The sequence below is a fragment of the Mesoplodon bidens genome (genome assembly GCF_964165515.1).
Source record: "Mesoplodon bidens genome assembly, chromosome: 1".
Taxonomy (NCBI): domain Eukaryota; kingdom Metazoa; phylum Chordata; class Mammalia; order Artiodactyla; family Ziphiidae; genus Mesoplodon; species Mesoplodon bidens.
In genome coordinates, this window is record NC_138176.1 from 173,055,338 (window position 1) to 173,319,249 (window position 263,912).

The 263,912-nt window shown below is 39.8% G+C and overlaps 7 protein-coding genes and 1 pseudogene across 19 annotated transcripts; 6 read left to right on the forward strand and 2 right to left on the reverse strand.

Moving 5' to 3' along the window:
- The first annotated feature begins 18,168 nt into the window (after positions 1-18,168).
- Positions 18,169-53,454, forward strand: SLC25A16 (solute carrier family 25 member 16). 4 transcript variants are annotated; one of them, XM_081224375.1, is made up of 9 exons: positions 18,169-18,418; positions 24,160-24,252; positions 29,754-29,887; positions 30,611-30,674; positions 40,594-40,715; positions 40,965-41,031; positions 45,403-45,565; positions 50,216-50,284; positions 51,857-53,454. In XM_081224375.1, exons 1-9 carry the CDS (start codon positions 18,298-18,300, stop codon positions 51,960-51,962), a joined length of 939 nt encoding a protein of 312 aa, XP_081080501.1. In that variant the 5' UTR covers positions 18,169-18,297; the 3' UTR covers positions 51,963-53,454. The 4 variants fall into 4 exon arrangements, with proteins under 4 accessions (XP_081080501.1, XP_081080498.1, XP_081080500.1 ...); XM_081224372.1 differs by having other exon boundaries at positions 51,885-53,454; XM_081224374.1 differs by lacking the exon at positions 51,857-53,454 and adding an exon at positions 50,971-51,825.
- LOC308619644 (large ribosomal subunit protein eL31-like) lies at positions 37,692-38,493 on the forward strand (annotated as a pseudogene). Its single transcript has one exon. The product of its transcript is annotated as a large ribosomal subunit protein eL31-like (transcript).
- An 11,732-nt stretch (positions 53,455-65,186) lies between the features above and the next one.
- Positions 65,187-113,991, forward strand: DNA2 (DNA replication helicase/nuclease 2). Of its 2 annotated transcripts, XM_081224339.1 has the most exons (21): positions 65,187-65,455; positions 66,898-67,083; positions 68,235-68,418; positions 70,874-71,019; positions 79,328-79,459; positions 86,915-87,134; positions 90,859-90,976; positions 92,679-92,844; positions 94,286-94,480; positions 96,295-96,525; positions 99,569-99,685; positions 99,770-99,879; positions 100,535-100,644; positions 101,284-101,508; positions 107,824-108,017; positions 108,110-108,199; positions 108,282-108,486; positions 110,007-110,096; positions 110,701-110,883; positions 113,029-113,175; positions 113,814-113,991. In XM_081224339.1, exons 1-21 carry the CDS (start codon positions 65,280-65,282, stop codon positions 113,880-113,882), a joined length of 3,294 nt encoding a protein of 1,097 aa, XP_081080465.1. In that variant the 5' UTR covers positions 65,187-65,279; the 3' UTR covers positions 113,883-113,991. The 2 variants fall into 2 exon arrangements, with proteins under 2 accessions (XP_081080465.1, XP_081080466.1); XM_081224340.1 differs by lacking the exon at positions 96,295-96,525.
- Positions 113,992-121,890: 7,899 nt separating this feature from the next.
- RUFY2 (RUN and FYVE domain containing 2) lies at positions 121,891-172,794 on the forward strand. The gene is given in 19 exon segments (XM_081224360.1): positions 121,891-122,075; positions 122,077-122,101; positions 123,654-123,827; positions 127,891-128,008; positions 133,138-133,239; positions 135,174-135,297; positions 135,491-135,552; positions 136,616-136,681; positions 139,944-140,013; positions 141,987-142,088; positions 142,231-142,347; positions 143,192-143,359; positions 145,314-145,411; positions 147,839-147,958; positions 154,831-154,960; positions 155,276-155,370; positions 164,663-164,711; positions 170,549-170,626; positions 170,718-172,794. Coding segments are annotated over 19 exon segments (1,983 nt in total). The 5' UTR covers positions 121,891-121,934; the 3' UTR covers positions 170,862-172,794.
- A 1,228-nt stretch (positions 172,795-174,022) lies between these two features.
- On the reverse strand, positions 174,023-184,641 carry HNRNPH3 (heterogeneous nuclear ribonucleoprotein H3). 4 transcript variants are annotated; one of them, XM_081250702.1, is made up of 10 exons: positions 184,562-184,641; positions 179,150-179,284; positions 178,487-178,625; positions 177,790-177,974; positions 177,247-177,333; positions 176,845-176,960; positions 175,670-175,805; positions 174,888-174,983; positions 174,720-174,812; positions 174,023-174,323 (listed from the first exon to the last, which is right to left on the reverse strand). In XM_081250702.1, exons 2-10 carry the CDS (start codon positions 179,259-179,261, stop codon positions 174,247-174,249), a joined length of 1,041 nt encoding a protein of 346 aa, XP_081106828.1. In that variant the 5' UTR covers positions 179,262-179,284; positions 184,562-184,641; the 3' UTR covers positions 174,023-174,246. The 4 variants fall into 4 exon arrangements, with proteins under 4 accessions (XP_081106828.1, XP_081106830.1, XP_081106831.1 ...); XM_081250704.1 differs by lacking the exon at positions 184,562-184,641 and adding an exon at positions 184,314-184,510; XM_081250705.1 differs by lacking the exon at positions 184,562-184,641 and adding an exon at positions 184,333-184,456.
- PBLD (phenazine biosynthesis like protein domain containing) lies at positions 179,292-221,953 on the forward strand. 5 transcript variants are annotated; one of them, XM_081250740.1, is made up of 10 exons: positions 179,292-183,773; positions 200,564-200,710; positions 211,262-211,361; positions 211,739-211,837; positions 213,624-213,733; positions 213,946-213,975; positions 216,644-216,732; positions 216,970-217,148; positions 219,472-219,534; positions 220,963-221,953. In XM_081250740.1, the coding sequence occupies exons 2-10, from the start codon at positions 200,627-200,629 to the stop codon at positions 221,073-221,075; spliced, it is 867 nt and encodes a 288-aa protein (XP_081106866.1). In that variant the 5' UTR covers positions 179,292-183,773; positions 200,564-200,626; the 3' UTR covers positions 221,076-221,953. The 5 variants fall into 5 exon arrangements, with proteins under 5 accessions (XP_081106866.1, XP_081106867.1, XP_081106868.1 ...); XM_081250741.1 differs by having other exon boundaries at positions 183,308-183,345; XM_081250742.1 differs by lacking the exon at positions 179,292-183,773 and adding an exon at positions 184,591-184,684.
- A 20,484-nt stretch (positions 221,954-242,437) lies between these two features.
- LOC308613004 (beta-hexosaminidase subunit beta-like) lies at positions 242,438-244,252 on the reverse strand. Its single transcript, XM_081225868.1, is given in 2 exon segments — positions 242,438-243,941; positions 243,943-244,252. Coding segments are annotated over 2 exon segments (1,626 nt in total). The 5' UTR covers positions 244,186-244,252; the 3' UTR covers positions 242,438-242,558.
- Positions 244,253-249,312: 5,060 nt separating this feature from the next.
- Positions 249,313-249,793, forward strand: ATOH7 (atonal bHLH transcription factor 7; the record flags this gene model as incomplete). Its single annotated transcript, XM_081238697.1, has 1 exon — positions 249,313-249,793. One exon carries the CDS (start codon positions 249,313-249,315, stop codon positions 249,769-249,771), a length of 459 nt encoding a protein of 152 aa, XP_081094823.1. The 3' UTR covers positions 249,772-249,793.
- Positions 249,794-263,912: the final 14,119 nt, after the last annotated feature.

Consider the following 263,912-nt stretch of genomic DNA (forward strand, 5'->3'; position numbering starts at 1 on the left):
ACGTTTTCTTGTCATTATCTTTTTTCCGAGGGACTCTCGGGCTAAGAGGAAAGTTCTAGGGTCTCTCAATTGAATGTTTATAGGTACATTAATGGGACGCCAGGTCAGAGATGACACCATTGAGGCATATCTGCGTCGCGAGCAATGGAAAACTGCCCTCAACACCTTAGAGAGAAGCCAGAGGAGGGTTGTGTTCCCTTGACTCAGAGCTTGATGTCTGCAAAGGTCGTCATAACATTTTTGCTAGTTATTTGCCCCCGTACTTTGGCGGTATTCACTTTATGGATGAAGAAATGAAGGCATAGGGCCTTCCCTGGTGGCTCAGTGGTTGAGAGTCTGCCTGCCGATGCAGGGGACACGGGTTCGTGCCCCGGTCTGGGAGGATCCCACGTGCCGCGGAGTGGCTGGACCCGTGGGCCATGGCCCATGAGCCTGCGCGTCCGGAGCCTGTGCTCCACGGCGGGAGAGGCCACAACAGTGAGAGGCCCGTGTATCACAACCCCCCCCCCAAAAAAAACAAGAAATGAAGGCACAGAAAGAAGTAACTTTTTATCATTGGGAGGAATAACCAGTAGCATTATGCCAAAATTAAGACTGACTGGGGCATCTGAATTTCTCCCTAAGTGTTTGATGGCTGTTGCTTCTTCCAGCAGTCAGTTATTAAACAGACATGGGAATCCAGATCTTCAATGGAGTCACAGTGGTAAGGAAAATGCTGTTCATGGAACAATCATTCCTCCCAGGTCAAACTTCAACGGAAGGTAAAGACTCCTTCTATCATTGCCTTCCACACCATTCTATCCCCATTCTGCACATAATTTATATTCTTTGTTATACCTGCATTAATAAGCATAACCAGATTCTTCTTTTGAGAAAGACTCCTAAACTTTCAACCTTTCTCACTGATTGATTCATTCAAACTTATTATTGAGTTAGAAGCTAGGCCTACAGAGTTGAATGCAATTTGCTTCCTACCCAGGAGGAACACATTCTGGGTTTGCAAGCAGAACAAACTAATGGCTGCACTACAGTGTTTTCAGTGCTACAGTCAGATAAATACCTTGATTGGAGAAAGAAATGTGGTGTTTAAAATAAATCTTATCTGAAAAATGGGACTCTTCTCAGTCAATGTTTCCAAAAGCCTAATTGTAAATATCTTGTCAGAGTCTGACTCAAAACTTGATTTTCTTAAAGAACAAAAGGAGAAAGACTATCACGTAATAGCAATATCCTGGCTTTTGTTAATTAATTGAAATGATTAACTTAAAATGTATTGAAATGGGAAAATCACACAAAGATGTAGAAAAATGACCATGGTGGGACTTCCCTGGTGGTCCAGTGGTAAAGAATCCGCCTTACAATGCAGGGGACGCGGTGAGATCCCTGGTCAAGGAACTAAGATCCCACACACCCCTGGGGCAAGTAAGCCCTCGTGCCACGACTACTAAGCTGTAGTCGTGGGCGTCAACTAGAGAGCTCGCATACCGCAAACTATAGAGCTCACGTGCCCTGGAGCCTGCACGCCACAACTAGAGAAGAGAAGAAAACCTGCACACCACAACTGGAGAGAAGCCTATGCGCCACCGTGAAAGATCCCACATGCCTCAACGAGGATCCCATGTGCCACAACTAAGACCAGGCACAGCCAAAAATAAATAAAATAAATTAAAAAAAAAATGACCACGGCAGGGGCTTCCCTGGTGGCGCAGTGGTTGGGAGTCCACCTGCCGATGCAGGGGATGCGGGTTCGTGCCCCAGTCTGGGAGGATCCCACATGCCACGGAGCGGCTAGGCCCGTGAGCCATGGCCGCTGAGCCTGCGCGTCCGGATCCTGTGCTCCGCAATGGGAGAGGCCACAGCAGTGAGAGGCCCGCATACCGTAAAAAAAAAAAAAAAAAAAAGACCGTGGCAATGCTTATTCTCTTCATTCCATAAATATTAGTTGAGTCCATACCATGTGCCAGGCACAGTTCCATACTTTGTTTTTTTTTGTTTTTGTTTTTGTTTTCGGTACGCGGGCCTCCCAACGCCGTGGCCTCTCCTGTTGCGGAGCACAGGCTCCGGTCGCGCAGGCTCAGCGGCCATGGCTCACAGGCCCAGCCGCTCCGCGGCATGTGGGATCTTCCCGGACCCGGACACGAACACGAACCCGTGTCCCCTGCATCGGCAGGCGGATTCTCAACCACTGTGCCACCAGGGAAGCCCAGTTCCATACTTTGGGGAAACAGCGGTGAGCAAAATGAAACCTCTGCTCTTGTGGTGCTTGCATTCAATCATGGAATGGGGCCAGGAGAATAAAAAAGGCTAGAAAGCAGAATACATACAGTGTGTCAGATGGTGATGGTCAGAGGGAGGGGGAAAAAAGCAGAGAAGGGGACAGGGAATGCTGGGGAAGGCTGCAATTTTAAATACAGCTATCAGCTCATGGAATAGCTCATGGAATAGATCTGAAAGAGATTAAGGAAGAAAACCGGGGAAGATTTTGTGCTTAGGAAGGAGCAAGTGCAAAGACCCTGAAGGTAGGTTTGTGTCTGCGGCAACACAATTCCACTGTATTTCACAATGGTAAAAAAAATTGGAAACTGTAAGTGCCCATTAAAAAAAAAAAAAAAGGATAACTCCCACTGACCAAGTCTGAGACAATTTTTAGTTTGGAAAAGAAGTTTAGCTTGGAAAAACAAATTTGGAAGTCATCAGCATGTAGATGACATTGAAAGCCACCTTGGCATCTGAGACTTAAACATAGCACCTAGCAACGTCATGTCCATCTGAACCTGTTAGAAAAGGGGTCTGATAATTATAACAGAAACTAAAAGGTTGAACAAGTCATGGGAAGCTAAACAATAACACGAGGTGTCTACCCAAGGAGAAAAAAAGAAAATGCAATTCTTTCCAGTACTTAATATCAAAGAATAAATGTTTAAGCAATTTCCCACTATCCTTATCTATTCTTTCTTAATAACAAAACAAGAATTCCTGTCTTGTTTCCAAACACCTCTCTAGGAAAGAGATGTGAAAATACACATAAGGTGAATATTGGAACTGTGCTTATATAGCTTCCTAAATACATAACTGTACTTTCATCTTATCTGTCCTGCTTACTAATTACCTTAGGCAGTGTCCTAGGGAAAAATATATTCTCCCCTCAAACACACACACACACACACACACACACACACACGGTTTCTTTCCTAAGGAATATAATCTCCATTGACAAAAAAAAAATTTTTTCATTCCATTGGAAAAATTTCTTAAATTGGCAATACTAAGTGTTGATGAGGAACTCTTACACATTTCTAGTAGTATAAATGGTACAAACAAATAAGAAAGGCAAACTTATGATTCTCTATAAAGACAGCAGGGATAGATAGATAATATAGTAGTAGGTAGGAAAAAGTTAATAGTCCCTTGGTGATCTGGGACACTACAATCTACAAGGTCCTGGAACAGCAGGGGAGGCTGGGCAAGACAAACCTGCAATAATAGCTCAGCATTGAAAAAGATATAATGCAGTCAATTCTGCTAGGAGTACAAGAGAGCAAGGAAAACTCAAAGTAGAAAAGACCCAAGGGAATTCTCAGAGAATTTGCATGGAGCAGGTTTGCAGGAATTGGTATTTACTGGTCATTTTACTGGCAGACACAGACTTAAGGTCTTTTTCTCACTCAAGCTTCTAAATTGAATCCAAAGATTGTCAAGAATACACAGGATACATACAATACATGGTAGGTACAAACCAAAAGACACCTCAGTAGAGAAGGTGGAAGAAAGAGGAAATCAAATTGATACTGTGAGGGAGAAAAAAAAATTGGGATTGCCAGAATTGGTTTTGGAAGGAACTGGAAAAATGAGTATACCTTCATAGTAACTGCAGAGCATGAAGATATAGTCTAGTTATGATAATGAAACAGGATCTTTTATAATATAGTCAGCTTCCAAAAGGACCGTATATCAAATCAAGAACTTGAGTGTGATCAAGTATGGTTTTGGTGAAAACTCCTTCACTACTTCTTATGACAAAATTAGGCCATTTTCTCCATTTATGCCTTGCCCAGCAACTTTAATGGTAAGCTTTCCAGCCCACTAATTCATTTGTCCGTTTAACCTCTCCCAAACTCAACCTGGAAGCACACTGACTTGACTTCTATATCCCCATCATTCATTTTCTCTGCTGCTTGCAAGCGGCAGAATTCTGTGGGAGCCTTAGCCAGCTTTGAAATCTTAAGACCTAAATCTGCCTGAGATCTTTATTTCTCCTCAGCAATCCCTATTTTGGAAGATTTTGAGTATCCTTCTGCCATGGGACCTGTTCTAAGCCTTCCTATGCCTCACCTCCAAAGCTGCCCATAGCCCAGGCTGTCAAGAGAGGCCCTCAAGGGACTTTCCTGGTGGTCCACTGGCTAAGACTCTGCCCTTCCACTGCAGGGGTCAGGGAACTAAGAAACTAAGATCTCACATACCAAGTGCTGTGGCCAAAAAAAAAAAAAAAAAAGAGGCCCTCAAGCAATAGGTTTCTTTTTTTCTTCTTCAGTTTTATTGAAATATAAATGACATACAGCACTGTGTAAGTTTAAGGTGTACAGCATAATGATTTGATTTACATACATCATGAAATGATGACCACAGTAAGTTTAGTGAACAACTTTTATTTCATATAGATACAAAATAAAAGAAAAAGCAATATTTTTTCCTTGTGATGAAAACTCTTAGGATATACTCTCCTAACAACTTTCATATTCGGTGTACAGCAGTGTTATATTTATCATGTTGTACATTATATCTCCAGTACTTATTTACCTTATAACTGGAAGTTTGTACCTTTTGACCACCTTCACCCAATTCCCCCTCCCCCCTCCCCCCACCCCCCACTCCCCTCTTCTGGTAACCACAAATCGGATCTCCTTTTCTATGAGTTTCTTTGTTTTTTGTTTGTTTGTTTGGTTGGTTTGTTGGGTTTTTTTGCGGTACACGGGCCTCTCACTGTTGTGGCCTCTCCCGTTGCGGAGCACAGGCTCCAGACGCGCAGGCTCAGCGGCCAAGGCTCACGGGCCCAGCCGCTCCGCAGCATGTGGGATCTTCCCAGACCGGGGCACGAACCCTTGTCCCCTGCATCGGCAGGCGGACTCTCAACCATGGCGCCACCAGGGAAGCCCTGTTTGTTTGGTTTTGAAGTGTAATTGACCTACAACACTATGTTAGTTCCTGGTGCACAGTATTTCTATACATTACAAAATGATCACAATAGATTTCTTATTAATCTTTTCCTCCCTTGCTCAACAGTACAATTTCCTTCCTTACCTGAAGTTTCTTCCCTGTTATGGGGCTGGGAAGTCCCTCCATGCTACTTTATTTAAGCAGTTTTTACTACATTAATGAGCCCTTCCTTCTAACATCTTCAGTCTCTTCTTCATTAGCGCCTTCTTCTCTGCTGTCTAGGGGTTGTCCATGTTTATCATGCCCAGGTCATGCCTTTGCTTGACCTTGCTCTCCCATCTACCTTTAGCCCTATTTCTCTCCATGACAAATTCTGTTTCTTGCTGTTTCTTGTTCCTATAACATCTGTTTATTTCTGAGTCCATTGACCTACTCTCCTGAAGTTACATTCACAACACAGCTTCATTCTCTTTTTCTCCCCCTACATTTTGAAATTCCTCAGTCCTGGAATTCTGCGACACCTATAGGCCATCCTGGTTCTCCTCCTATAAGTCCAACCAAAATGCCTTCACCATCTTCTTTCTCTGGATGCTTCCTTCTTCAGACCCCTCTTGGCACTGCAAGCACTTCGAGACTCCTGGTCCAGCCAAAGACTTCCAAAGCTGACTCTCCAGCCATGAATGAATGGGGGTTTTTTGGTTTGGTTTTGTTTTAACTTTTTGGCCTCACCCCGTGGCATGTGGGATCTTAGTGTCCTGACCAGGGATCAAACTTGCACCCCCTGCATTGGAAGCACGGAGTCTTAACCACTGGACCGCCAGGGAAGTCCCCAGCCCTGAAGGTTTTGCTCTGTAACTGCAGCCCATTATTTCTAACCCCTGAAGAACTGTGCTGTGTCCCTGACCTCTTTTTTTGCATTTTTCACCTGAGACATTCTGGGACCTGCTCCGCTCTGATTCTTCCTTCTTGTTGCCTCACACATCATGACCTCTACATAGTAGGCACATTAAAAACAACTGACTGAATTATTTCTGAATGTTTTCTTCCTCCCCTCTGAGAATTCATTTAAAGTTGTCTTGATTATTTGGTGAGTCTGTTCTAACAAACATACTTTCTCCAGCTCTGTGAATAGAGGGGATGAAAAAGTTGGGACAGATGCAGGTCTGCCTGGAATGTCCTTCTCCCTCTGGTTCCGTCCTCTCCTTCCTCTACATTATTCTCATTCCTGCCAACCTGGCAAACTTATCTTCATCCCTAAAAACCCAGCTCACAAAACTCCTTGTCTGTGAAGCCTCATGTAATAACCCAGGCAGAATTAGGAGCTTCATAGCTCTCTCCACACTGCTTCTGCAGCAGCCCCAGATCTCTGTCATAGCACTTCTCACACACTCCACTCCAGTTACCAAACTGTACGTCTCTCAAAGGACTTACCCTCCTTTTTTTATATTCCCAGTGCTAGCTCAGGACTAAGCACAAAGCAGATACCCAACAGCTCAAGAAACTTTGTTAAATGCCTCTCAGAGGACTTCCCTGGTGACACAGTTGTTGAGAATCCACCTGTCAATGCAGGGGACACGGGTTCGAGCCCTGGCTCTGGAAGATCCCACATGTCGCGGAGCAATGAAGCCTGTGCACCACAACTACTGAGCCTGCATGCCACAATGAAAAGTAGCCTCCACTTGCCAAAACTAGAGAAAGCCCACGCACAGCAACGAAGACCCAACGCAGCCAAAAATTAAAAAAAAAAAAAATGCCTCTCAGAGGTCTTTTTTAAACTCTGTGACTGCGATTATGTAATTCTATATATTTGCACAAATGAGGCTAATTTCTTCTTTTTTTTTGCGGTACGTGGACCTCTCACTGTTGTGGGCTCTCCCGTTGTGGAGCACAGGCTCCAGACGCGCAGGCTCAGCGGCCATGGCTCACGGGCCCAGCCGCTCCGCAGCATGTGGGATCTTCCTGGACCAGGGCACAGTATGTGTCCATGTCCCCTGCATCGGCAGGCAGACTTTCAACCACTGCGCCACCAGGGAAGCCCGAGGCTAATTTCTTGATAAACTTCACAGTGTTGCAATACCTTAAACCTGACAGAAAATGTAAAGCACCTACTACAGGCTCACACAAAGCTGGGACTCTGTGGGTCCCTTTCCCATTCCCTCCTCTTATATATAAGATGCATTTCAAAAATAGTTATCATTGTCTTAAAGGTTTCTAAGGCCTTCATCATCTGTAGAATTCTATTATTTAAAATCTACTGACAGCTCAGTTCCTCTAGGAAATTGTTCTTAAACAACCCCACCAAACACAGATAAACTCTGAATTATCACCTCTCCTCAGCATTCATGAAGAATAGTGTTGAACTTTATTAATTTGTATCACTGATTATGTAATTTTGACTCTGTTCATCAGTATTGCATATGTCAACATTATGTTCCCCCAACTACGTGAAAGCTTAAGGGTGAGACTCATCTTCAATTTCTTTTGTGTCTTATCTTTTTATAGGACCTAATACTATAATACCCTCAATAAATATTGCTGACAGGTCAAACACTGACTGACAGAAGCAATTGGATAATATCTCCAAAGTGTTTTTATCTTCTCAGAGAAAAACACTAAGTAAATCCATCAGTGTTATTATTGCTTAAGTGTGTGAATAACAATTGCTACCATTAATTGAGTAATGTCTTTACACATTATACTATGCTTTCTAAATAAACATGGCTTTAAATTGTAACGTAAATGCCCCAAACTTCCAAATTTATATCTCTAGACTGAATCCCATTGCTCCAGACTTTCCTTTTTTTTTGGACACGCCTGTGGGATTTTAGTTCCCTGACCAGGGATTGAACCCGTGCCCCTTGCAGTGGAAGTGCATAGTCCTAACCACTGGACAGCCAGGGAATTCCCAGAATATTTCAGCTTAGATCCTTCATAGACATCTTAAACTCAACGTTTCCAATACTACATTATTCTTAAAACACTCCTTTCCATTGGCTTCTATCCTACCTCCCACCCCCTCACCCACACACATCTCTAGCTACTCCTCTATCTCCTTTACCGCCTCATCATTCTCCAAATGGCCATTAGGTGTTGCAGTTACTCAAGGCTGAGTTCTAGGTTCTCACTCTCTCTCTTTAGGCTTGACTTACTAATATTATATCTTCAGCCCAGGCTGCTCCTTATATATTCTACTCTTTAATATCTCCTCTTAGATATCTCTGAGGCCTCCGCATACTCAGTGTGTCCCAACCATGCAGCTCATTCTCTCCCCTGTCCTTCTGCTTTGCCCTAAAGCAACAACAAACTGATCCTCTTCCAGTGATTCCTGCCTCAGTGAGTCTATCCAGTTATGTTTTTTGTGGGTTTCTTTTTGGCCACGCCACGTGGCTTGTGGGATCTTAGTTTCCTGACCAGGGATCGAACCCATGCCCCTTGCAGTGGAAGCACAGAGTCCTAACCACTGGACTGCCAGGGAATTCCCCATCCAGTCATGTAAACCAGGAACCTAGGAATTATCTTTATCTCCCCTTCCTCACCCCCTAATTGAATCCATCACTATGTTCTGTCCATTTCATCACTTCAGTGTGTCTCGAATCCATCTACTTCCCTCCACTCCCATGGCCTTTACTCTAGACCAATTGCCACGTCTTGCAATAGTGTACTCACGTCCACTTTTGTCCTTATCCCATTGTCCAAGCCATGAGCAGAATGATCATTTTGAAATACACACCTCACCATGTCAGCCACAGCTTAATACTGGCTTCATATTGCTTTAGGATAATGTCAAGACTGCTACACAGGCTACAAGGCTGCCAGTGGCTGTAAGACTTGACCTATTTCTCTATCTCATCTTATATCACTAACATCCTAGTTCTTCTCACTCCAGCCTCAGTGGCTTTCTTCTGTAATCACAAACCAACAATTCCACTCTTGTAAACCAGTAAATTTCATTTGCAGAAAAGTTTCATTTTAGGCAAAGCAAGCACTTTACAGTTCTTCAGTCTAGCAGCTCCCTCTATTGTCTTACACATTTGTCAGTGTGAGTGACCTGCCTGAAGCCTGGAAGGACATAGAATGGTAATGCATTTGAAGTTGTGATCGGACCCTTGAAGACACCAAACTCTTCCACCATAAGTTCTGTTTCTTTTTTCTGGAACGCTTTTTCTTTTTCCTTTCCTCAGTTAAGCCCTAGTCATTCTTCACCTTTGGGTTCAAGCATCATTTCCTTAAGGAAGGTTTCTCTAAACTGGTTTAGGTCAATCCCTGTTTTATGGTCTTTTTTTTGGCCGTGCTGTGCAGCATGTGGGAACTTAGTTCCCTGAAGTACTTATTCCAGTTTAAATTTTACATAAATTTCTGTGGTTACTTGATTAAGATCTCTTTCCCGCTAGAATATAGGCTCCCTGAAGTGCAGGGACCAAGTTTTTTATTTACTATTGTATCTTTGATGCCTAGCACCTGTACAAGAAATACGTGATGGACAACAACAAAAATAAATTAGATCAGTTCTCTAATTTCCAGTTCATTGCTATATCTAATTGTAACTACACTGAGATGATGTAGTTCCTCTCCTGAAATATTCAGAAAACTCTTACTCATTTTTCAAGGCTCAGCTCAACTCTGTAGGTTTTCTTAATTCCCCCCCCCCAATAGAATTGGTCTCTTCCCTCTTTGTTTCTTATAGTACTCTATGCATACCCCTCATACTGGACAGATACTGACAAATTATACTTACTTTTTTTTATAACTGCTTGCTCTCTTACAAAAGTCTTTGTAGGAATTTTATCTTATTTTCATAGCTTGACCATCTAACGTAACACCTGGCGCACAGTAGGTGGACAGTAAATACGTATGGATTGAATGAATAATGATCTGTTCTGCAGGTTTAAGGGTGCACATACTGAGGAAGTGAAAGGAACATAGCACATATTATGTGCTGTGCACTGTGGTAGGTCCTTTGTCTAAATGATTTTATTTGATATCCATATCCTATCTGGGGGATCACCCATATTTTCCAGGTTAGAAACTGAATATCAGGTATTTATTGTTTTAAGATCACTTACGGGACCTCCCTGGTGGAGCAGTGGTTAAGAATCCGCCTGCCGATGCAGGGGACATGGATTCAAGCCCTGGTCCGGGAAGATCCCACATGCTGCGGAGCAACTAAGCCTGTGCTGCACCACAACTGCTGAGCTCGTGCTCTAGAGCCCATGAGCCACAACTACTGAGCCCGTGTGCTGCAACCACTGAAGCCCGCGCACCTTGAGCCCGTGCTCTGCAACAAGAGAAGCCACCGCAATGAGAAGCCGGTGCACCGCAATGAAGAGTAGCCCCCGCTCACCGCAACTAGAGAAAGCCCATGCGCAGCAACGCAGATCCAAGGCAGCCAAAAAATAAATAAAATTTAGAAAAAAAGGTCACTTACCTACTAAATAGAAAAACAGACATTCAATGTTTCTGTTCTTTTTCACTATACTCTGTTAGAAATTTAATGTATACAGTTTTGGAGGACTGTAGAAAAAGATTTGACTAAAAAATGTCACTTTTCATTTTTTGAATACCAGATTACTAGTGCCATAATAAAAAAGGAACCTGAAGCTGTTTCCTAAAATCCCTGCTTTCCTGATTAAACTTTACCTCATGTTCACAAACTTTTTCAACTGTACACTAGCCATGGAAAGCTGACGTCACAACGTAAGCATATCTAATATTATTTCTAGAGTCAAAAATAATAAGAATCATCTTTATCTTATGCAATTTCTTAAGATCTAATTACGTAAGGTCAAAACATAGGGCTTGGGCTTCCCTGGTGGCGCAGTGGTTGAGAGTCCGCCTGCCGATGCAGGGGACACGGGTTCGTGCCCCGGTCCGGGAAGATCCCACAGGCTGTGGAGCGGCTGGGCCCGTGAGCCATGGCCGCTGAGCCTGCGCGTCCGGAGCCTGTGCTCCGCAACGGGAGAGGCCACAGCAGTGAGAGGCCCGCGTGCCGCAAAAAAAACAAAAACAAAAACAAAACAAAAAAACCAATGTGTGCTTTAAAAAAAAAAATCAGGGTGCTTCCCTGGTGGCACAGTGGTTACGAATCCGCCTGCCAATGCAGGGGACACGGGTTTGAGCCCTGGTCTGGGAAGATCCCATATGACACGGAGCAACTAAGTCCATGCGCCACAACTACTGAGCCCGTGCTCTAGAGCCCGTGAGTCACAACTACTGAAGCCCGCGCACCTAGAGTCAGTGCTCTGCAACAAGAGAAGCCACCGCAATGAGAAGCCTGCACACGCAACGAAGAGTAACCCCCGCTCACCGCATCTAGAGGAGGCCCGCGCACAGCAATGAAGACCCAATGCAGCCAAAAAATAAATAAATAAGTAAATTAAAAAAAAAAAAAGAGTAGTTTTAAAAAAAAAAATCAGGGAATTCCCTGGTGGCCTACTGGTTAGGATTCCAGGCTTTCACTGCCATGGCCCAGGTTCAATCCCTGGTTGGGAAACTGAGATCCCCCAAGCTGCACAGCTCCGTCAAAAAAAAAAAAAAAACCAAACCATATAAAAGACTGTACAAATGCTACTAAAGGATCAAAGATCATGTGTTATATATCAGATAAATTATATATGACTCCAAAATTATTTAAATTATAAGGCATCTGTGATATATGATGCTTATTCCTGGTAAATATAAGTAAATAAATGTTAATGATCTGTGGTCTAAAAGAGACTACCTAGCTTAACTTAAAGATAGCTAAGGAAAAAAAAAGTAAAATGAAACATGAAATAAATGTTGATATCTTTTACTTAAAAAAAAAAAGATAGCTAAGGAAATTCCCTGGTGGTCCAGTGGTTAGGACTCTGGGCTTCCATTACAGGGGACACGGGCTAGATCCCTGCTCAGGAAACTAAGATCCTGCAAGCCTCACAGTGTGGCCAAAAACAAACAAACAAACAAACAAACAAACAAATAAATAAATAAATATAGCTAAGGTCCATGACAATGTTTATTAAAATGAGGCCTCCCCTGGATTTTGGGAGGCCCAGGTCGGAGCGGGGGGGATGGGGGAAGGTGTAATGCCCCCCAGGCAGGGACGACCCCCTGTCCCCGGCTGGCCTAGCCTACTCAAACCTGGTATATGAGTGGGTGAAGGTGGCCATCCTCTTCAGCATCGTCAACACTGTTGCAACCACTTGGACCCTCCCCAGCCTCCCAAGTGCATCACAGCTCTATGTCTTCGTGGAGTCGCACTTTGACAGGGCATCAACAACTGGCTTTGCAAGTACATGTATGACCACATTGGTGGGGAGCACTCTGCGGTGATTCCAGAGTTGGGGGCCAGTGTGGCCACATTTGCCATCACCACTCTGTGGCTTGGGCCTTGTGATAATGTCTACCTGTGGTCATGTCTTAACTGCTTTGGCCTCAACTTTGAGCTCTGGGTACAGAAACTGGTAGAGTGGGGGTCCCTAGCGCAAATTGAGGCTTCTCTGTGGGAGCAGATGTCCCGCAGGGTCTCAGCCATCTTTGGAGCCATGAACTTCGGGGCCATCATCATGTACAACCTTGTAAGCCTGAGCAGCCTTGAGTTCACAGAGTGGGTCGCCCAGTGCCTGCTACTCACAGGGTTCCCCCAGACCACACTGGCCATCCTGTTTGTCACCTACTGTGGTGTCCAGCTCGTGAAAGAGCAAGAACAAACCCTGGTGCTGGAGGAGGAGCAGAAGCAGGACAAAGAGAAGCTTGAGTAGTAGGGAGGGGGATGGGCTCTTCTCAGCTATTCCTGGGCCCAGGTCTAGGCCAGACCAGACGGGGCCTGACTAATGTAATAAAAGACTTTTCTACCTTGAAAAACAATAATAATAATGATAATAATAATAATAATAATAAAAGGCACATTGATTTATCCCTGTTTCATGAAACGTCGGGGTATGTGTGGGGTTGGGTGAAGCTTTCAAAGAAGGCTTTTTAAATTTATTTATTTATTTAAGCTGCATCCTATGGCATATGAGATCTTAGTTCCCCTACCAGGGATAGAATCTGTGCCCTCTGCATCAGGAGTGTGGAGTCTTAACCACTGGATTGCCAGGGAAGTCCACAAAGAAGGCTTTTTAGGTAGTTATTGCTATATCCAGTCTATATGGTATTCAGGTATTGCCCATATTTTAGAAAACTGCCTGCGACATCCCTGGTGGTCCAGTGGTTAAGACCTCACCTTCCACTGCAGGGGGTGCAGGTTCAATTCCTGGTCAGAGAGCTAAAATCCCACATGCCTCATGGCCAAAAAACCAAAACATAAAACAGAAGCAGGGGCTTCCCTGGTGGTGCAGTGGTTAAGAATCCGCCTGCCAATGCAGGAGACACGGGTTTGAGCCCTGGTCCAGCAAGATCCCACATGCCACAGAGCAACTAAGCTCGTGCACCACAACTACTGAGCCTGCGCTCTAGAGCCTGTGAGCCGCAACTACTGAAGCTCGCATGCCTAGATAAGGGACACCTGCGCACCGCCACGAAGAGTAGTCCCGGCTCACCGCAGTAAGAGAAAGCCCGCACGCAGAAACAAAGACCCAACGCAGCCAAAATAAATATATAAATAACTTTATTTTTAAAAAGAACAACAACAACAAAAAAAACAGAAGCAGTATTGTAACAAATTCAATGAAGACTTAAAAAAAATAAATTTATTTATTTATTTATTTTTGCCTGCGTTGGGTCTTCGTTGCTGCACGTGGGCTTTCTCTGGTTGCGGCGAGCGGGGGGCTACTCTTCGTTGAGGTGCGTGGGCTTCTCATTGTGGCTTCTCTTGTTGTGGAGCACGGGCTCTAGGCATGCGGGCTTCAGTGCTTGTGGCTCGTGGGGCTAGTTGCTCTGCAGCATGGGCTCAAACCTGTGTCCCCTGCATTGGCAGGTGGATTCTTAACCACTGTGCCACCAGGGAAGTCCCTTCAATAAGGACTTTAAAAATGGTCCACAAAAAACAAAAACAAAAACCTTTGCCAAACCTTTGTCCTTTGGTATTCTGTATATTTTCATCTTTACAGTTTGTGCTAACATAAACCAGTCCCTCTTTCTAAATCTATCTATCTATCTATCTATCTATCTATCTATCTATTTATTTATTTATGGCTGTGTTGGGTCTTCGTTACTGCGCGCAGGCCTTCTCTAGTTGCGGTGAGCAGGGGCTACTCTTTGTTGTGGTGCGTGGGCTTCTCTTGTTGCAGAGCTCAGGCTCTAGGTGCACAGTCTTCAGTAGTTGTGGCGCATGGGCTAAGTTGCTCCGTGGCATGTGGGATCTTCCTGGACCAGGGCTCGAACCCGTGTCCCCTGCATTTGCAGGCAGATTCTCAACCACTGTACCACCAGGGAAGTCCCAAACCAGTCCCTCTTTTTGTTTTCTCTCTTCTGTTAATGGTCCATCAAGTCTTTTAAACACCCTAGCCTAAAACTGCATCAGTTTTGACTTATCCTATTCCTTGCCTTCCATATTTAATTCCTTAGCAAGCCCAGAAGGTGCTATCTCCTCCATCCATTTTCTTTCTGACTATGTTTTCATGCTCTCACCCACTCTCTTGCCTGGATTATTGCAAAAGCTCCCTAACTGGCTTCTTTACCGTCAGATCTGTCAGTGACTGTCTTCCCAATTATTGTATTCATCTCTCCCAGATTAACTCTTCTAAAACATAGCTGTCACCAGTTTCTTATTAGCCACTAAATTAAGTCTAAACTCTTTAGCCCAAGATTGAAACTGTTCATGATATAACCTTGACCTATTTCTCTAATGCTGTTGGTCAGTGGTCTGTCATACAAGTGTTGGGGAGTCAAGGAGAGGGTGTCAAGAATCTTAAGACAGGCAAACTGGACAATTCTTTGTTCTTTGACCAAGCTGAGTTTCCTTATTTGTGTGTGTGTGTGTGTGTGTATGTGCACGTGTGCATGCATGTGTATACATGTATGTGTGTTTGCCCTGGCCCATGCTTGGCTGTGTCAAAAGCCTGTTCAATTACCTTCTTCCCTGATGATCTCTGACAAACATGGTCTGTTTTCTGCATCCCTACTTTTTATTTGTGTATGTTATTTATTTAACTATTAGATTCACATTCATTCCATGAAATAGTACATTCATTGAGGGAAGGGATTCATTTTTCTCCATTTCTTTAGCCTCTGGCCACTTGTTGCTAGATATTCTAGCAGTGAAAGACAGATATAGAAAGACTTGGTCTTTAAGTAGAGGCACCATTGTATATCATCTATTCAGTGTCAAGTGACATATCAAATGAACAAAACAGATAATTCCTACCTTCATGGAGCTTACATTCTAGTGGAGGGAAACTAATAATAAAAACATTTTATATATATTATAAGCACTGGTAAATACTGTGGAAAAAATTAAAGGAGAGAAAAGAGATAGTGAGTTTTGGTAGGGGTGAGGGTGGAGTGGGTAGTAATTTTAAATATTACAGCCGAAAAGGCCTCCTTCAGAAGCTTACATTTGTGTAAAACCTGAAGAAGGATATAGAAAGAGGAAGTTACATGGAATATCTAGGGGAAAAGTAGTACAGGTGGAAAAAACAGCATGTGCAGAGGCCCTGAGGGAATCATGCCAGGTGTTTATGAGGAACAAAGAAGCTGGTGTGACTGAAGGAAGTTCGAGGAGCTGAGGCCAGAGATATAACAGGAAACCAGTAGACAATTTTAAGAATTCCCCCAAGTGATATGGGAAGCCATTGAAGGGTTTGGGGATAAGGTGTGACAAGATTTGTTTTAGGTTTTAAAGAATTGCTTTGGCTGCCATATTAGGAACAGAAAGTAGGAAGCAAGAGAAAGCAGGGAAATTAATTAGGAAATTACTCAAGGTTTATGGACTGAGGTTGGAGATGTGATTTAATGAAATGAGGAAAGATAGCAGGAGTAGCATGTTTGGGAAAGAAGATGAGGAATTTAGTTTTGGATATGATAAATAGACGCCAGTTAGATATACAGGTGGAGATGTGGGAAATATGGATCAATAGATTTGGAGAGTGGGTGGGAAGGGCTGGAGATTAGCAGTCATCCCAATGACTACATATAAATATATTTCAAACTCTGAGGTTGGGTAAGATCTCTGAGAGTGAGTGTAATAACATCTGTAGGTTGAGTAGCTTAGTTCTAACCAGCTGAGTAGAGATGAAAAAATTGGATGTTTAAGTCACTAGACTTGTCTGTTATCATGTATATAAACTTTCCATCCTAGGTCTGGATTGAGTTTTGGAGTTGAGGGCCATTACGTGATAAATTAAATCTGTAAGGTGCATCTCATTTGAAACGGAAATGGATTAGAAGAGATACTAGTACAGCTTACAGGACAGGGGAAAAATACACATTAGCACTAGGAGCTGGTACAGCTTTGCTAGTTATGTAATATGAAAGCATAGACCTTTCTCTTTTTTTTTGTTACATAAAAAAACCTGGGGACTTCCCTGGTGGCACAGTGGTTAAGAATCTGCCTGCCAATGCAGGGGACACAGGTTTGAGCCCTGGTCTGGTAAGATCCCACATGCTACGGAGCAACTAAGCCCGTGTGCTGCAATTATGAGCCCACGAGCCACAACTACTGAAGCCCATGCGCCTAGAGCCTGAGCTCTGCAACAAGAGAAGCTACCACAACAAGAAGTCCGTGCACCACAGCAAAGAGTAGCCCCTGCTCGCCACAACTAGATAAAGCCCACAGGCAGCAACGAAGACCTAACTCAGCCAAAAATAAATAAACAAACAAACAAACAAAAACCTTAGGGAGGTTTTTCTTGTACTTTTTTATTGTAATAAAACATACTTCAGGGATTCCCTGGCGGTCCAGTGGTTAGGACTCTGCACTTCCACTGCAGGGGGCACGGGTTCAATCCCTGGTCACTCTGCAAGCCGCATAGCCAAAAAAAAAAAAAAATTACTTTTTTAACCATTTTAAAGTGTACAATTCAGTAGTATTAATTACATTCACAATGTTGTGCAACCATCCCCACTTTTGGGAGCTTTCAATTCTTCACGTTAGACATGCAAATTATAAATAATGATATTATTATATGAGTCTGTATTTTCTGGTAGAAATTGAATATTGGGAACATGGGAAAAAATAAATTTGAAATCTAGACTCACCATTAATGATAAATGTCAGCTAGAAACACCTTGCAGAGGCATATCCATAGAAAGAGAAAGTGGGGACCAGTGTCAATAATAGGGAAGATTGGAGTAAGTATTAACAAAAATTATAACAGGGAATTTCTGAAAAAGAGGAAAAAAGTTCAGAACAACTTTGGTCACAAAGAATAGGAATGAAGTTTGCTCAAGTAGGAGGTGATGAGGGACCCGCAGTAAGAGAATAGGGCTGGGTAAGGGGTGGTTTGAAAAAAATAGTCTTGTAATACAGCGGGGTCAGGGAGAAGAAACTGGGAGGTTCCTGAGAGTTTAGGAGTTGGTGGGGAGTAGAGCGGTGGAATTTCACAGCTAAGCACAAAGCACAGATTCAGAAAGTCCTGGCAAGGCAGAAGTATTTGTGTAATTCGTAGCGCCCCAAAGAAAGAAGAACTTGCTTTAGCAATTATTTCTTTGGCAGAGGGGTTGGGGGTGGAATAGAAGCTTAGTTGGCGGCGGGGGGGGGCGGTTAGGGAGGCTGAATGTGAGGTTCAGCGAGAAGATCTGAGAAGGCAGAGCTGATCAGGTGGGAGACAGTGCAATTTCAAAAGTTCCTGGAAAGAGTGAGGAACCAAAGGTTGGTTCTGGAAAGGGTTCATTTTGGGAAGGTCAGAAGGCAGCCCGATGGACGGTTACATGTCGATCAATGATCAATATGGGTTGATGGGCGGGGTAGAGCTTTCTGAGGTGGTGGGTTTTGGAAGGACCTTCTCGCTGGCCATGCTTCCCTTTTTCCGCCTGCACAGCGAGGCCAGAAGTAGAGATGTGGGGCGAAGCTGGGGAGAGGGGGAGGTGTCCAGCCCTGGCGACTCCCGCTTCGGGCCTTGACCCAGGCCCCGCCCCTGGCCTACGCCATCAACCAGCGCCGCGCCGCCCGTGGTGTTCTGTCCCGCCGTGCGGCGGTCGGTGCCCTGTCACCGCCTGCTCTGGCCATGGCTAGGGCGCTTGGGTTATAAATTGGCGACCAAAGCTCCCGACGCGGCCCTGGTCCTGATGGCGGCGGCGGCGGCCCTGGCAGCAGCCGAGCCACCTCCCGCGATGCCGCAGGCGTCAGGAGCCGGAGGGCCAGCCGCCCGCAGAGATTTCTACTGGCTGCGCTCCTTCCTGGCCGGAGGTGGGTTTCCGTCGGGAGGACCTGGCCGCACACGGAGTGGCCGGGGCGGGATCCGGGGCAGGTCGGGTGTATGCGGCCGCGATGACATTCTTGGACTCTGGCTGCTCCAATGCCCTGCCAGGTGTTTGCCCGGACCCGCTGTAACCTCTAAGAATCACTTGACTAATGACAGCAGGATCCTAGGGAGGAAGGGCCTCGAGCTGTCGAGGAGAGGCTGGAGCCGTGGAAGGGCTGAACCAGGCACCAGTTCTTCAGGGTTAGATAGCAGGAAAAAGAGGGGAGTCCCTTAAAGGACGTCAGGGTTTCAGTGCAACATGCTGGGCACTCCTTTCTTTTATAAAGACTGTGCACGACCGAGAGTAGAATTGGATTTTGCTGTTTGCTTAAAAGAAAATAAACATTGGAGGTCAGCTTTTTAAGGATGACTGGGAAATTGTGCAAAACTGTCTACAACCAAAACTGGTTCCGGTGATTCTAGAAAACTGTGCCACAGGTACTTGACAGGTAGCTGGTGCAGCCCTACTATTGGTGTGACTGTCGGGCCAGAAGTTTCATATTGTCTCTCAGAAATTTCTTCTGCTTTCCCGTAAAGAGGTGTTTCAGTTTCTACCCTCTCTTAGTTGACTGTCTGGGTTGTCATCACTTAATTATTTGTAAAGGCTGGGATTTTTTTTTTTTTCTTTCTTTTTGCGGTACGCGGGCCTCTCACTGCTGTGGCCTCTCCCGTTGCAGAGCACAGGCTCCGGACGCGCAGGCTCAGCGGCCATGGCTCACGGGCCCAGCCACTCCACGGCATGTGGGATCCTCCCGGACCGGGGCACGAACCCGCGTCTCCTGCATCGGCAGGCGGACTCCCAACCACTGCGCCACCAGGGAAGCCCAAGGCTGGGGATTTTTAAAATTCCGCATTATGAGGACTTGTAGAAAGATATCTGTATGCTGCAATAGTATTAAGAATTATTTTGTTCTGCTGATAAAAAGGTCATTCATTTATTTATACAAGGAATATTTGAGTGTCTGCTACATGCTCAGTGTACATCAGGGAATAAAACAAAGATCCTAGAGTTTACATTGGTTGGGGACTTGTTGTGAGAAAGGCGATAAGCAAAATGAAGAAATAAGTTATATAGTATATAAGAACATGACGAATGGAATGGGAAGAAGTAAAAAGGAGAATGGGGCAAGGAAATGGAGAGGCTACATGGGTACAGTATTAAATAGGATAATTCGTGGTAAGTCTCATTGGGAGGATGACACTTGAGCAAACTTGAAAACGTGAGGGAGTTTAGAAAGTTGATGTCTAAGAAGGAGCCTTCCAGGTGGGGAGAAAAGCTAAAGCAAAGTCTTCAAAGTCAGGGAGGACCTTATCGGTTCAAAGAACTGCAGTGAGACCTATGTGGCTGGGGCCAGGTGGTGCTGATGGGGGAAGGAGGTTTACTTGGAGTGAAGTAGGGAGCCATTGCAGGTCTTTAGTAGAGAAGTGACATGATATGATATGTTTCCAAAGGATTACTTAGGCTGCTCTGTGGAGAATAACTGCAGGGGTGTAAATATGGAAGCAGGGAGACCAGTTTGGTGGTTATTGCAGTAATTCAGATGATAGATGATGGTGGCTTGGATCAGGTTAGTAGCAGGGGAGGTGGTGAAAAATTGTGATAATCTGGATATAGATAGAATAAATTATGTTCTGACAGATTAGAGATGGGCAAAGAAGAGAAGTCAAGGGGGACTTATTTTGGTTTGAGCAGCTGAAAGGATGAAGTTGTCATTGACTGAAATGGGAAGCCTGTAGTTGGGACAACGTTCATGATGGTTGTTGGGGGAGATCAGGAATTCAGTTTTGGACATGTTACATTTTATGATGTTGACTAGACATTGGAGTAGAGTCTTGGTAATGTGTAGGCAACGTTAGCAACCAGGTAATGCAAATTGGTACAACCTCTTTGGAGAACTGGCTGGGTAGTTATCTATGAAGCTGAACATTTGTATACCCGCAGTTGATCTAGCAGTTGTATGATCCAGCAGTTCCACTCCTAGGTATATACCCAACATATCTATTTCTGCTCTTATCTGTGATATTCATAATATCCCCAAAGCAGAATCAACCCAAATGTCCATCAATGTTAGAATGTATAACAAGGGACTTCCCTGGTGGTCCAGTGGTTAAGAATCCGCCTTCCAGTGAAGGGGACATAGGTTCAATCCCTGGTCGGGGAACTAGGATCCCACCTGTGGGGTAACTAAGCCCGTGCTCCACAACTACTGAGCCTGTGCGCCACAACTAGAGAGCCTACGTGATGCAACTACAGAGCCCACATGCTCTGGCCACAACTAGAGAGAAGCCCATGCACTGCAACGAAGAGCCTGCATGCTGCAACTAAGACCCAATGCAGCCAAAAATAAATAAATTAATACTTTTTTTTAAAAAAAGGAATGTACAACAAAATATGGTATAATCATACAGTGAAATACTATGCAGCACTGAAAATGAGTAAATTCCCGCCACACCAACAATGTGTATGAATCTCACAAACATAATGATGAACAGAAGAAGCCAGATACAGTGTAAACTGTGTGATTTTATTTGTATAAAGTTCAAAAACAGCCAAAACTAAATCCATGTTTTTAGAACTCAGAAGGCTGATTGGTTGTCTCTGAGAAGGAGGAAATAGTGATTTGAGGAGAGGGACTTCTGGGAGGCTGGTAATGTTCCATTTTTTGATTTGGGTGGTCTTTATGTGGGTGTATTCACCTTACTGTAATTCATTAAGTGGCATACTTGTGATTTGTGCACTTTTCTCTATGTATCTTATACTTACTACACAAAATCTATTAAGAGGAAGAAAGAAATGGGAGACAGCAAGTATAGGAAACTCTGCAATGGAATCTTGATTAAGCTGTGTACTTTTTAAAACCTTGCACAATATTTTTATTTGTTTTTATAGTTTTTTTAAATATCAGGTTAATTAAAGTATAATTTATATACAGTAAAGTTCACCCTTTTTCGTGTGTACAGTTTAATGAGTTTTAACAAACATGTTTTGTAATGACCACCACAGTCAAGATACAGAATAGTTCCATGACCCCCAATTATTTCCACTTTCCTTTGTACTCATGCCTTTCCTCTCACCTCCAACCCCTGGCAGCCACTGATCTGTTTTCTGTCTCTATAGTCTTGCCTTTCCCAGAATGTTATATAAATGTAATCATACAATATGTAGTCTTCTGAGTCTGGCTTCCTTCACTTAGCAAAATGCATTTAAGTTTCATCCATGTTGTATGTATCAGTAGTGTGCTCCTTTTTGTTACTGAGTAGTAGTATTCCATTGTATGGATTTACCAGTTTCATCTATTGTGAAAATTTGCTTTGTTTTCTATTTTTTTGTTATTTGAATAAAATGGGTATTAAAAAGTTGCTCACAGATTTTTATAACCATTATAGGTGCTCCTGGTCCAAGTGATATGAGAAAATACCATTGGGCAAGTTACTTAACCTCCCTTTGCCTCAGTTTCCCCATCCTTTAAATGGGAAAATAAGAGTACCTACCTCAGAATGTAATTGTAATGATTAAATGCGAAAGTACCTGTAAAAGCCTTGGCATAGTGCCTGCAGTTGAATCTCTTAGCCTAGTACCTGGTACAAAGGAAACCATACATGTTTTTTATTGGTGATTAGCAGTGGTCTTTGGCAAAATATCTTTTTTTTAAAATAAATTAATTAATTTATTTTTGGCTGCATTGGGTCTTCATTGCTGCATGCGGGGTTTCTCTAGTTGCGGTGAGCAGGGGCTACTCTTCATTGTGGTGCGCAGTCTTCTCATTGCGGTGGCTTCTCTTGTTGAGGAGCACTGGCTCTAGGCGTACGGGCTTCAGTAGTTCTGGTATGCAGGTTCAGTAGTTGTGGCTTGTGGGCTCTAGAGCGCAGGCTCAGTAGTTGTGGCGCACGGGCTTAGCTGCTCCGCAGCATGCAGGATATTCCTGGACCAGGGCTTGAACCCATGTCTCCTGCACGGGCAGGTGGATTCTTAACCACTGTGCCACCAGGGAAGTCCTCTTTGGCAAATATCTTAAGTTCAGCTGTTCAAAATGAAGATAAAGGCTACTTGACCTTACTCAGTGGACTTGTAATGATTAATTGAGCTATAAAGTGAGGTGATAAGCAAGTAAAGATATTATTAAAAGAAACTACTTATTCAACAGTTTCTAAATATTTTTATATGGTTATTTCATAATGAATGGGAAGATAATAATATAAAAACCTATTCTGAAACCAAATATACCTGAATGAAAATTAGTTTTAGCTTATCCTCAATTTTGAGTGGCCATGACTGTTATTTCTATTAGTTCAGATAAGAGAAGCTTGATATAGAAACTTATATTTTAATATTTGAGTACAAATAGGCATTTTATTTTGGGGTGTTTCATAATATGCATTTTAGCATCAGTTACATGCTGAGCTATTAAGTAAATGTGTGTGGATTTTGAGTGATTTTGTCTTATATTTTTAAAAGTTTGTAAAGTAAGACTCTTCATTCATTCAGTAAACAGGTATTGAGTACCTGTTAGGTGCCAGGCCCTGAACTGGTCTCTGGGGATGCAGAGATGCACAATATCCCAGTCCTCTTGTACCTTCCTTAACAAATATGCAATGATGAAGAGCTTAACATAACCATAAAAAAGACACCAAGGACTTTTTTGTCCACCTTTTTATAATAGTAACAACTCATTTGGTTGAGTGCTTACTACATGTAAGGTACTTTACAGAAGTGTCTTAGAAGGTTCAGGCTACTATAACAAAAATACTGTAATCTGGGTGACTTATAAACAACAAACTTCTTTCTCATAGTTCTGGAAACTGGGAAGTCCAAGGTCATGGTGCCAGCGAATATCTGGGGAGGACCTACTTCCTCATAGCTGGTGTTTCTACTTGGTGGAAGGGGCCAGGGATCTCTCTGGGGCCTCTTTTTTTTCTTGGCCGCACCGCACAGCCTGCGGAATCCTAGTTCCCCCTGCAGTGGAAGCACAGAGCCTTAACCACTGGACCTCCAGGGAAGTCCCTCTGGTGCCTCTTTTATAAGGGCATTAATTCCATTCATGAGGGTCCTAATCACCTCCTCTAATACCACCTCCCACCTCTAAATACCATCACTAGGAATTAGTTTTCAACGTATGAATTTTGAGGGGACACAAACAGTCCGTAGCAAAAAATCTTTATATATTGTCACCTTAGAAGCATGCCAAGCTATTAGGGCTCACCTGGATTCTGATTTATGCTAAAGCCCATGTATGCACTTTACCGTCATCCACACGTCTGCACAGTGGCATGTGGTAGGGACCAAATACATAATTGCTGAGTGGATGAATGAATGACTGAATTTTACAGGTGAAATTTGATTATTTCAATGAGAAGTCATCCAGAAGAAGAAGATGTTATTTCAAACAGAGGCTTATAGGTGGGTAAATCCCTCCAAGTGTCTGTCTCCATAACCACATTTAGCAAGATTCCAGTGTTCATCAGGAATTAGGGGACAGATTTACACTCTTCAAACTTATTAAGTCTGACATGCTCAATAATTAAACTGTAGAGAATGGGGGCCCATCATCTACATATCCCTGCTACTGGGCAGTTCTACCCATGGAGATCAAATTAGAGATTAGAGGGTATGTTAGCCTCTAAATAATGATTTCCATCTGGAAAGAAATGGTATGGAATTTCTTCCTGATCTTTTCAAATTTTTTAGGTATTGCTGGATGCTGTGCCAAAACAACAGTTGCTCCTTTGGATCGAGTGAAGGTTTTATTACAAGCTCACAATCACCATTACAAACACTTGGGTGAGTTAATGGATGCTAAAGAGAAAAATGAAAATGTTATCCATCTGCTATCTTTGTTTCTAATTGTGAATTATAGTGGAAAGAGGACACAAAAGGGAGTTCAAGTTTGGGGGCAGATTTTACGAGGGATGTATCTCTTACCTATTTTAATCGTTTCATTTGCAGTAGTGGTTATATATGTTTATCATTTTAGAGTACTAATGTACTCTAAAATCTTTGAATCATTGAAGTAAGTACTACATATTTGTTTATTGAGATTAACAAATCACATCCTTAATGGACACATATAATAGCTCAGCTTGATTAAAAAAAATCCAACTAGTGATAGAGATAAGGTTTATTCCTTTAAACACTTCAGCATGTGCTATAGATATCTTAGGGCAAGCAGAATCCAATGCAATTAGTATATATGGATAAACTTGCATTGTTAAAAAATATCGAGCCCTTAGTTGTTCCTTGTAAACATAAAAATCAGCTATTATAATTAACATGGACACTCTAATATATCATTGGTGGGAGTAAGGATTTTTTATAGCCTTTTTGGAGGGTATTTTGGTAATATGCATCAAAAGTCTTGAAAAGATACATATTCTTTGGCCTTGCAATGCTAGTTCTAGGAGGTTGTTTCAAGGAAGTAATCAGAAATGTGCTCAAATATGTATATACAAGAATCAAAGCATTATTTATGTTGGTTAAAAAAAAAAGAGCCAACCAAAATGTTTAATAATAGGGAATTGGCTAAGTTAAATAATAAGTATTACTTAAATAAATAAGTCCATATTATAGACTATTTTGCAATCATAAAAAATTGTAAAAGAATATTAATTGACTAGGAAGAATGTTCATAATATATTAGTTAAATGAAAAAATGTTGCAAATGGTTTAATCATATTGCATTTTATCTAAGTAAACGTGTTTAGACAAAAGGCTAGAAGGAGAAATATGAACATTAAGTGGTTAATTTTCAGTGGTGAGATTATAATTATATAATTTTTAATATAATTATAAAATATAACTATATATAATTATATATTATTATTATATATTATTATATAATTATATATAATAATATATAATTATATAATTAAAATATAATTATATATTATATAATATAATTATATAATATAATAATTATATTATTATTTTTTTCCTCTAAGCTAATTTGTAATACATGTTGAACATATATTAAATTTTCAATTAGAGGGAAGAAGATTTAAAAGAAAAAATTTAATGTGGATAGAGACCAAGAAAGAAGTTAGGTCAAGGCAACTAACTCATACTACTCCATTGCTTTACAGTTTCATGCTTCAGTAATGGGAATGATGTGTGCTCTGCATGATCTATGCATCATTTTTAAGGAGGATATTTAACAGGGTGAATAAGAATCAATTATTTTAACAATTAGGTTTTTAAAATGTGATTTTATATTTATTGTGTTTCATTTTCCTGTCAATATTTTTAATACAAAGTAAGTCTGTTCTTTAAATTGAAAGAAAAATTTTGCTAATATCTTTGTATCCAGAAATGAATTCTATATCTTCTCAGTGTACTGCTCATATATAGAAAGAATCAGACCTTTGAACTTACTGAGAGATTATATAAAACTGGAAAGGAAGGAAATGATTTTCTTTTGTAGTCTAAATTGAGGGTGAAAAGTAGATGAATTATATTACCCAGTATCTCGTGGTGTTTGACAGTGACCCAGCATATGAATGTCTGAGCAGTATTGTTTTATTCTTTTAAACTTCTCCCCATGCTGATGTATGTTGTTTTGTTTCCTGATTTGTAATCGTTAGTTTACATATTCACATTAGATTTCACGCTCTACAGGGCTGCATGCCACGGGTTACAGTGTACCCTACAAGACATGCAAAATTTGAAACAGAATTCCTGTAGTGCAACAATGAACTCTTGGTGTAGTGTATGGAGTTTCATGTATCTTTAAAATATACAAGGCAAAAGAAAAGTATTAGTGGCTTATTAATTTATTTTTAAAATATTGTTGGGCATTTTATTCTAGGTGCCTCCCTTTTTACATGCATAACAGTTTTTCAGTTTTGCTTAAATTTAAGAACATGATTTTTCACAAATTAAAGATGATAAAGATATGCTATTGAATAAAACTTTTACTTTAGCTTCTTTTAAAAAGTGTATGGCGGGGCTTCCCTGGAGGTGCGGTGGTTGGGAGTCTGCCTGCTGATGCAGGGGATACGGGTTTGTGCCCTGGTCCGGGAGGATCCCACATGCCGCCGAGTGGCTGGGCCCGTGAGCCATGGCCACTGAGCCTGCGCGTCCGGCACGTGTGCTCCGCAACGGGAGAGGCCACGGCAGTGAGAGGCCCGCGTACCGCAAAAAAAAAAAAAAAAAAATTATTGTGGCCAAATGAAAAGGAAGGGGTAAAATTAGAATTTCTTCTTCCCCAATTTGCACCGAGTGTAAAGAAGTTTTTCCTGTAATATATTAAAAATCTTTGACCTCCATTTAACTTTTTACAGTCAATGTGATATAAAAATAGGTAGCTGAATCATAATAGGATTCTTTAAAAATCCTTTAAATTTTGTTATTTTTACATTTTATTTATTTTTATTTTTATTTTTTTTTAAATTTTTATTTATTTATTTATTTTTGCCATATGCAGGCCTCTCATTGTTGTGGCCTCTCCCGTTGCGGAGCACAGGCTCCGGACGTGCAGGCTCAGCAGCCATGGTTCACGGGCCCAGCCGCTCCATGGCATGTGGGATCTTCCCGGACCGGGGCATGAACCCGTGTCCCCTGCATCGGCAGGCAGACTCTCAACCACTGCGCCACCAAGGAAGCCCCCTATTTTTATTTTTTGAATGTATAGTATTTTCACAAGTTCATAATTCAAAAAGTACAAAAGCAAACATCTTCCTCCTTGACCCCTCGTTAGAATCAAGCATTTACAGTTTTCTTCCCTTTTCCTTCAGAGCTTATGTACATATACACAAGCATATGCTTATATTTTACCGTTAGTTCCTTGTAATCCTATCTTGACAAAATAAAGATACAGAAAAGGATCTAAATAACACACAATCTTGATATAACATAGACAAGAGGACTTTGCACCCTGCAGAGAATACATATTCTTTCCAAATATGCTTGTAACACATGCAAAAATTGGTTCAGTGTTATGCCATAAAGAAAATCTCAATTTCCCAAAGTAAAAATAGTACAGACTATAGGTTGAAGGAGAAAAATAACGTAATATCTCAATTGATATTTAAATGCCATTTGAAAACATTCAACATTCAGTCTTCCTCTGTTTGTCTTTCTGTGTTATTGTTTTAGGTGAGATTTTTGTGAAAAGCATTTGGTTAGACATTGCCTTTTAACAGAATTTGAGAGTCTTTGGCTTTTAATAGAAGAATTTATATCTTTTTTTAATATTTTTAAATTTTATTTATTTTTCACTGTGTCAGGTCTTAGTTGCGACATGCGGGATCTTCGTTGTGGGTTCTTTTGTTGTAGCACATGGGCATAGTTGCCTCGCAGCATGTGGGATCTTAGTTCCCCAACCAGGGATCGAACCCGTGTCCCCTCACTGGAAGGCAGATTCTTTACCACTGGACCACCAAGGAAGTCCCGGATTTATATCTTTTAGATTTTTTTTTTTTTTCAATCATAGATTTCTGTTTTCTGTTCATTGTGCTTTTCTTGTATCCTCCCCAGCCACCCTCCCCTGCTCCTTGTTTCCTGGATTTCCTTTTTTTTAAAAAAAATTTATTTATTTATTGGCCCCACGGCATGTGGGATCCTAGTTCCCCCCGCAGGGATTGAACCTGTGCTCCCCTGCACTGGAAGCGCAGGCTTAACCACTGGACCACCACGGAAGTCCCTGGATTTCCTTTTTTTGAAACAACTTTATTTCACTTCTACTAATGATTTCTCTTTAAATATTTGTAACAATCAAAGAGTTTTAGAGAATAATATAATAAACATATGGGGAGCTGCACAGAACTTCAGAAATAAACATCATCAGTACAGTTGAAACCTCCTCTGTACTCTCATCGTCAGCCTTCCTGTTCCTGCTAGGTGGCCACTGTTCTAAGTTTGATTACCCTTAAATTATTACAAACACATTTAAATAAAATTAAACTGGGCTTATCATTAGTCTTCTCTTCCAGCAAGAGGATGTCTTTGATAGAATTATTTTTAGGGAGGGGTGAATATATTTAGTTGTATTATTCATGTATTTTGGAAGAACTTTATATTACACATATAGGTGTGTGTGTGTGTGTGGGGGGGTAGAATTCTATTTTTTTTTTCCCCCTGGCCGCTCCAGGTGGCTTGCAACATCTCAGTTCCCTGACCAGGGATTGACCCCGGACCACGGCAGTGAAAGCCTAGAATCCTAACTACTGGGCCAGCAGGGAACTCCCCAAATAGAATTCTTCTTAATACATTATTAGTCCACTTAGATATCTGCTTATTAAAAATGCTTTTAGAGTATATCTTTTCTTGGATGTTAGTAAGTACCTACAGTTTTGATTTCTGCGAAGGGATCAAAAGGTTACTTGAATTCTAAACTTCGAAATGAGCCCAGTGATTTGCTTTCATATTTGATCTAATTTTTGTTTGAAAAATTTGGAAAGGAACCTGAATTTAAATAGTTTAATATTGGAATTTAAATAGTTTAATAATGGAATGTAGAAGTCTGTACTGCAAATAGGATTAGTGATTGACATTATTAGAATAATAAACATATCAGTATATTGGATCAGAACTCAGGCCTTTGTTTATCTGTATTCCTAATTAAAGTGTACTACTAATGAAAATTTGCCCCCCAATTTAAATAGTTTTTTTTTTTTTGCGGTACGCGGGCCTCTCAGTGTTGTGGCCCCTCCCGTTGCGGAGCACAGGCTCCGGACGCGCAGGCCCAGCGGCCATGGCCCACGGGCCCAGCCGCTCCGCGGCACGTGGGATCCTCCCGGGCTGGGGCACGAACCTGCGTCCCCTGCATCGGCAGGCGGACTCTCAACCACTGCACCACCCGGGAAGCCCCTAAATAGTTTTTTAATTGGTAGGTTTGTTATTTGTTTCTTTTATTTAGCAGCTTCTTTCGTAAACAAACCACACAGGTATCCGGGTCAGTCTGGGAAACCTTCCTTCGTCCTTCCAGATAGTCATCCACAGTGCATTATCTGGATGTTGAATATATTTCTATTAATATTCTTTTAGGTTGCTAGAGATTCATTAATTTACAATAATTATAAATATAATTTACTATAATTTGTAGCTGTTCTTGCTATAGTATGTTTTATATTTTTACATGAAGAATATTTACATAATTTGGACATATGATGTATTTTAAGTAGCTTTAACTGTTATACAGAAATTACTATTCATGTAATTCCTCAAGCAAAATTATATCATGAATGATGGCATAGTAATCTTTATCTGTGATTGTCATGAAAATTTGAATTTAGGTAGTTTTCTCTGTTTTAATAGTATTTTTCTTCTAAAAATCTTTCTAAAAATAGGAGTATTTTCTGCATTGCGTGCTGTTCCCCAAAAGGAGGGATACCTTGGATTGTATAAAGGGAATGGTGCAATGATGATTCGAATTTTTCCTTATGGTGCAATCCAGTTTATGGCATTTGAGCATTATAAAACGGTACTTGAACCTTTATCTTGTTTTCTTCTTTTGTGTCTTTGAATATCATACTTAATTGACAAGGCATTTGCTTTGACCTTTAAAGTTACTTTGGATGAATGGATAAAGTAATGCCTTTTTGAAAGACTAAGGCTTGTGATAGTTTAAGTTTTTAAATATAACTTGGTTTTGGAGTTATCTGTTCCAGGATTGTTAGTCATTTTTGAGTAAATTGTTTATGTTCATACTTACGAAGAAGAGCCAAAGTATCCTTCAAGTAGCTAATAATAAATCCATAAAATATTAATAGCTTTTTGATATGCTTTTTGTTTCTCAGTTGTAGGAGAGGAACATTGCAACTTTGGATTTTCTTATTAAATAAACTAGTGAGACCATATTGTGAAAGTCTGTTTTTGAGTAATGCTGTAAGTTAACAGCTTTTCCCATCATACTAAGTTTCTCTTTTCTGGCTGACTGAAAGTTTATTCTCTCAAACATCTTAACACAGAAAGGAGTTTAATGAATTAAATTTCATAGGGTATCTTAAGAATAATTTTTTAAAAATTATCATAGGGTATCTTAAAATGAAAAGTAAGCAGTATCAAGACTTCACTGTCTATAGTAGCATTTTATTCCTACTACTCCCATTCACACTTTGAGTATTTGTGATCATCAATGTGTAATATAGTACATTTGGCAAATTGCTTCTGTAAAAGTGCATAATTTGATGTTTTTGGTTTCTAGTTAATTACTACAAAACTGGGAGTTTCTGGTCATATACACAGATTAATGGCTGGGTCCATGGCAGGTAAGAGGAATGGGTAATTTTTTGTTTTTAACTGAAGTAGAGTTGATTCACAATGTTGTGCCATCTCTGCTGTACAGCAGAGTGACTCAGTTATATACACAGAGACATTCTTTTTTTAATATTCTTTTCCATTATGGTTTATCACAGGATATTGAATATAGTTCCCTGTGTTATACAGGAGTGGGTATATTTTATTTCTACAAATTAATTTTCTATTAAAATACTTAATTTGCTTTAGGTAGTATGTGTGACATTGATTAAGTAGCACACATTTGTTATCTTCCTATGCTCAATTATGCAAGAAATCATTAATATACCAACTCAGAGTGTTTTACAGTAGGAGATGTAAGGAGTAGTCTAAACTTAGAGCTATGTGAAAATCATATGTTCCCTTTGACAGTTCTCCTTCTGGAAATGTTTATTTTTTTCTTTCAAAAATTTTAAAAAAATTATAATGACTATAGTAATACATATTCCTATACAATGAAAATAGTTCTGCTCCCTAGAAGCAATCACTATTAGCAGTTTCTTATGTGTGCTTTTTTCCAATACTATTTTATAGGATTAGAACTTTTATAGTTATCTTCGGACTCTCTTCTGTATCAGTACATAGATCTTTCTTAATTTTGTGAAGAACTGTGTTATATTCTAAGGTAAAAATAGCCCATTATTTATTTACTCAGTCCCCTATTGATTGATGTTTCGGATATTTAAAATTTTTGTTTTGCAAATAACACATTGTACTTGTGTGAATGTAGAAAAATTTTCAGAAGGGAAATTACTTTATCAGAGGATATGTGTATTTAATTTTTGATAGACCTTTCCAAACAACTGATCTCCTTAACGCTTTCAGTAGCCCTTTCCCCTACATACCATATCAACACTGGGCCTTATTAAATTTTTAGTATTTGGCAATTAATTATGAGTAAGCTTGGTCAGCTTTTCAAATGTTTATTGACCATTTGTATTTCTTACTTTCAGCCTTGAATTGTTTCTATTCTTTAAATATTCATTTTTATGAGTTTGGGAATTAGGACATTATTTTTTTTTCTGTCAAATATTGCTATTATTTTATTTCCCAGTTCTAGATTTGTCTTTTAACCTTATTTGAGATTTTTTTGGAAAAATCATCCAAAAGTTCCCCCCCCATATAGAAATATTACATAGCCAAATGGGTTATTCTTTTCCTCTGTGGCTTCAAAATTTTTTGAATTGTGTTGAGAAATGCCTTCCCCATTCTAAGATAAAAACATTTATTCATGTTTTCCACTAAAACTTTTTTTTATATTGATTTTTTTAATGTTAGATTTTCATTGTTTTTTTTTGTTTCTCACACCAAAAGGTAATTTAAGTTTGTAGCAATAGAAGAGTGGTAAAAAAAAAAAAAAAAAATCCATGTCAGAATTCTATACTTCCAGTACTAGATTTTTTTTGTACATTTGTAGAATTGTATTTATTGACAGAGAAGGATGTTTACGTCATGTGTAGAAAGAAAGGAAGTTACAAAAGAGAATGTTTAATATGCTATATCATATTTTGATTTTTAAAAAATAAATACATATGTAAATATTCATTAAAAAAATCTGCAAGGTTATAAACCAACACGTTAACAGTTTTTATTTCTGCTAATGGAAATAAGACCATTGGAAGGTGGTATATCAAAATCTTAACTATGTGGTTATCACAAGGTTTGTAGGATTTCAGTTGGTTTTTTTGGACCTAGATTTATAATGTCCAACCTGACCTACCTTACCCATGGTTTTGCCTTACGCAATGTTTATTTAACTCTTTTTGACTTCTGGCAGACTGACCCAAGATCAATAAGTATTAAAAATAACCAGGAATAGTATCTAAAATATTTAGCAAACCAACTGTAGAGGTACTAACAAATAGGACAGGCTCTGAAAGCCTCCAACTGACTTTTTCATGGCTGGATCAGGACACAGTATGTGGTGGTGGTGGGAGCTCTGGTTGGGGGAGAGGCTACCAGAGTCATGATGTGGGAGATCTTGGAAGCTGGAGCAACAGCTATTTGTCAACTGCTATAGAAATATTTTAGTATTTTACACTGGCATGGTAGTGCCGGTGAGTAACATTAGCTAGCATGTATTGTTCACTTACTTTGTACCCTTCACAGACCTGAGCACTTGCCATGTAATCTTTGAGTACTTGACATGTAGTTCACAGAAAGATACTGTGAGGAAAGTGCTATGATCATCTCTCGTTTTACAGAAGGAAAATTTTAGTAAAGTTTCCAAATCTTAAAATTTATTATTTCTTACATCACTTAAAATTTTTTTTGTCTCTTAAATTTGATTTTATAAGTGACAGGTCAAATTCTTTCTTTTAGGGTTGTAGGAAAGATGAAGTAGGATTATGAGTATGAGTAAAATCCTAAAGACTTTGTATTATTTCCTTTTCATGGCACTTGATTATTTCTTGACTAGCGTGTTCAAATGGTGCTTTTAGCTTCATATTTCTGAAATGAAAGATGTGTTAACATCAAGCTTTCAATATACACTAGAAAATAATAATAAACCAAAGGAACTTCAAGTATAAATTTTAATTTTTAAAGAAAAGAGTTTTAAAAAATTCTAGCTATTGTAGATAAGACTAGTGCTTCCATTAACCAATATTTCTCTTTTTATTACCATGTTTAAGTAATTATAATTTACATTTTGCTTTTATGATTTTAAACAGTTGAAATAAATGTTCTGGTTAATTTTATTTATATCTGGTATCTTTGCTTCTGTACCTCTGGTGGTCTTTGAACATAAGTTTGGAAATTTTATATTTGCCAAAATTAAAAATGGTATGTTTTTCATGATCATTTCAACAGAGCTTATTTTAAAGTTTTTTTGAACTTCAACCTTTTCCCTCATCCTACAACTACAATCCAGTACATGTTGAATCTCAGTCATTCAAAAAGGAAAAACTAGAGACTGAGAATCAAGGTTTGTATATTTAAGGAAGGCCTTCTCCTTTCTTTCTGTATGTTTCACTTGTTTGAAATAAATCTTGATCTGCCAGTTCCTATGAAACTAAGAGTGACAGGATAGAGAAGAGGACAAAGAAGGAAGTTGTCAGAAACCAGAAGCAATGAGCTGAGTCCTGCTTGTGGCCATTTCTGGTCTACTCTAGTTTAGTGCTTGGCATAAGGCTGGGAGGTCAAATGGACAGAACACTTAACTGCCTGGGATCGTGGCTGGCCTCCATTACATACATGTCCTTTGACTATGGGCAGGTCATCTGAGCCTTCCATAATTCATTTATCCATTTGTTAAAGTAGAACTTATGATTGCGCAACTCGCTTTCTTTCCTAGTTGTTCTGAGGGTCAGAGTAAAGAATTCTGTGAAAACATTCTGAAAGATCTGAGGTCCTCCATAAGTATGGGGGAATGTTATTAAACCTTCCATGCCAGCAGCTTGTTACATTTCTTGAGCCAGCCACTTGAATTCCTTAATCCTCAGAAAATGAACAGCCCAATCAAAAAATGGGCAGAAGACCTAAATAGACATTTCTCCAAAGAAGACATCCAGATGGCCAACAGGCAAATGAAAAGATGCTGAACATCGCTAATTATTAGAGAATCGCAAATCAAAACCACAATGAGGTATCACCTCACACCAGTCAGAATGGCTATTATCAAAAAGTCTACAAATAATAAATTCTGGAGAGAGTGTGGAGAAAAAGTAACTTAATGATGTGGTATTTTTAAAAAGCATTGACACAGTCATCAGGAAGTGAATCAGAACTTGGTTGGAGGGACTTCCCTGGTGGTCCAGTGGCTAAGACTCTGCGCTCCCAGTGCAGGGGGCAGGGGTTTGATTCCTGGTCAGGGAACTAGATCCCACATGCTGCAACTAAAGAACCCGCATGCCGCAACTAAAAGATCCCGCATGCTGCAACTAAGACCCAGTGCAGCCAAATAAATAAATAAATGTTTTAAAAAAAGAACTTAGTTGGATATCCTCAAACTTACCTTACAATGCATTATTGTTTTTCGTTTGAACAATATAAGATGTCATAATCTTTTCTGTATTTAGGGCTTTTAGACTTTTACGGCTTTTGAAAGTCTAAATCCAGCCTGTAGAGGGCTTCATAATTTTATACTTAGAGTGAAGGGTAAAATATGACTATCAGAAGAATAGTTCTCACCTCCCACTTATTCCAAGGATAAATAAACATTTAAAATCTTAAGGAGGGGCTTCCCTGGTGGCGCAGTGGTTGAGAGTCCGCCTGCCGATGCAGGGGACATGGGTTCGTGCCCCGGTCTGGGAAGATCCCACATGCCGCAGAGCGGCTAGGCCCGTGAGCCATGGCTGCTGAGCCTGCGCATCCGGAGCCTGTGCTCTGCAAGGGGAGAGGCCACAACAGTGAGAGGCCCGCCTACCGCAAAAACAAAAAAAAAAAAAAAAAAAAAATCTTAAGGAGTTTTCAAGATTTATCGGAGTACAAAATTATTAAAAATCTTCTTGCTAAATTCTAAATTTTAAAATTACATTTAAATCACTGAGTTGCTTTTACAAATAGTGAACAACAGCAACAACAAAAAACTTTGTAAGTTTTGAACATCCTGGTTAAAAGGTTTTGTTTTTCTTTAGGAAGATTTGATTGCTCAAATTCAAAAGAAATATACCATATAAAAACATAGTGAAGTAAACTGGCCGAAAAATTGTAAAACTAGATCATCAGTTTAGCATTATAGTAATCATTGGCATTATTTTTACCATTCTCTGATGTACAATTAGGTTATGCCAGTTCCTCAGCCTGACTCATGGTCTTACAGCTTTTAAACGAATGCCTCCCTTACCTTTAGAAGTTTCTGGATGTCCTCATTTTCTACCAATTTACTGTTTTGATCACTTCGTTAATTCAGTTATTTCATGTTAAGCCACTTGAAACCAGTAAGAAGACAATGAGAAGGCTTGGAGCATGTGAGAGGAAAGAAGAAATAAATGGAGTCAGGGAGAACAAATAGGAGAGGCAAGACAAAAGTGATCCAGATAGGGAGTAGAAAAAAAATATGGGAGTTGTAAAAATGTACAGAAGCATAAAAAAATAAAATGAGTAGTGATGATCTGGGCAAATCCTAGCAAAATCTGATGTTCAAATTGTGTCAGGATGATCAAGCCTTAAAATGGTCAGCCTTTTGATTCTTTTCTATATTTGTTAAACTCCTTAATATGAACCATTTTCAATAAACATGGAACTAGTTTATAGATAATATCTCCTCATTTTATTTTGTAAAATTTTCCCTTGCAAAATATTTAGCACAAGCTGCAAAAAATTAAACCAAGCTGCGCAATATGTAGTTTTATAAATATCTGGATAATAAGGTATTTAGTGTGACTTAAATGTGATATTATTGCCAAACCTTGTCTTAGGAACATCACATTTCTACTGTATTAGTTTAGATTCAGCTTCAAAGAGGCCATTTAGAAGAGTCACTGCCTTGGCTGCCAGACATGGCTGCTTGGAATACCAGTAGATAAAAAACAAGTTAAATAGTTTGAAAATGAATAGCTTGAAAACAAATGGCTCAGCTGAACAGCTCAAAATCAAATTGGCTGAAATGAGGGACTGACATTTCTAATCACTGAACTGATGGAATTTCTGAACTAAAAATTTAAGTTTAGAAAGTACTAAGTAAATGTTTGAGAAAAGAAGATTACAGGGAAGGCAGTATATGTTGTGATATGAGCCAGAAAATTTAGTCTCAAATTCTACTCTGTGATACAGAAACTGTGAATTTAGTCAACTCACTTAACTACTTTGAGCCTCAATTTTCTACCTTGTAGGATTGTTGGTGGTCCTTGGTATGTGAGGATTAGAGGTGGTATTTGTAAAGTGCCTGGTATGGTGTGCTTGGCACATAGTAGACAGTCTTTATTGTTATGTGCAAACTAAAAAAAGGAAGGTTTAAAATATCACTTACAGCTAAATCACAGATAATCATAAATCAGCCTTTCTTCTATGAGTCTAACCTGTTCTGAGTACCATTAGGCTAATCTTGATACAAAGTATTCCTTTTTTTTTTTTTTTTTTTAATTTTATTTATTTATTTATGGCTGTGTTGTGTCTTCGTTTCTGTGCGAGGGCTTTCTCTAGTTGCGGCAAGTGGAGGCCACTCCCTATCGCGGTGCGCGGGCCTCTCACTATCGCGGCCTCTCTTGTTGCGGAGCACAGGCTCCAGACACGCAGGCTCAGTAATTGTGGCTCATGGGGCTAGCTGCTCCGCGGCATGTGGGATCTTCCCAGACCAGGGCTCGAACCCGTGTCCCCTGCATTGGCAGGCAGACTCTCAACCACTGCACCACCCGGGAAGCCCAAAGTATTCCTTTTAAAATTAAACATATTCAAACTGACTTGCTGCTCATTGTCTAAAGGAATTGAGGTCATTCTCAAGAGAGAACTAAGGGGGGAAAAAGAGAATGAGGGGTTGCATGTGTTTGCATTAAAGTATTAACAGTATATTAGCTGTGTAGATTTTTAGCTTAGAGATAATGTTATAATCACCCAGGTAGAGATGCCGTGAGAGATACCTAGATAATAACATAAAGAACATTGTTTTCTAATCCATGTATAAGGAGTGGCGAACTGATTTAGATTTTTGGGAGAGTGGCAGAAGCTCTGAAAATTAGTATAGATTTAAGTTTGGGCTAATAAAAATGGATGCAAGTTACAGCAGCATTTGCTAAGTAAATGGGGTAAGGTATCTCAGGTCTATTTAAATAATATTAAACAAATACTAAAAATTTAACACTGGGAATTCCTTGGCAGTCCAGTGGTTAGGACTCTGTGCTTCCACTGCAGGGGGCACAGGTTCGATCCCTGGAGAGGGAACTAAGATCCCACAAGCCATGTGGTACAGCCAAAATAATAATAATAATAATAATAATAATAGTAGTAGTAGTAGTAGTAGTAATAATAATAAAATGTCAAAAAAATTAAAACTAAAAAGTTAAATTAGGTTAAGAATACAGAAATCACTTAAATTGCCACTTTTATATGCCTAGTATGCTATTGTAGGCCAAAATTGTGGCAAAAAAATTATATTTTCATTTGGTAAGACTAATAAAAAGATGAAATTATCATGTTAAAAGCCTACAGAGAAAATACAGAGACAATACCTCACGCTCTTCCTTTCCAACCTGGGCCTGGAAGGATGGCTCCTGCAAAGAAGGGTGGTGAGACGAAGTGTCGATCTGCTCACCAACCAGGTCGTGACCAGGGAGTACACCACTAACATTCACAAGCACATCCCTGGAGTGGACTTCAAGTGTGTGCCCCTCAGGTACTCAAAGAGATCCAGAAATTGGCCAGCAAGGAGTTGGGAACTCCCAATGTGCTCATTGACACTATGTTTAACAAAGCTGTCTGGGCCAAAGATATGAGGAATATCCCCTACCATATCTGTGTGCAGTTGTCCAGAAAACATAATGATGATGAAGATTCACCAAACAAGCTCTATATGTTGGTTACCTATGTACCAAGGAGGTAACCACTTTCAAAAATCTGTCACCACTCTCAGAAATCTACACAGCTGATGTGGAAGGGAACTGACCACTGATGGTCAAAGAAAGTTATAAAACTGCCCCCCCCCCAAAAAAAAGAAAAAGAATGTCATATGAGAAACAAACCAAAATAACACAGTGTTTTTTTGCCCATCCAGTGTTGGAAAAATTGTCTAATAATTGAATATTCTGCTTGTCTAATAATTATCTAATATTTCTGATAAGTTAGAGAAATAGGACTTATATTCTAACGGATGACATTATAAATCAGCACAATCATTCTGAAAGTCAATTTCTATTGAAAGCCTTATGCATTGTAATAATTTTATTTTAGGAATTTATCCATAATGAAATATTTTGTTATAAGGACGTTCATCAAAGCACTGTTTACTATTAAAATATCATGTAGCAAATAATGGAGACAACCTAAATGTCTAAGAGGATTGTTTAAATAAATTATAGTACATCCAGGTAACGTTTTTCTCATGTGGAAAGATGTTCACAATATAATGTAAAGTAGGAAAAATTGACTACAAAATAGAATTACACCATTATCATGTTTTTTTTTAAATAAATTTATTTTATTTTATTTATTTATTTTTGGCTGCATTGGGTCTTCGTTGCTGCACGCGGGCTTTTCACTGGTTGCGGTGAGCAGGGGCTACTCTTCATTGTGGTGTGCAGGCTTCTCTTTGTGGTGGCTTCTGTTGTTGGCAGAGCATGAACTCTAGGCATGTGGACTTCAGTAGTTGTGGCACACAGGCTCAGCAGTTTCGGCTCACAGGCTCAAGAGTGCAGGCTCAGTAGTTGTGGCGCACGGGCTTAGTTGCTCTGCAGCATGTGGGATCTTCCCGGACCAGGGCTCAAACCCGTGTCCCCTGCGTTGGCAGGTGGATTCTTAACCACTGCGCCACCAGGGAAACCCATTGTCATGTTTTAAATGTGTGTATGTGTTTAGATGTGTGTAAATGCCCCTGTATAAAAGGTTTGTAATTATATATTTAGGTGGTTATTACTGGAGGATGAATATGTTTATTTAAAATTTTTTGATTGTCTTTATTTTCTAATTTTTTTTATCTTGAGCATATGTTTCTTTGGTACTTTACAAAAATAGAAGATTATTTTTAATTTTAAAAATAACTGATACATAACTATACCTCAGTAAAAAAGATGTAAATAAAAATTCAGCTGGGGGACTTCCCTGGTGGTGCAGTGGTTGAGAATCCACCTGCCGATGCAGGGGACACGGGTTCGTGCCCCAGTCCGCAAAGATCCCACATGCCGCGGAGCGGCTAGGCCCTTGAGCCACGGCCGCTGAGCCTGCACGTCCGGAGCCTGTGCTCCGCAACGGGAGAGGCCACAACAGTGAGAGGCCCGTGTACTACAAAAAAAAAAAAGAGAGAAGCCACCGCAATGAGAAGCCCGTGCACCGCAACGAAGAGTAGCCCCTGCACAGGGCAACTGGAGAAAGCCCCTGCGCAGCAACGAATACCCAACGCAGCCAAAAATAAATAAATAAATAAATAAATAAATAAATAAATAAATAAATAAATATTAAAAAAAAATTCACCTGGATAGTTTATGGAATTTGAAATCATATATTGATGAAAATCTAGAACTTAATACTAAATTTGTTTATCAGGAGATTTTATTCCTAAAATAAATTGTTTCTATGACCTTGGACATTTATATTTTTATTATGTTTAGTCAGTAACAAATTTATGTAAATTTTATTTATTTATTTATCAGAATTCCTGTTTGTTTGTTTTTTTTGGCCTAGCTGTTCTGCTGGCAGGATCTTAGTTCCCCGACCAGAGATTGAACCCAGGCCCTTGACAGTGAGAGCATGGAGTCCTTCCTAACCACTGGACCACCAGGGAATTACCCTTACCTAAATTTTAAAAAGAAAATAGTGACCATGCTTTGAATTTTTTAAAAAAATGCCTTTATTTTATTTTTAAAAGAATTCCTTAGGTAGGTTAGGCATCTCTCCATTTTAGGATTAGAGAAAAAAAGGAAAAAGTCAAATATCCTGCCTAGTGCTTTGGAGATAGTCAGTTTTTCTTTTCTGATATTTTACCTGTGAATAGGCAAGTAATAGAATTTTAAAAATGCTAACATGATCCACTAACACTGTACTATTTTGGTGCTAACATTATAACTTCACAGTGGGAAGAACTTGAAAAGATTTTACAAACTGACCCTTTTACTTACAAGTTTTTCAGCTGATAATATTATGGTATAATTCTGTCAGTAATATTACTTTGATTTCATTGGATTTTCATCATTACTATATAATTTGAGAGCATTACTAATGATAGGGAAGGTATATATATATATATATATATACACACACATAATATATGATTCTTATACATTTAAATTTCTGCTTTCTTTTCAGGTATGACAGCAGTTATCTGTACTTACCCTCTTGATATGGTTAGAGTACGCCTAGCATTCCAGGTGAAAGGGGAACACACTTATACGGGAATTATTCATGCATTCAAAACAATTTATGCAAAGGTATTTCATTTTTGCTTTTCTTGTCTATAACATGTCCTTTTATATTTAGGCAAGTGTTTTGAATGTCATTGTTTTGAATAGTTATTATTTTACTTATCATTACTGATACTAATCATAATTGTGAAAACACATCTGTGTTTCAGTGTGGGTCCAGAATAATTTTTCCTATATAATGTTTGCTTTTGTTCTTTTGCATTTATCATAATGAGCCCAGTGTAATTTCACTTCTAATTTTTCTTCACTCAAAAGGAAGGTGGTTTCCTTGGATTTTACAGAGGCTTGATGCCTACTATATTAGGAATGGCTCCATATGCAGGTATGTTTTAAATTTGGCAAAATCTTCGTTTTTCATTTTCTTGTAGGAATGATTTTAAAGTTTAGCATTTTATATTTAAGCCCCTAATCTGTCCAGAATTACTTTTTTTCCTCCCTAAGGATAGTCATTGATTAATTTCTCCTTTCCCCGGTGATCTGTAGTGCTAGCTCTTAAAACAATAATAGAATGCAGTTTTATAGTAAGTCTTTATATTTGGTAGGACAAGGCCCTTGCTCCTTTTTTTCAGGAATGTAAGGACTGTAGATATCATGCTATTCCATGTGCATTTTAGAATCACTTTTTGATGTTGCGCAAAAATCCTTGCTGGAATTCTGAATGAAATTGCATACAGATCTTGGACATTTTTGATAGATATATTCATAGACACCTTATAAGTTTCGTTGTGTCTTTTAGAAAATTACATTTTCAGTTTATTGCTTGATTTAATTTTTCTATGATTTTATAGCTAGCCATTATTCTACTTGTTGATATGATAGCCAGCTACCATGTTACTTGTAAATGCTTTGGATTTTCTGTGTGAACCATCACATCCTGTGCAAATAACATCATATTTCTTACTTCTGTTCAAATCCTTATTTCTTTGTCTATTTGTGTTTATCTTATCTTACTGTACCAGCTAAGGACCTACAGTGCAGCAGTCAATAAAAGTGATGATACTTGGCATTTTGGCTCGTTACTGATTTTATAAATTTATTTTATTTATTTATTTTTGGCTGCGTTGGGTCTTCATTGCTGTGTGAGTGCTTTCTCTAGTTGCAGTGAGCAGGGGCTGCTCTTCGTTGCAGTGCGTGGGCTTCTCATTGCGATGGCGTCTCTTGTTACAGAGCACGGGATCTAGGCGCGCGGGCTTCAGTAGTTGTGGCACGTGGGCTTCAGTAGTTGAGGCTCGTGGGCTCTAGAGCGCAGGCTCAGTAGTTGTGGCATACGGGCTTAGTTACTCCACAGCATGTGGGATCTTCCCAGACCAGAGCTCGAACCCGTGTCCCCTGCATTGGCAAGCGGACCCTTAACCACTGCGCCACTAGGGAAACCCAACATTCTTTTTTTTTATATATATATTCTTTTCCATTGTGGTTTATCATAAGATATTGAATACAGTTCTCTGTGCTAGGCAGTAGGATCTTGTTGTTTATCCATTCTATATATAAAAGCTTACATCTGCTCACCCCAACCTCCCATTCCGTCTGTCCCCCAGCCCCCTCCCCCTTGGCAACCACCAGTCTGTCCTCTATGTTCATGATTCTGTTTCTGTTTCATAGATAGGCTCATTTGTGTCATATTTTATTTTATTTTATTTATTTATTTATTTATTTATTTTTGTGGTACGCGGGCCTCTCACTGTTGTGGCCTCTCCCGTTGCGGAGCACAGGCTCTGGACGCGCAGGCTCAGCGGCCATGGCTCACAGGCCCAGCCACTCCACGGCATGTGGGATCTTCCCAGACTGGGGCACGAACCCGTGTCCCTTGCATCGGCAGGCGGACTCTCAACCACTGCGCCACCAGGGAAGCCCTGTGTCATATTTTATATTCCACATATAAGTAATATCTTATGGTATTTGTCTTACCATTATGAAACTTTCTTAATATCATCTAGTATATTGTCATTGTTCAAATTCCCCCATTCATAATTTTTTTTTTGCCCAGATCCAAGTTAATATTTGCCTGGGATATCTTTTTTCATCCTTTTATTTTCTACTTTGTCATGTTTTTGTTTTAGGTATTTATTTTGTAGTCATTATATATATATAGCTGGGTATTTCTTTAATCTGGTCAGTGAAATCTTTTACTTGACAGTTAGTATACTTAATGGTTATTGTGATTATTGATATATTTGGACTTGTTTCTTTACCTTGCTTTGATTTCCACTTGTTTTTCTTTTTTTTATTCTTTTTAATAAATGTATGTGTTTTATTTATTTATTTTTGGCTGCATTGGGCCTTCGTTGCTGCACGCAGGCTTTCTCTAGTTGCAGCAAGCAGGGGCTACTCTTCCTTGCAGTGTGTGGGCTTCTCGTGGTGGCTTCTGTTGTTGTGGAGCTTGGGCTCTAGGTGTGCGGGCTTCAGTACTTGTGGCACGCAGGCTCAGTAGTTGTGGTTCACGGGCTCAAGAGTGCATGCTCAGTAGTTGTGGCACACGGGCTTAGCTGCTCTGCAGCATGTGAGATCTTCCAGGACCAGGGCTCAAACCCATGTCCCCTGCATTGGCAGGCAGATTCTTAACCACTGCACCACCAGGGAAGCCCTGTTTTTCTTTTTACGTTTCTTTTTATTCCTTTCTTATCTTGTTTGCTTATTTTTCTGAATCCTTAGACCCCCCAATATTTTATAAATATATGTTTATTTGCTTCCTCCTATGCTTGATGGTCTTTATTTAGTTAGTTAGTTCATTGTTTGTTTTATTTCTTGTGGCTTTTTTTGAGTGGTCTTTAATTATGAGTCCATTACTTGATCTTAACCTCTGAGTTTCTGACCCAATGATTCCATCTTCTGTAGGCCCAGTGGCAGGATCTGTCTCAATGGCTTGGCTGCTATTGCCATCAAAACGTAGAGTCAGACTTCCCTGGTGGCGCAGTGGTTGAGAATCCGCCTGCCGATGCAGGGGCCACAGGTTCGTGCCCCGGTCCGGGAGGATCCCACATGCCGCGGAGCGGCTGGGCCCGTGAGCCATGGCCGCTGAGCCTGCGCGTCCAGAGCCTGTGCTCCGCAACGGGAGGGGCCACAGCAGTGAGAGGCCTGCATACCGCAAAAAAAAAAAAAAAAAAAAAAGTATGGGGACTTCCCTGGTGGCGCAGTGGTTGGGAATAAGCCTGCCAATGCAGGGGACACGGGTTTGAGCCCTGCTCTGGGAGGATCCTACACGCTGTGGAGCAGCTAAGCCCGTGTGCCATAACTACTGAGCCTGTGCTCTAGAGCCCACGAGCCACAACTACTTAGCTCATGTGCCACAACTGCTGGGGCACGCGTGCCTAGAGCCCGTGCTCTGCAACAGGAGAAGCCACTGCAGTAAGAAGCCTGCGCATCGCAACAAAGAGTAGCCCCCACTCACCGCATCTAGAGAAGGCCCGCGTGCAGTGACAAAGACCCAATGCAGCCAAAAATAAATAAATAAAAATAAAATTAAAGATTAAAAAATAAAAACCACTTCTTTAAGAAAAAGTGTATGAATATTCTAAAGTTGTATAGCATCGTTATAAAATACTATAAGATCCTAAGAATTTAATACAAAGAATAAATGCATATATTGAGGTGTTATCCTAGACTGAATTTTTGTTAGTGCTTATTTGTTCTTAAGAGTCAAGTATCGGGACTTCTCTGGTGGTGCAGTGGTTGAGAATCCACCTGCCAATGCAGGGGACACGGGTTCTAGCCCTGGTCTGGGAAGATCCCACATGCCACGGAGCTACTAAGCCCATGGGCCACAACTACTGAGCCTGCGCTCTAGAGCCCGAGAGCCACAAGTACTGAGCCCACGTGCCACAACTACTGAAGCCCGTGTGCCTAGAGCCCGTGCTGCGCAAAAAGAGAAGCCACCGCAGTGAGAAGCTCGCACGCCGCAACTAGAGAAAAACCACATGCAGCAACAAAGACCCAACAGCCAAAAATAAATTTAAAAAAAATAATAAATAAATTAAAAAAAAAAAGAATCAAGTATCTTTTTCAATACGTTTTTTAAATTCAGTAGATAGCAAGATATCTTGAGTAATGTTTAGTTAATAAGTATACTTGAGTTCTGTTAATTTTTTTAATGTATGACTTTAATCCTTTTATTATAAAATGGTGTAAATATTCAGTCAGCACCAGCTGCACATTATCAGTAACTTAATTCAGTATTCATTAGATTCCATGTGTCTGGTGAGTGTCTCTCTCATTGTCATAACTCTTCCTCGAAGACAGCATTAGACACTGAATTGAAATAACAATGCTTTATCACTTTTGAATTTCTTGCCTCTACCTTACATTATCACCATCATTGTTATTGTAAATATGTCATGTTTACTTAAGGTTACTAACCATTAATTTAACTTTTACTTATGTAAAACCTTGGAAAACTGTTCAATTCTATTCATGTATAAGGTGGCATTATACTCAATTACTACCTTTATTCAGTGAACTGAACATTATGTTAGTGTGTGAAAAAACAATGTATAATTTTTTATAGGTGGTAATTTTGTTATCTTTAAGTTATTTGTAAACATTAATTAAATCTTTTTATCTTAGGTTAAGCCAAACATTGGAAATCAGGAAATGCATAGTTAGTCCCTTGAGTTAATTGGTTATTATGTAAGAATGGTGTATTCTCACAGCTCACATTCTGTTAAGCATCGTGGTGAATTTATATTTTGTTTTTCAGGTGTTTCATTTTTTACTTTTGGTACCTTAAAGAGTGTTGGGCTTTCCCATGCTCCTACCCTTCTTGGCAGACCTTCATCAGACAATCCTAATGTCTTAGTTTTGAAAACTCACATAAACTTACTTTGTGGTGGTGTTGCTGGAGCAATAGCACAGACAATATCGTAAGTTTCTTCATCAACTTAATTAAGTCAAATTACATTTATCCAATACTGATTTTTAGCATTAGTTAGTTGTCTTATTTTTTCTAATAGATTAATAAAACACAGGATCCCTTGCAAAATATAAATATTAATTTAATACATTTTTTCCAAAGTGCCTGCACTTTAAGCATATTATAAATAACTTCGTGCCAAATTGACCAAATTAGTTTGAACCTATTCAATTTCTGTGGATTTTAAAAGAAAGGAAAAAGAAACACTATAGTTTTCACCCATATTTCCTCATGAATTGCCTGTATGAGTTTTCTGAAATTTGAGCCATTTATTGTGTGTGTGTGTGTGTGTGTGTGTATGTGTGTAGGTACAACTTCTCTTGCACTAAATCTTGAAGGCCTACTTTGTGCCAGTCAGTATGCTAGGCATTGGGAGTTTCACTGAAGGAAAAACAAAAGTATTGCCTCAAGAAAGAAGCCTATACTCTTTTTTTTTTTTTTTGGCTGCTTTGGGTCTTTGTTGCTGCGTGCAGGCTTTCTCTAGTTGCAGCGAGTCGGGGCTACTCTTTGTTACGGTGTGGGGGCTTCTCATTGTGGTGGCTTTTCTTGTTGCGGAGCACAGGCACTAGGCTCACAGGTTTCAGTAGTTGTGGCTCACAGGCTTAGTTGCTCTGCGGCATGTGGGATCTTCCCGGACCAGGGCTTGAACCCACGTCCCCGCATTGGCAGGAGGATTCTCAACCACTGTGCCACCAGGGAAGTCCCAAGAAGCCTATACTCTTATTAAGACAGTAGCAATGCAAAGGAGTTTTATATTAATATAAATGTATTAGGGACATAGATAAATTAGATGGAAAGTGTAATTGGAAAGTTGGCTTTAGAGAATTTCTGTAGACCAAGAGAGATTGGATAGATGAGATTTAAAAAAGGCTGGAATACTAAGAAGCAGGAACTTTTCAGGAACAGGAAGAAGGGAAGCTCTCTGTGACTGAGGAGTATCCTGAGAAACAGGAAGACAATAGGAAATAGTAGTGTCACAAAGGCTCAAAAAAAGAGTATCCAAAGGAAAAAGAAAACTCAAAGTAAGATAAGTACTGAAAAGTAAGGTATTCATCAGATTTCACAATGAAGGATTACTTTTGTGAAGGCAGATTCAGTATACTTGTGTGTGGGAGCAGATCATACTAGACTGAAAGTAAAGGAAAAAAGGTGTAGGGACTTCCCTGGTGGTCCCGTGCCTAAGACTCCGTGCTCTCAATGCAGGGGGCCCGGGTTCAATCCCTGGTCAGGGAACTAGATCCCACATGCCGCAACTAAGAGTTCACATGCCGCAACTAAAGATCCCAAATACCACAACTAAAAGATCCCGCACGCGTCAAGAGTGATCCCGTATGCCACAACTAAGACCTGACACAGCCAAATAAATAAATAAATATTAAAAAAAAAAAAGGTGTGTAGTTTACTTTTAGAAACATGGCTGTGGAACCTTGTTGATTTGCAGAGACATGATCATCTCTAGCTATTCTGATTCTTTTCTTGGTTTTACTGCCCCTTTTCTTCATTATTTACTTCCAATTTAGATCTTTAAAATCTGTCTTCTCTTTTCCACTTACTTCATAAGCTATATTCTACACCCACTGACTCTTTTTTAAAATATTTATTTATTTATTTGGCTGCTCTGGGTCTTAGTTGCGGCACACGGGATCTCTGGTGCTGCATGCAGGATCTTTAGTTGTGACATGCGAACTCTTAGTTGCGGCAACTTTCCCTTTTCAGGTATCTTGCTAATTCATGTCTTCCTCCTCCTACCTATCTGTGCTGATTTTTTTAAGGCCTAGCCAGGCTTTGGTCCTCTGCTCTTCCCGTAAACACCCAGAATAGCTCATCTATCTTTATGGTTTCAATGGTCACCTCTGTACAGATAACTAATTCTATTTAAATCTTCATTGCTGACTCTCATTACTTCTCTAGCAAGCTCTGTGATGTTTCTACCTGGACTTCTGTCCTCAGTTCAAGCTCTGTAATTCATATACTGCTTTCTTGTCTTCTTTTTCATGTCTGTCCTCGGCCCCCAACTTTCCTATTTGTTATTGATCACCATTAATCTTCTAGCCCTGATAATTCCTTGAGATCATTTTTCACATTGTACATATCCAAATATTTTTGTCATTTTTTTGCTTAAAAACATTACCTAGAATGTTTCTTTTTTTTTTTTTTTTTGCGGTACGTGGACCTCTCACTGTTGTGGACTGGCTCACGGGCCCAGCCGCTCCGCGGCATGTGGGATCTTCCCAGACCGGGGCACAAACCTGTGTCCCCTGCATCGGCAGGCGGACTCTCAACCACTGCGCCACCAGGGAAGCCCTAGAATGTTATTTTCTTTCTTTCCCATTGTTATTTCCCTAGTCCTGATCCTTGTACTTTGTCTTCTTACTTTCTCTTTATTAATCAATTCCTTCTACCCAGACACATCTTTTCCTGCTTGGAAACTGAATCCTTCAGGTTGAGGTTTTGGTCCCTTTATTCCCCATAAAGTTTTTTCCTCTCTCCACCTCCCATTGAAAGATAATTCAGGACTTCCCTGGTGGCGCAGTGGTTAAGAATCTGCCTGCCAAGGCAGGGGACATGGGTTCGAGCCCTGGTCCGGGAAGATCCCACATGCTGCAGAGCAACTAAGCCTGTGCGCCACAACTACTGAGCCCACGTGCCACAACTACTGAGCCCACGTGCCACAACTACTGAAGCCCGCACGCCTAGAGCCCGTGCTCCACAACAAGAGAAGCCACCACAATGAGAAGCACGCGTACCACAACGAAGAGTAGCCCCCACTCGCCGCAACAGAGAAAGCCTGCATGCAGCAACGAAGACCCAACACAGCCAAAAATAAATAAATAAATATTTTAAAAATTAAAAAAAAGATAATTCATGGAGGGGAATTCCCTGGTGGTCCAGTGGTTAGGACCCCTCACTTTCACTGCAGGGGGCATGTGTTGGATCCCTGGTTGGGGAGATAAGATCCCGCAAGCCGTGAAGCAGGGCCAAAAAAAAAAAAAAAGGTAATTCATGGAGATGCTGCTTATATGCATAGAGCTCTTCATCTATTAGTAATGTTATTTCTTAAGCTGTTTGGTTGGTACATGGGTGGTTTTTTTATTATAATTATTTCATAGTAAATTTAAATGTATATAAAAGCATATAATTATTTTTGTCATATATCACTTATGTATATATTATATATATGTATGTATGTATATATACATATGTGTGTATATATATATATATATGTATAAATGAGAGCTTTGAATAGGGACGTAGAAAGCAGCTTTATGACATGGAAAATGTCTCTAAGACTCAATTTTCTTTTTTTTTTAAATATAAATTTATTTATTTATTTATTTATTTATTTTTGGCTGTGTTGGGTCTTCATTTCTGTGCGAGGGCTTTCTCTAGTTGCGGCGAGCGGGGGCCACTCTTCATCATGGTGCATGGGCCTCTCACTATCTCGGCCTCTCTCCTTACGGAGCACAGGCTCCAGACGCGCAGGCTCAGTGGTTGTGGCTCCCGGGCCCAGTTGCTCCGCGGCATGTGGGATCTTCCCAGACCAGGGCTCGAACCCGTGTGCCTTGGCAGGCAGATTCTCAACCACTGTGCCACCAGGGAAGCCCTAATACTCAATTTTCTTATCTTAATATTGAGATAACAGTACCTACTTCACACAGTTGTTGTAAAGATGGAATGAGATAATGTACATAAATTGCTTATCACAAGACCTAACATAAGCAGTCAACATTAGCCCCAAAAAAGTAATTAAAAAAAAAATCACCTGGGGTCCCACTCCTAAGAGATTACTTTTGTGTATTTCATTTTAGACAATCTTTAAAAATTTTTTTAAATTGAGGTATAATTAACATAAAATATCATATTAGTTTCTGGTATATAACATAATGATTTGATATTAAGTCTAGTTAACATTCGTCACCATACATAGTTGCAGAATCAGGCAATCTTTTCACATAGAATTTTCTCTATCCTCTAAATGCAATTATCTGTATTGTTAATTTTAGCCCTTAAGGAGAATTTTTTGTTGGCCTACTGTATACAGGGGCGCTTGCTGAATACTCTTAGGGTAGTGGTTCTTAACTGGGGTGGTTTTGTCTCTAGTGGACGTTTATTAATGTCTGGAGACATTTTTTGTTGTTACAACTGGGGGTGTGCTACTGGCATCTAGTGGGTAGAAGCCAGGGATTTACCTAAACACCCTACAATGCCCGGGACAGCTCCCACAACTAAGAATTTTCCAACCCAAAATGTCAATAGTGCCAAAGTTAAGAAACCCTGCCTTAGGAATACAATGGAAAGCACCCTGTCTATTTCCTCAGGAAGCGGCATTTAATTTGGTTTTGGGGAATAAATAGAACTTGATATTGGGTGATGAAAGAGAAGAATCATTTAACCCAAGGGAACCTTTTAGGCAAAGGCAAGGAGATCTCTGTATTGTTATTTGATTTTATTCATATGCCTATATCCTGACTCCCAGATTAGACAAAACAGTAAGAAAATAGGAGCACATTATTTCCTAGCATGCATAGGGCTTTGTATTCAATAATTGCTGAGTAGAAAACTAAAAATCATTTTTAAGTCTTTCTATTTCTTCTTTTAGCTACCCATTTGATGTAACACGTCGGCGAATGCAGTTAGGAACTGTTCTTCCAGAATTTGAAAAGTGCCTGTAAGTTCTTCATTTGTCATTGTTCAATTTCTTTAGGAAATGTAATGTGTATAGTAAGTAGGGAGATAGGACTGTGATCTCACTAGTAGTCTAGAGCTTTCATTTTATCTCCCATAGTATTCTTTGTAAACTGAATTTAATCAGGTCCTAATCCTCCTGTTAAAGTTTTCATTTTAGGGAATTCCCTGGTGGTCCAGTGGTTAGGACTCGGTGCTTTCACTGTGGGGGCCAGGGTTCGATCCCTGATCAGGGAACTAAGATCCCACAAGCCTTGCGGCCAAAAAAAAACAAAAACAAATTTAATTTTAGAGCAGCTCTGTTAAATAGAAATATGATGTGAGCCACATATGTAATTTAAAATTTTCTGGTAACCTAACCACATTAAAAAAGTATAAAAAGAAACATGAAATTGTTTTAAAATATTTTATTTAAACCAATATATTTAAAATTTATCACTTCAACATTTCAGTATTTTACATCCTTTTAAAAAAAACACTAAGTGTTTGAAATCCAGGGTGTATTTTACACTCACAGCACATCTCAAATTTGGACTTGCCACATTTCATGTACTCAGTAGCCACATGTGGCTAGTGGCTACCACTATTGCATAGCACAGCTCTAGAGTTTTCTATAATCTGTAGAGATTTCAAATCATTCTGTTTGATTGGTGATGTGTTGTTCCTCAGGGGAAGAGCAGAATGTTTATTCAGGACCATGAATTGCCTTCATTCACCCAAAAGATTTTTTGAATATTTCAGTCTACATTGCATATTGAACGAGAAAGACAAAGCCCAAAATGTTGGTTTGAAAGGAAAGAACACTGAAACAAGAAAGTCTTTATTGATGAAATCTGGGAGATAGTCCTTCAAGCTTTAGTTCTATAACCATTTGCTCATTGTAGCATAGAACTTGAGCAGAAACTTGAGAGTTTAAAGGGCAACTGCTCATATATCCTTTAAAAAGACTACATCAATATTTCAAATATTATTATGAAATAGTGTTGCTAGTAAATGTCACAGACATAATGCAAACAAAATACATTATCTTAATGAGCCCCGGAATTCTATGCATAATGCTTGTACTTGTTTGGAATGAATTGCTCTTTTATTATGAATTTTTAGCTTGGTTTTTTTTTTTTAATTAATTAATTTATTTATTTTTGGCTGCATTGGGTCTTTGTTGCTGCGCGCGGGCTTTCTCTAGTTGTGGTGAGCAGGGGCTACTCTTTGTTGCAGTGCGTGGGCTTCTCATTGCGATGGCTTCTCTTGTTGCAGAGCATGGGCTCTAGGTGCATGGGCTTCAGTTGTTGTGGCTCTCGGGCTCTAGAGTGCAGGCTCAGTAGTTGTGGTGCATGGGCTTAGTTGTTCCGCAGCATGTGGTATCTTCCGGACCAGGGATCGAACCCGAGTCCCCTGCATTGGCAGGTGGATTCTTAACCACTGTGCCACCAGGGAAGTCCTTTAGCTTGTTTTAACACTTGCCTTCCAAAAGCTACTCAAGATGGCATTTTTAGCTTCATTTAAAAATGCTATTATGGATCCTGAAATTGTCTCTTCGTGACTGGGCATAAAGGTGTCATCATTTAACCATTCTCTTTCAGTACCATGCGGGAGACTATGAAGTATGTCTATGGACACCATGGAATTCGCAAAGGATTATATCGTGGTTTATCTCTTAATTACATTCGCTGCGTTCCTTCTCAGGCAGTGGCTTTTACAACATATGAACTTATGAAGCAGTTTTTTCACCTCAATTAAAAAATATCGTTATTTCTTTTCCTTAATAAACTCTCAGAGGGAAAAATAAAATGTTAATTTAATTTGGGGAGAACATTACTTGAAGGGGGATATTTACCCTGTCACAGGAACCACTGGTATTTTAGTACTTGAGTTTTCTATTCATCACAAATCAAAAGTGCTTACTATACTTTTACGCCAAAAGTTATATCTTAGAACATTGCAAAAAAATCCTAAGCTGATGCTGGCTAATCAGTAAGGTTATTTGAAACCATTTTAAAGTATTATTTGGATAGAACTAACTTAAAATGGGATTCAAAAAGTTGCCATTAGTTTTATCATGCTATTCCAAGCTTTTAATTGTAATCATGATTTTCAAAGACTCTAATGTTGGTTGCTGTTATTGTTATTATTATTATTATTATTATTAACAGTCTTGGTTATATTGCAGCAGAATGATGAGAGCTGAAATTTTAAGTTATATAAAACATAGGTTAGAAGCCAGCATTGAAGTATTATTCTTAATATTTCTCTTCTCATAATTCTGCTCCACTGGATAAAAGGACAAACACTTTTTCTCTTCATTTTTTGATAAATGTTGTATTCAAAAAGTAACCGTGTAGAGACTCATCAGTAAGTCAAGAATTTTCAGGTATTGCTCAAATGTCATTCCCAGTTTCTGAGTGATTTAAATGTGTTTTTAAAAGTCAATGTATTTCCCAAAGGCAGTAATAGTAAATACTGAATATCTTTGCTCTCAAAACAAGTTAGCATTATAGATTTGTTTTTGTTAGATGATTTGATGTATACTAGAAAATTTATTTAAATGGACTGTGAAATATATCCATTAATATAGATGTGAATGTCAAAGAATGTTTCTGAGTATTATGTTATGACATAGCAACTAGTTCTTCCACGTAAAATAATTTTAGTGCAATATAAACTTAAGTAGAAATGTAAAACATGATCTGAATTGCTATCATTTATATTAAAATGGTTTAAAATGTAAGAATTCCAGTTATGTTTAGAGTAGTTTTTATGTTTTATTATAAGCATGACAAAAATGGGAGGGGAACAGTTATAGTTCTGTCCTCAGAAACAGCAATTTGTAGAATTGATGTGATTTTTAAGACATTAGAAAACTAAATTGAAAGTGTTATTTCTGCTTCAATTTTTATTTTTTTTGCATAAAAGATTTCTTGTCATAACTTGGTAAAAATTTTATGAACTGGTTTCATTTTCAAAGTCTTTATTTTAAAATAAATGTGTATCTTTGTATGATTTATAATGTACCCACAGGTAAAAATACATGTGTTCCTAAAACTATTTTGTATATTTTCATTTCTCGGCTACACTGTAGCTAAATACTGCTATCAAATCTCAAGATAATTTAAATGTATAAAATAAGTATCTCAGTTATGTTAACAATAAAAGAGGACTGCAAATATTTTTTTAAATAAAAATTTGCATTCTGTGTCTGTTACAGAATACATAGGTTATTAAAAATAAATTTTATTCATATTTCAACAATTATTCCTTTCTTTTAACTATTTACATATTGAAGCACAAATATTAAACATAATGGAAGAATACTTAAAATAATGACAGTATTTTTATCCGATTTATTTCAGATTGATAATGTGAAGTGAATCTTTTTTTTCTTCTCTTTTTTTTTTTTTGCGGTATGCGGGCCTCTCACTGCTGTGGCCTCTCCCGTTGCGGAGCACAAACTCCGGACGTGCAGGCTCAGCAGCCATGGCTCACGGGCCCAGCCGCTCCGTGGCATGTGGGATCCTCCCGCACTGGGGCATGAACTCGTGTCCCTTGCATCAGCAGGCGGACTCCCAACCACTGCGCCACCAGGGAAGCCCAATGCAAAGTGAATCTTGACGGATTATCTTCAGTTTGAATATTGACTGTTTCTGTTTTGATCTCCATTGTAATACTTTCCTTGCCTTTTATTGGGTACAGCCCTCTGATCTATAGAATGGGGCAGTGATTTTGTTTAGGGATTGATGAGTGAGCTACCATTCCTAGCTCTTAATGGTGGTCTGTATGGAGATGAAAAGGTTAGTGGGTATATATAATAATATCTTACAACATTTTCCCCCAGATTACTCAACATCCATTTATGCAGCACCCATTGTGTGCCACGGATTATATCAGCATTATGGGGGCATATTTTGAGAGGTCTGTTAGCTGTACTTGCAGTCTGATTTGGATTCCCAATAGCATCTATCACTGGGTATTTCTCTAACAGGGTATGTACCATATTTTTTGGTTACTGCATGTTTACTTGTCCTCCCAATTGGTTCTTTCATGGGCAGAGTCATACCTTCATCCCCTTTAAGGAGCACAGGGTATGATATCGTAATAGTTGCTCAGTGATGTTTACTGATGGGCAGAAGGAAGGTTTGGTCCCTGTTTTTGGAGAAAATGTTCTAGTAGAGAGAAACGAGGCACAAATATTTCAGGGAAAGAGCAATTTAGAAGGAAAGTTATTTATTTTTTCTTCACAGAAATGTCTTGTTGCTAACTTGAGCCAGGATGAATGGCAAATAATAATACCTATATTATATGAGTATGCACTGCCTTGCAGAGTTGGGCCAATGATATCTGACATACTTGTATAGCAACTGTATACTTAAACACTTATGTCAGTTCTTTGAATGTTAGACGTTGTTACAAACTAGAAATCAATGACAAATAATAAGTCATGTATATTTCCTGAGGATTTACTATGTTCCATTCCTTATTTTAAGCACTTTTGATGCCTTAACTCTATAACAGTAGTATAAGATAGGCACTGTTAAATATTCCTTTTTTACAGTTGGGATAATTGAGACCCAGGGATATCAAGTAACTTGCCCAGGTTCACACAGTAAGTGGTGGATCTAAGATTCAGCCTACAGCATAGTCTACTAGCCATGATGCTATAGTTCAACACAGTAGTATCCTTCCTATTCACATAAAGCTCTAATATGTAATAAATACAAACCAATTAATAGAATGATTATAGTTTTTGGAAAGTGCTTTAGAAGTTTTTTTTGCCCCGCCCCTGGCCCCCCTCCCTCCAGCAAGTGGCTTGTGGGATCTTAGTTCCCTTAATAGGGATTGAATGCAGGGCCCTCGACAGTGAAAGCACAGAGTTCTAACCATGAGACTACCAGGGAATTCCTAGAAAGTGCTTATTAAGGAAGTAAATAGATTACATGATAGAGAATAATTGTTGGGTGTAAGGATCAGAGTGCTACTTTAGACTGGTCAGGGAAAAGTTTCTTTGATGTGCTAAACTTTAAGCCTACACATGAAAAGGAAGTAGTCCTGCAAAGAGCTGTGGGGGAAGAATGGCCCAGGGGAAGGGAACAGCACAGTACAAAAACTCTGAAACAGGAAAAAGTTTAGTTTGACACAGGAATTGTCAGAAGCCCAGTGTGAATGAAGCTCCCTGAGTGAGGGAGTAGCAATAAATAGGTTGGAGAAGTAGACAAAGGGCAGATCAATGTATTTAGGGCTCTATAGGATATAGTAATGATTTTGTCTTTTATTCTAAATGCAGTGGGAAGCCTTGAAGGTTTTCAGTAGGGGAATAAAATTGCCTGATTATATTTTTACAAAGATCACTGCTTTATCAACAATTATATGCACTTAAAACAGAAATCAGGGAATTCCCTGGTGGTGCAGTGGTTGACTCTGTGCTTCCAATGCAGGGGGTGTGGGTTCAATCCCCGGTTGGGGAATTAAGATCCCACATGCCGGCACAGCCAAAACAAACAAACAAAACAACAAAATAAAAAACAACAGAAATCAACAAAATTAAAAACAGACAATAGAGAAAATAACAAACCCCAAAATTGGTTTTTTGAAGAGATCAACAAAATTGGTAAGCCCCTTAGCTAGACTGATAACTAAAAAGGGACATAAATTACCAGTATCAAGAATGGGGAAAAAAAAAAAAAAAAGAATGGGGAATTCCCTGGTGGTCCAGTGGTTAGGACTCCATGCTTTCACTGCCGAAGGCCCAGGTTCAGTCCCTGGTTGGGGAACTAAGATCCCACAAGCCATGCAGCGTGGCCAAAAAAAAAAAATAATGAAAAAGATGACATTACTATGGATCCTGTGGAGGTTAAAAAGATAATACAGGATTTCTAAATAACTGTTTGCTAAGGAATTTGATGACTTAGATGAAATGGCAGAGGCTTTGAAAATCACAACCAAAACTGATGTATCTGAAACAAAATCTGCATAACCAATTAAAGAAACTGAATTTATCAAAAATCCTTCCACAAAGAAAACTCCAGGCTCAGATTGTGAATTCTATTGGACATCTAAGAAAGAAATAATTTTATACAAACTTTCAGAAATTAGAAGAGTACTTTTATGATGCCACTATAACCTTGATGCCCAAACCTGACCAAGTTGTTACAGAAAAATAAAATTACCAACCAGTATCCTTCAGGAACAAAGATGGAAAAATCTTTAACAGCATATCAGCAAATCAAATCCAGCAATACATAAAAAGTTTATTGTATTGTGACGAAATTGGGTTTATCCTAGGAGTGCCAAGTTGCTTCACAATCTTAAGTCAATAGTGTAATCTCCTGTAATCACAGAATAAAGGAGAAAAACACATGATTCTTCAATAGATGCAGAAAAATCACTTGGCAAAATTCAAAATTGATACATTATAAAAATTAATCACATTAGGGTAGACCTTCCTCAATCTGATAGAACATTTTGTCAGATTAATTTTCCAACCATACATCTCATCTCACATGTTCTTCTCATGTCATTGACACTCATCCCATCAAGAGGTAGAGACCATTCCCTCCCCTTACATCTGGTTGAGTGGGCTTGTGTCTACAGTGGAAGTGATGCTGTGTTACTTCTGAAGTTACGTCATAAAGCTGAAACAGCTTCCATCTGGTCTTTTGGAATGCTTGCTCTTAGAATCCTCACAACATGCTGTGAGGAAGCCAGGCAACCCCTGTAGAGAAACTGTCAGCCAGCCTCAACTTGCCAGCCATTTGAGTAAACCATCTTCAAAGTGGATCCTCCAGCTTCCAGCTGATGCTTCATGGACAGAGAAAAGCTTTCCTCACAGAGCCCTGCCCAAAATGAAAATTCATAAGCTAAAAAAATTATTGTTGGGAACTTCCCTGGCGGTCCAGTGGTTAGGGCTCCTCGCTTCCACTGCAGGGGGCACAGGTTTGATCACTGGTTCGGGAACTAAGATCCCACACGCCACAAGAATAAATAAATAGGGCTTTCCTGGTGGCACAGTGGTTGGGAATCCGCCTGCCAATGCAGGGCACTCGGGTTCGAGCCCTGGTCCAGGAAGATCCCACATGCCGCGGAGCCACTGACCGAGTGCACCACAACTACTGAGCCTGTGCTCCAGAGCCCACGAGCCGCAACTATTGAGCCCAAAGTGCTGCAACTACTGAAGCCTCGCACCTACAGCCCGTGCTCCGCAACAAGAGAAGCCACTGCAGTGAGAAGCCTGAGCACCGCAACGAAGAGTAGCCACCGCTCGCCACAACTAGAGAAAGCCCACGCGCAGCAATGAAGACCCAGCGCAGCCAAAAATAAATAAGTAAAAAAAAAAAAAAAAAAAAAAAAGAATAAATAAATAAATTTAAAAAAGATTGTTGTTTAAAGACACTAAGTTTTGGAGGTTTGTTTTTGTTTTTTACATAGATTAGATAACCATAGCAAATATTCATGAAAAACCTACCGCTAGCATCATATTTAATAGTGAAATACTGAATGCTTTCCCCCTAAGATCAGTAGAAGGCAAGGATGCCCAGTGTCAGAACTTCTATTTAACCAGTGAACTTAAGAAAGAAAGTGAAATAAAAAGCATAAAGATCAGAAAGGAAGAAGTAAAATTGCCTCTATTTGTAGATGACATGATTATTTACATAGAAAGTCTTAATGAATCCACAAAACAACTACTGGCAAAGTCTCAGGATATAAGGTAAATTTTATTTATCTTATTTTTTTGGCCGCACCATGTGCCATGTGGGATCTTAGTTCCCTGACTAGGGTTCAAACCTGTACCCCCTGCATTGGAAGTGTGGCATCTTAACCACTGGACCACCAGGAAAGTCCTCAGGTAAACTTTAAAGATTGTATTTTTAAATACTAGCAGGAAGCAATTGAAAACAATTTCATTTAAAATAACATAAAAAAATATACTTAGGGCTTCCCTGGTGCCGCATTGGTTAAGAATCTGCCTGCCAATGCAGGGGACACAGGTTCGAGCCCTGGTCCGGGAAGATCCCACATGCCGCGGAGCAACTAAGCCTGTGTGCCACAACTATTGAGCCTGTGCTCTAGAGCCTGTGAGCCAGAACTACTGAAGCCTGCGTGCCTAGAGCCTGTGCTCCGCAACAAGAGAAGCCACCACGATGAGAAGCCCACGCACCGTAACGAAGACCCAACACAGCCAAAAAAAATGTAAATAAAATAAATACATTTTAAAAAAAGTTATAAAAATATATATATACTTAAATTTAACAAAATATATGCAAGAGCTTTACACTGACAATTACAAAATGTTGCTGAGAAACATTAAAGAAAATCTATATAAATGGAGAGATAAACCAGGTTAATGCATTAGAAGTCTCTATATTTTAAAGAAATCAATACTTCTCAAATTGATTTTTAGGTCTAATGTAATCTCAATCATAATTTCAACAGGCTCTTTGTAGAAATTCACAACCTGATTCTAAAATTTATATAGAAATGTGAAGGACCTAGAATACCCAAAGCAATCTTTAAAAAGAGCAAAGACATACAGTACCTGTCTGTATGACTTACTGTAAAGCTGTAGTAATCATGACAATGTGATACTGACATAAAGAGTCACAAACATCAAAAGAACAGAATAGGGGCTTCCCTGGTGGCGCAGTGTTTGAGAGTCCGCCTGCCGACGCAGGGGATGCGGGTTCGTGCCCCGGTGTGGGAAGATCCCACATGCCGCGGAGCGGCTGGGTCCGTGAGCCATGGCCGCTGAGCCTGCGCGTCCGGAGCCTGTGCTCCGCAACGGGAGAGGCCACAGCAGTGAGAGGCCCGCGTACCGCAAAGAAAAAAAAAAAAAAACACCAGAATAGAGAGAGCCAGAAATGGACCTATACTTATATAGTCATTTGATTTTTTTTTTTGTACGCTACGCGGGCCTCTCACTGCTGTGGCCTCTCCCGTTGCGGAGCACAGGCTCCGGACGCGCAGGCTCAGCGGCCATGGCTCACGGACCCAGCCGCTCCGCGGCATGTGGGATCTTCCCACACCGGGGCACGAACCCGCATCCCCTGCGTCGGCAGGCGGACTCTCAAACACTGCGCCACCAGGGAAGCCCATTTGATTTTTTTTAACAAGGTGCCAAAGCAATCCCATGGGGGAAGGGTAGTCTTTTGTACAGGTGCTACTGGAAAAACTGGATATGCACATGCTTGGGGGGACGGGGAAGGGGTAACACGACTCATTCTCTACCTCACACCACACACAAAAATTAATTTTAGATGGATCATAAACCTAAATGAAAAATAAAACAATAAACTTCAAGAAGAAAACAAAGGAGAATATCTCTACTTCCTAGGGGTTGGCAAGGATTCCACAGGTCACAGAAAGCGAAAAGCATAGAAGAAAAATGGATAAATTAGACTTCATAAAGATTACAATTTACACATATCTAAAGATCTTGTTACTGAACCAAACTTGGGTCTGCTCACCACTGCAGTAAAGCTACTGACACTGGGTTGTGGTGAAGGAAAGTGCAGCATTTACTATAAGGCGCCAATACAAGAAGGATGGAGGGCTCATGCTCTAAAAACCCCAAACTCCCCGAAGGGTTTCAGCAAAGCATTTTTAAAGGCCAGGTGAGGGGGGTGGGGTCGCAGGGTATGTGATCAGCTTGTGAGGTAACAGGGCGGTGTCACAGGGGTTAACATCATCAGTCAGGCTCCCTCAGGCCTGGGGGCTATGTGTTCATGATCATCAAGCAGTTAGCACCTTCCAGGGAGTTCCCTGGTGGAACTACTCAGGAAATGTGTATCAGATACTATTATCTAAGGACTTCAGAGAGGAGCTAAAGCAGAGGATTTGGGGAAGGCCCCATAGGGTCCTGCTGGGTTACAATCTTGTTAAGAAAATGAATAGGCAAGCCACAGATGGGGAGAAAATACTCACAAAACCTATCTGACAAGTCTTTTATTAAGAATTATATAAAAGATTCCTGGGGAATTCCCTGTGGTCCAGTGGTTAGGACTTCGAGCTCTCACTGCCGAGGTCCTGAGTTCAATCCCTGGTCGGGGACCTAAGATCCCATGCCGTTTGGCACAGCCAAAAAAGAAAAAAGAAAATTTGTAACTCAATAATAAAAGGACAATGCAGTTAAGGAAAAAATGGGCAAAGGATTTTTTAAAAGATTTATTTATTATTATTTTAAAATTTATTTTATTTATTTACTTTTGGCTGCGTTAGGTCTTTGTTGCTGTGCTCGGGTTTTCTCTAGTTGCCGCGAGCGGGGGCTACTGTTCATTGTGGTGCACGGGCTTCTCATTGTGGTGGCTTCTTCTGTTGTGGAGCATGGGCTCCAGGCGCGTGAGCTTCAGCAGTTGTGACTCACGGGCTCTAGAGCGCAGGCTCAGTAGTTGTGGCGCATGGGCTTAGTTGCTCCGCGGCATGTGGGATCTTCCCGGACCAAGGCTTGAATCCGTGTCCCCTGCATTGGCAGGTGGATTCTCAACCACTGCGCCACCAGGGAAGCCCTATTTATTATTTATTTATTTTATTTATTTTTGTCTGCGTCGGGTCTTAGTTGCGGCATGCAGGATCTTCGTTGAGGTACGCGGGGTCTTTCCTTGTGGCAAGTGGACTCTTCGTTGTGGTGCTCTGGCTTCTCTTTAGTTGTGGCCTGTGGGTTTTCTCTCTCTAGTTGTGGCGCGGGCTCCAGGACGCGTGGGCTCTGTAGTTTGCAGCACGTGGGCTCTAGTTGAGGTGCGCGAGCTCAGTAGTTGCAGCGCGTGGGCTTAGTTGCCCTGCGGCATGTGGGATCTTAGTTCCCTAACCGGGAATCAAACCCACATCCCCTGCATTGCAAGGCGGATTCTTCACCACTGAACCACCAGGGAAGTCCCTAGGCAAAGGATCTGAACAGACATTTACAAAGGGCGATATACAAATGACTGAGCACATGATAAAATAATTTCATTAGTGATGGGGATGTGCAAATTAAGACTGAAAAGACTGATAGCATCAAATATTGTCAAGTATATGCAGAAACTGGAATTCTGAAACATCGTTGGCAATAGTGTAAAATGTTACAACCACTTGCTTAAAGGTCTGGCAGTTTCTTATGTTAAACCTAAATATAAACCTACCCATGGCCCAGAAATATCACCCCAAGGTATTTATTCAAGAGAAACAGAAGCACACATCCATGAAAAAATGTATACAAGAATATTTGTAGCCACTTTATTCAAGATAGCAAAATACTGTAAATAATCTAGGTGTTTGTCAACTGGAGACTGACCAAGTAGACTACTATTCAGCAATAAAAAGGAACAAACTGCTGGTTTATGTAACAAAATGGATGAATCTCAAAAACATTATACTGAGTGAAAGAAGCCAGATACAAAATAGTACATACCATGTGATCTTCATTATATGAAGTTGTAGAATAGACAAATCAGATCTCGGGTGAAAAAAAATCAGTTTAGTGGTTGGGTTTCCAGTAGGGATGGATGTGGGAATTGCCTGGGAAGGGGTATGAGAGAACTTTCTGGGGGTGATGATAACATTCTGTATCTTAATAAGTATTGGTGTCAAACATGTTTGTCAAAATTCATCAAATGGTACACACAAGATTTGTGCATTTCATTTTATGTAAATTCTACGATTCACATATGAAATTTACATAAAACATTTAAAGTACCACAGACAAAATATTGAACTCTAGCTAATGATGTGCATGCTAAAGTGTTCAGGGGTGAAATGCACTGATGTCTGCTATTTTGAAATGCATTTACAAAGAAAAACTTGAATTCATGGATGGATAGAGGGGATGGATAGATAGATATACATTGTGATAATGAATGATAACATTTGCTAAAGATAGCAAATGTTAATTGTAAAATTTAGGTGATAGGTATATGGTGTTCATGATATAATTCTTTTAACTTTTCTGTACATTTGAAAGTTTTTATGATAAAATATTAGGAAAGGGAAAAGAAATTGCAGGGAGACAAGAATGGAAGCACATGTGAGAGATAATGATTAGGTAGTGACAGTGGAAATGGAAAGGAATGAAGAGATTTAAGATAGTTTTAGAGGCAGAATCTACAGTCTGCCTCTGGATTGGATGTGGTTAGTGCTATTACTGAGAAGAATAATAGGTTTGTTGGGGAAATATAAAGTTCTATTTTAGGGAATTCCCTGGCAGTCCAGTGGTTAGACCTCGCGCTTCCACTGCAGGAGGCCTGGGTTTGGGGAACTAAGATCCCCGAAAGCCTTGCAGCCAAAAAAAAAATTTCTTTTTCCGTTTTGGCCATGTTAAAGAAGTTTCCCCCTTCCCTCCAAGTATAGATGTCAAGCAGGCAGTTGGACTCTTGAATTTGGAGGAAAAGCCTTGCCTGTAAATATGAATTTGAGAATTGGCAGGATAGAGATGGTATTTAAAGCCATGACAGTGGCGCAGTGGTGGAGAATTCGCCTGCCAGTGCAGAGGACACGGGTTCGAGCCCTGGTCCGGGAAGATCCCACATGCCGCGGAGCAACTAAGCCCTAGCGCCACAACTACTGAGCCTGTGCTTTAGAGTCCGTGAGCCACAACTACTGAGCTCACACGCCTAGAGCCCGTGCTCCGCAACAGGAGAAGCCGCCTCAATGAGAAGCCCGTGCACCGCAACAAAGAGTAGCCCCTGCTCACCGCAACTAGAGAAAGCCCGCGCACAGCAACGAAGACCCAACACAGCCAAAAATAAAATAAATAAGTTTATAAAAATAAATAAATAAAGCCATGAAAATGGTTGAAATAACCTAGGGAGCTAGTAGACAAATAAAATTTTCAGGACTGAATTCTGAGGACTTTCAACATTTAGAGATTGGGCAGAAAAATGAAGAGACAGTAAAGGAGATTGAAGAGGGCCTGTGATGTTGGCGGAAAACCAGTTGATTGTGGCATCACAGGTACAAAATCTGTAACTACTACAGGCAAGGATTTTCCATTCTTGTTTTTCCAGGAAGTTGATCATAACTTCTTCATACTTTTATATGAATAAACATGAATGTGAAAGATAACTCTTGATAAAGATTATTTTAAGTTGGGTGAAACCCTTAGGAAGTGATCATTATTTTTTACACATTTCTGAATTTAAAAAAAAAATATATATATATTTCTTTATTTTGCCTGCTCCGGGTCTTAGTTGCTGCATGCAGGATCTTCGTTGCTGCATGTTTAGTTGCAGCATGTTTAGTTGCGGCATGAGGGCCCCCTGCATTGGGAGCTCGGAGTCTTACCCACTGGACCACCAGGGAAGTCCCACATTTCTGTATATTTTAAATATTCTGTAGCATATTATTATTATTATTTTTAACATCTTTATTGGAGTATAATTGCTTTACAATGGTGTGTTAGTTTCTGCTTTATAACAAGGTGAATCAGTTATACGTATACATATGTTCCCATATCTCTTCCCTCCTGCGTCTCCCTCCCTCCCACCCTCCCTAGCCCACTCCTCTACGTGGTCACAAACCACTGAGCTGATCTCCCTGTGCTATTTGGCTGCTTCCCACTAGCTATCTATTTTACGTTTGGTAGTGTATATATGTCCATGCCACTCTCTCACTTTGTCACAGCTTACCCTTCCCCCTCCCCATATCCTCAAGTCCATGCTCTAGTAGGTCTGTGTCTTTATTCCCGTCTTACCCCTCGGTTCTTCATGACCTTTTTTTATTTTTATTTTTTTTCTTAGATTCCATATATATGTGTTAGCATACGGTATTTGTTTTTCTGTTTCTTACCTACTTCACTCTGTATGACAGACTCTAGGTCCATCCACCTCACTACAAATAACTCAATTTCGTTCCTTTTTATGGCTGAGTAATATTCCATTGTATATATGTGCCACATCTTCTTTATCCATTCATCTGTTGATGGACACTTAGGTTGCTTCCATGTCCTGGCTATTGTAAATAGAGCTGCAATAAACATTTTGGTACATGACTCTTTTTTTTTTTTTGTGGTACATGGGCCTCTCACTCTTGTGGCCTCTCCTGTTGTGGAGCACAGGCTCTGGACAAGCAGGCTCAGCGGCCATGGCTCACGGGCCCAGCCGCTCCTTGGCATGTGGGATCTTCCCGGACCGGGGCACGAACCCGTGTCCCCTGCATTGGCAGGTGGACTCTCAACCACTGTGCCACCAGGGAAGCCCTGTAGCATATTATTTTTAAAGGTGGTTTTTAATATTCTGTGTATGTAAAAAAATTGACTTTTAATTCAAAAAACTAAAAGCAAAAGGAAAGTGAATAGGAGTTCAAATTGGATATACCCTTGAAAAAAATTCTTTAAAGAAGTTTTCCTCAGGAGGGTGGCCAAGAGAGAAAAGGTTCCATCAAGGTAACATCATTTAAATATGAGAGATACTGGGACGCATTACAAGCCAGGGAGCGATCCAATAATGAGGGCCAGATTGAGGATAGTAGATAATGAGGGAATAACAGAAGAAGTAATGCCCTTGAGAATGCAAGAGGCCTTGGGATCCCAAGTAGAAGTAGAGGGATTGCCCACTGATAGGAGGAACGCTCTGTTCACTGCTGAAAAAAGTGGGAAGAGGTTATAAAACGGGGAGGAGATATTAGTGGTTTTGTAGATTTAGTCATGGCATGATGAGGAAGTTCTTTTCTGACAGCTTCCATTTTCTCAGTTGAGCCAGAAAAAAAGGAGGAGAGGTGGTTTTCCAAAGAGTGAAAAATTCCGGAAGCTAACAAGGGACGCCTTGGTTTGGGCAACTGCAGTTTTGTTCATACTAAGTGCTTGTGTAGGACATGGGTCGGCGTGTCGAGAGAGTGGGAGGGAGGGGGAGGGGGAGAGACAGAGACAGAGAGAGACAGAGGAGCCGGCGTATTTAGTCTGGGCCAGATTACGAAGACTCCCTGTTTTCCAAACCCTAAGGCAAAGGAGCAAAAGCGCCTCACGCGCAGGGCGCGGGAGGGACTGCCCGCGCAGGTCTCTTGGGACCTCGGCTGGTCGGCGCATGCGCGCGGCGCCACGCGGCCTCGCGCTCCTTTTCCCCCAGTGTGTTGCTCCGGGTTTCCCTGATTTCACTTGGTGGCAGTTTGAGGTCTCTGCGCTCGGGATGGAGCAGGTGGACGAACTGGAGCTGCTAATGGAGAAGAGTTTCGGAGATAAGGCTGCGCCGCCGGCGGAGCTGTGAGCGGAGCGGGGGGAGGGTCTGGGAACAAAGCGGGAGATTTGAAAAGAAGGGAGCGGGAGAGGCCGCACCCGCGCCTCCGCGGACCGGGGCTGGGGCAGAGTAACCAGGCTCACGTCCCGGGGCTCCCGACGAGCCTCCGGAGCTGGGGTCTGTTTCCCAGGGCTCTCTTTGGGGCCAAGCCCGGGCCAGAGCTTGAATACTCTCCCTCACCCAGCAGTTCATTCTTAACCTTGATATCACCACTTTCCTGAATATGGGGAGTCCTAGCCACCTTAAATGTCTTCCTAAAACGAAATTGCAACTGCTAGATGCTTTTCTTCATGTTTAACTGGAGAAAGTTATCCCAGGGAGAAATCTGTACCCTCAGAGAGGCTTAAATGGTCGGGGAAATTGACCCGCAAGCCTAGTGTAGAATTGTCAGTAGTAATGATATTGAGGCTAATTATTGTTGACGGATCTTTGCGCTTTGAGTTTTGATCAGCAGTTCGTTTTGGGAGATCCTTAAAGCGTCCCAGCTGACCTTGGGAAATTCATGGCCTGAGGCTGCGTGGGGTAGGTGAATGAGGAACATAACCTAGGTGGGTTACAAAGGTTGGGTGACAAAGACAGTTTTAGGGTAAAGTTTTAGGGTAATAACTGGAGAGATAATGACTTTGGACTGTCACTGATAAAGACTGCAGTCAAACTGGAAAGATTTAAGAGGGACTTAATGTTTTCTAGAGGAGATTATTTTGCAGTTTTCAGGCGGATAGGATCAGTAGATAAAAGAATTGTGAAATCGACTTGCCCATTATAAATAAGAAATTTCTGAGTTACTCTATGAAGGAATGGTTAAGGTGACAGGTATTAATCTTGCTTTCTCTGCAAAGCATAGTCTAGTTGATCCCCAATGAGGTTTTATAGAATGATTTCCTGCATTAAATAGTAGGTTGGACTAGGTGATTGCTAAGTACTCTCCTAATTGAAAGATTAATATAATAATGAAGCTCACAGTAGGTCTTCCAGCAAACCACCCACACTATATTTTTCCATAACAAACATCTTTTATTTACAAAAAGATAGTGTCCTAGACATTTCCTTTCACTGTACTTTGGGAAGGTTTGCACCAGTGGTAGGAATTTGTGTCTAATATTTTTCAGTTTACCATTCGTCCTCATAATCATAGATGTCCCAAAGAGCTCCTCATAGAGCTTATATTTGGAAAATTCCATATCATAAGTATGCTTTAAATGGCATTGCTTCTGGGAAGTTTTTATAATAGGAATTCTGCTATGCCCTTGCTCTCTCTCTCTTTACCTCTTTTAGCCAATGGTCTTGTGATAAGCTTACCGGAAGAAACAAACCTAGAAAACTAGAAGATTGGTTTGTAGATAAAAGAGACTGGATGGCTTCTTATTTCATGCTTGTGCTACAGTAGTTTTGTATGTGTATGCTTTAGATTTCAGAAGAAGAAGGTGGAAGCTTCCTTTTCTACAACAGTTCTGAGCCGAGGAATGGATAACCGGTACCTGGTATTAGCAGTCAATATTGTACAGAATGAAGAAGGAAAGCATGAAAAGCACCTAATCATCACTGCTTCGCAGTCGCTAGAATGTAAAGAACTGTGTATCCTTAGGAATGACTGGTAATTTTTGTGTGACTTTGGGCGTTGATTTGGCAGTCTTAAGGGTGCCATCTTACAAACTATCACATGGGCTTGTGTGGCTGTTGCAATAATTTAATTGTTAATAAAGAGAGTAGATATGAACCTGAATTAATTCTGCATAAGGATTGTGCCTATTACACCAGCATCTCAAGTCCCTTATTCCAAAACTTGATTTTTATTGTCATTTGAAAATCAAGTACAAGGGGATTTATTAAATCACTACTTCCTATTTCCCAGTACTTTCTGGGACTGCAGCTTAAACCTCATTTAGTTCTCACTAAGAGGACAACTAATCACAGCATAAGAACATCCTTAGGGCTTCCCTGGTGGCACAGTGGTTGAGAGTCTGCCTGCCGATGCAGGGGACACGGGTTCGTGCCCCGGTCTAGGAAGATCCCACATGCCGCAGAGCGGCTAGGCCCGTGAGCCATGGCCGCTGAGCCTGCACGTCTGGAGCCTGTGCTCCGCAACGGGAGAGGCTACAAGAGTGAGAGGCCCGCCTACTGCAAAGAACATCCTTAGACTCTAGCTGTTGCTTCTCAAGCAGTGTGTGGTATGTGAGGGGTGAAGGGGAGATGCAGAGAAGGTGGAGGTCTAACTTTGTCTAGGCTGCAAGTTGGATGGTTTGAACTAGATAAATATGATTTTGTTCTTGGTACATTGTGTTTGGCTTCATGCCTCAAGGCTTATAGAAGCTGTAGGTATAAGTCTTAAGAATGAGAGAATTATTATTAGAACAACCTCATCCATAATTGAAGCTATACACTGTTAATAATTTGATAGCTTTTGCAGTAGGTGATGCAAGACCCAGAAATTTAGAAATACTTATTTCTTTACATAAGATATCCAGTTATTTGTTTATTTTTAAAAAATATTTATTTATTTGGCTGCGCCGGGTCTTAGTTGCAGCACGCGGGATGTTCGTTGCCGTGTGCGGGCTCTTAGTTGCAGTATGCGGGATCTAGTTCCCTGACCAGGAATCGAACCCGGGCCCCCTGCATTGGGAGCACGGAGTCTTTCTTAACCACTGGTCCACCAGGGAAATCCCTCCAGTTATTTTTGAAGCCTCCTTAATATGTTTAAATGTAGGAATCTAAACTATGTATACTTTAATCTTGCTTTATTTTTAGGTGCTTTGTACCGGTAGAGCCAGGGGACATCATTCATTTAGAGGGAGACTGCATATCCGATACTTGGATAATAGATGAAGATTTTGGATATTTGATTCTGTATCCAGACATGCTGATTTCTGGCACAAGCATAGCCAGTAGTATTCGATGCATGAGAAGAGCTGTCCTGAGTGAAACATTTAAGGTGAATAGTATTAACAGCCAGTGTTTCCACAGGGTCTTGAGAGTTTACAGAGCACTTTTACATTCTTACTTAATCCTCCCAACAAGCCTGTGAAGTAGATGGTATTAATCAGCTGCATTTTACTGATGGGGAAAATCAGGAAGTTAAGTAACTTGCCCAAAGTTACTGTAGCTAGTAAGTGGCAGTGTTGGGATTCAAGGCCAGGTGCCCTAAGATCCTTTGAATCTTATTCAACATTTTGTAAAATAATTAATTCTAATAATAATATAATTAATTTCAGTGATAAAAATTTTAATTTAATATATCTGGGCATTTTCAAACTTGGCTTCATGTGATTCCCAGTGAACTAAAAGTAAATGTGAGAGTCTCTTTTAAAAACATTATTATGGAAAGTTTCAAACATATGCGAAGAGATGATTATAATAAACTCCCATGTACCCATTTTGCTGTTCCCAGACAGTGTATTATTTTGCAACTAAATGAAAGCTGAGGATTTAAAAAAATATATAAACACAGTATCTTTATCATAGGCAATAAAATAAACAGTAATTCCTTAAATTAATCTAATAGTTTTATCTCTAATGTCTTTTATCAAATATTTTTTTTATTCAGTTCGTTTGTTAGCGTCAGTATCCAAACAATATTATGTTTGGTTGATATGTCTCATAGTTTCTTTTAATCTATATTCTGCCTTACATCCACTCCCTTTGTTTCAATGCCATTTCTTTTTTATTTTTTGATTGCACTACACGGCTTATGGGATCTTAGTTCTCTGACAAGGGATTGAACCCAGGCCCTCAGCAGTGAGAGCACGGAGTCCTAAACACTGGACCCCCAGGGAATTCCCAGTGACATTTATTTTTGAAGAATGTGAGTTTTATTTGTTAAGTTTCCTCTTCCTCCCAGGGTATTCTTTTAACTATACAATTAGCCTCTATGTCTGTAGAAAACCAAAAAATACAGCTAAGGGCTTCCCTGGTGGTGCAGTGGTTAGGAATCTGCCTGCCGATGCAGGGGACAGGGGTCTAGAGCCCGTGCTCTGCAACAAGAGAAGCCACTGCAATGAGAAGCCTGCGCACCACAATGAAGAGTAGCCCCCGCTCGCTGCAACTAGAGAAATCCCGTGCATAGCAATGAAGGACCCAATGCAGCCTAAAAAAAAAAAAAAAAAAAAAAGCAGCTAAGCAAGAAGAGTAAAAGAAGGAAAAATACCTAAGTAGATTTTCTAATAGTCTTAGTTATCACTTATTTATAGTTTTTTTTTAAAAAATCAGCTTTTTTCTTCAATTGTGGGGATACTACTTACTTCTCTTTTAACCACATATTGTAAAGCAGACCTGAATATTAATATTTTAAAAACCTTATTTTGAAATAATTTTAGACTCACATAGAACTTACAAAAATAGTACAGAGAGTTCCCTGTAAATTAATTTTTAAAATTCCTGATGGGTGTCTTGTGGACTTTTTCTTGTTTTTTGATAGTTTCAAGGGGATGATCCAGGCTAATAAAAGAGTTAATTGAAAACTACTGTTTCTTTTTGAGTGGCGAGAGTTTGTCAAAAATCTCTGCTGGGGACTTCCCTGGTGGTACAGTAGTTAAGAATCCACCTGCCAATGCAAGGGACACGGGTTCGAGCCCTGGTCCGGGCAGATCCCACTTGCTGCGGAGCAACTAAGCCCATGCGTCACAACTACTGAGCCTGTGCTCTAGAGCCCGCGAGCCACAGCTTCTAAAGCCTGTGCACCTGGAGCCCGTGCTCTGCAACAAGAGAAGCCCCTGCAATGAGGAGCGCACGTACTGCAACAAAGAGTAGCCCCCGCTCGCCTCAACTAGAGAAAGCCCATGCGCAGCAACGAAGACCCAACACAGCCAAAAATAAATAAATTAATTAATTTAAAAAAAATTTGAAAAAAAATCTCTGCTGTAGAGAATTCCCCAGTGGTCCAGTGGTTAGGACTCAGCGCTTTAACTGCCAGGGCCTGGGTTCAGTCCCTGGTTGGGGAACTAAGACCCCACAGGTGTGTGGGGCAGCCAAAAAAAAAAAATCTCTGCTGTAAGTTTGTTTCATGTTTGAGTTTACTCACATGACTTTGTGATCTATGTGTCTATTGACTTTTCTATGTGGGTTCATTTTGAAATTAGAGATGAATATGTTAAATATTTGAGACCACATTGAACTTTTTCATATAAGTTATTTTAATTTTTTTCAAAATGGAAATATACTGATTTGAAAAAAATAACTTGTAAAATAATTCAGGTAATTCTAAATTGAAGAAAGTGAAAGTCACCTATAATTTCACTCACCAGAAAAAAAATTGTTTCATATTTTGGCATTTGTCTCACCAGTGTACTTTGGTTATGGTGGTTCAATAGGTTAGGTAATAAATGTACGATCACATCTGTTGATACGTTGTGAAATAAGATGTTCGTATGATTTTTGTTTTTTTCTGGTAGAACTCTGATCCAGCCACACGCCAAATGCTGATTGGTACGGTTCTCCATGAAGTATTTCAAAAAGCAATAAGTGACAGTTTTGCCCCAGAAAAGCTACAAGAACTTGCTTTTCAAACTGTTCAAGAAATAAGGCATCTGAAGGAAATGTAAGTTACGAGAGGAACTATAGATACAGTTTTGTTATATAACTTCTTTCCTAGCGTCTGTAAGGTATTTGGCCATTAGACTATTAAATATAAATCAGTATAACACTAGAATGCAGATTTCAGGGTTGTAGTATCCCACTGCAATTCTGTGAAGAGCTTCTGAAATTGCAGAACAGCAATTCTTTGGCTAAATATCTAAATATTCTCTATATGCATAATAGGCTCCACAGCTGCACTCAGAGAGTGTGAACTTTTTGTTTTACTTCTAGAAACAATGTGACATCCTGAAAATTGTATAGGGTTGGGAGTCAGATGAACCTCCTTTCAAATTCTAGCTTTGCCAATTTTATGATTGAACTAGTTACTGAAAGATTCTGAAAAGAGTGATAATACCTATTTTGCAGACTTCTTGTGACAATGGAGATAATATATGTAAACACACAAATGGCTAGTTATTGGCGTTTTATGAGTGGCTACCTGCAGAGGGATTGGCATATTCTCCATTTCTTTCTTGACTCCTACTGCAGTCCATCTTTTTTTCACAGAAATTCTTTTATTAGTGGTGATTTTGCTTTCCAGACTAATTGATACAAACTTACCTTTCCCAGATATAATTCTACATTTCACTGTTTAAGTGAGAAAAATGTGTTCCATAATTCTACACTTATTTACTAATGATGTACAATCTATTGTCTTAAAAACATTTTAGAGCCCTGCCCTATGTCAGGCACTGTGTTAAGTGCTTTTTAGCTATCTTATATAATCTGATAGCAACCTGTTATAAAGGAAGAAATAGAAGCACAGAGAAGTTGTCACTTGGTCACAACCACACAGCATGGCATTCAGAATATGAATAGATATAATAAAGTTTTTGCTTAAGAGTTCTACTTATTGCTTTAGTTACCACTTTGGTTTTCAAATTAAAAAAATTTTTTTGTCACACCCTAACCAGGATCTGTTGTGTATTGTATGGATCATTGCCCTGAAACAAAACACATCAAAACTTAGTGCCTTAAAATGACAAACATCTAACCTGTTATCTCATAGTTTTTGTCAGTCGGGAATTTGGAAGTAGTTCAGCTGGGTGGCTCTGGCTCAGGGTCTCCCATGTGAGCTGCATCTGAAGGCATGACCCCGGCAGGAGCATCTGCTTCCGTGATGACTCACTCACATGTCTGTTGTGGCGAGGACTCAGTTCCTAGCTGGCTGTTGGCAGGAGGCCTCAGTTCCTTGCCACATGGGCTTCTCTAGGGGGCTGGCTGATGTGTCCTGGGACACAATCTGCTTCCTTCAGATTGAAGGGTCCAAGAAAGAGAGCAGGAAGCCACAGTGCCTTTTATAACCTAGTCTCTGATTGCTACGATGTCACTTCTGCTTTTTTTATTCATTAAGTACTCATTACTAAGTCTAGCTCTCCCGTAACAGTAGGGGAATTAGGTGCCATCTTTTGAAGGGGGTGTCAAAGGATATGTGGACATATTTTAAACCACCACAGGTATTCAGGTATCAGGTAACCTGATCAGTCCAGAACCCAACGTGAATATAAGGATGAAAGAAAACAAAGATTTTGAGCAGCCTTGCTCAGAATTCATGTCCTTGTATTAAACCCTGTGCATGTTACATAATGGAATGTCTCTTATGCCCTCAGCATCTGTTATTTTTCATTAATATCTAACAGTCTTATCTGGTTTCTAAGATGCGGGAGAAAGGTACCTTCATAGTCATATAATAGGAGAGCTGATAGCTTCATTACTGTATAGGAAAGGAGAAACTTTTAAAAAATATAAGAACCATGAAGATCAGAATTTTTGTTTGTTTGTTTTGTTTTGTTTTTGGCCGCACAGCGTGACTTGAGGAAACTTAGTTGCCTGACCAGGGATCAAACCCGTGCCCCCTGCAGTGGAAGCACAGAGTCTTAACCACTGGACCACCAGGGAAGTCCCTTTAATTAATTTTTATTGGAGTATAGTTGCTTTACAGTGTTGTGTCAGGAATGTATTCTTAGCAGATCCTTGGGTATCACTGAATTTTATATATATATATATATATATATATATATATTTTGAAGTATAGTTGATTTACAACGTTGTGTTAGTTTCTGGTGTATAACAAAGTGATTCAGTTATTTATACATATACATACATATATATTCTTTTTTTTTTTTTTTTTTTTTTGCGGTACGTGGGCCTCTCACTGTTGTGGCCTCTCCCGTTGCGGAGCACAGGCTCCAGACGTGCAGGCTCAACGGCCATGGCTCATGGGCCCAGCCGCTCTGCGGCATGTGGGATCTTCCTGGACCGGGGCACGGACCCGTGTCCCCTGCAGCGGCAGGCGGACTCTCAACCACTGCGCCACCAGGGAAGCCCCCATATATATTCTTTTTTTTTAAATTAAGTAACTAATTAATTTTTATTTTTGGCTGCGTTGGGTCTTCCTTGCTGCACGTGGGCTTTCTCTAGTTGCAGCGAGCGAGGGCTCTAGGCACGCAGGCTTCAGTAGTTGTAGCACGTGGGCTCAGTAGTTGTGGCTCGCAGGCTCTAGAGTGCAGGCTCAGTAGTTGTGGCACATGGGCTTAGTTGCTCCGTGGCATGTGGGATCTTCCCAGACCAGGGCTGGAACCTGTGTCCCCTGAATTGGCAGGCGGATTCTTAACCACTGAGCCACCAGGGAAGTCCCTATATATTTTTTTTCATATTCTTTTCCATTATGGTTTATTACAGGATATTGAATAGAGTTCCCTGTGCTATACAGTAGGACCTTGTTTATCTATTTTATATATAGTAGTTTGTATCTGCTAAATCCAAACTTCTAATTTATCCCTGCCCCCCTGCCCCCCCTTCCCCTTTGGTAATCATAAGTTTGTTTTCTATGTTTGTGAGTCTCTGTTTTCTAAGTAAGTTCATTTCTATCATATTTTAGATTCCACATATAAGTGATATCATATGATAGTTGTCTTTCTCTGACTTCACTTAGTATGGTAATCTCTCTCCATCCATTTTGCTGCATTATTATTTTTTTTAATCATTATATCCTAAGTCATTAAGGGAAAATATGTTTCATTTCAGTTATGAAAATACTAATTCTCTCATGAATCTTGCCCAACCCTGTTCAAAAGGATACTTTTTAAAATTCCCAGAGCCTAAAAATAACAGATCCAAAGTTCTTTCCTACCCTCTCTCATAGGCCCTTCTACTTTATTACAGATCTTAGAGCAGATTTTTACCTGTTCATGCTCTGTCCTCTCATTATACCTATAAAAGTCTAGGCTTGAAGGTGCCAAACCTTAAGTATCTCTGTAGTCTCAGGAAAGAACAGGTGGTTACATGTCATTTTGCTGTGATTTGGCTTGAAATTAAAAAGGCAGAATTTAAATGCAGAAGACTTTAAATAACCAGTGTGGATTGGTTTGGAAAATTAGAAGAGTCCTGGTCTGTAAAAAGTATAACACTAGGAAGAATCTGCCTAAGGAGATGGTGACAATGAAGAATGGTTCCAGGATGGTTCATGAAGGTTATTTAGGAAAAAGATTACCCAGTTGTGCAGGGTTTTTTTTTTTTAATAGTAAATTATTATTTCTAAATAGGTTATAAATTCACATACACCACGTGTTGTTGTAATAGTACAAGAGGGTATACAGGGAAAGTAAGTCCTTTCTACCCCTGCATCCCTGGTCAGTCACTACCTAGCTCCAGAGGCAACTTCTGATATCAGAAGTTGTATGTCCTTCCGTAGAGATTTCAAATATTTACATGTGATTGTGTGTGTGATTATTTATGTTTATATATTATTTGTTATATAAATGGTAGCGTACCATACACATTATTGTATATAAATATTAAATCTTGGGAGTTCCCTGGCGGTCCAGTGGTTAGGATTCAGTGCTTTCACTGCCATAGACCCGGGTTCAATCCCTGGTCAAGGAACTAAGATTCTACAAGTCGGGCAGTGTGGCCAAAAAAAAAAAAAAAACTTGGTGATTATTCCATATTAGTACTGATTGAGCTATCTCATTTTTAATTAAGAGTGGCAAAATGTTTCATTGTATGGATGTACAATAATTTATTTAAGAGCCCCTGGCATTTCAGTCTTTGCTTTTATTAGCAACACTATAATAAATAACTTTGTACATTTTAATTTTAATAGCTGTGCAGGCATATATCTGGGCTCAATACTTAGAAGTGGAATTGTTGGACCAGAGGATATTTACATTTAAACATTTAAAAAATCTTAAAAAAATTTTTTTCATTGAAGTATAGTTGATTTACAGTGTTGTATTATTTTCTGCTGTACAGCAGAGTGACTCAGTTATATATATATATATATATTTTATATCATTTTCCATTATGGTTTATCACAGGATATCGAATATAGTGCTATACAGTTGGACCTTGTTGTTTATCCATTTTTTTTTTTTTTTTTTTTCTTTCTTTTTGCGGTATGCAGGCCTCTCACTGTCGTGGCCTCTCCCGCTGCGGAGCACAGGCTCCGGACGCGCAGGCCCAGCGGCCATGGCTCACGGGCCCAGCCGCTCCGCGGCATATGGGATCCTCCCAGACCGGGGCACGAACCCGTATCCCCTGCATCCGCAGGCGGACTCTCAACCACTGCGCCACCAGGGAAGCCCTATCCATTTTATAAGAGCTTACGTCAACCTCCCACTCCGTCCTTCCCCCAACCCACTCCCCTTGGCAACCACAAGTCTATTCTCTATGTCTGTGAGTTTGTTTCTGTTTCGTAGATAGGTTCATTTATGTCATAATTTAGATTCCACATATAAGCGATATCATATGGCATTTGTCTTTCTCGTTCTGATTTACCTCTCTTAGTATGATAGTCTCTAGTTGCATCCATGTTGTCGCAAATGGCGTTATTTCATTCTTTTTTATGGCTGAGTAGTATTCCATTGTATATATGTACCACATCTTTATCCATTCATCTGTCAATGGACATTTAGGTTGTTTTCATGTCTTGGCTATTGTGAGTAGTGCTGCTATGAACATAGGGGTGTATCTTTTTGTTAAAAAATCTTTTTATTTGAAAATAATTTTAAATTTAGAGAAAAGTTGCAAGAGTAGTACAAAGAACATCCATACACTGTTTACTCAGATTTACCTGTTGTGTGTGTGTTTTTCTAAACCGCTTGAGATTAAGTCGTATATATGTTATTTTGACCTTTAAATACTTAAATGTGTATTTCCTAAGAATAAGGATTTTCTCTTATGTAACCACAGAACAGTTATCAACTTCAGGAAATTTAACATTGTTATAATACTTGTGTCTGATCTACTGTGCACATTTCAGTTTTGTCCAGTAATGTTCTTTGTAGCATTTTTTTCCCTCCAGGACAGGATCCGGTCTGGGTACATTTAAAGTTTTGATATATATTGTCAAATTGCTCTATGCAGACATTGTCCTGTTTCTTTCTTCCATTCATTGTTTTCCAGTTTTGTTGAGATATCATTGACATAAACATTGTATTAGTTTAAGGTATACAACTTAATGATTTAATATGTGTGTATATTGCAGAATTCATTTTGCATTTCTGTAGGCAATATATGGGTCCTTGTTTCCCCCATGTCCTCACCTATATCATCTTTCATCCACTGGAAGTTTTCCAGGTTTCAAACAGCCTTTTTCAGACAAACACCCTTTGCCTTATGTGGGCTAATTGTGTTTCTGTAGGTCATTCGGGGCACTTTGGTGTCAGCAGTTGCTCCCTGGTTTGAGATTCTTCAGCTTTGCCTTCAACCTGAAGTTGCTTTTGTGCTCAGGGCAAGCAATCTTGGCAGAGCTAGGATTGCTAATTTTGTCTTCCCTGCTGAACTGGCTCTCCTAGAGGACTGATAGGGCTCTGCTTTCTTAGTTCTGGTAAGACAGAGGTAGCAGAAACCTAGGAAAGTAGGAGCTTATTAAATTTGGTATTAGAAATGTTACAGAGTTATTATATGGTAAATTTGTAGCATTCTGGGTCTCAGATTTTGATGAATATGTTATTGAATATTGTGCTATCTTCAGAAGGAGAGAAAAATGGTAAGTTCTGTTTTTTTTGTTTTTGGCTCTATGCGGGCCTCTCACTGTTGTGGCCTCTCCTGTTGAGGAGCACAGGCTCCGGACGCGCAGGCTCAGCAGCCATGGCTCATGGGCCCAGCTGCTCTGCGGCATGTGGGATCTTCCCGGACCGGGGCACGAACCCGTGTCCCCTGCATCGGCAGGCGGACTCTCAACCACTGTGCCACCAGGGAAGCCCAAGTTCTGTTTTTTGAAAGGAGTTTGCAGATTGTTGGAGGCTATACCAGTACTCAGGTGAACTCAGGCCTGCAGGGAGAAAATTATGGCAGTAAATTATTAAAACACAGTGTAGAAGGGAGCATAGGGGTTAAGAACTTAGGTTCCCAAGCTAGAGCTGTGTGTCCTTTGGAAGTAACTTCTGAGCTTCAGTTTCCTTAGCTCTAAAGTGGGGTGACAATAACAGTATCTCATAGAGATATAATGAGGGTTGAAAGTGTTCATGTTAAGCACCTAGAATAGTACCTGGCCTAGAGTCAGCATTATATGAGTATTTACTGTTACTATCTTCATACCTTATTTGGTTCTTATCATAAGCCAAGTATTAATACTTTACATAGGCTGTTTTACTTAATTGTCAAACTAACTGTGTGGTAGTTATCAACTCACCTTACAGATGAGGAAACTGAGGCTCAGTTAACAGTGAATCGCCCAAAGTTACACATCTAATAAAGAGTTAGGATTCAAACCTAGGTGTGATCTGACAGAAACATGTGTACTCTTAACACCCCAGAGTAGTTATTAAGATTGTGATGCTTAAACATGCAGAAGGAGCTGGGAGAACCATCCTGGGAAGGGGACAGCAAGTTTCAAAACTTTTTGGTCTCAGGACCATGTTACACTAAAAAAATTATTGAGGACCCTGAGGAGCTTTTGTTTATGTGGGTTATATCTATAGATAATTAACTGTACTAGAAATGAAAACTGAGACAATTTTAAAATGTTTACTGGTTAATTTGAAAATAACAATAACAATCCATTCCATGTTAACATAAATAACAGTCTAATGAAAAATAACTGTTTCTGAAAAAAAATGTAATGAGACAAGTGGCATTGTTTTACATTTTTGCAGATGTTTTAATTTTATGACTTAATACAAGACACCTGTATATATAAAATAGATAACTGATAAGGACCTACTATACAGCACAGGGAACTCTCCTCAATACTCTGTAATGGCCTATATGGGAAAAGAATCTAGAAAGAGTGGATATATGTGTATCTATAACTGATTCACTTTGCTGTACACCTGAAACTAACACAACGTAAATCAACTATACTCCAATAAAAAAAAAAAGACATCTGGTTTCTTATATCTGCTTCTTCATTCTCTGTATTGCTATATTGTATGTGTGTATGTGGACTCAGAAATCTCCACTGTGTACTCATGAGAAAACAAGAGCAAAAAAGGCAAATAATGTTGTAGTATTATTATGACATAGTTTTGACCTTGTGGGCACCCTGAAAAACTGAGACTAGATTCTGGTAGTCTTTGCTGACTTCTGACTTAAGAAGTTAACATTCCTATAAGTTGTCCTTTGATTCGGTAAGGCTGATGTGACTTTTCTGTTCCTACAGTCTTTTTTCCTCTTTTACTTTTCTACTTTCCATTGCTGGGTTTCAGGAGCAACATCTTCTACGGTTTCTTTTTTATCCCAGAAGTGTAACTGGGACCTATTAGACCTGAGATGATAGGAGTTGGAGCAGATCTGAAATTTGATGTCATGTCACTGTTATTTGGATTTTTTGTGTGTGGTAAAATACGCATAGCATTAAAAATCACAATCTTAACCACTTTTAAGGGTACAGTTAAGTGACATTAACTACATTGACATTGTTGTGCAAACATTACCATCATCCACCTCCAGAACTTTTTTTATCTTCCCAGACTGAAACTTTATATCCATTAAACAACTCCCCCCTTCCCTCAGTCCCTGGCAGTCACCATTCTTTCTGTCTCTATGAATTTGACTATTCTAGTTACCTCACATAAGCGGTTATGCAGTATTTGTCCTTTTGTTGTTGGCTTATTTAGTCTAATGTCCTCAAGGTTCATCTATGTTGTTGCATGTATCAGAATTTCCTTCCTTTCCAAGGCTGAATAATATTCCATTGTATATACCAAATTTTATTTATCCATTCATTAGTTGATGGGCACTTGGGTTGTTTATTTGAATGTTTTTTTCCTTGTTTACTTTTTCAATATTTAAGCTTTCATATTTAATATCTCTTACTTTGGTAGGTACCGCCTAAATCTGAATCAAGATGAAATAAAACAAGAAGTAGAGGAGTATCTTCCTTCATTTTCTAAATGGGCTGGAGATTTCATGCATAAACATACTTCAACTGACTTCCCGCAGATGCAGCTCTCTCTGTAAGAAACCCATTTTGTTTATATGGTGTTCATATCTTTAGACCAGGATCTTATTCAAGATGTTGAATTAAAGCTTTTTAGAGGTCAAGTTATGACAACTAGCCTTTTTGTTTGCTTACTTTATAAATTACAGTCCTGAGTATAATTCTTGGACAAAAAAAATAATCTAATGAATAGAAAATTCTATTTTCACTATAGTAAAATTTATAATTTTTGGATATAGGTATGGTTTTTTAATAAAATCTTCAGTTTATAAATATTTGGGAGGGCTGTCCTAATTTCATATATATTTCGCTATGTTACTATCATATATGGACTGTCTCGTGTTGATTACCATCGATTTATGCTGTATGTTTATTTTTATTTATTTTTAATAAATTTATTTATTTATTTATTTTTGGCTGTGTTGGGTCTTCGTTGCTGTGTGTGGGCTTTCTCTAGTTGCGGTGAGCGGGGGCTACTCTTCATTGTGGTGTGTGGGCTTCTCATTGTCGTGGCTTCTCTTGTTGCGGAGCATGGGCTCTAGGCGCGTAGGCTTCAGTAGTTGTGGCACGTGGGCTCAGTAGTTGTGGTGCACGGGCTTAGTTGCTCCGCGGCATATGGGATCTTCCAGGACCAGGGCTCGAACTCGTGTCCCCTGCATCGGCAGATGGATTCTTAACCACTGTGCCACCAGGGAAGCCCTGTACTGTATGTTTAAATAGTGTGTTTAGGGCTTCCCTGGTGGCACAGTGGTTGAGAGTCCGCCTGCCGATGCAGGGGACACGGGTTCGTGCCCCGGTCCGGGAAGATCCCACATGCCGCGGAGCGGCTGGGCCCGTGAGCCATGGCCGCTGAGCCTGCACGTCCGGAGCCTGTGCTCTGCAACGGGAGAGGCCACAACAGTGAGAGGCCCGCATACCGCAAAAAAAAAAAAAAAAAAAAAAGTGTGTTTAGGCATTCAATGCTGTTTGGCATTTGGTTTGTTTTTTACCTTTTTTCCCCTTAAAGTAGCATTGATACAAATTTGTAGGTTATCCTTTTTTCCCCCCATTATTTGCCCATTCAGCAAATATTTATTAAGTGCCTAATATGTGCCAAGTAATGTTCTAGGTGCTGGGATCACAGTAGAAAAAAAAAAAAAAAAGCAACTGACTTTATGGTGCTTCTGTACTACTGAACAAGTAAACAGCAGGGTGCCAGATTGTGATAAGTGCAGTGTAGAACAATGGGGAGGATAAGAAAGAGGAGTTGGAGGGACATATTATTTCCCAAGAATGGTCATGAAAGGCCTCTGTATATAAGGTGACATTGAGCAGGAGCCTGAAGGAAGTGAAGGAGGGAGCCATGCAGCTGTTTCCAGGAAGAGCACTCCAGGTAAAAGCCCTGTGGCTAATGCACTCCTGCTGGTGTGGCTTGAGCAGAGTGAGGTGGAACAGGAGAAGCAGCTGTCCTGGGGCCTCATAAACCTTACAGGATATTGGCTGCCATTCTGAGTCCATGACCACATGTAATCTGGCTACCATGGGAAGCCATTGCAGGGTTTGTACAGAGGGTTTTGATCTGATTTCTTTCTTTCTTTTTTTTTTTAAACAGGCAACATTTTATTTTTCTTTAAGTAGCCATAACTTCCTTTTATATCAATATTCTTATCTTTTTCTCAATATTCTCAATATTTTATCTTGTGACATTTTGTGATCTGAACTTGTTTTAAGATTTGTGAATCAGAAATCTTGGGAACAGTCAGTTCTTTGCACCAGTGTGTTTTCTCAAGTTCAAAGGACATACTGAACCTGGATGTGAATCCCAGTTTTGCCACAATTTATCTGTGCAACTTTAGTCAAGTTCCTTATTCTCTCTGTGCTACTTTCTATATTGATCTGATTTACTTTTGAAAGAATCAGTCTTTTAAGACTATGTTATAGGATAAGGGCAGAGGTAGAGACACCAATTTGAAGATTCTTGCAGGAATCCAGGCAAGAGTTGGTGGCGGCTTAGACCAGAGTGAGGGTTGTGGAAGTGATGAGAATCAGTTGGATTACGGTCAGATTTTCAACGTAGAGCTGATAGGTTTTGGTGCAGGGTGTGAGGGAAAAAAAAGTCAGTGGTGATTCCAGGGGAGAAAATGTGATGAGAATGGAGTCAAGAGAGAATGGTAGAGGAGGATTTGGAGTCAGGGAATGTAGACTACTATATTGACAGGTTGTTCTATGAAAGGGTATGTAGAAATGGAATGGCTTATGTGGGGTTAAGAGAGCTTTGTTGTTGTTTTGAAGATGGGAGGTATTTTTATATGCCAGTGAGAAGAATTCCATAGAGACGGTAACATTAACACTTAGAAGAGATGGGAGGAGTCTTAGAGCTGTGTCATTGAGTAAAAGAGACGGATTAGAGTACACAAGTGGAGGGGTGGACCTTACAGGGACAGTTATTTCTGTGCATTAAAACCTCATAACTGGACTACTTCATCCAAGGTACTTGGAAAATTTACAACCTCTTGCATATTGCTAGAATTCTTTGAGAATTTTTTAAGTCATTTTAGAAAGTTGCTAGCAATGTTTAAATGTCCTGTGTCTGCCGGTAAGATTTTATTTATTTTATTATTATAATTATTTATAATTGAGTATATTCATAGAGTTATACAACCATCACCACAATCAGTTTGCCAATAGGACTTTGATACATCTATTTTAAAAATACTTAGTGGTTGTGCTCGTTTTGGCAGCACATACAGTAAAATTGGAATGATACAGAGAAGATTAGCATGGCCCCTGCACAAAGATGACACACAAATTCGTGAAGCATTCCATATTTTTAAAAAGAATACATATATATCTATAACTATATCACTTTGCTGTACACCTGAAACTTACACAACACTGTAAATCAACTATACTTCAATAAAAAAAAAAAACTTAGTGGTTAAAAAAACCCAAAGCTTATCTTGCTGTTAGAATTGGGTTTATTTATCATATTCTTTACTTCTGTTGTGGTCATAAATTTACCACCAAGTCCTCACCCTAAAAAAAATGCTAGAGTAAATTGGTTAAAGTTTCTCGTAATGTTTTTTAAAATAAATTTATAAATGCTTTGTTCTTTGTTATTTCTTTGGAGCAGATTGGTATGTCTGGTATAGGGGGTGGATTTTGGTGCATTAGTTGTCACTGTGATAATCTGCTGTTTATTAAGCAGTCATTCTTTTCCTGGTTCCTTGCTTTGTTTTGTAGTATTTTTGTCATTCTGGTCTCTTGATTTTCTGTAAAAATAACAAACTTAATTTTGTTTTCCATTGTCCCTAATTCTTTCTTTCTTTTTTTTTTTTAACATTTTGCTTAGCAATATTCTTTATATATATATATATTTTTAATTAATTTATTTATTTGTTTTTGGCTGTGTTGGTCTTTGTTCTTGAGCACAGGCTTTCTCTAGTTGCAGTGAGCGGGGGCTACTCTTCGTTGCGGTGCACGGGCTTCTCATTGTCATGGCTTCTTTTATTGCAGAGCACGGGCTCTAGGCACGCAGGTTACAGTAGTTGTGGCACGTGAGCTCAGAAGTTGTGGCTTGTGGGCTCTAGAGCTCAGGCTCAGTAGTTGTGGCGCACGGGCTTAGTTGCTCCACAGCACGTGGGATCCTCCCGGACCAGGGCTCGAACCTGTGTCCCCTGCATTGGCAAGCGGATTCTAACCACTGCGCCACCAGGGAGGTCCCCCTAATTATTTCTTTATCCTTGTTTACCTTCCCTCCCTACCTTTCTTTCCTCCCTTATTATTTCTTTTGGAGTCATTTAAATTTGCTTGAGATTTAAAATTGTGGTGGATATCCATTTCTGTGGTTGTTTTATCTTTTTTTTTTTTTTTTTTGTCTTGCCCATGGCTTGTGGGATCTTAGTTCCCCGACCAGGGATTGGACTCGGGGCCACAGCAATGAATGCGCCAAGTCCTTACCACTGGACCGCCAGGGAATTCCTTATGGTTGTTTTAGATACTAGCTTTTCTTTCACTGTTGTTTTAGCATTTTGTTTGCATGTTTTTTTCTTTTGGCTAAAACTTACTTGTTGTTTTTGCAGAGTTAATAAGCTGCCATATTCTCACAGACTTATGGACTTATCTATTCAGCAAACATGTATTACATGCTGCATCTGTGCCCAGGATTGTTCTAGGTGTTACAGGGAGACTAAAACCCTCCAGGAACTCAGTGTATTGGTGGTAGTTGAAAACGTAGAAGTGGAGGGGATTGCTGAGAGAGAACATCAATCTGCTGAGGGCAGCAGAAGAGGCATAGAACCCTGGGAGGTTACCTTGTATAAGGACAGAGGGAGAGAGTGGAATCCATCGAAGGAGGCTTGGAGTGGACCAGCAAGGGACTTGGTAGCTTGGAAGAAGTTATCATGGAAGCCTACGAAAGTTTGGGATTCAGAAACATCTTTGACCTGAAGGGGATTTTTGAGATTTCAGTCTTAGATTTCCAGTAAGGAAATTGAGGTCCAGTGAGGTGGTGTGACTTGTCCAGGTTTTATGTGAAAAACCAGTGGTAGGGCTTCCCTGGTGGCGCAGTGGTTGAGAGTCCGCCTGCCGATGCAGGGGACACGGGTTCGTGCCCCGGTCCGGGAAGATCCCACGTGCCGCGGAGCGGCTAGGCTCGTGAGCCATGGCTGCTGAGCCTGCGCGTCTGGAGGCTGTGCTCCGCAGCGGGAGAGGCCACAACAGTGAGAGGCCCGCGTACCACAAAAAAAAAAAAAAAAAAAAAAAAAAAAAAAAAAAAAAAAAAAACCAGTGGTAGAGCAGAGTCTAGAACAAGGAATTTCTTGATTCCCAGCTTGGTGTTCTCATCTCCGTAGCTTGGTGTAAGACTCTTCTTTGTTTCAGTTATTTCTGATGGGGTTTTATGTGTCTGTCTGTGAAAGGAGGCGCTTCTTTGTACTTTACTTTGCATAATTTCCCCAGCAGTCTATAGCTAGTCTTTAAAAGAAACAATAAAACTTTAGACTTTAGAGCAGAGAATGAGACCTTTAAAAGCCATTTCAAGACAGAACCTTTCTCACCCATAAGTAGTAAATGTGTATTTTCTTAATCTTCATGACCTCTTATATTCTCTATCAGGTGACTCTCAAAGGAGTTTTTTTTTTGTTTTTTTTTTTTGCGGTACGCAGGCCTCTCACTGTTGTGGCCTCTCCTGCTGCGGAGCACAGGCTCCGGATGCGCAGGCCCAGCGGCCATGGCCCATGGGCCCAGCTGCTCCGCGGCATGTGGGATCCTCCCAGACCGGGGCACGAACCCGCGTCTCCTGCATCGGCAGGCGGACTCCCAACCACTGCGCCACCAGGGAAGCCCTCAAAGGAGTTTTATAGCATTATGTTGATGAAAAGCATAGAAGTTAAATTGAAGTACCTGTCATTTGTTCTACAGATCTAAGTCTAAAACCACATTACTTCTTTTTCTAGGGGAAAGAATTTTAATAGTAATGTTAAAAGTTTCATTACCTATCTTCTAAGTATACATGTGACATATCTAATAAAGTTTGCTTTATTTCATATAAGTATATTTAAATACATGTCATGATCAGATAACATCCATCAGAAAAAACAGATTAATATTTAAGAAATTTCTGATAAGTTGTGGCTTCCCTGAATTCCTCTATTGTCCTCTTCAAAGATTGCAGAAGTATACATATATTCCTGGAGATTATATTTGAAGCATCCTGAAAAAGTTTTTAAAAAATTACAAAAGATAGCATTCTTCCTCTTAGAAAATATTCTCATTTGTTAAGAAATAGCTGCTGATCTAAATAACATGAAATTAGCAAAACAAGTCAACTAAATCATGTATTCTGACAGCCAGAATTCTTATACTTTTTGAATCTTGATTATTATATGATATAAAATGTTTTTTTACTAGAAAATTTATCCTTTTCATTTAAGATTTACATTACATTTAGTATTTTATATGGCTTTGAGTATAAAATAGGATTAATAAATGAAAGACTGTTCCTATCTGACCTTTCTTCTGCAGAATAACTTACTGCTTTGAAAATGAGTAAATCTTAGATAAGAGAAGCGCAAGAGGCTTTAAAAGTTATTTTCATCTCTTCTAATTCCTTTGACATTCATAAATTCCTTTTTTCCTCCTTCCTGTGCTCTTGGCTTATTTAACAGGTAAGATACTAAAATCAGAACCTCTTTTGTAATATAAAACAACAATGTTGAGTACTTAGTGTTAAATATTGATAGTGGCAGAGCTGGATTCATTTAATGATTAAGTAAAGGATATAGTGAGTAAGTGCAGGAGCACCTGAGCTTCTCTGAGGGTTGTCGTGGGGTTGGGGGTAGGGATGAAGTGCTGGGTGATCAGGGCCCGCACAGCATAGATAGTGGGGAGAGACAGCTCATTCTTACTCAGGTTAATATGGTGTTACATGGAGAAACACATCCCTTGTTACCGAGGGTGCAACCACATGCAAGCCATTATATGTTAATCTGTGTAATAATTGTACATCAGAAATTCAGACTGTCATAGTGGCTCCAGCAGTCCAAGGAGTGAGACTTTTGCAGTAATATAGATAGACTTGAGGAAATAAAGGCCTGAGTTAGGAAGATTATTGTGGGAATGAACTGAAAGGGACAGATGATAAATATTAAGAAAATTTAAATTATATGAGTTAGCAGCCACAAAAAGGAATGAAATTGGGTCATTTGTAGAGACGTGGATGGACCTAGAGAGTGTCATACAGAGTGAAGTAAGTCAGAGAAAAACAAATATCGTATAGTAACGCATATATGTGGAATCTAGAAAAATGGTACAGATGATCTTATATGCAAAGCAGAAATAGAGACACAGACGTAGAGAACAAATGTATGGACACCAAGGGGGAAAGGGGTGGGATGGGAGGAATTGGGAGACTGGGATTAACACATACACAGTATTCATACTATGTATAAAATAGACAACTGATGGGAACATACTGTATAGCACAGGGAACTCCACCTAATGCACTGTGGTAGCCTAAATGGGAAGGAAGTCCAAAAGGGAGGGAATATCTATCTGTATGTATATGGCTGATTCATTTTGTTGTGCAGTGGAGGCTAACACAGCATTGTAAAGCAACAATACTCCAATAAAAATTAATAATAAATAAATAAATTATGAGTTAGAACTGATAGGATTCAAACTTGACTGTGCATCAGAATCACTTTGAGAGTTTGTTAAACAAATTCTGGGCCTCACCTGTTGGTCTGGAATGGGGCCTGAGAATTTGCATTTATGACAAATTCCCTGGGTGGTGCTGATGCTACTCATCCAGGAAGCATACTTCGAGAATTACTGCCATAAATGTCTGTAGACTCTTTCCCATCCCCACATTCCGTGCGTGCAGTAGAGAGTCAATGCCAGCATATAAGACATGAGCTGTGTTCTAATTCAATTCAATTAAATATTTTCGTTAAATATTTCTAATTAAATATTTTTGTGTTTTGTTTTTTAGGCCAAGTGATGGTAGTAATGGTAATTCAACATGTAATATCGAAGTTATAAACTCACTGGATATTGAAGAAAGCATTTGGTCTCCTAGGTTTGGATTGAAGGGCAAAATAGATGTTACAGTTGGCGTGAAGATACATCGAGGACGTAAAACGAAATATAAGATAATGCCACTGGAACTTAAAACTGGCAAAGAATCAAATTCTATTGAACACCGTAGTCAGGTATAAATATTAATAAGAAAATTATGAGTGTGTAATATATTTAAATTTTTTTAATATGTTTGAAAAGTAGTCGCTTTATATATTTTGATTCAATTCAGGTGATTTTTAATTTAATCCAGCATTTCCTAAACCTAATTTACCACAGAGCTACTGTTTTCATGTAACGTCTACATAGGATACTCTTTAGGAAACAGCAGTGTAAATTTATTCTTTTACTTCTGACCTTTAATCCAATTATGTTGATTTTTTTTTAAAAGGTCCCATTGTTCTTTTTCAAAAAATATATTTATTTATTTATTTTGGCTGCGCCGGGTCTTAGTTGCGGCAGGTGGGATCTTCGTTGCAGCATGTTTAGTTGCGGCATAAGGGCTTCCTAGTTGTGGCATATATGTGGCATCTAGTTCCCCGACCAGGGATTGAACCTGGGCCTCCTTTGTTGGGAGTGCGGAGTCTTACCCACTGGACCACCAGGGAAGTCCCAATATATTGATTTTTATTTAAAATGAAATATAGAACTGTATCGTACCATTAAGTTAAATTCAAGTTTTCTTAATCGCCTTCTCATTGGTAAATATGTCTTCTGTTGTCCTTCAAAATGACCTGAAATTTATATTAATTGTAGTGAGTTAACAAATCAAAGTAACTAACATAAAGTTCTATTTTTTCTAATTATTTCCATTCCCTCTGCCAACATCCACACTGGCAGTCTATGGTATGTTCTAGACACTTTTATTATTTTTTTAAATTCATTTTATTTTATTTTGGCTGCACCCGTGGCACGTGGGATCTTAGTTCCCCCACCAGGGATCGAACCCGAGCCCCCTGCAGTGGAAGCGTGGAGTCTCAACCACTGGACCACGAGGGAAGTCCCCTAGACACTTTTAAATAAGCAAAGATAAAACTAAAAGTAGTAACATTATTGTATTTTTATGGTATAATAAGTATTAAAGGAACAAATAATGTAACAAATAACCTAGCATTTGTAATATAACTTAAATTTCCTTTTGCCCATGGAATTTCACATTTTATTTCAGCAGATTTTATGTAAAATAGGTTCAGATTCAAAGTACTGAATTGTATAATCAGGGATTAACAAGATCTTCCCTTATTAAATCTTTCTTGCTATTCTTAATTGTGTACCAAGCACCAAAGTTTCTCACAAAGTTTCTCATTTGGGAATGAAAAATAGGATAACCTTGTTGTTTCACCTATCATTGGGTTTTACAGATACTGGAGGTAGAGGAAAAATTAGGCTTCCCCTATCAGAAGACTTGAATTTTTCACTTTGGTAAAACAGAAATGGCTGAAATTATGAACAAAGACTTGGCTAGATTAAAGCCTTCTTGAGAAAGGAAAATCATATCTAGATAGAAGAAAAGCTATTTTTATTTTATTTTATTATTTTTTAATTTTTTTATTTTATTTTTGGCTGTGTTGGGTCTTTGTTGACGCGTGCGGGCTTTCTCTAGTTGTGTCGACGGGCTTCTCATTGAGGTGGCTTCTCTTGTTGTGGAGCACGGGCTCTAGGCGCGCAGGCTTCAGTAGTTGTGGCAGGGACTCAGTATCTGTGGCTCGCAGGCCCTAGAGTGAAGGCTCAGTAGTTGTAGCGCCCGGGCTTAGTTGCTCTGCAGCGTGTGGGATCTTCCCGGACCAGGGCTCGAACCCATGTCCCCTGCATTGGCAGGCGGATTCTTAACCTCTGCACCACCAGGGAAGCCCAAGAAAAGCTATTTTTGAAGTCAAAGATTTGAAAAAATGTGTTTTGTGTACATGAGGCTGAAAATTTTTACTTGTGTTTTTAAGGACAAGTTTGAAATCACTTCTGAATGCTAAAAGGAAGAGAAATACAGAAGCATTTCAGCATCTAAAGTGGTCTAGATTTAAAGACCTTTCTTCTAAGGCCACTGCTCTAAATTGTAGTGCCTTCAAGGCAAAGAATATTACTGTATTTAATTTTGTTCAGTTGGAACTTTTATCTTTGCAAGAAGAGAAGCTGCAAGAAGAACTTTTAAGAGTACAGTGGTGTTTATCATATTTAAAAAAAGGAAAAATGATTTGGACAAGGCTCAAACAAATATATTGGAGTGCATATTGCATATTCATTGTGTAAGAAACAAGGAGACATTGAAAGAATAATTATAGTAATTCATTGAGATATATACATAGATAGATAGATAGGTAGGTAGATAGGTAGATATTGTGGATAAGGAAAGACATAGATTTCCCCTTTTAGGAAACTTTTTTTTCTTCAAATTAAAATTTTAATGAATATAATTACTAGTGCATAAGCAAAAGAATATTAAATCCAGGTATAATTTTTCATAAAACGTTTTAAATCACTTCCTTTTTTGTTATGTATATATATATATTTTTAACATCTTTATTGGAGTATAATTGCTTTACATTGTTACGTTAGTTTCTGCTGTATAACAAAGTGAATCAGCTATATGTATACATATACCTTTTAGGAGATTTGACTTCTCACTTTGGTAATACAGAAAAAGCTTATGTTATAAACTAACTTTAGTTAAGGAAGATCTTTATTTTATAAATGGATTGTGTTCTAAAAATTCATTTCTAAGTCAGTAATGTGGCATTAGAAACATTTTCTTGTTTTTTTTTTTTTTTTTTTTTGGCCGTGCTGCACGGCATGTGGGATCTCTGTTCCCTGATCAGGGATCAAACTGTGCCCCTTGCATTAGGAGTCTGGAGTCTTAACCAGTGGACCACCAGGGAAGTCCCCCTGAAACACATTTTCTAAAGGAAAAATATTATATGGAGCTGTGATCTCTAAACCAGCTCACAGAAACCTATTTCACTTGTGATATAGTTGGATTATAACAGTGTTGTAAAATTTCAGTCCGGCTTCCTTGTATCATAATATGAAGGGAATTTCATTTCAGATATTTTTTCCTTTTAATAAGTCCCAGAAGCAGAATTCTCTTCCTTCTGCCTCAGTTCCCCTGAAGGGAAAAACTTAACTTAGATGGACCATTAGTTTGGGTTGACTCCCCTGGTCCACAGCCCCAAGGCTCCACCCTGTCATTTATGAGTTCATTTTAATTTTTAAAAGTTTTATTTGGTTACTTATGCTGAATTAGGCAACACAAATGGAGTGGTTATAAGAAGACATCCCAAAACATGCTTCTACATAGGCTCAAATGTTGCTGCTAAGGTGTTTCCATGAACTAAAGGAGCTATTTCTAACTTGTCTTAGATGGTTTCTCTGAAGAGCGCCACATAAACTTAAAGCACTTAATGCTCCCTCCTGTTCTGGAAAAAAAAAACAGTAAACTGTTAGTGGAGTTAGTCTCATTTAGTTGTCACAGTAACTATGACATAAATAATATGCATTTTAGTGTTTAATCCACTTATTTTAAACAGGGAAAATAGTGTCTGAAGACAACTTCAAAATGTAAAACATAGCTTGATTAATTTCCCTCTTTAACTTATTGGAGATTATTTACCATCTAAAAAAAATTCTAAATATTTCTTTTTTGTCTGTGTGAAACTGAGAAGCATATACTATGTTTTGTGGAAATTGAATATTTGACTTTGAATTTATTGTATTACCTTTACTAAATTTGGATCATGTTATTTTCAAAATGGAAATAACTTGATTCACCTTTTGATTTTAAAATTATAATATGTATTGATTGCAAAACATGTATGTAAATATAGAAAGTTAAAGTTTTATTTGATGAAATATACCATGTTTTCACAGCTTGTTCTGTACACACTGCTAAGCCAAGAGAGGAGAGCTGATCCAGAGGCTGGCCTGCTCCTCTACCTGAAGACCGGCCAGATGTATCCTGTACCTGCCAACCATCTCGATAAAAGAGGTTGAGCTGTTTTCTCTCAATTTTGCTTCTCTGGGTTTTGTTGGTTGGTTTTTTCCTTCAATTTTTGGTGACACACATTTATACCTGACAATCACTCACTGCCATTGCTAGGCCTAAAACAGGTTGTAATTGGTAAGTTGTGGTGCTTTTTTAAAAAAAAGAATTTTAGGGGGCCTCCCTGGTGGCGCAGTGGTTGAGAGTCCGCCTGCCGATGCAGGGGATACGGGTTCGTGCCCCGGTCTGGGAGGATCCCATATGCCGCGGAGCGGCTGGGCCCGTGAGCTGTGGCCGCTGGGCCTGCGTGTCCGGAGCCTGTGCTCCGCAACGGGAGAGGCCACGGCAGTGAGAGGCCCGCGTACCACAAAAAGAAAAAAAAAAAAAAAAAAAAAAAAAAAAAAAAAAAGAATTTTAGGGAACTCCCTGGTAATCTAGTGGTTAGAACTCCCTGCTTGCACTGTTGAGGGCCTGGGTTCAATCCCTTATCAGGGAACTGGGATCCTGCAAGCCGTGCGTGCGGCGTGGCCAAAAAAAAAAAAAAAAGATTTGAACAATATACTGTATAGTTGAAAATACTATTAACCTTTTTACTATATAAGTTCATTTAGGTCATATTTTAGATTCCATAATAAGTGATATCATATGGTATTTGTCTTTGTCTGACTCACTTCACTTAGTATGATAATTTCTAGGTCCATCCATGTTGCTGCAAATGGCATTATTTCATTCTCTTTTTACGGCTGAGTAGTATTCAATGGGTGTGTGTGTGTGTGTGTATCACATCTTTTATTTATTTTATTTTTGGCTGTGTTGGGTCTTCATTGCTGTGTGCAGGCTTTCTCTAGTTGCGGCGAGCGGGGGCTACTCTTTATTGTGGTGCACGGGCTTCTCATTGCAGTGGCTTCTCTTGTTGTGGAGCATGGGCTCTAGGCACGTGGGCTTCAGTAGTTGTGGCACACAGGCTCAGTAGTTGTTGCTTGTGGGCTCTAGAGTGCAGGCTCAGTAGTTGTGGCGCACGGGCTTAGTTGCTCCGCAGCATGTGGGATCTTCCCGGACCAGGGTGTCCCATGTATTGGCAGGCGGATTCTTAATCACTGCGCCACCAGGGAAGCCCCGCATCTTCTTTATGTAGTCATCTGTCAATGGACATTTAGTTTGGGATTAGCAGATGCAAAGTATTATATATAGAATGGATAAACAATAAGGTCCTACTGTATGGCACAGGGAACAATATTCAGTATCCTGTGGTAAACCATAATGGAAAAGAATATGAAAAAGAATGTATATATATGTATAACTGAATCATTTTGCTGTATAGTGGAAATTAACACAACATTGTAAATCAACTATACATTTAAAAAATAAATTTAAAATATGTTACTATATAAAACTTTATTTTAAACTTGCTTACATTCAAGACACTCTAGATAGCTGTATTTGTCCGTAGTATTCAGCCAATAAAACACCAGCTTCACAATATTTACTACTTATGAGATTCATGGTTATTCAAAGAACTTATCAAGTGAACAAAAATTGAAGGAAATATACCAAAATGTTATCAGTGGTTATTTTAGTATAGTGGGAAATATGAATGTTGTTCTTTCCTTTTTTATGTTTTTGAATCTGAAAGTTATATATAATGGAAAAGATGTATAATAAACTTTACTTAATTCTTAAAAAACACCCATCGTTTTTTCCCTCATAGAATTATTAAGGCTAAGAAACCAAATGGCATTCTCTTTGTTTCATCGTATTAACAAATCTGCTACTGGAGGGGAGAAGACAAAGCTTGCTCCTTTGCCACAAATAATTGAGGAACAGCAAACCTGTAAATATTGTTCACAGATGGGCAACTGTGCTCTTTATAGCAGGTAAACTCACTGTCTTCCAAAAGTATTAATTCCAGTTAAGTAAGTATTCAACTCAGAATGATTTTACATTGTTGGCTGGTCTGGCATTGATGGTTTCATTTTGGTTATTTAAAACAAAGGGAATAGAAAAAAAAAAAAACAAGCACAGCTAGTTCATATTATATAATAAGCCTATTTCCTTGGAGAGATAGAATGCTTTTAAAACTTTTTCCAAAAGTGAATATTTTAATCTTGCTGCATATAGTTCCTGAGGAAATGAAATAACTGTAGAACTTATGGAACCTATTTAAGAAAGATGTAGTATAGGCATTGTGAACACAGCTTTTCTTAAATGATATTTCAAGAAATCTTCCCTTTCTTAGTTTATGTTTTAATTTCAAACCTTTTGTAGTTCAAAATAGGGAAATTCGTTCTTCCAGACACTTTGATATGATTCAGTAGACTTGTCTTATTTATATATGTCTATTTTTCTACATATGGGAAGTTTATTAGCTGTCTTGTGAGCAATCATATGTATTTACACCTTCATAGCCAGTGAGAGTTTTGGAGGAAACAAGAAGGTAGTTAGATGTAAATTCAGACTAGGAAACAAGATCAAATCAGAACCAAAGTTCTAAATCAGCCTGAAAATTCACATAAAGGGGTTTTAAAAGTACAGTTGACCCTTGAACAACACTGGGGTTGGGGGTGGCAACCCTCCCTGCAGTTGAAAATTTTAGTATAACTTATAGATGGCCCTCCATATACGAGGTTCCTCCACATTCCTGTATTTAGCCAACCTCAGATCATTTAGTACTGTAGTATTTACTATTGAAAAAAGTCCATGTATAAGTGGACCCATAGAGTTCAGTCCCATGTTATTCAAGGGTCAAGTGTATTGTATCAAAAGATCTCTTAACGGCAGAGACTGTGAACCATGGGAAATCTGGGCCTATAATACAAGCACGTATTTTTGAACTCTTAAGTTTTACTCTCCATGTTTTGTATGCTATCCTATAATGTATTTGTTTCTATATAAAAATTCAAAATTAATATTAAGCCAAATTGATAGTCCACATGGTTCTCCATGTTTTTATGTTGACTTTCTTAATGGCACAGAGCTGGATGTACAAATATTGTGATTTTGAGAAATGCAGTCCTACAAAAAGCCGAAACTTGCTACATATAGGAACGAAGACTGGACTATAACGAAAATTCAGCACTTGTTAGGGGAACAGTCATTCAAGGCAAAATAATGCAGTATTGAGTTTCTAGTGCATTTTGTTTTGTAAAAAGCCATTTGGCTTATGAAATGTTGAAATGACTTTAAAAGAAAATTAGGGGCTGTGGTTATAAGTTATGATGATTATCATATGTGTGTATTTATTTTAGAAATACCTCATTTCATAACCAGCCAGTGAAATGTTTCATATGCATCTCTGACTTGGAGCTTTATCTTTAGAGCGGTTGAACAACAGATGGATGACAGTTCAGTCCCGACCAGCATGCAGCCCAAAATAAAAGAAGAAACCCAGCATCTAAAACTTACACACTTAGAGTATTTCAGCCTTTGGTGTCTAATGTTAACCCTGGAGTCACAGTCAAAGCATAATAAAAAAAATTACCAAACTATATGGTTAACGCCTGCTTCAGATATGTAAGTGGTCCATTTAATACAGTAAAACTTCAGTAATTTGGATTAGCCAGCGGTATGAAATTTGTAATTCATGACAGATACAGGTTATGTAGCATGTTAAAGCCATGCAGTTTCGTATATTCATGCCAACTCCAGATGGCTGTCAGTGAATTGTTTCTAAGTAGAGCACCATTGTTATTTTCAGTAGATTAAATATACCTCGGGACTTCTCTGGAGGTCCAGTGGTTAAGACTCGGGCGCTTCCACTCCTTAGGGGGTGGGGCGGGCGGACGACTAAGATCCCGCATGCCATGTGGCACGGCCAAAATAGATAAATAAATACACAAATATGTAAATAAATAAACCTCAAGAAATCTTAAAAAATTACTAGTGAAATTAAATCCTTTTTCATCAGTGAAAAGACTGTAAACTTGAGTATATCATAAGGTGAATTTTAGCATATTGGTACAGTGGAAATTAATGAAGTTTTACTTAATATTTTAAATACTAGCATTTTGAAAGTCTTTATTTTTATAAGTTTTGATAGAGATTCACATTTTCTAAAGTGGGTCAATATTGTATTTTGTGAGATCCATTTTTTTACAAGTTACTTGTAAAGTTATAACTTTATATATCTTTGCATAGTATATTTCTTTATGTAATATTTAGTTGCTTTTGATCCATTTCTTTCTTTCCAGAATGAATATTGATAATAATGTGACTTTAGACCTTAGATCGTTATTTCCTTAATACTAGACTTTAACACAAGGCACCATTACAGTGGAGAAAGTTTAAGTTGTTTTCAACAGACTACATAACTACGGTAAATACGTCCAGTGTACGTGCCAGCAAGCTTCTTTAGTATAATAGTAATGCCTGAGAGACTGTAAATGCTTCATGCTTACTTCTAAGAGGCAGTGGACTTATTAATTTGCTTGCCATTGTTTTAGTAACAATAATTATAAATTCTCTTGTAAACACTAAAGAAATACGTTACTACTTTCTTCACTTCAGGTTCAGTCAGGTTATTACGATTTGTCTTCTGTAGTGTTACATGTGTATCAGCACAGGAGGTGGGGTGTCAGTCAAGAATCAAAGTGCTGATATGCAAGTTGTTCAGAAATCTCAGGGACTTCCCTGGTGGTCCAGTGGTTAAGAATTCGCCTTCCAATGCAGGGGATTTGGGTTCAATCCCTGGTCTGGGAACTAAGATCCCACATGCCTCAGGACAACTAAGCCCGAGCGCTCTAGAGCCCGCGCGTCACCTCAGGACAACTAAGCCCGAGCGCTCTAGAGCCTGCGCGTCACAACTAAGACCTGATGCAGGGCTTCCCTGGTGGCGCAGTGGCTGAGAGTCCGCCTGCCGATGCAGGGGACACGGGTTCGTGCCCCGGTCCAGGAAGATCCCACATGCAGCGGAGCGGCTGGGCCTGTGAGCCATGGCTGCTGAGCCTGCGTGTCCGGAGCCTGTGCTCCGCAATGGGAGAGGCCACAACAGTGAGAGGCCCACGTACCGCAAAAAAAAAAAAAAAAAAAAGAGAGACCTTATGCAGCCAAATAAATAAATAAATATTTAACAAAAACAAAAACAAATCCCAGACTGTGGTGCAACAAGGGAGGTGCTCCCTAGCACCTATCTAGAGATCTGGTGATGAGAGATTTTCTTTTTCTTTTTCTTTTTGGCCTTGTCGCACGCATGCGGGATCTTAGTTCCCCGACCAGGGATCAAACCTGTGCCCCCTGCAGTGGAAGCATGAGTCTTAACCACTGGACTGCCAGGGAAGTCCTGAGAGATTATTTTAAAACTAATTTCTCTTTTTCTTTCTCTCTCATAGGGAGGAGAGTGGCAGTTGCATTGGGAACCTGATTAGAACAGAACATGTAAAGACAGTTTGTGATGGACAATATTTACATAATTTCCAACATAAAAATGGTGCCATGCCTATCACAAATCTAATGGCAGGTGACAGAATTATTTTAAGTGGAGAAGAGAGAACATTGTTTGCTTTGTCTAGGGGGTACATGAAGGAGATTAACATGACAACTGTAACCTGTTTATTAGACAGGTAATGAAATGTTCCCTTTTTGGGTCGGGGGGTAAAGCTTTATTGATATGTAAACATATACCATATGGTTCATCCATTTAAAGTGTATAATTCAGTGATGTTTAGTATATTCACAGAGCTGTGCAGTCAGCACTAAAGTCAATTTTAGAGCATATTCATCACCCCCAAAAGACTTCCTGTAATCACTCCCCCTGCCCTAGGCAACCACCAATTCCCCTTCTACCTTTATAGATTTGCCTCTTCTGAACATTTCACATAAATGGGATCATACAATATGTGGTCTTTTGTGACTGGCTTTTTTCACTTAGCATACTGTTTTTGAGGTTCATCTTCATGTAGTGGCATGTACCAGTACTCCATGCCTTTTAAAAAAATTTAGATAAAATTCACTTAACATAAAATTAACCATTAACCATTTTAAATGTAGAGTTCAGTGGCATTTAGCAATTATCCAACTGCTAAACTTTTGTTTAGTACATTACATTCCATAGTGCTAATGTGGACGTAATCTTATCAGATTCTCACAACCACGTGTACAGCAGGCAGGACAGACGCCCTGTGTTGGCTGTAAAGCTTATTTCTCCTTCTTAGCCCTCTGGGCACTCACCGTTTCATTCTCTCCTTTTTAAAAATATTTTATTTTTTATAATTTTATTATTATTGTTATTATTTTTATTATTTTTTGTCTGCATTGGGTCTTTGTTGCTGCGTGTGGGCTTTCTCTAGTTGCGGCGAGCCAGGGCTACTCTTTGTTGTGGTGTGCGGGCTTCTCATTGCGGTGGCTTCTCTTGTTGCGAAGCACGGGCTCTAGGTGCGTGAGCTTCAGTAGCTGTGGCACGCGGGCTCTAGAGTGCAGGCTCAATAATTGTGGTGCACGGGCTTAGTTGTTTCGCGGCATGTGGGATCTTCCCAGATCAGGGATCGAACCCATGTCCCCTGCGTTGGCAGGTGGATTCTTAACCACTGTGCCACCAGGGAAGCCCTCCTTTTTTTAAAGAACATGCTTTTTTCCATTTATAGTTGTAAATACTTTATACTTATAAAGTATAAATTAAAACAAAGTGAGTTAATTTAAAGAATAATATTAAGTAAATAGAAAAGTCGGTATGAAAATTTGTGGTAAAACTAAAATCCATGTTCGTTAATATCCATATTCCCTTCTTCCTGGACCCCCAGCCTTTCTTTCATTTAAGTGCCGGCATGCGTCACATTTCTTAGTGGATGGAGATCAGTAATTGGGATGTAGTGGAAATGTCCAGGCTTGCTCTCTGCTAATCAGTAATCCTCGTTAAGCCATAACCAGTCCTAGCCTAGGTTTCATGATATTGGAGTATCAGCTGTGATATTTCTGTTGTTTCTTAGGAATCCCTGCAGTCAGTCCTTTGAGGTATTTATTTGGCACCTAACATGTATTAGGTGCTTTGTAAACCCTTGAGGAACTCATAGTCTTGTGGGTAACAAATAAATAAATATGTTTTTGGTCTAATATGACAAGTGTTTGAATTGATGGGAACACAGAGGAGAGGCATTTAACCCAGTTTGAGGAGGCTCAGGGAAGGCTTTGTGAAAAAGGTCATTCCAGATCTTCACCCTGTGGGTGAATAAGTTAGCCTGATGAAGCAGTGTGAGAGGAGTATATCAAACAGAGGGAACAGGGTGTGGAAAACCTGATGGTGTGAAGTGGAGTGTTCAGCAAAGTACAGGTAATAATTAGTTTCTGGAATGTAAAAGATAAAGAAGGGAATGATTGGAGAGGTCAGGTCATAGAAGGTCTTATATACCATATTAAGAAGTTTTGACTTTACTTTTTCAGATGTACTGAAGAGCTTTAAACAGAAGAATGATAATAATCAGATTGGCATTTTTCTGTGGATGCACTATGGAGAATAGAGTTAATTAATGGAGGCAAAACTGAAAGCCGAGAAGTCAGGCACCTGTTGTAGTGGCCCAGGCTTGAGGTGATTGAGGGCAGGGTAGTTTTTTTTTTTTTTTTTGCGGTACGCGGGCCTCTCACTGCTGTGGCCTCTCCTGTTGCGGAGCACAGGCTCTGGACGCGCAGGCTCAGCGGCCATGGCTCACAGGCCCAGCCGCTCCGCGGCATGTGGGATCTTCCCAGACCAGGGCATGAACCCGTGTCCCCTGCATCGGCAGGCGGACTCTCAACCACTGCGCCACCAGGGAAGCCCTGGCAGGGTAGTTTTGACAGAGAAGGTGGAATGACTTTGAGAAGTATTTAGAAAGTAAAACTGTCTGACATGGGATCCTGATCGAGTGTGCAGGGTTGGAAGAGAGTGAGGGAGAGGGAAGGATCAAGACAGCTGTGTGGATGCAAGAGCCATTAATTGAGGTCAGGACCACAGAAGAAGGATCGAGTTCAGCAGGAATAAAGAGTTGTTCGGTTTTGAAAAACTGAACTTTCATAGCCTGGGTTTTAACTAATTGGAAATAAATATCTTGCTGCTTGCTGGATATCCAAACCTGAAGCTTGGGTGAGAAACAGGGTGGGAGAGGAATGTGAGGTCAGGCCTGAAGATGTAGAGTTGGGATTTAGACCCACGTGGGGGCATGGGACCAAAGGGAAAATGACAAGAAAGAAGAGTACACAGGACCAGGGAGGGGACCTAGGGAACATCATGGTTTAGGGGCTGATAGAGGAGTGGGAGAAGCTGTCGGGAAAGAGACCTGTACTCCAGGCTGGAGGAGGGAGGAGCCATATGCTCAGGACCCTTCTGGGGTGGTGAGCCCAGGCTGAATTGCCCAGGTAGAACTTGCCCAGGTCCAAGTGAGTTGTTAGCAAATGTTATAGGTTCCCGATTATTAACTGCTTTGACTTTGGTGCCTTGTGCCTTCCCCTTCTCCCTTTTCCCACCAATCCAGGGCCTCATCCTGTCTTTGGTTGGCAAGTATGTATTAGGGGCTGGTAGCCATTTTAGTAGCAATTCTGGCTCATTTACTCTTTTAGCAGACAGCAGCATATTTCTTATACAGATCTACTGACTATGTTAAATGAAAAACATTCATGTACATCTGTTTGCTGTTTTAGGAACTTGTCAGGACTCCCAGAATCAACTTTGTTCAGATTGGACCAGGAAGAAAAACACTGTGATATAGATACCCCATTAGGAAATCTTTCTAAACTGATGGAAAATACTTATGCCAGGTTTGTAACAATAAATGAATCTGAATTTTGTTCTACTTTCCTAAGGAACGTGGAGTAAAAAAAAAGCTTTTTTTTTCTTTTCAGCCAAAAACTTCGAGATTTAATCATTGACTTTCGCGAACCACAGTTTATATCCTACCTCAGTTCTGTTCTTCCACATGATGCAAAGGATACAGTTGCCTGCATTCTAAAAGGTATGTTATAATCAGTGTGTCTGCATCCATTAATTTTTCTTGGTTCTATTTATAATTTAATCTATATTATAGTCCAGTATTTTAATACTTAAAAAAAATAAATTTATTTATTTATTTTTGGCTGAGTTGGGTCTATTTTTGCTGCGCACAGGCTTTCTCTAGCTGCGGCTAGCTGGGGGCTACTCTTTGTTGCGGTGCATGGGCTTCTCATTGCTGTGGCTTCTCTTGTTGCGGAGCACGGGCTCTAGGCGCCCGGGCTTCAGTAGTTGTGGCATACGGGCTCAGTAGTTGTGGCTCGTGGGCTCTAGAGCACAGGCTCAGTAGCTGTGGCGCACGGGCTTAGTTGTTCCGCAGCATGTGGGATCTTCCCGGACCAGGCTTGAACCCGTGTCCCCTGCATTGGCAGGCAGATTCTTAACCACTGTGCCACCAGGGAAGTCCTTTAATAATTTATAAACTTGTAATTACAGCTTTTAGACAGCATCTCTTTGGAATTAGTTAACCTGTGACCTTTACTGTCACCATGACATTTCCTTACTTTGAAAGGACGTATTGAAGAACAGACTAGAATAGAGTCAGCTTTTCTTGTAAAATAGTTAAGATGCTCAGTAAAATTCAACACTCTTTTTCCTGTTATTTTTAAATTTAAATGTAGGTTTGAATAAGCCTCAAAGGCAAGCCATGAAAAAGGTACTTCTTTCAAAAGACTACACCCTCATCGTGGGTATGCCTGGAACAGGAAAAACAACTACAATATGTACTCTTGTAAGGTTATTATTCTTTTGCTTAGAAACTGAATATTTAAATCAGCTTCTCCTTGGTTCAGAGAATGTGATATTGGATATCAAAAGGGCTGAATTTTAAGTCAAAAATGCCTTTATTTCAAACTAAAAGTGACATGAGAAATAGTAAACCTAAATTACCAATAGTTGTAATCACCTTGTAGATATCTTGCATGTAAGATTGTCTAAAATCTCTTTCTGTTGTTGTTATATGTATGTTTTCCTTCCCTTTAAAAAATGATAAGTTGTACAGAGGCGGTTGAAATAGAGTTTTCTTGAATTTTTTTTCATGTCAGTAAATTACTGAGCAGTCTTAGAATAATCATAATGATGGCAGCAAATATTTATTGACTGATACTGTGTGCCAGGCACTAGTCAAAGTGTATTTGTATTCAATTTTATTATGACATAATATATTATTAGCATATCTTTAATAACATGATAATAATGCCATGTTATTTTCATAAAACATTTTGGCTATATAGTTTTTTAAAAAGTTACTTGGCTCAGCTCTTAGATATGCTTCCTATTAAGTTTTCTAATTCTATTCAAAAAATATAAATGTTAAAAATTACCGGGAGTTAAAAGTAATGCTGTTTTCCTTTCTTTTATTCATTATTAGGTAAGAATTCTCTATGCCTGTGGTTTTAGTGTTTTGTTGACCAGCTATACACACTCGGCTGTTGACAATATTCTTTTGAAGTTAGCAAAGTTTAAAATTGGATTTTTGCGCTTGGGTCAGACTCAGAAGGTACATCCAGATATCCGGAAGTTTACAGAGGAGGATATTTGCAGATCAAAATCCATTAGATCCTTAGCTCTTCTAGAAGAACTCTACAATAGTCAAGTAAGTACAATTATTGTATAATAATACTGGCAGTAATTTTTGTAGCCAGAATGAGGGGAGAAATGGTACGTTGGGAAATTTAATCGCATTGACCAAATTTGCACGTGATTAATTTATATAAACCACAGGACCAGTTTATGAGTTTATAGTTTGTTCTTTGCTTCTGAACTGAAATACGGTTTCTGGTTTATTATTCAGGGCTCCCATCTTCTAGTTTAAAATATCCTCGTAAAGGAAAACTCTGTTTCTGTCTACTCACACTTCTGACACTGACTACGTGGAGTTAGTGCAGACTCCACAGGTTAAGGACTCAGTCCCACAAGACTGCCCCCTACTTCAGTTCTCAATTGCGAGTTCAAGCCTCCTGTGTCCAGCTTGGGGGTTCCTGTGTCCTCCTCCTTGGATTCTATAATTTGCTAAAATGGCTCACAGAACTCAAGAAAGTCAGCTCATTAGCATAAACTCAGGTATGATTAGAAGGGACTTATGAATAACGAAAGATGTACCTGTCACCCATCAATCAGGAAATTCCAAGGGTTTTAGGAGCTCTGGGTCAAGAACCAGAAGGAAGACCAAATGTGTATTTCTTATTATATTATAGTGTCACACCTAGAAAACTAATAATCAGGATTTTTTAGTGAGTTTGAATTAGAAGTAATGGTATATGAATAGTCTTGTGATAGGTATTTTTAGGCTTTGATATAGAACCTAATTTTTATTTAATGTCTGTATATATTTTTACTGGGAAGTCTTAACTGATATTTTTGTCTTAAAAATTATCTCAAATAGATTTTAGTAGACTATTCTTACAACTCTTTTGTCTAATATCTATCCCAATTATTGAAAAATTTTGAAGTGGCTAAGATTATGTCTGATTTACTTTTTTAAATTAAAGTTTTTATTTTGAGATAATTATAGATTCACATATAATAGTCAGAAATAATACAGGGAGATCCTGTATACCCTTTGCCCAGTAGTAACATTTTGCAAAACTAAAGTAAAATATCACAACAGGGATATTGAAGTGTTACAGTCTACATACAGAATAGTTCCATTACCACAAAGATCACTCTCGTTGTACTTTTATAACTATGCCCACTTCTTTCCTGCCTACTCATTCCTTGACCCCTGATAACCACTTTTCTGTTTTCCATTTCTACAGTTTTGTCATTTCAAGAATGTTATATAAGTGGAAATATATGTTATCAAACAAAAGTTCGTGTGCCGGACACACAGGCCAAACAAACTGAAACGTCAGAGTTTGGAGCAGAGAAATGTTTATTGCAGGGTCAAGCAAGGAGACCAGGCAGCTCGTGCTCAAAAACCTCAAACTCTTTTCAGGGAGAAGTTTTTATAGGCAAAATTTGGGGTGAGGGCTGCAGGGTGTGTATCTTTCTTCTGGTTGGTTGGTGGTGAGGTAACAAGGTGGTGCTCCAGGAATCTTGTGCTCAGCCTGAAGTTACTATCCTCCACCTGGGTGCCGGCCTTATTTCCTGCAGAAGACCTCAAGGGAGCAGGGGAGGGATAAATTGGGAGATGTGATTGACATATACATACTACTATATATAAAATAGATAACTAATAAGGACCTGCTGTATAGCATAGGGAGCCCAATACACTGTAATGACCTATATGAGAAAAGAATCTAAAAAACAGTGGATATATGTATAACTGATTCACTTTGCTGTACAGCAGAAACTAACACAACATTGTAAATCAACTATACTCCACTAAAAATTTAAAAAAAAAGAACTCAAAGATATTTGTAACATATTCCTTGAGGAAGAACCAGGATCCTTCTTTAATCCCTGCACTATAGTTTCTTGATTGTTCCTCCTTTGTTTCTGCATCCCCTATTTCCCTGATTAGTAGCTGTTTGAATATGCCCTTTGGAACTCTGGGAAGATCGAGGAGGCTGAAGCTTTTATCCTACAAATAAGAAATGGGGGACCCGGAAAGGCTTTTGTTCCTAGGAGGGCCCCACAAGGTCCTGCTTGGTTTCACATACAGTATGTAATCTTTGGGGATTGGTGTTTTTCACTTAGCCTAATTCTCTGTAGATTCAGATTGTTACATGTATCATCAGTAGTTTGCTCCTTTTTATTGGTGAGTATTGTTCCATAGTATGGATGCGCCACAATTTGTTTAACCATTCACCCATTGGAAAACATCTGGATTGTTTGCAGTTTTTGGCTCTTATGAATAAAACTGCTATAGACATTCATGTATAGGGTTTTGTGTGAACGTAAGTCTTCATATCTCTGGGATAAATGCTCAGGGGTGCAGTGTCTGAGTCATTTGGTAGTTGCATGTTTAGTTTTTAAAAAATCTACCAGGGCTTCCCTGGTGGCGCAGTGGTTGAGAGTCCGCCTACCGATGCAGGGGACACGGGTTCGTGCCCTGGTCAGGGAAGATCCCACGTGCCACAGAGCGGCTGGGTCTGTGAGCCATGGCCGCTGAGCCTGTGCGTCCGGAGCCTGTGCTCTGCAACGGGAGAGGCCACAACTGTGAGAGGCCTGCGTACCGCAAAAAAAAAAAAAAAAATTACCTATCTGTTTTCTAAAGAAGCTATAACATTTTACATTCCCACCAGCAAAGTGTGAGTGATCCTTGTCAGCATTTGGTGGTGTTAACTATTTTTCATCTTGGCCATTCTGATAGGTGTATAGTGATATACAATGTGAGAATGTCTCAACTTCCCCTTCATTCCTGAAGGATAGTTTTGCTAGTTATAGGATTCTGGGTAAATAATGTAATTCTTTTCTTTTATACTGGGAAAATATTCTGCCACTTTCTTCTGGCTTCCGTGGTTTCTGATGAGAAATATGCTGACGTTTGAATTGGAATGTTTTGCCTTATAGCAAGATGGTGTTTACCTGGGCTGCTTTTCAGAATTTTTTCTTTTCTTTAGTTTTTAGAATTTTAATTATGATATGTCTTGTAGCGGATTTTTTTCTATCATGTTTGGAGTTTTCCCAGCTTATTGAATCTATAGATTTAATGTCTCTTGCCAGACTTGGGACATTTTTAGCCATGATTTCTTCTAGTGCTTTTTCAGCCCCTCCCTCTTTCTTTTCTGCTAGGGCTGTGAAGACACGAATGGTGGATCCTTTATGTCCTGCAGGTCCATGAGGCTCTGTTTAGTTTTTGTTTTTTCAGTCTACTTTCTGTCTGTTATTCAGACTGTATAATTTCTATTTTTCTATGTCTTTGTTCACTGATTCTTTTCTCTGTCCCTTGCTGTTGAGCCTATTCCATGATTTTAAAATTCTAGTTATTCTAGTTTCAGTTCTAAAATTTCCATTTGGTTCTTCTTTTTACCTTCTGTTTCTTTGCCAAGACTTTTATTTTCTTGAGATTTTATATCTTTTTCTTTTCATTCAAGTGTGTTCATAATTGTTCATTGAAACATTTTTATCATGGCTGCTTTAAAATCTTTGTCATCGGGCTTCCCTGGTGGCTTAGTGGTTGGGAGTCCGCCTGCCGATGCGGGGGATGGGTTTGTGCCCCAGTTCGGGAGGATCCCGTGTGCCGCAGAGCGGCTGGGCACGTGAGCCATGGCCGCTGGGCCTGCGCGTCCGGAGCCTGTGCTCCGCAGCGGGAGAGGCCACAATGGTGAGAGGCCCGCATACCGCAAAAAAAAAAAAAAAAAAAAAAATCTTTGTCATATAATTCTAACATCACTGTCATCTATTGATTGTCTTATATTCATTCAGTTTGAGATATTTCTGGTTCTGTATATGAGTGATTTTTTATGAAATCTGAACATTTTTGTATTGTGTTATTTAAAACTTTTGTTTTAGCTCGCTTCCCTAACACTACCCTGGTAGGGCAAGAGGGTATGCCACCTCATTACTGCCAGCTGGGAGCTGAAGTCCAGGATGCCTACTTGGCATCTTTTAATGCAGAAGGTGACGGGCTTCTCATTACTGTTTGATAGGGGTGGAAGGAGTCTAGGCTTCCCACGCAGTCTCCACTACATTGCTGGGTGAGGGTTACTACCAGCCAAGAGGGATGAAAATCCTGGCTTGACCTTCTCTGACACCACCCCGGCAAGGTATTGGGGTGCCTTATTCCAGCCTCAGGCAGGTGGAAATCTAAGATCCTCCCTTGACCTTTGCTGGCATTGGTAGGGGGGCAAGGCCATAATTTTTTGTTTTTATTTTTTTAGATTTTCTAAATTCTTTATTAGATTGAACATGTGTTTCTTTTTAATTTTTATTATTTTTTTCTTTTCCTTTATGGTTTATTACAGGATGCTGTATATAGTTCCCTGTGCATACAGTAGGACCTTGTTATTTCTCTGTTTTATATATAGTAGTGCATATCTGTTAATCCTACCCTCCTAATTTATCCCTCCAGCCACCCTTTCACCTTTGGTAACCGTAAGTTTGTTTTCTATGTCTGTGAGTCTGTTTCTGTTTTGTAAATAATTTCATTTGTATCATGTTTTTAGATTCCACATGTAAATGATATGATATTTGTCTTTCTCTCTTTCTGGCTTACTTCACTTAGTATGAAATCTAGATCCATCCATGTTGCTGCAGATGGCATTATTTCATTTTTTATGGTTGAGTAATATTCCATTGTATACATATACCACATCTTTATCCATTCATCTGTCGATGGATATTTAGGTTGTTTCCATGTCTTGGTTATTGTAAATAGCGCTGCGATGAACATAGGGGTACATGTATGTTTTCAAATTAGAGTTTTCTCCAGATATATGCCCAGGAGTGGGATTGCTGGATCATACGGTGACTCTATTTTTAGTTTTTGAAGGAACCTCCATACTGTTCTCCACAGTGGCTGCACCAATTTACATTCCTACCAACGGCGTAGGGGGGGTTTCCTTTTCTCCACACCCTCGCTAGCATTTATTATTTGTTATTTGTAGACTTTTTAATGATGTCTATTCTGATCTGTGTGAGGTGGTACCTCATTGTAGTTTTGATTTGTGTTTCTCTAATAATTAGCGATGTTGAGCATCTTTTCATGTGCCTGTTGGAGATCTGTATGTCTTCTTTAGAGAAATGTCTATTTAGGTCCTCTGCCCACTTTTTTTTTTTTTTTTTTTTTTCAATAAAGGAGATGTAGTTCTTTTTTTTTTAACTTAGTTAATTTATTTATTTTTAGCTGTGTCAGGTCTTAGTTGTGACATGCAGGATCTTCGTTGCAGTGTGTGGGATCTTTCGTTGTGGTGCACAGGCTCTTCGTTGTGGTGTGCGGGCTTCTCTCTAGTTGCCGCGCTCGGTCTTCTTTCTAGTTGTGGCATGCAGGCTCTCCAGTTGAGGCACATGGGCTCAGTAGTTGTAGCATGTGGGCTTAGTTGCCCCTCAGCATGTGGGATCTTAGTTCCCTGACCCGGGATCAGTGCAGTGTCCCCTGCATTGTAAGGTGGATTCTTTACCACTGGACCACCAGGGAAGTCCCTCCTGCCCATTTTTTGATTGGGTTTTTTGTTTTTTTGTTATTGAGTTGTATAAGCTGTTCGTATATTTTAGAAATTAAGCCCTTGTTGTTCTCATCATTTGCAGATATTTTCTCGCCATCTGTAGGTTGTCTTTTCATTTTATTTATGGTTTGCTGTGCTGTGAAAAAGCTTATAAGTTTGATTAGGTCCCATTTATTTTTGTTTTTTTATTTCTATTGAGACCATAGTTTTTTATGTGGTGTTTGGCTAGAGTTGAGTGATTATTGTATAAGTTTTCTGTCTGCTAGGCTATCCCTTTCCTGTTCTTTTGGCTTTTGTTGGAGCTTCTTTTGGTCTGCATACATTGGCATTCCTGTGTTCCTAGTCTTATCAGCTCCAAATCTGGGATATGTGAGGCAAAAGGAAAACCCAGGGAACTGTGGTGTTCCTCGTGTCCCAAGGTTCCTAGCTGGTCTACCTTTTCTCCACCTTTCAGTCTTTATGTTTATAGTTTTATATTTATATAATGTCCGGGGTTTTTCATTGTACTTTGTGGGAGGAGTAGGGAAAAGTACTCCATCTTCCCAGAAGTAAAGTCCTGGTTGACGTTAAAAAAATAAATTCATTAACTTACTGCCTCTTGAATGTTTCAGATTTCCATTTTGAAATATCGAAATTTGAGCATTGTTATAGTGTCTGGAAAATTAACTTGATTTAAAAATATTTATAGTAAAAAATTAAAATTTTTGCATGCTATAAGTGTTTCTGCAATCATATTGGGGGATTCCTGTTTTGGGGGACAAAGAGTTCTTTTTTGATCTTTTAATTTCAAAAATGGGAAAAACACGGTATATTTCTTGGACATATTAAATAACTGATCTATTTTCCCTATTTGTTTTTAGCTTATAGTTGCAACAACATGTATGGGAGTAAACCATCCCATATTTTCTCGTAAAACTTTTGATTTTTGTATAGTGGATGAAGCCTCTCAAATTAGCCAACCAATTTGCCTAGGGCCACTTTTTTTTTCGCGGAGATTTGTGTTGGTGGGGGATCATCAGCAGCTTCCTCCCCTGGTACTAAACTGCGAAGCAAGGTAAGCAGACGTTGAGGTTTCAATTTTAAACTAGATTCTTTTTAAGGGACAGTTTCAGTACACTGATAAGCCTGAACTGGATTTGTTGACAGAGCTCTTGGCATGAGTGAAAGCTTATTCAAGAGGCTGGAACAGAATAAGAATGCTGTCGTACAGTTAACCGTGCAGTACAGAATGAACAGGTATTTGTAACAGTGTCAGCTACGAGTGATTTTTGTATTTGTGTTCATAACTAAAACTAAAATTATTTTGTAATTTCCATAGTAAAATTATGTCCTTAAGTAATAAACTGACATACGAAGGAAAGCTGGAGTGTGGATCAGACAAAGTGGCCAATGCAGTGATAAACCTACCTAACTTTAAAGATGTAAAGCTGGAACTGGAGTTTTATGCTGATTATTCTGACAATCCTTGGCTGGTTGAAGTTTTCGAGCCAAAAAATCCTGTTTGTTTCCTTAACACAGACAAGGTAAAAAACAAAAAAACAAACATTTTCTTTAGTTTTTCTCCTTTTGCTCTTTTATTTGTATTCCTCAGTTTTCAGTAGCGATTGCTTCCTTAGGGCTTATCAGTTAAAACTAATGTACTTCTCGTACTTTAACACAAAAGAATATTTTCTTTCTATAGACTCACTGTCTTTGGGAGGAGGTTTATTCTGGTGATTGATAGATGTCAGAATTGACTTTTGAAGTCAGAAAGGTAGAAAGTGAACTCAACTGTATAACTACATTTCCTCAAAAAGAAATTGACATTGATATTGTCAAAGGTCTGGGTTTACAAATGGACAGCAGATACGATAAATTGATGTCCTTTTGAAGACCTTTTTTAAAAGAATTGACTTTATTTTCTAGAGCAGTTTTAGGTCCACAGCAAAACTGAGCTAAAAGTACAGAGATTTCCCATATATCTCCTCCCCCCACCGTATGCACCTAAAGATCTCTTTGCAAATCTGTCATTAAACAAAAAATCTGCACAAGGACTTTAAATGACTTGTCTTATTTCTAAGAACTAAGAACAAAGTTTTGACCCTATGTTCCTACAGTTTGTTTTATATAGTGCTTCTCATTATTGATTTGGAAGTCTATGTAAGTTCAAATAAAAATATAATGACCAATTATATGTATGCATGTTATTCTAAAATAGTTATATCTCTTGTTATTAAGATGGGTGGAGCCAGGTGGTTGTTAAAAATAGGGCCTTACCATGTGTGTACCATGGTGGGATTTTCATTCTCTTGGACATTGCCTTAGTGTTTCAGGATGAAGAATTAACACCTAGGGGCAGGCAGGCTCTGGAATATTTAGTCACATAAACTGATCTCACAAATGACTGCTTTTATAAACCAGAACTCTAATTTATTAGTTATAATTTACCATTTTTTAACCTCACCAGTGATAGTTCAGATTCTTTTTTGCTACTCACATTTCCTCCTTCTTGGCATCAGGATTCCAAATAAGTTGTATTAAAATTAATCAAGGTTACTAAGGAATGATGTAGGAGCAAAACAATCCTTTGAAAGTTCTACTAGGTGTGGTAGAGACTGGGGAACCTTATCGCTCCATTATTTGTATAAAAATCAACAAGAAAATGGAAAGGGCACAGATATTAGAGCCAGATCTAAGTTTGAATCCTAGTGCCACGATTTATTGTGAGGCTTGGGCAGGCTACTCATCTTTTCTGACCTTTGATTCCTATAAAATGGGGGATAACACAGTAAAGTTTGTGAAGCCCAGTGTATGGTCGGCTTTTATAGAGATTTTAGTCTGAACTCTATGTAGCATGTTTAAGATGGGTTGCCTCTGGGTGGCTTTCTGAAAGTGACTAATATCATTCATTTTTGTTAATTCTTTTACCTTCAACTTTAAGATGAAGATATTTTTCATCTGTTTCCATATGTGGTAGTACCGTCTCTATGGCCACCTGTGTACTGACAGTACTCTTAACTTCAGAGATTGTTTTGCAAGCAGGATGCATATTTTTTCTATTTAGGTTCCAGCACCAGAACAAGTTGAAAAGGGAGGTGTCAGTAATACAACAGAAGCCAAACTCATTGTTTTCCTGACCTCAATTTTTATTAAGGTAACATAGAATTTAATTTTGAGGGCTAATTAATATTAAGGTGCAGAGTAATAGAATATTAGAATGCAAGGAACTTTAGATCTAAAGTTAACTTTTGTTTATTAAGATAAAGAGGAATGAAGCCTGATTGTTTTTATTTTGAGAACATTTATCTAAGACATGTAATTTTTTATACAGTAATGGCATTTTGAGTTTCCATTTAGGATAACTTTTTGTAACATCAGATAATTCTGATTGTTTCAATTTAGTGCTGAAGTCAGTATGATTGGCAATTGGAAACATCTGGTGTAAGGGATAGCAGAAAGTAAAATGTATTTCTTTGTCCTTTTTTTGGTATGGCAACACTGTTTTGGTGGCATACAAACCACTATACTGCCATGGACTTCTAAATATCAAGGGAACAATGTTTGAGGAAATTATTTCATTTCAGCAAATGTGGATGTAGCCTTAGAGTGAATTCAATAATTGTATTTACTCCTTGTGATAGGAATATGTATTATAAACATCAATTGGGCACATTATGTAAACATTTAATAAATTTAGTAAAGCTTAAATAACAAAAGTCAGGATTTTTTCACTTTAAATTGTGTTCTTTTCTGTTTAGGCTGGTTGTAATCCCTCTGATATTGGTATCATTGCACCATACCGGCAACAGTTAAAAGTCATCAATGATTTATTGGCACATTCTTCTCTTGGGATGGTCGAAGTTAATACAGTAGACAAATACCAAGGAAGAGACAAAAGTATCATTCTAGTATCTTTTGTTAGAAGTAATAAAGATGGAACTGTGAGTTAATTGTATTTTCTGCTTTGTTGTCTGATTTGTATTTTATATTTGTTTGGGACATTATTTACCTCTCTTTTTTTTCTCTCTCTCTTTTTTAATTGTGGTAAAAAACACATTACATAAAATTCACCTTCTTAACTATCTTTTAGTGTACAATTCACAAGTATTAAGTATATTTACAGCGTGTGCAACACATCTCCAGAACGTTTTCATTTTGCAAAACAAATTCTATACCCATGAACAATTCCCTAATTCCCACTCTCTCCTTTCCCTGGCAATCACTTTCTGTCTCTGTGAATCTGACAGAATTTTATGAATTCTGTGAATTTTCCATATAAGTGGAATCATACGGTATTTGTCCTTTTGTAAGTGGCTTATTTCACTTTTCATAATGTCCTCAGGGTTCATCCGTGTTGTAGCATGTGTCAGAATTTCCTTCCTTTTAAAGGCTGAATATTATTCCACTGCATGTATATACCGCATTTTGTTTAGCCATTTATCCATCAGTGGACATTTGGGTTGCTTCTACCTCTTGGTTATTGTGTTTGGAGCATTTTAAACATATAGGCTTCCCTAGATATACTTTCAAATTTATAGATAATTCCAGGCTTTGTTTTGGTTTTTTTGCGTTTTTATCTCTCCTTGACTCATTTTTCTTGACTATGCAATACCTTCGTATGGTTTTTAAGATACACGTAGTAGAGGGACTTCCCTTGTCATCCAGTGGTTAAGACTCTACACTTCCAATGCAGGGGCTGCGGGTTTGATCCCTGGTCAGCGAACTAAGATCCCACATGCCACGCTGCACAGCCAAAAATAAATAAATAAAATAAAATACACATAGTAGAAAGTCTCCCTTCTTCCCTGTTCCTCTACTCAGTTCTTACCCTCACAGATAATCACATGTTTAGTTTTTTGGTTTTGTTTTGTTTTTGGTAACCTTCTAGGTTTCTTTAAGCATATGCAAGCAGATATGAATCAGTATTCATATTTCCCTCCTTTTTTGCGCAAAAGGTAATATATACACTATTTCTGGACTTTGCTTTTTCCACTTAACAGCTTGGAGATCTTTCCATGTCATTACACAGAGATTTCATTCTGTTCTTACAGATGCATAGTTTTCCACTGTATATATGGGTCACGTTATATTTAACCACTCCTCTGAGTCTTCTACTATGACGTGTTTCTATTACTGTTAAAAACAATGCTACACTGGGGCTTCCCTGGTGGGAAGTGGTTAAGAATGGTGGTGGTTAAGAATCCACCTGCCAATGCAGGGGACCAGGGGTTCGAGCCCTGGTCTAGGAATATCCCACATTGCTGCGGAGCAACTAAGCCTGTGTGCCACAACTACTGAGCCTGCGCTCTAGAGCCCATGAGCCACGACTACTGAAGCCCGTGTGCCACAACTACTGAAGCCTGCGTGCCTAGAGCTTGTGCTCCACAACAAGAGAAGCCACCACAATGGGAAGCCTTCACCCTGCAACAAAGAGTAGCCCCCGCTTGCCACAACTAGAGAAAGCCTGCGCACAGCAAAGGAAGACAACACAGCCAATAAATAAACATAAATAAAATCTATTAAAAAAAAGAAAAAAAATTAAAAAAAAAGAAACGGAGAGCTTGTTTCATAGATATTTTTTAAAATGCAACACTGAGTGGAGATAACTTCAATTCTTTTTTTTTTTTTTTTAATATTTATTTGGCGGTGCTGCGTCTTAGTTGCAGCACTTGGGATCTTCGTTGCTGCGTGCAGGATCTTTAGTTGTGGTATGTGGGCTCCTAGTTGTGGTATGCGGTATCTAGTTCTCCGACCAGGGATTGAACCCGGGCCCCCTGCATTTGGAGCACGGAGTCTTAACCACTGGTCCACCAGGGAAGTCCTAACTTCAATTCTGTATTATATATATTTAATATTTTTAATTTTTTAATATATTTTTATTATATGTATTTAATAATTTAAAATTATGGCTAGGATATCATACCCACGATAAAATACTTGAAGTTGGCACTGTGGGCAAGTTTTTCCCACTGTCTGGATTTTAAATGTGTTGATGAATCTTTTTTACAGTATATGTTTTTGAAAACTGCTCAAAAAACTCAAATAAATAAGAAAACTCAAAGAATGAAAATTACAATTTCTTTCAGCTTGGTGAACTATTGAAAGATTGGCGACGTCTTAATGTTGCTATAACCAGAGCCAAACATAAGCTGATTCTCCTGGGATGTGTGCCCTCACTAAACCGCTATCCTCCTTTGGGGAGGCTACTTTATCATCTAAACTCAGAAAAATTAATATCCTTTTTGTTTTATATGTGGTCACATTTGATTGTGCTATTGTGAGTATTTCATTTATGTATTTGTATAAGCTAAAACTCAGTGTCTCGTGTTTTCCATGGGCATATTTCAAAAGATCTGATTCTGCAAAGGAAAGAGAGAAAACAATTCACAGGAAGTAATTTTAAGCAAAAAGTGAAATAATGAATGTGGTGGAGAAGGATAGTTTGTGAAATGAGAAAGGGGAAAAAAAGGGACTTGATTTTTTGCCTTAGGAACAGGGTGCATGTTTCCTAGAATACATCTAGGAAAACTGTTTATCCCTTCTTGTTCCTCTCCCCTCAATTTATAACCTTTTTTAAAAAAAATCTAGGACAAAGTATTATATTTAAAAATGGAGATTATTACTTGTCATATTGTATTAATAGATTATTTTAAAAATAGATCATCTCTTTAAAAAATTATATGTAGGTCTCAGGCTAAGATATGTAAACCATATTGCTTAAGTATATTATTATCTATAGAATGCCATAAAAATCTTTACAATTTTTTTAGCAGCCCTGTAAACCAAATTACAGAATGTTAGATAATAATGTCATATATGTTTTTATGTAATTCCACATTGTGTTAAATATATCTTCCTTAATTTATTTTACATCATTGATCTTCCATCAGGAGAACATGAAAGTTTTTGTCATGTATTGGGTGATTTTCAAAGAAGATAAAGCATTGTTTTCCTTGCTTTTTCCAAACCATCATGACTTCTCTAACTCTTGCCTATTTATAATTTGGATATGCTGTAAAATCAGTGCCTGTTTACACTGTGAAGATAACTTTTATCCCAAGGGTAAGAAATGATGTAAATATACTCTTTCAGAGTTCCAGTTTTTTTTTTTTTATTTATTTTTCGGTATAACTTTGTTAAACATAAAGGTCTATTACCATACAAAATTTAACATAGTATTTTTTTAGTACAGGTGTACCAAAACTGAAAAGTCTAAATTTATAGCTATTATAAATGTGTTTTTGTATGATCTAGAGTTTGATAAATTTCTACCACCTTTTAAAGCTGGGATGAATTTTTCAATCTGAGGTTTAAACCTTTAAGTCTACATTTTCAAGATTAATTTGATCTTTTAGATTTTGTATCATATTTTGTTTATTTGAAAGATTAGTTAAGAAAATTGATTTGCTTTTGTCATTTAAGGACAATCTTGTGATGATGAGAACATAAGTAAGACGTTTTTCTGTATTTTGAGGTCCCTGATTCAAAGGCCATTCTGCTGGTTTTTTTCCTGACTTTTGCTTTCTCATATCAGAGATGTTTTCACTTTAAACCTAGTCTTTTAAATTATCACTGATAAATGTATTATTTCCAGTTAATTTCTGATCCTCCTTACTCTCCCACTTGTTATTTTCACTTTTCAGTATTCTAGTGAAAGAAAATAATTCCTACTGTTCTTTTTTTTTTTTTTTTTTTTTTGCGGTATGCGGGCCTCTCACTGTTGTGGCCTCTCCCGTTGTGGAGCACAGGCTCCGGACGCGCAGGCTCAGCGGCCATGGCTCACAGGCCTAGCCACTCCGCGGCATGTGGGATCTTCCCGGACCGGGGCAAGAACCCGTGTCCCCTGCATCGGCAGGCGGACTCTTAACCACTGCGCCACCAGGGAAGCCCCCTACTGTTCTTTTGAGAAGAAATTTTGTTTGCTTAATTGATGACAAATTAAAAAGGTGTATTCCTATTTTCACTTATTCATGTTCATATGCCCCTTTGTTTTAGGGCATTTCTCAATTTTCTCTTTTGGTATAAAAATGTTTTGTAAAATAGTTACGTCAAAGTGCTTGATTACTTATATTGTGACCAATTTTAACCTTAGTGTATCCATCTTTGGCAGGGAGATCTCTCATTTCTCTCAAATTTTTTCTTTTTAATGAATGTTAAGTATGTTAAAAATTGCTGCCTCTACCTCACATGTTTTTTAAAAAATATTACTTGAAGATTTTATTAAATAAATTGTTCTCTTACTGTTAGATCTTACTGTGTCAATTATTAATACTAAATAATAATTAAGTTCAGGGTTGTCCACCGTTTTTTCCAGTATTGAGAACTGAAATACTGATAATGCTCTAAAGCTGAAACCAAGGAGTGTTGACATTATAAAGAGATTTATGAAGGACACACAGGATGGAGTTGATCATGGAGATACTATGGATTAGACAGGAAAAACTAGGAAGTTTACAGAGATAAGGCTTAAATATTGGTTAGATATCATGAAGTTATATAACAGGAAGGAACTGAAGATAATTTCAGTTCCTGGGAGTGAGATGAATAATGTAAATTCTTTTGGTTCGATCAGTGGTTGCTTTACAGATTTGTATGGCCTGCAAAGCCCTGTGGAATAAGAGCCCTGGGAGGGGTTCCGTGTTTCTTGTCATTTGGGACTCTGTCTTGATTACAAGAGTCTAGCCACTTAGTTGAAAGAGTTAGGGTTTGTCTTTTATATATAAGATGCTATGAGTTGGAGGCTTGGGGTGAGCTGTAAGTTGAACCCAGACTGGGCCATCAGATTGCTAATAGTGCAGTTTAAGTATGACATCCATGCCAAAGACTAAGACAGCAGTGGCTACCAGTCTCTAATGTTATTGGGCAGTCACTTTGTGCAGGTCCAGATCAAAAGCACCATTAGCCTAGACAAGGTCTTCCTTATAGTGTAAAGCCAGGATGTGATGACAGTGTAGCCATTCCAGTGGCCCCATTCCTGAAAATCAGTTCAGAGTTCCTACCCCCTTACCTCTCTTGCTACCTCCTCTGATTCCTTTCTTTTCTTCCTCATCTCTCACTCTTTAGAGACGGGTCTTTCCCAGAGCTCTTATGTTTGGTCTGGTCCTGTTCTCCCTCCTTGGACAGTCACTGGCTCCAACCGTCACCTATGTAGCTGTTTACCAAATCTGTATACCCTGCCATGTCTTCTGAATTCTAGTTATATCTGTGTTCCAGCTCCTGCCTTCAGAGTCTTCTGTGAGCACTTCCGAGTCAGCACATACAAAATGTAAATTTCCATCTTCATCTAATGCCTTCCTCTGTAATCTCTATTTCTGTCAAGGACACCATCTACCTCTACATCTACCATTTTCTGAGAGGTCAAAAGTCTTGGCATAATTTTCTTTCTTTAATTTTTTTTTCTGTCTAATTATAGAGTAGTACATGATTTTAGTGAGAATTTCAAACACTACAAATTTTAGAAAATTAAATTTCTTTGTAATCTTATCATTTAGTTATAACTACTGGTAGTTTGGTGTATGATAATCTGGACTGGTGCTTAAGAATAAAAATTGCCACAACCCACAACAAGAAACACATTTTGCATCATGACTCAGCATGAACATATGTATGTGCGTGCACCTTAAACAGTACTTTAACAAAATATCTACCCTTTTTATATGTGATATACCCTCATATTTTCCACTATTCCATTAAAAACAAAGCTGGTTGCGGGGCTTCCCTGGTGGCGCAGTGGTTAAGAATCTGCCTGCCAGTGCAGGGGACACGGGTTTGAGCCCAGGTCCAGGAAGATCCCACATGCCACGGAGCAACTAAGCCCGTGCACCACAACTACTGAGCCTGCGCTCTAGAGCCCGCAAGCCACAACTGCTGAGCCCGTGCACCACAGCTACTGAGTCTGTGCTCTGTAGAGCCCGCGTACCACAACTACTGAATCCCGCGCACCTAGAGCCCGTGCTCTGCAGCAAGAGAAGCCACCGCAATGAAGAAGCCCACGCGCGACAACTAGAGAAAGCCCGCGCGCAGCAACGAAGATCCAACGCAGCCAAAAATAATTAATTTTAAAAGACAAAGCTGGTTGCAACCTACTAATATTCTTTCATATCCCACTAATAGGTTGGAACGTGTGGTTTGTAATGGAGGTCATTCTCCAATATTTCTTTGCATATTTGTTCTAATGTACTTTTTTTTTTTCTGGCTGCACTGCACAGCTTGTGGGATCCTAATTCCCTGACCAGGGATCCACCCTGGGCCCATGGCAGTGAAAGTGCAGAGTCCTAACCACTGGACTGCCAGGGAATTCCCTAATATACTATTTTTGCTCTTCCCTATACATGTCTTTTTTCTTGTTTGTTGTATCCTCTATATTTGTCTATTTCTCCAATACCATTTATGCAACTTCACCCAGACTGAAAGACTTGTATGCTACCTTCTCCAAAAAGCCTTTTCTGATTTTTTTCCTTCCAAAAAGAATTACTTCCATCTTTATATATAGCTTTATACCACTTATGCTTTTTTAGCAGCGGTAATAATATGTAGTATGCTTTATAATTTTCATAGATATTCTCTCAATTGAATTAAACCCTGCAGAGTACCTAGCATAGATATTTCACGTTAGCATATGGCTCTGGGCAAGTCATTGTTAGAACCCAGATGTTCTGATTAGTAATTCAGCAATTTGCCCAGGTACTATGTGTTTCCCATTCAGTGTTGTGTACATTTTCCAGGTGCTATACAAATGTTTAGAAGCATTACAATTGTTGGGAATTCCCTGGCAGTCCAGTGGTTAGGACTCCTCGCTTTCACTGCTAAGGGCTGGGGTTCAATCCCTGGTCAGGGAACAAAGATCCCACAAGCTGCACAGTGCAGCCAAAAAGGAAAAAAAAGCATTACAATTGTTACTGTAAGCAAATCACATCTCAGGCCAGCTGGAAACCTTGTGGCATGATTTGACCAGCTGGTCTGTGTAGATTCAGTGGACAGCTTTGCTCATTAAAAAGACTGCTTGTAGCTAAGAGGATAGGCCCATCCAACTTCACTCAAGTCACCACTGACCCTTGGATGATTGGGACTCATGATCCTGGAAAGTATGAACCAAGATGGACCCAGGGGGTGAAGTCTGCCTTTCCTGACTCGGCTCTTGTATAGATACTGCTTTGGCTTATTATGAAAGATTTTTACATAAAAAATATTTTTAAGGCTTTAACTAGCTTTCTTTTTATGATGAGATTTAAAACATTATTATAAAACTTTTACAAACACACACAAAAGTAGTATAATGAACTCCTATATACCCATCACCCATATTCAACAGTTAGATTTTGCAGCAATTTTTTTTTACCTTTTTTTCCTTGCTGACATGTTTTAAAGCAAATTTTAGACATCATTCAATTTCATCCCTATATTTCAGTATGTGATGAGTTTTTAAAAAACAGTATTTTGTTACATGATTACATCCATACGCTTAAAAACCTAGATTCTTAGTTTTAGTACATCAAGAGCTCAGAACAGATTAATATTCTAGTTTAAACCTATTAAGTGTAATAGGTTTTAAACATACACCCTAATTCCAATTCTGTTCAATACAAGGTGGCTAGAGTATCCAGCAAATATGTATTTTGGAGTTTAAGAACATCTTCCTCAAAGGAAGAAATATTTTTTGCTTTAAATAAAGCTAGTCTGTTACTGAACTAAATTTCTTTCCTACATGTTACCTATAAAGTCACTGGAGGGAAAGCAGTCCAGAAAATAAAGCTCTTTTCCTTTGTTCTCATGGTTTTATAAAATAAATAAATATATACTTAATATTATTTGCTTTTCTAAATGCACTTGGAACACAAATCCCTCCTTTTTCACTCATCATTTGGAGAAGAGAAAAATGAACAAGTCAGTCATTTCAATGTTTAACAGCAAGATGTTGGAAGGGGTTAGACTTGTCATCAGTTTTAGGCTCCTTCAAACACTGTGAAAACCACAGACGTATTTTGACATGAAAATGGAGGCTAGTTTTGTACTGGTTCAGATTTTGGCTCTGTTCCTTAATAGTACTGTGATTCTGGGCAAGTTATTTAATCTTTGAGGTTAGTTTCATCTGTAAAAGAGGTAAATATTCATTCCTCATGGGGTGGTTCTGAAGATCAAATGAGGTTTTGGCCTAGGAACTGACCTTCACATACATGCTCACTGACCTTTACTTCCATGCTCATGGGCATGGAAGATGAATGGTGAAAGGGTGATGGGATAGTTGAGGAAAGGAAATTTGACCCTATCTCACATCATCACTAAAATTAATTCTGGGTGCACTAACAGGCCTAAATATTAAAGGCAAAACTATGTAATTCCTTTTTTTTTAATGTTTATTTATTTGGCTGCATCGGATCTCTCGTTGCGGCGCTCGTTTGGCCGTGTGGGTTTCTCCCTAGTTGTGGTGTGCGGGTTTTCTCTTCTCCAGTTGTGGCATGCAGGCTCCAGGGTGCGTGGGCTCCAGAGCGTGTGGGCTCCGTAGTTTGTGGCACAGGGGCTCTCTAGTTGAGGTGTGCAAGCTCAGTAGTTGTGGCACGTGGGCTTAGTTGCCCCACGGCATGTGGGATCTTAGTTGCCCAACCGGGGGTCGAACCTGCGTCCCCTGCATTGGAAGGCGGATTCTTTACCACTGGACTACCAGGGAAGTCCCAAAACTATGTAATTCTTAAAAGAGTATCTTCATGACCTTGGAATAAGGAGGATTTCTTAAGACACTAAGGCATAAACTAGAAATTCACTACAAGAAAATTAAGAACTTATATTTAATCAACGGTTGCCATAAGGAGAGGAAAAAAAAATTAGCCAGAAGATAGTGGCAACACATAACTGACATCAAATTAGTATGTACAATATTAAGTAACTTGCACAAGCCAATAAGAAAAAGATAAGTCAATAGAAAAACAGGCACCATTTCTTTGCAAAAGTGAAATTCCAAATAGTGAACATAGGTAAAGTGCTCAATGTCATCAGTAGTGAGATAAATAAAAAACAAACCTGCCATGCAATCACCTACCCACAAGACGCAAAAAATGAAGAAATCCTCAAAATTCTAAGCATTAGAATGGACACAGCAACAGAAAAACAACACTGCTGATAGGAGTGTAAATTATGAGAAAATTTGAAAACAGTTTGGCATTATCTAGTAAATTTAAAGAAAGGCATACCTGATTTCTAGTAATTGTATTCTTATTTACAAGCCCTAGAGGCTCTCCTGCATATAGGGACCAGGAAGTATGTAAACCTGAAAATACCCTAACCTGGAAACTCCTCATGGACACGGATGATGTTGAACAAAAGAAACAAGTAATGTTCGTAATGTTATTCCACTTGTGAAAAGTTTTAAACAGGCAAAAATAAACTACATTGATTAGGGGCACATACTTACGTGGTAGTAACATGCAGAAAAGCAAGGAAACAATTGCCATAGAAGTCAGAATCGTATTTATTAAGACTTCTAGGCGGATTGTGGCTAAAGGCCTTTCCCCCAGGGAAGATGACTCTCCTGTTCTATGCTCTCTTGATCTGGTGGTGTTTTCCCAGCTGTTCACTTTATGATTCTTTAAATGTATATATGCGTTATAAATTTTTATCCATGTATGATTATCTCACAATAAAGAAAATTAAAAACCAAAAGAAGTAAAGAAACATAATAGAACTGTATGCTGGCCAATGTGATGAAGAGATAAACATCGCTCCATTTCCTCGAAATATCAGTCTATTTCTAACTCGGCCACCGTTTTAACAATTGCTGGGCTTCCCTCGTGGCGCAGTGGTTAAGAATCCGCCTGCCAATGCAGGGGACACAGGTTCAAGCCCTGGTCTGGGAAGATCCCACATGCCGCGGAGCAACTAAGCCCGTGAGCCACAACTACTGAGCCTGCACTCTCGAGCCTGCACGCCACAACTACTGAAGCCCACGCGCCACAACTACTGCAGCCCACACGCCTAGAGCTCGTGCTCCGCAACAAGAGAAGCCACTGCAATAAGAAGCCCATGCACCACAACGAAGAGTAGCCCCCGCTCGCCGCAACTAGAGAAAGCCCGCGTGCAGCAGCGAAGACCCAACACAGCCAAAAGTAAAATAAATAAATTTTAAAAATATATTCTTTAAAAAAAAACAATTGCCGATCTAACTAGGTAATAGCTCAGTTTCCCCAAATTGATATAACTTAAACCTAGTGTCATCTGACCACGAGAGTTTTTACTCCCTGAAATGAGAAAACGCTGGCTTTATCTCTGCACCTTGCCCTCGATTACTGAGACCATTCCTCGTTGCTTTTTATAAACCAGTGGATTCACTGCTGGTCCCCTGCGAGCTAGTTGGTGAAGCAGGGAAGAGGTCAGGTGTGTTCGATTAAACCCGGCCGGACCTAGTGGACGAAAACGTTTGCACGTGACTCGCATCCCCTTGGAAATGCAGCCCTAGCGCTCCGGCGAGGCCCCCAGGGTGAGAGACCAGGGTCCGCCCCCCTGCTTCTCAACGTGAGGTCCTCCTCAACGCGAGGTCCTCCTCAACGCGAGGTCCTCCTCACGCTCCTTTTCCTTCTCCTTCCGCTCCGGCTGGACCCGAAGTGGCTCAGAGAGGGCGGATTTCTCCGCTGCCGGCTTCAGGCTCCGCGCCCCCCCGCCCCACTCGGGCGCCGCGGGACCGCCCGGCCGTCCTCCCGCCGCCGGGAGCGCTGTGGGCCGCAGCGGGCCTGGTCGCGGACGCCGTGGCGGCCGCCGCTCGCCTGAAGGGAGCTGCTGGCGGGGCCCAGGGAGTCCCCGCCCGAGACCGCGCCGCCGCCTCCGCCATGGGTAAGGGGAGCAGACCGAGAGCGGACGCCCGGCCCTCCGTGCTGGGCCGAGGGCTCAGCCGGGCCAGGAGGACTGGTGGTGTGGGCATGGAGGCCTCGGGGTCGGAACTGGGGTCCGAACCCGGGTTTGGGCCTGGGCGGGGGCAGCCGGGGACGCAGGGGCGCCCGCGGTCGCCATGGCAACGCGCGGCCGCCCCTCGTTCCCCCCCGCCCCCTTCCCCGTTCAGGGGCCTAATGGCAGAGGTTTGGTGGTCCGTCGGCTTACAGGGAGCGAGGACAGGGCCGGCCGGGGTGCAGCTCCCGGGTCGGGGGAAATAGTCGGGGACGGGCGATGACTTTTCAGGTTTGGGGGTGGCGGAGGGAAGCGTCTCAGGTTTGGGCTTGGGTTCCAGACGCCGAGGGCGGGAGAGGGGCAGCGATGCCAAGCAGGACCCCGGGTGAGCCCTCCGTGAGGGTGTTGGGCGCGCCCCGAGCCCTTGGGCAGCCTTGCTGGCTGGGAGGCAGGGAGGCAGGGAAGGGGTTCTACAGGCAAGATGCGGGAACCGGCCCTTGGGCGCGTGTGTGGGCCGCAGCCCGGGCGGGGCGCGGCTGGGGTGCAAACGCTCCTCGGGAGCTGCCGGCGCCCACCAGGACCTACCTTCGAGCAGTTATAAAGGCGCCCTTTGTCTGGTTGTTGCATCGTACATTACGGATTGTGATGGGCACTGTTAAGAAAAATGAGAATTGCTGCAGATTATGAAACACCGACTATTTTCGTCCCCGAAAAAAGAGGGAGTCATACCACGATGCAGATTTGAAGCAATGATGTCTTGTGTGGAGATTCTCCACCAGCTAGCTTGGTCGTAGCAGTTGTGACTGTTTGCATTTTAAGTTGCTTAGGATTCAGTGTCACGCTTAACGCCTGGCTATCTGTGGTTAGAAGTAAAATACTAGATCATTGGGAACCCTGGACTTTTTGTCCAGTGAAGGAAAAACGGACATTTGGTTTACTTGGACTAGTAAATTTGTCAGGGATTATGAGACAGTATACTAAGTGCTTTATTTTTTTACACCTCATTTTGGCATCTGTGTTTGCTGAAAATATTTCTGCCAGTCACAACAGTGATGAGAGTATGGGGAAGCATCTGAATTTATAAGAAAACTGAGAATAAAATTTGTGGGAAAGAAAAATTTTTGTGAATTAAAAGTATCAGGTAAAATCAATTTTTAAAAATGCATCGATTACCTTGATATCCAACTGGATCAGCTGTGTGGAAGGTCAGGGAACTTTAAGGTGAAACTGCACCCTGCTTTTATTTCCTCTGGGAAAATAAAGGAGTCCTGCAATACAGAACTACAATTGCAATGAAAAGAGACAAGATAGAAAGAGGGTTAAAATGAGTGAGAGTTGAATGGCTTCTCTTGTGTCCCCCTATTTTATTTACCTGTCATGTTTGTTATGGGTGAAATTGGAATCCTAGAATTTTAACTACCTTTTATTTTATTGCCAGTTTATTCTGAACATTTTTTTGCTTTTGAATTCATCTTTGATGGTTCCTGCTGTCTGCCTTTGTATGAGACCCTTAAACATGTTGTCCGTTACTCTTATCTCCAGAGAAAGATTTAAAAAACTCATTCTCCCTGAAGAGGTACCACAAAAGTAAAATAAATACCCTAGAATAGCCAATTTGCAGGATCTTGAGAATAATTCATAAACTTTGGCTGGAGTGAGCATTGTTCTATGGTATGCATGAGAGACATAAAAAGAAGTTAACTAGGGGTGTATGTTAGGAAGACTTACTTGTCCACCAAGGAAAAACAAACCACTGTTGGTTTTACAGGGGAAGGAAAGGGTTTGTATAGTTTACAGTGTCAGTTCTTGCAAGTGATGTTGGACTCCTTTCTTGTGCTTTCAGCTACAAAAGACCCTACAGCTGTAGAGAGAGCAAACTTGTTAAACATGGCTAAACTCAGTATTAAAGGACTCATTGAATCTGCTCTAAGCTTTGGCCGCACTTTGGATTCTGATTATCCCCCCTTGCAGCAGTTTTTCGTTGTTATGGAACATTGTCTGAAACATGGTCTTAAAGGTATTGTGAGATTTTTTTTAAAAAAACCCAACTATAGAACCTCCCCCCTCCCATCTTAAGTATCCTTGAAAATGTGATTTTTTTTGAGGCCATAATTACTGTTACTTTAAAAATACTGGGTGGGTTGGTTTTAAGAGAAAATACCCTACTACTTTATGTTTTCTAATGGATGGTCTTCAGAAAATCCTTAGTTGTTAGTGTTTTTTAAGAAGTGTATTTGTATACTCTTGTTTTAAAAAAACTATTTATTTGGCTGCATCGGGTCTTAGTTGCAGCATGCCGGCTCTTTGTTGCAGCGCATAGGCTTCTCTAGTTGTGGCGTGCGGGCTCCAGAACACTCAGGCTCAGTAGTCACAGCACGCTGGCTTAGTTGCCCTGTGGCATGTGGGATCTTAGCTCCCTGACCAGGGATTGAGCCCACGTCCCCTGCGTTGGAAGGTGGATTCTTAACCACTAGACAACCAGGGAAGTCCCTGTAAAAAGTGTATTTGATTTAAAAATGTTTTCAACATACTCTGAGCTGATTTCCATTTTCTAGGACAACTATAGAGTTATATAGAAAATTTTAAGCTTGGTGATTCTGGTATGAACTATAATTACTAGTTTGAGCTCTCTTGAACAAATACATTAAAATAGTTGGTTGTTGAAATATGAACCTCCTTAGTGCATGAAAACGTATCTAGAAAAATTGTCTTCTGGATTGGGTTATTGTAGAAATGTGAGTGCTCCCTGAAAATGATGATAACAGTGGATATTGTATTCATCTATACATTTCATATTGAATTATTTTTATGTGTTTGTATTATATTACTGTTCTTTTACTTATAGTAACTACTTTGATCTCTGGTTCATATGATCAGAGCTGTGTAGAGGGCTATGTAAGAGTTGTGTACTAAGGTGACTATTAAAAAGGAAGAGAAGCTTGCTTTTATGTTGGTATACCAGAAGCCTGGGTAAGTTGGAAAGTTCTTTTTTTAAAAAAATTTTTATTGAAATATAGTTGATTTACAATATTGTGTTAGTTTCAGGTGTACAACAAAGTGATTCAGTTTTATATATATATATGTATATTTTATATATCTATATTCTTCTTTAGATTCTTTTCCATTATAGGTTATTACAAGATATTGAGTATAGCTCCCTGTGCTATACAGTAGGTCCTTATTGGTTATCTATTTTATGTATAGTACTGTGTATATTTTAATCCCAAACTCCTAATTTATCCCCCCCTCCTTTCCCCTTTGGTAACCATAAATTTGTTTTCTATGTCTCTGAGTCTATTTCCCTTTTGTTAAGTAAGTTCATTTGTATCATTTTTTTAGATTCCACATATAAGTGATATCATATGATACTTGTCTTTCTCTGACTGACTACTTCACTTAGTATGATGATTTCTAGGTCCATCCGTGTTGCTGCAAATGGTATTATTCTATTCTTTTTTATGGCTAATATTCCATTGTGTATATATACCACATCTTCTTTATCCATTCATCTGCTGATGCACACTTAGGGGGAGTTTCTGACTATGGCACATGAGAGTAGGGGTAAATGTGAAAAGCAAAAGAGGAGATTTACCTAAACATGGTTTTAATAAAATGTACTTTAAACTGAGAAGGAGCCTTGGCATCGAAATTTGAGAAGCCGTATATGTGATGTTATTAATGTATTCATTTTTAAATTAAAATTTGTTTATATTTATTGAGATATAATTGACATATAACGTATTAGTTTAATGGGTACAACACGATTCAGTATTTTTATATATTGTGAAATGATCACCACAATAAACCTAGTTAACATCCATTAGCACACATAGTTACAAGATTTTTTTTCTTGTGATGAAAACTTTTAAGATTTACTCTTAGCACCTTTCAGATATACAATACAATCTACAATACAGTAACTGTAGTCATTATGTACATTACGTCCCCAGTACTTCTTTTATAACTAGAAGTTTGTACCTTTTGACCATCTTTACCCATTTCATCAATTCCCACCCTCCAACCCTGGCAACCACCAATCTGTTCTGTGTATCTATGAGTTTGGTTTTTTGTTTTTACTTTTTCAGATTCCACTTTTTCTTTAATTAGAGTTAACATAATTTAAAAAATTATATATAATAGTGAAATATGTTCTTTTTATACATGAATCAAACAACATAGAAGCACATGGAGCAAAAACATAATTTCCCTTCATTCTCTTCCATTCATCTCTCTAAAGGAATCTTTGTCATTCTTCCAGCTCTTTTCTGTTTTTCTTTCTTTCTTTTTTTAATTGAATTATAGGTGATTTTTTCTTTTACTCTAAATAAAATCATGCTGTATTATTCTGTGACTTTCTTTTTTTCCCTATTTAAAAAAAAGAAAAACTTAATGGTATGGTTTGGAGATTTTGCCATTTACATAGAGGTGTTTAGCACATTTTTAATGGCTGTAAAATATTTCATAGTGTATGTATACCATGACTTATTTAACTACTTTCCTCTTAATGTACACTTAGGTGTTTCCAGTTTTTAATCATTAAAATTATGCTGTAAGGACATCTTTGGATATATATGTTTGTACACATGTGCTAAGATTTCTTTAGGATTCTTAGGAGTAGAATTATTGGGTCAAAGGATATATGTCTGTAAAGGCTTCACTGATTAATCAAACAACAGTGAATGTGTTTGTTTCCCCACATTTTTGCCTACTCTTGATATTCTCAGTCTCTGAATACGTCTTTTAATACATCAGGAAGTCAGCATTCTTATCTCAGGCCTTGAGTTTTAATTTGCTTTTGGAAAACTTCCTTTTTATTAAAAAAAAATAATAGCAGTAACATAGGTCCTTATTTTCCCCCAGCCTGCTGAAATGGAATTTGCCAAATGATGGCCACGATAGTTAACATTTTAAACTCTTTTCTGAATATATTTTCCTTTACTTCCCAAAATATCATGAGGCATACATACCCTAACAGTCAAATGCCTATCTTGATCAACCATTATAAAGCTACTTTGTGCTGATTGATTTTTCTCCCCCAGGGAAAAATTGCCTATCTTGCTGGCTTTTGGGTGGTGCATATGATAGGCACACTGGATCTGGTCAGTATTAGAAGGAAACAGTGATTTCATGGTTTTATATTACCCGAATCTCACATTCAAATAAAAGGAAAAGTAAAGTCACAATTTTTTGTGTTTAAAAGTAAAATAACTATTTGTCCTTGGTTTATTGAATAAACTGGTAAAGATCAGCCTGCTAGGGCCACCAGTCTTATTTTTGTACTGGTAAAGAATGAGCCCATGGGACTTCCTTGGTGGTCCAGTGGTTAAGAATTGGTCTTGCAATGCAGGGGATGCCGGTTCAATCCCTGGTCGGGGAACTAGGATCCCACATGCCGCAGGGCAACTAAGCCCATGCACTGCAACTGCTGAGCCTGTGCACCACAACTAGAGAGCCCGTGTGTTCTGGAGCCCTCACGCCACCAACTACAGAGCCCATGCGCTGCAACTACTGAGCCTGTGTGCCACAGCTATCGAGAAGCCTGCACAAAATAAAATAAATAAATATCTATTTAAAAAAGAAAGTTTTGGGGCTTCCCTGGTGGCGCAGTGGTTGAGAGTACGCCTGCCGATGCAGGGGACGCGGGTTCGTGCCCCGGTCCGGGAAGATCCCACATGCCGCGGAGCGGCTGGGCCTGTGAGCCATGGCCGCTGAGCCTGCGCATCCGGAGCCTGTGCTCCGCAACGGGAGAGGCCACAAGAGTGAGAGGCCCGCGTACCGCAAAAAAAAAAAAAAAAAAGAAAGAAAGAAAGAAAAAAGAATGAGCCTAGTTGTTCTTCTACTTTAATTACCTACTTGCATATTTCTGATATGGAAAAATGACCAAGGTGCATATTTCTGATAGGGAGAATATCAGAATCCTGATGAACAGGCTCCTGATCAACAGGGCTGTGTAGTGATAAGAGAGGAAAGGTCTGTGAATAATTGTATGTTAAGTTAGAAATGTTGAAACTAAGTATTTAACATGAGGTTACTACAGTTTTGTAAGTTGAAGTTACATGCGTTATATTTTCTTTTTAAAGTAAGAAAATCATTTTTGAGTTATAACAAAACTATATGGGGCCCTTTGGAACTGGTGGAGAAGCTGTACCCAGAAGCAGAGGAAATAGGAGCTAGTGTCCGGGATTTACCTGGTCTTAAGTAAGTAATCTTATTACTTGTTCCTCCCTCACCGTAGAAGTATATTTACTATTCCTTAAAAGTACCTCAATCTAGTTTATTATCTTCTCGCAGCCTTATGTAGCCTTCTTGCATTCTCTTCTAATAAACTTCTGTTTATTCTTTATGGCTCAGCTCAAATTTCATTTCCGTTATGAAATTTTTCTTAGCCCCCTCAATAAGAATTAAGTACTGTTTCTTTTATACTGCTATCATTATAATCACTCTTATATCACTTACTTAAATTCTGCATTGTATTGCAGGAAATAGGCAAGTTCTTTTAAGATAGGATGTATCAATTATGCATTTCTGTTTCCTAAGTATTAAGCTAGTTTGCAGTAGTAGGCAATTGTACTGTTTGAAGACTGATTTAAGCTAAATCCAGGGCAAAGTATCAGGAGATTTGAGTTCTCTGATAAGCCATTTATGTACCACAGGACTTGTGCAAATTACTTTTTTTTATTCTTTAAATTGGGATCTATATTGTCATCTGCCTGTTTGACTAGATGAAGGTGCAGCCAGCCCTCGATATCTGTGGGTTTTGCACCTGCAGATACAACCAACTTTGGATCAAAAATATTCAAAAAAATTTTTTTCAGAAGGTTTCAAAAAGCAAAACTTGAATTTGCCACACCCTGGCAACTACTTACATAGTATTTATTTTGTATTAGGTATTATAAGTAATCTAGAGATGATTTAAAGTATATGGGAGGATGCGCATAGGTTATATGCAAAATACTATGCCATTTTATTTAAGGGACTTGAGTATCTCTGGATTTTGGTATCTGAGGGGGTCCTGGAACCAATCCCCCACAAATACTGAGGAAAAACTGTATATGAAATGTCCTAAAAGCTGAATGTTCTAGCTAGTGACTCATGAGTGTTGAAAATTTTTTGCAGGTTTTTTGCTGTTAAGGCTAAGGTCTTATGTTCTTCAGGGTGTGATTAAAATAGAAGAGCTTACTTTAGTTTATCTTAATTCTTGAGAATGAGATAACTTTTTTTTTATGCTTACCATTTTTGTCAGATTATCAGTTTGCTTTCTCTTAGCTTTACAATTTAGGGTTTTGTATGTTATAGGGAATATGGTAGTGTTTTCTGTTATCACAACATCCAAATGTTTGCAAGTTGTACTTAATTGAGTGATAAAAGTAAATAGCTCTTCACTGAGTACTGTATCAGGGTAACAGGATAATTGTTTTACATGAATTATCTCATTAAGCGCTTAAATCAACCTTAGGGTAGAGATTATTATCATGATAATTGTATAGATGTGAAAAGTAAAGATCAAAGAAGTAACAGTTAATAAGTGGCAGAGCCAGGATTTAAACCCAGTTTTTAGAATTAAATAGCAAGTGATGTTCACACTTCATATTTCTTGTAATGGTATATAAGGTGTAGCAATTTTTAATAAAGAGAGGAAAAGGGGAATTTAACTCTCAAAAAGAGAAACATAAGATTTGGTTTCATTTTAATATGAAAATACATGTTCATATTGTTTTTAAAAAGCCAAATTCTACAAAAGTAAAAAAATGATTTCTGAAAAATAGTATTCATTAAAATGCTAAGCCCGAGGTGGGTGGGTGATAAAAATAAATAAATAAAATAAAATAAAATAAATAAAATGCTAAGCCATAAGAAATTTGTTAGCTGTTTGAAGTGAAGATTAAGTTTCCTCCCACATTACCTGCCAAAATGTTCTCTGCATAAGAAAATATAAAAGTGTGAATGATGTATTTCTCTTTAAAAAAGTCATACATGTTCTGTAAAACTTGGTTTTATTTTTACTAAATGATAAGAATTTGGATAAGAGAGATATGAGATTAAATTTTTTTTAGCAAGAGAACAAATCCACACTTTTATTTATTTACTTTTCAATAAGTTTAAATCCTTGAGGGGTATAGCATCACACCGATTCTGTGTCCAATGACCTTAGCAGGAAGGTTGCTTCAGAATTTGGTGCAAACCATGCCACTGTTACCAAGAGCACAGGTCACCTTTCCCCAGATGGCTGGTTTTGTTCAGTTTGCCATAAGGAGTTACTGTGTTGTTTTTTGCTTTGTACACATCAGCACATCTCTTGCCTAGATAGAATTAGTTTTCATCTTGAGCACAAACACCTTCAGGTTTTTTTTTACATCTTTATTAGAGTATAAATGCTTTACAATGTTGTGTTAGTTTCTGCTGTACAACAAAGTGAATCAGCTATATGTATACATATATCCACATGTCCCCTCCCTCTTGAGCTTCCCTCCTACCCTCCCTATCCCACCACTCTTGGTGGTCACAAAGCATCCAGCTGATCTCCCTGTGCTATGCAGCAGCCTCCCACTAGCCATCCATTTTACATTTGGTAGTGTATATATGTCAGTGGTACTCTCTCACTTTGTCCCAACTTCCCCTTCCCCTCCGTGCCCTCAAGTCTGTTCTCTACATCTGCATCTTTATTCCTGCCCTGCCACTAGGTTCATCCATACTGCTTTTTAAAATTCCATATACATGCGTTAGCATACGGTGTTTGTTTTTCTCTTTCTGACTTACTTCACTCTGTATGACAAATTCTAGGTCCATCCACCTCACTACAAATACTCAATTTTGTTCCTTTTTATGGCTGAGTAATATTCCATTGTATATATGTGCCACATCTTCTTTATCCATTCATCTGTTGATGGACACTTAGGTTGCTTCCATGTCCTGGCTGTTGTAGATAGTGCTGCAGTGAACATTGTAGTTCATGACTCTTTTTGAATTATGGTTTTCTCAGGGTATATGCCCAGTAGTGGGATTGCTGGGTTGTATGGTAGTTCTGTCTTTAGTTTTTTAAGGAACCTCCATACTGTTCTCCATAGTGGCTGTAACAATTTACATTCCCACCAACAGTGCAAGAGGGTTCCCTTTTCTCCACACCCTCTCCAGCATTTATTGTTTGTAGATTTTTTGGTGATGGCCATTCTGACTGGTGTGAGGTAATACTTCATTGTGGTTTTGATTTGCATTTCTCTTCTGATTAGTGATGTTGAGCATCTTTTCATGTATTTGCTGGCCATCTGTATATCTTCTTTGGAGAAATGTCTATTTAGGTCTTCTGCCCATTTTTGGATTAGGTTGTTTGTTTTTTGTGATATTGAGCTGCGTGAGCTGCTTGTATATTTTGGAGATTAGTCCTTTGTCAGTTATTTTGTTTGCAAATATTTTCTCCCATCCTGAGAGTTGTCTTTTCGTCTTGTTTATGGTTTCCTTTGCTGTCTAAAAGCTTTTAAGTTTCATTAGGTCCCATTTATTTATTTTTGTTTTTATTTCCCTTACTCTAGGAGGTGGGTCAAAAAGGATCTTGCTGTGATGTATGTCATAGAGTGTCCCGCCTATGTTTTCCTCTAAGAGTTTGATAGTGTCTGGCCTTACATTTAGTTCTTTAATCCATTTTGAGTTTATTTTTGCGTATGGTGTTATGGTGTGTTCTAATTTCATTCTTTTACATGTATCTATCCATTTTTACCAGCACCACTTATTGAAGAGGCTGTCTTTTCTCCATTGTACATTCTTCCCTCCTTTGTCAAAGATAAGGTGACCATATGTGCGTGGGTTTATCTCTGGGCTTTCTATCCTATTCCATTGATCTATATTTCTGTTTCTGTGCCAGTACCATACTGTCTTGATTACTGTAGCTTTGTAGTATAGTCTGAAGTCAGGGAGCTTGATTCCTCCAGCTCCATTTTTCTTTTCCAAGATTGCTTTGGCTATTCGGGGTCTTTTGTGTTTCCATACAAGTTGTAAAATTTTTTGTTCTAATTCTGTGAAAAATGCCATTGGTAATTTGATAGGGATTGCACTGAGTCTGTAGATTGCTTTGGGTAGTATAGTCATTTTCACAATATTGATTCTTCCAATCTAGCAGAATGGTATATCTCTCCATCTGTTTATGTTATCTTTGTTTTCTTTCATCAGTGTTTTATAGTTTTCTGAGTACAGGTCTTTTGCCTCCTTAGGTAGGTTTATTCCTAGGTATTTTATTCTTTTATTGTTTCCTTAATTTCTCTTTCTGATCTTTCATTGTTAACCATAAGATCATCTCAATAGATGCAGAAAAAGCTTTTGACAGAATTCAACACCCATTTATGATAAAAACTCTCCAGAAAGTGGGCATAGAGGGAACCTACCTCAACATAATAAAAACCGTATATGACAAACCCACAGTAAACATCATTCTCAGTGGTGAAAAACTGAAAGCATTTCCTCTATGATCAGTAACAAGACAAGGATGTCCACTCTCACCACTATTATTCAACGTAGTATTGGAAGTCCTAGCCACAGCAATCAGAGAAGGAAAAGATATAAAAGGAATACAAATGGAAAAGAAGAAGTAAAACTGTCACTGTTTGCTGATGACTTGATACTATACATAGAAAATCCTAAAGATGCCACAAGAAAACTACTAGAACTAATCAACGTATTTGGTAAGGTTGCAGGGTTCCTTCAGTTTTAAGAAGAGCTGTGTGCTCCCTCTGTCCCAGAGACACTGCTTATAGCCAGCAAAAATGACCTGGTCCACAGCATTTCAGACAAATTTGTTGTTTTAAAAGTTCTGTTCCCATCAGGCCTCCACGTTAAAGAGAAGATTTAATGTTTTAAACGACAACTGGATAAAAGAAACATTTGAAAACTAGCAAGCAGTGATTCTTTCTAATTAATTAGCATCTAGATACCTTCTTAGCTTTGTCATGATTTTTAAAATTCAGATATAATATCAGTTATTTTTTGAGAGCATTATATTGCATTTATTTATGCATTTTGCATAATCATATTTAGAGGGCTAAGCCTATTCTGATAAAATATTTCTTGTGGAAATATCCTCACTATTTAGAGAGTCATTTTTTCCAAGGCATAAATGGTACCTAGATGTCCTGTAGGTGCAGATTTATCTTAGAGACTTAAAAAGCTCCCAGGGATTGGTTTGCATGCTCAAAGAGCTGACTTGAAGCTCTAGAAACTAAGATGAAACCATGATAAATTGCCTTTTTTCTTTATTAATGTGTACTTCAACAAAGATAGAAGATGTAGTCTATAATCTTTGGGCTGGGGCTCTTTTCTGACTGTTGGGTTTTGCTTTTCAGGACCCCCCTGGGTCGTGCAAGAGCGTGGCTTCGATTAGCCCTCATGCAAAAAAAAATGGCTGACTACCTGCGTTGCTTAATTATTCAAAGGGATCTCTTGAGGTATTACCATTAAATCATGTTTATTTTCATTTTTTATTTCATTTATATCCTGTTTCCCAAAAAGGATTGAAGATATAGTATGAAAGGATATGATGGCATAAAATAAAAGGAGGAGCAAAATGAGATAGAGAAGCATGGTGGGGACATAATGTGGATCAAGAACTAACCTAAAAAATGAATACTGTAAGATTTTTATTGGCTGACAAGGTGGAAATTTATATGTCATATTTCTAAGTTTTAATTTTTTCCTAAATTACAGTTAATTCTATGAATAAAAATTTGTATTGGAATTTGGGGCTTTAATTCAGGAGGTTTCTTTTTAGATCTTGAATGTCCAAACTACTGCTTTGACTGTATTGTGGGAGCTTTTTAAACTGTCAGTTTAAATTGAAGACCAAATGTTTAAGACAGACTTTCAAAGCAAGGATATCAGTTCTCAAAAGGAGTGGGCCCATGGCAGCCCCTCTCTTCGCCCTTGTTCTCTTAGAGTGCCTCTGTGATATTTTGGAGAATCTGGTCTTTTTTTTTTTTAATGTTTTCTTCTTTTAAATTTATTGATTGATTTTTATTTTTGGCTCCATCGGGTCTTCATTGTGGAATGAGGGATCTTTTTTTTTTTTTTTTTTTTTTTGTGGTACGCGGGCCTCTCACTGTTGTGGCCTCCCCCGTTGCGGAGCACAGGCTCCGGACGCGCAGGCTCAGCGGCCGTGGCTCACAGGCCCAGCCGCTCCGTGGCATGTAGGATCCTCCCAGACCGGGGCACGAACCCGTGTCCCCTGCGTCGGCAGGCGGACTGTCAACAATTGCGCTACCAGGGAAGCCCTGAGGGATCTTTTTTATTGTGGTGCTAAGGCTCTTTGTCACAGCGTGTGGGCTTCTCTCTAGTTGTGGCGTGTGGGTTTTCTCTCTGTAGTTATGGCGCGTGAGCTCCAGAGCACGTGGGCTCTGTAGTTGTGGTGTGCAGGCTCCAGAGTGTGTGGGCTGTGTAGTGTGCAGCACGTGGCTCTCTAGTTGAGGCACACGGGCTTAGTAGTTGTGGCTTGTGGGCTTAGTTGCCCCTCGGCACGTGGGATCTTAGTTCCCCAACCAGGGATCAAACCCTCATCCCCTGCACTGGAACGTGGATTTCTTACTACTGGACCACCAGGGAAGTCCCTGGTCATTTTTTATTTTACTTGTGACTCCAGTTGTACATCTTGGTTTTCCCATTTGTTAAATGAGAATGACCATGCTTTAAACACCTTCAATTTCTCAACGATATTCTGAAGGTTAATTAAGGTGATTAAGTAGTATACATGGGACTTCTTGAGGAAGGCATGAGACAGTGATAAATAGTTTTCTGAGTATTAGTTGTCAAGTCTTAGTTTTTAGGCTGTCCTATTTCTTTCACAAGTCTCTTGTTTGAACACTTTTTGGGATCTAGATATCCATAAATATCTTTAATGCTTATCTATTAAGAGCACTTGCAATAGATATACCAAATGCATTGACTTGAAAATGGACTTGAAATGTTTCTTATGTTCGTTTCCCCACATTAGTCTTTATCCTAAGCGTCTTAATAAATCCTGGGATGAAAATTCAACTGTACTAAAAAGTATCGTAATCAGATCAGCAGCAGTCACTGTATCTTTTGAGAGTCACAAACATTCCAGGCCTCAATGCTGCCCCCTTTTTTTTTTTTTAATCTCTGTTTGCTTCTCTTTTCTCTCTCTCAAAATTCCTTTTCCTCTTTTATCTCCTTCAGTCCGTTTCTTCTACGTTTTCTTTATAGACATTTAAATCTCAAAAATTTTAAGTTATTTGCATATAGAAAGGCTAATTTCAAGTTACCTAATTTATATTGGTTCCATGCTGTAATAAGGTATTGAGATTTTAAAATTTAGTTTTCGAAATAAATTTGTAATTTAAGATTTTTATTATTTTAATTTTCACAGTGAATTCTATGAGTATCATGCACTAATGATGGAAGAAGAAGGAGCAGTAATTGTTGGGCTGCTGGTTGGCCTGAATGTGATAGACGCTAATCTGTGTGTAAAGGGAGAGGATTTAGACTCACAAGTAAGTGAGAATGACTAGTGCCAAATGCAGAGTGTTTTCAGTTTGTACTGTTCCTCTTTGATCCAGGTATTACTCTAAGTTGTAAACAGTGCTGTTTAACACCAGAGGAAAATTAGGGATGAAAGTCAGTTGTATGTTAAAGGTACTTCTAGAATTTTCACCCTCTAAATAAGAATAACTTTATTTACTTTAGGTTGGAGTGATTGATTTTTCCATGTATTTAAAGAATGAAGAAGATATTGGAAATAAAGAAAGGTATGATTTTCCTAAGTTATTTCACACGTTGTATTTTATATGTAGCTCTTTACAAATCAGTATGAGGTCCATCTATTTGCAATGTGGTTTTTATTTCCTTTTTTTCTGCGTAGTTCCTGCTTTGTTTTGTTTTCACTTCCATTTACAAGGTTTACAAAGCAAAAATCACTTAGAAGGAGGTTTTAATCTGAAGTACGACTTTTGGTCATACCAGTAGTTTAGAGACCCATTTTATTTTTTATTTATTTTTTGGTTGTGCTGCACGGCTTATGGGATTTTAGTTCCCTGACCAGGGATTGAACCTGGGCCCTTGGCACTGAGAGCGTGGAGTCCTAACCACTGGACTGCCAGGGAATTCCCCGGAGACCCATTTTAATAGTCAGCTCTGTTTCTGTGATAAAAAGAAATGAAAGCTTATTATTCATAAGCTTACAAATGCTGGTTTATTTTAAGACATAACATCAATCATTTCACAATATTAAATGTATTATATTAACATGTTGTACACCTTAAATTTACACAATGTTATATGTCAAATATATTTCTTAAAAAAATAAATGCAAAAATATTTAAAAACAGGGCTTCCCTGGTGGTACAGTGGTTGAGAGTCCTCCTGCCGATGCAGGGGACACGGGTTCGTGCCCTGGTCCAGGAGGATCCCACATGCCGCAGAGCAACTAGGCCCGTGAGCCATGGCCGCTGAGCCTGCGCGTCCGGAGCCTGTGCTCCGCAACGGGAGAGGCCACAACAGTGAGAGGCCCGCGTACCGCAAAAAAAAAAAAAAAAAAAAAAAAAAATTAAAAACATACTAATGGTATTGTTTAATATTAGCAAGTAATTTATTTAACAAAAGTTACAGTTATTTAGTACACAGCTTGCTGCTATATGATTATAAAGATTCTTGAATTTTATTTTAAAGGCAAGATAACGTTGTGTTACCATTATGGTTTAACAACAATTTTAGATAATTTAGATCTTTTGTGTGGTTTTTTTTTTTTTTTTTTTTGGTCACCCAGTAAATACCTTTCCAGTTAGCACAAAGCTACTTTTTCCCCTCCTCTAGGAATGTTCAAATTGCTGCCATATTAGACCAGAAGAATTATGTTGAAGAATTAAATAGACAACTGAAGTAAGTATTATGGACACATGGATACTTAGAACATTTTGGATGTTGTCTTAGGTTTTTTTTTCCCCCCCTTCAGGTCATCTTAAGCCTATTCCTTTTTTCTAAGCATCTTTGAAAAGGGGTTGAGCGGATAGAGAGTGAATGGAAATTGAGAATACAGAGAATTATTGGAAATAATTGATTTTCAGCAGAAAATGAGAGTCATATTTTTAAATAGAATCTTCAGAGACATTTAAAAATAGAATTTCAGGGCTTCCCTGGTGGCGCAGTGGTTAAGAATCTGCCTGCCAATGCAGGGGACATGGGTTTGAGCCCTGGCCCAGGAAGATCCCACATGCTGTGGAGCAGCTAAGCCCATGTGCCACAACTACTGAGCCCGCATGCCACAACTACTGAAGCCTGTGTGCCTAGAGCCCATGCTCTGCAATAAGAAGCCATCGCAATGAGAAGCCCGCACACTGCAACGAAGAGTAGCCCCCGCTCACCGTAACTAGAGAAAGCCCAGGAGCAGCAATGAAGACCCAATGCAGCCAAAAATAAAAAGAAATAAAATAAATAAATTAAAAAAAAATAGAATTTCAGACTTATCCCTCTACCCTTGAGAAAAAAAGGCTAGAGAGGGTGAAAGTTTATATCATTTTGGTGGAAATGAAGTAGGAAAAAAATTCATTTTTCCTACTTCAAAGGACTTCACGTGTCAGTGTGACTGTCATCTTCCATGGTGGAAGTTTTCTCCTTACAATGTCACCTGGTCATTGAAGCTGTTAGTGAATACTCTATCTGGGAAGAATTTCTGAGATCTTGTGTGTAAAATAGTGTAGTACAGTTCTGTCTAGTAGAAATATAATGTGAGTCACAAAGGTAATTTAAAATATCTAGTAACCACATTAAAAAAATAAAAAAGAAACATGAAATATGAGATATTTTATATATTTTGTTGTACTGTTTTCAAAATTCAATGTGCATTTTACACTTACAGCACATTTCAATTCAGAGAAGCCACATGTGGCTTATGGCTGCCATACCAGATAGCACAGGTATAGTGAATAATATTTACTACATTGTTAGAAACAGACTGTTCTCATTAACTAAGATGAATAATTCAAAAATGGCTATCTCTGGGTGATATTATGAATAATAAAAAATAATTTTAAAAAATTTTAAATTTCTTTATACTTTTCTGTATTTTCTGAGTTTCACTCAATAAACATGCATTACAATCAGAAAATACAGTTAAACATTTTCCCATTTTAGAAAAAGAAACTAATAAGTTGTAACTCTTGCTTTCTCTCTGAAGTTGGAGAGAGAGGAAAGATCTTATATCAGTGTCTTTTCTTTTTTTTAATCATGGAGTTTTAATAATTGGTATCGGGCTTCCCTGGTGGCACAGTGGTTGAGAGTCCGCCTGCCGATGCAGGGGACACGGGTTTATGCCCCGGTCCGGGAAGATCCCACATGCCGCAGAGCGGCTGGGCTCGTTAGCCATGGCTGCTGGGCCTGCGCGTCCGGAGTCTGTGCTCCGCAACGGGAGAGGGGCTACAATAGAGAGAGGCCCGCGTACTGCAAAAAAAAAAAAAAAATTGGTATCATAGGAAATATATGCATATATATATGTATTTTGTAATTTGTATTTCTGAGATTGTATATATGAATGCAACCTTGTACTGCTTATTTATTTACTTTTAAATTTTTATTCACTACTTGGGAATAGGGAATATATTCACATGGTTCGAACTTCAAAAGGAACATAAAATGAAAAATTTCCCTCTTCCCTGATCTCCAACCATCTGGTTTCCCTCTTTGGGAGTAGTTAATACACTAGGTTCTTGTATATGCCTCCAGAGATACATAGGGTAGCATGCTTTTTACACTAGTCTGTACTTTACTATTCCTACTCAACTGTTTATCTTTAGAGTTTACTTCATTCAGTTCAGAAGAGCTTTCTCATTCCCTTTTCAATTATGTGTATTATTCAGTTACAGCAATACTGGTACCTTACTTTTGTATATTTTATGTATTAACTTTTTTATTGTTTGTCTCTTTAGAAAGTAGTTCTTGTACATTTAGAATATTTCAAAAGTATAGAAAACAGAAAAAACAGAACTCACTTATCCTTCACTTAAAGAAAACAACTGTTGAGCGTTTATTGTTTTTAAGTGCTTTTTGATTATTATTTTATTGATTCTCACATAAAAGTAGGGCAAATATCATTGTCTGATTTTATAGATAAGGAAACTGAAGCTCAGAAAGGTTTTACAGCTTTGAAGGTGAAACAGTTAGAAAGTAGAAAAGCAGGGACTATAAACTTGGTCTTCCATCTCCTAGTCCTGTACTTATTACATATCACCATCAGGATACCCTTGTGCTGTTTGTGAAAAATTCAAGTTGTTTACCTAAGAATGATTGTATTTTAAAAATGATTTAATATGAGTAGAAAAACATTTTTCTTGTTTCATCAGTTAAACTAATATGCCATTACTTACTTCTGAGGCTAGTATAAAATTTGTTGAATCTATTATAGATTTTACTGTAACGTATACAGCATATTTCATTTTATATTAGAGAAAGTTTGAGATGGTAGAATCAAGCAGGCCTTGAAAAACGACTCAGTAAAATGTACAATAATGTCCAATCTTGATCGATTTAAGTAAAAATTCACAGAACAAATTTGTTCATATACTGTAACCTGACTTTTGACTCTATCCTTGAAAGACGGGTGATTGCTTAGCTGCAGGCTGATTGGATACCTGATGCTGGGTGTCTCATATTCACATTTCCCAAACCATGGGTGACTTGGGAGGTCTTTAAGTTATTATGAAAGTGGAGAGGGTGACCAGAGGGAGCTTGTGTTGAAGACCACTATTTACAAGCTTCATTAAGCCACTTAATTATAAAGTGGACATTTAAAATTCATCCTAAACTTAAAATAATTTTGAATTTAGTTTTAACAATATTTAGTAATCTTTGTGTGGAATTTTAATTCCTAAATGTTATAAGTTAAATATAAGAAGGACCCTAAGAAGACAGCAAAATATAATGAGCAGCATCAAATGGAATTTTAATAGAAAATTTTATTCTTTTGCTACAGATTTTATTGCTGTTAGTCAGCTGAAGTTCTCCAACTTAATGAAATTTCCCACAATCAAAAATTCAGACAGGGCAGTTGGTGCATGTCAGTCAACATGATGAGTCCAGGATAACATACTTTTTCTTGCCTTTGTGAGTTTGTGTGATTCTGAATGAGTTTTTTCTTTATTAATTTCAGCAGCACAGTCAGCAGTCTCCATTCAAGAGTTGACTCTTTAGAAAAGTCAAATACTAAGCTGATTGAAGAGGTATTGTCACCTAACCATGGATAATTGCCTTTCATGGACCTAGTATTGGTGATCCTTTTCCATTTTAAGTATGAATGCATTAAACGTGCACGCACACACACAAACACATTTTCATCATTATGATGGAATACTTATAGTATAGTTGTAATTGATGATCATAAGTTCTAAAGAAACCATGTATTCTCTGGCAAATTCTTAGGTGAATCTGTGAATTGTTTGAGATACTCAGCTTCTAGAAATGAGCCCCAAAGATGAAATGCATACAACTCTTCTATAAATAAACCATGAGTCTCATTTTTTAACCTGGATGACCTGTATCACCTATAGTTAGAAATTACCATTAAAATGATCCTGTCCCTCGTGTTCTCCTATTCAGATTACTTTTCCTTACAAGCATCACTCCATGATCGTGTACGCCCTTTCTCCATCCTCCCATGTGTAAAACTCATCCCATGTGCTCTGGTTTCCTGCATTGTCGAAGTAGTTGTCTGGTGGTTGCAGAACCAGAAATTTACCTCAGCTCTCTTTTTTAACTTTTTAAAAAAACTTCAAAAAAAATATTTTGGCCATGCTGCACAGCTTGTGGGATCTCAGTTCCCCAGCCAGGCGTTGAACCCCGGCCACAGCTGTGACAGTGCCGAATCCTAACCTCTAGGCCACCAGGGAACTCCCTCAGATCTCTTTTTAATACTATTTGTAAAGTTACTTTTGAGATAAGTTTTTTTTTTTTTTAATCTATCTAACCATAGAATTATTGCTTTCCGGACTTCCTTGGTGGCTCAGTGGTTAAGAATCTGCCTGCCATGCAGGGGACATGGGGTCAAGCCCTGGTCCAGGAAGATCCCACATGCCGCGAAGCAACTAAGCCCGTGCGCCACAACTACTAAGCCTGCACTCTAGAGCCCACGAGCCTAGAGCCCATCCTCCGCATCAAGAGAAGCCACTGCAGTGAGAAGCCCACGCACCGCAACAAAGAGTAGCCGGCACTCGCTGCAACTAGAGAAAGCCCGCGCAGCAATGAAGACCCAATGCAGCCAAAAATAAATAATAAAAATAAAATAAAATTTTAAAAAAATTATTGCTTTCCATTTTCAGAATTATTTAGGCTAGAGGAAGAAATCTGTTATTAGTGCTATGAACCCTACTTTACATGTTAATTAAAATTCATATTTCTTTTAGAACTGGCCTAATTTTCCCAAACCAGGAAGCACATGACTGTTTGCATGACTGCATTTTCATTTTGATAGTTTAGGACCATTTGATAGTTTGATAGATTGGGACCCTTAGAGAGAGCTCCTCACTAGTTTGTGCCTCTTCTTGACCATAATAGGCACACTGTGAAGTTCGAGTTGCCTTTCTGACCAAGTGTTCAGAAATTTATTTGCAAGCCAACATTGGGGAGTAGTTCCTGCTTTCCTTTCCTAGGATCCCTCTTTTCATTCTAGGCTTCAGAGCCAAATCACTTAGTCATTCATATTTAACTCTGAGAGTGAGAGCTGTCTCATATTTGTGATCATCAGTCACTCAGCATGCCCAGATTTCACAAGGGTGTCCTATTTGATTATCATGAATGTCTGTGTTACATTTTCAATAATAGCAGAACTTTCCTTACAGATGTTTTTGTCTTTACACAAGTCTTTACAGTCTTAACTGTTTACCATATAATTCTTCATATGCTTACTCATGCACTTTGTATTCAGGACATATTATAAATCATATAAGCAATATGTTTCTACTAACATACGATTTGACTGGCTAACAAAAGGAAATAGAAATAAGAGTATAATTTCTTTAATTGGTATCTTGGGATAATAGGAGCACATTTTTCTTATGAAAATTTCTGTAGATGTGAGAGATGTTTCACAAGTTTTCAAATTTTATTTTCTGTTGTTATAGTCATGAACATAACCTGTAAAGCAAGTATAAATAAAGATGTTTAAAATCTTTTTTTCTTGCCCCTGTTTTATTTTTAGTTAGCAATAGCAAAGAATAATATCATTAAACTCCAAGAAGAAAATCATCAATTACGAAGTGAAAATAAATTGATTTTAATGAAAACACAGCAGCACCTAGAAGTAAGTATAGATTGATTGCAGACAGATTGTCTTGCATCAGAAATAGCCCTTTTGGGGACCTTTGCATAGACTGGATATATCTGTGCTGTATTAATTAATAGTAGTGATTATAGAAATTAAAAGTTTTATGTTTTCTTCCTAGGTTACCAAAGTAGATGTGGAAACTGAGCTTCAAACATATAAGCATTCTAGGCAGGGGCTAGATGAAATGTACAATGAAGCCAGAAGGCAGCTTCGAGATGAATCTCAGTTAAGACAAGTAGGTTACATTACAGTTACATTAGTAAAAATGATAATTTACCCTTAAGCACCACTTAAAATCTCTATCAGCCTTATCTTCCTTGGTGTGGGATAGCAATCTGATCCCCTTAGTCCCTTCAAATTCTTTTAAACTCCTGTTGTGTCAGTGTTTTTTAAACAGTGGTTTTAAACTATGTTACAGTCTGTGTTTGTGAAATGAGTAGTTTGTGACCAGCATTATGAAAAATAGAATAGAATGATGTATTCAGATATCAATATTCAAATAGTTAAGTCATATTTAAAATTAACTTATTTTTTAACCTTTCTAAATTATGAAATACTGACAGAAAAATACAAATATGTAGCTTGATGGATTATGACATAAATACCTGTGTAACCAAACCAGGTCAAGAAGAGAGTATTGCCAGCCTTTCCATCCCTTTTGCTCTTTGTCTTTAATGTTAGGATCCTTCTGATGTAAAATTCTTGAAGAGAAGAAATTAAAACTTTGTGAAATGGGATTTTTGATTTATCTTTGGCCTTTACTGATATGGACTACTTCATTTCTTTGTTTAAGGAAAATTAATACTGAGTTTATGAGGCATAAGAATACATAATTCTCTAGCCATTAAAATAGTGATAATTAATATAATGTGGAAAATGCTTTCATTTTACAAAATGTGCATTTGAAAATATTTAGAATGTTCTTATAGAGCCTAGTTAATTCCCTATAATGGGGCTTATAACTCAAAAGGAGTAGTCTGCATAATAAATAGTAACTCCTTTTTGTTGTCATTAACTGTTGTGTATCTGACTTTGACATCCTGAAGCAGTGTGTGAATTGAGGCTGTATTGAATTGCAGGATGTGGAGAATGAGCTGGCGGTACAAGTTAGTATGAAACATGAGATTGAACTTGCCATGAAGTTGTTGGAGAAAGATATACATGAGAAACAAGATACTCTGATAGGCCTTCGACAACAACTAGAGGAAGTTAAAGCAATTAACATAGAGATGTATCAAAAGTTGCAGGTAAGGAATGTTCTCAAATTCTTGGAACTTCTTGTTATATAAATTGAAAATGAGGGACTTCCCTGGTGGTCTAGTGGTAAAGAATCCACCTTCCAATGCAGGGGATGCGGTTCCGTCCCTGGTCGGGGAACTAGGTTCCCACATGCAGTGGGGCAGCTAAGCCCTCGCGCCACAAATACTGGACTTAACGTGCCTCAACTAGAGAGCCTGTGTGCCGCAAACTACAGAGCCCGTGCACCTGGAGCCTGCGCATCACAGCTAGAGAAGAGAAAACTAGTACCCCACAACTAGAGAGAGGCCCACGCGCTGCAACGAAAGATCCCATGTGCTGCAACTAAGACCTAATGCAGCCAAAAATATATATATAAATAAAAAATAAATTGAAATGAATGTTTGTATGAAAATTCAGTTTTTAAGAGATATGAGCCCATTTTAATTGTGCCATGTCGGTAGTAAAAACCAGTGACTTCCTAAATGGAAGCTGAAGAAATGTAGCAATGTCAAAGAACAAACAAAAAAATTACCTGAATTTGTTTCTTAATGCTGAAAGATTAACAGATGAAGCTTAAATCTTTTGGGAAAATTCAGTCAAAATGTGCAAGACATTTTTGTAAACTTCTTTACACAGTATAGTCCTAAGAGATTTAATTTTGATTGAAATGCTTTACTATAATTGTTACAAATTTTCTAATAAAGTGACATTGCTGTTAAGTAGATTTGTTGCCAAAAGCCCTTTACAATTTAATTTGAAAAAATAGTGTATTTTACATGAGTTTATTCTGTCATCTTCTGAAAATATTGAAGGCTGAGGTTTTTTTTTTCCTTTATTACTTTTTTTTTTTTTTTTGACCTTGCTGCACAGCTTGTGGGAGCTTAGTTTCCCGATCAGGGATTGAACCAGCACCCTCGGCAGTGAAAGCTCAGAGTCTTAACCACTGGACCACCAGGGAATTCTCCCTTTATTACATTTTAAATGAAGACTAGTTGTAGTAGTACTGCTTTATTATATCTAGGAGTATTTTATTTTTAATTTATTTTTTATTGAAGTATAGTTGATTTACAATGTTGTGTTAATTTCTGCTGTATAGCAAAGTGACTCAGTTATACACACATATACATTCTTTTTAATATTTTTTTCATTATGGTTTATCCCAGGATATTGAACATAGTTCCCTGTGCTATACAGTAGGACCTTGTTGTTCATCCATTCTATATGTAATACGTTGCATCTACTAACCCCAAACTCCCAGTCTCTCCCTCCCCCACTCCCCCTCCCCCTCGGCAACAACAGGTCTGTTCTCTGTGAGTCTGTTTCTGTTTCATAGATAGTTTTCATTTGTGCCATATTTTAGATTCCACATATAAGCGATATAATATGGTATTTGTCTTTCTCTTTCTGACTTACTTCACTTAGTATGATAATCTCTGGTTGCATCCATGTTGCTGCAAATGGCATTCTTTCTTTTTTATGGCTGAGTAGTATTCCATTGTATATATGTACCACATATTCCTTATCCATTCATCTGTTGATGGACAGTTAGGTTGTTTCCATGTCTTGGCTATTGTGAATAGTGCTGCTATGAACATAGGGGTGCATCTAGGAGTATTTTAATCAACAAATAAACTCTGCTCATTTCAAAGAACAATCCCATAGCAAAATGGTATACAAAGCTTATAGATATTCAGGTTTAAAAATCAAAACCGGGCTTCCCTGGTGGCGCAGTGGTTGAGAGTCCGCCTGCCGATGCAGGGGACACGGGTTCGTGCCCCGGTCTGGGAGGATCCCACATGCCGCGGAGCGGCTAGGCCTGTGAGCCATGGCCACTGAGCCTGCGCGTCCGGAGCCTGTGCTCCGCAACGGGAGAGGCCACAGCAGTGAGAGGCCCACATACCAAAAAAAAAAAAAAAAAAAAAAAAATCAAAACCACTGTAGCTTTTATGTTTTTCTAAATAGGGCTCTGAAGCTGATTTGAAAGAAAAAAATGAAATAATTGCCCGACTAGAAGAAAAAACCAATAAAATTACTGCAGCCATGAGGCAGCTGGAACAAAGGTACAGCATTTCCAGTCTTAGTTTCTTTTTTCCTTTCTTTACCCCCCTTTTCTTTATTCAACTCTGACACCTGCCACAAAGACCATTAGGAAAATTTAGATTAGGAATTTTTTTTAAAGCCCAGCAGAATTTTGCCTTTTTTGTTTTGGTTGTTGCATGGAATCAAGTTGCTTTATATTAGCCTGATTCATTTGAACTTGCCATTTTGTAGATTATTTAGAAAGGCCTAATATCGGCAGTTTCATTTGGTTCAATGTATTACATAAAACAAATACACAAATAAAAACCTCGAAAAAGTGAAAAATGAACAAAATCCATGGTGGAATTATCCCTGATTGATTTCCATGCATATTGATTGTCATATCCCTTGTCATTCACCATCCCTTTATGTGAAATCAAGCTTTCTGAGTTGGCAGTTTAGTGGTGTTTCTTTGAGCTAGGACCCTCAACCTAACCCAGGAAATAATTTTGTTTAAATTGAATTGTTTTATATTGGCATTTTTCACTTTTATTGTTGGAAAGTGTAATGTATTTCCATTGACCTGTCATGTTGGTGTCAACATATGTCTTATCATTGCTTTCTTTGAATCTACTTATGAAAAACATAACTATTAATGCTTTATTGACATGAATATTCTTTTATTGACATCCTCTTTCTTCTTTTTTCTTTTTTGTTTTCTTTATCCCCATTTTTACATTTTGGACATCTTTATTACCTTTTTCTGTTTTTGATTTCTGTCCATTCCATTATGAAGTGACAATGATTTGTTAACTCAAACTAGAACAATTGCAATGTCATTGGTGAAATGTGCCAGCAGTGACACTCAGGACCAGTACAAGCTGGTCAAAGATATATCTTTCTGAAAACCACTTGTATTCAAACAGACTAAAAGAGAACCAACAATTTTATAATATATTAAATTGAAAAAGAATTTATGCTATTATGTGTTCTGAAAGGGTATTAGGAACCCTGTACACTTCTTGATCAGCTGCTGTGGTAATACACTGCCATAAAGCAGAGTGGGTGCACTTGGATTTCCAAAAATTCCTCATACCTTGTGCACAAGGGCTTATTTGAGTATTGACCCTTTGAAGGTCAGAATTTTCGAATGCAGTTTTATCTTTTTAGCTACTTTTTGATGGAAAATATAAAAATTGTTTAATAATAAGTTAATCTTTGGTTTCACAATGTGTTGGCACAGACCTTTTTCCCCATTGGCCCACTCTTTGCCTACTAGCTCCTTTACTGGTTTTTTACTATGTTTTAAAATAGTTTATAACCCAGATTGGCCATCATCTTACGCTTTAGCTCCTTGATTTTCCAGTTCCCCTTAGCCCTCTTCTGTGATAGCACAACTTCAAGGCCTACCTCACTCTGACTTTTATTTCCATTTCTGTACCCTTAGAGAAAAGCTTGGGTCTCCCATATCTCCATCTTAATATTTTAAATTTAAATTTAGATTTAGAGATAACTTGAATGTTACATTACTCTCTTTTTTCGGAAGTGGCCTTTATACTTTTGAAATGTGTGAAGGTCGCGCCATTGGCATGGTTTTAAGGAAGAAAAGAAGAGGTAATTTTTTTGGTTAGTTGAATAGAAATTTCTCTTTTGATTCCCTACAAGGACTTAATGTCCCTTGAATACTTGGGAGATGTTTTCTTATAAAAGTAGTGACGTTAAATCTAAGAAATCCTAGATGGCCATAGGAGGCAGGGAGTGGAGCTAAGCACAGGGAGAAGCAATGACTTACAAATAAAAACAGAAAAAAAGAAATTCACATTTTAAGCTAATTCAAAAAATTCAGTGATGAGGAACAAAAATGATCTCTAGAGAATGTTGCCAACTAGTAATAAATTCTTTTGAATCTTAAAACACATATAAACACACACAGAACATTGGCATAATTTAGTAAATGTATAAAGATTCTATAGGGAGGACTTGGCTGTTATTTGAAGTAATTGCAGGTCTTTGCTCTTGGCCTTGTAGCACACTTGATTCCTAGCATACACATCCTAGCATAATATATAACAATGTGGCTTCTTCACCTAGTGTAGACATAAGTACTATACTTTTCATGGTTTTGTAAAAAGGCAGTAACACACGTATTATACTTTGAAAGTTAACTCATTATGCTTTACGTAAGTGGTAAAGGCTATATTGCTTTGCATTGTTAATTATCAACAAGAAATAAAGCACATTTGAAGATAGTATTCTGGGTATATTATGTGTTATATTGAAAAAAATCACAAAACAATTTCTAGACATTGTGTGGCTCTTTCACGTTTGAGTTTGTGAGTTTTCCCCCAAACTTTGTTTTCATTTAGAAATGTTTCTATTTCCCCATTTTTCTTTTATTTGTCTTCTTCACCCTTTTACACCCTAGTTCTAGCCTCAGTTTTACCCAAAGTTGATTTGAATTACACCAGATTGCAGCAAGCAGAGAAGGCGCAAATGGACACTGAAGATGAGGACAAGAAATATCTACAAGAATGCCAGAGTAAATTCGATGGTCTGCAGAAACAAATCTCCCAAAAGGAGAAACAGCTGTGAGTATACTTGGAAATAAATACTTGTATTAACATAATTTCCCCCTCTTCCCCCCCCCCAATTTTTTTGCACATAATGGTAGACAACCTATATTTTTATTTATTTAATGATGCTGGCTAGGTTGTGGAGTTCTCCTTCCAAAAAAAAAAAAGAAAAAAAAGAAAACTAGAAAGCATAATTGTGATAAAACTTATGTTTTTGCTCCCTTTATTGTTTATAGAGTACTTTCAACTGTCTTGCTATCTTCTTGCTCAAGGAGAGTTTTATTCTTTTTGCTGTTGTTCAGCATTAAACTGATGGCCATTATGTTTCTAGATACTGAGTATAATAGGCCTTTGTAACTCAAAGGAACTTATGTTATCAAAGAAAGTGATACTTTCTGAAAACATTTTTATTAGTACTTCATATGATAGATCTATATATTACCAGCTAGGAAAGATGTCAGTATATGTCACTGAATTGAAAAAAGTAAGTTGCCGACAGTATGCTAAGTATTATCTCATTTTTTATAAAATTAAAACTGTATATGTGTGTATTTACATATACATAGAAAAGAGTTTAAAGAATACAGATTCTGGAAAATGATTATCTCAAGGGAGTGATGGTAAATTGACAGGGGTATTTTACTTTTTACTTTATAAACATCAGTATTTTTTTCCCCAATAAATATGTACCACTTTGTTATTAAAGAAAACAGCAAAACAACAATAGAAAATAAAGAGTTATATATTGGGTTGGCCAAAAAATTCGTTATATATTGGGTTGGCCAATAGAAAATAAAGAGTTATATATTGGGTTGGCCAAAAAATTAGATGCTCCAAGTTTCCTTCTTTGTGTCTGAAGAACTTCATTTAGCCATTCTTCTAAGGTAGATCTGTTGGCAACAAATTCCCTTAGTTCTCTTTCATCTGAGAATGTCTTGATTTCACCTTATTTCTGAAGGATATTTTCAGAATATCCTTAAAATTCGGAGTTGACAGTTCTTTTCTTTCAGCATTTGAAAAGTGTTGTGCCACTTTCTTTTGGTCTTCGTAGTTTCTGATGAAAGGTAGACTGTCATTTGAATCATTGTTCCTCTAGTTACCCTCAAGATTCTTTCTTTGGATTTATCCTTTTTTGCCTTTGGTCAGCTTCTTGGGTCATTAGGCTTATCTTTGCCAAATCTGGAAAAATTTCAGCCATTATTTCTTCAGATATTTTTTTTCAGTTCCACCTGCTTTCTCCTCTTCTTCTGGGACTCTCATATCATGAATGTTAGATCTTTTTTTTAGTAGTCCCATAGGACCCTGACACTATTTTTTTTTTTCGGTCAGTTTTCTTTCTGTGTTCAGATCGGGTAATCTCTGTTGTTCTGTTTTGAAATTCATTCATTCTTTCCTCATCATCTTCATTCTCCTGTTGAGACCATACAGTGAGATTATTTTATTTTTCAGTTCTAAGATTTCCGTTTGACTGTTCTTCCCTTCTAAAATTTCCTTTCTTCCTTTCAAAACTTCCTATTTATGAATTTGTTTCAAGCATATTCTTTTTTTTTCAGAGGAGGTAAAATATAAACTATTTTAAATGATACCCAAGAGTCTAAGTCACTATCTGGGCAGGAGAGGGAATTTCCAGGTAGAGGAAATGACATTTTGGGAGTTTTTTGTTTTGTTGTTTTAGTTGAACTATAGGTGATTTACAATGTTGTGTTAGTTTCAGGGGTACAGCAGAGTGATTCAGTTATACATACATCTATATATTTTTTCAGATTATTTTCCCTTATAGGTTATTATAGGTAATTACAAAATATTGAGTATACTTCCCTGTGCTAGACAGTAGGACCTGTTGGTTATCTATTTTATATATAGTAGTGTGTATATGTTGATCCCAAACTCCCCCCTTTCCCCTTTGGTAACCATAAGTTTGTTTTCTATGTCTGTGACTCTATTTCTGTTTTGTAAATAAGTTCATTTATCTCATTTTTTTTAGATTCTACAAGTAAGTGATATCATATGATGTCTGTCTTTCTCTGTCTGACTTACTTCACTTAGTATGATAATCTCTAAGTCCGTCTGTGTTGCTGCAAATGGCATTTTATGGCTGACTGATATTCCATTGTATAAATATAACGCATCTTTATTTAGTCATCTGTCGATGGACATTTAGGTTGCTTCCATGTCTTGGCTATTGTAAATAGTGCTGCAGTGAACATTGGGGTGCATGTATCTTTTCGAATTACTGTTTTCTGCAGGTATATGCCCAGGAGTGGGATTGCAGGATTGTATGGTAGCTCTATTTTTAGTTTTTAAAGGAGCCTCCATACTGTTCTCCATAGTGGTTTTACCAATTTACATACCCACCAACAGTGTAGGAGGGTTCCTCAAGCATATTCTTAATTGGTCATGGGAATATTTTTATGATGGCTGCTTTAAAATTCTTATTAGTTAAATCCAACATCTTGAATTATCTGACATGTTGCCATCTGTTGATTTTTCCTGGAATCTGTTGATTTTTCCTGGGTCTTGGTATGACAGGTATTCTTCAACTGCATTCTGGACATTTTGGGAACTATGTTATGAGACTGCATCTTACTTAAATCTTACATTTTAGCAGTCCTCTACTGAAACCACACCAGCAGGGGAACGTGGACACTGACTCTTCATACCAAGTGGGGATAGAAGCCCAGGACCATCCTGGATGGAATGGAGAAGGGTGCCTAACTAGTGGGCAGGGATTGAAATCTGTGTTTTCCACTCAGTCTCCATTGACACTGTGGAGAGGGAGAGTGGTGCCTTGTTACCATCAAGTGGGAGTGGAGTCCATGCTTCCCTCTTGGTCTGTGCTGACACCATCCTGGAGGGGAGTGGGAGAGGTACCTCACTAACCCCAGGCCAGGGTTGAAATCTAAGCTCCCCACTTGGCCTTTGCTGACACTGTGGGGAGGGTGGGAAATGCCTTGTTACTGATGCATAAGGATAAAGGTCCACGCTCTCTATGTGACTTCCACTAATACCGTAGAGGTGGATGGGGAGAGATACCTCATTACTGCTGGGTGGTGGTAAAAAAGTCCGCACTTGGCTCTTTCTCTGAATCTACAACAGTGGGAATTGGGAGGGATGCCTCATTATTGCCAGGTGAGGGTAGAAACTAGGCTCCCCATTTGGCTTTTGCTGACAGTGGTTGGGGTGGGCATGGTTTTTTCCTCTGGTGTTTTTTTTTTGGAATAGGACATTTATCGTACAAAAGGTTTCTATCACGCTAGGCTACTTCTTCCTAGCTCTTTGGCAGGAGAGAGTAGGCTTTTCTTGGGCCTTTTTTTTGTCTGTGCCCATTGCTGTTTGTGGGTTGTGGGCTTCTTCTACATCCAGTCAGAGCTATAAAGAAGGCAAAAAGAAGCCTCAGGGAACTCATCACCATGTTATTCCTTGAATCCTGGCGTTCCTAGCTGGTCTGCTTTCTTCTCTCCCCCTTTCAGAATATTCTTATGTTTGTTTATATATAATGTCTAGAGATTTTAACTGTACTTAGTTGGAGGGATAGGTAGAAATGTGTTTACTCCACCTTGTTCAGAACCAAATTAAGTTCCTTTTAAATCTACCACAAGAATAACATTTTGAGAAATTGGTATATAGAATAAGGCTTTAGGCCAGGGAGTATTACCTTGGTTGGAAACTTACATCATTTGTAAATTGTGAAACTAAAACTCACACGCACCACCCCCCCCACCAAAAAAATCCCACCACTTGGCAAACGAACATTTTCTCTTAATTTTAAGACTTCCACAAAAGCACTTTCAGGACTCCCTTGGCAACAGAAATCACAAAGAACATTTAAGTCATCAAGTTTATTAATGGTGCCAAGGGTTTTGTTGTTTAAGTCCCTATACCCTGAAATATGGAAAAATGTGAAAAGCAAGACTGGGACACTTTGCCAGTCAATAGAATACAATCTTGAAACTTCAGTACTCTGTGTTACTGAATCATTTTTCTAGAGCTTGACAAAAGGGTAGGTAAGACAAGTCTGATATTAATTCTACAATGATGCCTCTATTTGATCCCTGCCTAAAGGATGACCCGAATAATGCTCCAGGGACCTGGTCCTTCCCTGTAGGGCTAACCTACTCAATAGGTCTTGGGTACAGCTGTGGAGAGAAGATGTTTGTCCCTGCTGAAACTGTGAAAGTAATTTCATTTCTCATTAGGTGCCATTTTGGTAGAGCATAAACATGTTAACAATTTGGAGATCAAGGGGGTCCATCAGAAAAATTGGAACTGTTTCTGTAGAAATAGGCAGTTGGGACCTTGTCCAAGAAAAACAAATTCCAATTTTTCACCTAAAATGGAAATAACTTTCTTTGGTTTCTGATTATGAAAACATTACATGCTGTTGACCAAATGTAAGAAAATATGGAAAAAAGTGAAGAAAATAAATATGGGAGATACCTTTTTTTTTTGGCTGCTCTCATGGCATGAGGGAATCTTAGTTCCCCAACCAGGGATCAAACCCAAGCCCCCTGCAGTGGAAGTGTGGTGTCCTAACCACTGGACCGCCAGGGAATTCCCTGGATATACCTTTTTCTCACATTTTGATGAACATTCTTTTTGGGTATGCATAGATATTTTTTGCTTTTTATCAATAGAAAGAGGATCATGCTACATGCTCTTTAGTAGCTTGTTTATTGTATTTACTACATTATGGACATTGTATCATATCAGTTACTATAGGTCTACACTATCGTATCTCAGTTAACCTAAAGGAATCATTTAGCCTGAAAAATTGTGCTTTATTGTTTGAGTTTGCATATCTTTGATTACTAGTAATAGCCTTTTGTATTTCTTTATTTTGTGAATTGCCAGTTCATAGCCTCTAGTTTTTCCTCTGTGGTGTTCAGTTTTTTAATATTTATTTATATAAGAGCTCTTTATGTGTTTACTGTGGGTTTTTCACATACAGTGAAAATGTTTTCTAAGTTTATAGTTTTTTTGTGTGTGTTTTTTAAAAATTAATTAATTTATTTATTTTTGGCTGCGTTGGGTCTTAGTTGCTGCTCACGGGCTTTCTCTAGTTGCGGCTAGTGGGGGCTACTCCTCTTTGCGGTGCGGGGGCTTCTCATTGCGGTGGCTTCTCTTGTTGCAGAGCACGGGCTATAGGCATGCAGGCTTCAGTAGTTGTGGCTCATGGGCTCTAGAGTGCAGGCTCAGTAGTTGTGGTGTATGGGCTTAGTCGCTCCGCAGCATGTGGGATCTTCCCGGACCAGGGCTTGAACCCGTGTCCCCTGCATTGGCAGGCGGATTCTTAACCACTGCGCCACCAGGGAAGCCCTATAGTTTATTTTTAAACTTTGTTCATAGTGGGTTTTTTTTCATTTAGACGTTTTACATTTTTATATAGTTCTATTTTCCCTTTTTTTTACCTTTATGGTTTCTGCCCTTGGTGGTCAACATGTGTTTTGACAATATATTTAAAATAACTTGGGCTTCCCTGGTGGCGCAGTGGTTGGGAGTCTGCCTGCTAATGCAGGGGACACGGGTTCGAACCCTGGTCTGGGAAGATCCCACATGCCGCAGAGCGACTGGGCCCGTGAGCCACAATTACTGAGCCTGTGCGTCTGGAGCCTGTGCTCCGCAACAAGAGAGGCCCGCGCACCGCGATGAAGAGTGACCCCCACTTGCCACGACTAGAGGAAGCCCTAGCACAGAAACAAAGACCCAACACAGCAAAAATAAATAAATTAATTAATTAAAAAAAAAAGAAAAGGAGCACAAAATAAATAAATAAATAAATAAATAACTTAAAAACAGAATTTTTCCTTTGCTTTTTCACTCAGTTTTTTCTGATTCTGGATCATGCGGCCACTCAACAATGCACTCACTCTGTACTTTGCTTACTTCAGTGTTAGTAACATATACCTGTTCCTCTGTATCCCTTTTAAATTTGTGGTGAAATGGTATTTATCAACAATTTGTAAATTCCATTTTGAGGTATCTTGTCTCTTCAACCTTAATTATAAAATCTAAAATTGCTTCACTGAAAATAATTTGGCTGTAGATGGAAATGCTAACTTTATGAGGAAACAAAAGTAATCATATTAACACAAAAAATATAATGTAATATGGTGATATTCTCAATATTATGACATAACATTATAATTTAAAATGTACAGTATTAGGAACTATTGTATTATTAGTATATACCTCACCTGTTACAACTACTTATGAGCCATAATTATTGGAATTATTTTGGGGGGGGGTTCCTAAAATGTAAGAATACTACTTTTGTTTTTCCAGCTAGCACCTGTTGTTTGAATGATGAAATAGAGCTTTCAAATGTGAACTGGCATTTTCAGGCAGTGTGGATTTTCCTCTAGTGTCTCCCTGGTCTTAGCTCTGTACTGTAATGGGTCAGCTTCCAACAGTAATCTGCAAAGTAGCACTTGGCACCAGGGCTGATTTTTCTGTTTCTGATGTTGAATTGATTTTGTGGTTGCTGTAATCCTTATATCAGAACAATACTTTTCATTAGTTTGTGGTAAAAATTTTCTCATGGCCCAGAACATGGTTCCATTTCTAAGATATAACCAGTCTTAATAGCATGGTGTGCCCTTCCAGGCATTTTCCATGCTTATACAGCATTTATGTATACAGAGTTAATAAATGACAAATTGTCATTTAGCAAGAGGTTTTTGTGATTGACAAATTAACTGAGACTTTGAGATCTGAAAACCCTGTGCTACTGAACTTGTTTTCTAAAAAATATTTGTGAAAGAAACTGCCTGAAGAATTGCATTACAAAGGTGAAAGTAATCAACCAAAGAGATGCTGTTAATGAAGAATACGTACAACTGTCATGTGAGAAATAACACTGAACTTCTCTGTATTATTTGTCATTTAAGGGTGCAACTGGAAACCGATCTGAAGATTGAGAAGGAATGGAGGCAAACTTTGCAAGAAGATCTTCAAAAGGAGAAAGACACCTTATCTCATCTTAGAAATGAGACCCAACAAATCATTAGTCTTAAAAAAGTAAATAATGGTGGTAAAACTTTAAAAATTCTATCTTGATGACAGTTACGTTATTTAAAAAGAGAATCAAATAATAATTTACATTTATACCAAGGAAACAGAGTATACTGGTCTTCTTTAAAAATATCAGTAAGGAGATTAAATGAATGGAAAATAGCTGATAGTTGATAGAGCAGCCTTTTTTTTTTTTTTTTTTTTTAGAGCAGCTATTTTTTATGAAAAGCTGAAGGATACATTCCTATCCTTTAATTGTATGTATGCAGTGTGGAGTTTGTTTCTTTTAAATTGCATTTTCTGTCTTTTATTGTTTTGAAGGAGTTCCTTCACCTCCAGGATGAAAATCACCAGTTGAAAAAAATATATCACGAACAGGAGCAAGCTCTTCAAGAACTTGGCAACAAACTTAGCGAGTAATTTCTCTTTTTTTCCTCCAACTAAGTAGTCATTGACCCTTATTAAGTTATGAGTGTGCCAAACCAAGTAGACAGAAGAGTTTAAGTATAAAATAGAAAGATATGAACTATTAAAAACAAAGCCAAACAACAACTTTAAAGATTAACAAATAAGGGTGTGGATTGGAGAGATTTTTTTTAAAGTTATGTTCATTTTAGTAAGTGTTAGCTCTAAACATTTTCCAGTAGATGAAATCTAAGACTCTTGTTTAATTTCTTCCAATCAGAGAATTCAGAAGTTCATTTAATATATTTTTCTCAGAACAAAAGTCAAATTTTCAAAATATCTGGAGAGAGCTTTTTGAGACTGTTCTGAGGAGGAGCCAGCATTGTGAAAAGTGAATGGTGTTTGATGTTGTCTGGAGTTGAGGCTTGACTTCATGCATTGTGGTTGTTTCTGTCACAATGAAGTGTTACTGGGTTTCTGTGAAGACAAGAAGGAGAAATGGCGTTCTGTCGTTCTCACATTTTCCTCCTTAGTCCACATGGTCTGTGTTTTGGATTAGCTTCATCTTTGTGCCCTGATTGAACATATTGTCAACTATCTAGGGGAAACTCTGGAGGGTTTAATTTAGTATCGAATGTACCACTGTGATGTTAAAAAAAATAGTGTCATTTTTTTTTTAATACAGAAAAGTAAAAGAAAGCCACAATGACCCATAAGCCTATCACCTATATAAATCCCTTTGATGTTTTATATGGTTAGAAAATTCAGAGAGCACCAAAAGGGGACTTCCCTGGCGGTCCAGTGGTTAAGACTCTGTGCTTCCACTGCAGGGCACGTGGGTTCGATCCCTGGTCAGGGAATTAAGATCCCGCATGCCATGAGCAGCATGGCCAAAAAAAGACAAAGAGCACCAAAAGGTATAAAATAAACAGTTGCCTCCCTCCTCCCAAGTATCAATCCCCAAAGTTAGCTAACCTCAGAACAAATCTGTATATGAGGATTTCATTATATATATGGATATGATTAGCTATATATATATGTCATATATATCTCTTGTAATCATTAAACTGAATAGAAATCATACTGGAATGGAGAATTAATTGTTAAAGTTGGGATTACATTAGGAAGTTTTGAGAACAATTACCAAGGGCGTAGTAAAGAGTAGTTCCCTGGGACTTCCCTGGTAATCCAGTGGTTAAGATTCTGTGCTTCCAATGCAGGGGATGCAGGTACGATCCCTGGTCAGGGAACTAAGATTCCGCATGCTGTGAGGCTCAGCCAAAAAAGAGTAGTTCCCTAAAACCACAAAAGGAAATACCAGCTCTCAAAAAGATAAAGATGTTTTTGTTTCTACAAAGAACAATTTGCATTGTGATTTCAATAAGCAAGATTTTTATTCTAATCTGGCATCCATTCATTGATCATTTTGAGCAAGACCAGGTGTTCATTTTCCATTTATTCATCCAACAAATACTATGTTCCAGGCACTATTCTAAGTGCTAGGGACTCAACAGTGAACAATCCCCACAACAAAATATATATTTACATTTATTTAAGATCATAAAGGTTTAATATTAAAACAGGTTAGAATAGTAAAACAAGGAATGTGTATGACTTTTCACCCATCTCCCACTCAATACTAGAGACTTTATAGTTGTATTAAAGGCATGATCATTTAGATGTCCAGATAGCTGAATTCAGAATTTCATTGTTTTCCTTTTTCCTTTATTCTGGTTCATTGATTCTCAAATTATAGTTTGCATGAAAATTACTGCTCAATGTTATTTTGAGCAGTGATTTTCAAGGTTTTTTTTGACTACTAAATTTTTCCCTTGTATACTGACCGCATACCTAATCCCTGTGTAACGGCACTGTATGCATGTTCTTTTGAAGTTTGCTGGTTTGTGTGTGTGTGTGTGTGGTAGGATTTTTTTGTTTGTTTGTTTTTTTTACTTAAGAATATGAGTTAAAAAAAATGAGTTAGAGGTTTTTCCATATCATTACATAAAGATATTCCATAGGATGAATGTGCTTTAATTGACATTGTTCATCATTTTTTTCTTTTATAACATGCTTCTGTGTCCTTGTACATGTGTGTTGATATATCTTGATATACTTTCTTTTTAAAAATATTTATTTATTTATTTTATTTTTGGATGTGTTGGGTCTTAGTTGCGGCAGGCGGGATCTTCATTGTGGCATGCGGGATACTCTGCTGTGGTGCACGGGCTCCTCATTGCAGCATGTGGGCTTCTCTCTAGTTGTGGCACATGGTCTCAGTAGTTGCAGTGCACAGGCTCTCTAGTTGTGGCGTGCAGGCTCCAGAGCGTGTGGGCTCTGTAGTTGTAGCATGTGGGCTCTCTAGTTGTGGCCCACATGCTCAGTAGTTGTGTCGTGAGGGCTTAGTTGCCCCAGGGCATGTGGGATCTTAGTTCCCCGACCAGAGATCGAACCCGTGTCCCCTGCATTGGAAGGCAGATTCTTAACCACTGGACCACAAGGGAAGTCCCTTGATATACTTTAATGTGTATATCTGAAGAGTAAGTTCCTAGAGGTGATTGCTGCCCAAAAGAATTTAAATTTTTTGATTATAGCAATGGATGGTAACTAGACTTTTGGTGGTGATCACTCTGGAATGTGTACAGGTTTTGAAATATAATGCTATATACCTGAGACTTACATAATAAAAACATAAAAATAAATTTAAAAAGGGGCTTCCCTGATGGCACAGTGATTAAGAATCTGCCTGCCAATGCAGGAGACACGGGATCAAGCCCTGGTCCTGGAAGATCCCACATGCCACGGAGCAACTAAGCCAGTGTGCCACAACTACTGAGCCTGCACTCTAGAGCCCATGAGCCACAGCTACTGAAGCCCACGCACCTAGAGCCTGTGCTCCACAACAAGAGAAGCCACCGCACCGCAACTAGAGAAAGCCGCGCACAGCAACAAAGAACCAACGCAGCCATAAATAAATAAATTAATTAAAAATAAATAAATAAATTTAAAAAGATTTTGTTAGTGCCAGATTACCTACCGTCTCTGCTGTTAGACCCCCTCCAGTAGTAGGAGAGAGTGCCTGTTTTTGCCAGTCTGACCGGTGAAAATCTTAAGTGTTTTGGTTTGTATTTCTTTAACTATGAGCAGGGTTAAGCATCTAAATTTGTGTTCCATTTGTATTTGTATTTTATTTTCTGTAAAGTGCCTGTTCGTATCCTTTGCACATTTTTTGGTTTTGGTTGATTGCTCATCTTTTTCTTATGGGGTCTTTGTAAATTATTTGTTGTACAAGTGTACATCTTTTTTTCCCAGTTTGTCTGTTGTCTTTTAGTTTCATTTTATATATATATATATATATGTTTTTAAATTAATTAACATATTTTTTGGCTGCGTTGGGTCTTCGTTGCTGCATGTGGGCTTTCTCTAATTGCAGCGAGCGGGGGCTACTTGTCATTGTGGTGTGCGGGCTTCTCATTGCGGTGGCTTCTCTTGTTGCAGAGCACAGGCTCTAGGTGCGCGGGCTTCAGTAGTTGTGGTTTGTGGGCTCTAGAGCGCAGGCTCAGTAGTTGTGGCACATGGGCTTAGTTGCTCCACGGCATGTTGGATCTTCTCGGACCAGGGCTTGAACCCGTGTCCCCTTCATTGGCAGGCAGATTCTTAACCATTGTGCCATCACGGAAGCCCTAGTTTCAATTTTGATATGTATGTCTTTTCCTTGCTGATGTTTGAATTTTTATGTTTCAGATTTATTAGCTTTCCTTTACTGTTTCTGAAACCATAGTCTCTAAGACATGGATAGGGCCACTTTTGAGTCAGAACATATTTTATCCTTCCTCAACTCTGGTTCTCTTCTGTTGTGATAAGAATTTAATCAGGGCTGGAGAAGGGACCATTGGCCCCTAAGAGTATTTGTACCTGCTTATCTGCTGAAACACTTTTGGCCTTCCTCTTTATCCTCCTACTCCTATGACTGTTTTCAGGTTGAAATTAAGTAAAAACAAATTCTTCCCTAATACACAGAATGATGTTATCTCTTTAATTTTTTTGCCACACGGCCACATGTGGGATCTTAGTTCCCTGACCAGGGATCGAACCCGCACCCCCCTGAAGTGGAAGCGCAGAGTCTTAACCACTGGACCACTCCCAGGGAAGTCCCTGATGATCTCTTTAAAAATCTGTTGTGTGCGCATTTCATTGTCTTTTTTCTTTATGTCAAGAGAAAAGATATTTCTGAGGTGCTAAATAAACCTTTGGAGGTAAATTAGCAGCATGACTAATTTAGCCATTGCTGTGAGTCACCTTCAGACAAAAAGAAAAAAGAAAAATTTGTTGATGATGAGGGACAGAGTTGGGACCAGTACTTTAACCTTTGCTCCTAATTTACCAGAATTGGCTTTATGTAGACCACTTGGGTGTTATTTTAAATGGGGTTGGGGGAACTTCCTGGTGGTCCAGTGGTTAGGACGCCACGTTTCCACTGCTGTGGGCACGGGTTCCATCCCTGGTCAGGGAAATAAGATCCTGCCACACGGTGCAGTAAAAAAAAAAATTTTTTTTAATAAAATGGGGTTGGGAGGGGGAAGGTCATACAGAATACTATGAAACATTTAATTTTGTTAAAAGGGAAAATTAGGGCCTCCCTGGTGGCGCAGTGGTTGGGAGTCCGCCTGCCGATGCAGGGGACACGGGTTCGTGCTCTGGTCTGGGAAGATCCCACATGCTGCGGAGCGGCTGGGCCCGTGAGCCATGGCCGCTGAGCCTGCGCGTCCGGAGCCTGTGCTCCACAACGGGAGAGGCCACAACAGTGAGAGGCCCGCGTAACGCAAAAAAAAAAAAAAAAAGGGAAAATTAATATTTCAGAAAATAGTTTTCAAGCTTACCATTCAAGATCTGCATTTTAAGCAATGACTAGGAACTTCACTGGTGGTGCAGTGGTTAAGACTCGGCACTCCCAATGCAGGGAGCTCAGGTTTGATCCCTGGTCAGGGAACTAGATCCCACCTGCATGCCACAACTGAGATTTCACATGCCACAACTAAGGAGCCAGCTGGCCGCGACTAAAGAGCACAGATGCTGCAACCAAGACCTGGCACAACCAAATAAATAAAATTAATAAATAAAACAAATATTTTTTAAAAATCTATGACCAAATTCAAAAATTAGTATTCATTAATATCACTCACAGGAAAAAGTATCCCTCCTACGGTTTATCAGCTATGTGACTTAGGGCTGTTTATTTAACGGCTTTAGGCCCATTTCTCCATTTGTAAAATGGAGAGTTATAAAATCTGTATAGGGCTCTTTTTCTGATTAACAGAATAAGTATGGGAAGGCACCTAGCCCAGTGCCTTTCCTCATCACAAGCAGAATATCAGTTTTCGTGTCTGTAAGATGAGCAGGATGGATCTGAAAGTTACTTTCCCATGCCTACTTTCTGAACCAGCAATTTTAAATGTAAATGATTACTTTTAATTAGAAAAATACTTTTTTTTTTTGCTGTACGTGGGCCTCTCACTGCTGTGGCCTCTTCCCGTTGCGGAGCACAGGCTCTGGACACGCAGGCTCAGCGGCCATGGCTCACGGACCCAGCCGCTCCGCGGCATGTGGGATCCTCCGGGACCGGGGCACGAACCCATGTCCCCTGCATCGGCAGGCGGACTCTCAACCACTGCGCCACCAGGGAAGCCCCTAGAAAAATACTTTTTTTTTTTTTTTTTTTTTTTTGCGGTATGCGGGCCTCCCACTGGTGTGGCCTCTCCCGTTGCGGAGCACAGGCTCCGGACACGCAGGCCCAGCGGCCACGACCCACAGGCCCAGCCGCTCCGCGGCATGTGGGATCCTCCCGGACCGGGGCACGAACCCGTGTCCCCTGCATCGGCAGGCGGACTCTCAGCCACTGCGCCACCAGGGAAGCCCGAAAAATACTTTTAATAATTAAATATTTACTCTTAATTGGTTTCTTATTGAAGGATTCTTATAAAGAGAAATTTTGGTAGATTTTAAAAGGCTTTATTTTTTTATTTTAGTTTTTTATAAGAGCACTTTTTTTTTTGGTTCCGTTGGGTCTTCGTTGCTCTGCACGGGCTTTCTCTAGTTGCGTCAAGCGGGGTCTACTCTTCATTGCCGTGCATGGGCTTCTCATTGCAGTGGCTTCTGTTGTTGCGGAGCACGGACTCTAGGTGTGCCGGCTTCAGTAGTTGCGGCTCGCAGGCTCTAGAGCGCAGGCTCAGTAGTTGTGGCTCACGGGCTTAGTTGCTCCGTGGCATGTGGGATCTTCCTGGACCAGGGCTTGAACCCGTGTCCCAAGAATTGGCAGGCGGATTCTTAACCACTACGCCACCAGGGAAGTCCCTTAAAAGGCTTTAAATGTTAATTATTATTCTGAATAAGTTATAATTGTAGTAGATAGACTATCTAATTTGAGGATTAAAGAAATGAAATAAACTTGAACTATTCATATTTGAAGAAAACATGGAATATATGAAATATTAGGATGAAATATTCAAGTAAGAAAATCTAGACTAATCTGTGTCATAATGACTGACAGTTTAGAATACCTGAAGGAGGAAAACCAGCTTTTCCCTTATCCTCATTGAGGCTTAAATTCCAAGGAGAAAAACTTTTAGTTTAAAAAAGAAATTACCAGGACTCTTCCAAATGTAGTATTCTGTAAATGCTATTCTTTCCATATAAAGAAACTTACAGACTTTTTTCCTCAAAGGAGGGGTTTCAGGATTATCAGAGGCTTTGTATAATTTATGGATGTTTTCCTATAGTGTCATAATTGTATCACATTTATTACATTCTCATGTTTTATTTTGACCCTTCTCTATGCTGTTTTTATGCTGTGGAAATATTTTCACAAACAAATACATATTTCTAAATAGAATTTAATTAAAATGAATAATATAGACATCTGTTCCTTGTCTAGGACAAGGAAAAGGTGTTCTTGTACATTGTGTTTATTGGAACTGTAACTGATACTCTTTTTCTTTAGGTACTTTGGCAGTTCTTATCAGAAGGGGGCAAGCTTTTTAGAGTCCATATTTATGAATAGAGGCATTTTAACCAGAAATATATCAATACCAGTAAATTTTCATATAGAAAGTATTTCTGTAGTGAATGCCATTAAGTAAGCTCTTTTATTCCATACTCAGTTTTTCTATATAGTAGTTACTGTTTTGGCCAAAATTCCCACCAGCATCAATTTTCCTTGGATATATTTTGTACATGTGAATTCAGCCAAGAAAATTTGATTACTCTGTTAATATTTTTATACTGTGTAATTTTACATTGATTATTCCCACTATAAGAGTCATTATGCGCCAGATAAAAGACTAACACTTTGGGTTTTTTTTTTTGGGGATTTTTTTCCTTCCAGTTTTATTAAGGTATAATTGACATACAGCACTGTATAAGTTTAAGGTGTACATTATAATGATTTGAGTTACATACACCATGAAATGATTACCACAGTAAATTTAGTGACCATCCATCACCTCATATAAATACAAAATAAAAGAAATAGAAAAAAAATTTTCTTCCTTGTGATGAGAACTCTTAGGATTTACTCTCTTAACTTTCATATGTAACATACAGCAGTGTTAATTATATTTATCCTGTTGTATTTTACATCTCTAATACTTATTTATCTTATAACTGGAAATTTGTACATTTTGACCACCTTCATCCAATCCCCCTTCCCCTAACCCCCACCTCCAGTAACCACAAATCTGATCTGTTTTTCTATGAGTTTGTTTGTTTGATTTTTTTTCTGCTTTATAACAAATTTAATCAGTTATACATATACATATGTTCCCATATCCCCTCCCTTTTGCGTCTCCCTCCCACCCTCCCTATCCCACCCCTCCAAGCGGTCACAAAGCACCGAGCTCATCTCCCTGTGCTATGCGGCTGCTTCCCACTAGCTATCTACCTTACGTTTGGTAGTAACACTTTGTTTTTATGTCTTGGAACAAAGAGCATTTGTAGGACAAAGCAAGTTTCCTAATGTTCTGCTTCAGTAGCAGAGACTTTAGTATTTTATGTACCTTTTGATCCAGTAATTTTATTTCTAAGTTGTTATCCTAAGAAAAATAATACAAATGTTTTGGTCATTTCAACTTTAATGAACAGTTTTGTGGCAAAAAACTTGAAACAAGTTGAAAGTTCAGCACTGGATAATTATATAAACTACATACTTCATATTCTTTTTCATGGTATACCATGTAACCATTTAATATAATGATGTGGCAGATAGTTAATAACAAGTCAGTAGTTCTAAGCCTATCAGGATATGTTGTTAAGTCATGTGGGAAACTGTGTAAATAATTTTTCCATTTGAAATACACATATTCATTGATATTTAGAGATTATCATCTCTGGGTAGTGGGATCACAGATAATTAAATATTGTTATTTATAGTCTGTATGTTAATATGTATTTTCAAAAGGTGAAAAACTATCACAATTATATCTTCCTTAATATTTCCACTCTCACTTACCACTCTTTTGCATCTGCTAGAGAAATAGTGTTCATAATGGTTAACCTGTCAGCTTTGGGGTCTTAGAGGACCAGGGTATGAATTGTGGCTTCCCCAGTTACCACCTAAACTTCAGCAGGCCTCACTTTTTTCATCTTTGTAAGTGTTTTTGAAGACTAAATGACATTATGCTTGCAAAGTTTATAGCATAGTGTCTGGTACATCATAAGCCTACAGTAAATGATAGCTGTCATTAGTAGTCATAACTGCATGAAAACACCAATATGCTTTCTTTTTTTTTTTAATTTATAAATTTATTTATTTATTTTTGGCTGCGTTGGGTCTTCATTACTTCACACAGGCTTTCTCTAGTTGCGTCAAGCGGGGGCTACTCTTTGTTGCAGTGCCTGGGCTTCTCATTGCGGTGGCTTCTCTTGTTGCAGAGCACGGGCTCTAGACGCGTGAGCTTCAGTAGTTGTGGCTTAGTTGCTCTGCGGCATGTGGGATCTTCCCAAACCAGGGCTCGAACCCACGTCCCCTGCATTGGCAGGCTGATTTTTAACCACTGAGCCACCAGGGACGCCCAATATTGTTACTTTAAAAAAGCAAATTTTAAATCTCAAAACTATTTTTGCTTTAGGACATTTTGGAAATATCGGAAAATATTAAATATAATCCCACTAGCCAAAGAAGGTCATTAGAATAATATAGTATATACAATTTTATATTCTATGAAAATTCAATACCTTTCTAATGAATTACTAGATGGTCTATATTTTAAAATGTGTACTGAAATTTGGACCTATTTATAATCTTTTTAGATCAAAACTTAAAATAGAAGATATAAAAGAAGCCAACAAAGCATTGCAGGTGAGTGTAAGTATTTTCCTCAAGTAGGAAGGTATGGATATATGTGAGTCTCCAGTAAAGGTAAGGCCCTGTGTACTATTATTGAATCCTGGGATATATAGAAGCAGAAGCACTGAATGGGGAGCTTGTATGATGGGGTCCATCTCTTCCCTATACCTCTAGAACACATTATTAAAATTCCTCATGTTGGAAATGACCTTGGAAATAATTTTGTCCACTTTCCTACAAAGTGTGGCATGATAGAGTGAAATTGCCTTTGAATTTGATAATCCTTAGATTCCTGTGCTAGTCTATTACTTACTAGTTTTTGACCTTCATCAAGTCAAATATCCCCTTGGAGTCTCAGTTTTCTCTTCTGAAATTGGCTTATGATTTTGCATAGGGTTGCTTTGAATATTGAGTAAGTTAATGTATGTGAAAGTGATTTGGTACAATTTGTTAGTATATGGTTCTGAATGTATCTGGATGCAAGAATCTCTTTACAACACAGGAGAAAATACAGTCCCTGTGTGAGTACTTCAGTGACAGATGGCTTCCTACTACACAAGCTACCCATTTGGTTTATCAAAGTGTTACGTGAAAGTAATTTAAAAAGTCAAATTGTACTAGGAAGACTTAAAAAAAAAATGGAAGCAGTCTCTTGTTTTCACCCTCTTGTGCCTTATCCACCCCAGCTCCTGCCACCAGAAGGAGGCTACTTTTAATTCCTTTAGTTGCTTCTTCTGGTATTTATTCCCCTTTTTCTTAAGTACTATTTAGACCTATCTATTGCCTCATTAGCATGGTGGATGAGGAATTTTGTTCAGTCTCACTCTGGTCTGTCTTCTCTTCACTGCCCTCCCAGTATAATTAAGTAAAAGTTTTTGTGACATTTATTTACTGTGTATTCTTTATTATGACTATTTAAATATTGTTCCTTGCTGGACCAGGTAGTATATTGCAATTATATTTTCTTTCTTGAACTACTTTTTATTTTCTCTGGAGTTAATATTTACTCTCCCCCTACCCGCCCCTTTAAGTTTTGTTGTATTTGAGCATCAGAGTTTTCTTATACTTTCAAACAATTCTGTAAAGTGCTTCTTGATAAAAGGTTTTCATATGGTAAAATGAATCGGGTAACTGGTTAGTTTTCTTTTTCCATCGGAGTCATCCCTCCTGGAGTCTCTGCTTTCCTGCTCCTGTCTGGTCTGGTCACTCTTTTTCTTTTTTTTTTTTTTTTTTAATAAATTTATTTATTTTATTTATTTTTGGCTGCGTTGGGTCTTCGTTGCTGCGCGTGGGCTTTCTCTAGTTGAGGCTAGTGGGGGCTACTTTTTGTTGCGGTGTGCGGGCTTCTTTTTGCAGTGGCTTCTCTTGTTGTGGAGCACGGGCTCTAGGCGTGCAGGCTTCAGTAGTTGTGGCGCACGGGCTTAGTTGTTCTGCGGCATGTGGGATCTTCCCGGACCAGGGATTGAACCTGTGTCCCCTGAATTGGCAGACAGATTCTTAACCACTGCACCACCAAGGAAGTCCCTGGTCTGGTCACTCTTGTCTTGGTATTTCCCTTTGCTTCCATTCGTTCTTTCAACTGTTTTTGGTTTTTTTTTTGGCCATGTCACATGGCTTGTGGGATTTTAGTTCCCCGACCAGGGATTGAACCCTGGCCCTCTGCAGTGACAGTGTGGAGTCCTAACCACTGGACTGCCAGGGAATCCCCACTGGGCAACGCTTCCTCTAGTAGCCTCCTAGGAAATGGTGAATGAAGATAAAGATTTTATGAATCTGTATGCCTTTATTCTGCTTTCACACTTTTTTTAGGAGATATGTAGGGATGTCTGCCCAACTGTCGTTTTTTAAAACTCTGTAAAATTTTTTCACTGTTAAATATATATCATATATGCAAAAGAGGACACACTTAGTATAACTTAAAAACACTGGCATACTCTGTTTTAGCTTATAATAGAACATGTGTACTCCCTGATTGCATTTCCCTCCCTATAGTAACAGTCCTCTATTTTTTGTTAATCATTATGTTGTTTTTCTTATAGTTTTATCATTCATGTCTAGCTTTAACAAAATATTATCCAGATTTCCCTGTTTTTATATGTATGAAAATGGATTCATATGTGACTTTTGTCTTTTTTTTTTTTTTGGTCCTTGCTATTGTCCAGTTGATGGGTCTGGAACAGCTGTCCTACAGTTTCTCACATTTCAGATTTTATCTGATTGCTTGTTCATAGTAGTCTTAAATTTGTTACTCTATCCCCTTATTTAAGCCTGTAAACTGGAAATTAAATCTAAAGGCTTGGTTGGATTCAGGTTCAGCCTTCTGTGAGACTTTTTTATTTCTGCTACCATATTTTTAATATTCAGCAGGCTCTTTTTTAAATTAATTTATTTATTTTTGGCTCTGTTGGGTCTTTGTTGCTGTGTGCGGGCTTTCTCTAGTTGTGGTGAGCGGGGGCTACTCTTAGTTGTGGTGCGCAGGCTTATTGCGGTGGCTTGTCTTGTTGCAGAGCGTGGGCTCTAGGAGCACACGGGCTTCAGTAGTTGTGGCTCGCGGGCTCTAGAGTGCAGGCTCAGTAGTTGTGGCGCATGGGCTTAGTTGCTCCGCGGCACGTGGGACCTTCCCGGACCAGGGATCGAACCCGTGTCCCCTGCATTGGTAGGTGGACTCTTAACCACTGTGCCACCAGGGAAGTCCCTCAGCAGGCTTTTATTCACTCATTTTTCCTTTTTAAAATAGCATCCTGGGCTTCCCTGGTGGCGCAGTGGTTGAGAGTCCGCCTGCCGATGCAGGGGACACGGGTTCGTGCCCCGGTCCAGGAGGATCCCACATGCCGCGGAGCGGCTGGGCCCGTGAGCCATGGCTGCTGAGCCTGCGCGTCCGGAGCCTGTGCTCCACAATGGGAGAGGCCACAACAGTGAGAGGCCCGCGTACCGCAAAAAAAAATAATAATAATAACATCCTGTTATTTCATCTCTGAGGATATTCATTATAGTTTCTTTAAGTTTTCTTTTGCTACTGCCATTCTGTTTCTTCTGAATTCCATTCTTGGGTTTGTTCTTTGGTTGGAGTACCTCATGCCCCAATCTTTCCTCAAATAAATGTTGGGTAATCTCCCAATTTCAATAAAAGACACAAAAAAAGTCTTGAAAGCCCTGTGTGTGTTGGTTAGGTGGATGGGGGTGGGTTGTAATAGACTGGTAGGCCTCAAGCATAGAGAAATCTGTTAACTACCAAACTGATGTGTATCCTTTCTCAATGTTAGTACCTACAAGACTTCTCTCTGGGACAGTTGACTTTCTCTAGAGAAGGATCCTCTAATATTCCTGTTTGGAGGATTTAAGCTGGGTGGCTGACATTCTGGAACTGGGCAGAGAAAAATAGCCATTTGTTTGCCGAGCAGTAGTTTCCTCCCTTCTAGTTTTGGCTCTGCTTGTAAACAGCTTTGTTTCATTGAGGAAGCTCCTTCAGCTCTCTGGGTCTCAAGTTTTCTTATCTGTAAAATGAAAGCTTGAAGGTGCTGATCTCTGAGGTCCCTTCCAGCTAATACACTAGGCTTACCCTACAGTGTACAGCTTTTCTCTTTGGGAGAGGGGCAGGGTAAGTTCAGTCAAATTAAAATTAAAATAAGTCTGGAAATAAGGTTGGAAGCTCAACCCTGATGTCAGAAGGTTACTTCTGAACCAAATGATACTGCTTGGAAATCTGCTTCACATCAGGCTCTCCATCCCTTACAAATATAGCTGGGCAGGAAGCAAAGTTGCTTCCACTAGGTGGCTTTGGGACATTTGGCAAATCACTTTCCTTTTTATGGTGTTCTTCAAGTTGGATTGAATTATCTTTACGGCCCCATCTTGCTTTAAAAAAAAATTCCACGATTCAAGTCATATGACTCTGCTGGTGTGTCTGATATGAGCTGTCTAGGTTTTCCCTTTTTTTTTTTTAAACCTTCACTTCTTACAATCCTGTGTTCTAAGGAGCCTTAGACTGCCTGAAGTGCAGTAACCCAACACCATTAGTCTTACCTCTGCTATATCAGATAATAGCTGCTGGTTAAGACTGTGAAATAAAAACAGCTGATATTAACCTTGTGACCTTGATCTGTGAATACTTAGTCCTCGTCTCACTTTCTTCAAAGAATTCTGTCAGGTAGAAAAGGCTTTCAAGACAACTCAGGCTTTTGAGAAATATGTCTGTGGGCTCTTCTGCTTGGAAGATTTTTCTCTCATTAGCTGGTAAAGGTCTTATGCCTTAGAGGTACACTGTTGTAGGTGGCACTTGTTCCATCTCCCAAGTGGTAATCAGATATACTTGGTTCTTTGGAAGCAGTGGCAACGTAGCTTAGCCTGGGCTGTTTCTGAAAGGGGGATGCGATGAGATTAATCAGAAGCAGAGGACTCTTCTTTCACTTAGGTCTTCTTGAAATAAAATGGGCACCACCTAACAAAGTTGCTTTCATAGGGAAAAAAAATGCTTTTTCTAGCCAAGAGCTTGGGTAGTTAAGAATGGGTCAAAATTTTCCCTCCATATTCTTCAATAATTGTTTTCAATTTAAATCAACAACAACAACAAAGAATGGGTCAAGTTAGAAATTTTAGGTATCAAGTTAACTTCCACCTGTTCAACACTACTTATATTTGCCACTAAAGTTTACATAGTAACTATTAAATTTGTGAGTTACAGAAGGTGAGGGAAATTAATAGCAGTGTAGAACTGAATTTAAGGTGAAGTCTTACCTAAAATAACGAACTCTGATTTCCAAAATCTCTTCAAATTTTGTGCATTTGCTGTATATAAGGTATATATACATAATGCCAGATTCATGCATTTCACATAATGAAAATTTATCCTTAAGCGTTTTTGGACTGGATATTCTTTAGGGTTCTTTCCTTTTTTGTGTGTGTGTAAAGGGTTTTTTTTTTTTAAATTATGTGTAACACAGACTAAGTTATTTAAGTCAATAAATTTTTAAGGAATTTCACATGTTCTGATTCTTTCCACTGTCAATCACCTTAGTTCCTCCAAACTCATAATCTTCAAGATAAAATAGCCCCTTCAAAAAGAAGTTATCATGTGAGTCAGCCCACAATTCTTTTAGTTAGGCTTCTTTGATCTCCAGTGAAATATGGACACACTTCAAAATTCCCCGCCTGTAATCTTTGGGATCCAATTTCCTCAAGCGATTTACTTTAGGACCATGTTTAGTGTCAGGAGATCAATCTGCCTGGTTCTGAATTTGACACCCTCTAAAAATGTATTAGGTTCAAATCATATTCACTCCTTAGCCATCACACCCTAGAACAGTACAGATCATTGGGATATGCCAATACCTAAGATAAAAAGTTTTGACTGTTACGTTTTTCAGTTTACTTGGCAGCTCTGTCTTGTAGTTCTTTCCCACAGATCTAATAGGTAGTTCTGAGTAAAGGAAACCACACAGTTAATCTGAGGCATTTCCAACGATGTAGGTTTACTAGGGTTCTTTCCTTAAAGAGAATTACTATCCATAATAGATTTTTGTTAAAAACACTTGTCATGGAAATGTTCAAATATTCTGTTGTAAAGAGAAGAATAAAATGAACCATGACCCACTTTCACTATTTATCAATATATGGCCAACCTTGCTTTATTTATATTCAACCCACATCCCTTCTTCCTCACCCAGATTATTTTGAAGCAAATTCCACACTTGTTAAATATACAACTATTTCAGTATATCTCTCAAAGAAAAGGACTCATTTTTGGCTAATCTACGTATCTATTCCTATAAAATGCTCTTGGTTGAAAATATTTTCACATGTAAGTTTGTTACCAACTTGAGCATTAATATTTGTATTTTTCCTCCTACTAGGGACTGGTTTGGTTGAAAGACAAAGAAGCAACACATTGTAAACTTTGTGAAAAGGAATTCTCACTCTCTAAGAGAAAGGTAAGGGAGATAGGAAGTGAGTCCAAAAGTTACGTTGCAAATATGGCTAATTTTACTCAAAATTTTTTTCTCTGATTTTTCCATTTAATAGCACCATTGTAGAAACTGTGGGGAAATTTTCTGTAATGCTTGCTCTGACAACGAACTGCCTTTGCCTTCTTCACCAAAGCCAGTACGGGTTTGTGATTCCTGTCACGCGTTACTGATTCAAAGATGCTCATCTAACTTGCCATAATACTCCAGAACTAAATTCTTATGTATGAAAAGTACCTACGATGAATGTTATGTATGAACGTGTATACAGCGTATTCAGACAGTCCTTCTTAAGCAGCTTTCAGACAGCATTGGTACCAGTTTTACTTTCCACATATTCAACTCACGGGAATTATAAATTGTATAATTTGACATTTCCTCCCCACTGTAATTCAGAAAGAATTTGATAGGGCATGCTTTACAGTAACTTTATCCTAATTCCTGATGTAGTAATCATGTAACTCTTTTCTTAATGCCATTGAGAGGTCAGATAGCATAGCTAACACATTTGCCTTATTTTGTAAAGACCTTAAAAATAGGGCTTCAGATTGTTTTATTCTCCAGGTTGTCAAACTGATATTTGATGGTGCCTGTAATTTTCTTAATGCACTTTAAAGCTTCACAGTTCTGAAAGATTGGAAATGCACATTTTAGAAGTATTTATATTTCAACACATTTTTCATTACCTTGGTAAGATTTCAATATTTGCTCTGCCTTACTCTGCCCATTTTGCATTAGAAAAGGCCTTCCTTCTCTAAAAAGCCAATGTGACATTTGCTGATAACTTTCAGGTAACAGTGCGTTAGAGGTATTATTTTGCCTGAAAACTTATTTTGAAAGTAAGTTAAAATTCCATATGCATTTCTTAGGGAGGACTCACACCCCCTTTGCAAGTCAAAACATAAACCCTTCCCCAGAAAAAAATGTAGGATAGCAGGGATTACAGGCTACTGATTTGATTCTCCCCTAAGCATTTAAGAAGAAATCTAAAATGCAATAAAACTTTGCTTTTGATATGACAGTCTTGAGTAAAAAACGTCTGTATTACGTTTCCATTCCAGTAACTTTTAGGAAGCACTACACTGTAGCAGTCTACCACTACAGCATATATACAGAATAACATATTTACCATTTACTGAGCACCTCCAAGCCAGGGCCTGGAGTAAAGATGTAGTTTCAGCCCTGCCATTAATTTCATACTTAACTATTTCAAGCATGAAGGTCAATAAACACTAATCCCTGCCATAGCAAGAATTTAATACAGTTACCCTTGTATAATTAACCATTTGAACAGCCTCACCACTTGGGGTTCTACTTTTAAGCCTAATTTAAATCACGCACTTTAAGTCTGAGAACCTTTTAAACATGTCATAGGTATCTACATTACTCCTAAGAGCATTAATGAATCATGGCTACCTCCCTCCCCGCTAGGATATGGTTGCTTATTCTATAGGATTGTTTCCTGAGTACATTCTTCCATTGAAGTTTAAAATTATTTAATTTTTTTAATTGCCAAAGTATGAAACCATTGTTTTACTTTCAGATTTATCTTCTCCCTAATCCAGTTTTCGGTGTTGTTAGAACTGACATACCAATTTATAGGTGGTCAATGCTCTGATAGGAGTATTTGAGACATGAATTATATTCTTGGAACTATTTTGTACTGATGGGATTGGATTAACATTTTTATGATTGCTGAAAATGAGAATAAGCAAAAATAAAAAGTTTCAAATACTGTTTTTTATAACTGCTTAAATTTAAAATGTGATTCTCTTAAATTCCAAGGCTGGTTTCATTCAACAAATAAACCATGATTTTTAGTCCCCCTTTAAATTCTTTGCCACCCAAAACTCATGTCATCGCCATTGATTTGGGCTTTTTGTAGGCAGGCTTTTATGACCGTAATACAAGTTGCTCCATTTTGTTTTGACTTTTATCTAGAAACCATTCTACTAATTTTGGATTTTATGTTACAGAACTGTCAATTTGTACTTTGTGAACTTCACATACCATTCCCTCATCTAGGAGTACTACCACAGTGATGCTATCATGGTGCCAAGGAATTGTGATTGTAATTCTTCTATCCAGTTTTAAAATGTGAATTTTATATAACAAATAAAAGATTTGAAAAATTAGCCCACTTTAGAAGGTGTACGTTTTAATAGGTAATCCTGGGGAAATAAAAGCACGTCATCTTTTTTTAAAAAGTGGTATGAGCCTAGTACTTAAATAGGTAATTAAGGGAGTACAGGCAGTAAGATGAATCACTGCTCCAGTTGATAGGCTCCACTTATGTTATCAAGCTGCCTTCTCTAACAAGCAGAAATCATTCCTTAGTCACTCTAATCTTCAATTAGACATAGTACCTTCTACCAATTTGATTTATAATCAGTAACTGACACAAAGCATTCTAGGACAGACGCCATTACTCTTATCTCCCACAATATTTATTAATAACATTTCTAGCAAAAACAAGTAACAAGTTCAATAACTGAATTCACATTGACAGGTTTCATTTTGATCCATTAGCCAATTTGGAAAAAAGCCATATTGATCAAAGGGATTAAAAGTAAAAAAGCACCTTTTCCTTGCTACATTAATAATTTTTTAACATAATGGCTCTAAAACTCCAAACATATCAGATGCAAAATCCGATCGCAAGACTCTCAAGACATGGACTTGTGTCTTACATTTTTTTAAAGTAGTCATCTATACAGTTATTAAAAAACCATATGCTTTAACTATTGGGCTGGAAACTGAAAAATACACCTGTGAGAATTATACTCCATGGTAAATATCTTTGTACTTGCACTGAATTCTCATGTCACTGAGAACCTTAACTTAGTCTAAGACATTTTGAGAACTTTCAACTATCACTTTAGGGAAACATTTTTTTGGTATGTCAGTCAAGTGCTGAGGGGATTTATTCTAAAATCTAGGGCTAGAATTTAAACTTTCAACACTCCCATCTGCAGGTAACATAATTATGAATATTCATATAGCCAGATACCTCCTCTTAGATCATTAACATTTCAGAGCTATGCCTGATAAATGACTTTTGAAAAATAATAATATAGAATTAGCTGAATTTATACTCCTGAAGCCGCCTAAACTCATCTTTAAGGTTTTATATTTACAGTATTGTCAAGGAGAAATTATTAAAGAGTTACACTAATTATTTTCCAAGCTCTATTCTACATGTCTGCTTGTTAAGACTTGTAGTTTATGCAGAGGTGAACCACTGTCCTCTAAGATTACACTAAACTACTTCTTGTAGAGCTAATAGTAAAATACATCAACCCAAATCTTATGAAAGCAGCACATCCTCAGGAGTAGCTAGTATATAAAAAGTATCAACATCAGTGGTTTGAATATAAAAATTTATTTTTTTAAGTCAAAGTATGCAACAAATAAAACCTACAGAAAACAGATTTTCCCATCACAATCTGTTGCTTTACCAAATAATAGTTTGAAAACACATTCCTTCAGTCATTATAAAGTTCTTAAAATACAAAAGAAATTAAATCTGTAAGAAAGTCTAGTAGACCAGATGCTGTTGTCAGGACTTTTTTATCAGTGGTTACGCTTCAGTACATCCCACGCCATCCACCTCCACTCATGCCACCTTGCCCATAGTAACCGCCACTGCCTCCACCACCACGGCCTTAGGGAAAAAAAGACATTAAGAACCGTTTAGAAGATATAAAAAACATATACAACATTGTAAATCAACTATACTCCAATTAAAAAACAAAACAACAAAAAAAGGGACTTCACTGGTGGCATAGTAAGACTCCGTGCTCCCAATAGCGGGGGGCCCAGGTTCAATCCCGGGTCAGGGAACTAGATCCCACATGCATGCTGCAACTAAGAGTTCGCATGCTGCAATTAAGGAGCTGGTGAACCACAACTAAGGAGCCTGCCTGCTGCAACTAGTAAGGCCCAGTGCAACCAAATAAGTAAATAAATATTTAAAAACAAAAAGAACAATAAATGAACTTTAACTCTGTACCACATAAGGGGACTAACACAAACTGAACCAGAGTAACCAGACACTTACCATAACCACCCAGGCCATCAGGAGTACCATATCCTCCACTGTAATTGTTCCCCATTCCCATTCTTCCAACAGATCCATAGCCTCCCTGATTATCTTTAAAGAAAAGAAAAAAAGTTTGAGACTGATTGCTAAGTGTCTAAGTCAGCTTATTTTAAAAACTTTACATACCCATTCCATCTCTGCCATAGGCTCCCATTCCAGAACCTCCCATTCCAGAGCCGCCTCCAGGAGTTGAATTCAAGAAGAGTTCAATGTATCGATGTTCTTTAGGGAAAAAAAAGTAATATGGGAGAAAGGAATGATGGATCAAATTTATCGTAAGTGTGAAAAGGTTGACTGGCTAATATTAACTTGAAAAAGTATGCTTGCAAATTCCTAGTGGAGTGACAAAGTGAAGGCCAGATAGGACTAAAATCTAAGTTTTGTTCAAACTGTTCAAGCTTGAACAAGTAACAAGTGTTTGACGCCTCAGTTTCCTCATCTATAAAAGGGCTGACTCATTATTTTAGAACGTGCTGGTATACGTCTTAAAAATATATTCCAGGCCCATTCATAGTACTGAATTAGAATATTGAGGGTAGCTTGAGGGTAGGGTCTGGAACAACTTATTAAGTATCAAGTGACTGATATGTGGCCAGATTTGATGACATGCAGGAATAACTTACCCAAGTTATCAATGAATACGTTAAGAAACAATTTGCAAACGGCATAGAAACTCAGCCAAGTACAAAAAACATACTTTTTTTCCCTCTTTAGTAACTTAAACTCTAATAATCTGTCAAGTATTAAGAGTCTGAGTAAACTTCAATAGAAAGCCCCCTAGAAAGCCACTGAAGTCTTAACTTATTAGAGGCCACATGGTTTCAGGCCCCAGACTGCTAAGAGTTACCTACAGATCCCAGAACCTCTTACATTTGAGGAATTACAAATGAGAAAGTTATACCACTTACGCATGTTATTCTTATCTTTAGACATGGCAGCTACTGCATCTTCATGTGTCACAAACTCTACATCTGCTTCTCCTGTTGCTCTGCCATCAGCTCCAATATCAATATGCACTCGGATTGGATTTAGTGGTGAGAAGAACTAAAGAAAACACTTATTTTACTTTTCTATTTAGATTACTGAAAGCCAATTACCACACACTTTGGTTTTAAGTATATTAAAACAAATGCAAAGAAGAGATGTCTTTTAAAATAAGCCAGGGGATATTAAATTTAAAAAACATTTCTAAGCTAGAGAACAGTTTACCTTAAACAAATGAAAAAGCCATATTTTCCTTACTATACTGAGAAGGAGAAGAATAAGCTCCCTTGGCCCACTCCCAAGAAAGGTATTTCAAAACTGTTTGAAAAAAGTCACCTGACACTGACATATGCAGAGAAATTGGGTGTTAAATGACTCAGAACAATGGAGTTTGATAAACCTACCCCACTGTATATGCAGAGCTCCCAACATACATCATTTAGTTCTAATCACAAGTTAACCAGATTTAAGTGACCCCAAAAGGCACCTGGAACTTAGTCCAATTGGTTCCCGGTAAGATCAACAGCAAAATTTTTCTTTAAGTGCTAGTTGATAAGTAAGTACCCTCAGCTTTGTAGGCCACTGGGTCTCTATCACAACTACTCAGTGACTGACTTGGCCCCATGGGCTGAAATTTGCTGATTCTCTAACCATTTGAAACAAACCAGTTTCAAATCAGTAATAGCAGCATCTACCACCATTATTTTCAGTTCAATTTCTGATCACCACATAAGCCTAGAAAGCCAAACCACACCACTAAAACTTACTGACTTGTCACATATTTACAACACTTTCAAAACTTGACACAACAAGGAAATAATCTTCCAGTTATCACCACTCTGCTCGTCAGTCTTTCACGAAATTATTAACTGGACTTTATAAATGTAGCTTTTAACTTGCTTGAATCCTATGTAGGCTGGCACACAATGGACACATACATATTCATCAACTAGTGAAGGTAAGGACATAAGTATTTTCATATTAAAGGGATTTTTAACATTAAAACTAAAAAGACAAAGATGAGTACATTAAAGAGTTTTCAAAATTTAGAGACTATGATTATGCATAAAGTCACTAATGAATTACTAAAATTACTCACATTAGCGATGTCATTTTCAGTTGCACGGAAAGGTAATCCCCTCATATGTACAAAATGACCACCATGAAAACCAGAGCTTGCATCAGCAGCTCCACCATAGCCATGTCCTCCCATACCTAGAGAATAAAATTTCCAAAGATTATTTCTTCCCTATACACACTTTTCCTATTTACACCCCCTTTTTTTGACAATCCCAAGAAATCTTAATACTTATAGTTGTTCTAAATATCAAATGGAGAATTTTCCTGTAAGTATACATCTGTATAAAGCCCTATGCATGAATGCACTGAAATATGCCTGAGTTGACTTTTATATACAAGTCACCTATATTACCACTAAGTGCATGTAAAGCAAATACTGAAATTCACCTAAAAATGACTATGTCTTTAATATTTATGTTACCTCTTCCATCTCTCATTCTGTCATCAAAGCCATCATTTCCATAGCCATAATTATTATAGCCACCATAGTCATCAAAACCTCCATAACCTGTGTAATTTAAGGAGAAATACATGAATAAGCTTTGAAGAGACAAATTCTATAATCCAGTTTACAAAAGCATGTTTTGTGGCAAGCAGTCTGGCAACTCCGCCCTCCCACAAAGTTTGCAACTTCCAACTTAGTGCATATGAAAAAATCAGTTAACACTTGGTGGAAATTAAAAATATGAAAAGGATACAGTTAGACATCAAAATTAATTTTCACTCTGATGCCAAACAGAAAATGTCAAAATGTAACAATCTTTTAAAAATTTTTGTGTAAGTAAACCAGGTGCCAATATGTGCATCAATCAAGTCCCATAGCTGGCCATGGGAATCCATCTTTTCATGAACAGGTTTTAAAACCTAGTAGGTACTGAATTACTGCCATTTCTGTATTTCTTGACAAAGTGTCAGGAACATTAAGAAAATGACAACAGAACCTTTGTTCATTAGATACACATACCACCATCATATCCATCACCTCCTCGTCGCATTCTGTCATACATACTTCCACGCCCAGCTCCATAATAACCCCCTCTTCCTCCTATTGGTCTATCATATGGTCCCGGTCGCTGGCCCAGCAATCTTCTTGGTGGATCATAAAATCCTTTGATTTCACTCCTGCTACTTCTGAAGATCTCAATATACCTATTTGAAAACGGTTTAAGGTACAGGTTTCAGCATAAACGTACTAGAGTAAATAAAATATTGGGCAAAATGCAGTAAGTTTTTCTACATCTAAATATAACCCAATTTAAATTGCCTAAATACACCAAAAGTTAACATTTTTTACACCTACAAACTTAAATAATTAATATTTAAGTTTTACATACAAATCATTTGAAAACAATTCACAAAATATAATTTTAAGCTTGTTTCCTTTAGTATGTAATAGGTGTTTAGAGAAAACAGGTGATTATACAAAAACATTTATCAACAACATCCTACAAAAAATGGAAACAATCTAATTTTAATTTAAGCAAACTATTATAGCATTAATTCCCCACCCAAATCTGTAGTTTCCAAGTTAAATTTAGATAATTATCAATTCTTTTAAACTACCCCAGAAAAATGTTACTGTTACCCCCCCATTTAAGCAATAGTGACCCACAACCCCCAAAAATAAAAATTTAACACCATCCCAAACTCTCCATCCCCACCTGTGCCCTATTCTTTCCTTGTGTTTCCCCAGAGCATTTTCTGCTATCTCCTTTGAAGCAAACTGCACGAAGGCCTCCCCTGTGCTTCTCCCCTGGTAGTCCATCGTCAATGTTATCCCATTTGGCACGATTTCCAACCCTTTAACCCAAGGACAAATAACCCCATCAAGGGGAACAGTGTTAAAGGCTGAAACATTCCCATCTGAATCAAATATTTAAAACAAGTCTAAACAAAACAAAACAAAAAAGCTTAGTTTTCCCATCACCCCATAATATAAAAGGAAGATTTTTTTCAAATATTATTGGATTACATAAAAATTTTTCTGCGACCAATGTCTTTTAAAATTACACACACTTTAAAAGCCCACCTAATATTACATGGAAAAAAAAAAAGAAAGCAAACTTAACTATGCTCCATATGCTACTTCATGATTCATCACATATAATTACTCAATTAAGTTTATTGCCTATTAGTTAGGTTTCATATATTTTTACACATTCTGTATTGAATATTAACTGGAGCACATTTTGTAACTTAATACATTAACCCAGATATACTCAAATCAAAAAGTCCCCCAAACAAATGGGTTTTACAAATTAAAAACTGAGTAATAGAAATATAAAATTAAAATACTACTAAACTTTGACTAATACTAGAGGTACCTTGAAAGAACTGAACTATTTCCTCTTTGCTGCAACCAAATGGCAGTCCACGAAGTCGTACTGTCCCATCACTAGCGTCATTTGGACCATTATGTTTCATAACCCAATCCATCTCAATACCGTTTGATTTAAATGCTATAAAAAATAAACAAGCACATAAAGCAGTCAATCAAAATATACTCTTGCCAGAGGTACTGAAGAAACACCTCTCAGTGGTGCACAACAGGAAATGTTAACTATGGTTCAGTGACAGCGTCACGATACAACGGCACAACACCTTTCTATTTGGGGGTAGGCAAAAAGACTGGGAAAAGGCAGTGAAACCTGACCCCCCTCCCAAAGTACTGAATTTCTAAGTATCAAATATTATATATTAACCAATTTTAAGAAAACTTACATAATTCCACCATCAGTCTTCAAACTCTATTTCTTCACCCTGTCATCTTAATGTCAACTCTAGCCTCTTCCTCACATCTCAAAATTTCCAGGTTTTATTATTCACTTGAATAGCTATGCAAATTCTTTAAAACTTAGTTACCCAAAAGTTGTACATAGTACCATCATTCATTCACAGTAAGAGCCTAAGTCACAAGTACAATGAGTATTCTCCTTTGATGTTGGAAAAATGGTACTAAAAGTCTCAACTTAATAGATGCACTATAATTCTGAACACAGCAAATTGTTTTCGAAGGGGGAAAAATTCCTATCTGTGTTTAAACCTGATTTAAACACTCCCCAAAAGCAAGTTTTACAATTACTGAGTTAATTAGGCTAAGTTTTAAAATTGAGATAAAAGGGCACTCAAAAGTGAATGGCTTTCAATCAGTTTTTTGAAGCCACCTGTTTGGAAATTATTGAAGATAGTAATATTAAAAACCAGTTTACTCACTACTTCAAACAGAACTTTTAAAAAAGTAATGCAATCACATTCAAAAAGTATTAAAAATGGTACGAGACACCCTCCTTCCCCCCCCCAAAGAACCCATCCACCAAATTCCCTTCCCAAGAGACAATCATCCTTTCTTTTAAAATTCCCGAACATTTTAAAGAGGTTAATGCAGAAGTCCTTCAGCTGCAGAAACTTACCACATCTTATAAATTTCACTATGCAGCTGTAGGAATCCTACTCACCTGAATATTTCAAACCTTTCCCTCACCACCTCCTCCCCTGTAAACAAAACAATTTGTTCACTTGATTCCTTTAAGCTTGAGGATTATATTTCATATAAACAGTATTCACTAATATTTAATTTCACAAATCTAATTATCAGTGCAACTGTTAGGGGTAGCATCTCAAAAGAGTAAAATTTTTTCCCCTAGAATCCACACATTTAAAATAAGCTAATGTAGAAATTATCCAAATGTGATTAAGCAAATACCTCTGGCATACGAATCACATTAATCACATTTGGTACTTGTTTCGCTGTTTTTTTTAAACGCTAAGTGCCACTCTAGACACAGATGTTCAAAATAGGAATACAAATTTTTATCTGACATTACAACTAATTATTATACACACAAATAACTGGGAAGAACTTTTAAGAGAAAGGAAACCCTGGGTTTGAATCCCTAGTCTGCCACTCACTGGCTACTTAATTTAAGCAAACTACTTAACCTCTGCATTTAACTGTGAAGTGCAGCAGTGGTACTTATACCTCACTGGACTGTTAAGGAATCCGTGCTTGGTCTGCAACATGGTAATCATTCAATGGTGGCCATTGTTATTGGATTTTAAGGGGCCCTGTAAAACTAATGAAATAACCCACAAACAAAATAACTGAACCTTAAAGGATAGGAAACCATCCTGAATCTTGAAAGGAAGTAAGGACTGTTACAAGTCTTTCAAAGTCAACAAAGGCTTAAGTTTTCAAGTGTCCTTAGGAACTGTCTAAAGCAAAGAGAAAGAGGAAAAAAAGGGGTCTCTGGAAATGTTTACTAGGATATGTGATTAGCTAGACAATTAAAAAATAGCTCTAGAGTCACCCTGAAAGTGGGCTTTGAGAAAAAAGTTGAGACATTTTGGAGATCTTTATCATTTTCTTAACAAAAACAGGCAGCAACCTAAAAACTGTTTTCTACAAAGGGGAATTGAAGAACAGAATGGGAAAAAATAGGGAGACTCTAACCTCAAATGTTAACTTCCTCATGAAAAACTTAAGAACTTTGCAAAGCCAATCTAATCTGTTGTGAAAAGACCGTAGATGTGGTGGCTTTATTTCATTTAGAACATTCCTTTTTTTCAATGTAAAGGTACTGTTTCAGGAACAAATACCAAAAAAAAAAAAAAAAAAAAAAGAAACCTGACGTATCTTTACTATAAATCTTATTAGCACTTTCCAAGAAATACTTGGCAAGCAAACTAGTTCTGATTTTTGGATCAGCTTATATCAATGAGACCTATATAAAAACAACAAACATAGCCTATAAAAAATACCAAGCTGTTAACACAAGTTTAAATCAGGATAAGTAAAGCAGATTCGGAAGACAAACTATTTTATAGGGTGACTCTCCATCCCATGTGTATGAAGAGTACACAATAAAGAAAGCCATACTCTAATCTCTTCAAAACTCAAAATTTGAACCTAGAATTCTATTTATAAAACAAAACCAAGACGAACTCTAAACACATAAAGAAAGACAATCTGTTCTAATACCTTAATAAAGCTGTCTCGGCAACTACCTAAATGGCATTTCCTAATTATTCAGGATAATCCACCTCAACCCTTCTTTGCAAGTGTCATAGCTGATCACAATGCTTTTTAAAGAATTCCTAGTGTTAGCACCAATTAAAATACCAGCAGTTGAAATACTAAAATAACTTTAGTCAGTTCTATATGAGATTTTAAATATAATTTCCTAAACATTATGCCAAGTGGAAAAAGCCAGTCACAAAAGACCACATGTTGTGTGATTTTAAATGGGTGAAGTCTATGGTATGTGAACTGTATCCCAAAGCTGTTAAGAAAACGCATCTAACAGAGGCCAAGAGATAAAATTCCTTTTAACATAGAGGCATATACTATTTTCCGAAGTATAATACATTCAGTAAGGGTTTGATGCATTAATAACTTTTTAAATGGTAGTCCACTGCCGCTAAAAAAAATGAGAAGGAACTTCAAAATTTGGTCAATATGTGGTGATGAAATGCTTAACATGGTAATTTTACATCACTTCCCTTTCACTGTGCTTGCTCCTTAACTGAATTTTTTATTTTTTTGGCCGCACCATGAGGCATGTGGGATCTTAGTTCCCCGACTAGGGATGGAACCCGTGCCCCCTGCATCAGGAGCGCGGCGTCTTAACCACTGGACCGCCAAGGAAGTCCCATCATTAATTTTAAATAAAAACAAAATTAGAGACACCTCTAGTACCTAAAGGTGGTGAGGTCTCTAAAATGATCAAGTTCTTCTCTAGAACAGTGTTACCAGCCACTGCAGTTCAGCCAAGAACACCAGAAGAACAGTTATTAAAAATATAAAAGCAATTAGATGGATTTCCAGATGATGATGGAGATGAAAAAGAGGGCGGAAAAAAAGGTTTCTAGAGTAATCCAATCAGGGAAACTGTTACATCACATACTAGGAAACTAGTATAGGCAACTCTGGGCTGTCTTTTCAAAGTACACAAGAATCATAAAACATCTTCAACAACAGGAAGAGTTTTTTGTTTTTAAAGCTGGAAAAATAGACAGCCTGCCTGTCCCTTTTGTACGGTCTTCAGTGAAAATTACAGAACCAGTTCTCCGACTGTTCTAAGGACCGAAAATCATCACAGCATCACATGACTGAACTTGCAGTTTGTCTTTCTGTTGAGCAGGCTTATTTTCTTGGTCAAAACGTTACTACAGTCCTACACCAAATAGAAAACATGCTTAGCTACCAAAATAAACTCTAACTGTATTTTGAAGTATCTTACTTCTACAGCCTTAATGCCCAAACAATCTCTGCACAAAATACAACCCTTGGAGATTTAATAATTCCTATACACACAGTTTTGCCATCACTGGTTGTGTTTTAACAACCGTTTCCCCAAAATAAAACTCCTACTTAAATTCTAACCCAATCAATATTTACCAAACTACACAAAACCATTGCTAAACCATCCCACCCCCACCCACAGGTTCCAAAAGCCTAGTTCCACAGTTCACTGGATCCAGACGACCTATTTGAAATAAGTTCGTTTCACATTCCTATCTGGTAAGTCACCCGCTTTTCTGCTTACAAAACAATTACCCACAAAGTATTTCGATACGTTTAAGAGAAGCGTGGAAAAAAAAAACCCTTTGGAAAATGAGTACGTACTCTTTTCGAAGTTCCAAATCTGGACTATAAGGGCCAGCTAAGCGTCCTTTATTCCGCCCCGGAGACTTTTCGTTTATCTAGCTGCCCTAGAGACCAAAGAGCTAGGGAGAGTACGCCCCTTCCCCCCCTCCCCGCCCGGCAGCCAAGCCTGGCTTAAAAACCTTCGCCACCGGGCGGCGGAATTACAAAGGAGGCCGTCTGGCTCCTTTGTCCTGGATTTGGGAGTTGAGCGCCTTCGTCGCCATTGGCTTTCCTCCCCCAGCTCCAGCCTCTCTCATCTTGGGAATCTGCGTCAGAAGTCACTCGCAGTCCCGCCGGCCCAGGTAGCCCAGCCGAGACTGCGGAGGAAGGGAGGCCGCGGTGGGAGACCAGGCCCATCTGGCGCCATTTCCATCGGGAGCGCGCCCGACGGCCCAGATCCTCCCGCCACCCAAGTGCCCAGCCTTTCCGTGCTCGCTTCCTTCCCCACCCTCATCCCTTCCACGGACCTTTAACCACCCCCCGGACTTCTAAATCAGTTTTCGGAAGCTGAGGGACAAAAAACAGAAAGAGAGGAGAAGGGCGGGAAGCTGAGGTGGCCGCGCCGCCGTACCCAAAATGGCGGAGGCCAAACCAGCAGGGAAAGGAGGGGAAGTGCTGGATGACCCCCACTTCGGGGCTCGGTTTCGTTCACTGAATTCCACCTGAGTAAATCCTCCCCCCGGCAGGCCGCCCTCCTTGAAGTGGGAGATCGCCTGGGAGGCGCAGCCTGGCCGCCTCCGAGCGGCGACCTCCACACTCCCCCCCCCCGCAGCCCCACCCCCTCCCAGTCGCTCTTTCGTCCTTCTCCCGACTCCGCTCTCGAAACCACCAGCCCAACCTACCCCCTTTTACTTCAGATACCCTGTTGGGCGACAGTAGCGCCGACTCCGGTGCTCGGGGGGTCCGGTTGTGAGCAGGGAGAAGTCGCCCGCCTAGTGCAGCGCTCCCACACGGTTCTTCCAACCGTCTCCGGCGGCGGCAACCGCTAAGGGAGCTGCGCAGCAGAGCGACTGGCTTGGGGGGATGGGAGAGAGCGAGCGAGGAGGAGGGGGCGGAGCGAGAGCAAGGAAGACCGGCCGGCCCCACTCACGCGAGACAAGAGAGTCGGCCCAGCCTTGGCGCGAACGGCAGGAAGTGCGCTTGCGCGTTGGTGAGAAGCCCGGTTGTTGGGGGGAGAGGTGGAGAAGATCTCGGAGCTAGTCCAGTTAAAGAGGTTGCGAACTCCACTTTTTTGCTTCCCATAAAACTGTCAGATCCTCAGAGGTCACCTTTCTGCTCTCTCGGGGAGGATGTGAAGAGGCAATAGTGGTCCTATGTTGCAGGAACCGTGACGTCGGGGTGTGGAAAAGTTCTCTGCTGCTCTGCCGCACCAAGAACAAGTTCGGTAAAGGCCCCGCCCTTACCTCAGCGTCACCTGCGTGGAAAGGGAGCCACGTGGTTCGGCCGCCAAGCGCGGGGAGGGCTTTTCTTGTCCACCATGTTTGTATTATGCGGTAAAAATAGGGCTTCTCAGCCGGGAAGATATAAGTGTCCACCAGGCCCTGATTTGGGTTCTCGGGCTGGGGCTCCTTCCCCCGGCTTTGGCACTGCTGGCCCAGCCGCCCCAACGTGGGCCTCGTTGGGGGCGAGGAGGAGGATGTTCATGATTGAAGTTTCCCTGCAGATCACTCCTCGTTTCCTCTTCTCGCTTTCGCATTCTCTCTCTTTTAATGTCTCCCATTTTGTAATCTCAGTGACCCATCAGCCGCTTGCGGCACCCGATTTCGGGTTGTTCTCTGAATAGTGGTTTGCATTCTTGAAAACTGCGCGAACAAGTGACGCCTAATAAATAATTTTTGGTTGTGCTGGCTCGCATACCACCGAGGTTCCTAGTGACAGCTTTTAGGGAAAAACGAAAACAAACCCCAAAAAACAAGCAAGCCTCATTTCTGTAAGAAGAGTGGAGGGCAGTCCTGGTACCGAGATCAATGCAAGTTAAAGTGCAAACGAAGGAACGTATGTCAAATGCGAGGGAGAGAAGGAAATGAGGTCGAGTACACGGATGTTCCCGAAGGTTGCAAATGTGGACGAACCTAAGTTGTACGTACACCTTCAGTATCCAAAGACTTTTTACTTTGTACTACAGGCACTAGGAAGCCCGTCGAGAGTGGGATGAGGGGGAGCAAGGAGTATTAGCAGTGGAGAAGCTTGAATAATTTTTCCTTCATGAGGTTTGCAGTGTGTAGGGTGGAGACAGGAGGCCAGTTACCGTCATATAATGGAAACTTCCATTTCGTGGCTTTAATTCATCCTCAAACCTGCGTAAGACAAGTGTGCGACAGTAAGAATTGTCTGGGTCATAATGCCCTACTGTCTTTCTTGAGACCACTCCCTCAAAATAACCCTTAGAGAAAGGGGGAAGGGACAATGTCATCATTTACAAGAGATAGAAAAACGAAACTAGATAATGTAATAACGATAGCTCACAATTATTGAGAGCTTGCTTGAGCTAGGTGCTGTGCTCAATTCACTGACTCTTTATAACCCTGAAAAATAATAATTATTATCCCCATTTTACAGATGGTATGCCTGAGTTCTAGAGAAATGTAAAAAGTTGCCCAAGGTCACACACCTAGTGGCAGAAGCTAGGATTTAAACCCAAGTGGTTTTTACTCCAGGGGCTTAGGGCCTTAAAGCACTATGTACCTACCTGGAGATGTAAATAACCTTTAAGGGAACAAACATCATTTTAGGCAAATTGAAGTTACTTCTTTTTTTTAAGATTTGTTTTTTTGATGGGGGCCGTTTTTAAAGTATTGAATTTGTTACAATATTGCTTCTGTTTTATGTTTTGGTTTTTTGGCCCCAAGTCATGTGGGATCTCAGCTCCCTGATCAGGGATCGAACCCGCACCCCTTGTACTGGAAGGCGAAGTTTTAACCACTGGACTGCCAGGGAAGTCCCCAAATTGAAGTTATTTCTAACTAACACTGCAGTTAGCATCTCTGGAGACCTGCAGTTAACGGTTTATTGGCTGGAGACTTTTGAACAGGACTGAAACTTGGTATCTTGGTGTCTGACACTGTGAGGCGGTCGGGGGAGCTTTCTTTCTTTTTTTTTTTTTCTCTAATAATTGCTGTATTAGTAAGACTCCAAGCTCCCGCTTCAGATGGTGTTCTTCCCTGGATTCAAATTACATCACTACTTTATCCTTTCTGTCTTTCAACCTGATTTGGTAGATGGAATTCTGTAATCCCTTTTAGCCCTTGTGTGAATTCAAACAATCTGTTTACTGCCTGAATGAGTTTGGCATTCTCTCCACATACTTTTATTGTTACGGGCCATAATCCTAAAATCATTCTTAAGACTTTTCACCACCAAACTGCAGTGCTTTCTTTGTTTTTTTGGCCACATTTCGTTGTATTGGGCATTCTGCTGTTTGCCAGTGTGAATGCTTGGGAAGGACTTGAAATTAGCACATGCATGCCTTTGGCTTTTTTATTATTACAGCAAGTAGAAAGTTTTGAGTTTAAAAAAAAGTACGTTATATAGGGTAAACTTAATTTTTATTTGGCTTCCTATTTTATGGCTTTTCTCAAAAAAAAAAAAATGTCTATCAACTATTCTGATTTGCAAGTTGAATCCTGTAAGGCTTGGTGAGATTGGCTCACCATTGCTCCAGTGGTCCGTACTGAATTGTTTCCAGATTGGTCTCTGTGGAATTGTTTCCATAGAGATGGTTAGAACTAAGGACTCCCAGTTGCTTTTTTTTTTTTTTCTCTTTGTCTTCCATTTCGTCATTTCAGTGCTTTCCTATTAGTACAGAGATCAGAGGGACCCTGCAGAGAGGGTCTTGTTAGAGGCCAAAATGAGAGAAGAGATGAAAAAGGAGAAGGAAATAGAAGTACCCACACGGCCCAGAGGAAAACAAGACAGCTAACACGTGATCCTGATTATACCACCAGGATGAAGGGAACAGGAAAATTCCATGCAGAGCCTGAAAAAGAAAGAGAAATTGAAAGAAACTGTACTCTTTTGGGGGAGGGAAGGCATATTAACTAAAAATTGGCTAAGATAGTTGTTCACATACCCCCCACTGGCATTCTGAAATAACGTAAAAACTGGATTACAATATTTTTGTCTACAGGAAAATAAAATAAGCTAAAAACGTAACAAATCCACAAATAAGTTTCTAGGAGTGTGTCTAATTAAGGTAGTTAATGCCTTTTGAACACTAAATGTCTTATTAAGGTTTTGTGAAATGCTTGTTCTTTGATTTATATCATATATATCTACTCTCTTTAGAAAGCAGTAGTCTTCTCCATCATAATTCAAAATTATTTCTCAAGACAAGACTTAATTACAGTTTACATTCTTTATTTATTTTTTTCTTTTTTGCGGTACGCGGGCCTCTCACTTTTGTGGCCTCTCCCGTTGCGGAGCACAGGCTCCGGACGCGCAGGCTCAGCGGCCATGGCTCACGGGCCCAGCCGCTCCACGGCATGTGGGATCTTCCCGGACCGGGGCACGAACCTGCGTCCCCTGCATTGGCAGGCGGACTCTCAACCACTGCGCCACCAGGGAAGCCCACAGTTTACATTCTTGATACTTTTTTTTGTATCTTCAAGTCACCCTAGTGTTCATTCTGGGATTAGGGAAGCCAAAAGGTGTCATCCAATTGGAATAATTATACACTAAGTAAACTAATTGCAACTTAAAAGGAAAAAAGCACCTAGCACACTTTCTCTAATTTTTGAAAATTAAAAGTGTTGAACATTATTTCTGTCCCAGTGAATTGCTGTGAAGAACAGGGAAAGCAGCTACAAAAGATAGCTAATTAAGGAATTTAAATCAAACTATTGTACTGCTTTTCATATTTTATAAGCACATTGATAACTTAGAAAACACTATACCGTTAAGAGTAACAGACCATTCCCCTCTCCCCCCACACATGATTTTAAGCTTCTGAGTGGTAGATAAAAATATGTTTCTTCATATATGTACCTATGCCTCTTAGTGTACGAATAACTATGGTTATATTGGGGTGGAGGCACTTTAAGTAACTAATTTTCACCACAGAAGAAGGCCCAGCAGAGATGATGAGCTCTTAAACTAGAACAGTGGTACTGGGATAGATATAAGAGGATGTCTTTGAGATATTTAGGAGCCATTATCAGCAGGATTTAGTGATTGATTAGAGAAGCTGTGGATGGATGAGTAAAAAGTCAAGGATGAGTTATTTTTGGTTTAGGGTTTGATGGTGGGGATAGTAACTGATATAGGGAATATAGGACTTGAGTATACTGATTTTGAGGTGCCATATACAATCCAAGTGGATGTGTCTAGTAGGAAATTAATATGTGCTAGGATATATAGCTGGCATTCACCAACGTATATTTTGCTTTTACATTCTGATAGTTTAGGGAGGTAGGCTCAGGCTAGGTAAATTTGGTCTAGAATCTCTTGTAAAAACTGGAATGAGAACTTATTAACTTACAATGAGGAATAATGAGAAATATAAGTCAAACAGATTGACTGCATCTTGTCCCTATGTTTTGCAGTGGCTGCTTCTGAATATTATATATAAAAAAATTATACTTTACAAGCTAAGTACTGGGGTTGTAATATACAGCATGATGACTATAATTAACACTACTATATGATGTATGAAAGTTGTTAAGAGAGTAAATCCTAAAAGTTCTCATTACAAGGAAACATTTTTCTTTTTTTGCTTTCTCTTTTAATATATTTATAAGAGGTGATGGATGCTAACTAAACTTACTGCAGTAATCATCTCAGAATATATGTAAGTCAAACTATTATGCTATATACCTTAAACTTACACAGTAATGTATGCCAATTATATCTCAGTAAAACTGGGGAAAAAAAGAAATCATACTGTATTACTTAGTATTGCTGTTAACAAATTACCCTAAAACTTAGCAGCTTAAAACAACAGACTTTTATTATTTCATTGTTTCTGTGGGTCTGAAACCTGAGGACAGCTTAGATGGGTGCCTCTGACTCAGGGTCTCATATAAAGCTGCAATCAGAAGTGTCAACTGGGGGCTTCCCTGGTGGCGCAGTGGTTAAGAATCCGCCTGCCAATGCAGGGGACACGGGTTTGAGCCCTGGTACGGGAAGATCCTACATGCTGCGGAGCAACAAAGCCCATGAGCCACAACTACTGAGCCTGTGCTCTAGAGCCCGTGAGCCACAACTACTGAGCTGGTGTGCCACAACTACTGAAGCCTGTGCGCCTAGAGCCCATGCTCTGCAACAAGAGAAGCCACCGCAATGAGAAGCCCACGCACTGCAACGAAGAGTAGCCCCCGCTCGCCGCAACTAGAGAAAGCCCATGTGCAGCACCGAAGACCAAACGTGGCCAAAGATAATAAATAAATTAATTAATTAAATTTAAAAAAAGTGTCAGCTGGGCCTGCAGTTACTCAAGGCTCAACTGATGGAAGATCTGCTTCCAAGCGCCCTTACATGGTTATTGGCAGGCCTCCGTTTTTTGTTTTTTTTTTAATGATTTAAACATTTTAGAATAGTTGTAGGTTTACAAAAAAGTTGCAAAGATAGTACGAAGATTTCCTGAATACCTCTCACTCAGTTTCCTTTGTTGTTAACATCTTACATTCTACGGTGTGTTTTGTCACAAGTAATGAACCAGCACTGGTCCATTGCTATTAACTAAACTCTGCACTTTATTTGGGCTCACTTGTTTTTCTGTAACATCCTTTTTGTGTTCCAGTATCTGATCTGGGATGCTAAATTACATTAGTCAACATTCTCCTTAGCATCCTCTAGTCAAGTATTTTGTAGAATATCCTTCAGTTGGAATTCCTCTGATGTCTTTGCCATGATGAGACAAGAGTAATTTGTTCTTGGGAAGAAGACTACAGAAGTAAAGTGCCATGCCCATCACACCATATCAAAAGTATATGCTGTCAACATGACTTATCACTGATGGTGTTAACCTTTAATCACCTGGGTGAGGTAGTGTTTGCCAGATTTCTCCACTGTGAAGTTGCTTTTCATCCTCTTCCTATGGTCTACTCTTTTGGAAACAAGTCACTGAGTGCACCCACACTCAAGGGGTATTTAAACTCCATCTCCTGGAAGCCACCGCAAAGAGAAGTCCGCGCACATTGACAAAGAGTAGCCCCCACTCTCTGCAACTAGAGAAAGCCCACGCGCAGCAGCGAAGACCCAATGCAGCCAAAAATAAAAATAAATAAATTTAAATAAATAAACTTCATCTCCTGGAAGAGAGAGTAGCTAGATAAATTATTTGATATTATTCTGTAAGGTTTTTCTTCCTTTCATTCTTTCATCTTTTATATATGTCAGTGCAGACTCATGATATTCATTTTGTATTTTGGGTTATAATCTACTACTACATTACTAACCTTGTTGCTCAAATTGTTCTTGCTTAGGCCACTGGGAGCACTTTGAGGTTGGCTTCTATATCCCTTTGACATGCCCCTATCCTTTTTATTTTTTGAGACTGCCTTACTTTCTGGTACTAGAAGGTGCTGCAGGCTCATCTGGTATTTTCTTTACCCTGGCCCTAGAATGGGCCACTTCTCCAGGGAGCTTCACTTCCTTTTATTATTGGGGAATGATGTTTAGTTTCCACATTTCCCAAATTTTCTTTTTCTTTTGTTATTAAAATGTAATTTTATTCTATTGTGGTTGAAGGACACACTTTGTATGATTCCAGGCCTTTAAATTTATTGAGACTTGTTTTATGGGCTACCTAACATGTGGTCTATTCTGGAGAATGCTTCATGTGCACTTGAGAAGGATGTGCTGTTTACTGCTATTATGGGGTGTACTAGAGATGTCTGATAGGTCTAGTTGGTTTACAGTGTTGTTAAATCTTGTTGATCTTCTGTCTAGTTGTTCTATCCATTATTGAAACTAGGCATTGAAGTCTCCAACTATTACTGTTGATTTGTCTATTTCTTCTATTCTGTCAGTTTTTGCTTCATGTGTTTTGGGGTTCTGTTGTTAGGTGCATATATGTTTATAACTGTCATATATTCCAGATAGATTGATACTTTTATCATTATAAAATGTCATTCTTTGTCTATAGTAACAAATATTGTCTTAAAGTCTATTTTGTTTGTTACTAGTATAGTCACTCCAGCTCTCTTTTGGTTATAATTTGCATAGCATATCTTTTCCCCGTTTTTTTACTTTCAACCTATTTGTGTCTTTGAATTTAAAGTTTGTCTCTTATAGAAAGCATATAGTTAGATCATGTCTTTAAAAAAAGTCCCTTTGATGTGAATTTAGTCCATTTACATTTAATGTAATTAAGGTGGGGTTTAAGTCTGCCATTTTGCTATTTGTTTTCTATATGTCATGTCTTTATTGTTTCTCTATTCCTCCATTACTGCTTGCTTTTGTATTAACTAGATATTATATATATATGAATATGAATATCTATAAAGAACATACGTATATGGCTATTATCAAAAAGAATACAAATAACAAGTGTTGGCAAGGATGTGGAGAAAAGGGAACCCTCATACACTGTTGGTGGGAATGTAAATTGGTGCAGCCACTGTGGGAAACAGTATGGAGGTTTCTCAAAAAACTAGAAATAGAACTACCATATGACTCAGCAATTCAACTTCTGGGTATGTATCTGAAAAAAACCAAAAATACTAATTTGAAAAGATACATGCACCTCAGTGTTCATAGCAGCATTATTTACAATTGGCAAAATATGGAAGCAACCTAAGTGTCCATCAGCAGATGAATGGATAAAGAAGATATGGTATATTTATACAATGGAATACTACTCAGTCATAAAAGAGAATGAAGTTTTGCCATTTGCAACTATGTGGGTGGACTTAGAGGGTATTATGCTAAGTGAAATAAGTCAGACAAAGACAAATACTGTATGTTATAGCTTATATGTGGAATCTAAAAAATACAACAAACTAGTGAATATAACAAAAAAGAAACGGACTCACAAATATAGAGAACAAACTAGTGGTTACTAGTGGGGAGAGGAAGCGGGGGACAATAATTTGGTTGATAAGTGGTAAGTCATGATGATAAGATGAGAACAGTAAACTTTAACAGAAAAGTGAAAAATTTCCATCCAAAACAGTGGGTATTCAAACATAAATGTAGTTGAAGAAATCAGAAGTCTAAAAATATTTGAACAAAGGAAGTGTTTCAGAGCTTCTGTTAAGTCTAGGAAATATGGGTAAAAGTAAACACAAAGTTGAATGCCATATGTGTGTGTGTGTGTGTGTATGGTCTTAGTAGCTAAATGAAACTAATTTAAAAATAGATTTTCTTCCAAATTTTTATTTAAAAACTTATTTTACTTATAATTTGTAATTCTTTTTTATACTCATTTTCTTTTCACCAGCAAGTAGACAGTGTTCAAGTACACTTTGAATGCCAGTCAGTGCTCTATTAGTTAGTATTTACATTTTCAAAGAACTAAACTGGCATTTATTAATGAGTATCCTTGTTTTGAGGCAGTAGTCATAAGCAAAAGCTAAGTGGATTCTTTTATGCTAACAGCTACAGAATAGCAGAAATCAACTTTCTGTTGTCTGTAGCCACAGGAGACTGTAAACAAGCTAAGACAGTTACAGAGAGACAAATAAACCTCAGTGTTCCCAGGCATACCCATGGGCAGGTTTAATGACTAAGCTATTTGAACAAGGGAGGTTTATGATTTCCCTACATTTACATGGTAAATGGAACCAAGATTAGAATTCAGGAAGGTGTCTACTGTGTTCTCAGAAACAAACCCAGTGGAACTCCGGGGAAGGTAGTGGGACAGGGAATTGTGAAATGGGATTTTAGTTTTTTCCGTACTATTTTATTGTTTATAAAAGGATTATATTCATATACTAATTTGATGATTAAAAACTAAAGAGTTAAAAAAGAAGTATGAATAGTTGGGAAGTCATATGAATTTATAAATTTATTTTATGTATTTATTTTTGGCTGCGTTGGGTCTTCGTTGCTGCATGCGGGCTTTCTGTAGTGGCGGCGAGTGGGGGCTACTCTTCGTTGTGGTGCGCGGGCTTCTCATTGCGGTGGCTTCTCTGTTGTGGAGCACGGGCTCTAGGCACGCGAGCTTCAGTAGTTGTGGCTCACGGGCTCTAGAGCCTGGGCTCTAGAGCACAGGCTCAGTAATTCTGGTGCATGGGATGCTCCACAGCATGTGGGATCTTTCCCGGCCAGGGATCAATCACGTGTCCCCAGCATTGGCAGGCAGATTCTTAACCACTGCGCCACCAGGGAAGTCCCGAAATCATATGAATTTAGATTTATGAGCTTGTACCCTCTGGGGGTAATTTCTTTTTAAACAGCATATTTGCTTGGCATTATTGAGGGACATGTAAAGTCACTCTAGGTGTCCAAACGGAATGTCAATGAAACTAGAGAAGGATAATTTAAATTATTTGGATCATTTGAAAAACACCGTGCTGGATAGTTGCTCAGAGCCCTGTCTGATAGCTGCACCTGAGGACCAGCCATTTGACTGGATGCCAAAATTTGTGCAAGCCCATTTACTGGGTGAATAAAGGCAAGTTGCTCAAACTTTACCTGCCTCAAATTTTCTCTGAGCAATTCAGGGGGACGTTAAACCTGCCTTTTCCTTATAGGAATGAAACCAAAACTAATTTTAAGGAGAGAGAGAGAGAGGAAAAAAAAAAGACATCTTCAAAAATAAATTCTAGATTAGATCCTCAGGGTAGAGGTGTATGGCTCATTCATGAGATTCTCTTCTCTCCCTAGTGCCTAGCATTGGAGTCTGCCTGCCACACGGTAGCTGTTGAACTGAACTTTGGATTTCTGAACCCACAAAGATAAAGAACAAGTCATGAACATTGGCTCCAGCAGATCTTTATAGCCTTATCTCCACCCTCTCCTATCCTCTTGCCACATCTATTTCCATATTGAATTGCTTACCCTGGGATTAATCCATGCACTCTGCCCAAGAAGCCTGTTCCCACCTTATGGAACTGCTGGACATATTTTTGTGTATGTTTTTGGACCCATTCAAATGTCACCTCATCTCTGGAGCTCCCTCTGACTGTCTCCTGGGCAGAGTTATTGCTCTCTCCTTGTGTTCATAAGCATTGTATCTTTATCTTTTTCTTTTATATTTTATAATTTTTACATTGGTCTCCTCACTGACTGAGAATACCTTGACAGAGTGTTAGTGACTTGTTCATCATTTTATCCCCCAAATCTAGCATGTGCCTGGTGTTTAGGAAATACACAGTAACTTTTGAAAATTAAATTGTTAATGTTAACCCTATGTTAAGCATAATTGGTTACCATAGAGCACAAACAGGAATATTAATCAAATTAAATGAATAAAAATACTTTTTCTACCCTTTGAGAACAAAAATTAAATTTATAAAATACATTTTAGAAAGATAGTTTTAATACATTTATGGTGCTAGAAACTTCATGCTCTTTTTGTAGTGATTCTCCAGGTACAGCATCAGCATCACTTGGGAACTTGTTAGAAATGTAAATTCTTGGGCCCCACCTTAGACTTATGAAATAAAAAATTCTGGGCATGGAGTCCAGCAATTTGTGTTTTAATACATCCCCACAGGTGATTCTGATGAATGCTAAAATCTGAAAAGCACTGTTCTAAAACAAATAAAAATGCTTAAGAAACTTTCACACTTGACCAAGAACTCTTTTTACTTAATCAGAAATCTTGCTTAGTTTTCATACATAGTACAATTGTTTAGTGTTTCTTATACCAGGGTCCTTTGTATTCTTGAGTGTCTGCAAATTCTAAGAGAATTTTTAAACTCTTGAGTTTTCATTTCAGAGATGGTCTAAAGTATTTTAACACTTAAGACAAAATTTCTCTTATGCAGTGGTAGTTTACAGTTTCATGGAATTAAGATTTTAGTTCCTTAAGTAAGAGTTCCTCAAATTCTGGTCCTGGGATATATTCTAAGGCATGGTGGTTAACAACATGGACTCTGGAGTTAGACTATTTGGATTCAAATTTAGGCATTGCCTAAATGTGTGACCTTGGGCAGTTACTTAAAATTTCTGAGCCTCTGTTTATTCACCTGTAAAATGGAAATGGAGATTATAATAAGGATCTATCTCATGAGATGCTCTGAGGATTAAATGCTCTTAGAACCATGTCTAGCACATAATAAGTGCTCAGTAAGTATTTATTATTATTGTTCTTGGAAATTTGTGCAGCAGTTAGGATTTTGCTGGGCTGCAAGTAACAGAATACTGGATTGTGTTCATTTCCTATTGCTGCTATAATAAATTATCACAAATTTAGTGAGTAACAATAACACAAATTTATTATTTTATAATTCTGAAAGTCACAAATCCAAAATAGGTCTCACTGGGATAAAATCAATCTTGATCTGGGACTTCCCAGCCTCCAGCTTGTGAGAAAAGAAATTCTGTTGTTTAAGCCACTCAGTCTGTGGTTTGTTATGGCATCCTCAACTGACTAATCCAGATTTGTTCCTTCTAGAGGTTCTAGGGGAGAATTTGTTTCCTTGCCTTGTTCAATTTTTTTGGCCATGCTCCATGGCATGGGGTTGGGGAACTTCCCTGACCAGGGATCAAACCCATGCCCCCTACATTGGGAGCACGGATTCTTAACCACTGGACCACCAGGGAAGTCCCACCTTATTCAATTTCTAGAGGCTACCTATATTTCTTGGCTTGTATCTCCTTCCTCTGTCTTTAACCCAGCAGCACAGCATGTTCAAATCACTGCCTTGAACTTTTTTGCCTCCCTCTTCCACTTTTAAAGACCCCTGTGACTTTTAGTCCACTGGGATAATCCAAAATAATCTTATTTTAAGGTCAGTTGGAACTTCCCTGGTGGTGCAGTGGTTAAGAATCCACCTGCCAATGCAGGGGACCCGAGTTTGATCCCTGGTCTGGGAAGATCCCACATGCTGCGGAGCAACTAAGCCTGTGCGCCACAACTACTGAGCCTGTGCTCTAGAGCCCACAAGCCACAACTACTGAGGCCAGGTGCCACAACTACTGAAGCTCGCACGCCCAAGAGCCCGAGCGCCACAACTACCGAACCTGCGTGCTGCAACCACTGAAGCCTGTGCACCTAGAGCTCATGCTCCGCAACAAGAGAAGCCACCACAATGAGAAGCCCGCGCACCGCAACGAAGAGTAGCCCCCACTCACCACAACTAGAGAAAACCCACGCATAGCAAGGAAGACCCAATGCAGCCAAAGATAAAAATAAAATTAAAAAAAAAAGTCCTGCCTTCAAATGTTAAAAAAAAAAATCAGTTGATTAGCAACCTTAATCCCATATGCAACCTTAATTCCCTGCTGCCATGCAGCATAGCACATTAACAAGTTCTTGGAATTAGAATGTGGACACCTTTGGCTACTTTGGCCATTATTTTGGCTACTCCATGGACTGACAATAGTTTGAACCTTAAGGATATTTGCTGTTTACTTAAGAAGTCTGGAAGTAGGGGGGTCTAGCATTGATTTAGCAGGTTAACTACATTGTAAAGAACCTATACTATTTCTTCCTTACCTAGTTTGTTAGCTTTTCCTCTTCGTATTTGTCACCTCATGGTCAAAACATGATCGTTGCATTTCCAGGCATCAGCAACATATTCAAGGCAGAAAAAAGAGGAGGGGGAAAAAGAGGCTGTCCATTTTCCTTTCCCGTCTGCCCCTTTTATCAGAAAGCCAAAGATTGTCCCTAGAATCTCTCCAGCAATCTTGCTCTGAATGGGTCCTATGGCCATCTCTAGCTGCAAGAGGATCTGGAAGAGGGAGCATCTGGCACAGGAGAATGAAATCATACAGATTGGCTTAGACCATTTATGATACATTGTTGGGGCTGGGCGCATTGCCTCCCCAAACAAAATCAGAGTTATTTTAGAAAAAGAGAAGTGCAAGTGTGTGTGTGGGAGGGGTGGGGTGGAGAGGGGTTGTTGTCAAACAGGCAAATGATATTGGATGTTAGAGTCTTGGAGGATTTTTCCCTTTAAAGAAATGTTTTCTCTTGAGAAGCCATGCAGTATTTCTAGAAGCCTGATAAAGTACTTAGTTGTAGAATTTTATTTTTCTGTACCAAATTAGAGCAAGAAAACAAGACTATCTAAAGAAACATTTTAAAAACATAAACATGTAATTTGTGATCTCTATAGAAAAGTTAGACAGTCTTTTCAATATAAATTTTCTCATCCAATTGAACACATAGCTGATGGCTGAGACAAACGGGGCTGTAGTCCAATGGGGCTAAAAACTTGCTCCTTTTGGCATACCTATGATTTCTGTAACAGTGTCAATTCTATTTACGAAAACTATGCTTCATTTTCAGAACTTTAATTTGTTTCTGGTCTCTATTCAATTTTTCTAAAATAATAAAGGCACTCTATAATAAAATTTCCAATTAATTACATTAACAAACTGCAATGTACTGTCAGTAATGGTGATGCTACTGAAACTGAAATGTTGGCTGGCAGATGATACCATGTTGAGAAGCCCTAAGTATTTGCCAGTCAATGTATGAAAGTTCAGTTGTGATGCATGCTCAGTGTATTATTTACTTAATTCAATAAACATTTATTGTGTCAGGCACTGTTCTAGAAACTGAGATTTTAGTAGCAAAGAAAAACACGAAGAGGTTCTGACTTTATGCTCTTTGCAGTCTGGTTAGAATAATCCAAGAAACACAAATGAAAATTCAAGGAATTTTAAAATCTATCAGATCACCAATGGTGGGACATTCTCATATGCTAAGTTGATACACTCTCTGAAAATAAATTTTTTAATAAATTTATTTATTTTTTAATTTTTGGCTGTGTTGGGTCTTCATTGCTGTGTGCAGGCTTTCTCTGGTTGCTGCGAACGGGGGCTACTCTTCTTTGCGGTGCGTGGGCTTCTCATTGTGGTGGCTTCTCTTGTTGCGGAGCACGGGCTCTAGGTGCGTGGGCTTCAGTAGTTGTGGCACACAGGCTCAGTAGTTGTGGCTCACGGGCTCTAGAGCGCAGGCTCAGTAGTTGTGGCGCACAGGCTAAGTTGCTCCGTGGCATGTGGGATCTTCCTGGACCAGGGCTTGAACCCGTGTCCCCTGCATTGGCAGGCGGATTCTTAACCACTGCACCACCAGGGAAACCCTGAAGATAAATTTAAGTGTATGTGTAAGTTAAGATGTCTGTACACTTTGACCCAGAGATTTGGTTTTTGGAAATCTATTTAAAGAATCAGAAATGCAGACCAAGATTTACAGTCAAAAAATTTGATCACTACATTATCTTTATAAGTGAAAAATTAGAAATAAATACTCACCAAAGGGGAAATAGTTAAATAATTTATAGCATATGCATGAGCCTATTGTAAATCGATTAAAATGATGTTTTTGAAGCATTTATACTCATGCTATACTCTTAAAAGGGTAAAAATTATGATTAAAAACTGTATATCTAAAATATTAATAATGTTATTGCTTGGAGGTCAAAAGGTGCAACCTTACTGAAGTTATTGAAGGGGGTCAAAAGATACAGATTTCCAGCTGTAAAATAAATAAGTCCTGGGAATGTCATGTACAGCATGGTGACTATAGTTAACAATAATGTATTGCATATTTGAAAGCTGCTAAGAGAGTAGATCGTCAAAATTTCATCACACACAAAAAACCCCTTTTTTTTTGTAACTTTGTATGGTGATGGATTAACTAGGTAGTTAATGATTGTGGTAGATCATTTCCCAATATATAAAAATATCAGATCAGTATGTTGTACACCTGAAAGTAATACATCAATTATACCTCAAAAAAAAAAAAAGGCAGAAAAAAGTAGGCATTTGGCAAGATAGTTAAGCAAAACAGTTGTATAATAAATTAAACACAAAGAAAAGAAAAAGAAACCTGTAGGCTTGGGAGCTGCCTAGTGGGCTGGTGCCAGGTGTGGCTGCCAGCAAGGCGTCCCACTGTTATTTATCTTAATCTTGAGAACAAGAAATACATGTTAGGATAGGTTCGTTTCTTTTAGATTTAAACAAAGCACCTTCTAATTTGCTGAATTTTTTTAAAGTTCTATAACTTTGGGAGGGAAGAATCCCTCCATACCTATGGCAAAATCCATGCAAAGGAAGCACTGAGAATGTTTAACAGAATTTCTCTCCGTAGGGCATGAGAATACAGGAGATCCCCTCCGCACCCTGCTTTTCTATATTTTACAGGTTTTCAGTAAAGAGAAAGTGTTATTCTTATAATGAAAAGCTTTATTGTAACAAATCTATATCATGAGTTAAAAAGTCTCTATCTGCAGATTTATAAAATAACACAAAATTAAAGCATGAGGCTCCTTTGACTATGTTAAGTCCAAAAAAAAAAGAAGTTATTGCTGATTTACATGGTTATGAGTCACTTTTTGATTTTCCAAGTTTTTTTATAATGGGCACTGTAAAAATATATAATTTATTTATTTTTGGCTGCGTTGGGTCTTTGCTGCTGCGTGCGAGCTTTCTCCAGCTGCGGCGAGTGGGGGCTACTCTTCTTTGCAGTACGTGGGTTTCTCTTCATGCAGAGCACAGGCTCCAGGTGCATGGGCTTCAGTAGTTGTGGCTCATGGGCTCCAGAGTGCAGGCTCAGTAGTTGTGGCACACGGGCTTAGTTGCTCCGCGGCATGTGGGATCTTCCCGGACCAGGGCTTGAACCCGTGTCCCCTGCATTGGCAGGAGGATTCTCAACCACAGCGCCACTAGGGAAGCGATAATGGGCATATTTTTTATAATTAGAAAAAATGCATTATTATAAAAAGGCAGTAATATTCATTGGGAAACTATAAGCAACATATATGCCCCTTGAAAATTTCATGCACTTCATTAAAAACATAGCCTAATGTAGTTTTGGCTACTCTAGGAATATGACTATGTTGTAAAGTATATGTACACTATGAAAAAAATATTCTATTAATCCAGGAATTTAAAACAAATTCAATTTAGAGGCTTAAAATCAGAGGATCATTTTAAATGTAGGTGTGTTAGAATAATTGCTTGACTTTGTACCTGAAAAATGCTAGTTGCTTCTGTACATCAAGTAAAACATTAACTTTTTGATTTTTTGCAGCAACAAGCATGAAAGCAGGCTACCAGCAATTTTGAGAGCTTGCAGAAACAGCTTGCAAGGAAAATGAAGTTCCCTATTTTCATAGTAGATGCATTCACAACAAAAGCATTTCGTGGGAATCCTGCTGCTGTTTGCCTCCTAGAAAATGTAAGTAGTATTTTGTTTTGAAATGCAGTGCTTCAAATCCTAGATTCCTGTAGAACCAAGTATTTCCTAAAAAAAAAAAAAAAAAAATCAGACCCACCTATTTTTGTACCTCTCTGGCTTGTGTTCTTTTTCAAATGATATCAGCAATGTTCATGTCTGCAAGTTGGTTTTGACCAAATCTTATGATGAGACTGCTTACACCTAGATGCTTAGGTCTAGAGAAATGAAGATTCATGTAAAGAAGAACTAGAGCCAATTAAAAAAAAAGTGGGGGGGCATTTCCCTGGTAGTTTGGTGGTTGAGACTCCCCCCACCCCCCCACCCCAGCCAAAAAAAAAAAAACTCGAGCTCCTTGTAGCCTCTGTGTTTTCATTTAGTTAGCACCAAATGGGGAGGAGAATGAAACTAGATGAGTTTTATGTGACTGGACATGGCTGATACTACATTTAGCTTAAAAGATTCTAGCTGGATATTTTTAACCTTACCTATAGTTCAGACAATTAGAAATTCTTTTCAGGACCAAAGATGAGACATTTTGCAAGGAATTAAGTAATGTAGTAGAAAGATAGAAGGAATTAAGCTCTAACCTAGGGAGAACTCAGCTTACTGAAAGTCTCATTTTAAAAATGGCTCTTTGATTGGATAAGTTTTAACAGAATACTTAAATTTTCTTTGACCTTAGATGCTTTGTGTTGTTACCTCGGTGTTAGGAAACAAGCCAAGGTACACTTCTACTCAGAGCAGTTAGTACAAGAGTAGATTTTCTGAAAATTTCTTCAGGAACACAGTAAGCAACTGATGATCTTAATGGGCAGGAATAGAAAGGCAGAGATAGCGAACACGGTGGGGAGTAGGGGGAAGGGGAGGGTGGGATGAATTGGGAGATTAAGTGTGACATAAATACACTACCATGAGTAAAATAGATAACTAGTGGGAACCTGCTGTATAGCACAGGGAGCTCAGCTCGGTGCTCTGTGATGACCTAGATGGGTGGGATGTGGGGTCGGTGAGGTCCAAGAGGGAGGGGATATATGTATACCTATACCTGGTTCACTTCACTGTACAGCAGAAACTAACACAACATTGTAAAGCAGTTATACTCCAATAAAAGAATAACACATTAAAAAAAGTCTTATTGGGTTTCCCTGGTGGTGCAGTGGTTGAGAGTCCACCTGCCGATGCAGGGGACACGGGTTCGTGCCCCGGTCCGGGAAGATCCCACATGCCGCGGAGCGGCTAGGCCCATGAGCCATGGCCGCTGAGCCTGCGCGTCCAGAGCCTGTGCTCCGCAATGGGAGAGGCCACAACAGTGAGAGGCCCGTGTACCGCAAAAAAAAAAAGTCTTATTAAGTTGGGGCCTTTGAGTGCAAACATCAAGCTGGCTGCAGATTAAAATCACCTGAGGTGCTTTAAAAATTCCTATGCCCAACCAATCACAATAGAACCTCTGGGGGTGGGACCCAAGCAGCACTGTTTTTTAAAGCTCCCCGGGTGATTCTAGTGTAAATCAAGGTGGAGAATGGCTGAGGTTTTATTGAGACAGGTGAATATTGTTAATTGAGTCTTTGGTATACTTATTTTCTCCATGAAATGGAGCAGCAAAATGGTGATCAAGAGTCCTCATCTTACATTGGGCTTCCCTGGTAGCACAGTGGTTAAGAATCCGCCTGCCAATGTGGGGACACGGGTTCGAGCCCTGGTCTGGGAAGATCCCACATGCCATGGAGCAACTAAGCCCCTGCACCACAGCTACTGAGACTGTGCTGTAGAGCCCACCTACCACAACTATTGAGCCCACGCGCCACAACTACCAAAGCCCCCGCGCCTAGAGCCTGTGCTCTGCAACAAGAGAAGACCCCACAAGAAGCCCACACACTGCAAAGGAGAGTAGCCCCCACTCGCTGCAACTAGAGAAAGCCCGCCCATAGCAACAAAGACCCAACGCAGCCAAAAATAAATAAGTAAATAAATAAAACAAAAGAAAACAAAGAGTCCTCATCTTACCTAGATGATGTATTCATCATGCAACCTTGCAGTTGGCATTTTCCAACCACAAAGTGCAGAAAGTAATAAAGTTAATAGGCTTTGTCAAGTAACACAAGAGCTTAGGAGTATTAGTGAGAGAATAACAGCCGTATTCTAAAACGTGAACTTTGTTTAGAAACAATATGGCAAACATAGCTTCACGTCAAGGACTTGTGAAATTGACTAAATCTGCTTGTCAAGAGTCTTAATATAGGTGCTTCCCTGGTGGCTCAGTGGTTAAGAATCCGCCTGCCAATGCAGGGGACATGGGTTCGAGCCCTGGTCCGGGAAGATCCCACATGCTGCAGAGCGGCTAAGCCTGTGTGCCACAACTACTGAGCCTGCACTCTGGAGCCCATGAGCCACAACTACGGAAGCCCATGCACCTGGAGCCTGTGCTCTGCAACAAGAGAAGCCACGGCAATGAGAAGCCTGAGCACCGCGACGAAGAACAGCCCCTGCTTGCCGCAACTAGAGAAAGCCCACGTGCAGCAACGAAGACCCAACGCAGCCAAAAATAAATTTAAATTTTAAAAAGAGTCTTAATATATTTGCCCCATGTCCCCATGTAATATTCCTGAAGAGTTTTGGAAAAGTTTTGAGTGATTTATGTTCTCAGTTTCACCAGATGACAAGAATCAGTATTATTCCTCAATTTACTCCTTTTTACCTCCAGTACAGTCACTAAACTCCAGACTTAAGATCTCTCTCTCTCCCCTCTCTATCTCTCCATTAAAATATATTTTGCAGGTTATTTATATATATGGAAAAGCTAGGAAATAAAAATTTAAACAAAAAACTTAGCATAGTTAAAAGCAATATGCTTTAGTACTGAAGGAAGGAAGAAAAAGAAGATGAAGTCTGTGATCCGTCTGGGGACGCTTTCTGAAGAGTCTCTCAATTCACTTCTGTGCCTTAGACCTGTGAGACCAGGCTAATTTGATGGCCTGTCAGGGACAACTGAACAGATATCTAAAGACTAGTTTGCTAGTTTTCTATCCTGTGGACACAAGAATCCTGCTCTCCTGGAGGCTAATTTAGCACTTTCCCCAATGCGCAATCAATAAAAATTAAAGTGGAAGTATAAACTGTTGTTTCCACCCTTGGATTCTTTTACACATGGCTGGAGATAGTGGACACCTGAAACACCTAGAGAGGACACAAGTGAACTCAGGAAAATATCATAGACAGATAAGTGCTAAACCTTATAATGCTGACCACAACTCAGTAGGTATTCAGCCTGTCATTACATAGTCTACAAATATTTGTTGACATCTACCGTGAGCCAGGCTCCAGGGTAGGGACGGGAGGTATAGAGATCAGTAAGTTTTCCTGTCCTTGAGGTGCTCAGAGTCTAGCAGGAGAAATATACTTTTAAACCTGATCATTATCCCATAGTTACCACAGAGGCTGAAAGACCAGGTACCGGGTACCATGGGGACTCATGCCAGATCCCATGGGGATGCAGAGATGGAACAACACTGGATTTTTATGGGGGAGAAAATGCTTCAGATTTTAAGTGCAGGGCTGCAAAGGAATATTCTTTTTTTTTTTTTTTTGCGGTACGCGGGCCTCTCACTTTTGTGGCCTCTCCCGTTGCAGAGCACAGGCTCCGGATGCGCAGGCTCAGTGGCCATGGCTCACGGGCCCAGCTGCTCCGCGGCATGTGGGATCTTCCCGGACCGGGGCACGAACCCGTGTCCCCTGCATCGGCAGGCGGACTCTCAACCACTGCGCCACCAGGGAAGCCCAGGAATATTCTTTTTCATTTTGTTTTGTTTAAAATTATTTAAAATTTGACTGAGATGAGACTAGCTAGAGAAAAACTTGGTGGACAGACTAAAGACTAGATAATTGTACTTTGAGCTTTTTGAATACTTGATAAGAGACTGCTGGAAGGAAAGGAAAAGATTCTGGGTAACAACATTCCCAGAGCTTCTAGAATATTCTAAAGTTTTGTTTTCCTTTCTAGACAAGTCCATTTTAAAAATTTTCACATGAGGAACTTATAACACTGTACATTAGGTGAAAGCAAGAACAGATTAAGGGCTAAATGGAACATGAAACAGATACTTGAAAAAAAATTTTTTTTTTTTTTCTTTTTGTGGTATGCGGGCCTCTCACTGTTGTGGCCTCTCCCGTTGCGGAGCACAGGCTCCGGACGCGCAGGCCCAGCGGCCACGGCTCACGGGCCCAGCCGCTCCGCAGCATATGGGATCCTCCCAGACCGGGGCACGAACCCGTATCCCCTGCATCGGCAGGCGGACTCTCAACCACTGCGCCACCAGGGAGGCCCGAAAAAAATTTTTTAGTTAAAAAAAATCGATGGTTTTCTCAAATGCCTGACAATTTTACAATAAAACTGATGTAGAGACATGGAAAATGTATAGAAACAATATTTTAAAAAGTGAGGGGCTTCCCTGGTGGCGCAGTGGTTGAGAGTCCGCCTGCCGATGCAGGGGACACGGGTTCGTGCCCCGGTCCAGGAAGATCCCACATGCCGCGGAGCGGCTGGGCCCGTGAGCCATGGCCGCTGGGCCTGCGCGTCCGGAGCCTGTGCTCTGCAACGGGAGAGGCCCCAACAGTGAGAGGCCCGCATACTGCAAAAAAAAAAATAAATAAAAATAAATAAAAAATAAAAATAAAAAGTGAAATAGATACGTTACAATGACAGCGGTGTAAAAACTATAGGAACTCCCGACCAACTATTGGAATAGGTCAGAAGGCTGTGGTAGTGAAAAGGGGTGGTACTTTGTTTATTTTTCTGTAAACCAACTTTACTGTTTAGTGAAAATAACATATCAACAGAGGTAGGGAGCCATATTTATTCTCCTTCATATCCTAACAAAGCCTTAAGGTTTTTTGTTTTTGTTGTCATTTTGTGTGTGTGTATATGTATGTGTATGTATGTGTTTGTGTGTTTTTAGGGCAGGGCTTCTCAGTAGCAGTGTTATTGACATTTTGGACTGGAAAGTTCTTTATTGTGTGAGGCCGTCATGTAAAATGTTGGGCAGATCCTGGGCTTTGACCCACTAGATGACAGTAGTCTCTCCTCCTCCCCCAGACATGACCATCAAAAATCGCCCCCAGTTGAAAACCATTGTTTCAGAAGATACCTTCTCTAAAGAGAGGCTTATTCTGGAGTTTTCCTGTTTAAATTATTCGTAAAAACAACTTCGTTGTGTGCCCAGTATATTTATTTATCCCGATTCAACTGGCCTTTACTGGCTGTCTACCATAAGCTGGACACTGTGCTAGGATTAAGTGTAATATTCATATATGTGTGTTTCTATTCTTTTAAACACTACTAATCATTTCCCGTGACAGCAAGGAGGATCGGCTTCACATTTTTTTTTTTAAGTTTTTATTGAGTCTGTTACAATATTGCTTCTGTTTTGTTTTGTCTTTTGGGCCCTGCCTGAGGCATGTGGGACTCTTAGCTCCCCAACCAGGGATTGAACCTGCACCCCCTGCTTTGGAAGGTGACCTCTTAACCGCTGGTCCGCCGGGGAAGTCCCTGGCTTCACACTTCTAAAGAGGAATGCTTAATTTTAGTTCCTAAAGTACTTGCTGTTCTGGTTTTTCTGGTTAAATTTAGGGATGACCAAAAGCCCCTTTTACAGCTTGGTGGGTTATATATTTAAAGAAAAACAGGTGTATAGCAATGCTGTGTTCAATCCATGCTTTAACTCATGGGCAGTGGCCATTTCCAAACTTGCTGCCCTTCCTTAGAGAGAGGATTACTGGCTCAGCGTGACCACACTGGGTCAGAGGCTCCTGGGGTTTCTAGAGGGTTACAACCTCATTTCTCATTTTTATGCCCAGAAAAATGATGTAAAGTGCAGAGAAGATTCTTCTAGGACATTGAAGTGTTTTCCTTTGCCGAGTATTTGAGGGAAGAGAGCAACACAAAGGAAGAGGAAATGTTAATGTAGGAATTTCTGCTTCCCAAGTATCCTCACTGGCTTCTAGAACATAACTCTCAGCTTTGAGGGCAGTGACTTCAGGCAAGTTCAGCCAGATACATACTGTGCTAATTTCTTTTCATATATTATTTCATTTCACCCTCACAACCACTCTATGAGTAGGACTTATTATTATTATTATCCCCATTTTACAGATGAGAAAATGGAGGCAGAAGAAGCTTAAATGGCTAACTTCAGAATCCCACCCCAGGTCTGCCTGACTGCAGGGCCCATGCTTTTAACCCACTCTACTCAATACTAGACTAGATGTCTTCCCCTTTTATGTGCTCCCATGGCACCCCTTCCCAGTTGATAACATGCATCACTCTTGTTGTAATTCATTCAATGCCTGTCTCTCTCACTACTGTACATTCCATGAGATCTTAATCTACTCTGACTTGTTCCAACACACAAGGCCTAGCACATGGGAGGCACTAAATAGATATCTGTTGAGTGAAAGTGAAAATATTATAATCAGTGATATTATGGCAAAATCTCCTTCTAAGAGTTCTAGTTAGCCAACAGTTATTCATCCTTTGTTCTCATTGGTAGGGTGGGGTGGGCAGGGTATGCAAAGTGAGTATGTGCTTTGGGTTCTGTGATGGAGCTGGAGGGACTAAGCATCCGTAAGATCCATTAGAAGCAACTGAAGATGGCCTGCAGTTTGAGTGCTGCATTGTGTGGACATAACTTTACAATCGGAAACCCAAGTGCCTCGAAAGGAATCTCCCATTCCTAGATGATTTAGAACTTTCTACATACAAGTGCTTTTCCGTTGCTGGAAGGAAAGCAGAGGGACAAATGAACAGAGCAGGACTGTCCTGTTTAGGCTGTCATACTTCTAAACTGCCACAAGGTGGGAGTATTTTAAAACTTTACTCTGATTTTCTGATCATTAATCTTTTGCGGGCCATACAGTGATGGAATCTCAGTGTCCCAACGCAGTACATTGGAAGGCAGAAAAACAAACATGGCTCTAATTTTGCTGCTGGAAGCTTGACTTATGTGAAATTGGCAAGAGGAAATGGATATTAAAGCAAGAGAACTAACAGTTATCGGTTTGGTTTGAAACTATTATGTTACATTTAAAAATAAGCTTGTAGTGTAAAATGGAAACATTATTGGAACCAAAATTCAGTATTTTGAATGAACGTAGTCTCATTCTTTTTTTCCTAAAGCTCTCCAAGTTGAAGCAATATTAATCTTCTCATGATTCACCATTATTTTGATCTTTGGTTCCAGTGTAGAAATTTAGCCACATGTGCACATTGAGGGCTGCTACTATCATACTTTCTACAATGTCTCTGGCCCCTCAGGCAAATAGCAGGTGCATTTCAGTGTTCTGGGGCAGAAATTGCACTTATAGAAATTCAAATTGTAATTGGTGAAATATACCAAAGCAGAGAAGATTAAAGAGTTGGTGGTCAGTGAAGTGTGTGTTTTAGCTGATGTGGAAAAAAGCCCATTTGCAAAGGAATCTATTACCAATAGATGGTGAGCTTGGCTACAATGTGAAATGCTTTAATACTTTTAGAGACTCTGATCCTAAAGGTCACGGGAAGCAATAGGCAAAGAAAGGAAGGACAAGGATAGGGAGTTTGGCCAGATCAGATACAGGAAGGACTGGCAGGCACTGCAGGTTCCTGCAGTCAAGGAGGCAAATCCAGGCTCTTCTTCATCAACCTTTCAATCACCTTTGAGGCCTGTGACTGCAGACTCAGCACTGGGGAATTAAATGGCTCTGAGTTTCTCTCAGGTGTTATATGCACAGGCAGGTGGGCCAGTTTCCATGGAGAACATTCAACAGGCCAGTGACCTGTTGAGTTCACTTCTGAACATTGTTGCCTTGTTGGCCTCAGCAGCACCCAACCCCCTCCTCTACTCAGGTGGGACTTCTCACTCCCCAGGCCCACAGGTGCCCAGAGGTGTGACATGTGCTCGTTCCACTTCATTCCTACCATCCTAATTCTCTTTACCTTAGCTTACAGAATCCTAGAGTGTCAAAGATTTAACAGAAGGAGAAAGAAGTGAGGTCAAGTGATTTGCCCAAGAAGCGTCCCCAATACAAAGCTTTTTGCCCACATTTTCCTGTTCAACTCACCAAAATCTTCCCTTTTTCTACGTCCACATCAAGTCCTCACTTTTAAAGTCCTAGAGTACTTAATGTCAAAATCCATTGTTGATTTCTGTATGTATCTTGACTCCTCAACTGAGAGGCTCAGGCCCTTGACCACAGGACCATACCTTATACACCAGGGCTCCCCAGACTTTAATGTGCTCACGGATCACCTGCTTTCTGGTTAAGATGGAGATTCTGATCCAGAATGTCTGGGGCAGGGCCTGAGACTCTCCATTTCTAACACATTCCCTTGGGAATGGTGCTGATGCTGGTGGCCTAGCATGGCACTCAGTGATTGATTCTGCTTGCAGGAGTCCATTCTATCTGATAGACATTGGTTTTCTTGCCTGCAGCCTGTTAAAGGGATAATAATAATTTCCTTGTTATGGGGAGGCAGTGCAGTGTGGCAGGTTAAAGCACTGGCTTTGAACCACTCAGAAAGGTAATGTGGGCTTCCCTGGTGGCGCAGTGGTTGAGAGTCTGCCTGCCGATGCAGGGGACACGGGTTCATGCCCCGGTCTGGGAAGATCCCACATGCCGTGGAGCGGCTGGGCCCGTGAGCCATGGCCGCTGAGCCTGCGCATCTGGAGCCTGTGCTCCGCAACAGGAGAGGCCACAACAGTGAGAGGCCCGTGTACCACAAAAAAAAAAAAAAGGTAATGTTTATCAAGTACTTACTATGCGTCAGGCACTGTGATGAGCACTTTATATGCATTATTGGATTCAATCTTTTGAAAGAAGAACGGTAAGTAAAAAACAAACAAAAACCCATTGTGTTATTTTTTTCCGAAAATAAGTATCTATTTCTTAAGTGATTTCTCTTTCTGTAGGACTACAGAGCCTCTACAGATTTTTAATACAGAGCTCCTTTAAGAAACCCTTAGTAAGTCTCCTGTTAGGATTTTTACATCAGCTGATATTTTAAAAATCATGACTGATTTTTCACAACTGCTGTTTTATGCCTTTTTTTCAATACAGAAACTTTAATAGGTAAACATATCTGTAATGTTATATGAGTATATGGAAAGTGTTTCAAAAGAATTTGAATCAACTAAAAGACAAGGGTGTTTAACTTGCATAACTCAGATAAGTGAATTATGAATTTATTAGAATAAAGTATAATTCTTATTTCTGGGTTTCAGGAGCTCAAGAATAGTAAGTTTTGCCAAAGCAAAAATGCATTTGTCTTGAGATTTCTTTTTTTTTAAATAAATTTTTATTGGAGTATAGTTAATGTCTTGAGATTTCTTTAGAATTCAAAATCTAAGTAGTGATCATTTTGTTGATTAAAAAATTGCTTTTCATTCTCAAAAAGAAAATTCATGCTTCAGCAAATTTTTTCCCCTTGAGTTAAGAGGAATGTGTGTATGCCTGTGTATGCATATATAAGTATGTATGTGTCTTCACAATAACCCTTTGACCTAAGTACTGTTATTCCCACTTTAAAGGCATAGAAGCAGAGGCTCCAGGAGGTGAAATGACTTGCCCACTCTTGCACTGTTTCTAGGAGCTGACCCAGGATACAAATCCAATTATGTCTGTTTCCAAAGCCCACTTTAAAAAAATTGTTTTATCTTGAAAAATTAAAAAACTTAAGAAAAATTTCAAGAATGAATATCTATATACTTTTCCTCTAGATTCACTGGTTCTTACCATTTGCAAAGCCCACATTCTTAATCACTCTACCATTTATTAGACGTATTGTGTTCTTAGGATATTACACAAACTTTCTGTGTTTAATTTGTTTATCTGTAAGTGGATAAAAATATCTATATTGAGGGTTTTTAAAATGAAGGTTAACTGGATAATTATTCTCTTAGCAAATATTTATTCTCCTTCCATCCCAGGATGAATAAAAGCATTGTTCTAAATCAGGACAAAGCAAAGTAGCACAGTTGGTGCTCTCATAGAGCCAGAGTCAGAGGTGGGGGGAACAGACATTAAAAGGACATAGCAAGTAATTTCAGGTGGTCTAAGCACTGGGGAAGAGACAGAGTAGTCTGGAAGGCTTTCTGGAGGAGGTGATCTCTGGCCTGAGGCCTGACTCATGAAAGGGAGTGAACTGTGCGTAAATGGGGCACCTAACATCTCTTCATCCAACAGGAAAGAGAGATTGTGGAGTTTCCACTTGCAGAAATTATTTTTAGAAGAGAACACATGCTCTCAGATAGACTAGATAATAATCTGACAAAGGATAGCCCAGACGGGTAGGTTTTTATAATCTGTTCTAGCTTTTAACATCCACAGCTCTTTCACATGGTTGCATGCATGGATTTCTGAAAAACCATCTTTATAAAAGTGCCTTGAATTCCTTGGTGATTATTTCCTTTTAGGCATATAACTTTTAATATTAATAAACTGTTATTTACTAGTGGCAGTTGCTATCCAAGGAAGTCAGATTTTTGTTTCTGGAGTCTCAATAACCTTTTGTTTCTAATTTAGAAATTGGATGAAGACATGCACCAAAAAATTGCAAAGGAAATGAATCTCTCTGAAACTGCTTTTATCCAAAAACTACACCCAACTGACAACTTTACACAAAGTAAATACGCTTTTTTTTTTTTTTTTTTTTTTTTAACCATTCCTGAATGGCACAAAAAGCTGCTTTTCCAGTGGGGGGATGATAGTTAAGGGAAATGTCCATTTACTATTTGCATGCAGATAGGAGGGAGAGGGGTAGCTTCTAATCTGGTTTTCATTTCATCTGGGGGAGCAGGTGTTGGTGAATTTGAGTGTTTCAGCTCCAGATCTAGCACTGGGGGGCCCTAGGAGGCTTGCCTAGACTTTGCTCCTCCTTTCACATGTTTCAGTGATGAATCATGCTAATGAAATATTTAGAAAAGAATAAGAAAATGAAAAGTTTATGACCCCCTTGTATGGGAATGATCTCGTCTCTCTTTGGTTTTTTCTCCTCTGAAGGTTTCTGCTTTGGATTAAGGTGGTTTACACCAGTGAGTGAGGTTCCTCTCTGTGGCCACGCTACCCTGGCTTCTGCAGCTGTGCTGTTTCACAAAATAAGTAACATGATTTTCTTTTATGAACTTACCATTTAGCAAATAGCAAATATTTTTTAAAACTCTCACACATTCTTTCCTGTGAACTAAAGTGACTGGTATAAAGACACTGCAAAGTTTATTTCATGCGATTTATTATGCAGAAACAAAAACAGCAAGCTTCTATAACACTTTGATCTTTCAGAGTATGTACCATGCATGTTGGAAAGCCATGGTCATTGTTTCCTGGAATGCCATTTTCTTCTAAATAGGAGCTCTCTGGTCTCTGTGACAGACACAGGAGCAGAGCTTGCAAGGCAGAATAGTTGTCTAACATGATCTGACATTGGGGAAACAAAAGACATAACTTTGCCCCGAATGTGTCCCCACCCACATTGAAATTCATTTCACAATAGGAGCTTTTTTACTCTGAACTTTAAATATTAATGAGCCCCAGCTGTATACATTTACCCTGTGAAGAGAGGATGCAGCACCTTAATCCTACCTGTTTCCATCTCAGCTACACTTAGTATAATAGATAAAGATCAGGGCTTTGTGGGAATGGGGCAGAGTGATGCCTGGAAATGTCCTAAAAGTGAAGATGGAAGCAACCATGAATAAGTGTAGACAACAAACAGAAAGTTAAACAAGGAAATAAACAGGATGATATGACAGAGGGGTAACTGTGGGGAGTAGGGTGTTGGAAAAAGAAGTTCTCTGGGGGAGCAACTTAGGTGGGGATGATAAGGGAAGGTGTTAATAGGTCAGGTTTGCCCAGAAAGCAGACTCTGAGACACACTGGCATGCCAGAAGAATTGGGGGCAGTGTTCTTGAGATCAGTATTGTTAAGGGAGTAAAGAAAGCAGAATTGAACACAGGGAGAAGTTGAACTGCAAAGTGGTAGCACCAAAGAAAGGCCTGATAGGCCTCCACAGGGTGGGCCTCAGGTTCGATGAGAAAACGCTTTGTAAATAATGATGTCTTACACCAATTATAATGAGAAGAATTAAACTTTGGGTTTCAGAATGTAAATTTAATTTTGTGAAAGTTAATCAGCAGTGCTGAATTTTCTCACCTTTGAGATACGGTTAAGCATTACAGAAATATTAGGGAAGAGAAAAGAATTAAGTCACAAATCTTTGTTTTCACTAAAAATGTTACCCACACTGAGGTAAGTGGCCCAAGTTGTATCAGTAACATGAAGGGATATTATATCAGGTTTGGTGATCTAATCTTTAAATCAAGATTTTATGTATAGTTTGGTTTGTTTATGGTAAGCTTGATTTGTTCATCTCAGACTGTTGTACATAACCTGTATGTTCTATTTGTCATCCCTTTGGCTTATCTTAAACGAGTAGAGTTTATAACTCTATAGTATTATAGGGGGATAGTTAAAAATCTGCATTAGAAAACATTATAGCATCCCTATGAGCTATGTTTAATTATTACCCCCAATTTATTGGTAAAATGAAATTAGTATAGTTTTAATTATTACCCCATTTTTATTAATGAGGAAATTGAGGTTTAAGGAGATTAAATAATTTTTTCAAGGGCACAGCATGATGTCAAGTCCAATCAGTTATGTTCTTGGTTCTCAAGTTAGAATCCAGTGAGAGTTTTCTCCACTTAGGACCCCAGTAACCCAAACCTGGGACCCCTTTACTGGAAAGGACAACACTGCCAGAGAATCTAAGACTACATAACAGTGATCAAAACAGACATGCAACTATATAACAATGTTTATTTTCCTATTTCTTGATTCCTTTCAAAAAGTTTTCTAGTTGACAAAATAGAATTCTTTTTTTGGTCAGAAAACATGAATAGCACCCTAACCTTTGTCACTCTGAGTGGGGAACTAAAGGCCAGAAGAGAAGAGGATGGTATCGTCCTGGACCTGCCTCTTTATCCAGCCCATCCCCAGGTCAGCTCTTTTTAATTTTTTTTTTCTTTTGGCCGCCCTGCACGGCTTATGGGATCTTAGGTCCCCGACCAGGGATTGAACCAGGCCCTCGGCAGTGAGAGCATGGAGTCCTAACCACTGGACTGCCAGGGAATTCCCAGCTCTTTTTAATTATTGCCGTAAACTGACAGCTTTCCTGTTTTACAGTAGTTTTGTCTTTTTTCCCAATCTAGGACTTCCGTGAAGTGGAGGAATTGATAAAGGTTGGTGAAAAGAATCAAACCTGAGCCGTGTGATATGATCATCTTTTATCGTTTGAACAAAGATTTGGTACTATTTGATCTCAACAGATAGGCCTTCTACCAGTACAAGTGTTCCATTCTAAGCTTGGTTGAATACTGCACTGTGCATTTGAGATTTGAATTTAATATTGAATCTAGGGACTTCCCTGGTGGTCCAGTGGTAAAGAATCCACCTTACAATGCAGGGGATGGGTGTTTGATTCCTGGTTAGGGAACAAAGATCCCACATGCCTTGGGGCAACTAAGCCCGTGCACCTCAACGATAGAGCCGTCGTGCACAAACTACAGACCCCGAGAGCCACAACTAGAGAGAGAAGACCCACACGCCACAACTAGAGAGAAGTGCGTGTGCCACAACTAGAGAGAAGCCCTTGTGCCACAACAAAGACCCGACAGCCAGAAAAAAAAAAAAAGAAAAATAATATTGAATCTATTTAGTGAGAAGGTTGACCAGTTTTCCCTGACTCTTCATTATCCGATTAGCCTCCATGGAAAGGTGGGGAAGGGGAGACTGTCGTGTGGCAGGCTGAGAGTGAAAAGAAAGAGTGGAAATTGCCTGGCAGCTGTTGGTGTCCTGATGTCTTTAGTAGAGAATACGCCTGAGATGACAGGGCTGTGCTTTGATGGAAGAGAGCAGGAAAGCATGGGAACCTCGATAGAAAAGACAAGATACATAGACTGGCCTCCTCAAGGGTCTGTGTGGGGATGGGGCTTGATGATGACGATGATGACAATGAACATTTTTGAGTCTCCCCTGTGCAGTGCCACGCACTAAGTGATTTTTCATTTTTTTATTTATTTTTTTTGCGGTACACGGGCCTCTCACTGTTGTGGTCTCTCCCGCTGCAGAGCACAGGCTCTGGACGCGCAGGCTCAGCGGCCATGGCTCACGGGACCAGCCGCTCCGCGGCATGTGGGATCCTCCCGGACCGGGGCACGAACCCGCGTCCCCTGCATCGGCAGGCGGACTGTCAACCACTGTGCCACCAGGGAAGCCCTAAGTGTTTTAATGTATTATCTGACTTAATTCTCACTGCCACCCAGTGCAGCAGGCACTACAGTTGTCTCCCAGAGATTCCAGAAGGCCAGAACAGCCTTGGATGGCCAGGTGCTTAGTTTGTAGAGCAGGAAGGGCCCAGGTCAGGACCAGGCCAAGGGCAGCCATGAGAAAAAATGATTCTGTAAAATGGCATATTATGGTATTTCTCAGTGAATTTTCAACTCAGCATTTATAATCTCTTTAGTGTTTTGCTTTAACTTTTCAGAGTATAAGCAAGTATCATGGATTCTGATTTTACTCTCAGCTCTACCTATGGCTTGGGTTTTGGGAGACAAGCCAAATTCATAAATGAACTACTTTAAACATATTGGCAAGAAAATGGAAAATATTCACAGTGCTAGACCTTGTTCATGGTAGAAAGAGCTTAACGTGATCTCTCTAAGCCTCAGGATCGGCATTTGTAAAATGAGGATGATGAAGGGTTATTTATTGGGAGTATTGTCATTTCGTGTTCCTAGAAACTGGCAATAAGATTCTCAGCTGAGAATTAAACTTTCAAATTGACATAAGAATCCATGCAGAGAAGGGCTGGATGACCCTTCAGAGAGACTGAGAGGTCCCGGAGAGCAGATGGGATCGGGCTGTAGGCGTTCCCATTTCTGGGTGGGGGGAACATTGGTCAGCAGTGGTCACAGAGGCAGACATTCCAGGCATCACCCATGGCAGAGGGAGTCTTGGCCATAGGACCTAGAACACCTCAGTCACTAAAGAAGATTAGAGAACCTGAAGCCACCTAGTGACAACCAGACAACTACCGTGTAACTCTTGTCTGTTCTGAAGGCAGCTGGTGGTGGTGCCACAGGATGACTCAGAGGGGCTTTTGTCCCCTCATAATCTCCCTCAACACCCCAAGCCAGCAAAGACAAGACAAACATACAGTGTCTTGGATATGAGTGAGGCTATGTGCAGCCCGGTAAAGGGTGAATCAAGGTATCTCTAGAAAATGTTGCTACGTTCTTGGTCTGTAGCATACAGTCTGCGTGAGAACAGCGAGCTTGCCAAGCAGAGCAGCACTGAGACAAGTGCCCTCGTCCCCACTTCCAGTCAGACTGCTGGCCCTGAGTCCTTCCCATGTGGAAGCTTCTAGTTACTGCTACAGGAACTCCACATATTATTTCACTTAATCCTCACAACAACTCCAAGAGGCAGGCATGAAGCCCCCACCTCTACAGATAGTAGACAGTAGTACTTCAGAACTTTGACTCCAGGGCCCCTCAGACCTGGGTCAAGGGGTGTGTGTGTGTGTGTGACCTTGGGCCTCTCTGAATCTTCTTATCTGTGGGGAAAATACCCACTTGAAGGAGTTGTGTGTTGAGGCACGTAGTACCACGTGTGAACAATGCCTATCTTTGGCTAAACTCAGAGGGTAAACTCAACCGTCATCAAGGTCTCTGGCTGCCAGGAAACTGGCCTTCTTGAGCAATACCTTGAGTCCTGAAACTGACCTGAAACTCCTGGGATTGGAGATGTTGGGTGTGCCAGGCACAGAGCAGACGCTCATGGGAGGTTGCTCTCCAAACATGGGTCAAATTCATAAATTCCTGAGGAGGTTTTGGTCTGTCTCCATAGACTGCCATAGGTGACACACTGGTTCAGGACATCCGCTATTCTCCAGATACCCGAAAGCTCCTGGTCCGGCTCAGTGATACTTACAACAGGTAAACAAGATTTTTGGCTTCGTCAGCACCCTGGGGAAGACCGAGCACCCAGATTTATAGCTCTGGCTTGGTCTGGCTGTGCCATGTTCTGTCAAACCATGATTTACACAGCCAGAGAGTTTTGTTCCCCTCCTGGTGAGCCATTTGGCAAGCTGCATCCTGGCCTGCTTTACAGAGTGTGGGTAGTGAGTAGTCTATTGAATGGCTTTGTCCTGATCCACCCCGTTTATGAACAAGGTCATTTCTGGAGAGCCTGAAAGTGAACACACAGAATCTGCCGCAAGTGGAAAACACGGGGAAGGTGAAAGGACTCATTCTCACCATCAAGGGAGAGCCTGATGGGCAGACTCAAGCGTTTGACTTTTACTCCAGATATTTCGCTCCATGGTTTGGTTTGGCTGAAGACCCCGTAACAGGTACTTTTGACTTGAGTCCTGAAGAGGGCTAAACTGTGGGGAGGGAGGAGGATAACAAGTAGCTGTTTATGTGCCCTCCACGTGACCTTTCAGGTTGTTTGGTTTTTGAGCTGCCTTTGTTTCCCTACCTCCCCCTCCCCCATCCCTTCACTGAAGTCTCATGTGAAAAACACAGAGTTAAGGAGACAGTCTAGCAGGATTAAACTAGTGTCAGACAGCCTGGGTTTGCATCCTAGCTTCCTAGCCGTTGACCTTGGGCAAATGACTTAACATTTTTTTTTAGATTTTTTTTGATGTGGACCATTTTTTAAAAAGTCTTTATTGAATTTGTTACAATATTGCTTCGATTTTTATGTTTTGGAGGTTTTTTTTTTTCTGGCCGCGAGGCCTGTGGGATCTTAGCTCCTCGACCAGGGATTGAACCCACACCCCCTACACCGGAAGGCAAAGTCTGAACCACTGGACCACCAGGGAAGTCCCTGACTTAACTTTTTAAAGCTTTTGTTCCATGGCTATAAAATATGGATAATACCTCATAGGTTATGTAAACACAACGCATGTTAAGTGCTCAGCACAGTGCCTGGCACATGGTAAGTGCCCAATAGCTATTAGGTATTTTAATAATAACAACAAAACTGGCTCCCTGAGCCAACACTTCTAGAGCTGCCATTTGCAAAATCCAGTGGCCAATGTCCACTACATTCCCAAAGCCTTTTTTCCTTTTCAGTGACCAGCCTACATGATCATTGATCTAGATAAGAATTGGTTTTTGAAGAATCAAGCCCTGGACTGCTGGTGGGAAATTGGGACAGGCATAGTGGTTTTGTTTTTTCCTCCCCTCCTCATTTCCCTGACCTGCCCACAAAGTGGGTGGGATGGGTTCAGGAACGTGGGTATTCAGGATCTTCTACCAGACAGAAGCAGAGGGATGAAATCAAAGATGGGCAAAAATGTGAAGCCTCGTACTTTCATCCTCCTTGAGAAGAATGGGCTGAGCCGCAAAAGGGGGGATGCTGGGTGGAGGAGGCTGGTGGATGGGATAGTGGCCAGGGTAAAAGGAGGCTGAGCAGAGACTGTGAGCCTCCTGTTCTGGTCAGATGGCAGGGGCTGGGATGGTTTCAGGGCCTTGACTTAGTTACTCTGAGGAACAAAATATGTGAAATTCAAAGCTCAGCAAGCAAGCAAGCACTTTTAAAGACTCAGGAAAATGCCCAGCGGCTGTTGGTCCAACTCAACCCTCCCCAATAGAAAAGAAGTTCTGAGTGGACTTACACTTGCACAGCTGCTTCCCAAAGATTTTAATTACTACAGAGGGCAAGTTTTTCCCCCTGTAATAATGCTTTTCTAGAGTGGGAAGGGCAGCGATGACCAACCATTTCAGTTTGCTTGAGACTGAAGGACTTCTCAGCATACAGGATCTTCAGTTCTAAAACCAGGACAGTCTCAGGCATACTGGGATGCTTGGGCACCCTATGTGGACCTCCCATAACATTAGTAAGTTTTCCTGAAGGAGAGACCTTTTCCAAACCATTTTTTTTTCTCCCAAAGACTTTTCTGTCAGTTATTACTTTACATTTTGTTTCTTCATTTTATTTATTTATTTATTTATGCGGCACACAGCCTCTCACTGTTGTGGCCTCTCCCATTGCGGAGCACAGGCTCTGGACACGCAGGCTCAGCGGCCATGGCCCACGGGCCCAGCCGCTCCGCGGCATGTGGGATCTTCCCGGACCGGGGCACAAACCCGTGTCCCCTGCATCGGCAGGCGGACTCTCAACCACTGCGCCACCAGGGAAGCCCTGTTTCTTCATTTTAATATCTATTCTCTGATCTAAACCTAGGGCACAATCATATGAAAAAATACCTCACTAAAAGAAAGTTCTTCTGGCACCGAAAACCTGTGAATGCTGACTTGGTGGGAAATATAGCCTTTTGTCAGAATTCCACCTTTTCTTTCATGTTTGTCCTAAGAGGAAGGAGATATTTTTCCCTTGAAAGATGTAGACAGATTTATGTGAAGACCTTGATTCTACCATGGGCTGACAATGAACTGGTAGACAAGACAAGAATTAAAACCTACAGTTTAATTCAGCCTTCAGAAAGTATAAGACAACGGATACATCGTTTGGAGGAGTTAGCCGTAAATTCTATGTCTTCCTTTCTATTTCCATCCTTAATTCCACACTTGGCTGTGGCCACGGCCAACATAATGACTAAGTCATCTAAGGTTTAGTCAAAGTGAATAGTTGATTGTTTATGAACTTAGCACAGAGTTGCCCCTGTTTTCTTTGGTATTGTACCATAACTTTTCACTTCTTTTAAGGGTCTGCACATACTGTTCTCAGCAGCTACTGGTCCCAGCAACTGGGGAAGAAAGCCATGCACGGTAGGACAGTTCTTTTTCAAATTTTAAAAAATTTGATTAACTTGAAGCTAGTAGCTCTTCTCATATGTACTATCCACTTGAATATGTAATAAAATGTTAACTATCACCCACGTGAAAACGAGAGGTTTCAAATTCCTTCCCCCTGAACCTTCTACTCAAAACATCCTCCACCCCAAACATCTTCCACCTCTGTCTCTCCCAACACAAGGGCACACTTCTAATACAGTAAGTACCCAATAAATGTTTGTTGAATAAAGTTAACTAGCTGTGTAACTTTGGCCCAGAAAGGTTATTTATAATGTGACAAGTTGAGACTGGATGATTACCAAGGTTCCTTACTGCCATTGCTAGTTATGAGATTAAATCAAACAAACTGCTTTGGAACCAAGTCTCCTAGTGATTTACATGTTGCCTGAGGCAGAGATAATAAATGGCAGCCAGTGGAATTTACACAGCTAGTACTACGTAGCTAGTAGTCTGTATGTGGTACAGGCTACACAATCAAAGTAGGAGTTTGACTTTCAAGGATGGAGGTTCTTACTTAGTGGGATGGTTAAGCCTCTGTGACCCTGATTTGGGAATAGCACGGTGGCTGTTCTCTTTCTTTGGTGAGCCTAATTACTCCCCTAAACTTAGGAAGCCTGAGGCTGTGCCTCATGGTTGCCTGACAAGTGTGGTTGCTTGCTAACCGCAATGAGTAAAGAACTCCCTTTGTCCTATTCAGACCTCGGAAGGTGGGGCCTTTTCAGAAGGGCCAAGAGCACCCCTCTTTATCTTCTTAGACTTTTAGTCCTAGCCTCTGTCTTTTCACATGTGCTTGCCTTCTCCTAGACAGAGCCAGGGAGGATGCTATATGGGCAGGGTATGTCTGGGGCATTACAGGAAGTAATAGAGGAAGTGGCTCAGAAAGCGAAGCTGTAGAGCTGTGTATTTTGTGGGTCAAATTGCGTCTGTGGTCTCAGTCCTCAGGAGAATGGGGTGGGCTGGGCAATACCATGCACAGATGAAGGAATGCATTCTATTTTAAAAAAATTTTAAGATTAATTGATTTTTATTAAGGTAACATTGATTTATAACATTATATAAGTTTCACATGTACATTGTATTCCTGCTTCTATATACCCTACAACGTGCTCACCACCAAAAATTTATTTTCCATCTTTCACCGTACAGTTGATCCCCTTTACCCATTTTGATCTCCCTGCCCCTCCCTGACCCTTTGCCTCTGGCAACCACCCTCTGTTCTCTGTGTCTATGTATTTGTGTTTGGTTTGTTCATTTATTTTGTTTTTGTCTGTTTGAAGGAATGTGTTCTTTAAACTGACCGGGGAGGATTCTAGAGCTTGTAATACGTGGTCTCTCACTATGTCCTGTTAATTAAAAAGGGTGAAAATGATCTTAATTTGTGACTTGTTTTGTTTTCTTTAGCTTTTCAGTGTTCCAGCCGGGGAGGAGAATTGAAGATTTCCCTGCGTCCTGATGGACGAGTTGACATCAAGGGAGGTGCTGCTCTTGTTTTAGAGGGCACGCTGACGGCCTAGATGCGCTTGTGCGCGACGCTGCAATCTTGATTTACTAAGTATTTTCCACGTAGAAAGAAATGTAAAGGGCTGCTTTGAATAAAGTTTGCATAGTAGTCTACTTAATCCTCACCTTAGACATAGAACAGCAAAGACATATTAATGGAAATTTAATAATGCTTCCTGACTAATTAACGAATGGAGTTTTGGCTCTACCTGTGAGTATATTTGAAATGTAAGTAAACAATAACGAAGAATAATCTTGTCACCTTTGATTATGAGCACCAATCACAAAATGAGGGACAAATTTATGAGGAGTAAGATCAAACCATTTAAACTTCAGTGTGAGTACCAGATAGACTATTTTGCAGCCATTGAAATGACCCAATAACTGTGAGGAAATATAAAAAAAAAATTCATGATACAATACCAAGAAAGAAAATCACAGTAGAGTATAAACTGTTAGCAATGTTATGCTGTGTCTGTGGAGAATACGAATTTATATGGACAAAGATGGATCACGAAGATAGAAAAGTGAAAAGAGTTCACGCGTGGAGGGTAAGATTGGAGTAATTTTAATGTACCTAAAAAGTTATTTTCTTCATTGGAACACACTCATGTTTAATAACTAAAAATCAGGACATGTAACTAAATAACTAAAAAGCCCAGAAATTTTTAAAAATGTATGTGTGATAGAGTGGTAGTAAATTTAAACACGAAAAGTAATATCTTGCCTCTTTCCAAGTTCTTTTTGGGGTGGGAATTCCCCTTGCTGTGGCTCCCATGTATTCTGCAAGTTAGGTGCCCAGCTGGGATCTGAATTCCCAGCCCATGTGTCAGATCTACTGCTCAGCAATCTGACATGGTTGGTAAAAAGCAATTTGCTGTCTCCTGTGTATAAGACACCGGGCTAGAAGCTGGTGGGGTGGAGAGCTGGGGGCCAGACTGCAAAGGAGATTAGAGGGGAAGCTTATAGAGCTCTCAAGGGACTCTAACTGGGAAAACCAGGCTCATCCTTTCATGAAAAGATAATGAGCACTTGCACTGGTCTGTGATTAGGGTCTACATATGGCAGACACTGAATGCTATGGCGTAGTCTGGGGAGTGTTGAAGGACAGGGCTTCGAAAGACTGGGGCATGAGCAAGGCTTCAGAGATGAATGCACATGGCATGTCTGGGTTTTGTCTAGAGCTTCTACATCTTGAAAGTAGTTAGGTTCTATGGGGGCTGAGAGAAATAAAAGAAAGTAATTATTAAACTTACAATCCAGTTGAAGAGATAGCATGTAAACACAAGGATAGATAATACTGTAAGCTGTTTTTGTTGTTGTTGTTGTTGTTTTTTGCGGTACGCGGGCCTCTCACTGTTGTGGCCTCTCCCGCTGCGGAGCACAGGCTCCGGACGCACAGGCTCAGCGGCCATGGCTCACGGGCCCAGCCACTCCGTGGCATGTGGGATCTTCCCGGACCGGGGCACGAACCCATGTCCCCTGCATCGGCAGGCGGACTCTCAACCACTGCGCCACCAGGGAAGCCCTGTAAGCTATTTTTATTGTTGTTTTTTAAACTATTAAAACCTATAGAAAGGACATAGGAATCGTGGCGATTGTGAGTCATCCCCAGGGTATGAGAAAGGGAGAACTATGGTTCTCCAGGTGTGGTTCCTAGACAAGCAGCATCTGCACCACCTGGGAACTTGTTAGAAAAGCAAATTCTCAGGCCCCATCCCAGACCCACTGAATCAGAAGCTCTGGAGATGGAGACCAGAAATCTGGTTTTTAACAAGCCCTCCAGGTGATCCTGGTGTACACTTAGGTTTGAGAACCACTAGTATTCAGCCACTGTTTTCTTCCCTCCCAAATGACAATTGCCTATGTAGCTCAATAACTTTAAATGTGCATTATCTCAAAATCTCCTTGACCATACCAATATACTTGCTGCTTAGTGCAGTTTTGGAGGAGCTGGGCTTTTTTTTTTTTTTCTTTTAGTTTCCAGTTCTGTTCAGCATAGAAAAATTAGCTGTGCTCAGGTGGGAGCTGTTCAGTAAAATGTTGGTAATATACAGATTAGTTAATCAGCCATGATTTATTAATGATGAATTAATTACACCTGATTGTGCAGTTCTGCTAGCTAAATGGAGCTTTAAAGGAGTTATTTTATTAATCATCATGGTGCTAATTGCAGACACTTACAGAAGGATCACTAATTAAACATGCAACCATATGCAAAACAAGTTGGGCTGCTGAGACCTGCAAGAATAAGAAACCCTGATTTTTAGGGGAGCCAAAACATTTTATTTTATGCAATATTAGGGAGTTGGCTTGGCAATATTAATCATTCACTGCAAGTGAATATTGTAATCTTTCCCAGCAGGGATTGATCCCGATATCAAAAAGTGTATAGCACTCTAGTGAGATTCTAGTACAGGGGAAGATCATTCAAGCCTATTTTCTCTTTTATACACATGCAAAATGGCTTTTGCTGAACAGAGACCATTGATTGATGGGATGGGACTTACAGCAGAGACAGTCAAAACTACAAACCAGTCCTTCGTGTCAGAGAGCATCAGGTGAGTGCGAGACTGAACTCTTGGAGACCATGAACACCCTGTGAACTGAATCACAATAAGAGGAGTCACAGCCTTGTACTATTGGAGCAGAGAAAGAAATGAGACTGTCCAGCTGAAGGGCATCAGGTAAACTCAAGGATAGCAAAAGAATGGGAAAATTGTTTTCAATTTTTAGCTCAAGATAGATTAAAGCCATTTCCTGACTTTTTGTTGTTATGATTATTTGTTTGGAGTTATGCAGCGTCATTGTGAATAGTCAAGGAGGTACTGGCCAACTTCCTCCAAGGAAGCCAAGGTGGCCAGGTGCTACCTCTCTCTGCACCTCAGGGGGCAGTCATGCTACTCGGGCTCCGCCAAATCAGAAACCATCTCTTGGGAATGTGGATCCTGAACAAGGGAAGCAGTACTGTAGAGGTGGCTAGAGACCTATACTATAGAGATCCATACTATAGCTCATTCTAGCTTGTTCTAACATTATTAGCTGTTCCACCATTTAATCAATCCCCTCAGTCTCCTATTTATTTTTATTTTTATTTTTGGCTACACCTCACAGCATGCAATATCTTATTTCCCCAACCAGGGATCAAACCCGTGCCCCCTGCAGTGGAATCACAGAGTCTTAACCACTGGACCACCAGGGAATTCCCCCCTCAGTCTCCTATTGAAGACCTTTGATTTTATTTCCTGATGCTTTACCATTAGAAGCTGTACTGTAGAGAGAAACTTTATTTTATTTTCTATGTCCTGGTACTTTTATTTCTTTAGGATAGACTTGAGAGAGAGAGATTTCTGGTTTGAATAATGTGTGTATTTTGGGGGACTTCCCTGGTAGTCCAGTGGTTAAGACTCCACGCTTCCAATGCAGGCGGCATGGGTTCGATCCCTGGTGGGGGAAATAAGATCTCACATGCAAAAAAAAAAGAGGAATGTGTGTGTTTTTCATTTTAGTAGGTATTGTCAGATACCCTTCCAAAAGAGACCGCAGCTGTTCATGTTGCCAGAGCACTGTATCCTTTTCACCACAACCCACCAGCAGAATTTTGCTAATGTGATAAGTGATAGCTTAGTATTCCTTACTTTGCATTTACCTGATTAGGAAAGTTAAACATCTTTTGTTACAGTAACATGCTACTTATATTTTATCTTCTCTGAACTCTCTATTCATGTATTTTGCTTATTTTCGATTGCATTTTGTTACCAGTTTCTTTATTATGAGCTTTTATCTGTCATAGGTGTGGAAATATTCTCCCCAATGTTTTGATGTATATTAAGGCAGTCATTATTATCCTTGTTTTATAGATGAGGAAAGTAATGCTCAGAAAGGAAATTGACTTGCTTAAGTTTACTTTGCTAGTGAGATGATTAGATCTGGATTCAAAACAAGGCTATGTGATTACAAATCTAGTGCCCTTGCTATACTTCAAGGAATATCCCTAGAGGGTTGCTTTGGTTACTGTCCTGTATAATATTACCCCCAAATTTACATGTATGCTCGGAGATTCTGTGGGTCCCCAGGAATTTGCACAGGACATATTCGGAAGGCTTGTTTCTACTCCACCTGGTGTCAGCCGGGGTGGTTCAAAGGTAGGGCTGGGATCATCAAGGGCTTGTTTACACACATTTGGAGCCTGAGTTGAGGACAGTGAAACAGCTGAGAGTTGAAACAGCTGAGAGTTGGAACAGTAAGGCCTCCTTTTTCTTTTTTAATTTTTATTTTATTTTATTTATTTATTTGGTTGTGCCAGGTCTTAGTTGTGGCTGGCGGGCTCCTTAGTTGTGGCTCACTGGCTCCTTAGTTGTGGCACATATGCTCCTTACTTGTGGCATGCAAACTCTTAGTTGCAGCAGGCATGTGGGATCTAGTTCCCTGATCAGGCCCCCTGCATGGGGAGTGCAGAATCTTAACCACTGCGCCACCAGGGAAGTCCCCAGTTAGGCCTCCTTGAACACCTTTATCTCTACATAATCTCTCCACGTGATGTTTCCAGCATGGCGGGTTTAGGAGAGCTGGACTTCCTCCATGTAGGCTTGGCTCCCAAGGCCCCAAGAAAACCAAGTGGAAGCTGTCTCACCTTTTATGACTATACCAGGAAGTCACATGATTTTACTTCTGCCACATTCTATTGGTTGAGGCATTTATGAAGGTCTGTCCAGGCTCATGGGGCAGGGACACAAATCCCACCTCTTAATGGAGGATTGTTAATGTCACATTGTAATAAGAGCATATGAGATGGGGTATATTTGACTGCAGCAATCTTTGGAAAAATACGATCTACCAAAAGAATGTTTTGGGGAATTTCCCATATTCTCGGGAAATTGGAGACATAAATGGTTAGCAAGGACAAGAAATACCTCCATTTAAAAGAAGAAAACTTGGTGTTAACCCTGAATCTTTTTTTTTAATAGAGGAACAACAACTATAGTCATTGAGCCATCATCAACAAACATATGGATGTGTTTATAGATCATCATCAAAAACTTATGAAAATGTTCTTAGCCTACTGAAGATACTTTCAAGGAACCAGAAACATTTAAGTGTCAGATTTTATGGACTTTGTGGGCTCTCAAGCCTACTCTGCAAAGGAGATGGACCAGACTGGATCTATTCCACACTCAGAGTTAAACAGTGTTCCTTGGCTTAGTCTTTATCTTCATTTGTTTGGGCTGCTATAACAAAAATACCATAGACTAGGTGGCTTATAAACAATAAACATTTATTTCTCATGGTTCTGGAAAGTAGCAGTCCAAGATCAAGGCAGTGGCAGATTTGATGTCTGGTGAGAGCCTGCTTCCTGGTTCATAGATGGCAATCTTCTTGTTGTGTCTTTTTTTATAAGGGCACTAATCTGATTCATGAGGGCTCCACCCTCATGACCTAAGCACTTTCCAAAGGCCCCACCTCCATGTACCATCACACTGGGGATTCAGTTTCAACATATGAATTTTGGGGACACACAAACTTTCAGTCTATGGCAGCCATTCTGGGGCAGTGGCAGCCGTTCTGGGGCAATGCCTTGTAGTTACTGTTTTCTGATGCTGCCAAATTCTTCCAGAGAGGCCAGAGTGGCCATTGTCGGGGATGAGTGTTTTGGGTTTTTTTAAATATTTATATATGTGGCTGCACCGGGTCTTAGTGGCCACACATGGGATCTTCGTTTTGGCATGTGGGATCTTTTTAGTTGTGGTATGCAGGCTCTTAGTTGCAGCATGTGGGATCTAGTTCCTTGACCAGGGATCAAGCCCAGGCATCCTGCATTGGGAGCACGGAGTCTTAACCACTGGACAACCAGGGAAGTCCTGGGATGAGTGGTTTATGACTTTGTGCAAGAACCATTGAGGTTATCACAATACCTTTGGGCCAGGTTATTTTAAGTTACAATAGACCGTTTGTGAATTTCATCAACCAACTGGAGGCTCTTCGTAGCTAAAGTCATGATTTCAGCAAAAAAGAAAAGAAAAGGTAAGTTAAAAGTGAACACCTGTTCTTCTAAAATTGCTCTACTGCAGGTACCAGCCCTAGAGAGTTGGCAGATGGTTTTGTGTTTCTAAGCCTGACCTTAGCAGCCCTTCATCAATCTTAAGCTGATTGATTCTCAAGAAAAAGGAGACTGGTTTCCCAGGGTACCCAAGACACCTTTGATTTAGTTACTACCTGAAGACCAATTAATTAGTCCACACTGGTTCTCTCAAGTTTTCCTAACAAAGCTAGGAAATCCTGGGCACAGCCTGACTGGGGAGGCTTTTTACTAGCTCATTAATTACTGTCACCCTAGACATGGATAATTCTAAAAGAAAGAGAAACCTTCATTCTGCACTGGGGAAGATAGGTGATTTCCAAGGCCTGCAGCTATCTTGCATTTTGATTCCTGTAGCCACGGGGCTCCCGTCTTTAAAAAACCTCCACCCATAGGACTGAAACTACCAACTTCTTTTCCCATTGCATCTTAACTCATGGCTGCCAGGGGAGCTTGTCAAACATGAGAGAATCTGCCCCTTGACTATCAGGTGCTTCTTAGTTTTTAAATTTAGCAGTGTTTACTTAAGTTATTTTTAAGTCAAATGGAATTGTACTGGTTTTTTATGACTGTATGGTTAGACCACCCAGGCCACTCAAGGTGTCTGTTCTCTTGCTCTCTGTTCATCCCCTTGACCAGTGCCTGCTTCATCTATACCTACTCCCATGACTGACCTTCCTATGTATGTACTTGCCCCAGACCCCAGCTAGTAACTGTTCTAATCTTTAGATCTGAATATCTTTACCTGATAGCTTCTCAAAAGGGCGGTGAGGGGCGTGCCCTTCTGCTAGTTTCCCCGGTAACCAATGAGCCAACCTGATATCTCTTCCCCCCCGCCCCGCCCCCCAGGAGCCAAGACTGCGGCCATCTTGCCCGCCAGCCACCGCACACAGTGGGGTCTTGGCTCCAGGACATTGCCTCAGACATGTAAGCTCTGCCATCCATCAACCCATAGATGTCTCTGCTGCTGACTCCAGGCTTTCTTGAAGCTGGTCAAGTACAGGGCTTGCAAGCCTGCAGGGTGCAGCCCAACAACGACATAGAATTAATTCATAATCAACTCTCAGTTATCCTCTGGATGGATACCTGGGGATCTCACTCTTCTCACCCTCTCAGCTGGTTTCCCCTCTTCTGTCTCTTACCTGGACCCATTTCTCTCCTGGTCTCCCTTCAGCCTTTGCTCTTCATTCCAAGCTGGGGCCTAACTGGGAAGAGTCAGGGTGGGATGTGGGGGTGTGTTGTTAATGTGATAAGAAGTAATAGAACAGCATACTCATGTTAACCAGTAGGTGCTCTATGACTCTCCTCCTTTAAGAGGATAACCATAAGTTGGCTTTTGCTACTAAGAACTTCCTTCTCATGGTCAATATTATTTCTTGGTAGTAAAAGTAAAAGATAAAGTGGGGGGCTTCCCTGGTGGCGCAGTGGTTGAGAGTCCACCTGCTGATGCAGGGGACACGGGTTCGTGCCCTGGTCCAGGAGGATCCCACATGGCGCGGAGTGGCTGGGCCCGTGAGCCATGGCCACTGGGCCTGTGCGCCTGGAGCCTGTGCTCCGCGACGGGAGAGGCCACAGCAGTGAGAGGCCCGCGTACCGTGAAACAAAAACAAAACAAAAAAAAAGATAAACTGGGGGCTCCCCTGGTGGTGCAGTGGTTAAGAATCCGCCTGCCAATTCAGGGGACATGGGTTCGAGCCCTGGTCTGGGAAGATCCCACATGCCACGGAGCAACTAAGCCCGTGCACCACAACTACTGAGCCTGTGCTCTAGAGCCCGCGAGCCACAACTACTGAGCCCGTGTGCCACAACTACTGAAGCCTGTGCGCCTAGAGCCCGTGCTCCGCAACAAGAGAAGCCACGTCAATGAGGAGCCCGCACACCACAACGAAGAGTAGCCCCCACTCGCCACAACTAGAGAAAGCCCACATTCAGAAACGAAGACCCAATGCAGCCAAAAATAAATATATAAATTTATTTTTTTAAAAAAAGATAAACTGGGGCATATTTTAAAAATTTAAGAGTTTATTTGAGCAAACATCTATTCCAATCAGGCAGTGCCAAACCAGAAGTGGTTAGGGGCACTTCACTGCCAGGGCCTGGGACAAGACTATTATTGAGAAGACTTTGAAGCAGAGCAAGGAAATTGTTTGATTGGCTAAGCTCAAACATCGTTTGGGAAAGCCTAGTTGGCTGTCTGTGATTACTTGTCCTTAGGTTTTGACTTTTTACCCTTGAGGCATTTATGGGCTTAGGTTTTGGTTTGCTTATGTAGCTAAGTATGAGAACCACCTGAGTCTAACGACCTCCTTGTTTATTTATTTTTTGTTTATTTTGAAAGGCCTCCTTGTTTAATTAACAGTATTGTACACATTAAAATTTTTTATTGTGGACAATTTCAAGCATGCACAAAAACAAAGCAACTATTGATACTATAGTTACTACTCCTGGCTTTCTTCCCTGCTGCTCCCCACCCCATGCACCCATCATGCAGCTTCAACGTTTATCAACTCATAAACAATTAATTCTGTTTCACAGATGCCCCCCAAACCCAGGTGTTCTGTGCTCCGTGTTTGGGGTCACCTGAAACCCCATTTTCTCAGCTGAACATGCCCAGGAGGCAACCCTGGGTAAAGCAGACTCCTGCCGGTCTGTGTCTTCCACTCCATCCTGTGGACTGAGGCTTGAGAACACCTCGAGTGTCACTTTCTATTATATTGATGGGGAAACTCGAGGAGTCCTGGTGGCAGGCTGGACAAAAGGACAGCTGTGCTGGGCTGCCCACAAATTAGGGCATCTTTGGAGGCTGTCCTCCAATTCCCAGTTAATTTTTAGGAGAGCTTTAATTATGCCATCAACAGTCCTCACTTAAACAATCACACGGGCTCTGGCTGGGGGAGAAATGAGTGACTGACTAGATTTGCATAACCATTTACCCTAATTAGAATGTCAAAAGTTGGTGGCAAAGAGGCCAAGTTGTGCTGTGACTTAGTATCATTTTAATTTAGTTCAATTTCCTATTATTGCAACTGTCTTCCTCCTTGCATCTCAGATCCTCTTCTAAACCATTTGTAGCAAAAACAGAATGGAAAGCAGAACAACTAATAATAACTCACTTGAAGGCTGAACTCCTGAAAAACTCTGAAGGTTTCTTTCCTTAATCCAAACCATGATTTTAGTTTTCATCTAAACTTATAATTGCATGAACATTTAGATTTAGGTAATTTAGGCAGACACTTAGCTTTGAATCCAGAAGCCTCCTCTTTACGTGTTTGTGTGTGTATGTGTGTGTTGTATAAAGTAGTAGAATCATCTGCAGGTTGTCCCATGAGAAAAAATATTGTCTTTGAATAGTTACTTTTATTCCAATGTTTTAACACAAGGATTGGTGTGTAATAATAATAATTGTAAGATATACTCATTAATAGGTAATATTATTTTAAATAATGTGTAAAGCTTCTATGACACACGTTTTGAACTATAAGATTTGAAAACTATAAACTATACAGAACACCAGGTCTCAGGCATAGAACCATCCTGACCCATTAGAGACTGTTTAGGCATGCATCGGTGGTTTCTGGGTCCGGCTGTTCTTCCGCCCTCATTCCCTTTTAGCATCAGGAGGCCACCTATTTAATTAGTTGGGGGTGGGAGCGCCTGTAATCTCTTGGGGGTAGCTTTAGCCCCAGAGTTGGATAAGAGGGTGACTCCATCCCGGGGCGTGGCTGGCCTCTCCCCTGCAACATATGGGGAGCCCGCCACGCCTACAGCCCAAGTTCTAGCAGCAAGCAGGAGTGCAGTGGCCTTCCCTGCTGGGAACACTCCCTCCAAAGCCAAGGGCAGGTGGCGTCACTAGTAGAGGTCAAGCAATTCTTAGACCAAACAGCATCTGCTGAACTATGCCAATTGGAAATCAATGTCCCCTCCCTGGGTGGGTTTAATTTTCTGGTTGTTTGCACAAACTTACAGCTCCTAATGGGCAGGGCAGAGCTCAGAGCATCCTCCCAGGATTGCTCCAATGGAGTCTGATGTCTTCACTGCCCATCGATAAGCTAAATTAAAGAGTCTGTTTACTAGAGGCTAGTGTTGGAGCCTGGCTGTCAGGCCACTATTTATCCAAGACCTGGAGGCCTTGTGACAGGAAGGGGGAACCCTTCCAGGGCCCGAGAGTGGGCTATTGTCTAACACTCCGAAATGAATTGTCCAAGGAGACACGTGTGCTGACAACGCAAGAGACGTTATTGGAAAGCAGTGCCTGGACAGAGAGCAGCAGGGTAAGGGAACCCAGGAGAACTGCTCTGCTACATTGTCGTAGTCTCAGGGTTTATGGTAATGGGGTTAGTTTCTGGGTTGTCTCTGGCCAATCATCTTGCTTGGCCCATAGTCTTGACTCAGGGTCCTTCCTGGTGGCACGAGCATCTTTCAGCCAAGATGGGTTCCAGAGCAAAGGACTCTGGGAGGTTGGTCATCTCCTCCCTCTTTTGGCTCCTCCTGAATTCTCCCGGTTAGCTTTCGAGGCAGAACCATGTTCCTTATCAGGACCTCCTGATGTGAGACAACTCAGGCAAGTGGGCCTGGCCAAGGCAGGTGGTTTTGGTCAACAGTTCCCTAAAGGTCTGACCACAAATGCAGTACATGTAAGCCCCCAAAGCTTTACCACAGCCTGAGGGAGACATGTGGGTTCCTCTGCCTATGGCAATATTGAATCATTATCAATGTTCCGACTCCGATTTTATGGTGGTTAAGAGGCTATGTTCTGCAGTCAGACAAATTCAGTTTCCACCACTCACCAGCAGAAGGACCTTGGGGCAAGTTTCTTAACTTCTCTGGGCCTCACATTCCTCATCTGTAAAATGGGGATGATAATTGTACCCACCTCACTGGGCTGCTGAGAGGATGGAATAAGATAATATAGTGAAAGTGTTTAGTATAGTGTCTGGTACATGGATGTACTTTTAATACATCTTGGGTATCAAAAATGACAATAAGGATAATGATAATTCCGGCCAAATATGAACAAGATAGGCATGTTAAAATAGGCAGGAAAAGAAGACTTGAGTGAGCAGTGCTGGTTTTAAAATCTTAAATTTTAACATTTTACCGTCAAACTCCACAGTCTTAAAGTTGTATGTGAATTCTGTAACTTGCTCATTTCTCCCTTGTTCTCATTCATGAGTCTTTCTTATTTTTCAACAAAGAGATAAAGATCCAGGCATAACACCGTATTTTGATTCACCCTGCGATGAATGGGTTGTTGCTTTAGAAGTGCTTCATGCCAGTCCCCAGTCCTATTAGAACCAGAACTCCAGGGAACCCAGCAACAGCCCTGGCAAGGACTTCTGTTGTGTTTCTCAGGTGGATCATTCCCAGGAGACAGTTGGCTAAGATTCCCAGGAGAGATGTGGAGAGATCAAGATCAAGTGCTTACTCACATGGGAGAAAAACTTTTGTGTAGCTGAGGATGGGGTTGCATTCTTCAGGGCCAGACACTGATGGTGCATGGGCCTGCCTGGCCACATGTACTCCAAGCTCTCCTCTCCTCCGTCAGAGGCAATTTTATTGCAATAGACAACAAGGGAACAGGGGTGAGGAGCCCTGCTTTTGAGTGGAGCTGGGTGAGGAGAACAGAGGAGAGGAAGGGCCATTTCTCCCAGATGAAGAGAGAGCAGTGGTTGGCTGAGAACTGTGTTATGGCCAGAATCTCAGTTTCCATGAGATGCCTGATTACTTTTTTTCTTTATCTACAGTTTCTGCTGGATCCCCGTCATTGGGGCAGGATGAAAGTGTCCCCCTTTCTCTAACAGACACAAACTGCAGTGGCTTCTAGCTCACAACCAGCCCCCAGTGACCATGTTACTGTTTCCTAGCCATAGCTAGAGATGCCTGACAAGCTGGCCAGTCCATTTCTCTCTCCCAGGAATTTGAAAACTTGACTGGAATAGACAAGCAAGTTGGAGCAGAGTCATCTCGTGATAATGCTCCAGGGCCAAAAGCAATGGCTGCTAAGGTCCCAGGTCACCTTCATTCACGTCCTGCTGGAGAATGGGTTGTTTAAGTTTCCTTTGATTTAGTGAGCTACTCCTCATATCGTTCCATATCTCCTTTTTACTTAAAGACTGGTTCCATTTTCTTTTTTTCTTCTGCAAGAACCTTAAGTGATGTAACCTACTGAAAACTTAAAAAAAAAAAAAAGGCAGAGAGGGATAAGTTTTGTACAGTAAGTTTGTGATGTTTGCAAGTGGTTTAATCCAAAATCTTTGGGTTCTCCAACCTTGAGAATATCATCATAACATAAAATTTCCCCCACAAAAGGCATCTTCAGCCACAAGAGCTATAAGGCTGCATGGAGATGCATGTGCCAGATGGTTAGCCAGCTGGATCTGTTCTTTGGCTAAGCGATTTACATCTATGTCTGGTAACCTGGGATTTAAATTTGTGCCTACACAAAATAACCAAGTGCGCTTCCTCAAGTATATAGGTGACACTGTAGCATTAATTTTGCAAGTGCTAAAATCTGTGAAAAAAAGGCCCCAGGCTCATCTAACCTGCACAAACTTGTACAGCTAAGTACATTTTAAAAAAATGAATTATAACACTACCTTCAGTGATTAATTGAAACAGCCTCGGCTGTCCCAATCATCCAGTGAAGCAAGCCATGGGTTTCTTACAGTTATGACTGGAAATGGCTTCTTCCATAGGATCCATGCTTCTAATCCACATTCAGGCACTGATTCAGACTAGGAAGGCTCTGGTCTCATCTTCTGCAAAGGGCTTCCTCTGAGGATCCAAATGTGAGGTTGGGTCCACTTATCAGTGATATCTTTGAAGCTGGGCAAAATCTCTGAGCAAGAGAACAAAGTCTCCCTCCTAGCTCCCTCAAATAGGGAGACTTTCATACGATGTCACCAAGGGGTGGGTAACTTTGTAACAGAGCTAAAGACACGAATCCCTGTTAGGGCCAGTTCAATTCCTGCTCTTTTCTGGCCATGGAGTGCATCCTCCCCCTATGGACATGACCAGCCTCCACCCAGATAGCTGCCCTTGGCACGACCCATCCTCACTTCTGCAGGAGCCACTTGGAGCATCAGTGGTCTTTCTTTAGCTTATTAGACTTCACGTAATTCACCAAAACTTCTGCCAGCCTCCCGGAATTTTCATGTTTCCACGTCATAAGTTAGCAGTTAGAGCCTTCTCTTATGGAGCTTCCTGCTTGAGGACTCTAGTGCCTTCCATTTGTCTCTCTAAGTCTCCCACTCTTCCTCTCCTCCCCACACAGTAAAGGGACTGGGATCAGACCAGGGGGAAGCAGTTAGGTGTATCTCCAGGCAGGTCTTGGATAAAACCAGAAAAGAGTTGGATCAGCTTCAGTAGCAGACTTGGTGGTTTGATTGAACTGGGTCACCTCCTTGACCCCAAGGCACTGATGCTCTCCACCAGCACCTGAAACCTGAAGACACACGCTGCTACTGTTATGAGTTATGTCCCCATTTCTCCTTTTTTTTCTTTTGGCCCCCAGGGTGGCATGCGGGATTTTAGTTCCCAGACCAGGTATCGAACCTGTGCCCCATGCAGTGGAAGCGCTGAGTCCTAACCACTGGACCTCCAGGGAATTCCTGAATTATGTCCCTGTTTCCAGGCCAGTTATAATGAACCATAATATCTCCATCACTCAGCTTCAACAACTATTAACTCATAGGCAATTTTGTTTTACCTATACGTCCACCCATTTCCCTTTGCCCTAGATTATTTTGAAGCAAATCCCACACATTATATAATTTCATTTGTGACTATTTCAGTATGTATCTCTAAAATATAAGGACTTGCGTCTTCCCTGATGGTCCAGCAATTAAGACTCCATGCTCCCAATGCAGGGGGCCCAGGTTCGATCCATGGTCAGGGAACTAAGATCCTGCATGCCGCAACTAAGACCCGGTGCAGCCAAATAAATAAATATTTAAAAAAAATATATATATAAGGACTTAATGTAACCATGATATTTTTATTACCCTGAAAATAAGTAGCAGTAATTCCTTATCAAATGTGCAATCAGTGTCCAAATTTCCCACATTGTCTCATAAATATTTTTAGAGTTGGTTTGAGTCAGTATTCAAACAAGATCCACACATTGTACTTGGTTGATATGGTTCTAGCCTCTTGTTCTAATTTCCTAAGTTCCCTCTTCACTTTTTCTTCATGCAGGATACTTGTTATCAATGTGTCAATTGTCCTACTGAGATTCTCAGTTCTGGATTTTGCTAATTGTGCCCCCCCCCCCCCGACGTGGTATCTCTTAACATGTTTCTCTGTCCGCTGAAGGTCATGCAAATTGATTGTTCGAGGTGGAGGCCTAATAAGATTCAGGTTCAACTTTTTAGTAGATACACCAGGTGCTGTGTTTTTCTATCAGGAGGCATACAATGTCTGATTCTGTCTGTTTCTATCTCTTTTTAGTTGGTTAACTGGACAATAGTTAGAAACATTCAAATAACACTGGTAGGTTATTCACAGGCATGTGTTACCACCAGGCCTTGGGCAGTAAACTGTGGGTTAGGCTGGAGTTTGAATCTTACCCTGCCACCAATGCCCTTCTCTCTGTTGGCACTTCCTTTCCTGGGTCCCTTTATGTACAGTCACATTCTGGGCTCGCTGCCAGCTGAGCAGTGATCTCTGACCATCCTGCTCACCAGCCAGTTTTTTGCTCTGAAAGTTTTCTCAGCCCTAACAGTCTTTTCCCAGCACATCCACCTCATCCTCAGCACTACCTGGGGCGTTTGCATGTTCACAAGACACTTTATTTTATTTTATTTTTTTATTTTTTTGCGGTACGTGGGCCTCTCACTGTTGTGGCCTCTCCCATTGCGGAGCACAGGCTCCAGACGTGCAGGCTCAGGGGCCATGGCCCACGGGCCCAGCCGCTCTGCGGCATGTGGAATCCTCCCGGACCGGGGCACGAACCCGCATCCCCTGCATCAGCAGGCAGACTCTCAACCACTGCGCCACCAGGGAAGCCCACACAAGACACTTTATAAGAGAAATCTTCAGGACTCAAAAGAATGACTAGAATGTCAAAGAGAAGAGGTTGGTTCCTTCATTTCAAAATAGCAAGTTAAACTTTTGAGTGTAAAGATATACAGATTAAAAAAAAATAAACAGATATTTTTAAGATGGCCTTTTCCTTAATGTGAGAGTGTGGACTCAGGTTGCATTTTCCAAAAATGTTTCTGTGGGTACTGCTCTCTGGATATCCTCTGAGATGAAGAGTTTCCATGGCCACATAATTTAGGAAACTCTGCATTTCCCATTCTGAGAAGGACCATGATCATAGTAAAGCCTGTATACCTTTGTTTAAGCCAGAATTTCCTTTTTTTTATTGAAGGGTCAGAGTTTCAGGACACACTTTGGGAAACATACTTTGGAGGAACAAATAAAGCTGATCTTCTGGGTGAAGTGAGGCATGGGAGAAAGGGGGCACTGAAGGATGGAAACACACTCTGGAATTTCTCTGACCTATTTGTGTATGGAGACACTTGGGAGATCGAATTGGTAAAAGGTTCTTATAGTGGGCTTCTGCAGAAAACTTGTGTTCTAGGGTGTTTCTTGGCCTAAAGTCATCAAGTAGTTAAGTAAACTTATGGCTTCCATCCGAGATGACTTACCTGCATCCTGCACGACACCAGGGAGCATGGAGGCCTGAACCGGTGTAACCTGGGTCCCAATTCACTCTTCATCAGTTAGTAGCAAAGCAAACTTGCTAGGGTGAATCAACTTACCTAGATGACCTAGAGTGACAGATTATATGGCAACTGGGCATTAGCCACTGGAGAACAGGACAAGTGAGCTGAAAGGAAGGGGTTGTGGGCATTACTTGTATTCTGAGCACTGCAGTCAGCAGTGGTTTTATGACTGGCAAAGCATCAGGTGCTCAGTTGTCTGGTCCACTGAAGCCTCGAGAGCAGGCAGTGGCGAGGAGGTGAACATGCAAGCAGTGGAAGGCTGGAGTTGGAAGAGCCGACTCAGTGGTGAAACTGGCCTATGAGGAGGATGGTCAGGAGCCCAGTGTCAGAGAGGTATTGCAGACTTAGGCTCCCTCTCCTTTGGTACCGACTTCTGAGGATCTGAGACTGTGTGAAGAGATGCAGAAGCAGGAGGCTTTATGTGTGGCGAAATGTGGAAATGATCAAGTGGTGGGTCCTGGGGCTCCAGAAGAATGTGTAGGATGAAGCAGGCCCCTTGTCCTCTTCTGAGAGAAGAGCAAGTGACCAGTTCTTGGGAGAAGAGAGCTCATGGTAAATGAGGGACCCCACTAACCAGACTGAGGGTCGTACAGGCTCCAGGAGCCTGAGGAGGAGGGCATACAGTGACACAGTGGGAGACGGGAAGTGGAGGGTGAGGGTGTTGCAGAAGGGTCCAAAGAGGAAGGCTGAGGTCAATGAGTCCTTAGAAGCTTCTGATCCACCCCGAGGCACATCAGACACCAAGCTCAGCACTAGGTACTAATTCTATACCAGCAGTGGGAGATGGTGCTCCAAGGAGACCTTAGACTTGATTCACAGAAATAGTCTATTCGTGCCTGCCAGTTACCCGCCCCACTGCCTACTGTTTAGCAGGGCTGAGACTTGCTGGGACTGACACAGTGCTGTGAACATGTCACAGCACTTTAATGAGGATCTACTATGTGCCAGGCATCATTCTAGGCACTGGGGGCCCAGTGATGAATAAGTCTCTTTCTCTGACATCAAAGCTCTTCTAGACAAGACTCAGTGCAGCATGGCGCATGGACTCTAGGAAGAAAGAGAACGGGGTTTCAAATCTAGTCGCCGGCTGCATAGCTTAGTTTAACCAGAGCCCTCAGTTTTCTTGGCCACAAAATGAAGGTTGTAACAGTCCCTACTCAAAAGATATGATGAGGCTAGGAGCTAAGACCTGGTAAGCATTTGGTGTTTCCCGTTGGTGTTAATTTATTTATGGTGATGATATTGGTTTCCTTTGCTTAAGATCAGCCTGAGTAAGACCTTCAGTCAGCAACAATAGCAAAATATGTATTCACTGAACACCCTAGACCCAGATATCTAGAATTTGCCCCTTCCCTCAAAAAAACTTATAACCTATCTGGAGAAACAGAAAATAAATTCATCAGAATATAGCAACAGGGCTTCCCTGGTGGCGCAGTGGTTGAGAATCGGCCTGCCAATGCAGGGGACACGGGTTCGAGCCCTGGTCTGGGAAGATCCCACATGCCGCGGTGCTACTAAGCCCGCAAGCCACAACTACTGAGCCTGTGCGTCTGGAGCCTGTGCTCCACAACAAGAGAGGTCGCGACAGTGAGAGGCCCATGCACCGCGATGAAGAGTGGCCCCCGCTTGCCACAACTAGAGAAAGCCCTCGCACAGAAACGAAGACCCAACACAGCCAAAAATAAAAAAAAAATAAAAAAAAAAAAGAATATAGCAACAATACCAAGTTTTAAATATCCATGAGGGTGGAGATTTTTGCAGTGTGGTCAACACTATTTCTAGGGCTTACAACAGTACCCAACACATAGTACGTGCAATACATATTTGTTGAATAAACAAATGAATGAAAATTAGATTGAAACAATGAAACAAATTGGTATATGGTTGCCAAATGAATAGAAAAGAGTATATACTCCTATGACTACCAATGTCAGACTCCACTTAGACAGAGCCTAGGAATCTGATGGGTACAGATATCTGGTCAGCTAGGCATGATTTCTTTCTGCTTCCCACTCAGGGGAAGTCAGTAGGAGGCAGGAAAGTAAGACTCAAACACGATGGTGAGGAGGGACAGGGACACAACCTCAGAATGAAAAGACCTGGGTGTTTGGACATTTAGAATAACTTGTGCAGCCAAGCTGCTGAAACTGCACAAGGAAACAAAAAAGCAACACCAGCTCAAATCAACAGAAAACCGCTTCCCCTTGGGGCAGGGAGCTGGCATCAGCGGCTGGCCTGGGCCGACGAGGCCTCTGGGCTTTTACTCTGTGCTGACTCAGGTACTGCCTGAAACCTGGATTGTAATGAGAGCCACCCTTTGGGGGAGTAAGCCACCTGCTCACTGTGAAGCAGCAGATATCACAATTTCAGAGCAGAAACAAGCAGCAGGCCTGTGGTCCTTGCCTTTGGAGGGCGCAGTTTCCCTCCAGAGAATCCTATTAGCAGGAGGAAAAAGAGCTGGGTTGCTAAGGGGGACAGTTTCTACTCTCCCTTTGTGTGTGGGGTCCCTTCATCTCCCTTTTCCTCCTCCCTTCTTTTCCTTCGTTCCTTCAACCAGTATTTCTTGAGCATCTATTATGTACTAGACACAATTCTAGATACTGGAGATATAGCTAGGAACAGTAAAGAGGAAGCCTCTGACTTCCTGGAGTTTCTAAACAAACAACTAAGGACATACAGCATCAGATAGAGCAGGAGCTGAATGATACAACAGAGCCAGCCAGGGAAGATCTGGGGAAATGGCATTTGAGGCTGGAGGAGCAACCAGTGAAGAAGCCCAAAGGTGTGAGTGAGTGTAGTCAGTGGGGGAGGAGTAGCCTCTTGAGCGGGCAGCAGTAAGAGAGGTAGCCGGAATCCTTCTTCCTCCAGAGCACAGCGAAATCTCCTTGCTCTGAGCTCCTAACTGTACTAACCACGCACTGCCTCATGCCTGGGACAGTGGTCCCAATTTTTCTGCTCATGTGCTCCTATCAGTTAAAAAAACCAAAAAGCATTGGTATATACTCACATATAAATATATGTATATACTGGTATATATATGGTATATACTGGTATATATATGGTATATACTCACATATAAATATATGTATATGTCTCATACCCTGAGACAGAAATGAAAAGAATGAGACAAAATAAATATCAGCAAAATTTCTAATCATTTCCCATACTCTAATGGACTATCTAGTGCACCTCTTGGGGACCATGACCCTGGTTTACTACTCAGGCTAGTCTTTTTTTTTTCAAGTTTCTCTTTATTATTATTATTATTATTATTATTATTAGGCTGCACTGCAAGGCTTGCTGGATCCTGAGCAGGAATCGAGCAGGAATCGAACCTGAGGCGTCGGCAGTGAAAGTGCCAAGTCCTAACCTCTGGACCGCCAGGAATTTCCCTCAGGCAACTTTTTTTTTTTTTTTTTTTTTGCGGTACGCAGGCCTCTCAGTGTTGTGGCCTCTCCCGTTGCGGAGCACAGGCTCCAGACGCGCAGGCTCAGGGGCCATGGCTCACGGGCCCAGCCGCTCTGCGGCATGTGGGATCTTCCTGGACCGGGGCATGAACTCGCGTCCCCTGCATCGGCAGGTGGACTCTCAACCACTGCGCCACCAGGGAAGCCCCAGGCAACTTTTTTGATGTGTCTTGGATCTTATCTCCACAACTAGATGGTGAATTCCATTAGGCTAAATGCTGTCTTATCCCTGCTGTTGCCTGGCACAGGGCTGAACAGATGGAAATAGTAATTACTGTCCAAGAGACAAAGGCTCTAATTCTGGCGGGCACATAGACCATGGGACACCAGTGTGGAGGGTCTCTGTGCAGGGGTAGGTCCTGTGGCCTTTCTGTGGCCAGGTGAAAGATTCCTTGTATCAGTCAGGGTTCAACCAGGGAAGCAGAGCCACTGTGAGTCTTATAGAAGAAGGAATTTATTATAAGGATGAGTCCTTACACAATTGGGGAAGGAGCTAGGGACATAAAGTTCCAAAAAGGGTTGTTGAAGGATGAGAGAACAGTCTCTAAGCAGCCCTGGCTGGGCTGAACAAGTCAGAGCTTGCAGGGGAGTCTGGAAGCCAAGCATGTCCAGCTGCAGGAGTAAGACTTGGTGGGGGCACTGGTGCAGAAGTCCGCTTCTCTGAGGCCACCACCTCTGTGAGTTCACATGAAGCATCTGATAGTGGGCCTGAGGCCGCTGTTGGTCAGCAGGGCTGGCGGTTGGGAGGGAGCACTGGATGCAGCATGGGGAAGAGCAAGGACAAACTGGGATCTACCAGCACCTCTGCATCTATCTCTCACGGCCTCTAATCTACACTGATCTTCAGACCATGGTGGCTTCACTTCTGCCTCCCAAGCTCATGCAGCTTCACTTTTGCCTATCTCAAACCCAGAAGCACACAGGGAAGGGCATTCTAAAAAACATAGCTCCCAGCCCAAATTTACCATAGAACAGTCCAGCACACCCCTGAGACTGATTCCCTTTGTTATGCATCTATCTATGTTCATGAAAAGAGACATCATGATTATTACTTTTTAAAAAAAATGTATTTATTTAGGCTGTACCGGGCCTTAGTTGCAGCACGGACTTCTTAGTTGCAGCATGCATGCAGGATCTAGTTCCCCATCCAGGGATCAAACCCAGGCCCCCAGCATTGGGAGTGCAGCGTCTTACCCACTCTGTACCGACAGGGACATCTGAGAAACATCATGATTATTGATTCATCTTCTCAGATACCTCAGTTCTAGGAAAGGAAGGACCCTGGATGGTGAGTGCAAACATTTCAGTCACTGGAAAAGTGGAGCATCTCCTGAAAATTAATGCTTTAAAATATGTGTCTGGGCTTCCCTGGTGGCGCAGTGGTTGAGAGTCCGCCTGCCGATGCAGGGGATGTGGGTTCGTGCCCCGGTCCGGGAAGATCCCACATGCCGCAGAGCAGCTGGGCCCGTGAACCATGGCCGCTGAGCCTGCGCGTCCGGAGCCTGTGCTCCGCAACGGGAGAGGCCACAACAGTGAGAGGCCTGCGTACCGCAAAAAAAAAAAAAAGTGTCCGTCATTGTGAGATTGAACCTCTAAGTACAATGAAAACACTGAATCCACTACCCAGTAAGGCCCTGAGCTGCGTTTTTTTTAGCCTCTGATATTTCAAACTTAGATTGCTCCAGTATCAAAGGCAGAAGGAACTCCTTTGAATTTAACCTCGTCTCCCTGTCCCTATTCACTCTGTGGGTCAATCACTGAAGAGAAAGGAAATAAAACAAAATGATCTGGATAATTGCAACAGGTCTAAACAAGCACCTGTATTGCATTTAATTGTATGCCAGGCATAGGTCTAAGTGCTTTACAAAGCGTAACTAACTCAATCCTCATATCAATTCTATAAGATCTATTATTAACCCTCCTTACAGATAAGGTAAGAGGCTTAGAGAGGTTAGGTAAATTGCTCAAGGTCACACAACTGGAATTCACATCATGCTTAACTGTAGCTTTTTTTTTTTAATTGGAATATCATTGATTACAATGTTGTTAGTTTCAGATGTACAGCAAAGGGAATCAATTATACATGTACATGTATCTACTCTTTTTTTTTTTTTCAATGAATAAAAAGATTTTATTCAAAAACATGATTTTTAAAATCAAGCTGATCGTGGTACAGATGATTGTGGGCATTTTCCCCTATTTTTCTTTTGTTTCAGCTCATTTTTACATTCTGTCCTCGTGGTCACAATATCCCGTAAAGACAGGTTCTGCAGCTATTCCTCGTCTGAGCATTCTGCAGCGGTGAATTGTTAGTCTCCTGTAGGCATCCTCTAGGCTTCTGACATCTTTGTGACTCCAGAGTCTCTCACCAACAGCACTTGCCCGAGGCCATAATCTTGGAGTAAGGTTAGTTGCATCCACATACTCTCCCCATAGACAAGCTTCTCCACCAATGACAAGTTTTTTCTGTTCCTGAGAACCCTCAAAACTAAGAGGGTCCACAGCATAGTATTTTTTCCAGTCTTGTCCATAACTGATCCAGTCTAAGTACCAAGGAGCAGAAAGGATCACAGGGAAGCCAGCTTCTGTAACTTTACTTTGTTCCTGAGTATAGTCCTCCATTTTCCACACTTGAATTACTGTGCCTGGCATGAGCTTGCTTGCATCATCAAAAACTTCTTGCCAGACTATGGAGTTCTTGTTCATGGCTGAAATCATATCCAAAACCTCTTGCATATAGAAAGATTCTAGTTCCTTAAAATTTCTGCCGAAGCCTTTGTCCCTCATGAAATCCTGGATTTCTGGATTGGATGCCCAACAATCAAAATCTACTTCATCTCCTCCCAAATGAATGAATTCATCCGGAAACACGGTACTAATTTCTTTGAAAAATTTAGACAGGAAGCTGTAAGTTGTATTCCAAATAGGGTTTATAGGTCCAAAAGCCCCAGATGGCTCTTTTCCATTATAACATGGAGTCAGGAGGTCTTTCTGGCCTTCTCCCCAAGACTGCGTATGTCCAGGGCTATCAAATTCTGGCAGGATCCGAATCCCTCGTAATCGGGCATATTCAATCACCATACGGACATCGTTTGGAGTATAAACATGAGACGAAGAATAGCTTCCTTTTTTGCTTAATCCAGGAAAAGTGACACTCTGATAAGGGAAAGACGGGTCATCTACTATGTGCCAGTGGAGAACATTAAACTTATTAAAAGCCATAGCATCCAGAGTTTTAAAAATACTCTTAATGGACAGAAAGTGTCTGGATGTATCAATTAAAATTCCTCTGTGAGGAAACCTTGGAGAATCTACAATGTTGGATTCATTGACAGTGAAGGTCCCATAAAAATCTTGATAAATTAACTGGCTAAAGGTCTCTAAACCTCGTAATACTCCCCAAACTCTGTTGGCAGTGAGCGAGGCCACTGGTCTTTTCACAAGTAAAGTATAGGACTCATCCGAAGAGATCTTGGGGAAAGTGTCACACTCTGGGTCCATGACAACTGAGACTTGAAGTTGCTGCAACTTCACTTCAACACGAAGATCAGCAGAGCCATGATGCCACTTGTAGAAACCAAAAATATAGTCATAATATCGCCGAAAACGCCTCCTGCAGCAGTGAGCAGGAGGGGCCGGCCTTGGAAGTGGAGCTGTGGCCGAAGAAGAAGTTGTCGGGAGAGAGGTGCAGCACGCGCGGGGTGGTCTGCACGGAGAGAGGCATGGGCCAAAGACGCAGGTCCGGCGAGGCGGCGGCGACGGCGGAGGCGCGCACTGCCTGCACCGCCAGCACCGCCAGCAGCTCCAGCAGCCTGGGGAGCCTCGGCCACCCCAGCCCGCGATGTTCCATGGCTGCTCAGCTGCTCTCTTCCGCGGTCGGCCGGGTATTGCCCGAGCCGCCGCCCCGGTACCAGTCTACTCTTTTTTAGACTCTTTTCCTATATAGGCCATTACAGAGTATTGAGTCGAGTTCCCTGTGCTATACAGTAGGTCCTTATTAGTTATCTATTTTATATATAGTAGTGTGTATATATATCAGTCCTAATCTCCCAGTTTATCGCTTCCCCCTTAACTGTAGCTTTATGTGTAAAAGGTTCAAAAATTATTCATTAAAGTCAAAAGCTGCAGAAATTGATGATGAAATATCATTTTCATTATCACTTGTAAAGTATTAGATGTCATTTAAAGAGTGACTTTCTTAGGGACCTGGCAGAGGTCTTTATTTAATAAAACCTCGGACTTCCCTGGTGGCGCAGTGGTTGAGAGTCCGCCTGCCAACGCAGGGGACGTGGGTTCGTGTCCTGGTCTGGGAGGATCCCACATGCCGCAGAGCGGCTGGGCCCGTGAGCCATGGCCGCTGAGCCTGCATGTCCGGAGTCTGTGCTCCGCAACGGGAGAGGCCACAACAGTGAGAGGCCCGTGTACCGCAAAAGACAAACAAACAAACAAACACCTCATTTACTGCTCACTACTGCCCTGTGAGGTATGTATTATGATTCCACTTTGAAGATGGAGAAATCAGAGAAGTGATTTGTGCAAGAGTACACAGCTAGTTGAAAGGAGATCCAGGATTCAAAACTGACTTCAAAGATGCTGCTCAGCCCAGACACTAAGAGGAGGCTAAGACCTACCACCCAGAGTCCAAACCCTACAAGTCATTCTGGCTCTTGGCACTAGAAGCTAAATCAGACTCCCAAGCCGGAATTCTCAAGCAGCATGTGCTGGGGGTTGGAGAATCAGCTGGGGCACTCTAGTGAGCCCGTATTTTCTGGAGGTGAGAGATCATTTCTGGGGCCTAGGACAGGGCTTCCCATCTTTTTCATCTCTCTCTTGGCCCCATTGTTAGTCTCTGTCGCTCCTTAGTTTCTTCCCTCCACTGGGTTTTCTCTTCCCTGGATCATTGAGGGGCAGGCAACAGAGATGCAAGACTTTGCCTCTCCCTTCCTTTCTCTAAACACTTAAATCCTTTTGCAGTTTTTTCCCCACTTGGTAACTACATAGCACGTTATAAAATCACAAGAATGTTTAAGACCTTGCACTTCTGGTCTTTAATGAAATATAAGTGGAACTCAACTTCATTGTTCCTTTGTCTTTTGCTGGCTCAACTCTGATGTCTTTCAGGTACTCAGGGTCCCCCAACTGCCATGCTCTCCAGAAGCAAACCCCATTCTTCATATTCCATTTTTTTTAATGCAAATTCAGAATGAATAAGTATTCCCCTCTCTTTTAATTGTGTGTTTCTTTGGAGAGTTTTTATTTAGAAAATTATAGTTTTGGATAATTAAGATGTTTACCCTTTAACCTAGTCATCCATTTAATGTAGTAATTTCCAGACATTGATCTTTTACTGCTAAAATAATGTTTCTCCTACTTTTCTGCTCCTACAGGTGTAAGCTCTTTCTATCTTCCACTCTCCCATCTCCATCTGCCAGTTTTGATTTCTGGCCAACCCTAGACATATAGTAACTGCCAATTCACCTGGTAGGATCATGCCCTCAGTATAGAAACATGGTAGAAATTAGTCTGACATGCAAGTTCTTATGGCTCAAATGGCTATAGATGTGTTTCTTGATAAGAAAGGATCAATTCTGCATTCAAAATCTGGATCTAATGTGTGTTCTTTACAAAGTGAGGGAATGTAAATTATTTGTAAAGGTTATTCACTGGCAATACATGCATTCTGATTGGCATTTATCTATCATTTACGTAACATTTTTTTCAGCCGCTCAGGCTGGGTTGTTTATTACTTGTTATTTTCTATGCACTGTGCTAGACACTAGGGTTATGAAATAAGTGACACTGTCCTTTAAGCACAAAATTTCTAATTCTATTCCTGAAACTTTTACTAGTGACTCTGCTGACTTTGGGAAGTCATTAGTGGATCTCAACTGCCCCAGTATAAACTGAGGGGCTTGTATTATGTGATCTCAATTTTAAAACCTCTAAAATCAGAGGCTACAGGAGATTTGACTTCTTAATTCAGTCACTAAGTTGCTCAGTGCCTTTGAACCTAATGTTTAGTCTCTGGATCTCAGTCTTCTCCTCTATAAAATAAATGGAAGGTATTAGAGCAGATTTGGAAACGTATATTCCAAGGAACTTTGTTAAAAGAGCCTTTCTAGGAAGAAAGGGTTCTGTGTTTGAGAAGGTCTAGGAAACTCTGGAGTCAGAAAGTTTCTTTACTCCAGGACTTCTCAGAAACTTTACTATACCAATTTTGCTTCATGACTCTTAAGGAGGAGATAGCAGATGTGTTTCCCAAATTTACTTGACAGTGGAATCCTTTTCCCCCAGAAGCATCTTTGTAGTACTAATAAATTGTCCTTCAGAATACATTTGGGCAATGAATTACTATATACCTTCTAAGGCCCTTTATTGCAGCAATACTGTCTATCCTTGGATCAATTTCATGTCACAGATATCTGCTAGTTTGTTCTAATATAGTTGTGTGGTGTGCACACTGCTGGGCTTCCTTTTTCTCTTCAAGTTGTGTTTACAATTCTCTTGGTGCACAGGCTATAATCTCACCAACCCTGAATACATGGCCTGCAAATCATGCATCTCATTAGCACTTTGGTCAATAGTGTCCAGAACAGTATGTTTTTTAGGGAAACATTCCAAAGGGTAACACAGAGGAGGCTCCTTGGGGGAAACAGATGAGATAAATGAACATGAGAAATAATAGCATTAGTAGGGCTGATTTCCATGAAAACTCAAAAAATATATTTAACATTTTGATGACTAAACATAGTCTCTCCTGTCATAGGACTGCTGTTCCTGACCAAGACTGTTAAGAATCACAGTAATAGAGCTGAGTGTCTCCATGCAAAGGTCTGTGTTCAACATCTGTCATGCTGGAGATCATTAATGTCCAATTGCATTCTATTGTCTTCATGTTACTCAACTTCATTTCATTGTCATTGCTTCAGCTGGGGATTAATCAACTATTTATGGGAAGACAGGACTTGGAGTCAGGGCAGTCACAATGGGGTTTTAGTCTCAAGCAATGGTAAGGGAAGTAAGACACAGTTAAAAGACTCCTGATTTGTGGGAGCTTGTTGATAATTTAATTAAACAAAAATATCTGAGAATAATGCCTACATAATCCATATTTCAAAAGGAGAAAGAACAAACTTGGTCTTAGTAAAGAATCCAGAAATGATTCTGGCTTGAATCTATTTGGAACTGGTTTCTTTGCCACTTTACTCTTCCTTAAGAGCTAGAAAGAAGCTGAGATAAGAGAATCAAGTTAATGGTTTCTCTATAAATCAGCACATTACTATCAATAGTGGAAATCATGCTTCATTATTGTTCCTGAGGACAGCTGACACAACTGAAATATCCAAGAAGTAGGACATATTTATAGCTTTATGAGGTGGGGGAAAAGTCTTCCACTAGGAATTATTTTTTAAAACCTCACAAATCACTTATATATTCCCATTTTGCACATGTATGCACATTATGATTAGTTTTATTAGATTTAAAAGTCAAATTAAATAATTAAGTGATTATCATCTCAATATATGTCCCGAAAACATTTATAAACCGGTGTCGGGGAATTGAGTATAAATTCTGACTTTGCCTAAGTATCCAAGCTCACGCAATCCAATTATATAGTAGGATAATATACATCTTTTACATACACATTAATATCTTTTAAAACCATTTTTTAAATTGAACTATAGTTAATTTACAGTGTTGTGTTAGTTTCAGGTGTACAGCAAAGTATTCAGTTTATATATATATTCTTTTTCAGATTTTTTTCCATTATAGGTTACTACAAAATATTGAATATAGTTCCCTGTGCTATACAGTAGGTCCTTGTTTATCTGTTTTATATATAGGAGTGTGTATATGTTAATCCCAAACTGCTAATTTATCCCCCGCCCAATCCCCTTTTGTAACCGTAAGTTTGTTTTCTATGTCTGTGAGCATATCAATATCTTTTAATATGCTGTAATAAATTATTCTGCAGAAAACAGCCAAATTATATGCACAGTAAAATTTCAGGTCTGAAATAATATTAGGACCTGCTAGTTTGTCCCAACTTGCTTAATAGCTAAAATAAAATGAATATACTCAATTGAATACATTCAATCAGCATTGTGCAAAATTGCCACACATCTTGACAAAGCAAAATTTTCTGACACTAAACGTCTAAATATCTTAAAATTTCAAGACAAACATATTCACACAAGTGATTTCTAATAATTTTAAAACCTTGGTTCAGTTTTTGGTAATGTAAGCTGCTCGCTGATATGGGAAAGGATGAACCAAGCCCTCCGCCCACCCCCACCTTGTTATTCTTTTGGGGACAGCCCGGCCACTCCAGATGGTGTGTTAGTGTTGGACATAGCTTTGGAGAAACTTCCAACAGACGAAGGCTGTAATGTCAGGATTTTGCCGTGCGTCGTCCCCCTTCCCCCCTGCAGTTCCCAGGGTAGGAAGGTGCTGAGATGGAAGCCGAGGGACGCCCGCCCACCTGCCACCACCTGTTTCCCTCCTTCAGCCCTCTGCTATAAATTCTCCTCCTTCAAAGATTCATCCAGCACTCTCCGACAGCTACTGCGGAAGAAGCGCTCCTTTCCTCTCTGACCTTGGGGAAAGATTTTGTTTTCCAGAAAAGAAGTCTCGGGCTTTCCCAGAGGACTTGAAAGACATTTCCCGAACCAGCGACACCAATTCTGCTGCCGGAAAGTTCCCTTCTCTTTTTCAACTTCACATTGGGAAAATGACTTTCTCTTCCACATCTCAATTTCCCCTAAACTTTGGCAAGTGAAGAGACATCAATCTGGTTATCCAATAGGACAGAGGGCGGGGCCCCGCACTCCCACTACAAACTTCGATTCCACACGGTTGCTTTGTGCATGACTTATTTGCTACGAAGAGCCAAGTTGCAGAGCGGCTCCATACACCAGCCCACGCACAGGTCCTGAGCAGACCAGAGAGCTCGGCGCCTCCCTCTGTTCAGCGGGGGATGAAGTCCTGCAAGCCCAGCAACCCGGCGGCGGGAGCGCGTGCCGCGCCCCCGTGCGCGGGCGGCGCCGAGTGCGCGGGCACGTGCGCCGGGGAGGGGCGGCTGGAGAGCGCGGCGCGCAGGCGCCTAGCGGCCAACGCGCGCGAGCGGCGCCGCATGCAGGGGCTTAACACGGCTTTCGACCGTCTGCGCAGGGTGGTACCCCAATGGGGCCAGGATAAAAAACTGTCCAAGTACGAGACCTTGCAGATGGCGCTGAGCTACATCATGGCTCTGACCCGGATCCTGGCCGAGGCAGAGCGATTCGGCTCCGAGCGGGACTGGGTCAATCTCCACTGTGAGCACTTCGGCCGAGACCACTACCTTCCGTTCGCGGGCGCGAAGCTGCCGGGCGAGAGCGAGCCCTACGGCCAAAGGCTCTTCGGCTTCCAGCCCGAGCCCTTCCAGATGGCCAGTTAGGACGCGCGACCCTGCCGGAATGAGACGCCCAGTGATCCGCGCTCTGGAGCCGTAACCTTCCCCCAAGTAGCTGGTCGGGTTATCGGTGGCGTAGGATGCATTCTTAGAATAAAATCAGCAAATTTCCAGGTTACTTTTATTCGCATCCCCAGTCCTAGGGACGCAATGACTTTATTGCTTTTCTTTTATTCCTCCTTAGTATGTTGTAGATTTCATTAATGGATCTTGGAATGGTTTTGATTGCTGAAAGTAATGCCCCCTCCCCCTTTTCTGGACTACCTTGAGAGAAAACAATCTTAAGAAAAATAGGATTAGGTTATACTGCAGGTTTAGCCCTTACTTTCTTAAACTTTGTAAGTTTGTCCTGTTAGGGTGAAGTTACAGTATCTATTACTTGTGTATACTTAATACAGAGCTGCCTTCCTGTCTTGTAAATGCAGTTATGCTTAGTGCATTGTGTGTGCATGCATGAAGTAGTAGAAAGTTTTCTTCTTTGTTTTGGTAGAGTACATGGGTGTGAGTGCTCTGTATTTTTTAAAACTATGTGTACATTATTAAAATATAGATTTTGTAAAATATAATTAAAAACGTGGGTTTGTTTTTCATGCCAGGTGCCCTGCTAGTTTCCTGATGGCACTAAAGGCCTGTTTGTTTGGGGGGGGGGTGATGATATTGAGTGCTTATCTGAGTAAAGATGTGGAGTGTTTAAATCTAATCCCACCAATTGGCAAAGTGCTGTCTTGTAATACTTCATCAAAAAAAGACAAGCTGATGAGCGTACAAGTAATTAATTTGAAAGTTTTCTCTATCAACTTGGAAATATAGATATATTTTTCATGGTTTTTTTTTTTTTTCGGTATGCGGGCCTCTCACTGTTGTGGCCTCTCCCGTTGCGGAGCATAGGCTCCGGATGCGCAGGCTCAGCGGCCATGGCTCACGGGCCCAGCCGCTCCACGGCATATGGGATCCTCCCAGACCGGGGCACGAACCCGTATCCCCGCATCGGCAGGCGGACTCTCAACCACTGCGCCACCAGGGAGGCCCCATGGTTTTTAAAAAGATTAAATTAATTGAAATAATGTTTAGCTTTTAAGTAACTAGATTTACAGTTCCTTAATATTTTATTTTCCTTATTAAACCAATTACTAACTACTAATTCCTTACAAGTACCCAAATATATATATTTGCATATATACATTTGTGTATATATATATATATATATGGCTTTTGGAAGTGATTTTCTTTTAATCAGTACCAGTTGAGCAATAAGGGCTTCACTACCATCAAGGCTAATCAAAAAAGGAGCAATATAATACATGTGATATTGGTTTGAATTACTTTTATAAATTTGCTTAACCATTGGATGAATAAACCAAGTCCTTAATGTAAAGAACGACTTGGTCAGCAGCACTGCACGCTTTTGGGAGATTGTCTTGCTAATAATTGGAAAAAGCAAGGCTCTATGCATTTGGAACTTGTCACAAGTCAACAAAAACAGCATTTCCCAAACCCTTTTATTATGTGTTCCAACACCTAACATCAAGGCACAGCCACCTATTTGCAGTTTATCTACAAAGTCTTCATCAAAATTTTTACTTTCTTCGTTATCCCTGATTATCAAAATCCTTTTAGTTTGTAATGAGCGGAAGTATCTTCCCCATAAACTAAAACTTACAGAATCACAAGTATATCACTAGAAATCCATTGAGAGACTAATGCTGAATTTCCCTTTCCTTCTGATATCTGTTAATAAGAAACTGAGGTGTGCTCAGGACTTTCCTTCCTCGGTGCAAATTAGAGAATAAAATGTTTAACCTCTTGACTTCAGCAGCTCTTAGAAGACATTATAGTTCCAGCAGACAACACAGCTCTAGAAGTGATGATGCCCAGACCACTTTCTGGTCCTACTCCACTCTGCAGTGGGTACTGGGGCTATGGCAACCCTAAGGGCACCTGCCTTCCTCACTATTTGGGCACAATACTCTACTTATTTATACTTAAAATTCTTCATTAGTAACCCCAGTAAGTTTCTGGAGTTTGTAGAATGAAATAAAATCAGAGCTAAAATAGAATGTGTTAATCAGAGAGGATCTCACAGATGTATTCAGATGGTTAGTCCTTTCTTTAGGTAGGGTGCACATTCCTCTCTCTGGACTGTAAATACCTTGCAAAAGAGAACCATACAGGGATAAACATGCAATATATATATTTGCTTATCAACTTAACAGCAGTTTCTTTTTTTAAAATTAATTTTTATTGGGGTATTGTTACTTTACAATGTTGTGTTAGTTTTTACTGTACAGCAAAACGAATCAGCTATACATATGCATATACCCCCTCTTTTTTGGATTTCCCTCCCATTTAGGTCACCACAGTGCATTAAGTAGAGGGAACTAAGAGGGAACATTAAGTAGAGAACATGCTATACAGAATGTTCTCATTAGTTATCTATTTTATACCTAGTATCAATAGTATATATGTGTCAATCCCAATCTCCCTATTCCTCCCACCGCCCCCTTTCCCCCTTGGTATCCATACATTTGTTCTCTATGTCTGTGTCTATTTCTTAATGAAATCAAACAATTTTATTAAAATGATGCTATTCTAATCCTATGCCTCTTCTCCCCCATCCCCATTCCCCCCAAAGAGTGGGAATCTGTTAACTGTTATGCTTTTAGTTGCCCATTTCCGTGGTTTGGAAATCTCTGGAAGCAACTTAACTCTTACCAAATTCCTAAGCTTTCCACCCCACTTGATGTACTATTTTTTTCCAGAAAGATATTTGAGGGAAAAGTAAATGGGTCTCAGTGATCAAATCCAATCTATGATAAAACTCCTCAAACTGTATGTTGGGGAATCCATCATGGTTTATGGATTAGGAGCTTGGATAAAACAAATGTAAAATATTTGTGGAGTTATGGTTCATTTATTACTATACATAATAGAATTTAGATTAGCAAGCAACCTAAAAGTTGCTACAATATACTATATTGTCTCACCTTTGAAAATATGTTCTTTCTAGTTTGATAACAGAACATATTGAAATTCAAAAATATTCTTTTATTTGGCTTCCTTTTCTTAAGAAATCAACAAATGTTATCAGGCATCTACCCATACCCTACCTTCTTCAACATCATCCTTGTCCTTGTGTAGGCAGCCAAGAAGAATACACATGTACTAATCAATAAGCGGCCTTGAACAGTGTGTAGCTGAGTGCTTCAACTGTATAGTATCGGTAATATGTGCCATAAGAGCTCCTAAGAGAGATATTAAGTAATAAAAGAAGACCCACTCCCAGGCAGGGTTTTAGTCCCATTAGTTATTATATGTGGGCTCTCCCTAGGTGCCAGCTGCAGGTTGAGGCCAAACCCCAAGGTCAGAAGTCTTGAAGAACCCTATACAAATGAATGGGGCTATCAAGATGGGAAAGGCCATCTAAGCTTGTGGTTCTCAACCCAGACTGCTCATTAGAATCTCAGGTAGGGAGTCTTGAAAAACATACCAGATCTGGGGCCCCCAGTTCAAGAATTGATTTAACTGCTCTGAGGTGAGGCCTAGGCATAGGTATTTTTTTCAGTACTCTCCCGGTGATTCTAACTGGCTGATGGGGTTGAGAACTGCTTAATTAAACAATATCTACTATGACACCATTAACCTCATTACCAAAAACTGATTATATTGTTGTCACAGTCTTTGTATTTGCAGATCTTAAGAAGGATTAAGCTATCTTTCTTTTTTTTTGTTTGTTTGTTTGTTTGTTTTTGCAGTACACGGGCCCCTCACTGTTGTGGCCTCTCCCGTTGCGGAGCACAGGCTCCGGACACGCAGGCTCAGCGGCCATGGCTCACGGGCCCAGCCGCTCCGCGGCATGTGGGATGCTCCCGGACCGGGGCACGAACCCGTGTCCCCTGCACCGGCAGGCGGACTCTCAACCACTGCGCCACCAGGGAAGCCCCTAAGCTATCTTTCTTAACATCCAGTTACACCCAGTTTCTTAGTTAATGAGGTGACCATTATATTAATGAAGATCTAAAATTTCTGCTGGATATGAGCCAGATGGAATGTATTTGGGTTGTGGTTAATAGCGCTACAGGATTCAACAATTAAGGCTCAGTTCACTAAATTTTGCCATCTTAGAGTAAAAGCAAAGTGTTATTTTGGACTGAATTTGGCTCTGCTCTCTGATTAGGTTTCACTAAAGATATCTCTTTTTGCTACCTGTGGGTGAAAGAAATTTCAAAGCACATATAAGACCATAAATATATGACCAACCTTTTCACATGTATACCCATTCCTTTCTCTGATCATGAATATACTAGAAGGTTTTTTTTTTTTTCTGTATGCGGGCCTCTCACTGTTGTGGCCTCTCCCATTGTGGAGCACAGGCTCTGGACGCGCAGGCTCAGCGGCCATGGCTCACGGGCCCAGCTGCTCCGCAGCATGTGGGATCTTCCCAGACCGGGGCACGAACCCACATCCCCTGCATCAGCAGGCGGACTCCCAACCACTGCGCCACCAGGGAAGCCCAGAAGGTGCAAGCTTTAATGAGTGTTTTATTGAATTAACACAGGACTTTTGGATTGCTGTTTCAAACTGGTAGTGTATCCCCAAAATACCCAAGCCGACAAAAAACTACTGAAAGCAAGAACTTACCCATCTCACATAACAAAGTCTGGGACCAAAACACAAAACAAACCCAATAACTAACTGCGAATAAATAAAATTTTATTTAATGAATAAAGAAACAGTCCATCACATCCTCTAAACTGCTTTTTAAAACACCCAGGTTGAATTAAATACTGGTTCTTAATTTTTCTTTTTCTAATTGCAAAGTTTCCAAACAAAACACAACCTCCAATAAATCTTTACGAAAGCACAACTAGGAAACAGCAACGGGTGTCATGGAGATGATGTGGGCTACTGGAATACAATACCATATACTTCCTGGAGAAAGACACAGTAAATGCTCACAAACATTTTGGCTTAAGCGATCATTGGTTTTCATTTCCAAAGAATATCTAACATGAACGATGCAGAGGAAAGGAATAAAAGCCAAGATCCATTAATTGCTTTCTAGTAATAGAGACGAAATATACAGTTTATATACTTCACACATTTCAAAATGGTTAGTAAAATAGTTTTTTCATTAGGATTTCAATAACCAAAAAGGTACTTTAGAAAATAAGTGGACTCTAGCTTCCTGAGATGGAAGCATATCATGTTTGTGAGCCTTCTGGGGCCTGGTGTGTTTTCAAGTGGAAAGAACTCATGCAGGAAGAGAAAGGAAAAGCATAAGATGTGTCCCTTGACCATGATTGAATTGTTAGCTATGGGTGTGTGTGTGTTGGTGTGTGTGTGTTGGTGTGTATGTGCACATGCCTTCGGGCACAAGAACTTTGTCAGTTCTCATGGCTGAAATGAATCATGGAGTTTAAATTCAGACTTGATGTAGCTAAGAATTTGAAAACAGAGACCAAAGGATATGTTCATTTTTGAGGGTCCAGATCCATCTGTTATCCTAAGGTTGATCCATTTCAACATAAGGCTAAAGACATGCTAGTATGGTACGTTTCTTCATTAGAGCCTAGAGAAATACAATGGAGTTGTCCTGAACTGCATAATCCAGAAAGGAATACGGGGACTCTCTTGCTATTTCTCTGTGCACTGCGGAGTCATTATTTCCACTAGCTCCGATCATAGACGCAGGACTCTGAGTTCCCTTAGGCTATTCTGCCTATGTTGAAATAAATTTCCCTGGAATCTGCCTGTAGAAAGCAGATAGGATATTTCTTGAATTTATTTAATTTTTTTCTCCAGATTTTTTTCAACCACATAGCATCTTTTTTTTTTTTTTACATCTTTATTGGAGTATTAATTGCTTTACAATGGTGTGTTAGTTTCTGCTTTATAACAAAGTGAATCAGTTATACATATGTTCCCATATCTCTTCCCTCTTGCATCTCCCTCCCTCCCACCCTCCCCATCCCACCCCTCTAGGTGGTCACAAAGCACCGAGCTGATCTCCCTGTGCTATGCGGCTGCTTCCCACTAGCTATCTATTTTACGTTTGGTAGTGTATACATGTCCATGCCACTCTCTCACCCCGTCACAGCTCACCCCTCCCCCTCCCCATATCCCCAAGTCCATTCTCTAGTAGGTCTGTGTCTTTATTCCCGTCTTACCCCTAGGTTCTTCACACATAGCATCTTGGAAGAAGAAATTCCCCCACTATGTACTACCCTTCTCAGGAAATACAAAGTAGGGGGACCAGGAAGAAATGTGACCTTTTTAAACAAATTAACTACTTACTTTGGAGAAAAATATTTTTACCATTTTCTTTGGATTGAAAAAACCCCTGCTATCACTTTTTTAAAGGGTCTCTACAGTAAACTTCATAAGTATTTATTTATCCTACCCTCCATCGTGGGAAAGTCTCAGATATTTTGTTTATTTCACAGATAAAGAAACAGAGACTCCAGAGTTATAGCAAAATTAGAGAATGTATCTGAAATTCATCTGAATGATTAAAATCCCTATTGGAATTCACCTGAGAATTCCTAGACATAAGGAGCTCTCCGAATGCTATTAAATATTTTATAGATTTTTATCTTGACAGGAAGATAATGAGAGAGAAGAGTAGGTCATGAAACTTAATGCTAAAGCTTGGAAAAAATAAGTGAAATTTAATCAGAAAAGAGGATATGGTATCTCTGAAATCAAAATATTGAGAAAGTAAAAATTAACCAGTGTGTGTTAAAAAATACAGTTGTACTCAAATTATCTCATTTGAATTATTTCAGGGTTTTACCTCTCCTTAAAATACACAGTAAAATGGGACTTCCCTGGTGGCGCAGTGGTTAAGAATCTGCCTGACAATTCAGGGTACACGGGTTCAAGCCCTGGTCTGGGAAGATCCCACATGCTGTGGAGCAACTAAGCCCGTGCGCCACAACTACTGAGCTTGCGCTCTAGAGCCCGCGAGCCACAAGTACTGAGCCTGCATGCTGCAACTACTGAAGCCTGTGCTCCTAGAGCTCGTGCTCCGCAACTGCAATGAGAAGTCCGTGCACCGCAAGGAAGAGTAGCCCCCGCTCGCCACGACTAGAGAAAGCCCGAGCACAGCAATGAAGACCCAACGCAGCCAAAAAACAAACAAACAAAAAACGGTAAAACTGTTTATACTGTGTGCACATACATTTAGTAATTTTGGTAGTGACTGCTATGGTCAATACTAGAATGTAGTTAGTTCACTGAATTCTTGCCCCACTAATTGTGGGGAAATTATAGGAATCTGTCTCCAGTTTGCAGATAATTCACTGAATATGTGTAGAAACATCAGGTTCTTTGGAATTTTGGAACATTGAGCAATTCATTCTTACCACATTATATGAAAGTCATTCATGTTTCTTAGTGGGTATTAAAGTACTTCTTATTGTAAGAAAACTATACTTGTAACTCCATTAATTTCCAATCGAAACTGGTCAAGCACCCTCCACCCTGCCACCCCCATCTTTCCCATCTTAAAGTTTCATTTTAATGTGTCCCTGTTTTCAGTTAGGAGGTAGAACGAATTTTTATCTTAGAAAGTAAAAGACATTCTATGAGAAGTTTATTGGACTTGCTGGATATTTTAGGAAGACTAAAACCCAGTTATCTTTCTGTTCCTCTAGAGATATCTGACCAGGTTATAATGTATGTGGTAATTTTTACAATTTGAATAATTTTAAAAATCTCTTTTAATTATCGAATATATGTATTTGTACATTAAAAAATCAGTTCAATCATCATCAAAAAAACAATCTTTAAACCTGGAAACTAGCACTGTTTTCTGCATTTTATTATTATTATTTTTTTTCTTTTTGTGGTATGCGGGCCTCTCACTGTTGTGGCCTCTCCCATTGCGGAGCACAGGCTCCGGACGCGCAGGCCCAGAGGCCATGGCTCACGGGCCCAGCCGCTCCGCGGCATATGGGATCCTCCCAGACCGGGGCACGAACCCGTATCCCCTGCATCGGCAGGCGGACTCTCAACCACTGCGCCACCAGGGAGGCCCTGTTTTCTGCATTTTAAAGAAAAATGCCCATTTATGTCAACTGTCAGATATTTATTATCAAACAATGTTGAAATATTTTAGTTTTTACTATTAGGGAAACATTTTCTACTCACTTGTATGTTAAATCTTCTAGCAAATTAGTATATATGCCTCTACAGTACAACAATTTTCTTTATTGCTTACACTCAGCATTTATGGCACAATTCTCAGAGGATTGAAAAGTGTTCTTTCTCTACTTCTTGCAATTTCAAGGCTATTGCTCTTCGGAGTTTGAAGTGACCATTACTTACATATTAACAAAAAACAGCCTGTTTATGGTTCTATAGCACCAAGTATGCTAACTAATATAATTAGACAGAAAAAGGAGGCAAACATATTTTTAACAAATATGCATTTTTTTTGCATCGCACAGATTTTTTAAAAAACATGGTAGCAGCAACTTTTTTTTTAGCATACTGATGACCACTGCATTGTCAAAGTTTAGAAGATGCTTGGCATTCTTCAAGCAATGCTTCAGTAATTAACTTTCTGAAATATTGATCCACTTAAAACAAGAAAAGGCAATCAGTGGTGAAAAGGACTCAACAAGCTCTATTGCAATCTAAGTATCTGTTCATCTTCCTGGTGAGGCCCAGTGATTTTCAACTCGACCGTAAGTGGAAATACTTTGAGTCCAGATTACCCCGGAAGGGACCTTGAATAAAGATCATTATGAGTAAATTTGCCTTTGAGTTTACAACCAACTTATAAATAGCCCATATACAAACAGACTCAGGCCAGGATCTCAGCTTGGAAGGTTCTTTGGGAGTGTGTAGGGAGGAAGAGGACAGGAGGAGGCTGTGATCAACCAGAATAATTTGGATGTCTGACTCAGTTTTCTAGACCTCCCCTCCTGGCCTGATTTTTTTTTCCTTTTTTTTTTTTTTAAAGAGCCTCTTTTTATTAATTTATTTTATTTATTTTTTTGCTGTGTCGGGTCTTCATTTCTGTGCGAGGGCTTTCTCTAGTTGTGGCAAGCGGAGGCCACTCTTCATTGCGGTGCGCAGGCCTCTCACTATCGCGGCTTCTCCCATTGCGGAGCACAGGCTACAGATGTGCAGGATCAGTAGTTGTGGCTTACGGGCCCAGTTGCTCCGCGGCATGCGGGATCCTCCCAGACCAGGACTCAAACCCGTGTCCCCTGCATTAGCAGGCAGATTCTCAACCACTGCGCCACCAGGGAAGCCCCATTTTTTTTTTTTCCTTTTGCCAGCAGTTCCATCTATTAGAAGTTGACGGAAGTAAGGAAGCAACTGCTTTTAAAAGCACAGCTCCTGTGTGAAGTTAAAAGACTCTCAGGCATTCAGGATTTGTTCAATTGGACTGCTTTCTTCTGACCCCTAAGCCAAGATGCATGGAACAGGAGTTAGGTCATTTTGGAGCATGAGACATGTTGGCAGGTTGTGGGGAAGGGGTGAGGGGATGGGCTACAGCATGGGGGGTTACAGAACATGGGGCACAGGGCATCTCGGAGAAAAACACGGAATGGGGATAGAAGCAGAAAGGACCTCAGACACTGTAGCTTGGACATGTAGACACAAAAAAGGAGGAAGTAGTCTTTCTTCTATTAGCTGCTTGGCGGTTTTTTTTTTTTTTTAATTAATTAATTAATTAATCTTTGGCTGCATTGGGTCTTCGATTTGGTGTGCAGGCTTCTCATTGCGGTGGCTTCTCTTGTTGCGGAGCATGGGCTCTAGGCACGCCGGCTTCAGTAGTTGTGGCGCACGAGCTTAGTTGCTCCGTGGCATGTGGGATCTTCCTGGACCAGGGCTCGAACCCATGTCCCTGCATTGGCAGGGAGATTCTTAAGCACTGTGCCACCAGGGAAGTCCGGCGGTTTGGTTTTAATGCTGCATTTTCTTTCTCCATTTTCCCTCTGATCCCCATTTCCATGACTAACCAAGTTATGAAAAGCCCTTCACTTGTTTGGAAAGAAGGGTGCTTATGGGATCTGCATAGCTTTTTGAAAAAAGGGCCAGAAGGATTGTACCAGCTTTCCCTCTTTGCCCGGTCCATTTTTGCAGTTTTGGAGATTTCTCTGAGGGCTTCATGAATGCTGCATGTCCAACGAGTGTAGTGCAAAATAGTAGGGTCTAATAAGGCCAAAGTGCATGTTTATTTCTACTTTCCAGACATGCACTGCACGTGCAACAAGGAGGAAGTACATTCTTAACTGACGCCGACGCTACAGCCTATGCTATCTGCAGCCCTTCGGACCTTTTAGGGTAAGTTCTGTGATCAAATCATGGTAATAAAATGATTCTTCTCAATCTCACCTGCTCGTTGGAATCACCTGGGAAGCTTTAAAAATACTGATGCCGGGCTTCCCTGGTGGCGCAGTGGTTGAGAGTCCGCCTGCCGATGCAGGGGACGCTGGTTCGTGCGCTGGTCCGGGAAGGTCCCACATGACGCGCAGAGCGGCTAGACCCGTGAGCCATGGCCGCTAAGCCTGCGCATCTGGAGCCTGTGCTCCGCAACGGGAGAGGCCACAACAGTGAGAGGCCGGCGTACCGCAAAAAAAAAAAAACCAAAAAAAACAAACAAAAAAAACCCTGATGCCTATGCCAGAACCCCAGAACTTATGACAGTGATTTGGGGTTGTGGCATGGCTATTGGGAATTTTAAAAGTTCCCCAGGAGATTCTAGTGTGCCAAGGTTAAAAACCAGTGCTCTAGACTCAATTCATTTTATATGGAAACATACTGACTTACATAGAATTTTAAAGTCCAATTTAGGTCAATAAATATTTATTGAGTGCCTACTCTGTATAAGGCAAACTTTTGACACAGTCCTTACTAACAAGTAGCTAAAATCTAGTGCAGGCAAGACTGCGCTAGTGCAAGGGGAGAGACAGGCAGGTATATAGAGGCTGTGTTTTATATAAAATACTATACAAATTAATCTCTTTTTCCAGACTCAAGAAATTTGCTATAAGATTTCAAAAAAAGTAGTATTATATTTTATTGGGGTCTGGGGGGTCATAAAATATTTCATAGAGGCAGTAAAGTAGCATTTGAGATGGCTTTTAAGGAACAGGTAAGATTTCTGTACGTGGGGATTGGGGAGAAAGCCTTCCAGTTGGAGGCAAAAAAGAGCCATGTGGCTGGAAAGCCGAGGCCTGTGTTAACTTTGCTGGTGCACTGGGTGTGTTTTCTGAGTAATGGATGAAAAGCTTTGGGATCATATTGAAGCAAGGCTTGAATAGCACAGGACAGAACAGCTGGCCTGGGTTGGCTCCAAGGAGCCACTGGGGGTTCGAAAATTGGGGAATGATATGATTGGAGCAGTACTTCAGGAAGAATGGTCTGATGCTGAGATCTCAGCTAGATTTGAGTGGGAGAAAAAGCAGGACTAGAGGCAGGAAGACCAATTAGAAGTCTCTTATTATGGTTGAAGTCAGAAGAATTGAGGGAAATTAAGAAAGTAATGAAAGTCTGAACTGGGGAACCACAGGGGGACAGAAAGGAAGGCCTGAATATAAAAGAAATAATCGAGTTAGAATTAACATGATTTGTCAATTGATTAGAGGAAGCAAAAAATGACTTGGATACTCTTTATTTGGATTACTAGGACTGTGATGGTGCCATTAATAGAAATCATTAAACTAGGATGATGAATGGTTTATGAAAGGGAAGATGATTAATCTGATTTTGGATATGTTGAGTCCAAACATATCCAGCAGAACTAAAATTTCTTATATAAGTATTCCTCGTTGTAATTGAATTCCAATAGAATTTGGATTTGTTTAAACACAGTAGTTCTCAACAAAGGGGATCCTGCCTCCCGGGGAATATATGGCAATGTCTGGGGACATTTCGGGTGGCCACAACTTGGGGAGGGGTTGCTCTGCTATTGGCATCCAGTGAGTAGAAGCCAAGGATGCTGCTAAACATCCTCCAGCCTGCATGATAGTCCCTCACAACAACGAATTATCCAGCCCCAAATGTCAAAAGTGCTGAGGTTGAGAAACTTTCCTGTAACATAATCCAAAAGTTCAAATTCAAGGAATTTTAAAGCTTGTTATATTTTAGGTTCGACAGTGCCAGCTAGTGGCCAAATGTAATATTTATCATAGTTCACTGTTGAACACTGTAAAACAACAGATAAAAAATATTAAGAAAGCGAATACATATAGAGATGAAGAATATCCTCTCATAGGAGAACTGTCTAGAGTTTACATTAATAGATGTGATGAGGAGGTTGGGTGTCCAACTGTGGAGAAGCAATCCTGGAGTTAGAAAATGCTCTTTGGTCATAAAGAGATTTGATAATAGAAGCCAATATAGAAACAGAATATTTTACAGGGTGCATTCTGTATGGAATGCATTCAATTTCATTACAGTTGCCTATACTTTTACTATTGTTCCTGCATACATAAGAAAGGAAAAAGTCTAATAATTCTTCTAAATAATTGGCTGAAATCTTTATTTCTTAAGGATGTAACTTATGGTATTTTATTTAATTAAGAAATAAAGATTGAAAATAATTAAGATGATTTTAGAGTCATGAAAAATATAGGATGAAGAGTACTAGAAACTTCCCTTTAATAAAAAATAGACTTTTGCCCAAAGAAGCAGCACTTGACATGCCTTTTTTCTTACCTCCCCCACTAGATTGTAAGCTTTCTGCAGGCAGGGACTGTGTCTTATCATATTTGTGTATGGCCCATAGTCTCTAGCATAGCATCTTATACAGAGTGGACACACAAATGATTTTTTGAGTGAATGAATTTATTTTTATACTGGAAATCCTTGCCTTGAAGTGAAGAAAATTTCAAGCCTTTCTAAGCAATTACTATTTGTTCACTTGAGTAAGATGCCAGCTGAGGATGTCTGGCTCAGAGAACACCAAGGACTTGGGCACAAGGAGTTGGTAACAGACACTCCAATTCATTTTCCTGGTGAATCTGGAGCAAACTGTACCGTAATGACCATCCCTAGGGCAATTTTTTGACTGGTGCATACATTGTAGATTTCTCTAATATAAGATTCATTCATCCAACAAATAGTTATCGAATGTCTACTTTGTGCTAAGCACTCTTCTAGGCACTGGGATATCACAGTGAACTTAAGTCTAAAAATTCCTTAAGTGGGGAGGCAGGTTTTGAATTAGTGGGTTAGAATAAAGATGCACATTCCCTGTCCCTCCCACTTTCTCAGCTAGCATAATATTTTCGGTATAGAAAATGCAATTTGACTAATGATCTCAAAGCAGTTCACAACTATTAAAGACCTCTCCTTCTACAGCCACTGCTTTGCTCGGGTAAATGAAAAAACAAAAACCACTCTCCCATCACTTCCTCTTCTAGTTTGCATTTCTTCCTTTCTCACTGCTTCATATACTTGCAGACTTTTGGGGCGAGGGGAGAAGCAGGAGAGTCAATATTCTTTGCGCAGATGATGATGATGCCTGAATATTTTTGCAAGTGGCAACTGAAGCTTGTAGCTTTAAAAGTGACCCCGCAGAAGATTTCCTTCTGGTTGGTTTATTAACAACCCTTTAGTTCTAGAGCCTAGGGATATATATATATATATATATATATATATATATATATATATATATATATATATAGTCAGAAAGAAAAACCACTCACCATTGTATCCAAAAGAAAATGGTACAGGCAGGGTGGTGGGTCCCTGTTTTGGCTATAGAATAAGTGCACTGTGCAATATTTAGTGTTTCAGTGATTTTTTTTTTTGGTATCTCAATCACATTTTGGCACTTTATTATGTGTCTCAGTACACCCAGGGTAAGCAAATCAAAAGTGCTTCTCCACGTATGTGAGTTGTATGGCACAGACTCCTAGTGCTAAATAGAAGCTGATTTAATGAATCCACCAAAACTACTGCTATGGATGCAATCAATGAAAGGTGGTGGAGACCCCCCTGCCTTTTTCTTTTGCATTGTTTAGTGAGTTAGTGATTCCTAAGGTCACTACTGTCCAACTCCTCTCAGCCCAAGCATCTGACCCCTAATTGCTCCTAGGAGGGCCTGAATACCCCAACGCAGCAGAGGGCAGGGAAGCATGCTAGCTTTTTCCCAAGGCAGT

Bases quoted from the DNA above. Each gene is read 5' to 3' on its own strand.
- SLC25A16 (XM_081224374.1), top strand. From the start codon at position 18,298: ATGGCGGCGGCGGCGGCCCTGGCAGCAGCCGAGCCACCTCCCGCGATG. The intron at 30,675-40,593 runs GTAAGAGGAATG...CTTTCTTTTCAG, and splicing joins AATGGCTGGGTCCATGGCAG to GTATGACAGCAGTTATCTGT. The intron at 40,716-40,964 runs GTATTTCATTTT...TTCACTCAAAAG, and splicing joins TCAAAACAATTTATGCAAAG to GAAGGTGGTTTCCTTGGATT.
- DNA2 (XM_081224339.1), top strand. From the start codon at position 65,280: ATGCGCGCGGCGCCACGCGGCCTCGCGCTCCTTTTCCCCCAGTGTGTT. The intron at 67,084-68,234 runs GTAATTTTTGTG...CTTTATTTTTAG, and splicing joins TGTATCCTTAGGAATGACTG to GTGCTTTGTACCGGTAGAGC. The intron at 113,176-113,813 runs ATATCCTTTTTG...AATTTATTTTAC, and splicing joins ATCTAAACTCAGAAAAATTA to ATCATTGATCTTCCATCAGG.
- HNRNPH3 (XM_081250702.1), bottom strand. From the start codon at position 179,261: ATGGATTGGGTTATGAAACATAATGGTCCAAATGACGCTAGTGATGGG. The intron at 177,975-178,486 runs GTGGGGATGGAG...GTTTTCAAATAG, and splicing joins AAGGAAAGAATAGGGCACAG to GTATATTGAGATCTTCAGAA. The intron at 176,961-177,246 runs GTAACATAAATA...TTTATTCTCTAG, and splicing joins CAGAATGAGAGATGGAAGAG to GTATGGGAGGACATGGCTAT.
- PBLD (XM_081250740.1), top strand. From the start codon at position 200,627: ATGAAGTTCCCTATTTTCATAGTAGATGCATTCACAACAAAAGCATTT. The intron at 213,734-213,945 runs GTCAGCTCTTTT...TTCCCAATCTAG, and splicing joins TTTATCCAGCCCATCCCCAG to GACTTCCGTGAAGTGGAGGA. The intron at 213,976-216,643 runs GTTGGTGAAAAG...CTGTCTCCATAG, and splicing joins AAGTGGAGGAATTGATAAAG to ACTGCCATAGGTGACACACT.